The following is a 208,489-nucleotide window of genomic DNA, read 5'->3' as shown; positions in this document are numbered from 1 at the left end:
TTTTGGGGGGCTGAAAATAAACATGGCTAATAGGATACGGCCCTAAGTTGTAATGTACTCTCATTTCTAGGTTTGCTATTTTTGAAGCTCTACACAACCTTAATTTTCCACTGCTTATGATGCAGTTACAGTACTATTATCGCTGTTCTTACACATGATTACTGTGCATACTCTTTGTTGTATGTACACCATCTGTTCGCTAGAAGAAAACTTTTAAGCAGCAGGATTCTTTGTGCACTGCAATAGTGTACGTGCCTGGAACATAGCCATGTAAACCCATTCCAGACAATCAAGTTTAAGTAATCCCGGTGTGACCTACAATGAGTTAAAGCAATACCATTATTTGATGTTTGCTATGGTTCTACGCTAAGAATGTTTACTTTAGCTCGCTATAATCCGGCTCTCTAAATAGAAAACCACAGTATTGGTGTACTACAAAAGGTGGTAATCCGTAGAGCATGTGGTATCATGGCCTTATAGCGCCAACGTTATTTCTGTATTCAAAGTTATATATTGATTTTATAGATCTATTAATGCAACACATTGTAATGGTGAAGATCCCTTTTAAGCTAAATATTAACCATAAATGTGATAGATAAAGAAGGCAGATATGGAGAAAGCCTTAATATAAGCTTAGGTAAATTGATAGATGTCAATTGGGTGCATAAGCATTTCAACTATTTATTTATCACAACTGAAAGTGTTGACTGCCTCTACATAGATTCACTCACTTGGAAATAACGCTGTTTTCCATCATTATGCTTGAAGCAACAGCTCTGCTAACTTGGACCACGAGGTCAAGAGGACATGTTGACAGGGGCGGATTTAGGGATGAGGGCGCCCCTAGGCACAACAATAATGTTTACTAAGTAGGACAGTTTATAGGGGCAGTATCTGCATGTCCTATCCATTTACACTCTATTTAAGATGGAATATAGTACAGTACAGTGGATATTTTGCAGTTATTGGTACATTTTGGGCTGACAGTACTATCACAGGCATCCATGTGCCGCCCCTAGGCCGGTGCCTCACGTGCCTAATGGGAAATTCGGCTCTGCATGTTGAATTAAGTGGCATTATTTTGGTAAAAATGTATAGGACGTACAGTGTTTAGCATTGCTGCACAAGGTACTTTGTTTCTAGAATGGTAAGAGCTGAATCAAGTTTGCATGTACTCCTAACGTGTGTGTTTCCTCCTTCCTCCAATGTACATCCATAAACCAAAATGCACAATTTAGTGTGTGTGTGTGTGTGTGTGTGTGTTTGTCTAATATACTGTAGAATGTAGACTCCATCAGCAGGAAAGGGGCTGATTTAAATGGTGAAAGCATTCTTTATAAATTAGGTAATCCATTGACTTTATTTACCTTTGGCAGAAAAAGGTCTGGTGGGTTTACACTAGGCATGTGACTAGAGGCACCAACTGCTAGGGGAGACAAGGCTCATAGCACAACTCCACAGATAATTCCACGTTTAGCTGCTGCCAGTGCTGCTGCAGTGATCAGGGTGTACCGGGCCTTACATTGGGCGAGATGCAGCAAGAATAGATCTATATGTAGAGGAAACCCCTGCATATAGTACAGGAGGCGCCACATGATTGGAAATTAAATAATTATAAAGATTAATTTATTAAAATTACAGATATCACATATCTTTGGACAAACTTTAAAAAAGAAACATTTAAAGAATAATGTGCAAATATTCCCTCAATATTCGTAGGCAATAGTCTTATTATTATTATAATTTTATTTATAAGGCGCCACAAGTGTTTCGCAGCGCCGTACAAAGGAACAATGCAGGGAGACAAAGCTTGGCATAACATTGAATAAATAACAAAAATACAGTACAAATAAAGAGCGCCACAGATCAATACACATTACAGCTTAAATGTAAGTAGTGAGGACTCAATCAACATACAACTAGAGGCTAGATGCCAATGATGGAGATGAGTATGCGGACAAAGATGGTCACTGAGTGTTGGAGTATAGGAGAGCTGTGAGTGAAATGTGAAGAGAAGTGGGCTTTGACAACAGGAGGGAAGAGGGCCCTGCTCAGCGGAGTTTACAATCTAGTAGGAAGGGGAGACAGACAGATTACAAGAGGTGCACACGAGTGGGTGGTGGTTAGATAGCAGGATGTAAACAGGTAAAGGGTCGGAGAACCAGCTGGTTTATGCAGTGGAAGGGTATGCTTTGATCGATAGGTGAGTTTTCAGTGCCCGTTTGAAGCTTTGCAAGGTCGGGGAGAGTCTAATGGAGCGAGGGAGTGCGTTCCACTGAAGGGGTGCAGCACGGGCAAAGTCCTGTACTCTAGCATGGGAAGCAGTGATCAGGGTGGAGGAGAGACGACAGTCGTCAGCCGACCGTAGAGGGCGGGAGGGTGTATGAATGGAGATGAGGTTAGAGATATATGGAGCATGAGGTTAGAGATATATGGAGCAAAAATTGGCAAAAAAGGTCAGCCAATAGTATTAAAGTTCCTGATGAGAGCCTTATAATGTTAATTATCAGCTGTATGATAGCTTTGAATATAAGCAGTTTAACTCCAAATGATTCAGTTTAGGTATTTTTCAAAAGTGGATAGTATAAATGCAGATCCTCCTAATCAGAGTGAGTAGCTGGTGCAAATGGAAAATAGTAGTTGCTTTTTACCGGGGACAGCTCTAGCCACCCCGCACGGCACCTGGCGCCTGTTGAGGCGCCGCCGCAGTTTGTAGTGAGCAGGGGGCGAGCCGTTCGTGCAGGTGCAGCACACTGAAATAACCGGAGGAAAGCTTTGTTGATAATCAGCATCAGGACACTCACCCAGCCAGACCGCTTGGGGTGAGAGCAGCAGATGGAAGAAAACACTCCAAAGGCACTGGATAGTTTGAAGCAGTATTGCCGGCAAATAAAGATCACAGCTGGGTTCTGGAGCAGGAACCTGGACCTCAACGCATTTCTCCGCTATAAATATCCAGCAGTTTCATCAGGAGGAGCCAGCAAGCACTGCAAGAATCTTGTGATGCTTGCCGCCAGCCTTCTCAGGCATACCGGCATTTACGAACGCCATATGCATGAAGAATTTTGCAAAGGAAGGTTTTGCGGTAAGAGCCGTCTTCTGTGATGACAGGACTTCTGGGTTTTGGATCCAGAGTCCTTTCTGTGCATGCGCTAATTGCAGCGTCTCTCACAGAGGATGCTGGGAGGGATCTGGTTGGATCCCTCACGGTGGAAAAATGTGAAAAAATCCCATAAGCTTCAATGGCCAATGCCAATTTTAAAATGCCCACCGCATCCGAGCCCCAGAATGTACCGCATTCCAAGCTTGGTGCATATGAGAGCTGCAGCCAAACCTCCGAAAACTGCATTTTCGGAGGTTTTGCTGCATTTTTTCTTTTTGATGCATCTCGCCCAGTATCTGTTCAAAGCTGCTGGTAGCAGCACCGGCAGGGAGTTGGGGGCAATGTTGTTCCTAGGGGTGGAATGATCCTTAAATCCCCCCCCCCCCCCCCAGGTAACACACCTGCTTAAACACACAAATTATAGTATTTTCTTGTCTATATTGAATACATCTTTCTAATTTTCAAAGTACTGGTTGGAAACCAGTTGTGAACTCCTAGGTTAAGGACTGCTAAAAAAAAAGAATAACATGTAAATGACTATAATCTATGAGACAAGATTGGAGGTGTTGGTTAGCGTTATCCTGCCCCTTAAAAATAGCTCACAAATGTTGAAATTGTGAAATTTCTATTCACATAAAGCACTGTCTGATGCAACTCATGCCTCAAACACATAAGATTGTAGAAGAGTTATTAGGAATTGTTGACGTGTGTAAATCTGGAAAGATTTTATAACCGTAAACTCTCACGAGCAAGGCCCTCTCTCCTCATGTGCTTTTTTAAGATTATATCTGTTACATTTATACTTGTATCAATGTCTGCTGCTGCAACTGTCTTATTTACTATGTGCTTGTCCTAATTTGCATCTGTAATGTAAATCACAATTTTCTTTGTTTTTTTTGCTCATCTACGGATTGTCAGGCGCTGTGGAACCCTTGTGGCGCCATATAAATAAGCAATAATAATGACAATATCTGTACTAACCCTAATGTTCATCAGTCCACTACTGATCTGCATGGGTAAGATTAGTAGGAATAAACAGAATACACTTGAATTCAGCGTAGTCTACAGGAAAACTTTAGAAGAACACCTTTATTATAATAGCCCAGAATTGTGTTCATATAGAAATGCAAATATGGTTAAATCAAAATAACTGCAGTGCTAATTATGTCATCTGTGCTGAAGCATGGACGTCGCGAAAACCTGGACTGTTAGTGTGCTTTGAGGACTGAAGTTGGGAATGCTAGTTGTAGGAGGAAACTGTATATTCTCTCTTTTATACACTTGGCTTTCCTACATGCATTACAAACTCCACACAGTTATGGAATCAAATGCAAGACATCAGCGCTGTAAGTAAGTAATACTAACCATTACACTAGTGCAGGCATGTCCAAACTGTGGCCCTCCAGATGTTCTGAAACTACACATCCCAGCAGGCGTTGCCATAGTTTTAGCATTCCCTAATAGCAAAACTGTGGCAAGGCATGATGGGACTTGTATCTTCACAACAGCTGGAGGGCCATAGTTTGGACATGCCTGCACTAGTGATTCTCAAACTCAGGACCCCAGTCTGCTCTCATTTTCCTGGTCATCTAGCATGTGCACAAGTGTACTCATTACTCACTGACACATTTTAAAGATACAAAGGTGGATCTAATTAGACCACTTGTATGTTTGTGCTGAGACTTGAAAACGTGAACTGTATGAGGACGGAGTTAGTGTACCGGTGCATTACACCAGTGGTCCAGGTTTTATGGCTATCCAGGCTTAGGCACAAGTGACAATTTGTAGCTCAGTCTGTGAATAAGCAGGTATAGCCATACAACCTGGACTGTCGATGTGCCTTGAGTCCTGTAGTTAAGGACCACTGCATTAGACCATCTATGCTGATCCATGATCATGCTACTGTTCTATATATAAAGTCTTGTCTCAATAACACAGTATACAGATGTGAATGTAAACATATTATCTGGAAACTATTCTCTAATAATGCTATATATAAGGGGGTATTCAATCCCGGGTCACGACTGCCGATCCGTCCCGACAGCCGTGACCCTGGCCTGTCTGCGTAAATGGCCGTGGATTGTCTAGATTCGGCCATGATCACGACAATTCACGGCCGCTATCGGAAAATCTGGCTCGACAGCTTTTTAAGTCGGGCCCGTTCTGTCGCTCTGCCTCTTCAATGCTGTTGGGCAAGCTAGCATTGAATAGGCTCCCGCCACTATTTCCCCTGTCAGAAATAGCGGCAGCGATTGAATACCCCCCATAGTTTGTTAATGCATACTGTACTTCCTTGAGATACTGATCCAATTGTCAGAGAAACCAGAATTCTTATGGGCAGCCGTAGAGATTTACAATGATCATATAAGATGTTTACTCTCTTTGCAGTAAAATTGAGAGCGGTCTTGGAAGAGGGCTTTTTACTTTTGTCTAACTAAAATAAACATTTTAAATTGGTTAAACATAAGAGATCTGTGCCTGTTTTCATCTTTTAACTAATTAATAATGCACTGTTTATTTCAGATTAGATTTAAAGCAACACACTGATATATGTACACAAATTAAATGTCTTTTATTAACACATGTAATGCTTTGCAATTAACTTAAATACAGATTTTACATTTGAGAATTAAAAAAAATGGAAGGCAGTATATTGTCCGAACACTTATCACAACTTTAATAAACCATAAATTATGTTATGCTAATTTGGCAGTATTTGCAGCTATAATACTTTTAATTAAACCCAGTGTTTAGCTCTCTTATCATGAAAACTAAACCATCAATTTTTATTTTGAAGGTCAGAAAAGAACAAAGACCTACTAAGCCAACAGAATTTCACTTTCTCGCTTTAACTTATAAATGGGAGTACTGCATATCATGAGAAATATATATTTTTTCGGCATATTGTTCTATTCCGTCATTTAAATACAGGATTATAACCTAAAAATATTGAAATAAATACTAGGGGGTGTATTCAATGGGGTCGGTGAGTGGGTTAAACAACCTTGCTGTTTAACCCCCACGATGGCCACTTACCCTATTCAACATTCCGGGGGAATCCTCTCTGGGGGAATTCTCGCCATCCTCTGACAAACAGCAAGGCTCTTGTCTGATGCAGGGAGCCCTCTGCATTCAGTAGTGAGTCTCGCTGTTTTAGCGGCCACATACACCGTTTCCCCCTCGCTCCAAAAACCGAGCGAGGGGGAAACGGTGTATGCAGGGGGTCAGTTGAATACTGACCCTGCGAGTTGTGACAACAAGCAGGCAGCCCTGCTCGCTGTCACACCTCACCCCCAGCATTGAATACTGCCCTAGACTGTCCTTATAATCTCCATAATTATAGTATACAAAAAGATGACATTTATTTGACATGTGATGTTTACAAAGTGCAATTACAATATTCAATAAAACATACATTTTCAGAAATAAATTCTAGATTTTAAGTGGTGTATTTATCAAAGCTTGGTAAGAGATACTATCGAGTACTACTATTGAGTATTAAGTACCAATCAACTCCTCACCTTTTTTTTTAAAACATAACATCAGAAATGTTACTTAGAAACTGATTGTTATCTCTCTGCTAGCTTTAATAAATACCCACCTAAAGTCTTCAACTAAATTCCTTAGAGATATCAATGGTAAAAAATTTATTTAGAGACTAGGTTTAAGGATCTGTCCAAAATATGTCACCTGAGGATTACAGTGAGTTGTGTTAAAACTACTAAAACTTCTAAGTAGTAATGGGCCCCACACACTGGCCGCCAAGCGTTCTGAGCGAAGCTACTTCACGAGTGAAGTGAAGTACACAGCGCTGTGTGAGGTTTCAGTGTTCTACGGTGTAGTAAAATCGCTCAGAATATGCCTGAAAGCTGGTCCATGTGTAGGCCCATTAGTACACTGATGTTATCAACATGAATGTACTAACAAGGAACAAATCTGGAATTAGAGGATAAAAAGAAGTTATATTTTTGTTTTTTCATTCTGATGCATTCTGCACATGAATTTATCCTAATTCTTAAAAAAAAATCTGAACTGCAAATTCTATATTAAAAACTGGTGGAACTATTGGGGTGCAGATTGTAAATGAGGGCAGCCAGGTAATGCAGTTTTGCAATGCATACATTGCTGACACAATTAGGCTGGAATTGTGGCAGTGATACTGTACTATGAGTTTATTCTATGAAGTACAACTAAGCAATGCTGGACAGAAGTATGAACTATTGCTTTCTATGTATTCCTGAACAAGTAACGTAAAACCTCAGTCGCCTTTATTCCCAACTGTCATTTATAATAATATCTACAAATCTAATTTTCTATAATAGGAAATGTTTACATTTTACTGCTACAGCATGCTGGGGTTCTAAAGGTATTCTAAGGCATTAGCATTGTTAATAAATACTGTTGTTTGCTATGATTGTGAAAATAAAGTACCATATATAACTATGGAAATTGGAATGTAAAATTATAATTGTCTAGTTAACAATAATTCAATATTGTAAAATTCATAACTACTGCCACTGCCTTCATGTCTCAGTATGGGGTTGACAGGATATCGGTCGACTGCAAAAGTTTGCCATGCTTCGAGAAAGGTGTCTCACTCTGCTACTGCTGAGCTCAACACAGATTATCATTCCCAATTGTAGCCCACGTGGATAGTAAAATATAGAAATTACTTTTTTTTCTTAAACTTGAGAATCTCATATTGACCATTGTCATGTCGGCCCTTTGACCATGTCAACCTTATGACGATTTCAACCTAATGCATGTTGACCAACAGTGGTCAAGCTATTGACCGTCAACCTTATTGCTGTCGATCTGAGTTCACATTCCCTCGGTATGAAGTTTCTTGAACAGTCTGGCAAAAAAAAAAAGTCTGACACTAAAAATAAAAGAATTGCTATAAAACAAAAAATAAACTTGTTCTAAGTAAGGATAGCAGTAAAATATTATAAAAGGCAATAAATTAGTGCAAGCAAGTAAAATTACAGTTCTTTTTGTAAACAGGAAGGTGTAATAATGGGGGTTTTAGTATAGCTAAGGATATAACGCTCTCTCCCTTTGCACCCCCTCCATGCTGTATATCACTGAGACACATCGATACGTGGCTCTGTTAGAGCAGTGGTTCCCAAACTCCAAGTCAACCAGCAGTTGCACAGGTCCACTCATTACTCCATATAGGATTCACAAGTAAAGATAATTAGGTCACTTGTGATTCTGTAAAGAGACCTGGAAAACGTGTACTGTTGAATCTTTGAGGGCCGAGTTTGGGGACCACTGATTTAGGGGATCTGGCACACAAACAATGCTTTTGTGCTTCCTACTGTACTTTTAAGCAGTCGACCTCGGCTTTGGAATCTCTGCAAGTGTCATGGTCACATGATTCATGTAATCATGATACCACCCTCCACTGCACCAAATTCCCATTTGCTTCATTGTGCTGGGGCCATGTTGAGGCAATTCATATACTGTAAAATGTGGAATGAAGCCCCCACGCACTAAACAAGGGAATTAGATGAGATTCTGGGTGAATGCAGGATAACTGACATTCTGGGAGAGTGGTCATTTGGGAGGTGATTCAGCTTTTTTTCCTCCTCCAATATAGATTATACTTTTTACACAGATGAAGGATACATTTTGCAGTGGTGGCGGTGGTGTGATCATGCAATTCATTTTTAAAGGCTTAGCCCCTTGGTTCTCCCCTTCACAATTACTTTTGGAGAAGTACAACAATTTAACTGTGCAAGTAAGGGCACCAGAATCGCAACTCCCCAACAACACAGTAGTTTATGGTTCACTGTTGTGTTTTTTGTTTTCACCTATTTTTAACATTTTATCTGAGGTTTCCTTGCATTCATTGCATTTAAGGAAAATCAAAGCAGAGCAATTGAAAATGCAAAGTAGAACTTCTTGTGAGTTAAACTCCTACAGCATAACTTACTGGTCCATCTTATAAGGCCCATAAAATAAGGGTGAAAAACGGAGGTGGGGGATTCTCATTCTATGACCAACCGTCATGGTGCCAGAAATGCACCTTCTAGGCCAGATTTATTAACACATTGCTTATATAGTCTTTTGGAATGGATGTGCAGATTACATATATATTTATCCAGTGACGTAGCTATGGAGGGTGCAGGGGGTGCAACTGCTGTGGGATTCGGGGCCTGAGGACCCAGCAGGCAATCCCCTGCACTCTTTTGAATTAATATACTTTTTTTTTATTATTGATAATGCGGCACCGAGACCATGGCTGGCAGGGAAGGAGGTGGTGCCGCAGCGGCCTTCATTTTATGGTGCTTGCTGTCAGTCAGTCAGCCCTGCACAATCCCAGTAGTCTCCTCCCCCAAGTGTGGCGTCGCAGAGCCTGTGGTGTGTAACCCAGTGGAAGAAGAGTGTGCTGGGGCCTATCCAGTGGGAAGACACTGAAAAGTTTAATGTTCCTGCAACCCTTGCCATTGGGACAGCTGCCTGTGATTAACCACATCAACCTCCTGAACAGGTTAGAGGCAGGCGGGCGGTGGGGAGTGCCGGGGTAGGCGTCACCAGAGTCAAAAGCACAGGCTCAGTGGACGACAAGCTTCTTCCCTCACACTCCAGGGTGTGGACGCAGGTGTGTGCAGAGCCTGCCCCCCGCTTGCTGCCCAGCTGATTCCTCTACCACCCCCACATGTAACAGCCTGCCCCCTCCCCTGCTCTCCAGTGTGTGCCTGCAGAGCCTGCCCCCCCCCCCTTGTTGTCCTGCTGATGCCCTTCCCCCCCACATGTCACAGTCTGTCCCCCTCCTCTCCAGCCTGTTCCTGCAGAGCTTGACTCCCCTTAGTTGTTTTGCTGATGCCACAGCCTGCCCTGCCACTCTTCAGCATGTGTCTGCAGAGCCTGACTCCCCCTTGCTGCCTCACCGGTCCCCCCCCCAAGCATGTCACAACCATGCTGCCCCACTGATGTCCCCCTCGGCATGCCCCCCCTGCTCTCAAGCATGTGTCTGCAGTGCCTGACCACAACCCCCTTGCTGTGCTGCGTATGCCCACCTCCCCTTGCTTTCTCCTGCATGTGCAAGGTGACCACCACCACCTGCCTGAAAGTGGCAACCACTCCCCTTTGTCTCTCTCCATCCTCTGTCTCCCTAACAATCTCTCCTACTCCCCTTCATCTCTCTGACAGTGTGTGTCTCTCTTACTCTGACACCCTCTCTTTTTGTCTCCCTGATACGTACTCTCTCTGACAATCCCTCTCCCTGACTACTTCTCTCTCTCTGACACTGTCTCTCCCTGACTCTCTCCTTCCCTCTCCCTCACAATTTCTCCCGGGCACTTCCTCTCTGACAATCTCTCTATCCCAGACTACACTGCTCTCTCTCTGACAGTCTCTCACTCCCTATCTCCAGGTGGGGGGAGGGCTTTCAAGATTTTGCTATGGGGCCCACCAAGTTCTAGTTGGATTTATCAATTATTGGCTGATTATCTGAAAAGTGAAACTATCCATTATTCTCATCAATTTAGGATCATGGACCTAAAGTGTAATGTAAGACACAAAAATAAACATTTTCATAATCCTATTAAAAAAATAATAATAAATCTATCTAAATGTGGATAAACTTGAAGAGATGTGGATGGAATGTCTACAGTAGATAAATGTCATGTACAGTATAGTACCTTGCTAACATCACATCTCATCGTGTACAACCTTCCTAGCTTCATACTGGGAAACTTTAAGAAAAATTATTTTATATATATATATATATAAAACTTTTTTCTTAAAGTTTCCTAATATATATATATATATATATATTTATATATATACACACACATAAAGTGCAGATGTGTCCACATAAATGTAGTCTCCTTTCGCATTAAGCAGCCTTTCCAGTCATGCCATGACTTGCCAGTGTCAGGCATCTTTTTTTTACAATTTTTCCCATTGAAATTCGCCTTTTTTGCAAACAAAGCTTCTGCTGATTAAGATTTTATGCAGCATGCCTCAATTCTGTTTACAGTTGTATCAGTCTACAAAAAGCAATGGTACAGTGTTCTCCTGTAAAACGCTATATAACGTTCCATTTCTTATGCAGGCACACACAGTATAAAGGGATGTTGCACAACATTTTAATCAGCATAAGCTGCTTGTGATTCTCATTTTCTCTGTTTTGTAAATAAGATGTACTATAATAGTGAAAGTTGCACAAAAATAATGCTTTGTAGTACTGAGCCACACGGAGATTACGTGTAATAAGACTAGTAGCACACGGAGGATAGATGTATGTGTACACATCTATCTCTACATAAACATCGGATTTTGTTACCATAATTTAAAATCTGGATATTACAGATCAGACATTGTGTTATGTATAGTAGAATAAATATGAGACACTGCACCATAAATAAGTCATTTCAAATGAGAGCATGCTCTAAAGGATTACAATGCCCGATATTACATTGCTTTTCTTGATTGGCCTCTTCATTGCCAGGGTGGGGGTGGTATCATTTGAAGAGTTTGTAGAGTATGTATTGCACTTGATCAGAGCCTGGTCTCTTGTACTTCTTCTTCTGTTTCTTCTTGCAAGGCAGTGATTTTGGGTCTTGACTTCCTCTTACTGGAGTTTCTGCGATGTAGTGGAAATAGTTTCAGGCGGTCAGAGTGACTCATGGCCTGCTTAAAGAAACTCTTTTCATTCATCAGCTTCTGTAAAGAGTCGTACTGTCGTACAGTATTCTCTTCTATTACCTGAGAGAGGGTTAAACAAGTTTTAAACTAACAGTTCCTTGGAATATTTACTTTTGGCATCAAGACATAAAATCATTTACACATTTATCGAAATAGTTGATATGCGGTCACTAGGTCAACCACTATTTTTTTACATCGATTAGGTCAACACCTAAAAATGGTCGACATGCACTAGGTCTACATTGACAAAAGGTTGGTAGGAATATGGTCGACACAGTAAGAGGTTGACTAGAGTTTTTACAAAAATTTTTAATCCGATTTACTGTCGTAAAGTTGTATGCAATCCCCCACCGCTATTTCCATGCTGTCTTTCCCGAAGAATGGGCTAGGGTCATGACTGTCGGGACAGACACAAAGAATCTCCGAAAAACATGGGTACTTGTGTATTATCTGAGCGCCCGATTTTTTTCATCGCATGCCACTACTTAAGGCATGCGATGCGATTTATTTATTGTAAAGACCCGATTTTTAATTGTATAGTCACCCATGGGAGATTTCATACCCCCACTATCCAACTACGCATGGAGTTGATTTTATATAGTGTGGCGAGCGCAGCGAGCCCGAAGCGTGGCGAGCAGACGTGGATTACTTTACATGTATTCTGCGTCCGCTCTCCACGCTTCGGGCTCGGTGGCTCGCCACACTATATAAAATCAACTCCATGCGTAGTTGGATAGTGGGGGTATGAAATCACCCATGGGTGACTATACAATTAAAAATCGGGTCTTTACAATGAAAAATCGCATTGCATGAATTGTATGGCACTATATTGCATGCAATGCGATGTAATACAATTAAAAAATCGGGCGCCCAGATATTACGCAACTACCAAAACACGTGTCCACCTTTTCCTGTGTTGACCATTTCCCTGTCAAACCTTTTGCATTTGTCTACCTTTTGTCTCAGTGGACCTAGAGCATGTTGACTATATTTTAGGTGTCACTGGCGATCATTAGTGGTTGACCTAGTGACTGTCGACAGACATTGTGTACCATTTATCCCAGAACCAAATAGTTTTTATTAAAAATGATGGACGTTCTATGTACATCAAATAAGGGGAGTATTGAGCCATTTCTTAATAAAATATGCCAACACCCAGCATTGTTTCTTCCATCCTTATTAGGTGTGGTCAATTATGCAGGACAATATTTTGCCAGGCTAGATGCTCTTCTGTTCAGATTGCTGCAGATGGCTGTTCAATGCTACTGACCCTAGGTCCAGGGGGGCCCACGCCACACATCCTGCACCTATTTCTTCGGTGTCCCACAGCATCAGCACTTTAGAAATCACAAGGACAGGAACTATTTTCACAGCAACATTTTACCTGTTGTTTCAGTAATGCGCAGTAGGAAATACGCAGGGACAGCGGCAACTTCGCCATTTCCACAGAGATTTGTTCAGTAGGCTGGCACAGTACTAAGTCTACTACTACTCCTACTGTGCTGCAGGCTACAGCGGGGTAGGCTTATGAAGACTGCACATCTTAATATACCTCTGCGTACATACTATAAATACTGTATATTAATATTCTAGCAACTACGCCTCACTATGTCTGAAATACAGTGGTGTTGTCTCCTCCTAGGTTTCAGGAAAACTCTGCTGTCCACCGCTGAAGAGTAGATAACTGTTTTTTGCTTTCTTGTTGAAGGTATTAATTATGGTCAAAACCCAAATACAAAGTAACACTGGTTTTAATTACACTTGTGTATTTGTTTTTAAGTTGGTTTTCTAGGCAACCTGCTGCTTCACGATTGCGGGCGAATTCTGCATTTTTTTATTTGCATAAGAATTACAATGATATAAACATTCAGTAAAATATACATAGTACATGTGAATTCTCCCATAAATGAATGCGTTTCGTCTTAACTACTTCATCAGGGGAAATTCTAGGTAGTAAAAGATGCCATTTAGTAGAAGTTTTTCATGAATATTAAATGGCATATTATACCACCTAGAATTTCCCCTGATAAAGTCGTTAAGTCGAAACGCGTAGGGTCATCAAGCATTCATTTATGGGAGAATTCACATGTACTATGTACATTGTACTGAATGTTTTTATCATTGTAATTCTTATGCAAAAAAAACCCGCAGAATTCCTCTGAATATAAGAGGTTTTAACCCAAAAAGGTGGTGGTATCGTTAAAATTTGATTCGAACACACCCTATTACTTCTATTCAATATATATATATATATATATACACACACACATACACACACACATACATACATAGACAGTACAAGTACAATTCTCTGCTCTGCTGAGCCCACACAAAAACGCTGGTTGCGCACAGGAAAACGATAGGCATCCACTGCTGAAAGGGGGGTGGCCGCCTGCCTTCCAGGGGCAGGCGGCTGATGTCACCGGATGTTAGCTGCCCACCCTCTGTTCTCAGAGCAGAGCGCCGCTAATCTAAGTCACTAGAGAGTCACTTAGATTAGTGAGCGCTACAGAAATCATTTGATGGTCGGCGACTATCGAATGATTTCAGGCCCGCACGCAAGCCTGCGAATGTATGTTTATGCAAAACATCCATTCGCAGTGCTGCAGGGAAAATCAACAAGTAGCGTTGGGCAGTGCTACATGGCTCGCAAAGCAGCAAACTACCAGAATCAGGCCCTAAATCTCTATAGATACATTTTATTGTACACTAAAATACTCCAGTGGTTCTCAGCCAAAGCCCTGTGTGTGTGTGATCATAAAATACCTTTTAGGACCATACGTGTCACTAACTTACCAGGAAGAACTGACATTCCAGCATGGCCTCCAGCCTGTGCTCAGAGAGGATGACTGTACAATTGGCAAATGCATGCTTTAGAGTTTTCCTAATAATCTGAAAAGTTCTGAAATGAAATGATTACACCATTGATAAATGTATTTGATGATTTGTAAAACATAACAATATCAGATGTATTTAAAAACTTACATAGGATCCAAATGAGCACTTGGTTCATCCAGCAGGAGAATTTTTGCTTTGCTAAGAACTGATCTGGCCAGGCACACCAGCTGTTTGTGTCCGTGGCTTAGTACACACCCGCCATCCAAGAGGACAAAATCCAGCTGACCTGGAAACTGCTCAATTATCGACTTCAATCCAACCTACAGATTGTGAAACCCATTTATATTAATGGTACATTGTAGTTAATAGCGCTTGGCCTTTAAAATACTGTACATAAAGCATAAAGATTTTTAGTTAATAAGGTTGTGACGAAATAATTGTGTTTATGAATTTTCTTTTCAAATATTTGCTCACATCACACTAACTTATATCCTCCAAGGCACACAGGAAGCTACTGAACAATACAGTTTACACAGAGCCAACGGTGTCTTGTGAAGGAACACAAAGGACCGGGTATGTCACATGATACTGTGACTGCGCTGGTAAATTCAGATTTACAGCACATACACAATTTAAATATATAGGATTTTTTTCTCAGACATGAAGTTACTCTGTCTTACCACAAGGTGGCAACACCACACAGAAGATTAAAGAAACCTCTGTGTGATTTCTCAGTAAACACTGTACAGTACTGTTCTTAAGTAAGTCATTTGGCATGCTGAGTAGATGGCAGCACATATCCTGCAAGAGTCTCTTTGTTATTTGTCATTTTATCAAGGTGTTCACAATACAGCTCATTGTCACCACTGGTTATTTTGTAATAATTGTCACGCCAAGAGGGTCAATGTATAGCTTTACCTCTTCAGTAACTTTCCAGATATCTTCATCACTGTGTTTTCCATAGGGGTCCAGATTTTTTCTTATCGTTCCAGAAAATATGAATACTTTCTGTGGGGGATAGTAGAAGAACCATAATCAATACCAGCTTTGGACATTTTTGTAACATAGCATCATGCTTTTTAGCGTGGGTAACATAAGACTTCCTTGTGACAAGGTTGTGCCAACACTTATTACAGTAAAATGAAATCTGTTTCCTCCTTTATTTGAAAGAAGGTAATTGTTAAGCACTTGATTATAAAAGGCATCCATTTACAAATGATATGTCTTGCATAATTCTTACACAAATAGCAGTTCCTCATATTAATATTTATCTTCATTTTACAGAGAGATCTACAATTACGTTTTGGTAAGTGTAAAGTGATGTTTATAAAGCCCACTCAACAACAACGCAAGCCTGAGTAGCCACTACACTAGGTAGCCCCCACCAAAACAAAAAATATATATATAGGAGTAATGACCTCTGGCGCTATGTGTATCTAACAAATAGTCAAAACTTCTGTGCTAAGCAATGAATGACTGTTTGTTATATAACAATATGATTCAAACTCCAGGATAACCATACAGGAATGGTATATTAGTGAGACATGGACAACATAGGCTGGATATAGATTACTAGCTCCACATCACACAAAACAATAACATATTATAGGTAGCTCATAGAATAGCACAACATAATTATACCACCAGCTTAGTTCAAATGATAATAGGATGAAATATAAAACAGACTCACATAGAGCTTATTGTGGTGCAATAAAGTAAAGTGGACTGAACCGGGCTGAATAGTAGAATATTTTTGGATAATACCATGCAATTTCCCATACCTTGCCTTAAAGAAGAGCTGCTATTAGCTGTAAATGCACTGGCTATGTTCCTATGCATGCAGTGACTTACATTTGACTGGTCTCGCCCATTTCTGGACTGTTTGGCAGCCATTTCAGGTTATTGTCCGGAAATACCATCTGCAGAACCTAGGATGCACTCTGTATTGTATGGTGGTCAGTAGTTTGCATTCTGTATGATATGGATGTCATTAGGGTCAATGTTACGTTTTATAGTGCATGCTAGGATGCATTCTGTACTGCTTTACTATGAAGAAAAGCCAACTATATTTAAAACCAAGACACTATTGTTAAGGTTTCATGAGTGAACCCAGCATCTACGCTAACTCTGTTGGTCTACCCTGAGGAATGACCAGTACCTGCGGATGCTAAGTCTTCACCTATAATCACCACGTTTGGAGGAGTGATTTAAGTCCACCCCAACCCCACTGCAACCAGGTCTTATGGACAAGATACTGGCGATTCTTCAGAGGAGACCAAAAGGTGAAACTGGCTAACAGGGCATAATTGGGGATGACAATAGCTAACGGCTCCTGAGAAATACCAGTGGAAACAAAAGTAAGTTGGTGACCACCTCGCAGGCCACATGCGACCAAGTCGCAAATATAAGAAAGCAAGGCAACACAAAGTAACATCACACAATGTACTGCAAACCACACTAAGACATAACAACGACAACACAGAAGAAAGAGCCCCAATGGGGTAAATGGGACCCTGCGATGTGCACCGAGAATACCAGGCCCAGGGCATAAAACCAAGGCCAGTGTAAGGGAATCACTGCCCGGAAAGTACAAAATAATAACAGCAATAGAATATGTATTTATTTACATTTCCTTATATAGTGCAGCAGATTCCGTTGCGCTTTACAATTGTAAACCGAGATAAAGCAAACCGGGTAACAACAGACAGACTTGGAGGTAGGAGGACCCTGCTGCAAGCTTACAATCTATAGGGATATAGGAAGGTAACACTAGGACAGGCACCAGTAATAGCATAGCTTGTAGGTCCAGAAGGGAAGCTATATGATACATTAATGCCTCAGAGGGTTATGCATATGGAACTTAAATATGATAGGTTTGCCTGAAGAGGTGAGTTTTCAGGGAATGCTTGAAAGTTTGGAGGTTAGTGGAGAGTCTTATTGTGCGTGGAAGGGCATTCCATAGGGTGGGAGCAGCCCGATGAAAGTCCTGTAAAAGTGAATGGGAGCTGGTGATCCGTGCAGAAGAGAGACGCAGATCTTATGCAGAGTGGAGCGAGCGAGATGGAAGATATTTTGTGATAAGTAAAGAGATAAACATAGAAACATAGCATTTGACAGCAGATAAGAACCACTTGGCACATCTAGTCTGCCCCTTTATTGATAATATTACCTCCAATCTCTTATATCTGATTGGCATATTAAAGGGCCCGAGGAGTCTCTTATGGAATATGAGGTGTATCTGATGTCATATGAAGGGATACAAGTGTTGTGTTATATATAGAGGAGCCAGGGGCGTAATTAGGACTTGGTGGGCCCCATAGCAAAATTTTGAAGGGGCCCCCCTTCCACAGGGAGCGGAGGTACACATGCATAGTGCGGATATAGACAGGGCCGGTGCCACCACTATGCAGTGTTAGGCATTTGCCTAGGGCGCCGGCCACTGGGGGGCGGTAGTTGGGAGCAGGGCAGGAGGGAGAGCTGGAGGTCTGGCTTAGCGGGCAGGAGGGAGGGCTCGCTGCGCTGTAGTTCAGTCCCGGTGCATGTTAACTGACATCTTCCTCCACCCGCACCGCGTACAGCCGCTCAGCCGGGCAGCGTCTGAGGGTGAGCCAAGTGCTCAGCGCTGCCAGGCTGAGCGGCTGTACATGGTGCGGGTGGAGGAAGATGTCAGTCACACTGCGCCGGGACTGAACTGCGAGGCCTCCCTCCTGCCCGCTAAGCCAGACCTCCAGCTCTCCCTCCCGCCCGCCCGCCCGATGAGCTAGACCCGGGTGAGTAATTATATATGCACTGGAGGGAACAGCACGGCGGCCGTATCCCCCACCCCCCCCAGATCAGCACGCCGGCCGTATTCCTCCCACCCCCCCACCCGTGGAGCGGGTGAGCGCCGGGGCACCCCCCCCCCCCGCCTTTTTTATTGAGACATTGCATACATATATAACATATTATACAGTAAATGTTGTACAATGCTTGGTATATAATAAAATATTTGAACAATGTACAGAAGTCTGATGTCATTAATCCAACCGTCATACATTTTATATAAACAGTCTTGGTAGCAAATCCAGCCAGCTATTACTTGTGGGGAAAGTACACACACAGGAAGCCACTCTATCCTAAACTCAGATAAAATCAAGGTGCTCAGTGGCGTAAGTTCGCCCCAGTTTTCCAGAGGCAATATAAATATAGGTCCCCCCCCCCACCACACACACACACAGCACCTTGTATAACTATATGTATGCATGTATGTAATTATGTATGTTATGTTTAAAATAAAGAGATTGTGGTGTCTATGGTTCTACTAGGAGGGGAAGTCAGCCACAGAAGTGAAATTGAAGGCTTTTAATGAACTGATTGAAATGTGCAGGAGAGGTGCCCCCTTGGGAGCAGGAGCCCGGCGGCAGATGACTCCATTGCCTCCCAGAGTTACACCTCTGTAAAAATCCTGACATGACACCACTGCTAGCCTCATTTTGATTGAGAGAGATGAATTGAGTGAAGGTGTAGAGAGACATACTGTAAAGGAAGAAATAGGAAGGGAGTTGAGAGAAAAAGTTACCTTATAACAGCAGCCTGAACAGAGTCAGCCAGAGAGATCCCTCCCACGGGACACTGCCGTCCCCGGGAGGGATGCGTGAACATCCCAAAAAAAACAGGACATTCCCGCAATAAAAGGGACAATTGGGAGGTAGGCACTTTATGAAACCATATTGGACATAAACGAAAAAACAGATTACAATATTTGATGCTATCTACAAAACAAAGGCATCCATAAACGCTAAGAACTCCTTTAATTTATTTTTAAGCATTTTCTAAATAGTTTTTTTTATACGTCTATAGGAATAGAACCATTTCTGCACAGGTGACAGAATATAATTTAAAACTTCATAGAACCCTAATGAGTCAAGAGAGTGCATGTGCTTAAATCAGTGAAAGGAATCAACAAGTGAAAGATAAGCTTTGAAGATTTTATCACTTCTCTTCTCTTATCACTGCTTCATACATCTACCCCTGAGAACATTGGAGACATTTATATTCTGAAATAACCCAGTCAGTAGAGGTCCAAAAGGCTGGCCGATAAACACATGTATGCTTTTTTTTCTGGTACACCTTTATTTTGGAATCTATGCTGTTTTTGGATTTTGCAGTCTACACTATCAGACGCTTGCCCCTTTCCACTATTTTTAAGAAACGTTACCAACGTCAAACAACTGGTTCATTAAAGGAATAACAACCACCTAGAGAATTGGGGAGTGTAACGGTAACCGATAAACATCCTGTGTTATTGATATTCTAGTGATAGAATTTCTCACTTGAGTAATGTGGTATATACAAATATACCCACACAGACACACATATAAAACTGTTGCACCATGCTTCCGTTAGATGATATGACTCATATTTGCCAACACTGTCTGAGATCAATGAGAAAGACACGTTTTCATACTTCATTACAGCAAATAAAACTGGCTCTTATGTAAACAATGTGAGATGTTTTGATGAGAACAGATATAATCCTCACTTGAGCAAAGCAACACTCATAGCTATTTGCTGCATGGTATCAAAATACATTAGTAAATTCTATGGCAATTCTAAAAAAACATTGCTACTGGAGGTGAATGTAAATAGGTCAGGGTTGCCGACTTTTAAATGCTCCTCTCCGGGAGAAGCCCGGAGAGGAGACTTTCCTTACCCAATCGGGGGGGGGGGGGGGCTTGACTGTGACGTCATTAAACCCCGCCCCATTACGGGAAATAGGAGAAATGACTGCAATTCGGGGGGCTCAGGGTGGTCCCCCAGATTCCAGGAGGGTTGCCCACCCTTCCGGATTTTCGGGAGACTCCCGGGAATTCTGGGAGGGTCGGCAACCCTGAAATAGGTGGGAAAATCTGGTGAGGGTTGCCCTGCAATTCAAACGTGCCCACATCATCTAACAATGTTTTACATACAAAACTTAAGCTGCGTACACACGGGAGCGATAGGGGCTGAAATCGCTGGAAATATGGTCGCAGGCGACCATATTGCCAGTGATGGGAGTGTGCCCCGGCGATAAATCGCCGGGTGCGCGCTCCCGTTTTCAGTCCCATTGTAATCGCTGGTCGCAGGAACATGCTCCTGCGACCAGCTGATTTCCACTGCCGGGCTCTCCCCGGCAGTTTCTTTTTCATCAGCGACCATCTCTGGTCGCTGATGAAAAGGAGAAATTGAGCAATATATCTCCCCCGTGTGTACGGGGCTTTAGAACAGCTAAGGTGTGAATGATTCTGTCTGTTACACATCTCACCAACCACAGAATTGGCTTTACTGGGTGGTAACCGAGCAACATATGGGTGTTTGCAGGTAAGAGAAGTGTGTTTAGGGAGTGTGTTGTCAAAGTTGTGCATATGCAAGTGTACTGTATGACATTTTCTGCTGAATCCTCAGCACCAAGCATGGTGCTATTAATAGTGATTGTTCTGCCACATTGATGCACCTAAGTATGGGCTGGCGGTGTCAAGAACTACTACCGCAAGGGGTGTGGTTCAGGCCCAATATCTCTGCAAATCAATTAGAATAGAAAATGTTTCTCTTTGGTCCCTGACTTTTTTTAAATCTGTGACTAAAGTCAATGTCTTCTTTTCATGCACTTGAAAAATTTTACTAAATTAATTGAGCAATTACTATTTTATATTGCAAATACTAAATATGGACAGTTGAGAAATCTCAGAAGTCGTAACATTGATTTCCGACTATCGAGTTCCTGTCAAACTGAACAAAAAACGGCCTGGGATTCTAAATGTCGTACCAACAGTCGGAATCCTAGAATGAATACCCACCTTAGACTGTTAATAAAGCAATACAGTTATTACCTTAGAATACAAATTTAACATGATCAACAATATATAGAGTAACAATATATATATACTGTATATATATATAGATGGAGCCCCTCTCTTTTATTGCCGGCGCTCGTCAGAACCTCCCCGCTGGCGAGTGCTGGCAGAGAGGGACTCCATTAGACTGGGATGCACGTCCCAGTCAGTTGGCAGCTGGGCTGGGCGACCCTGCCCATCTCTGGTTCTGGGAGATGGACAGGGTTGGGGGGATGCTGGGAGGTGGGGGAAAGTGTTGGGGACCGGCGGCGAGGCGGCGGGGACCTGGGGGGAGTATCTCTTATGGCTGGAATTGCCAGCCCCTGAAAGAATGAGCCACACTCCATCTGTGTATATATATATATATATATATATATATATATATATATATATATATAAATATATATATATGGGGAGAAATGAAAAAAGATACTGGCGACCAATTGTTGTGAATTTAAAAGATATGAGAGATATATAAAAAAATATAATTTATTCGGATGACAAGATATAGTAAAAAACAATAAGACAGCTATGCATACATATGAATAATAGAATTTTTATAGAAAAAATAGGGGGATAAAAAATGGGGAATTTTGGGTATAACGACACTTAAATCTAAAGATGGAGGACCTACGGATAAAAAAGGTTCAAATATAAAAATATAAAATATATATATATATATAAATGTTAAGATATAAAAGAATCCTTAACTTTGAGAGGTAGTAGGAGGTAGGTGGGTCACCTACCTCCTACTACCTCTCAAAGTTAAGGATTCTTTTATATCTTAACATTTATATATATATATATATTTTATATTTTTATATTTGAACCTTTTTTATCCGTAGGTCCTCCATCTTTAGATTTAAGTGTCGTTATACCCAAAATTCCCCATTTTTTATCCCCCTATTTTTTCTATAAAAATTCTATTATTCATATGTATGCATAGCTGTCTTATTGTTTTTTACTATATCTTGTCATCCGAATAAATTATATTTTTTTATATATCTCTCATATCTTTTAAATTCACAACAATTGGTCGCCAGTATCTTTTTTCATTTCTCCCCATAACCCTATAAGTAATATACCATTACTTTTATTGAAAGATAGGCTGACACCTCTATAATATAAGGGAATATTGTTGTGATTCTTTTTATTTATTTAGCACAAGTGGCGCCTCTTTTCCAAAACAACTAAATATATATATATATATATGTGAGCATCAATATACTAGTGTGTGTGTGGCACTAATTGTGCTTGCTAAACTGGCTGCTGCTAGAGACGAGAACAGGAGAACAGGAAAGTCTGTATAATGCTGTTTGCTTTCCATTGATGTTAAAAGTAAACTAATGAAAGAGCTATTTTGTTTTGTATGTCACAATCTAAAAGTTAAACTGAACAAACCAGTCTTGTACACAAGCCTGAGAATTATTTACCCACAACCCAATCCAACTGTGATAAAGGAAGAAAAAGCACTTAATATTATTGCTTACATATTACGGATCTAAAGTACATTAGGTAATAGTTTGATAATAGAAAATGTTTATAGTATGATGTCTTAGAGAAATACAATCCATTACAAAATTTTATAATGTATATTTCACTGTGAACGCTTTCAAGAATACTAATGAATGTTACTGCCCATTGCACAAAAGAAGTTTGTAAATATTCATATGCAGATTTTATTAAATGGTATATAATAACGTTAAATTGCATTTGTATAACCTTTAAATTTAAGTTTATTCACTAAAACATCACAGTGGACAATTACTACTACTACTATATGTATTGTATAGTAGGGTGGGTAATAACATGCTCAATAGAAAGAGCATACATACATACATATGACATTCACCATGTGGTGATTATCAGGCCTTTTAACAGCAACAACTACAGCATAGCCCTTGTCACTGAAAACAAGCCCAAACACGGGTCCAGTATACAGATGTCCACACTTACACCTCGCCTCCCTGTGCATTAAACAGTCTTACAGTGGTCAGGGAACAGAGGTAAGTCACCCCAAATGAGATCAAAATTAAATTCCTTGGGGTAATGGAAGGTCCCACTCCCACAGATGGGTATGCATATGAATCTATAGATGGAGCACCTCCTGTTGTTGCGGGTCCTGGCGATTCTATGGCCATCGCCAGGACCCGCAACATCGCTCCCGCACCCATTCCATCTGAGTCCACCACTGCCCCCTGTCGCTCCCCCATCGGTGCCAGCAGCCCCCTCACCCCCATCCCCCTGAAGCGGAGACAGGCAGGGATTCCGCTCCCCGCCACCGAGTGAGGTGGACGTGCGTGTGTGTGAGATGCTCGCGTGTCCCCATCAGATGGATTGCCTCTCCACCAGCTGTCGCCAGCGGAGGGGATCTGGCAAGAGCTGGCGCTGAATGAGAGGCGCTCCATCTGTATATATAGATTCTATATGCATGCCCGGCTGTGTGCGTTACAGTACTGTAGTGTACAAGGACCTGATGCAGTGCAGTGTGTGAGGCCCTTGTGTATAACACATTTCCCTGCGTAATGCCCCGGTCCTGCCTACAAGTCTGCCCGCTTCTTCAGTAGAGTCGACTAGTTGCTGTGCCATCTCAGCAGTGTGCAGTCTATACTGCCGCTGCAGCGCCAAGTTTCCTGTCTAGGTTAAAAAAATATCATCTTGAAATGCTGACACTAATTGTTGCCTGGACATCACATTATCAATGGCTATACCACACACAGCCTGACAGCAATTGATGATGATGACCATGTATGGCTGTGTGTGGTACAAATTTTGTACCACACACAGCCATACATGGTCATCATCCTCATCAATTGCTGCCAGGCTGTGTACCATACTAGCAGATATATCATCAATTTCTGGGGGTGCAGTGTGTATTACAAGTATATTATTTTTTTTTTCCTTTCAAATCAAGGGGTAACATCAGCATATCTAAATATATTTTGGGGTGAAAGGTAAAAAGGTTCCCTGACCTATGCTCTAGTCATACCATGCTTTGGCGTGACATGGTAGCAATGAGTGTCTTTTCGTATGGCTGTTTTTTCAAATGGTGTGAATAGGACCCACAAGCAGCCTTTGCTGATTAAAATGATTTACAGCATGCCTATATTCCTTGTGGTTATGGTATAGCAGATCAATGTTATGGTTGACCATCTTAAGTTAAACCCATCTAGTTAGATAGTTATAGATGATTAAAAAAGTGTACTCTGCACTCAATACTGCAGCTTTTATGATAATGCAAGGTATAGATTGCTTTTAAAAAGCGATTGAAAGTGATGTAAATATGCAAAATAAAATAAATACATGTGCTTTGCCGTTCAGAATAAAACAATGTTTACAGCTCTTTATGAGCAAATTGATTGGGGTCCGCGGGTCGGGGCAATGGATAAGCATCCGGCACTAGGATGAAGGACCTAGGTTTTCCTTTCTCTCCCTAAGCTTACCTAGGTCTTCTGGCCTTCATACTTCTCCATGCGGCACTTGTTCCGATCCTCCGTAAGCCAGCCATCCGTGGCCGGAAGTTTGGGTAGTAGGACTTCCGGTTGTGTGGTGTACGGAGAACCGGTTCCCCATGCTCCAACGCGTTTCGAGAGTGAAACTCTCTTTGTCATGGATGCCTGTCTGTGTTTCCTCTCAGTATTTAAGGTTTTTTTTTCTTTCTTTATTTCAACTACTTTATTTAAAACGAAAATAACAGGAATTTTTGGCGGCAAGCACATGTATAGAGTATGTAAAAGGTATCTGATTGCTAAAAAATCTGTAAATTAATTTGTATTTTATCCTAAGAAAGCTGACAATTCAATATAGATGTTTAGCCCCCTTGGTTAAAGGGTGTTCAGTTCGTATATCCACTTTGTCTCTCTCTGTTTCAGATTTTTTACATTATCTCCTCTCCAATTTATAAGGACTTGTTCTATTACATTGATGTTCAATGCAAAGTGGCTGGATAGGCTGTGGGTTTGCATTGTTTTTTTTTATATTGTAGACATGCTTGGCTGTACGTTTTTTCAATTCTCTTTTTGTTTGGCCCACAATACTGTAGACCACATGGGCACTCCAGTAGGTGAATTATGTTTTTAGAGTTACAGTTTATATGTTTTTTTTTTGTTTTTTTTTGTTTATATTCTTTATATGTTTGATTTGAAGAATGGTATGTCAAAGATTTTGTTTAGTTCTTTCGAGTTGCATTGCAGCTTACACAATTTAGGCATGGAAAAAAAACAATTTGAAGTTTTTTCCCGTTGGGGTCTTTCTATTGGGATAAAGCTGCTTGTTAGTTCTTGTTTTAAGTTTCTGGCCTGTTTGTATATTATTCTTTGTCCAGCTGAATAACATGCCAATGTTTCTGTAGTATTTCTTCTATCTTTTTATGGTTAGAGTTGAATTGTGTAATGAAGGAAATGGGTAATTCAGTATTGTCTTTGCTTTTTTGGTGGTATTGAATGAGATTGATTCTGTCCAGATACAGATGGTGCCCCTCTCATTGTTGTCCAGCTCTCACCAGACTGTCCCTGCTGCCAGGAGCCTGTGGAGAGGGACTCCATTAGACTGGGCCGCGCATGCATCTCCCATGTCCCAGTCTTTCGGTGGCTGGGCAGCAGCATACTGACAGTCTCCACTTCAGGGAAATAGGCAGGGTTAGGGGGAGGTTGGGGTGGCGAGGGGGACCATCGACAGCAGACGTTGGCGGGGAACTCCGTTGCCACTGGGTGTGTGAGCATTTCGTGTGCGAGCGCCCCCTGGGGCACTACATCTGTACTTCATTTTGTCCACCTCTCTGTTTAATAGGTGTTCTTGATAGCCCTTCTTTATGAATCTGTGTTTCATGATCGTGTTTTGTTCTACAAAAGTGTATAATTTCTCAGATTGAGGCGCAGTTGGCCTCCAGTTGGCCAGTTTGTGTGGTGGTTACTGTTGTATGGGAGAATGTTATTACCATCTACCTCTTTTATGAATGTTATTTTTTGTTTGTCTGTGGTTGTAGTCAATTCCAGACCTGCACCGTTATTGTTCATGTGTGTGATGAATTCTTTGAATTTTTGAAAATCGTCGTGTAGTGGTGGGTTGGGCATTCGGCCGTCCAGTGGGCAGCGTTGCAAGGCTCGCAAAGCAGTGAACTAACACTGCTTTGTGAGCCAAACAGAATGAGGGCCAATATGCCCAACCACATTACTTACATCCGCTATATTATTCTCAGTACTTACCCTCATTTCTACCAAAAATATACTGACACTCGACCAAAGTACAATGCACACGTTTTGTTCTCCTGAGTCAATGTATGTTTTATGCAATACACATTTTAGAACTGTACTGTATATGGATTTGTAAATAAAAACACAACACACAAAAAGCAAACTGTATATAGAAAAAATAGTCTTACCTGTGGAACAACTCCAAAAGCTTTTCTCCACTTCTGCAGAGGTAACGACTGCCAAGATACCCCATCTATTTGTATATCCCCTTGGGTTGATAATAATCTCAAAAAAGCAGACAGCAGTGTGCTCTTTCCTGAACCAGTTCTTCCTAATAAGCCAACCTGGAATGTCATATATTCGAGATATAAATAAAAAGCATATGTTTTCAGCAATCTTGGGAATCATTATGTGGAAACATTAACACCATTTATAAGAGAGAATACTTTTGTGGGGAAAATGTGCACATTTAAATAGAAAAAAACTATAGCAATTTATGTTAGACATAATGTGATAGGGAAACATTTTATCAATACATTGTGAACAAAACCGATTCACAATAGTAAGAGCTTCCAACCTATGTTTACAAAGTAGCAGTTTACTCTATACCTCCCAACTGTCCTGATTTTCTTAGACCCGTCCTGGTTTTTGGGATGGTCCACGCCCCGCCCTGGGGCCGGTAGTGTCCTACTGTAAGGTGCTGCTCTGCAGTGAATAGACACTGCACATGCACACAGCGTCTATTCCTAGAAACAGATGGACTGTGGACATGGCCAGTGGCTCACAGAGCGTGGCCTCTCGGGATCCTTGCAAGTATAGGCCACACCACTTACCAATAGACCACGCCCCCAAAAGTTTTGGGGCACTCGCATTGTCCTTCTTTCTATGGGCGGTATTCAATGTGAATACCGGCGAGGTGCAGCGAATCCTGTTTAGCATACGCTGCACATTCGCCACGTTCCGGAGCCTCGCCGGCTCCGGTATTCAACGAGTCAGGGGCTCGCTGCCCCTGACCGGCGAATATGAGCTCCTGCGGCAAACGCCGCAGGGAGCCTGAGGACGGTGGCAGGCAGGGAGATGGAAGTCTCTCTGCCTGCCCCAGAGCGTATGTGGGGGGGAGGTGGGCTCCCTGGGTGCCAGGCAGCACAGGCTGCCCCCGGGGGTGCCAGCAGGGGACCGGGTATATTCACTACACCCGATCGTGCATATGTAACGATCGGGTGCAGTGAATATATGAATATCTAATGAGCGGCTCGGCTCCGGCGCCCCCTGCTGGCTGCTGTGTAAAAAAAATTAAAAAAATGAATATTTTTTTTACAATTAAATATATATTCATGTGCTTACAGCACATGCCCCTCCTCAGAATAAAATTCCTGATTTTTTTACACCAAATGTAAAAAACAAAACACTTTATTTTAAAAGTTCACATTCCACTTCTCCATAAAAAGATAGCGATTGCTACTCTGTGAATCATGGCGAAAAAAACCTTCAAATGTATTCGCCATCTGGTCTTTGAATAGGGTGATTCACCGTTTTAGTCATAAATTCGCCAAACAGCACAAATTCGCCATAAAAACATGGTGAATCAGGCTCATTGAATACCGCCCTATGTCTCACATGTTGGGAAGTATGATATTCTGTAGTGTGGTACAAATTCAGTGAGTGTGTGTGTGGGGATGGGGGGGGGGGGGCATTACATTTAGCCCTCTAAAGTGCTCAGCAACTGTGTACACATACGCGGCACTGATGCAACAACAAGGAACATTGACACCCCGGGTTGACCTATGCAAACACAGACTGTCTGTGGCAGTAGAGACACTGGTGCCGTATTTCTCTACATACATGATCACAGCTGAAGACATACATACAATGACAGCTCTGTTTTTGTCACCACTCCATTAACTCACCAGACGGCCCCTTCCTGTCAATTGCTTTGCATATAAAATGTCAGTGTGAATGCGTTTGCAGTTACCTTAATACATGCAAAGTGTGATAGCGGCACTTGCACAATCTGCTGATTGCGCTATTGCAAAAAACATCAGCATTGCGTACAAACATGAATTAGGCCCAATGTCTATTAAGTGCCCCTGGAGTGTACAAACCATACACATTGCAGTCCAAGTGGTGGCTTGGGGGAGCTGCCGCTGGGGGTGTGCATGGTCTCTGCATATTCCAATGGGTCTGGCCATCTGTATGGAATCTGATGAAAATGTCCCTTCAAAAATGTCCGCTGCCTTGGAGGAAACAGATGCTAGAGGTCCTACTGGACAGATGGATAGAAGCTAGAGGTCCTATATACAGATTCCCGGTAGCGATATAGCGATTTGGCCCCAAAACGCCGGGATTTCGGGATTAGACTGCGCATGCACAGTCTAATGCTGGTCAGCGTCTGAGCGAGTGCTCAGCAGCTGCCCCCGGGCAGCGCGGCTTTGCGCAGCGCGACGACGTCAGAGGTCACGCTGCGCAGGCCACACAGGCTGTCTGCCTCCGTCCTGTTCCCGGACCAGCCCGCCCAGCCAACCACCAGCGGACCAGCCCACCCGCCCAGCAGCGGACCTGCCGGCACACCTGCCCACCAGCAGACCAGCCCGGGCTCCATAACCTCGGAATGCCCACCCACCCGGCCGCACCACGCATCTGTAAGTAAATATGCGGGGCGGCCGAGGTGGGTTTTTAATAGTAGGGAAGCCAATCCCGGGATCCCAGGAATTCCGGGATTGAAAAAATGCCACGGGATTGGCTTCCCTATATAGCACATTATGTGATGTTTGCTGTATTATATGGGAGTCATGGTTTTTTTTCTGCATTATATAGTCACTTGGATGTTCTTTGTCTTATATGGCAGTCACATTTTACTGTGATGTTCTCTGCCTTATATGCAGGACCACCAGGACATTCAGCAGGCATGGGCGATATAAGGTGGGCATTAGCAAATACAGAACTTGAGGTCATAGTTCCTAAAAATAAAATCATGTAAATTGTTTTCACATAATGCTCACTGCAGGAAGGTAAATTTCTCCCCCGCTGTTTGTCAGACAACTTATACAACATAGGGTTTGGGTAATTAGTGCTTGCGATTAGTGCTTTTGATGTTCTTTGCATTATATTGCAGTCATTGTGATGCTGTCTATCATATGGTGGCTCAATATTACCTGTGTGTCAGAAAGTCTAGCTTTAATCGTGGAACACAGATTCAATAATTCATATACCAGACTGGTCCTATCAGTATGGTAACAATACCGATAAAGTGTATTTTTTTTTTTTCCCACCAGGCCACATCAGATAGACCACTGCTCCATGTAACAGTCATTACACTGCAGGGCTGGCAGAAACATGGTTAAACATTAAGGTATGTAATATGATCAGATTTCTGCATGTAAACAGTATATCAGCACATAAACTTCATTGCCAAATTGTTGATGTATATGGTAATATCATCATGTCATGAAAACTGGGCTTGTTCCTCTAGGCAAATTGGACATATCATTACTGTAATACATTGAATTCAGTATTGTATTTTTCTTACCCTCTGACCAGGACTGATCAAAAATGAGATATTTTCCAAAACAGCATGACCTCCATCGACATACTTTGCGGAGAGGTCTTTTACAGTCATCTGCCCACCCGATGGCCAGCTTGGGTCTTTCTTTGTATATTCATTCTCAATGATAAGGACTTCGGATAGTTTATCCTTCTTGCTATTATCCTGGCTCAAGTCTTCGCTTGGGATATCAATGAAATTAAATATTCTGCTAACAGATCGCATCTACAAGGGACATTACATTGTGTATTAGGACAAGTAGCAACAATACAGGATTTGAGCCTCTAACTACAGCTAGATAGATTAAGGGATCACAATGGCTTATAATGTCAGGCCTATGTCTTTGTGCTTCCAATTTAATTTAAGAAAAAAAAATCCACAACTGTGTGATGAGGTGGGCAAGTATGTCTGAACAAATGTACCTGTTCCTAGAGTGTGGCACTGCTTACACGGGTCACAGCTGTCAGGCCGGATCGACAGTTGTGACTCGGGATTGTGTACCCTCCTAAATATCAACCAATGTTTATTTGCTATTTCAAATTTAGTGCCAACCCTGAGCCAATTGTGGCTCAGTCATTCCTCCAATCAGGAGCTTCAACAGGGAGACAATTAGGACTCACTGTCTGTGTCTTATATTAGACCCCACAGGAGTAAAACAGCTGCAGAAGATGGCCACAATAGCATCCACAATAGCATGGCCACAATAGCATCCACAATAGCATCCATTAGGATGGAAATAGACACCAATCCATAAAGGGCCAATTTGCCTGCCAAAACCCTTTTGTCCTTCTTAATCAAATGGTAAAATATTGTAGAAAATCCCATCCAGGAAAGGGGAAAGAGACCACAGGTAATACGTTGGCCAGTTGGGTGTACAGAGTAAAATGTAATTGCAAATTTCTACAGGATGCTTCCATTTATTGACTTGTCTATTGTCTGCATCTGAGGTATATAGTCAGCATTGCTTTGTTAAGTTTAAGTCAATTGCCTGTACTGTTCTGCAGAATGTTTATGGAGGGGGGGGGGGGAGAGTTAATAGGCCTGCCAGATAGGGCACCACACTTCTAGGTAGTATTGTTTAGTTTTTTTAACATTAGTTATTTTGCCGTCAGGGCTGTGTCATTTATACCCCTTTTACACCGAAAACCCTGGTCGGACCCTGGTCTTTGAACACTGGAGTTTCCAGGAGCTGACCCTGCTTTATACCCCATTTACACAGCACTTCGACCAGGGTCGGACCTGGGTCTGCACCATTTACACTGGACCTGGGTCAGCCCTGCTTTTTCTTGTGGATGTCATTAAAAATGCTTGCTTCATTGACCCTGTCAGCTGGTGCCTGCGGCGGGGTCAGCGGTGACTTACAGCCACGCTGGGGTTGCCGCTCATCCAGACCAATTGATGTCTTTATGTTACATTATCAGCAACAAGTGTCTCTGCTTATTGGACATATGGCTTCACTTTAACATCAGCAGACGCTAGTATTCTGGTATTCCCCCTCAGCAGCCTGACAGCTTCTCCCCCCCTCAGCAGCAGTAGACACCCCCCTCCTCCTGCAGCAGAGGGGACAGCGCTGCTTGCCGTGGAAGGACCCGCTGCGGGTGCCTCAACCCGCAGCGACCATTTACACCGGTATCTACACGGGTCCTGACCGTGTTCTACCCAGGTCAGGACCTGGGTAGAGGACCCGTGTAAATGGACACGGCTTCACCCCATTTACACCGCCGCAGATCCGGGTCTGACCCGCCGCTGACCCGGATTTTTCGGCGGTGTAAAAGGGGTATTAGTTAATTTATAAGAGTCAAGGTGACTAGTTGTGCGTCAGTCTTTGATTTTTGTTACTTTTCTTTCTGGATGCAGTTTCTTTCAATCTAGTGTGCATTGAAACTGCATCTAGAAAGAGGAGTATTAGCTGTTAAAGCAAGGTATTCCCACTGAATCAAGCAGGCATTTTCCTGATCCAGTCTTGTTCTTTGTTGTTTTGAGATCCATTTCTTGTCTGTCATCCATACCAAGTTGAATTAAAGGATCAACCTTGTGAGGGACGTGGTAACCGGGCACCTGAGGTCAGGGCCGGTGCTAGTCACTACAACGCCCCAGGCGGGGGGTGATGCATCCACCGCTGCCAGTTCACTCCAGGGGGACAGCGCAAGTTCAGTGTCCCCATGCGCTGTGTGTCCGCTGTCAATTACAGTCTGGGAGAGTTCCTGCACAGCGCCGCCGGGGATGTCTGGTCAGCACCACCGCTCACCTGCTCTACTGTGGGAGTGGGGTAGGGGTGCGGGTGTGGGAGTTGCTGCAGCTCACCTCACCTGGCTCCAGGGTGGGAAGGGGGGTACACTGTGACCAGCTCCATCCAAAGTGCCGCCCTCCAGCGCCCGGCGCCCTAGGCAAATGCCTAAAGCTGCCTAGTGGTTGCGCCAGCCCTCCCTAAGGTGAGAACTAATATTTATATTTACAGGCAAACCACACAGTATCCATGCCTAGCTCCATTTATCAAGATTTATAAAGTCTTACCTATGAGTATAAAATTAAGTATTCATTCTTACTCACCAAACTATCGACATCAATACTCGAGTTTACGGCCCACTGCAAAGTATTCATGATATTCATGGCTAGTGTCAACACTATCCCAACTTTTTCTTTACCAGCACCTGAGTGATATAAGGAAATGGACATTAGATTTAAATGAAAAAGTCAATTTTTTAGATTGCCATTACAATGTACATATTGTACAATATGTGTACAATAATCGCATATTCAGTGGCCACTAAATATTTCAAGTAATAGTGAACATAGGGTGTTATTCTGGTTAACACGCAGCGCTGTGTGTAATTTTTTGCCCACCCACCATTCGCATATGCCGCTGCCCCCCTTCGCAGGGCAAATTACCCTGCACACCTGCAAATGGATGTTTACCATAAACATCAATTCGCAGCCTATGGGGAAACACCCACATCATTCGATGGTCGCCAACCATCGAATGATGTGGAAGGAACACACCAAACTATGACACTCTGAGGTGTCTTAGCTTTGAGTGTATTCCTAACATCATGGTGATGTCAGCTGGCTGCCCCCAGCACCCACGTCACTGGGTGATTACCATGAGATTGCCCAAAGTTTTAATGGGAACGCCCATGAAACGCTGGGCGTTCCCCAGGGCCGTAACTAGGGGGCTAGGGGGGGTCACGCGCCCTGGGTGCTGCATTGGGGGCGCTGTCAGGTCCGGGCAGCAGGGGTCTGGGGATGGGCAGCAGGGGTCCGGGACAGGCGTAGTTGCAGCTGGAAGCAAGCTATGCTATTTGCCGGGCGGGAAGCGTATTTCGAAAAGACTTGCCGGACGCTGATTGGCTGAATTCTCTCAGCCAATCAGCGTCCGGCAAGTCTTGTCAAAATCAGCAGCGCTTCCCGCCGCCAGGCAAATAGCGTAGCTTGCTACAAGTGAAAGCCACCGCTGCCTGTCACCGGACCCCGCTGCCCATCCCCGTACCCCGCTGCCCATCCCCGGACCCGGCTGCACATAGGTATGTGGGCATCTTTGGGCGCGGGGGGTTGCTCAGCCTCCACTGCCAGGGGCAAGGCAGCCATTTGGTCCCTCCCCCCAGTCAGTCAGGGGGGGGGGACACCAAATAACTGCCTTGCCCCGGGTGCCGGAAACCCTAGTCTCGGCCCTGCGTTCCCATGGACGTGACTATCCGCCACCACCACCCCACTCTCCCCGCCCGCAGTGGCGAATTCGCATGCGTACGTATGAACCTGAATAGCCCCCATACTGTACATGTGAAAGCCATGTACTTAATGTATTAAAAAAATGTTTTTCTAGTTTAGGTAAAATATGTACAGGTTGATTATCCCTTATCCAAATACCCGTTGTCCAAATTATTCCGAAAACCATACACTTCAGAAAGTGAAAAAAATATATATATTTTTTGTTATAAGCACTACAGGGGACATCTGTAACTGGCACTACTGAGGACATGATATGTAACTGGCACTACTGGGGACATGATATGTAACTGGCAATAGTAAGGACATGATATGTAACTGGCACTAAATATGTGCAGAAAATGATTGCTTAGCATTCAATGTCAGTGTCTGAGATAGTACACAAACTGTATTTCATGTTTTGAAACCTTGTTTTATGCACAAATAAAATATATTTTTGTGTATGCACGTGTTTGATGTGTTTGTACAAACCTCAAGATACCTCATTGAAATATAAAAATATTCTAAAATACAGAATAATCCGTTATCCAAAATTCTTTTGGTCCCGAGCATTTTGGATGAGGGATACTCAACCTGTGATGTCATTTTAAAGTGTTTGCAAACAAACTGCAATGTCATACCTCCCAACTTCTGTCCGTATGAAATAGGGACCCGCGAGAGCGCCCGAAAAGGGGGCGGGGCGTATGCAAATGAGGGCGCGGCTTATGCTAATTAGCCGCGACCTCATTTTCATACGAGAATAGACGCTGTGCGCATGCGCACAGCGTCTATTCTACTAGATTGGGGGTCTCCCAACTGTCACCCCCCCGCAGCGGGACAATGCCTGCCGCGGGTGGGACAGCGGGACAGGACCCGAAAATCGGGACTGTCCCTCTAAAATCGTGACAGTTGGGAGGTATGCAATGTGTCTTTATTTGTCGAAGAGTATGCAAGCTTATTATGTGCATGTTTAATATTTTATAGATAATATATATAATGTTTCTATCTATTTGGCACTGCCCTACCCTTCTGTAAATTTGTCCTGACCATTTAGGGGGTTTATATAAATAAAATAGCCACTTAATAGTGTGTTAAATGGTAAATGCAACTTAAGTTGTAGTTATAGTTAAAGGACTCCTTCCTTGGCGATGAACAAAACAGTTTCAGCTCCTCAGATAACTACAAAAACATTTTTTTTTTCAAATATCCAGAAATTATCTTACTATATCCAGACATGATCTTACTACAAATCGGTCCAGATATGCATACAGAAACAGAGAATTTGATGGCAGATCAGAACCATTCAGCCAATCTAGGCCCTTATTCTGGTTCACCTGCAATGGCAAATTCCTTCTCAAATGGACAAAACAATGTGCACTGCAGGTGGGGCAGATGTAACCTCTACAGAGAGAATTAGATTTGGGTGGGGTTTTACTTCAAAGTGAGATCTATATTCATATTGCAGTGTAAAAATAAAGCAGTCAGTATTTTCCCTGCACAAAATAACTCACCCAAATCTAACTCTCTCTGCACATTACATTCCCCCCCCCCCCCCCCGCAGTGCACATGGTTTTGTCCAATTGAGAAGGAATTTGCTTTTGCGAGTGAACCAGAATAAGGGCCTTAGTATGCCCCTTGTTCCCTTTGATCCTTGTTTCTTTGTAAAGATATACTTATGTTTATCCCATTAGCAACAAAAAAAGGGGAGGTGGTTGATTGCGCTAGGATTCAGTGAGATTTTGATAACAAGCTAATTTGAAATGGTCAGACATGTAAAAGAAAGACAATTTTAATCAGAAAACATTAAATTACATTAAAAAAGCATATGTGCAAAATCAAAAAAGCAACATTCAGATCAATAGTCACCCTTCCAAGTTTTCCAAGATGCCAGTAGGAAGAGTTCTCCAAAGTGGGTTGTATGTGGATCCACAGTTGAGTTGGGTAGTTGTAAACCAAGTGTTGGAAACAAGAGCTCAGGTAGTACTGGATCTTTTACCACAGAGTTTTTACCTGGCTTTTTAGGGGGTGGCATACCCCCAAGTAAATCTTGTGCCACGGAGTATGAGGAGTAAGGAGTATGATGAAAAAGCTGCTGAGGACAGCGAAATGCGTAGGTGCATTTCAAGTGACCTCAGATCTTCCAGTACTACCTGAGCTCTTGTTACCAACACTTGGATTACAACTACCCAACTCAACTGTGGATCCACATACAACCCACTTTGGAGAACTCTACCTACTGGTATCTTGGAAAACAGAAGGGTGACTATTGATCTGAATGTTGCTTTTTTAATTTTGAACATATGCTTTTTTAATGTAATTTAATGTTTTGTTTTTTTTATTAAAATTGTCTTTCTTTTACACGCCTGACCATTTTAAATTTGCTTGTTATCAAAATCTCACTGAATCCTAGCGCAATCAACCTCCCCTTTTTTGTTGCTTATTGCACTGGGGCTGACTACCCCTTTTTTTAGATTGCTGCTCTAGCCAAGTACACTTACACCAAAGCGCCTTTAATAGATATATATATCCTTTTTTTATGTTTATCCCATGCCTGTTTAAATTGTTCTACTGCCTTAGCTTCTACAACCTCTGATGGGAGGATATTCCACTTGTCCACTACCCTTTTTGTGAAGTAATTTTTCCTCAGATTTCTCCTGAACCTACCTTCCTCCACTTTCAGTGCATGTCCTGGTGTTTTAATACTTCCTTTTATTTGAAGAATGTGTCCCTCCTGGACCCTGTAAAAACTCCTTTCTCTGCTCCAAACTATACATACAGTATTGATATTTTTTAGTCTTTGTGGGTAAGTTTTGTGATGTAGGCCATGAACCGTTTTAGTTGCTCTTTGTTGTATGTCTCTAGTGAATTTATATCCTTTTGGCGTACAGAACTTGACACAGTATTCTAGATGAGGTTGTATCAATTACCTTTACATTGGCAACTTGTGACTCTCCAGCTGTTGTGAAACTACGAGTCCCAGCATGCCATTCCATGGTTTTAGCACTAATAGCAAAAGTATGGCAAGGCAAGCTGAGACTTGTAGTTTCACAACACCTAGAGAGACACAGGTTGCCCAAGTCTGACCTTTATACTGTATTGGCATTATTACTTCTTTCTGCTGCTAATTCCTCTCCCTGTGCAATCTTACTTGCCTTCCTCATTTGTTACATTGCTAACTTGCCTTTAAGTTACCTGAAATAGTGACTCCTAGATCCCTTTCCTCTTAGTAGTTTCCAATATAATGCCAATAATACTATATTATTTAATAAAGCATTTTTGAGACCCAAGGGCATGATTTTACATGTTTTGGCATTAAACTGTAATTGCCATGCTCTTGACCATTCCTCTAGTCTACTTAGCTCATCAACCATATGTTTTATACCTTCTGGCATGTCTACCTTGTTGCATAACTTTGTGTCATCTACAAAAAGGCCCAAGCACAAATCCCTGGGGTACTCCACTTGTAACATTACCCTCCTGTAAATGCACTCCTTTTACTCCAACTTTCTTTTTTCTATTATGCAATCAAGATCTTATCCATTCAATCATCTTAGTATCTAACCCCATGCTTTCAAGTTTATTTAGCAGTCTGCAATGTGGGACAGTGTCAAAAGCCTTAAGTATAGATAAGCTATATCAACTGCCCCTCCTCTATCTATTACTTTAGTCATCCAGTCAAAAAGTCAATAAGGTTTGTTTGACATAATCTCCCCCATGTAAATCCATGCTGTCTGGGATCCTGAATATTTCTGGATGTGAAATAATCTTCAACTCTTTATTTTTATGGTGTGTACACACAGTTCGATTTGTAATTGATATGGACTCTTCGACCTGCTCTGAAGTTTTTCCTGCTCGTTTTCGATTTTCACTATTTTCTATTCGATTTCCCATTCGATTTGCTATTAGATTTGCTGTTAGATTTGCTATTAGATCAACACTGGCTTCAGGCAGGAGATGGATATCGAATCGAATGCTGCAGTGAACACATTAGATTTGCACTATCTACTATTAGATTTCCACTATATATACTTGGCTGCCAACACTATTTTTCTATTCAATTTACACTACACGGGAGCATGCATTGGGATCGAATCTGCATTCGATGCCCATTCGATTTTCTATTCGATTTTGCTTCTATAAGCAAAATTGAGTCAATAAATAGAGCATACACACGGTGAGATATGCACTATAACAGTGTTTGCATCAATTTCCCTGCTACTGATGCGAGGCTCACTGGTCAATAATTGTTTGCATCTTCCTTGCTTCCACTTTTGTGCAGTAGTACAAAATTTGCTATTTTACAGTCCTCTGGAATTACTCCTGTAATTAATGATTGGTTGAATAATTCTTTTAATATCCTTGGATGTATCAAATCTGGCCCCACTTTTAGTTTTAATAGATCTGTTAGGATCTTCCACACTGTAAATGTACTTACATTTACTGTACATTTAATGTACTTACAAGTGTTATTTTATTAGAGAATAAGAAAATACTAGATCCAGGTGTACCTGATGTTGCAATAGAGATAAATGCAACAGCACAGAAGAAGATGACAAAGATCATTTCGATAGTCATTTGGAACCATCTCAGCGTGGACAAGTAGAGGAACCAGTTTGCGGTATGTACATTTAGTGCCTTGTGAAAAAGGGTTTCAAAGTAGGGCTGCCTGCCAAAGGCTCTTAGTGTCCACAAACCCTTTAAACTGGTTATCAGATGAGTAAAAATCGGGCTGCGGGCTGTGACGAGAAGAAAAATATATTCACGATTACATGACATCTATCTAGGTTTACATAATAAATAATAATAAAAAATAAACTTAAAAACAAACGAACCTCCTATTTTTTCCATATTAAAATGATGAATACATTCTAGTACTATAGGAAATAATGATATGTGCTACAAACACTTTAAGCAGCAATGATACCTTATTTACATTCTGTACTCGTCCCATATTAACATTTTCACAAAGCAGGGAGATAAACCAAAGGGAGTAGCCTTCTCTATGATGTAGTGGGATTATCACTGTAAATACAGTAAAATAATTCAAATATGCACGGAACAAATATGTATTGTGTATGAATGTCTAAATTGAAATAGGGATCAGGATGTGCAGACTAGAGGGGCCCCTTAGTTATTTTCTAACATCATACTTTAATAAGTACCATAGGCAGCTCCTACCTGGGTGTAGGAGGTGGGCTGCCGCTGGTCACACTGCCGTGTCTCCGACATCCAGGGTCCCAGCACATGTACAATGCAGTTGACGGGTGCAGAGCCCAGCACATGTGCAGTACAAGTGATGGTACTGCACATTTGCAAAAGCCTGGCTTCTATAAGCTGCATCACCTGCAGCCCATAGAGACCAGCAAGGGCTGCGCAGTAAGACAAGAACAGGGAGCCAGCTCTATGTTTATTGCAGTCTGGAATGGTAGTCAAAGGAGGGAAAACTTCCCAGTGGGAAGGAGTTTACTGAGGATGACTTGCATTGCAAGTCACAGTGAAGCCAGTGCAGTCTCATAGACTGCCATAGGCATATATATATATAAAATAGGTACAATGGCCCACACCGCACACACTGCACCCATGTGTTTTACTTTCCTTGCAGAATTTTGTATAGGGCGCTCCAGCCATGGCAAAAATGGCCACCATGCATGCACAATAGTAATATTAGACTCTGGAACAGGGTGGGAGCCACGTTTCTGGAGACCTGCACATACACAGTAGACTCTGGCAAAAGGGCAGAGCCTATGGAAGCATGGCCTTCTTCTCTTTTAAATCGCCTCTGCGGACTGCAGACTACAGACTGTGGACTGCATCTGGCTTTACTAACACTGAATACAGTGGTGGATTTTACTGGGGGGGCTGCACCCTTAAGTAAAATCCACCACTGATTTTGGCACCCTTGTTCCAGGGTACAGGGCAGGTACAGTGGCCACTACCAGACAAGCTCTAGAGCATAAACAATTATGTTTGAAGTAAAATAATATTTACACACCATGGGTGTGTAAAAAGCAAAAGCAAACCCCTTCTTTAATGGATAAAACCATGTGCACTGCAGGTGGGGCTGATGTAACATGTGCAAAGAGATTTGGGTGAGTAATTTTGGGTGACATTCTATGGAGTGAGATAATCTGACTTTGGCGATGTATTTCGCAAAAACGGCCGAAATCACATTTTTTTCCATTTTCGCATATTTAATGAGGTGCGAAAATGTGAAAAAAGTGCGATTTTGGCCAACAAGTTGGACACACTGGAAATGCGATGGCTGCTTTTCGCAGCACATCGCATCCAGATGTTTTCACATTAAAAAGTATACAAATCGCATATTTAATGGTATGCGATTTGTATAAACTGTGTCTATAATTCGCCCAAAAATCAGACCAGGTTCTGATGGGCAAATTAGCCAGAACCCTGCACAGATCGCAATGATCTGTGCAGGGTTCTGGTGTAAAAAAAAGTTTAAACAGTTAAAATTAAAAAAAAAAACAGCGCGGGGTCCCCCGTCAGAGCATAACCAGCCCCAGGCTCATTGAGCCGGTGCTGGTGACATAAAATCAGGGTCCTCGACAAATAGGGGTCCCCTTGATTTAATGAAACCAGCACCAGGCTCAAGGTCCGGCGCTGGTTCCCGAAATACGGGGGACAAAATGACTAGGGGTCCCCCGTATTTTAAGAACCAGCACCAGACCCAACCAGCCAGCAGGGTAATGCCACAGCCGGGGGACGCTTATTATATAAGGTCCCGTGGCCAAAGCATTATCCCCCTGGCTGGTCAGCATGGGCAGGGGTACTGGGGAAGTGGGGACCCCCCCAATGAAGGGGTCCCCCCCCTCCAGGACTTACCAGCCCATGCTGAAAGTCCGGGGCTGTCCCCGATGCCCCTGGGCGGTGGGCATCGGGCTGATGCAAAGTGTAAAAAATAGAATAAAAACTATTGTTTTCTACTGTAGAACTATGAGTCCCAGCAAGCCTACCCCGCATGCTGGGACTTGGAGAACCACAAGTCCCAGCATGCGGGGCATTAAAGGGCCCGCTGGCACTTGTAGTTCTACAGTACAAAAAATAGTTAAATAAAACACACTGACACCCTGAAAAATAAAAGTTTAATACACACATAACACACACACTGATACTTACCTACCTTGAGCCCGTAGGTCGGTCCCTGGATCCTGGGTCCGGGGCTCCTGGACAGAAGAGTCCGGTTCCGGGGCCTTGGTCCTGGTTCCGGGGCTGGTCCGGGGTCCTGGGCTCCAGGGCTGATGTCTCCGGGGTCCAGGATCCGAAGTAGTCCAAAAGGGGTTCCTAAGGAAGGAAATCCTACTCACCTGGTCCCCGGCGACGACCTCGGCATCTTCTCCGGCAGACGCGCTGCTCCCGGCTGGTACCCGCTCACGAACTGGAGAGGCGCAGAGATGTTCATCTTCCGCGCCTTTCCTCCGAATGATTCTATTGGCCGCCTAGCGGCCAATCAGGAGCCGAGAAAGTCGGTGTGTGTTATGTGTGTATTAAACTTTTATTTTTCAGGGTGTCAGTGTGTTTTATTTAACTATTTTTTGTACTGTAGAACTACAAGTGCCAGCGGGCCCTTTAATGCCCCGCATGCTGGGACTTGTGGTTCTCCAAGTCCCAGCATGCGGGGTAGGCTTGCTGGGACTCATAGTTCTACAGTAGAAAACAATAGTTTTTATTCTATTTTTTACACTTTGCATCAGCCCGATGCCCACCGCCCAGGGGCATCGGGGACAGCCCCGGACTTTCAGCATGGGCTGGTAAGTCCTGGAGGGGGGGGGGGCCTTCATTGGGGGGGGTCCCCACTTCCCCAGGACCCCTGCCCATGCTGACCAGCCAGGGGGATAATGCTTTGGCAGCGGGACCTTATATAATAAGTGTCCCCCGGCTGTGGCATTACCCTGCTGGCTGGTTGGGTCCGGTGCTGGTTCTTAAAATACGGGGGACCCCATGTCATTTTGTCCCCCGTATTTCGGGAACCAGCGCCGGTCCTTGAGCCTGGTGCTGGTTTCATTAAATCAAGGGGACCCCTATTTGTCGGGGACCCTGATTTTATGTCACCAGCACCGGCTTAATGAGCCCGGGGCTGGTTATGCTCTGGTGGGGGACCCCGCGCTGGTTTTTTTTTTATTTTAAATTGCGATTTCCTGCAAACGTGCGATTTTTAGACCTGAAAATCGCACATTTTCAGGACTAAAGAAATCGCACCAAATCGCACCTATTCGCACTATTTGGCCCGATTTTCGCATCTCATTAAATATGCGAAAAACAGGCCAATCTTGCGATTTTCAAAAGTGCGATGTAGTGCGATATAAAAACATTCGCATTTATCTCAATCCATAGAATGTCACCCTATGTTTCTGTGCAGAAAAAAATAATGGCTGCTTTGTTATTAAGGCCCATACACACTAGACGATTATTTTTCCAATCTGGCTGGTTGAAATGAAAATCTGGGCATTTCTGGGAACAAATTACAATCGACCGTTCGTTCCCAAATGCTGGAAAATGTACAAAAGCAGTCATTGGCATAAAGGCCCATACACACTAGAAGATATTGACATCAAACTCGTTCAGAAAGGGGCTTCTGAACGATATTGATGGCAATATCTTCTAGTGTGTATGCCTAATATCATTAACAATGCACACACACACCCCCATTGTTAATGATATTGACAACTTCCGAACATGCAGGTCAATCTGCCAATATTGCTCATGTCGTTTGCACCCATCTTTCAGTGTGGATGCACAATATCTTTCATGATCAGCTCAAGGAAATTGTTCACCAATGTCTTTCGTCTTTCATATCTTCTAGTGTGTGTGGGCCTTAAACTGATTTAACCTGTTTGTCTGTAGGACTAATTTGTGTCTGTTTGTCATGTTTAGAAGCAAATGGTAAATTGTCATTTGTGCCCCAAAATTTCCAGATTTTCATTCCAACCAGCCAGATTGGAAAGATAATCTTCTAGTGTGTAAGGGCCACATGTTACATCAGCCCCACCTGCAGTTCACATGGTTCTGTCCATTAAAGAAGGGGTTTGCTGTTGCATCCAACCTGAATCACCCCCCATACACCCATATACAGTACATATTGAAAACATGTTATATCACTCTGCCATTAGTTCAGACTTGACCACTAATTACAGAATTTAAAAATCGAGTGATTATTGCACAACTGCGCATGCGTACCAATCACATCATGCATGTGCGAGGGTAATTAGCATCAGAAAATGGGTATAGATTGTAAATGAAATCCTTTTGCAGTCTGACTGACAGGCAACCGGCATTTGGGGGTGGTAACCTGATTTTCTTAGTGTGCCAGAAAATACACAGGCATGCCCAGGCGTTTTTGAGGGGTATGGGTCATTGGGTCGACCAAATTAAGGTCGACATACATTGAGTCAACCACTGTAGGTCGACACGTGAAAAAAGTCAACATGGATAAGGCTGACAGGGTCAAACTGTCGACACAAACATTAGGTCGACAATAGGGAGGTCGACAGTCAAAAGGTCGACATGAATTTTTCATTTTTTTTGTACCAAATGTTGACATGTTTGACATGTATCTGTGCACCGCCATGTCCTAGCGGATGGTAGGGCATAAAATACTGCCTGTCGGCACATGTTGGCTCACAGAAAGTGAAAAACTCATGTCAACATTCCCATCGTCGACCTAATGCATGAGTTGACATTTTGGCCATGTTGACCCTTTTCATGTGTCAACCTTATCCATGACAATGTCGACCTTAATATTATCGACCTAAAGACTGTATACCTTTTTGAGTATGGTCTGTAATGTCAGCGATGAATCACTTCCACCCTGTCTCAGTCGTAGACTAGTGGAAGTCTTAAGGTGCCCATACTGTACATGTTACAATTATTGTATACAATATCGCATCTCATTGCATCTCGGTTTTGCAATGAGATGAGATTAGATCTAGTACAAAAAGTATGTGCAGCACTTAAGGTACCCATACACCAGGCATTCCCAACCACGGTCCTCAAGGCACACCAACAGTGCAGGGTTTAGTGATATCCAGGCTGCAGCACAGATGGTTTAATCAAAATCACTGAGGTACTAATTAAGTCGCCTGTGCTGAAGCCTGGATATCACTAAAACCTGCACTGTTGGTGTGCCTTGAGGATCGTGGTTGGCAATGCCTGCCATACACGTTGCGATTTTAACATGATTTTTGAACTTTTAAAGTTCAAAACGCATCGCATTGGTTAGAATCGTACCGTGTACCTGCTGTGATGCGATGCACTTCCCTACGGGTACAATATTGTATAGCACAGAAAGTATCTGCAGGCAGTACTTTTTGTGCTACATCGCATCGCATCACTTTTGTAGTACATGCGATGCAATGTCCATTAGGTCCATTAGGTAACTATAAATTAAATAAATAAATAAATAAATAAATAAAGGGCAAAAATCGCATTGCATCACAGAGCAACAGTAAAGTACTGTACATCGCATAGCATCCCCTACAAGTGCCAAAATCATGTGTATGGGCACCTATATACATTTTGTACTAGATCTCATCGCAAAACCGAGATGCAATAAGATGCGATATTGTATACAATATTTGGAACGTGTACCTTCTCACATCTACTGCAGACAGTAAAATCCTTTCAATGGTCTGTAAGTTGCGTATGGATACCAATTAGCAATCCATTTGCAATCTCTGGCAATTTTGCAATGGGTAGATACTCTGGGTGAGATTTAATAGGATGAGAGTTTCAGAAAGTGAGAGATTTGGTGAGAAATCTCCAGTTTTTTTAAAGCGGCAATCATTTACACTGCAAAATCAAACTGGTTTAGCAGTGTAAATGATTGGCACTTTAAAAAAACTGGAGATTTCTTACCAAATCTCTCACTTTCTGGATCTCTCATCCTATTAAATCTCACCCTCTATTTCTGGGCAGCAGCTTATTCCTCGCAGTGAATTGTGAATCTGTGTCCATGTCTGGCACAAAGGCAAATTCCTCATGGACAAAACCATGTGCACTGCAGGTGGGGCAGATGTAACTTGTGCAAAGAGAATTCGATTTGGGTGGGGTTTTACTTAACAGTGAGATCTATATTGCAGTGTAAAAATAAAGCAGCCAATATTTTCCCTGCACAGAAACAAAACAACTCACCCAAATCTAATTCTCTTTATACAAGATACATCTGCCCCCCTGCAGTGAACATGGTTTTGTCCATTTGAGAAGGACTTTGCCTTTGCGAGTGAATTAGAATAACGGCCAGAATGCGTATATTTATTTTTAACTACTCAATACCACCTTTTCTGCGTAACTTCTCCACTGTGGGGGTGTCAGGGTTACCCCAAGTATTACAACCCCAGGCTGAGCTTGGGTTCTGCACTTTGGTACTTGTTTAGTTTCACGGCGGCCGATATATCGATCATAACCCCACTATCCACTTTGCAGGAAGTTGATTTTATATAGTGTGGCGAGCGCAGCGAGCCACCGAGCCCGAAGCACGGCGAGCGCAGAGCGCCCCGCGAGTGGACACGGATTACTGCACTCACCACACTATATAGAATCAACTCCATGCGTAGTGGATAGTGGGGTTATGAACAGGTAAAAAATCGCATTGGATCGCATCCGATATATCGGCCGCCGTGAAACTAAACAAGTACCTGCAATTTTTATCTATACTGTTTTCTCTATAATCTGCACCCATAATATATGTTCATCTTTAATCTAATGTCAATAAAAAATACTGTATTTTGTATTGATCTGATGACTAGTGGGTTAGACAATTCATCTGTTATATCTTTACTTTGTATGTACTAAGTTCGATTTTCTTATATCTTCTCAGTTGGTAATCTAAGTATCCCCCTGGGGACCAGCATGTCCCAATGGGCCAAATAAAGATATCATGGCCATCCAAAATGTTCCCAGAGGTGCATTGCGTGACTACCGCGATCAGGGCCGGTGCAAGGCACCGGAGCGCCCCAGGCGAGGGGGGGTGGGGTGCCCCGGTGCCTACGGGGGGCGGGGTGCCTGCGGCTCTGTGTGATCTGGCGGCGGGGTCCCTGCAGTGATGCACGCTATCCGGCAGCCAGGCGGCGGCGTCGGAAGCGCTGATGGGTTTGAAAACTCGCCGCACGCTGATTATCTGAATCTCAGCCAATCAGCATGCGGAATGTTTTCAAACCCAGCAGCGCTTCCCGCGCCGCCGCCTGGCTGCCAGATAGCGCGCATCACTGCAGGGACCCCGCCGCCAGATCACACAGTGCCGCAGGTACCCGGCACGGACACCCCTGCAGCCTCCATGCGAGAGGCGAGGGGCGAAGTGCCGCCCTCCAGTGGCTGGCGCCCTAGGCAAATGCCTAGATTTGCCTAGTGGTGGCGCCAGCCCTGACCGCGATATGTAATTTCATAACACATGGATATAACGTGACCACAAAGTATAGTGCTATGGATTGTTTGAAAAGTATAGTGCTATGGATTGTTTGAGCTAAAGGGGACCCAAATCAGCATCTTGGCTTGGGCCCCATGAGGTCTAAATCCATCTCTGACTGTATTACTTAGGTGATTGCACATGTCAAAGTACTCATTGAACTAATGTAAAAATGTCAAAAATGTGTCCAATTCAATCCATATTCAATTATTGTTCCAATATCATTGGAATGCCAACATTGGCACACAAAATCATCCCAACATTGCCACAATTTCACCCCCAAATCATGTATTATCATTCACAGCATCATAGGGGTACATAGTAAAATAGCAATTTGTGGGCAACCATATGAGAGGAGCATGGATGCACTATACCGCAGACATTACTGTCAATTACATTAATAACTTTGCAACTGCCATGATTTTAAGAGTCATGTTTCTTAAAAAAAAAAAAAAAATGTTCCATTTTACAAGTAATTGATTTATATAAAATACTGTTTATTGTCTAAAGCTGGATACACACAGAAATATTTATCTGTCCAATTTGTCTGGTAATCGGGTAACACACATCGGGTAATTAATGGGCGCAAATGACAATCAACCATTTACACCCAAACGCTGGAAAACAGACAATGATCATTCAGAAAAATTGGTTATACCCATTTGATTTATCAATTTATAATAACAATCATTTTTGTCTGTTTTCCAATATTTGGGAATAATATTTGATTGTCATTTGCTCACATACGGTATGTTACGAGATTTTTGTTCCCATCAGAGAGATTGGACAGATACATCTGTAGGTAAGTACCCAGCTTCATTCTATAGGGAAAGTGCTGTGGCCTCATAGCCACCTGCCCAGTCACAGCTGGCACATTTCACACCTGAGACTTAAAAAAGTCTGTGAACATAGAAGAATTTTGGGTGTGGACTTCATGAACAATTGTGCTGTCAATCTTCATCTATTGACATCAGCATTAAACCATCCTCCTCCCTGCATTCCATGCCATCACACTAAATCAATATGTGTATTAGATATATGGAAGAACAAATGAGTGCTGGAAGAGCATTAGATAATATTATGACAGTGGGAAAGTTATATTTGTTTTTCAGATAATGTGTCTACTGTATGTTGTCCTTACCTTCGGATTCTAACTGTTTTAGTTGCTGGGAAGTGTGCAGAAAGTAGGACCTCAGTAAGATAAAAGCAATGATTACAGGCACTGTGGCCAAGAATATGTAAGGCTCCAATATGGAAACCACTGTTATTGACCCAATCACAATGAGGATCAACTGGAAAGAGAAATGATAAGATGTTACACGAGAAAACATTATACGGAAATTGAATACAATATTACAGATCCGTGTTTGTGATGTTGTCACAGAGCCTGATATATGGCCGCACATAGTCCAAATTTAGACCCTCATTCTGGTCGGTTCACCCCATTGAGAATTCACAACAGGGACTGATGCTGATGTCCTGCGCATATCACTAATGCACATGTGCGGCTCTTCGCTGCGGGCACCCTCAAAGACTTTCATAGTCTCCGGGCCGCTTGCAGTGGGGGGGTGCAGGAAGTGGGCAGGGGGCGTTCGCATGCGAGGGCCCTGTGTTTCTTGGGCGTACCCACGAAAACTCTGGGTGCACCAAGGAAAATGCTGGGCGTCCACTGCCGAACAGGGGTGGCCACCTGTCAGCTGCCCGTCCTGTTCTCGGAGCAGGGTGCCGCTAATCTGAGTCACCAGAGAGTGATTTAGATTTGCAAGCGCTAAAGAAATTATATTATGGTTGGCGACCACTGAATGATTTTGGGCACCCATGCGAGGCTGCGAATGGATGTTTATGCCGACTAGCGGGGGGGGCGGGTGTTCCTATGGGCGGCTTTACATGGTTCGCAAAACGGCATTATTAACCAGAATGAGGGACTTTGCGGCAAGGGAATAAAGGTTTGGCTATTGCACATTCACTCACCTGAATAAAGTCAAATATTGTCAGAGGAAGCAGATCATCTAATATAGCTGTGTCCTTTGAAAATCTGTTAAGGATCCGTCCTGTAATTTACCAAAGACATCCTTATTAAAGACCCGGCTTCATTTTGTCTAACAATCCTAATAAGACATGGAGCAGTAGGTCACCAATGTCTTTAGTGAAGGCAACTACACAAAAAAATAGCAATTTCTAATATACAATATAGAGGCAAATAGGAGGTACAACCACTTCATTGGTGTTCTACTTCCACTGATGTCATTAGGTAATGTCATTGAGTATTTCCTCTCCTTGCATCACACATACCACAAACACAAAAATACCCAATAGATTTATGCTATCTAGGAGAAAATGTGTTACTCATCGCCTTATCACCTAGATCACTATTGTGAAAAGTTTTGCTTATATGTAATATGCAATATATATTAATCATAGTTGCCTACCTGGCCCTCTAATTCCCTGGTAATGTATGATTGCCATCCCCTGTGGTGAAACACCTTTCTTATCAATAACATAGCTCACCACAGGTGATGGCAATCATACATTACCAGGGAAGTCCAGGAACAGAGCATTTGGTACTTATATGTTAGTTGGGCGCCCACTATAATTAGTACACTCATATCCCCACTATCCATGTCGAACCCGAAGTGTGGCGAGCGTAGCGAGCCCCCCGAGGGGACGCGGAAAACTAAGCAAATAGCTTAGTGGGCGCCCAACTAACATATAAGTACCGAGTATTTTCTCCTTGAAGGAGAGGATCAGGTAGCAACCCGATATTAATGAGTATAATACAGCCCTACATTTAGAATATCTGCTTTTTCACAGACTGGAGCAATACACGTATCAGGAGCACAATACATCACTGTCTGTGCAGGTAACAAGTGGGGGAAAACAAAACAAAAAAAATGAATCTAATGAATAGTGCAGAATATAGGAAGTAATAAATACCTGAATGATTACAAGGCTTTCCAATAAGAAATAAAGGATAAAGCACAGTTTCCATAGGCCATAGAACAGATTGTTTCCCAAGAGAGGAAAAGAAAAAGAAAGAACCAAAGAGTCATAAGCAATGTTCTGCATATAGGATTCTTATCCCCGTACTCCGGCAGCCTATAAACATACCGGTTCTCATAGAATTAAAAGTGGACATCGGAGCATGGAGGACTGCATGCAGCATTTTCTGGTGTAATGTCTTCGAAACAGATATAAGACCATGCACAAGAGGTAAACCACGGAAGATCCCCATTGCCAGCAGGGAGTCAGCCACGCCAACATAAATGTAAAATACATAGTAAGAACTAGTCGTGGTCACAATTACTGCTGATTTTGAGGACCCATTCCCATTAGTTGTCCTATTATTTTCAGGATTATGTCTAAATAGAAGAAAAAGAGAAATTAATTCAGATACACACATTTATTAATACAATATGTAGATGATAATATAGGGGCTGATACATTGCGGAACATATGTCCATTTATTCATCCATCTGAGCTCAAGCCTGGATGTTACAAAAACCTGGACTGTTAGTGCGCCTTGAGCACCAAAGGTTCAGAAACTGTGCTCCAAAACCAAGCATACACTAGTATGATCGATGCTGGGTCTTACACAGTTACCTTCAGACCCATATCCACTTCCAAATAATGATGCAACTGTTGGATGGAAGTGTAAAATTTACACACAGATAGAGCCATCCTCATCTAGCCCTTTAATAGGATTAAGTGAGCCAGAGCTGTTGGACGTAATCCTATGCTTATCCCCTACTGTATTGTTCTATGTATTGTATTGCAGCTGAGAACAATATGCCTTGGTGAGCCATGGCCATCCAGAGAAGGCTAGCTGAAGAAGGCTCCATCTGTAGTATGATGTGCATCAAAGTATGGTCCGGTTCAAGTGTCACCTCCTCAGTGCATTTAAAATGGGTGCATGGTGTGCGGGGGACCCATAATGCACCCTGCACCCAGAGTATACATTACTTGTGCCAGCAAGCAGGTCCCTTCTTCTCCATGCTGCCACCTTCCCAGTGACATCTCAGAGAAGATGGCACTGTGCAGTGAAAACAAAGCCTTTGCTTTCTTGTGTGTATTTGCCATCTGGAAAGTTAGCACCATTCAGGAGGAACCTGCTTACCAGCACAGGGCACCTTGCTACTGTGGAAGCCCCAGAAGCACTGGCATTGCACTTAGCTTAGTAGTTATGATACTTTGAGATATCAGTGTGCAATACTGCACTAGTAGATCTTGGCTGATCTAGTGGCAAGGATATGGGAATGGAGAGATAGTGGAGGGTACACACTAAACACACAGTCAGAGGGGCAGTGAGGACCATATATGATCAATGTGATGATGGCACATGCCCACTGCTGCTATAAGGTTTGATACATTTGCAAAAGCTTATTCATATCATTTTGCACTAGAAGAGGCTTAAGCCCCATACACACAGGGCGACTGAGCAGCTGTGCTTAGCAGTGCAGTAAAGCACAGATTGCTCAGCACACAGTGACGCACCAGCGATGTGTGCTGAGCGATCTCTCACGGCCTGTGTTCTTTGGAAAGAGAACACTGGCGATGACTAGATTTATACTGCATGATATAAATCTAGTCTGGAGATCATGACATGTGGGGCCGGGGCCATACACACAGAGCGGTCCATTCTTAATTTCTAAGCAATCTAGTCTAGATCTTTTTTTTTTCATGTGCTAATAAAATATAATGAAATATTTCTTAGAAACAGTGGGGCAGAGGTATTAAGCGTTAACAAGAGATAAATCCAAGGGTGATAAGGAGAGATAATTGTCCAGCCAATCACCTGCTAACTGCCATGTTACAGCCTGTGTTTGAAAAAAGTCAGTAAGGAGGTGATTGGCTGGACGATTATCTATCCTTATTACACTTGCATTTATCTCTTGTTAAGGCTTAATACATCTGCCCCAATGAGCATAGAGTCCCTCTAATCACCACACTGTCCATAACTCAATACAAAGGATGGTTAGATATGTCTTTATTAACAGCAGAATATACTTACTCATTAATAAGTAACAGACCAGCTAACGAAGCAGCTACCTAAAAGCCAAGACAATACATTTGTTAGTATTCAGATGTGTAGAATGTACTGTACATTTATTTTTCAGTTACCATCAATGATTATAGCACAATAAGAGGTCTATACAAATACACAGTTCCATTTGTGTTTATGAGAATTCCACCATATGAAATGGACAAACATCACTGAGTAACCCAAATGAACAGCATAAACCTTTTTTTCTGCACATTTCTGAGCAGAACAATTGTTTAAAATCAATTTGTATTATTTCGGGCACCAATGGCAAGAACTTGACTTACTAAATTGTTACAAGGTCATGATGTCATGCATACTGCACTTCTGGGTCCCATAAGCTTTGTGACAATGCTCAAAGCCAGGAGCTCAAAACAAATAAAGTCTTGGGTAAATTGCGTAAAAAAAAAATCCATGCTGTCAGGTAGCCACAAGAACACTGGGTGGTGGTGGAGTAAAGTGCATACAATCCCCTCATGGCCAACTTGATAACGAACTGGGGTGTAGTGCTCAGTCTCATGTAGCAACAAATAAGGCCAACAGGATACTAGCCTGTATAAGAAGGGGTATGGAGACTAGGGACTCAAATGTAATTATGCCACTCTGCAAAGCATTTCTTAGGCCACATTTAGCATATGGAGTACAATTTTGGGCCCCGCACTATAAGGACATTGTTTCGCAGGTGCTAATTAATTGTGTATTCTGATTTGTTTAAAGACAGATTATATTATATCCTAGATGGGCGCTATTAGGGGCCCGGTACTTGTGTATTATCTGGGAGCCTGATATATCGCATCGCATGCCACTAGTTAAGGCATGCGATGCGATGCTACCCGATTTTGAGCCTTTCCCGGAGGAGTATACAATTTTAATATCGCGTCGCATCGCATGCCTTAACTAGTGGCATGCGATGCGACGTGATTATACCCAATATTACATTGTACAGGCACCCTGATGCCTGATTACAATGTTAAATGCCCCCCAGACCCGATTTTTAATTGTACACCCACCCTGATGGGTGATTACTATGTGAAATGCCCCCCTTCCCCATTGTTAACGCCACCCCAGTATCAACACCAACCTGAAGCGTGGCTTTTTATACCCCCACTATCCACGTCGGCATGGAGTTGATTTTATATAGTGTGGTGAGCGCAGCGAGCCACCGAGCCCGAAGCGTGGCGAGCGCAGCAAGCCCCGCTGGGGGACGCGTATTACTTCACATGTATTCCGCGTTCCCTTGCGGGCTTGCTTCGCTCGCCACGCTTCGGGCTCGGTGGCTCGCTGCGCTTGCCACACTATATAAAGTCAACTCCATGCCGACATGTATAGTGGGGGTATGAAAAGGTCGGAGGACGCGTACCGCCGCCCCTCGCGGGCTCGCTGCGCTCGCCACGCTTCGGGTTGGCATTGATAGTGGGGTGACGTTAACAATGGGGGGCCATTTAACATAGTAATCACCCATCAGGGTGGGATGAAAAAATCAGGCGCCCTGATAATACACAAGTACCAATGTCTCTATCGGATGATTACACATCAGTGCCCATTTGCTGGCCAGATATCTGCATATACATGATAACTATTCACCAATTTTGGGAAATGCTTGTTCTAGGGCCACAAAGATCCATATTGTTTCAATTTGTTCTCACCACCATTCACTTTTAGGCAATAGCAAAAAAAATCTTCATTGTTGCTATGGGATTATACATTTTATACTGTGATACAGTATATTACCTCAAGAGCTGATGCCCAAAACGTGGGAAGGAATAAAGAAAGTTCTTCATTTTTAAAAATAAATCTGAGTGCCGTATTCATTATTATAGATAACCTTAGGAGACTGTATACTAATACACCAAGCCATTTAATGTTTACAACGTATATGTTACATCTTTAGTGTACATACCTCTGCTAGGAAAATTACTAGGACAAGTAAAAGGATAAAGATTAAACTCTTGTGAGCGGTAACATATCTAAAATAAGTGTTCCAAGTTGTAGTCGGTGTTGCACTGTCTGTATCATCCAAGAAACATTCCTGCAAAGACAAGTGTAGCTTAGTTAGCTACTGTTTATATGCATGTCACATAATACATAGTAGTAGTAGTAGTATGTATGAGGTAAATACAAAAACGCTTTCTTGGCCCCAATCACAGCAGTCATTTGGTCAAATGGAATGAAGCTAAATTTCATCAGAATGTAAATCTACAAATAACATGAGATTAACAAGTCCTCAAAATAGCTGAAATATCTTGTTGTTTCCTTTCAGAAGAATTTAGATTTTCATGCTAAACTAGCCTAAAAGAGGAAGCATTGATGATCAAAAGCCTGATGAGTCAAGTTACAGTACATGATAAATAAGTGGGTGTAAAGCAATGCAATATTGTTGCACCGTAGTTACACGTAAAATGAGGCAATACAAATAACAATCTGAAAAGTGTTTTCAAAAGAAAGTCTAAATAGAGCTGACCTACTGATAATAGCAACAAATTACTAAACAACCTTCCTAGAAAAAATAATCATTATGGTAAACCACAGAGAAAAGGATATATGCAATTAAATTAGTATTCTAATTAATGTTTGGAGCGATGAGTTCAATAAATGCTGATTTCACAATACAGCTTCCTTTGCTCAGTGACTAGTTCATCAAATATTTGATGATCATATGGAAATTTTGTTTAGGTTAGGATCTCTTCAAGTAACCCCAACATGGTAGAAAAAAGGAACAACCCCAGCATAGTGGCAGACCAATTTATAGACTGACTAGGCAGCTATGTCAGGGATGGGGAACCTTTGGCCCTCCAGCTGTTGTTGAACTATACATCCCAGAATGCCCTCCTACAGTTTTGCTATTTAGCCATGCTAAAACTGTTGCAGGGCATGGTGTGTAGTTTAAAAACAGCTGGAGGGCCAAAGGTTCCCCATCCCTGATCTGTCACCTAGCATGTTTTGACAAACCTCAATTTCTGCTGCAACCTGCAGATGGTAAAGGTCAGAGTTTGGTGTAAACAACATAAATTCATCCTGTCAGTGACATTGGTTAAGGCTGATGGTCATAAAACAGTCAAGTTTCCATTTCTCACCAATATATTTTCAATTGGTCAATAATTTAGGGCCCACATGCTGTAGAATATACATTTTGGTTGAAGAGAGCCAAACTGTTAAAACACCAAAGTGACACAAATTATGGAACTAGCAAGACTCCTACCTTCAAGTCTTCTTCGTTAATTTCTTCACTTATTTCCATGACACTGTCTTGTGAGGAACGTCTGCTGTAAATATCTAACTCTGGCGATAATTTGGATTGTGGAGCGATTGAAATTTTTCTAACGGCTGCACTTCCCCTTCTGAAAGCACTCTGACTTTGGGAAACAGATGTACCCGTCATTAGGTTCAATACCGATTGCCTTCGTCGACCTTGAAAAGTTAGTCCAGTGTTGAGAATATTACTCCTTGGGAGGATAGCTTCACCTTGTTCTGAATCTGGAACTAAAGACAGTTTTCTTTCTCCTGGTTCGGTGGGAGATTCTTCTTCAATTCCACCCATTTGAGGCTGAGCTTTCTGCATGATAGAAAATTTTCTACTCGATTTCCGAGCATTAATAATGGAGTTCTTTCTCTTATCAATAAAATCTGCAGCTTGCTTGAATGACTTATTTCTGACTTCATTTCTGCCAGCCACAGGGTCACTGTCAATGGAGAATCGCCTTAAGGTCTCTGTTAATATTGAGTTTCTTCTCTCTGCACTGAAGTGATCGAATGAATCAAATCCCATCAGCTGTGAGCTGAAGTCGGGACGTTGTGCTTGAAGTTCTGCAAACGTTCCATAGAAATAACAACTGCCTTCGTGCAATAATAGTATTTTGTCAGCTTTTTTAAGCTGTTCCAGCTTTGAGGTAACTAGAATTCTGGTCTTGTTGGCCATTAACTTACAAATGCAGCTAAATAAAAATAAACAGGTGAAGAGGAATAAGCTATGTTTAGAATGTGTACAAAGCAGGCAGATATGTATATTTTAAAAGTATGCATACATTTCTAATCATGTGATAGAAAAGACAGATACAAGTATAGAAACAGAAGACAGTTTAACAAGAATGGAAAAGAGTATGACGAAGATACTTCCCTCAATTTTCAGTTCACCCAGAGTAGATGAATGGGCCCAATTCAGACCTGATCGCTAGGCTGCAAGATTTCGGACCCCAGCGATCAGGTAAATTCCACCCTGCTGCTGCTGCTGCGTCCGCATTCCCCCACCCCTGTGCATGGCTATGAATGAGTAGTTCACAGTGGGATCCAATTGTGACCGTTGCTTTTCCAATGGAGCTCTGCTCTTTCCCAGGAGCCCTACTAACACTTGCAATAGGGGACAGCTGTTGCCTGGTAGCAATCAACCTGTGCTGCAGCAAGTGACTGTGCACCTGCCACTGCTGCTAGACTGTGAGATGGGACTCATTGCGGAACACTGAATCTGAATGCTCATGAGCCTAACCATGACCCACTGGCCTTTTTTACTCAGTGTATATGGAGCCCTGCCAATTCTCTATAGGCTTTGACACACACACACACACACACACACACACAATATTTGTTTCCCTCCCCACCCCCACTTTTTTTTTATTTTAAGAATGGGAAGAGGGGCACCAAATCCAACTTGTCTATGGGTGATTGGGATGAACTTATGCCTCCTGGCTATGGGTTACTCATATCAGTAGCACTGGAATCAAGGTTTCTCTAACTTGGAGCATGGCAACAGAAGGACCTGTTATACAGTTTACAGGAATGCATCTGCCATTTTTTCTAGAAGATATAGATTCATTTTTGCATTGCATTCAATCAGTGCTCTCATCCAATTCAACAAATCAGCAAGTCCCAGTATCTGTTCCACTTCCACCACTACCATGTCATGGCTTGTTAAGGGATCGATATCGAATCCAAAGTTAGGCTGGGATAATAGGAAGTTTGGTTTGCTCTTGGCTGTTGGTTCACCAATCTAATGCTGTTTACAGAACACGGAGCGTGTCATCAATAAATGATTTGGATGCATACTTACTTTTCAAATATTTCCTTCTCTGTAAACAAATCAAGGTAACTAAATGGAGAGTCCAGTAGGTAGAGGTCAGCATCCTTATACACCGCTCTAAGCAAACAAACACATAATACAGTTATCGTTCTGGTTAGTTGTTTAATTCTCAACCCAAATGCATGATATGGAAATGATATGTGTCATAAGAAAATACATCTCAATTTCTAATGAAAGTATGACCTGTTGCCTGTAACCTTCACGGAGTCATTTTATCTCTGCAACTGAGTGTAGTCATATTCTTGATCTAACACCATGTTCAATGTGTATGCCCTATTTCCTATCTATTTCCTTTGTTAAAATGGTCTAAGCTTCAGTCTAAGGGTCTGATTCAGGTTGGCTCACTAGAAAGCTTACATTAGCTGCCTAACGAGCCAATAAATGCTGCCCGGGAACACCCATAATATGCTGGGAGATCACCTACAGAAGCCCCTGCCTGCCCCCAGCCCTCCCTCCCCAAACCGAACAGCCAGGTGAATGTGTAACTCATCAAAGCCATTCGCTGCTCATGCCTAAACTCTGACCATTGAGCAATCCTGAATCTGACCCTAAGTGAACATTCTGTCTTTGGAGTCCATTATCTTTAGGAATATACCAGCGTTCTGTTTAATGCCTGGAACACTGCAGCATTACCGGGTCCATGCCAGGCTAACCCACAATATTCATGTAAAGTTGGTTCTCAGCTCTTGTGCCAAGAAGAATATCTCCGGAAGTTCCTTATGTCACCTAAAACCTTAGCTGTCTTTAGTTGGTGATCTTTTACTTTGCATATTATATCTCTTAATTGTTATTTACCTATCTAATTAAGCCACCACTGTATTCTATTAACACTATTATGTTCTTAATCTCTTACCACTCAGAAAGTAAATGGAGCTAAAGTATTTAATATTGTATGAATGAACTGATTGTTTCCAGCATCTCTAATGATAGAAACATAAAGCAAATGGATATGTTTTTAGCTGTGTATTCCCCATCACAATCAATTTATCCTACTGTATAGGTAGCTACCAGAAAATCAAGGTGACCTTTTAGCTGTGTGCCAGATGCTATTATAAATTGCATTCACAGGAGGATTAGCAACACCATAGGAAGCAGAATTATTATTGAAATGGATTTGCAGTTTGACATTTATTCAAAGAATACAGCAACCTAATGCTATTATAAGATATGCTGCTGGAAGGTCTAGAATGAGCAATCACAGCATTACCTTGCTAGGGAGATCCTCGCCCGCTGGCCTCCGCTCAGTGTAATGCCTCCTTCCCCCAGAACAGTATTATCTTTTTCTGTAAACTTTGCGATGTCCTATGCAAAAACAACAATTATATATGTAAGCAAAAGCTACAGTCCAGCTGTATTATACATCTTAGTTCATTTTATCGGTCACTTAAAAGGCTTATCTTGTTTTATATATATGTTGATAACTGTATATTTAATTTTGTGGTTTACTAAGGCTGTAATATAAAGCGTATACAGCATGTCAAATATATATAAAGGGAACAGTAAAATAACACTGAATGAATTAAATATTCCTATTAAATACTTTGTTCTTTACATAGTTGAATGTGCTGACAACAAAATCACACAAAAATATCAATGGGATCATGTATTAACCCATGGAGGTCTAGATTTGGAGTCACACTCAAAATTAAAGTGGAAAAACACAGTACATTAAATCAAGTCAAAATGAGGCTCAGTAGTGTGTGGCCTCCACATGCCTATATGAACTCCCTACAACGCCTGTGCCTGCTCCTAACAAGGGGGCGTATAGTCTCTTGAGGGATCTCCTCTCAGACCTGGACTAAAGCATCCGCCAACTTCTGGACAGTCTGTGGTGGATGGAGCGAGACGTGCTCAATTGGATTCAGGTCTGGAGAATGGGCAGGCCATACCATAGCATCATGCCTTCATCTTGCAGGAAGTGCTGACACACCCCAGCCACATGAGGTCTAGCATTGTCTTGCAAGAAAGAAATGCCACCGCACACCATTACTGACCCACTGCCAAACCAGTCATGCTGTTGGATGTTGCAGGCAGCAGAACATTCTCCTTGGTGTCTCCAGACTCTGCCAAGTCTGTCACATGTGCTCAGTGTGAACCTGCTTTCATATGTGAAGAGCACAGGGTGCCAGTGGCGAATTTGCCAATCTTGGTGTTCTCTGGCAAATGCCAAACGTCCTGCATGGTGTTGGGCTGTAAGTACAACCCCCACCTGTGTAAGTCAGGCCCACATGGAGCCTGTTTCTGACCGTCTGAGTAGACACATGTACATTTGTGGCCTGCTGTAGGCCATTTTGCAGGGTTCTGGCAGTCCTCCTCCTGTTCCTCCTTGCTCAAAGGCAGAGGTAGCAGTCCTGCTGCTCGTTGTTGCCCTCCTACGGCCTCCTCCACATCTCCTGATGTACTGGCCTGTCTCCTGGTAGCGCCTCCATGCTCTGGACACTACGCTGACAGACACAGCAAACCTTCTTGCCACAGCTCGCATTGCTGTGCCATCCTAGATGAGCTGCACTACCTGAGCCACTTGTGTGGGTTGTAGATGCTGTCTCATGCTACTACTAGAGTGAAAACACCGCCAGATTTCAAAAGTGACCAAAACATCAGCCAAAAAGCATAGGAGCGGAGAAGTGGTCTGTGGTCACCACCTGCAGAACAACTCCTTTATTGGGGATGTCTTGCTAATTGCCTATAATTTCCACCTGCTGTCTATTCCATTTGCACAACACCATGTGAAATTGATGTCAATCAGTGTTGCTGCCTAAGTGGACAGTTTGATTTCACAGAAGTGTGATTGACTTGGAGTTACATTGTGTTGTTTAAGTGTTCCCTTTATTTATTTTTAGCAATATATATATAAATAGCTGGGCTACTGTAGATATAAACTCTCTATATATGTCTATACCACACGTATATATATATAAATAGCTGGGCTACTGTAGATATAAACTCTCTATATACGTCTATACCACACGAGAAGGGGTTAAAGTGCATACTGGCAGTCTTATATCGTGATGCTACTATTCCTAGAGAGAAAGCTGACTTTATTGTGGACTGTTTAAAGTTTGTGCTTGAGTATAATTATTTCACCTTCCTGGGGCACTATTATATACAGTGCTGTGGGACGGCGATGGGCACTATTTGTGCCCCGGGATTCGCCAATCTATATCTATCTGGGTGAATGGGAACAGGAATATATTTATAATGAGGAAAAAAAAACCTTTTTACAATTTCTGTATATGTTCAAACGTTATATTGATGACGTCATCATAGTGTGGTCTGGTACGGAATTGCAGTTCTCGGAGTTTGTGAAATATATACATGAAAACGAGTACAATCTAAGTTTTACTTTTAAGTTCAATAAAAACACCATTGAATATCTGGATCTGACTCTGGTGACAGAGGACTATTTAGAATCAGTTAAAACTTGCACCTTCTTTAAAGAGGTTGACAGTAACAACTATTTAGATTTTACCAGTTGCCATGCGGAGAATTGGAAATTGAACTTACCATACTCGCAACTACTACGTCTGAGGCGCAATTGTAGTAGTTTAGAAGTATTTGATGAGCAAGCTGAAATTTATATAGGCCGGTTTTTGGAGAAGGGTTACCCACTGAACCTTATACTCTCTGCCAAAGAAAAGTGTAGAAAACTAGAAAGAAAAGAACTCATTGTCTATAAAAAACAAGAAAATAAGAGGAAAAGAGCTGTCTTCTGTCCGTTTTTAACTCAATATAATGCACAAAGCACTACCATTAAGAAAATTTTAAATAAACACTGGACAGTCCTCAAAATGGATCCCCTTTTGCAAGGAGTTATAGGGGAACGTCCGGAGGTCATCTTTAAAAGAGCTAACACTCTTAAGAACAGGCTAGCTCCTAGCTTATTACCGTTAGAAGAAAAAGTAGAACAAAGAACAATAAGTCTCTTCCCGAACATGCCCCCTTTGAAAGGGTTCTATTGCTGCACTAGATGTAAGATGTGCCCGCATGGGTTAAAGGGTAAAAAAACAGTCACAGACAGAAACGGCAAAGAATGTGAATTAAAGGGGTTGATTAATTGTACTACTACTCACGTAGTTTACCTGTTGCTCTGCCCGTGTGGTAAGAGGTACGTGGGACAAACTAAGAGGATGTTGAAGATTCGTATCCTCGAACACTATCGCAATATAAAAAATAAAGTCAGCAATCATAGTGTCCCGCGACATTTTCTTACCTGTCAAAATAGCAATCCAGATGGAATGCGCTTTATGGGCATTGAACAAGTCAAAGTAGATGTTAGGGGGGGAAATCTTGAGAAATTACTCCGCAAAAGGGAATCCTATTGGATATATAATTTAAATACATTATACCCTGAAGGGTTAAATGAGGGTATAGATATTACCTCATTTCTGGGATGATATCATTGATTTTATCATTGATTCCAGCCATTGACCCTGGTTTGCTTCTAAATGTATGATATTATACTGTATAAGTTATATTTTATTCTATTATGATGAATTAGTTTTTTAATATTAGTCTCATAAGTGTGAGATTTTTTCACTTGTCCTTCTTTGAATATCTGTAATGTTTTTAATGTTTTTTAATAATTTTTCTGGTCAGTTCTAAACTAGCGGCTACTGATGTATTTGTGCTAGAACATTGATCTATGACAAGATTTGTCAAGAGGCTCCATGAATTTGGAGATATGGTTACGTGAAATGCCTTCATGTCTTTTAACGCTATTTGCGATGATACTTTTATGTATATATATATGTGTTCCTTTTTTTTGTTTTAGTAGAATTAATGTATCAATGTATATTTTAAACTGTCACCAAAGTGGACGCAATGTGTCTATATAGTTTGTTGCATGTTAAAATGCCAGGTTTGGGGCATTATCCGGGATTGGCTGAGACTAACAGCCATCCGGGTACAAGAGAGGAGTCTGACCGACGCTGGGCCAGCCCTCTGACGAAGTCCACGTGACAAGACGCGTAGGGGCGTGGCTCAGTGTCGATCAGACCAGCCGGAGTCGTGAGGAGTGTAACCTCTCCTGTGTGCCAGACGCCGAGCGCTGTGGGATTGTCATACGTTCATTCTAATGCGGTAACCTGAGGCCGCCTGCTTTGGTAACATTATTCATTTCTTACTTGTGTGTCCGACTAAAATTAAAGAAGATTCGTTTTTTCAAACCATCTGCACTATGAAGCGCCCGTTTTTCTATTATTATAGACCAACTTACCTGGCGGATACAGGTGCCCCGAGGGGTTATAATGGAGAAGCTGGCTTAATTTCACCTAAGTGCATCAATCAAGCACCTTGGAATCAGTGGATTGGTATTTATGGGACTTGTAGTTCCACGGACATTCATCTCCTCACTATCAAGTGTCACTAATTGAACTGATTGCGCTCAATCGTCTGTTTTCTTTATTTATATATATATATATATATATATATATATATATATATTATGGTACCTGCTAGCAGAGGAGATTGGATGGTGTCACTGTGGACTTCTACCAAGCAGTTTTTCAAAAAATCACAGTATTTGGGTTCAACATCCATTGAGGCGAAGCTCAAGGTGGATTGGATTATTATATCCCATTTGGCCCTAAGTGGGTGGAGCTTATGCACAGACCTTCAAGGTCATGGCCACTTTAATCTAGAAAAGACCTGTCATTATTAAGGAACCCCTCTGAAGGGATAACAATCTATCCAGGAATCAAAAAACCTGAGATTTTATACAGTGCAAAGACACTCTCCTTATATCAATCTTGTAAAGAATTTAAAAAAAACTTTTTTGCTATACCCCTGATGAAGTCCTGTGCGACGAAACGCGTTGGGTTTTATGAATAAAGGATCACTTATCCTAATAGGAGTCTCCTTCTTATTTTGAAAAATGGATGAAAGAACTACTTAATTTCTGATAAAAATGCCAGTGAAATGGACTGATTGTGATTTGGCTAGGTGGTACTCATTACAGCGCACTCCGATAACCCCCCTTTTGTATCTTTGTACACCCTTGGATCTCACTAACAGGGGAACCATATCGGAGGAGCTGCTGTTTCTATTAGGATTAGCGCACTACAGAGGTTAACCCATTGATTGTGTATATATATATATATATATATATATATATACATACAGTATGTACTGTGATGGTAGTACATTTTTCATTATCTCAAAGTAATACCAGTACTGTATAGCCTCACACATTTCTAGCATGGCATTGCAATTATGACCGGTATATTTCTGAATACAATCGAAACAAATGCTTTCAAGAGACTCACAAATTTTGTGATGGTCTCCTAGACTGCCAGGAGAGTAGACTATCCTCTAGGAAGAAATAGCTGCTACTACAACTCCACCAGTCATAACTAAACGTCTGTGTGGGCAGCACCCAGTAGCAAGGAGTCAGGCTGTCACTCATTTGCTCCATGGCAGCCCCCATGCATGCACAGACCTCCAGAGTAATTACTTTTTACGAACTACCTTTTCCCCTGTTCATTCCAGCACACAGGGAAACTGACAGAGAAAATAGAGCTGCCAGCAGGTTAGGTGACAGCTCCCAGATATGCCTGGCCAAGTAACTCATCAGCCTCATAGTTTTGCAGGGTTGCAGCCTGTCGGAGTCCCACAATGCAACTGTGGCTGTGCCTTAGTGCCTAGTCATGCCACATCATGATCTCCTTCCCAGTGGGGAATGAAACTGCTGGCACCACAATCCGTCATAGAGTTTGACAGGCGCAGTGGCAGCCAGTAGCGTCAGAATGAGAAGAGAGCCTCTCCAGCCTGGTGCCTCCCTGCAATGCATGCACTTGCTGAGCGAGTTGCGCCAGCAGATGCAAAATACATGAGTCTCATTAGGAGACCAACACTATCTGAACATAATTATTATTACTACAAGTTACACAGAATAAATACAGATATGTAAAATGTCTCATGAGAGCATGAACAATTTAATTATCAGTAACAATGAGATTCTGCTGGGATCTATCCATAAAAACAGTGTTGGGAACCCTTTGCTATCCTCACTGCCACAAATACAGTACACTGCTTACACTAAGCTACACAACTACAAGAGGAAACAGAAAGTTTAGCTTCTATTAGAGCACCGCGCACTCTTAGTTATATAAATTATATCCTGTACAAATGAAGATAAAAGGTGACATGTACGGTAATAGACACTGGTTACATTACTTTAATAGCATGGGAAAATTACAACATGTCTGAAAGCATATTTATTTCACAAGAAACACAAGTGTCAGATGCTGGGCAATTCATGGCTGAAAAAACCTATTCTATTGACTATTGTTCCATTGAACATAAAGGTCAGCTTGCCCTTCTCTCACCGTGGAGTTAATAACTGATGTTCTTTGGGTTTTTTGTCATATAACAAGGTCTCATGACAGCATTTGATTTAATTTATTATACTCCCATACCTGAGTAAACATGTGAACACATTCCCTAGGAATAAAAATGACACTCAATTAGACGTCATTTGAATGACTAATGTCGCCATAGGGGGCCAGTAAAATATTTCCTGATAAGAGATCATGTAATTGTTTATGTTATGTAACAGAAATACCATTTCCTACATGCTATCATCTATATATAAATAGTGTGAGTTTGTGTGTCTCCAAAACACTGTCATCTGTTTGCAGCGATTCAAATTACGGGTGACAATTAAATAGGATGCGATTTTTTATTTTTTTGCGATATTTAGGCAAAAACCGTACAAATTCGCACATTTTCCCGAAATCGCTAACTTAATGGGATGCGAATTGCCGTCAAAATCGTACCTATTGCCACAAATTCACACATTCCAAAGTGGGGATTTTTCAATTCGCATCCAGATGTTTTCCCGGTACTTGTTTCCTAGCACGGCGCCCATGATATTGATCTTACTGCCTCTTATACATCTCATCGCATCGCATACAATATAGTGGCATGCGATGCATGCGATGCAATGCGATTTTTAATTGTACAAGCACCCAAATGGGTGCTTACAATGTTAAATGCACCCCCATTGTCAATGCCACCCCCACTATCAACGCGAACCCGAAGCGTGGCGAGCCCGCGAGGGGTGGCGGTACGTGTCCTCCGACCTTTTCATAACCCTACTATCCACTAGTCAGTTTGCCCCACGATTTTATGAAACCAGGATCGGTTCTTTGAGCCCAGGGCTGGTTATGCTCAGGAGAGGGGACCCCACATCATTTTCTTCCACTTTTTTCCCACAATATAGCACATGTCATCAAATTCGCACATTTTCATGACTAAAAATCACACATTTTCATGACTAAAAATCTCACCATATCACACTTTTTTTACCGCAAATTCGCATTTCGGTACTTGTTTCCTATCTGGGCGCCCAGGTTTTCTACGTACGGCACCGTAATGAAATCTGATCGCATCTCATCGTACACATACACGATATTGAACGATGCGATGCGATGCGATTTGATTTCCCATAGGAAACAATGTGAAATGGCTCAATTTAGCCAAATTATCATAGGAACAATAGTAAATGGGCCAAAAACACCCCTGAACATTGAAATGTCCCCCCAAAAGTAGTTGACGCCACCCCGCCATCAACGTGAACCCGAAGCGTGGCGAGCGCAGCGAGCCCGCGAGGGGCGGCGGTACGCGTCCTCCGACCTTTTCATGCCCTACTATCCACTAGGGCGTGGAGTGAGAATAGAATAGTGTGGCGAGCGCAGCGAGCCACCGAGCCCGAAGCGTGGCGAGCGCAGCGAGCCCCGCGAGGGGACGCGGATACCTTCACAGGTAAACGCGTCCCTTGGCGGGCTTCCCAGGTGTCCGCGTCGCCATGGACACCTGGGAAGCCCGCGAGGGGACGCGTATAACTGTGAAGGTATCCGCGTCCCCTCGCGGGGCTCGCTGCGCTCGCCACGCTTCGGGCTCGGTGGCTCGCTGCGCTCGCCACACTATTCTATTCTCACTCCACGCCCTAGTGGATAGTAGGGCATGAAAATGTCGGAGGACGCGTACCGCCGCCCCTCGCGGGCTCGCTGCGCTCGCCACGCTTCGGGTTCACGTTGATGGCGGGGTGGCGTCAACTACTTTTGGGGGGACATTTCAATGTTCAGGGGTGTTTTTGGCCCATTTACTATTGTTCCTATGATAATTTGGCTAAATTGAGCCATTTCACATTGTTTCCTATGGGAAATCAAATCGCATCGCATCGCATCGTTCAATATCGTGTATGTGTACGATGAGATGCGATCAGATTTCTCTACGGAGAATAGCATGGTGCGCAATTAACTTAGCAGGCGCCCAGATAGGAAACAAGTACCCGCATTTCATATAATAGTCGAATTCAGGTAAAAAAAAAAAAGATTTTATTATGCAATAAGGTGCGATTTCGGAAACTTTCTAAAAATCGCATCCTATTAAATCTCACCCTACATCTCTTTCTCTTGCACACATGCACAAACACAGATGCAATCACAAGGTAGCAGACTAGCTTTCAAAGCATTTGTTGAGCTTGCATTTTACCAACCTAAAGGAAAAAAAGATATCCGAAAAGTTTTGAACTTTTAGCAATGTATAAATTAAATATGACTCCTATATTAGTTAAATGCCAAAAAAGCCTGGGTGGGGTGGCAATGGGCACCATTTGTAAAGACGGAGGTGTACCTCCACCATTTAGGGGGAAAAAAAAGGCCACTCCTATTTCAATTCAAATCTATATTAAAAGTATACTCTGACATGATATTGTAAAGATGACAACAATGTTCCTGGATTTGTAAATGACAAAGCTCAAATGTTGCAGTTTTATTACTGTAATTAGAGGAAGAACCTGCCAATGGAATATGGAATATAAAAATAAAAATGAACAAGACTCAGAAACACAAATTGCATCAATATAATGTTAAATATGTAAACACATTAGGATATATAACCAGTATTGAGAATTGAGTAATATAGTTATTGAATAGGATCCTGATGTATGCCCAATTATTGTGATTCATAAAAATTATGACATCAGCAAAAATGTGCAAACAAGAATAATACTTGCATCAGTTTTAGCATGGCCAAATAGTAAAACTGATGAAAGGCATACTGGGATGTGCAGTTCAACAACAGCTGGAGTGTCAAGGTTAGCCAACACTGGTATATGAGTAAATGGTATATGAGTATAATATACTGTAAGCTCAAAGTTTTCTGTATCAAGTACTAATGGATTATTCATAGCTGGTAAATAATAATGCAACAAATGATAGCTGAAATGTGAAGGAATTAAGAATGATGAAAAAAGTTAGCGTCACTAACTAAATCAGTATGAGAAATATATCACTTGGACTCTTTACAGACCTAATTATTGCAGAACTGAGGAATGACGTACAGTATACTGGGTAATATACACAGTATGTGTCCACTGTCCGTGAACATGTTTTTCTAATTTCTTTCCAAATTTTATTTGTGATGGCCAGCTGCTGCCAACTGTGTACCTGGACATCTTCCTGTATAAGTATGCAACGTCATACTGTATGTTCCATGACGAATGGAAGATGGTTTTGTGAACACACCCTAGAAGGTTTTGGCAGTATTCGGATAGTCTGCATAAACTGTATTATGTATTTTATTTATTTTGTAAAATGTAATTTCCAAGTATTGCTGTTTGTTATGACAGAGCAACAGTGTTATTGTAATAACACAACGGTATCATTAGTGCATACAACGTTAATAATAAAGTATATTTCCAAATACAGCTGAAAATGAAATTACTTTATTTACCTCACAGGAAAATCTAATTTGGTGAAGTGCAAATACTAGCTATATAGATATTCATTTTATTAAACGATACAGTAAATTTAAGGCTGTGATAAAAACCCTCCTAACTAAACCTCCTCCAAGTTTTGTTTGCACTAATGATAGGTATTGTGGGGCTAATGCAGAGATGGAAGAATTATACGTATAAAATAGAGATGTAAATACACCTGGAATAAATCTGTATTTTGAGCAGTGCAGGTAAATTGTTGATGTGTCAGACAGGGCTGGACTAGCTATTTGGTACTACCTGGCCAAGCAATATTTGCATGTCCTGCACTCCAGAGATGTGTGGCACTCCCTCATAACGATTCAGTCTGACTAGTTCAAAGCCTTTCCAATCAGGGAGGAGGCCAGAGCTCTCGTTAATGATGCGCGAGCATACACACTACATCAGGGGAGGCCAAACCTGTCCTCAAGATCTAATGGTGCATGTTTTCCAGGCAAACTGTGGATCTATAGTAGGAATGAATGCAGCAGGTTTGAAAATGTGACCGTTAGTATTGACTACAGCTGTGCACCAGCTAGGTGATCTGGAAAACATGGACTGTTGGTAGATCTCGAGGACCGGTTTGGCCACCCCTGCGCTACATGATATAGCCCAGAAAGGCCCTTCTCAACAATATATATATATATTTTTTAAATGATTTTAAAAGAGTATGTGTATGGGGCTTAAATCAGAACTAAAAATCTGAATAATAGAAATAACAAGGTCATACTTGTGAAATCTGGAGCTAAGCCTGGAAATAAGGGACAAATGGCAACCACAATATATTTCCTAAATGTGTATTCAGGAATCAGAACACATACAGTCTCAGAACTTCTCTACATAACGATATGAATTCTTGACACATTTTATCTGATAACAAAACGTTTGTTTCACTTGAAGAATGTTCCTTCTCTGCCAGATTTCCTCCCAGTTATATTTTGAACATTTCCAAATTCAAATTGTCTTAAATGAAAACAAAGTTAAGATCAGCGCAGGTTGCAATTAACTTATTTTCTGCCTGTTACGACACCTAAGACTGGGTAAACCTTAAGTCCCATACACACCTAGGCTATTATTCTGGGTACTTGTGTATTATAGCGGCGCCCCCGATGTGCATCGCGCGATGTTTTCATCGCGTCGCATCGCATGGCATGCGATGCGACGCGATTTTTGCCCCCTATGCGATGAAAGATCGTATAAGCACCATAAAGGGTGCTTTTAAGCACCCTAATGGGTGCTTACAATGGGAAATGCACCCCCACGCCACTCCCCCACTATAAACGTGAACCCGAAGCGTGGCGAGCGCAGCGAGCCCGCGAGGGGCGGCGGTACGCGTCCTCTGACCTTTTCATACCTCACTATCCACGTCAGCGTGGAGTTGAGAATAGAAAGTGTGGCGAGCGTAGCGAGCCACCGAGCCCGAAGCGTGGCGAACGGACGCGGATACCTTCACAGGTATCGGAGTCCCCTCGCGGGCTTCACAGGTATCCGCGTCCCCACGCGGGGCTCGCTGCGCTCGCCACGCTTCGGGCTCGGTGGCTCGCTGCGCTCCCACACTTTCTGTTCTCAACTCCACGCCGACGTGGATAGTGGGGGTATGAAAAGGTTGGAAGACGCGTACCGCCGCCCCTCGCGGGCTCGCTGCGCTCGCCACGCTTCGGGTTCACGTTTATAGTGGGGGGGGGTGGCGTGGGGGTGCATTTCACATTGTAAGCACCCATTAGGGTGCTTATACAATGTTTAATCGCATCGCATTGTATGGCATTGTATGCCATGTACAATGTCATACAATTTTAAAATTGTATGACATTGTACAGTATCGCGTGATATCGCGTCGCATCGCATACCATCGTATGCCTTATGGTATGCGATGCGATGGGCGCCGCCAAAATACACAAGTACCTTATTCTGGTTCACTCGCAAAGGCAAATTCCTTCTCAAATGGACAAAATCATGTGCACTGCAGGTGGGGCAGATGTAACAAGTGCAGAGAGATTTAGATTTGGGTGATTTATTTTTTTTCTGTGCAGGGAAAATTCTGACTGCATTATTTTTACATATTTCAGTTTGAAGTAAAACTACACCCAAATCTAATTCTCTCTGCACTTGTTACATCTACCACACCTGCAGTGCATATGGTGTTGTCCATTTGAGAAGGAATTTGCCATTGCGAGCGACCCAGAATAAGGGCCATTTTTTAAAGATATTGTTCAGAAGGGCACTTCTGAGTGATATAATTTTAAAAAGCATTTAGTGTGTATGCCCAATATTGTTAACGATGCGCTCCCGCTCATTGTCAATAAACCCCACCTCCCTACGTTGTCTGTGCATGCAACTCAGGCTGACATTATTGTCCACGACTGGATGCACAGTTGCAGACCCAGTGATGTCACTGAACGATATCGTTAAACAACATAATTCAGTGTGTATGCGCTAAATCGTTTGCCCAAAAGCGCATCGCTAATTGCGTAGTGTCTGCAGGGCTTTAAAATGATGTGTACTCGGCTGATCTGACAGCTGATCTGACAAGTGATGGGACCCTGCATTGTGCAGTGAATACTCTCCTTAATAATCAATGACCTAACCCGAAGTTGCACTACAAAATGTACTAAAAATTTCAGTTGCATCTCTGGGTTGTGAAATTGTTAAATAAAATAACAGGAGGCTGTTCATGGTTTATATCATATACTGTACATTTTATATTTGTGCTAAAATACTTACCACGTAGGGACTAATTCAGCATGGATCGCTAATCAGAGAATTTGCAATTTCAGCGATTATAGAATGACTGTGCATGCACAGCGTACGCATTGTGCTTGCGCAGGACCAAATAGCAGAAATATGCACGCATAGAGGTCGCAGAGTTGCCGCAGTTTGATTGACAGGAAGCTGGTGTTTAGGGGCAGAAACATGGCATTTTCTGGATGTGTTTCTGAAAATGCAGGCATGCCCACATTTGTTTGGGTGCGTCTCTGAAGTGGTATGCCATCATTAGGTCAACAGTCAAAAGGATGACACATGAAAAAGATCTACATTGTCAAAAGGTCAACACAAGCAAAAGGTTGACATGAATTAAGGTCGGCATGAGTTTTTCATGATTTTTGTTCATTCTTAACCATCCCAGTGGGCATAGAGGGAGAATATAATAGTGTGCCGGGCACAGCGAGTCACCATGCCTAAAGCAGAGCGAGCGTGATAAGACACATAGGTGCCATTTCACACACTCCGATTTTAACCGGACAGGCTTTTTGCCTGACAGTTGTTCCCTTCACTTGCACCAGCTCCATAAGCCGCTGATGTGTAAATTTGGGTGTGGGAACTATAGTGACGTCAGTTTGGGAGCGTGGAGAGCTAAAACCACACACCAAAGGTATAATAGGCCCGGCAGCCGTCCTTTCCAGTGGATAGAGCTGGCTGCAACACGGCAGCCAGGCCGTAACTGGCCCATGTCAGGGGCAAACGCAGGATTTTCAGAAGGGGGTTTCCAGAGGGGCGGAGCAAAGCACGAAAGCACGGAGATGGACACTTAGGTGACACAGTATATGCCGGGTCAGTTATTATAGATAGACCAAATGTATATAAATAATAATAATAATAATAAAAAAAAATATATATATATATATAAACAGTATAGTTGCCTGTTCATCATTGCGTCCACCCGGGATGGCGCAACGTCACTTCCGGCAGACAAACCTGGAAGTGGACGGAGGAGCACACTGGCGGGCGGATGACTGAGCGAGCAGCACCTGAATGGTAATGTATATATATGTCACCTTTTGTATGTTTTTACTATGTATGTCCTGAAGACGGGTTGATCCCGAAATGCCGTAGGCACAGTAAAAAACTGTTTTACACCTGCACCCGTGGGCATAGCAATGTATTGGGGCCCCTACCGATCCAGCAGCGGTAGGGGAGGGGGAAGCTTTGATGTCCTGCGGGTGGTAGGGGGTATTATATCAACCGCTCAGCATGTAGGGCCTGGATCAGTAATTTCCACTAATTACCCCTTTACTGCACAGATGGTGGGAGATGGAGTGGGAGAAGGGTTCATTGGGCTGAATGAAGGGGCCCTGATGCATAACTTCCAGGGTGGTAGAGGATGTTTAATACGCAGAGGAGGGGTGTATAGTGAAGTGGGCTTATTATTCATAATTTTCTGGTGGGAGGACAGCTTGCTTGACTGCAGATATCTCCAGTTCCCGGAAATAGATAAAAACTAGAGCATCCCACCTACCAAATGGTACTGTGGACTAGGGGATCAGAGTTCAGGAGGCAGAGCAATCTGCCAATAAGTATATAAAACTACATACCAGGTGCGTGGAGCTGGAGCAGTAACCAGCTGCTGGAAGGCTGATATCTCTGGTTCTGGAAACAGTAGAGACAAGCTACTGTACTAGTGTTCTTCAAAGGGGGAGAGTCCCAGATTTTGGAATATACCCTCAGAAAAACTCTATGTCAGACAGAACCTGAAATATATGCCTGGGAAGAGCAATTAACAGGCTTGGATTGGGACCACTACTTTGAAGTCAGATATCTCTGGTTTCCAAGGGCCAATTTTTAAAATTCTTGTACCCATGGAAAGAGGGCCCTTAGACTCCTGGGGGGGGGGGGGGGTTCTGGGTACTCAGAAACCCCCCTGCGTGCGCCACTGTGTGTGAAAGGACACATTAACTGTTCATTGTAAGTTACTAGTCCGGCATGGCTTTTGGCCGTGCAGAGTTTTGCTGCCCGGTGTCAGCGGGAGTGTGTGAAATAGCCCAAAAGCTTCAGTACATGACTACAATTTACACCGGCCAGTCAAAACCTGTGTGTGAAAGGGCCCCCAGGGTATGCACTAGTGAACAGTTACAATTCTGTGACCATGAGAGAAATATGACAAGTGGAATAAAGCTTCATTGTATAAAACTGGAATGTACATTATAAATAATCAACTGCATGGAACAAAATAAACATTATATCAAAAAAGATGCAACAATTATATAGAAACAACAATGTACATAAGAAAACACACACACCTCTTCAAGCTGACAGGCTTTAATGACGCTCAGGTATCTGTATTGGTCATATGAAACTCCAAACACTATGTTCTCCTTGATGGTCCCAGGCATTATCCAGGAGACTTGGGGAGAAAATGAGATCCTTCCGCTGTGCTTTATTTTCCCGGAAGATGGTTCTAATTCCCCCATTATCATCATTAAAAGCGATGTCTGCAAAATGATGACAAGGAAACATGCTAAGGTGAAATAAAGCATTCTCACTGTATGTACAGCTGGGTTGTTTTATTACCTGTAGCAATTACAGCTTTATACAGCAATTACCTGATTAGTAAAACATTTAATCATTACTAATAATGTAGAAATTTGGGAAACTAGTATTATATAAAACACCAGGTACTAAAATTTCAATTATATTCTATATAACTATACAGAACAAGCAATGAGCTACCTTTCATGATTAATAGTCTTTATTCCATATACCTTGTATAGTTTAGAACTCGTATCACAAAGGTCTGTTGAATTCACATATGTGTGATTTTAGTCCCATCGTCAATGAAATGTTGGAATTACCTGTTGGTGTATAGTATGTCCTATTGTCCTTGTGTATCATCTGCAAGGTGTGGCGAGAAATGTGTATGATGCATAGTTCAACATTTTCTGTCCTAATAAGAATTTTACTTACTGTACATTCAGTTTCACAACGCAACGTATCACTTATTAAGAATTGACAATTATGTTGTTATCTATGTTGTTAAGCTCTAGGCTAAATTGTATCTCCTAAATAAGGGGTATTCAACAGGTTTCAGTGGCAGAAATATTGGAGGGGCAGCGAGTACATCACACTGGGGCCACAGCTGCTGACATTGCAATGAGTCACATTAAATCATTAAAAGCTGCTGCACTGCCCACAGCCAGTACTCCATACACAATGCAGCCGCTGCCTGCCCTGCATATGGTGATTAACAGTAGTCTGTGCTCAGCCAGAAAAGGAGGGGCCGTTCTCTCCCTTCTCCTCCCCTCTCCTCTTCAATCACCACTTGCAGTGAAGGGGAGGAGGGGAACACTGAAAGGAGCAATACTACTCTGTGGGCATAATGTGTAAGGGGAACTACTACTGTTTGGGCATAATATGCAAGGCACACTTTTACTACTGCGTGAGCATTACATGTAAGGGGCACTGCTACTGTGTTAGTATAATGTGTAAGGGGCACTGCTATTGTGTGGCATTATGTGCCAAAGACATTACTAATGTGTGGGCATAATGTGTAAGGGGTACTGATAAAAAGATTGTCGCAGGTTACACATCGTTTAGTGTGTACCCAGTATAAGAGAGAGAGAGAGAAATATGGATGCAATGTATTTTACAATAGGTGCACCACTTGTCATATACTGTATGTCACTTGCTGTGTAAAACTACTTCAAGTTATGCCAAAACCTGGAACGCTATGTGCATTTAGCTTGACATGAAAGCACATAACACATGTAACTCTAAATTCTTTATGCTGAGCTTGTGTTTCAGGAAAAGAGACCCCCACATCATTGTTTTTAATGGGCTCCATCATTTCTAGTAACACCTGGGTTATATAATAGTGCTATAGCTAAACGACACACATCTTTCTTGGCATTACTTAGGGATTGCTAAGAGGGCATAACTACAGTTGGTTACATTGTTTTAGGAAATGTGGAGAAGTGCCACAGTGAAATACAGCCAAGACAAACATCTTATATAAATATACTGACTGCAAATCAGAAAGTCAGTATCCAATCAACACATGCTGCAGCACACAACAATGTCCAAATATTGAATATTAATTCAACATCAGGTATTAATAAAATGTTGGCAGTATATGATATTTATTCTAATGTACAGTATGATGGTGATTATTGATTTTACATGGGGATTGAGCCTTATGAGTTAATTATTTTACATATAAACCATTCACTATCAGAATGCGGGAATTATGATGTTAATTCTGGCAATAAAACAAGGCTATATATTCATAGGAGTTACATAAGACAGGAAGGACCTTTAATGCCAGCATTTACTATACCAATGGTATCAAGGTGTGAAGGTGTGAAGGTGTATTGGTGACAATAGAGCATCCCCTTTGAGGAAGGTAAATTGTGACTGAAACGGCCGTCAAGGCAATTGCTGTTGTCTACAGATGAATGCTGCCTTCAGCTGCTGCCTACCCAGCAGATAAGTATTCACAATGAGCACACAATAAATGTGCGTTAAGATTTATTTTCTTCAATGCATAATGCACAGCGGCTGTGAGGAATACACACACACATACATACATACATGCATGCATACATACATACATACATACATACATGCATACAAACATACATATGTGTATTATTATTATTACATTTTGTTTATAAGGCACCACAAGTGCCGTACATATAGCACACATTACAACAGTACAGGGTACACAGAACTAAACATAACAGCAACAAAATAACTAAAACAGAGCACAAATAACAATTAGCAGCAGAATTGGTAGTACACAATACAGCTGAGTGAGAAGAGATGAGGGTATATATGGTAGGTGCTGTAATTGATGTGCGAAAGAAGAGAGCTGTGAGAACAGGAGGGAAGAGGGCACTTCCCCAAGGAGCTTACAGTCTAGAGCCGGGGTCAGGGAACTTTTTAACCTTTTACCCCAAAATATATTTAGCTAAGCCGATGTTATCCCCTTGAATTGAAAGGAAGGAAATTATATATTTGTAATACACATTGCACCCCCAGCAATTGATTATATATCCTGCTAGTATGGTACACAGTTTGGAAGCAGACGATGACGATGATGACCATGTACAGATGGAGCCGGACTCATCTGAGCTGCTTCTGGCATGCCGATCGCCAGCCGCGTCGGAGACGTTCGCATGCTCAATTCTCAGCAATGGATGTGCGAGCGTGTGAGACGTTCACGCGTCCACATCCACCGGTGCTCACCATGCGCCAGATACCAGCAGATGGTGCGCTGCCAGAAACAGAGTCTGGCTCCATCTGTATGGCTGTGTGTGGTACAAAATGTGTACCACACACAGCCATACATGGCAATCATCATCAATGGCTGCCAGGCTGTGTGTGTGGTTTAGCCATTGAAAATGTGATGCCAGGTAACTATTAGTGTCAGTGTTTCAAGATGATATAGTGACAGTCTGTGCAACTTGTTTTCTCTAGACTAGAGGTGGGTATACCTTGGCAGGAGCCTATATCCACCCCCAACCCCATGAAAATCCCGCATTTGCCACTGGATGTGGCCAACCAATCCCTATCCAGAGCTTCTTGATTGGCTGAGGTGATTCTCATTGACTGACTTCAGTAGGAATGCCAGTCAGTTATGCGGAGGAGCACCCTGTGTAAACACACAGGCTGCTCCTTAGTCACAGGGATCGCAACAATGTTTCTTTTTAACCCTTGGATGCCTGGGTATATTTTTTTTCTCACAGATTGCTATTAGATTCTACTGGAGAAGACGACCAAAGTATATGAGTTGTGTGTGTGTGCATGTACAGTATGTAAATAAACTGTTATGGTGTGTGTGTGTGTGTGTGTATGTGTGTGTGTGTGTATTTACTGTAGTATTGAGTTGACTGTGGTTATGCTTAGAATGCAGGACTCCATGCCATTTCTTTTTAACCTAGTTTAACCTAGTTTAAAAAAAAAAACAGCACATTCCCATTACTAAAAAAAATAAAAAATTACCCCTTGTCTTAGAAATTGCACATTCCCCTTACAAAAACATTAACAAAAAAATTGCACTCAATTTCTGCTTTGTACTAAAAATTCACACCTGATTACATTTGCGAATATACAGCTAAATTCACGCATTTCAAATGTGTGACTTGGTGTGATTTTTTAGATAACTAAAAAAAATCCCACCCTATTACATTTATCCCGATAAGTGTTTTTAATTTGAAACAGGTGTATATGTACTGTGAAATACTACTGTGACACAGCAATTATTGAATGTATAATTATGTGCAGGTTTTATGTTATTTTTTTGTGGTGAAATGATTGAAGTACTGTAATTGTGGCTTATGAGTACAAGGGTATAAAGCGAATGGATACTTAATATTATCTAGCAATATTATAGTATTTAACTAATTCAATAAATGTATACAGATGGAGCTGGCCTCTTCTTCGCTGGCACTGCCCCAGCGCCAGAATCTGGTGAAGAGGCGCCCCACCTGACTGAGACGCGCATGCGTCTCACAGGCACGCGTGTCTCAGTTTCCCGTCGGCGGGGGGACGGGAACCCTGTCCATCTCCACTTCAGGGAGACGGACGGGGTGAGGGGGGGTGGGCGGCGAGGCGGCGGGGACCCGGGGGGAGCCCCGTTGTAAGGCGACGCGTGCGCATCTCGTGCGCGTGCGTCACCTTACGGCGGCTGGCAGGGGATGGTGGCTGGCAAATCTTCCGCCATCCCCTGCAAGAGCGAGACCCGCTCCATCTGTATGTGTTTTTATGGGTGTTTTATAAAAAACTTACAGTGAAAAAGTCAACAGTGTCTAGGCTGACCCCCAAATGATCTGCAATAACAAAGTTGACTTCTGGAAGATGTTGACACAATAAAAAAGTTGACATTAAAATGGTGACCATAGGAAAAGTTTTTTAGGCGTCACATTGTAGGTTAGTGCACATATTATCCCAATAAGTGTGCTGTGTCATGTCATCTCGTATGGCGAGCAATGCGTCGGGCAACGTGTGCTGCGCTTACCACAGATCACAATTTCCAATTGTGGTTCACATAGGTGATGAAGTATGAAAAGATTGAAAAATGACAATGGTGTCAACATATTTATTGTGAATCTTATGCATAGTTGCCGACTTTTTTGCTGCCCTCTCCGGGAGAGGGCAGCCAGCAACTGTAGCAGGGGGGGGGGGGGCATCGCCGGGCTGCACTGTTGGGGGGGTGTCTATCGTGCTCGCTGCATTTTAGCCCCGCCCCCGCAGTGCAATGCCTGTATATCAATATATATATCGATCGTGCCATTTGACCCGGTTCGCGGGAGATTAAGAGAAATGCGGGAGGGTTGCCCCCCTTTCTGGGGGGCCGGGAGGGGGACCCGATTTCCGGGACCTTCCCGGCCATTCCGGGAGGGTAGGCAACCCTGATCTTATGACTGTTGACCTATCATTGGGATACAATCTTTAATAAAGCACACGTTAATTTAGCTGTAATTTCAATAAGAAGAAGCCATTGTGTGCCAGGTGAAATGCTGTGTAAATACTCTGTGAGAAAATGTCTGCATTACTCTTGTTAGACGTTACTACCTAGAACTTTGACATATAACACCTCATATTAACAGATAATCAGGTGATGGACTACAGCTCACTTTTTGACAGCTGTTGTAATTCCTTAGTTAAATAGTAGCTAACCTTCATTGAAGCAACCAGTTAAGAAATGCAGGAAAAGGTGTTACATGTATCAGTATAACGCCAGCCTTATCTCTGATGTCAGTGTGAGGTCAGCAGGAAGACAGGGGATTAAGCACAGGTTTAAAGCATAAATCATTTTGTAAAACAGCACAATTTCTGAACGTCATAAAATCGTGGCACAGTTTGCACATAGCTACAAATTCATTTGGATGTTTGTGTGAAATTTCCTGCCTACTAGTAAAATGTTTTCCTTAAAAAATAGAGCGTAACGGTGCCTTCAAGGGATTACAGACAAATCGAATTGGGGTAACAGAATAGGTATATGGCGCAGTGCTGCCCTAATGTTTCAGCTCCTGAAGTGTCACCAACACTTAAAAACCATATAAACAACAAAAGATGGAGCTTTTAACGGTGAGGCGCAAGATATACTTAAAGGTTTGTTAGGGTTGTAGTGCTCCTTTTTGATACAGTCTCTTTCGTAATGTCGTGGTCCAGTCTCAAGTCCGATTTCAGGTTAGGGTGAGTATCGGTGATCGATGAAATAAAAATAAAATAAAGAACTTATTTTAGCATGTGTGTAGTTATTGTATTTACACTCCAAGAAGGCAAAAATTATAAGTGCTTTTGAGTGAAGTGAAGTTATTCGTGCGTACCAAACTCACGTTTAAGTAAGCTGGTACGAAGCTCATAAAGGTTTCTTTCAATTGGGTACAGTGATGTATTTTTCTCTCTTGATATCAACTGTGGCTGTGACTTCTCGAATTAGCTCAAAAAGAAGAAGAAAAAATTCAGGATGTGGTGGGTTCGTAGTGCTCAGAATATAGTTTTGTGAGGGGCTAAAACAGCGTACCTCACTCACCAAAGGCATATGTGTAATAAGTGCATAAAGGTGTCTTTAAATGTGGGCGTACCCCAACTCACATGGAACTTGTCGTATTCAAACCCAGAAAGGTTTCTTTTCTATGTCCCCCGTTTTTGTTGATTATCTCCCTCTGATTCAGTTTTCCAGGGGTTCTCGGCAAGAAATTAATATACCGTATGTCAGAAGGATGAAATTTTAAACTTATGTGGGGTGGAGGTATCTCTAGTGTACCTCATTCACCCCTTTACTTATTGTTAATACTATAACCAATATTCAAGTTTATGGGCGTACCCCAACTCACACTGATGTGTCGGGTGATCCACTCATCAAGGTATCTTTATAGGAATGGGACCCTAGGACTCTCAAAATTGGTTCCCCTTGTCCAGATTACATAAAAGGGAAAGAAATATGCCAGATGTGTAGAACTTCTCTAACATAGATTTTGAGGTAGGGTATGCCAGAAATAAAGGCGCACCTTACTCACCGCTTGTCACGGCAATAGGAAGCTTATAGCGGTTTCTTTACTGGCAGTCCCAGGGAAGGAAGAACTTGTAATCCAACCAATGATTTTTTTTTTTAAGTTTTAAACAAAGCTTTAATCCAGATAATCCACAAAATACAAATTCCCCATCAAGGGCCTCAACAGTTTAAGGTAATTCCCATAAAAAACGCAGTTGTTTTAAAAACAAACAATATTTTAAAAATAAAAACAAAAAAACTTTAAAATGTTTTAAGATGACATCTTGAGAAAGGTCTTCCGACCGAAATGCGTTGATGCTACTGGAGAGGAGTGAACAGCCATAACCCCTTGGATGTATGTATTGGACATTTTAAAGTTTTTTTGTTTTTATTTTTAACATATTGTTTTTTTTAAAACAACTGCGTTTTTTTATGGGAATTGCCTTAAACTGTTGAGGCCCTTGATGGGGCATTTGTATTTTGTGGATTATCTGGATTAAAGCTTTGTTTAAAACCTTTTTAAAAAAATCATTGGTTGGATTACAAGTTCTTCCTTCCCTGGGACTGCCAGTAAAGAAACCGCTATAAGCTTCCTATTGCCGTGACAAGCGGTGAGTAAGGTGCGCCTTTATTTCTGGCATACCCTCCCTCAAAATCTATGTTAAGAGAAGTTCTACACATCTGGCATATTTCTTTCCCTTTTATGTAATCTGGACAAGGGGAACCAACTTTGAGAGTCCTAGGGTCCCATTCCTATAAAGATACCTTGATGAGTGGATCACCCGACACACCAGTGTGAGTTGGGGTACGCCCATAAACTTGAATATTGGTTATAGTATTAACAATAAGTAAAGGGGTGAATGAGGTACACTAGCAGTGGCGGAACTCCCGGAGGCAATGGAGTCATCTGCCGCCGGGCGTTAGCCTTACAGGGGGCACTGGCTCCATTGCCTCCCGATAGTCCAGGCCTGCATTAGAATAGCTGCCTGGCGGTACCCTCTCCCCCTCCTCTCTGTCACCCGGCTGACTGCGCCTGTCGCTGTACTCACTACAGCAGAAAGTGACGAGGAGTCGGGTGGGAGAAGACGCAGGCAGCCAGTGCGGGACGGGTGAGAGGGAGCAGTGAGCACGCCCCCTGCCAGCCCATCCCCGTTTCCCAAAGGGCTGCTGCGGCAGTCTCCGCGCACAAAAAGTGGGGTCCGGTCTCCGTCCCTCCATCCCCCAGCCCACCAGTCCCCTCCGGGCAGACAGCAGTCACAGCGTCTGACTGCTGGTTACTGATGACAGCGCTTGTCCTCGTGGGAGTCACACAGCGCTGCTGCAGCACAGGCAGGGGTCAGCCAGCATGTTAGCTGCTGCCTGGCCTGCATATGGAGAAGTTCCTGGACCCCGTCCTCCGGCAGCAGTGAAACAGTGGGACAAGCCGTGCGGCGCCACTGCCTGTGAGTGACCACATTGTTAAAAGTTCAATATACTGTAGGGGTGATGGGTTGCTTGTTGGGGACCTTCACGTGGCTCTAAATATATATATATATATATATATATATAAAACGGGGACAAAATCAGCTTCTTTAAATCATGCATGGGGGGGGGGGTGGTGCACCAACATGTATCTTGCCTCCGGGCACTTGGTATGAACTTACGCCACTGTACACTAGAGATACCTCCACCCCACATAAGTTTAAAATTTCCACCTTCTGACATACGGTATATTAATTTCTTGCCGAGAACCCCTAGAAAACTGAATCAGAGGGAGATAATCAACAAAAACGGGGGACATAGAAAAGAAACCTTTCTGGGTTTGAATACGACAAGTTCCACGTGAGTTGGGGTACGCCCACATTTAAAGACACCTTTATGCACTTATTACATATGCCTTTGGTGAGTGAGGTACGCTGTTTTAGCCCCTCACAAAACTATATTCTGAGCATTACGAACCCACCACATCCTGTATTTTTTCCTTCTTCTTTTTGAGCTAATTCGAGAAGTCACAGCCACAGTTGATATTAAGAGAGAAAAATACATCACTGTACCCAATTGAAAGAAACCTTTATGAGCTTCGTACCAGCTTACTTAAACGTGAGTTTGGTACGCACGAATAACTTCACTTCACTCAAAAGCACTTATAATTTTTGCCTTTACGGAGTGTAAATACAATTACTACACACACGCTAAAATAAGTTCTTTATTTTATTTTAATTTCATCGATCACGGATACTCACCCTAACCTGAAATCGGACTTGAAACTGGACCACGACATTACGAAAGAGACTGTATCAAAAAGGAGCACTACAACCCTAACAAACCTTTAAGTATATCTTGCGCCTCACCGTTAAAAGCTCCATCTTTTGTTGTTCCTACAAGGGATTAGTTGCCTATAGGCAAATTTGTATAAATATATTTTTTTTAAATACTGGTTTGAACGTCAAAATAAAGATGTTTCACATACAATATGATATGTACTATAAATGATATACAATACACTACAACAACGGTTTATAGATCAGCTATGCATACACAGAAAAAGACGCTGACTCTCAATGTAACTGCTGTATGAGGGATTCTCTAGTAATTTGTTTGCTATCTACGATCTGTAAACTCTCACATTCATGATCAGCCACTTCCCATAGCTAAGGCCTGGTACACACCAGAACGATCCTGATTGTTAGTAGATTGTTAGCAGATTGTGTGATGCTCGCACGATCTGTTGGAGCCACACAATCTGCTAACGATCTGCATCCAATCTGATCCCAATCCGATCTGAGTCTGTATCCAGTTGAATGGATCTTTTACAGATCCTCACTGCAGCAGGTAGGATCTGTAAAACGACCAAACGACAGCGGGGACGCGCATCGGATTGGAATCGGATCGGAATTGGACCTAAACATGCCCAATCTACATACAATCTGCATCCAATCGGTCGGAATTGGATCCAGATTGATGGAATTGAGCCCTAATCGTTCTGGTGTGTACCCCCCCTTACTTGACCATACACCATTTGTGATATTCTAATCTGATTGGTATTTACTATAAACAAAGCCAGACTCTGCTGTAGGGAACTGCCATACATAATATTATAGAGCCCAGGATCATTCATACTACTGGAAATAAACTGTTTTAACGCTATACTATCTGCACTGTTCATTGGATAATAATTACCCATAAAAGCATAATTATTATTACAAATAGTGACTAATTGGCCCACACTGACAAAGAAGCTAAGCAAATGACCATCCAGCGGATTTATTAAGCTTGGTGAAGTTATAAAGTGGCTGGTACTTTATCACCGGCCAATCAGCTCCTATGAAGTCACTTGCTGGGTTTAAAAATTGACAGTTAGGGGGAAATTTACTAATATGGATTCGTAGAAAAAAGGTGTATTCGTAGGGAGAAATAAACTTTTTTTTACGAATTTGTATTTTCGGGATTTTCTATCCCCAAAATACAACAATTCGTAATCCTAGGGATGGAACATTCGTATTTGTATTTACAAATACGAATGTCTACACCATCGATAGAATACGACAGAAATTACCATTCAAAAGAATGGTGGTTCCTGATTTACTAAGCAGCCGTATAGAAAATACGGCTGCTTTTGTCCACGAAAATACGGCAGAAAAATAGAACACCATTTTCCTGTCGTATTCTCGTTTTAGCCTGCACGGATCAGTCAGATCCGTGCAGGCTGCGGTGTAAAAATAAATAAAATAAAATAAATAAATAAAAAAACGGCGTGGGGTCCCCCCCACAGCCGAAACCAGCACCAGGCTGACAGAGCCTGGAGCCGGTAATTAAAAATCAGGGAACCCGACAAATAGGGGTTCCCTGATTTTTAACAACCAGCCCCAGGCTCCTGCTCTGGGGCTGGTTCCCAAAATACGGGGGACAAAATGAGTAGGGGTACCCCGTATTTTAAGAACCAGCCCCTGGCAAAACCAGCCAGCAGGGTAATGCCACAGCCGGGGGGAGACTTTTTATGCAAGTCCCCCCGGCCAAAGCATTCATCCCTACCTACCAGTCAGCCTGGCCAGGGGCCCTGGGGGAGTGGGGACCCCCCCAATAAAGGGGTCCCCCCCTCCAGGACTTACCTGACCAGGCTGAAGCCTGGTGCTGTCCCCGATGCCCCTGGGCGGTGGGCATCGGGCTGATTCAAGTGTAAAAAAAAGATTAAACTATTGTTTTTTACTTTGGCACTACAAGTGCCAGCAAGCTGGGACTTGGAGAACCACAAGTCCCAGCCTGCTGGGCATTAAAGGGCCCGCTGGCACTTGTAGTTCCAGAGTTAAAAAAATAGTACACAAAACACACTGACACAAATTTTAAATAAAAGTTTAATACACACATCACACACACACTGATACTTACCTATCTTGATCCCGTCGGTAGGTCGCTGGCTCCGGTGTCGGTGGCTCCGGTGTCGGCGGCTCCGGGGTCGGCGTCCTGTCTGAAGAAAATCCATGGTGGACCTGTGGAAGGAAATCCTACTCACCAGGTCCTCCATGGATGGTCTTGTGTCTTCTGTCTTCTTTTCCAGGGCTTATTTCTTTATCTTCTTTCTTCTTTCTTCAAGCTGCCGGGCTCCCGGGACTTTCAGAGCTTCAGAGATGTTTCCTCCTCGACGTCTGGACTAAAAATGAATTCTAGCCAATCAGGAGCCGCCTAGAGGCCAATCAGGAGCCAGTCAAGTCGGCTCTTGATTGGCTAGAATTCATTCTTAGTCCAGACGTCGAGGAGGAAACATCTCTGAAGCTCTGAAAGTCCCGGGAGCCCAGCAGCGTAAAGAAGAAAAAAGAAGAAAGAAGATAAAGAAATAAGCCCTGGAAAAGAAGACAGAAGACACAAGACCATCCATGGAGGACCTGGTGAGTAGGATTTCCTTCCACAGGTCCACCATGGATTTTCTTCAGACAGGACGCCGACCCCGGAGCCGCCGACACCGGAGCCAGCGACCTACCGACGGGATCAAGATAGGTAAGTATCAGTGTGTGTGTGATGTGTGTATTAAACTTTTATTTAAAATTTGTGTCAGTGTGTTTTGTGTACTATTTTTTTAACTCTGGAACTACAAGTGCCAGCGGGCCCTTTAATGCCCAGCAGGCTGGGACTTGTGGTTCTCCAAGTCCCAGCTTGCTGGCACTTGTAGTGCCACAGTAAAAAACAATAGTTTAATCTTTTTTTTACACTTGAATCAGCCCGATGCCCACCGCCCAGGGGCATCGGGGACAGCACCAGGCTTCAGCCTGGTCAGGTAAGTCCTGGAGGGGGGGGACCCCTTTATTGGGGGGTCCCCACTCCCCCAGGGCCCCTGGCCAGGCTGACTGGTCGGTAGGGATGAATGCTTTGGCCGGGGGGACTTGCATAAAAAGTCTCCCCCCGGCTGTGGCATTACCCTGCTGGCTGGTTTTGCCTGGGGCTAGTTCTTAAAATACGGGGGACCCCTACTCATTTTGTCCCCCGTATTTTGGGAACCAGCCCCAGAGCAGGAGCCTGGGGCTGGTTGTTAAAAATCAGGGAACCCCTATTTGTCGGGTTTCCTGATTTTTGATTACCGGCCCCGGCTCCTTCAGCCTGGTGCTGGTTACAGCTGTGGGGGGGACCCCACGCCGATTTTTTTTAATATTTATTTATTTTTCTATTTTTTTTTACACTCTGCAGCCTGCACGGATCTGACTGATCCGTGCAGACTGCCTGTACGAATTCGTATTAGCGGCCGTATATATGGCCAGCTAATACGAATTCCTACGACATCGGTGGGTTACAAAGCAGTCATATATGACTGCTTTGTAAATTCCCCTCCGGACACGACTTTGCATACGACTGAAACAGTCGTATGCAGTCGTAGGGAAAATACTAATACGAAAAACTAGGTTTTTCATATTAGTAAATTTCCCCCTTAATAGCTGATTGGCCGGTGTGAAAGTACTAGCCACATTATCACTTCGCCGCACTTAATAAATCTGCCGCTCTGGCAGAAATGCCTCAAACCTTTGAAAGACTAAAAACTTATAGCAAGTAATCAGCAATTAATCAGCTTCTGACAATTTTTTTTAGGCTTTTCTTAAATAAATGGAATCTAGAAGCTGATTGTCTGCACAGGGCATCTTCTCCTCTTTATGACTCTCTAAATTTTGATAAATCTCCCAAATATGTTGCAGTAGCAGTGAAAGGATGGTGTGAAACTAGTAGGCTACAATACATTTGTAAATTCAAAGACAAATATTACAAACTATCACAGCTTGCAATTTCACCCCTGAGCCAATGAAGATCAGACTTGCCTCCACAACAGCTGATATTAAGTAGTATTGTATTAATGGACTAATTACAGAAAATAAAGAAATAATGTCAACAAGTGCCAAAGCACTGATTACCTTTCCCGATCCTGTAGACCCTGCGACTGTCAGAAGCTCTCCCTTATTTAGATTAAAATTGATGTTGGAAAGCACCGGGGTAACATGCAGGGAGAGGTTACTGAAGAACAGGTTAGGGTCCTCCTTTGATGGGCTGCCACCATTTTCAAGCATGGCTTTTCCAAAAGCTTCTCCAATCCCCTGTTTGTAGAGAACAAAAGATAACTTTGAAACATCCATCCAGTAAGAAGCTGTATGATTGTATAATCCCATTGTCACTATTCTGAAATACTCTGATAACCCAAATATTTTTATGATTTTACTAAACTTTCTTCACTTAAATTATTATTGACAATAGAGGAATTATACTATACACAGACCTCATCCCAGGAGGCTGTAACATTCTCCAGGACCACTTCTGTGGTTGTAAGGTTGTACTCCAAAGTCTTAAATTCTTCTTTTTGCAAGAAATCCTGTTGAATATATTTAAATAAAGTTAAAGACACAACTGTAAATTTCCAAAAAGGCAAATAAAAAAAATGACATGCGATATTGTACAAATAATGTATTATGATATCTAATACTAATATTCTGAAGTTTTGCCAACCAATATCTTTCATATTATACACAGTAGAGGGGATATATGCCCTCGAAAAGGGTATAGAAAAGTCCCAAGGCGCAGTCACGGAGTCCCTGCTGCCACAATATTGATGGAGATTCACTGCAGTTTTCTCCTTTTGTCAAATTTGTGGAAAGAAATAATATTGAAGGCGCTTGACATCGATGATGAGGGATATATGCCGATGATCGGTGGTCAGGATGTTAGTGGTCAGAATACCGATGCCGGCACCCGAAGTAGGGAATTCTGACAGAGGTCAGGTAAGTCTACTAACCCTATCCCTGCCCCCTAACCCTTTCTTCAAATAGCCTAAACCTAATCCCCCCTGCAGCCCAACCCTAACACTCCCCAATACTATCTAATCCTAACCCCTGTACACTACTGCCTAAACCTAACCCTATACCCCTTGCCTAATTCTAACCCCCCTACTATGTGCCTAACCCTAGCCTCCCCCCTTGCAGCCTAACCCTAAATCCCCCCACTAGTGTCTAAACCTAGCCCCCCCCCCCTGCCTTATTAGGCATTCAAGCACCGGGATTCCAGCACCAGCATCCTAACTGATGATGGGATTCCCGCGCATAATAATTCCAGCAGGAAATCGTGTCCTAGCAGCTCACTTTTCTGGCACAATGTATGTGATATCATGCCATTCCCACTGCTGAAGTGAAGAAGTGAGATGAGGAAGCTGCTGGAGGGACAGAGACATGTGTAGCTGGTACTACTGTTGTTGGTATTATGTGTATATGTAATACTGGGGTAGATTTATTATAGCGGCGCCTATCACGCCGCTATAACAGTTCCTGCTTCGCCTCATTAGCGAGGCGAAGCAGGAGGGAACACCAACAAGATCTTGCCGCCGGAGTGGGGGAGCGCTAACTCCCCCCTCCGGCGATGTCCCTCCTGGAGACAGCGCATCAGTTAATACTGATGCGCCTTCTCCTTTCCCCCGGCCGGCTCACTGCGCATGCGTGGGATCTCGCTATTCTCGCGAGATCCCAGCGCAGCTCAGCGCCAGCAGCAGGGACAGAGCTGTCCCTGCTGTTAGGTATAGGGCATCACCGCCTGCAGCTGGCGAAGTCGACAGCTGCAGGCGGCGGAACGGTCAGCGATGCTGACCGTTCATAAATCTGGCAGGAGGCAGAGGCACAGTGCAAAATATCGCCCCTGCGCTATGCCTCCTGCCCCACACCGCCGGCGTTAGAGTAAACGCTCGGCGGGTGTGATAGATCAGGGGAAGCGCTATCCCCTGCTATAACGCACGGGGATAGCGCAGATTCCCCTGATCGCCATATAATAAATCTACCCCACTACTACATTATGTGTAAGCGACACTACTGTGTGACATACATGTAGAAGGAGTACTACTGTGTAAGGATAATTATTGTGTGCCATAATATGAATCAGAGACACTACATGTAATGTGAATAATTATAGTACTACTGTGTGGTAGAATTTGAATCGGGGGTACTATTGTGAGGCCACTGTCCCTTTATAAAGATTTTGCAGGGTTGCCAAAAATCCAAGCAGGGGCCTGGGCTTGACCTAGTAGGGGGGGTTAGTGGGGGGGGGGGGGGGGGAGAGGGAGGTGCACTGGCAGGAGAAATGTGTTCCATCACCTATACAAGATCACTTTAAGCCCTGCACTCCAGAATGAAAATAAATGCAGTACCAGTGTTCATTTCTTTTCTTTTAATAGTACCCTCTGCTAGGAACATAGGTATGTAATGCAGTATTAATTTGTACGTTGGCATACCAATATAAAAAAATAACTTGCCGTGAATAAGTTGGGTAAATGAAAAAAATATGCTTCATGATAAAAAGAAGAAACCTGACACAGACAAATTATGAAACTCCATTGTACTAGTATATACAGACCAACCTCATTTCATATCCCAATGCATTTATCATAGTCTATGGGGGACCTTCACTAAGATTGGAGTTCTATTTCAGATGGGATGTTCCTATAGTCAACCAATCAGATACTATCTATTATCTTCAAGAAGTAGATTCTGATTGGTTGCCCATAGCAACATCCCATTGTAAATAGAACTCTCATTTTAGTAAATGTTCCCCCTATGTCCATCCATTCTACTAGCAACCAACTGAGATACGACATTAATTCATACTATGTTACATGTGCCCTACATAGGATACATTCAATACTTATTCAGGGGAAAAACACACAAAGGGTCATTTACAAACAGCAATTAATGTGGGCCTGCTCTGCCTTTTATTTGAGCAGCTGTGTCTGCCAAGTGCATGCTAATGACCACTACCACCCACCACTTTCCAGGTCTTACAACTCCCCCCCATAAAAGGTCCTATACCTTCTTCTGAAAAATGTGATTGGAAGTAGCCTCTTCTGCTGTGCACTTTTAGACAAATAGATAACATGCCTTTCAATGAATCTACGGATGGCATACAAAATGTTGTCCTTCAGAATGTTGTCACTAGAATGTCAACATGGACCAGATGATGACATTCTAATGTTAAGATGGCAGGGGTTGAGCCGGCACAAGGTACAGTTGGGCATGTGCTGTTGATACAGTCAATAGAAGCCTTTTCACATAGGAGTCCGGTACATGTTTAGTATCTTTCATCTGTATTTTTATTTTGTTTAATTTATCTTTATGTTTCATTTGAAAACTGGATTCACTTGCTGAACATATTGTAAACTGGTTTACTTGAGGAGTTTTATTGGACACCCTTCTGTAGTTGCAAATCTTTATTATATCATTTTATTTCTAAAATTCATAAGATTTTGGAAAAACACATTAGTATATACTTGCATACCTGTATTTTATTTATTACTCCTATAGAGTCGTACCAGGTCTGTACAGCCCAGGGAAACTGGCGTGTAACAGTCATTCTCAGCACAATGGTGAATGAAATGGTGGTGAAGATTTTCCGGAGGATGATACCTTGTGTAAGTAAATGGGGAAGTATAGAAAGAAACACAACAAAGAAACCAGAGAAGAAGAAGGCAGAGCTGTTGAAATATCTCACGTAGGCAGCTTTTCGGGTGAGCTTCAATTCAGTCCTGTACGAAGGCAAACAGTGCAGAATTCACACTGATTATACAAGCATTGCTTTGTTTCATGTGCAATCAATCAACTCTGCTCCATCATTGTACACCTAACCTTAACCACACTTTGCAAGTAACTACACACAGTATAACACTTAGGGCCTTATTCTGGTTGGTTCGGATGGATGCATATTTGCGGACTGGAACCGAGTGTTCTTAGCCCCGCCTTCCATACGGATCGCTCACATCGTCCAAATGCGGTAAGATGCCAACCGAACGGACCGCGAGTGGATTTTCCTTGTAAACACCTCCTCCATCTGTGAGAACCTCACCCATTATTCGATGGTCACCGACCATCAAATGCTGGACCGAGTGGTCAGGCAGCACCGAGTGCTCCACACCACTCGTGCATTTCTCTGTGCAAAAGCAGGGATATGGGCGGGCAGCTGGCATCCGGCTATGTCATATATCCGCCCCCCACACATGCGTCACGGCCGCTTTACCATACATACGCCCAGCGTTTTCATGGGAACGCCCATGAAACGCGGGACGTACGCATATGGTAATGAGCCCAAACAGCCCTTCACGCCCCTCTCCACCACCTGTTTGGATTGTACAGAATTCACGCCGTATTCGGACGTGTGTGACGTTTACACATGTGCAGATAAGCCTCTGCACATGCGCAAACACCAACCACCGGCCGTCCGTACGCATTCAGAGCCATCCAAACCAACCAGAATAAGGCCCTTAGAGCCAGATGTATTGCTTCAAAAGTGATAAAATGGAGAGTGATAAACAACCAGCTAATTAGCTCCTAACTGTTATGTTACAGACTGAGTTTGAAAATGACAGTTAGGAGCTGATTGGAAGATATCACAATAGATACTATCTCTTATAGCAGGCATGTCCAAACTATGGACCTCCAGCTGTTGTGAAACTACACATCCCAGCATGCCTTGCCATAGGTTTAGCATTCTCTAATAGCAAAACTGTGGCAAGGCATGATGGGGCTTGTAGTTTCACCACAGCTGGAGGGCCATAGTTTGGACATGCCTGTCATAGTATTCGTTCAAATTAAACTGGAATATCAATAGGTTACAAGACAACATAAATGGAACAATGAAATTAAATACAATCCTCTTGCACATGTCTGTTCTATGTTCATACCATGTAATCTCATCACAGACAATATAAATGTAAGCAGAACAGCTTAATGAATACAATAGCAAACCAGGAAGGCAAATATTAGCATTTCCCATGAGAACCAATAAGATCAGTCATGTGTAATATTTTTATAAATAAGCCTCGAAAACTTGTCACTTTCTGTGACCAGGTTTCATATAAAACCATCATCTAATTTAATGAGTTTTCTTAGATTCAAACATTCAAGCAATAACAATTTATTATTGATTGAATCTGCATAGATGGTTTTCTTTAGGCCTTTAATAAATGTAATTATTGAAGAATGTAAGAACATAGGCACAATTACGCTGATTCTGATTGACTCGGTAAACTGTGAATCTCAAAGATTACTGAATCATAGTAACACAGCACCGACGAATGCACGCCCCCCCACCACTGTGAGAGGATGCGTCACGAAGACACATCCCCTCGCATGTGCCCGCAGCAGGGGAAATCATTCGATGGTCAGCGACTATCGAATGATCTCCCCAGCCTTACCAAATATAAATCAGTGCAGACTGACTTATACTTGAGACGAAGACGAAGACCAGGTGGGTGGCTGACGTCATGTAACTGCACACCTCACTCCACCTGCAATCCCATGGGAATGCCCAGCGCCCCCCCCCCCCCCCCGCATTGCTCTGTGCAATTGGCCCAGCGACATTGAGCGACATTGTAAATGACAATGGCCGTTCCCACAGTCAACCTGCACATGCGTACAAAAGACCGTGCTCATGCGCAGTCCACCAACCGTCAGAATGGGGCCAAATTCGGCCCCCTCCGAACAAATCAGAATGACCCCCAATATACAAACTGCACTCTAAAGATAATAGGCCCAAGCTTCAAAAGATTGGGTTTGAAAAATGACAGACAGGAGCTGATTGGCTGGTTGTTTATCACTCTCCACTTTATAACTTTTTAAAGCTTGATACATCTGGCCCATAAAGCCTGACACAAATTTCCTTCTGGATGTTTGACCTGACTGCTAAAATGCTGGATCTGTGAGGACAGCATCTGTCTAAGTGGCCAGTTCTAATCAGACATCATTACTGTCACTACCTATTATTATAACCAGTGTTATTTGCATTGGACATTGGCACTTGCATACAGTACTTTCCCAAACATGATAACCATTCATTTAAAGTCAACTGAATATCATGGAAGTAAGTGTACAATAATCCCCCAAATGCAGCTCAAGACAATACCAGAAAATAGTTCAGCATACAGGACTGCTGATCTGAGTTGCTCTCTATCTTTCTATCTTTCTCTCTCTCTCTCTCTCTCTCTCTCTCTCTCTCTCTCTCTCTCTCTCTCTCCCTCTGGGCGGGATGTATTACGTTTGAAATTCACCCCACCAAGTATCTCCACAATACTAATCACATATGTTTTAACATATAATAAATAAAATAATAAATAATATTTAATTAGTATCGCAAAGGACAGCTTTGCGAAGCCGCTGTTGCCAGGTAAAAGGGTATCCAGGAGTCTCCCCATTCTTCGAAAGCCTGGAAGTCTCCTGCTGTTGACGGCTGCAATGACTCCTGGACTCCTCCTCCCTGCACCTGGGTAGTGAAGTCACTGTTGTTTGGGAGGAGATGGCCACTGGTTGTTACATATGAAAATGCAGGGGGAAAAAAACCCAAACAGAGTTTTTACTGCAGTTTTCCTTTGATGGTACTTGTTTCCTAGCACGGCGCCCGTCGGGTTGATCGCATGCCTTAAGTTTAAGGTACTTAAGGCATGCGATCAACCCGATGGACCTGATTTTATGTCAATCACCAGTGTATTTGCCGGTGAAAGACAAAATCGCGTTGATCGGGTCCATCGCGGGCCATTATAATGGGCCGCGACGCGATCAACGCGATTTTCCCATAGAGAATAATGTTAACCCCTTCCCGACATATGACGTAAATGTACGTCATATGCCGTTTGCGGGGGAATCAAGCCAGCTCACGGAGTGAGCTGGCTTGAAAGAGAGCAGGTAATGGCTGTATATTACAGCCAGGTACCTGCTCTCACGGCCACGAGCGGCGAGTTCGCCGATCGTGGCCGTTTAACCCTTTAAGCACCGCGGGCAAAGCGCCCGCAGTGCTTAAATAGCTGATCGGAGGGGGGTCGCCCCCCTCCGGCGCCGATCGGGGCCCCCCGCGGCGAGATCGGAGGGTGCCGATCGGTTGCCATGGCAGCCAGGGGTCTAATGTAGACCCCTGTGCTGGCCGTGTCAGCATTCCTATTACATCCTGCCTGAGGATGTAATAGGAAGTGCTGAAAATCACTATGTTCAGCCATAGAGCTCTATGGCTGAACCTAGTACAGGCGATCGCGCCCCCTAGTGGTCAAGTACACTAGGGGGCCTTGTAGTAAAAGTAAAAAAAAAAAAAAAATAAGTTTAAAAATAAAAAAAAATAAAAAAATATTAAAAGTTCAAATCACCCCCCTTTCCCCATTTCACAAATAAAAATAAATAAAAAATAAAAAAAATAAACATATTTGGTATCGCCGCGTTCCTAAAAGTCCGATCTATTAAAATATAACATTAGTTATCCCGCACGGTTAAAGGCGTAAACGGAAAATAATTCCCAACGCCAAAACTACGTTTTTTGGTCGCATCGCCTACCCAAAAAAAAATAACTAAAAGAGATCAGAAAGTCGCCCATATCCCATAATGGTATTATTAAAAAGTACACTTCAGCCCGCAAAAAATGAGCCCTCACCCAGGTCCGTAGGTGGAAAAATAAAAAAGTTATAAGCCGCAGAACATGGCGACGCGACGCAAATTAGAAAAACCGTAAAATTTTCTATTTTTTTTTTTTGTGGTAAACCGTAACGAAAACTATATAAGTTTGGTATCACCGGAATCGTAACGACCCATAGAATAAAGATAACCCATCATTTTAAACGAACTATGAACTCCAAAAAAAACGTAACCAGCGCAAAATTGTGGAATTGCGTTTTTTTTCCTTTTTACCCCACATTGAATTATTTCCTGATTCCCCAGAATATTATACGGTATAGTAAATGGTACCATTAAAAAGTACAACTTGTCCCGCAAAAAAAAAGCCCTCATGTGTCTATATAGCTGGAAAATTAAAAAAGTTACGCTTATTTGAACGCGAGGAGGAAAAAAAAAAAAAAAGTTAACAAAAAAGGCCTCGTCGGGAAGGGGTTAAATTAGAAAATCGCATTGATCGGGTCCATCGCGGGCCATTATAATGGCCCGCGACGCGACTGACGCGATCAACCCGATTTTCCCATAGAGAATAATGTTAAATTACTTTTTAAAGTTAAAATCGGGTTGAACAACCTGATTTTACATAGGGAACAATGGGAAATGGGCCAATATGTATCGGTTAATGTCCCCCTATTGTTAACGCCACCCCACTATTGACGCCAACCCGAAGTGTGGCGAGCCCAGCGGGTTGGCGTCAATAGTGGGGTGGCGTTAACAATGGGGGGCCATTTCAACCATCATGGGGGGTTTGCTATTAAAATGGGGGGTTTGGGGGCTTTTTACATTGAAATCAATGTAAAATCGGGTCTCAGGGACCATTTTACATTGATTCTAATGTAAAAATCGGGTCGATCGCTTCGGTCGCATCGCATGCGATTTGGTTGTCATGCGATGCGATCGACGCGATTTTTCCGACACGATCAATACAATCAAAATCAGTGGCGCTGTGCTAGGAAACAAGTACCCCTTTGATAAATCTCTCTCCTTCTCTCTCTCTCTGCTGAATACACAGAGTTGCATAAAAAGGGTGCTGATGTAATTACTCAAGGCTACACGTTGAGCATTTTGGGGAAGATGTATGATGCATTTGCTCTGTATAATTTTATATAATGCAATCTATAGATGATACTTCAGTGCTAATTGGTTGCCATGGCTCACTTCTCCTCCCTTATCACTGATTCATTCATCTACCCCTGTATAACATAGTCTGTGAGGAAAGTAGAGTCAGTGGATCACAGGTCAGTTTATCTTTATGCCACAAAATTTCTCAGCAGTTTTCTTGAGTTGCATTTTGGGATACAGATCAGTGAACCACTTGTGTGTGAGCAATTGGGACACAGCAACACATTGTAGACCCATCCAGTGTTTGCTAAAACTGTTGTGTATGACTGATCAATTGATCATAAAACTAAATGAAGATATCAAATGTTTAAGCAAGTAAACCAATATTTGAATTAGTATGAAACTGTGGAACATAAATGTTTAACATTTCAAAATAACATTTGTGAATATGTGACGTAATAATGTGTGTATATTGTCAAGGATTTTGCTTACTGTCTGATCGTTTCAATTATTTTCTCCATGGCATCCTCCCAACAGTAGGCTTTTACAGACTGTATGTTGTCAATGATTTCCGATGTGATCACCAGCCTCTCATTGATCTTTCCTGCTCTCCTGTCTCTATGAGATAAGAATGTGAGAAATAAGTACACACAATCAGTTGGTCACTAAATCCACAAGTATGCAATATACAATCTTTGTTCTTTAACATGGATTGTCAACACCACTAATAGACTTACAAACTATGTGTAACTTATCGGGTTCATATACAGTATACCACAAAACACATACAGCAAGGATTAATTCTGTAAATATGTAATGTTTATTCAGAGTCTGATTCCAATTTTGTAAATAATATTTTTATAACTGGTGCATTCTGATATCAGAAAGTGCTAATTACCCATAGTAATTAGCACAGTAGAGTGATACAATACCTTAAACCAGTGGTTCCCAAACTGTGTGCCGTGGCACCTTGGGGTGCCTTGGAGGACTTGCAGGGGTGCCCTGGATTGGTGGTCCATGACCCATTATTGTTATTTTATGACTAATGTAATAGGCAAATTGTGGACAAACAGAAGTGAATTCTGTCCCCCATCACATAACTGACACTAAGGAATAGATATAAACACAATTTACTTACTTTAATATTAATTTCTTATTTTCTCAATTAGAAACATTTGGGCTAGGGGTGCCGTGGAAAATGTTCTGATACTTAGGGGTGCCGTGATTGAAAAATGTTTAGGAACCACTGCCTTAAACTGTATTTTACACACCTTTAAAAATGATGGCCTTATCCTCTGATCCAGCAGAAAAATATCCATTGCTCTCCCCACAGAATGATAATGGAGGGGGTGGTTACTAAGCCTTGGAGAGAAAGTACCAGCCCAAAAGCCTCTGCCATATTACAGACATACTTGCCTACTTTTGAAACTAGTTTCAGGGAGATTACAGTTGGTAGTAGAATTTTGCACAGCACCCCATTGAGGGTCATGCTCCACCCAAAGGGGGTGTCTAGTTCCATATATGGAGATATTGTGAAAAGAGATTGTGAACGTGGCACCTAGAAGCCTGGGTGTGTGCTGCTACATCTGAGAGGGATCTTTAAAAATTACTTATATCCAAATGTAGATGATCCCCAAAGCAGTTAGTAAGAGCTACTATACTTGGTAAAGTGCTGGGAAATGGTGCTGATGATTCAATGCAAGTGTATCTATCTCTCATTCCTTTTCCCCAAAAAAACATAACAGTGTAATGTGGGCTAGGGGAAATGAGGGAGATTACTAGACTAATGAGGGAGAGAGGGAGATTGCTGTTATTTCAGGGAGTCTCCCGCATACAGACTGTATTTTAAAATGGCCGTTAGGAGCTGACTAGTTGATACTATAGCTCTACACTTTACTTTACTTTCACTCCGAGACTTAGTACATCTACCCCAAGGTTACCTTAATCTATACAGTTTACTTCTATTAGGAACCTGGAGAGTACAGCTGATAAACAGTACTACTGTTACATCAGCTGTAGTTGCTAATCAAACTTATCATTGTCCAGTAGTGGAATCAAGGCAACTCAGGGCAAACTGTGCACTTGAGTTATACATTATAAATATGTTACATTATATTACACATGACTATGGTGTATTTCTACAGTGCATTGCTGTTAACCTGGTAGATTATCATGTATTCACTAACATTATTTATCATAGATATTTATCAAGGGGCTGAGACCATAAACTCTGTAATGGTTAATCAAACCTCTGTGGTCGCTGGCCACACCCCTATCTATGGGGTCTACCACTGCATTCCCCTGGTGGGCCCTTTATGTCCCAGTCCAACACTGAATGGAACACAAACATTTGTGCTCTCTATAATTTCACTTAAGAAAAAGAAGAGAATAAATGTTGTATTGTTGCTAAATGTATATAATCCATTATGCAAATATTATGATAGATATCTGCCATTGTCAAAAAATGCATAGTCTTCAATGAAAACAATCTCAGTATGACTAGTATTAATACATACCATTATGTATATTTCATTGTATTAAGAATTGCAAACAAAAGATGGTTCTTACCTATAATTCATCATCCGTCTTCCCAACCACGCTTGAAATAGGGCAAGAATAACAAGGAAACCTAGACCACAGAAAGCAGAGGCCTGCACCAAGTCCCAGATCAGACCAATCAAAAGAATCACTTGTAGGGGAGCAATCCATACATAATGGGCGAGGGCCAGGCCCTATCAAGTCGAAGCAGAATTCAGGTCAATTTGGAGATAATATATATTACATATAACACCTTTCATAAATTTTAACTAGCTGTTGTGCCTGGTTCCAACCAGGCAAAGGTTTGCTGTGCGGAACATTTTACCTCACCTCCCTGCTTATTGAACGGCTACATACAGTTGTTGTCAGGTTACCCAGCATGTGCATAGGGAAAATGAGTCAATGGTCACATTTTCCAGAACACAATGGTTATTGAATACTGATGTCTCCTCGATGTTTCAATTGGATTTTTTATTTTATTTTGCAGGAGAGGGACACAGATTGCACTGTTGACACCTAATTCAGAAATTTGAAATGGACTGATCAAATCTGTACATACACACACATATATAAATATATATATATCCCAGAATGCCTAAGTAACAACTCATTACACTGACAAATCATTTATACATATCAATGTTTCAGCATTTTTTTAGCACGTTCTGCTACTGCAGCCTCTCTGCTAGCCTCTCTGAAGCAACCAGAAGTCTCACTGAAGATTTATTTGCTTTTATATTGGATGAAGGATTGTCATCCGTGTTTTAGGTACGTTTTTTAGCTCCAACACAGAGGAGGCTAACAGGAATACTTAATCCTGTTAAACTATAGGCCACCATAATAGGCATACTCATATACAATCAACTGTTAACGTTGTATATCCCTAATATAGGTTCAAGGGACACCACGTCCTTAAAATTAAATCACTTTGGAAAACATTTCTATAAAGAAGGAATTGTTCTACCGATCTCATAAATTCAAGATCACAAGACCATTATATCCCCCTGATGAAGTCTCTATGAGACGAAACGCGTTGGTACTCTAGAAGCGTTTTATACCTTGACAATCCTATGAAGATAAATAAACAATTATTGGAAATACATCTCCTGTTTACTTCACTGGATTGGGATCTTGCAAGAGTGCATTGTGGACTTTAATTTGGGCGCCACGCCACTATTGGGTAGAAATATATATATATATATCCCAGAATGCCTAAGTAACAACTCATTACACTGACAAATCGTTTAAACATATCAATGTTTCAGCATTTTTTTAGCACATTCTGCTACTGCATTCTCTTTGTATTGATATATTAATGTAATGTTGTATGTTGACAATGGAAGATGTTCTCAGTACTTTGGTATTAGAGCATTGCCGAATTGTTATCTCATGCAGAGTTATGGTGTGCTGTCAGTGGCGTAACCACATTTTAAGGCCCCCCCACTGGGAATTTTGGGGCGCCCCCCCCCCATAATTTAACACTCCCACCCCAGAAAAGTTATCACCCTCCTTACCCCGTTGCCGCCGGACACGCAGAGCTGTCGGGTCCCCGGCTCTCCCGGCTCCTAATAAAAAGGCTGCCCCCATAATGTAGACAGTTTTTGAGGAGCTAGAGGGAGGCGGCGGCCTCTAGCAACCTTAAAAACTGTCTGCTGTATGGTGGCAGCCATTTTCCGAGTGTCACTTATTAGCAGCTGTAGCCGGGAGAGCCGGGGACCCGCCGTCTGCCTCCTCACCTGTTCCTTGAGTTGAGGTGGAAGCATCGAGTGTGCCCATCAAAATGACGAGGCTAGCCACAACATTGAATGCAGGGAGGGGGTTTCACAGCGAGGATGGCTTATTTTCAGCTAAGAGAAGCCATTCTCCCCATACAAACCCCCTCGCCAGCAGCATTGAAAACTGCTCAGAGAAGCGTTGAGAGATTTCACATACTCTGCAAACTATCATTTTACCTGCATTATTTTCACAACCTATCTCTTATATATTTGGCCAGATCTGTCAGTCAACGCAGTGTGGCAAACGGTGGGCGGGGTTTCACGGGTGATTGACAGTCCCATCCACCGTCAGCCACACTGCAGAAGCAAGGCACTTCCGCACTTCCGTCCTACATGCTCTCCACAAGCACACACCCCTCCTCGGCCAACACTCCCCATGCCTGCCCACTAACTCCATCCACGGCTGCTCACCTCCCACAACCCCTCCCCCAACACACTCATCCCCGGACTGCTTATAGGGCACCTACACACCGCGCGCCCAGGCCCCACCTCATAGACCGCCCCGCCGGACATTTCGCCCGCCCACCCTTCTGACTCACACCTGCAACGCCCGCCCCCCTTCTGCCTCTAACCCAGTGGTTCCCAAACTGTGCGCCGCGGCTCCCTTGGGTGCCGCAGCACTGTCACAGGGGTGCCGCGGCAGATGGCCCTAACAAATAAGCCTACTGACAGCTGCATTTTTTTTTTTTTTCCGTGGTGTGAGGTGAGCTGAGCCGGTCCAGAAGTGAATGGAGGTAGCCGGCACTGGGGTTGGTGTGCGGAAGTGTCTGTCTGCTGGGAGTCTCTCCGCGCCGGGAGTGGGGTGCCAGCACAATTAACTCCGATGGCTGCCAGAGTCAGTCAGCCGGCAGTGCTAAGGAGGCTGTTTTATGTTGAGCGGAGCCAGCAACGGGAGGCAGGGAAGAGATGCAGAGTTACAGAGAGAGCCGGGGGAGGAGGTGACTCTGCAAATGCACAAGTGCACACGGAGAGGCTGAGGGGCTTACGGAGGGTGGTACCAGTGCAGCACAAGCTCCCTGCTAGAGCACTCCCTCTGCCCCCAGTGGTGGATTCATAGCAGCAGCATATACCCGACTGCAGGGAAAGAGTCTCCGTCTGCCTCCAGGCTTTCAGGGTCAGGCTGTGGCTGCTGCTGAATGCTGTGCCTGGTGCTCACTTTAAGAAAGGGACACAATTAAGGTGTGGTGGCCATGGTTTAACGAGCTGCAGTGGGCGGGGCTTAGCGGAAAATGCCGTGAACTGTGAAGATGAAAGCTAGGGTGTTCCCCTTCCCAGCATGTGATGAGCAGCACTAAGCAATGCCTAACTGACTGTTAGGTGCAGGCAAACTTCCTTTCAACTCCAAACAGCATGCAGTAATAAGCTCCGCCCCCAAATACACAGAGGAGCTGATGCTAATGCATCCTATCAGTGCTGCTGCTGCTGCTGTTTGAGGGCTCTCAGTGATGAAGAGCATGCAGCTGCTACCCACAGTAAGTTATTTCCCCCCTCTCCACTCTGTAGCTTATGGCTTACCCCCTGTGTCTTCAGCTTACCTTACTTGCAGGGACAGACTGGGCGGCTGATTCGTCCCTGGCATTTGTGCCTTGGACTGAAAAAGTTTGGGAACCACTGGTTTAACGGGAGACCGGAAGGGGGCTGGGGGTGCGAGCCTGCCGCAGTGATATTCAGCAAGGTCCTGATGAGTCAAGGCGGTCCGACTCCTGGCGGCTATGAGAGAGGAGCAGAATTGCGCTGCATTGGTTGGCAGTCGCTAAGTGAGTTTGTGAGGTTCTGGGGGGGGGGGCATGCCATAATATAAGTGATGTATTCAATCCTATAGGAGGGATGGAAAGGGTCACGCTGGTGTGCATAGCGCGCACAAGAAACTATTTAGATTGGCTTATTTTACTTAAAAAAAAACCTGATATTTATACAAAACCTGGGCTTTTTTATGCAGGTGCTGGATTCCTCTGCAATAAGGGGCACATTTAGCAAGGATCACATATACAATGCGATCTGCGCAGAATCTTACTGCCTATGATCGCATTGTAATAGCCGATCCTATCGCCAGTAATTACCTTCCTGCAGGATCCTGTCCCTGCAATGCTCTCAGCTGGATGCCATGGGGTCTGTATGTGCGGTTAGCGCTGACCCCCGACCGACCCCGCTGACCACACTGCCCCACCGCCATCCTAGAATGGTGGTAACCCAGGGACCTGAGGCGATGCTGCCCAATATTACATACACCCCACAGTGTCCCCCCATACCGACATACACCCCGCAGTGTTCCCCCCATACCGACATACACCCCGCAGTGTCCCCCCCATACCGACATACACCCCACAGTGTCCCCCCATACCGACATACACCCCACAGTGTCCCCCCCATACCGACATACACCCCACAGTGTTCCCCCCATACCGACATACACCCCACAGTGTTCCCCCATACCGACATACACCCCACAGTGTTCCCCCCATACGACATACACCCCACAGTGTCCCCCCATACCGACATACACCCCACAGTGTCCCCCCATACCGACATACACCCCACAGTGTCCCCCCCATACCGACATACACCCCACAGTGTTCCCCCCATACCGACATACACCCCACAGTGTTCCCCCATACCGACATACACCCCACAGTGTTCCCCCATACCGACATACACCCCACAGTGTTCCCCCCATACCGACATACACCCCACAGTGTTCCCCCATACCGACATACACCCCACAGTGTTCCCCCATACTGACATACACCCCACAGTGTTCCCCCCATACGACATACACCCCACAGTGTCCCCCCATACCGACATACACCCTACCTGCCGCCAGGGGACCCGCTGCCTGACGCTCACACCGAACTCTGTCCGCTCCCAGGTAAGACACAAACGCTGCCTCCCAACCCCCCTCCCCACCAGCCGCCCAACCTAGCCAAACCCATGTCTACACAACGCACACACACGTTACATACACCCCACAGTGTCCCCCCATACCGACATACACCCCGCAGTGTTCCCCCCATACCGACATACACCCCACAGTGTCCCCCCATACCGACATACACCCCACAGTGTCCCCCCATACCGACATACACCCCACAGTGTCCCCCCCATACCGACATACACCCCACAGTGTTCCCCCCATACCGACATACACCCCACAGTGTTCCCCCATACCGACATACACCCCACAGTGTTCCCCCATACTGACATACACCCCACAGTGTTCCCCCCATACGACATACACCCCACAGTGTCCCCCCATACCGACATACACCCTACCTGCCGCCAGGGGACCCGCTGCCTGACGCTCACACCGAACTCTGTCCGCTCCCAGGTAAGACACAAACGCTGCCTCCCAACCCCCCTCCCCACCAGCCGCCCAACCTAGCCAAACCCATGTCTACACAACGCACACACACGTTACATACACCCCACAGTGTCCCCCCATACCGACATACACCCCGCAGTGTTCCCCCCATACCGACATACACCCCACAGTGTCCCCCCATACCGACATACACCCCACAGTGTCCCCCCATACCGACATACACCCCACAGTGTCCCCCCCATACCGACATACACCCCACAGTGTTCCCCCCATACCGACATACACCCCACAGTGTTCCCCCATACCGACATACACCCCACAGTGTTCCCCCATACTGACATACACCCCACAGTGTTCCCCCCATACGACATACACCCCACAGTGTCCCCCCATACCGACATACACCCTACCTGCCGCCAGGGGACCCGCTGCCTGACGCTCACACCGAACTCTGTCCGCTCCCAGGTAAGACACAAACGCTGCCTCCCAACCTCCCTCCCCACCAGCCGCCCAACCTAGCCAAACCCATGTCTACACAACGCACACACACACCCCCCCCCACAACCCCCCCAACGCTACCTGCCACCCAGGGGACACACTGACTCACGCTCCTAACTAACGCTGTCCACTCCCAGGTCATACTCAAACGCTGGCTCCCAGACGCTGACTAACGCTCTCAGCTAGGCCACCCAGGGAACCCGCTGCCTCAACACAACACGCAACCCCCCTCCCCACCACCTGCCACACACAGCCAGCCCCACGTCTACACAACGCAAGCACAACCCCCCCACACCCCCCCCCCCCCACTCAACACACACGCAGGCTCCCAGCCACCCACCGCTGCCTACCACTCTCAGCAAGGCCTCCTAGGGGACCCGCTGCCTCACCCTCCCACCAAAAGCTATCACAGACTACACCACCTTTGCAATTATATGCACTTTCATTTCTAAACATTTATGCTGTCACTCAAATTCACTAAAATAACATTATTCACCAAATTACACTAGATCTCACACTCACATATATTTCCACTTCGAATGGGGCGAAGCCCCTCACGACGGTGTGAAGAGCGCCCGGAGGGCGCGATGAATCACCTAGTATATATATTATCTATTTAAACAGACATGATTTTATCAATAATGGATTTTTGACAAAGAAAATACTACAGACTAAATATGGTTAGTTTTGATACAGACTGATACTATACTATTGATACTATACACTGATGGAGAGAGATAACCTAGCTAGCAGGATAAAGTACACAATTATTATTCTGATTCATGTGGCTCAATCTTTAAAAGTACAGTAGATAAAAAGCAGGTCTAAGTTTTGAAAATATTCATATGTAACTATAAAGTAAATAGAGCTATACTATTAATGCAATTTTAGAAATGTTCAGCACCCCTGTGACAGTCAGGGCATGGTAGAGAAGAAAATATCTTCCATTAATTATAATTCTCCTATTGTTCAAATGATAAGTACATCAGGGCTGCCGACCCTCCCAGAATGGCCGGGAGTATCCCAAAATCGGGTCCTCCTCCTGGCCCCCCGGAAAAGTGGGCAACTCTCCCGTATTCTGGGAGATCCTCACTCCACCCCCTACCCCCCCCCCCCCTTAATGATGTCACACTCAAGCCCCCCCCCAAACTGCCTCCCGGAGAGTAGATTACCAGCTCCAGTTTGGGGGGTAAAAGATAAAGTCGCCAACCCTGTATATGTATGAACTAATTTTTGTAAATGTAATATTATTGAAGGCCGGTAATCTTAATGCCTCTTTTGTTAAGTTTTGTCATGTTGTGTCATTTATCACACACATACTGGGGGTCAAGGAATATGAAAGTGTATTAATAGTAAAGCAGATGGGAGGATTTTAATTAGAAAATAAATCACAGGAAGCAATAAGGGGTCTCTGAATATATGGTACTTGTGTATTATCACGGCGCCCACGATATTAAGTCGTACGATATATAATCGCATCGCATGCCGTACACCCGATGCGATGCGATGCGATTTTAAATTGTATAAGCCCCCTATACGATTTTTAATTGTATAAGCACCCCAATGGGGGCTTACAATGTTAAATGCACCCCCACGCCACCCCCACTATGAACGCTAACCCGAAGTGTGGCGAGCGCAGCGAGCCCGCGAGGGGCGGCGGTACGCGTCCTCTGACCTTTTCATAACCCCACTATCCACGTCAGTGTGGAGTTGATTTTATATAGTGTGGCGAACGCAGCGAGCCACCGTGCCCGAAGTATGGCGAGCGCAGTGAGCCCACGCGAGGGGACGCGTATTACTTTGCATGTATTCCGCGTCCCCTCGCTGGGCTCGCTGTGCTCGCCACGCTTTGGTCTCGGTGGCTCACTGCGCTCTCCAAACTATATAAAATCCACGCCGACGTGGATAGTGGGGGTATGAAAAGGTCGGAGGAAGCGTACAGCCGCCTATCGCGGGCTCGCTGCGCTCACCACACTTCGTGTTGGCGTTGATAGTAGGGGTTGGGTGGGGGTGCTTTTAACATAATAAGCACCCATCACGTTTAATTATCTTATAGGGGGCACTTTTAACATTGAAAAACCCATTAGGGTGCTTATACAATTTTAAATCGCATACCATTGTATATGAGATACAATGGCATACAATGCCATGGTATCCGGACTATTTGTCTACAACAAGAAGATAGACAGCCATTAGGTCGACACCATTAGTTCGACAACTCAATAGGTCGACATGCTTTTAGGTCGACATACCATTAGGTCGACATACCATTAGGTCGACATGTCATTAGGTCGACATGCCATTAGGTCGACACTGCCATTAGTGTGCCGAGCGCAGCGAGGCACCGTGCCCGAAGCATCGCGAGTGAAGCGAGCGATGCGAGGGGCTGCGGTTCACTTCAAACTGTGTCCATGTCAACTGTGTCGACATTTGGGTCAAAAAACAGTTAACAAAAAACCATGTCGACCTTTTGACTGGAAAAAAGGGACTGACCTAGGTCAATCTGTTAGAGCGCTTGTATATGAGTTGGATTCCTTCTAGAGCAGCTGATTCAGGGGATGGTCAATTCCCCAAGTAAAATATAGAAACAACAGGGACAGGGGGGAGAATCAGCGCTCAAAAGAAAAAGTGGATTGCAAGTGCTTGCATCAATGCAGTATAAAATTTAATAATATGTACTTACATACACATATACAATCACATAAGAAAAATAACAAATAAAATTATAAATTATAAAAACAGTAAAATAGCAATGGACCTATTGGGAGAGCTGGGGTATAGGTATAGTCACCCGTATAGTGTTGATAAGACCTGCACTGATCCAAGGGTTTGAGTCCATAAAAGTCCAATAAGCGTTCGTATAACATCACACGGACGCTCATTGGACTTTTATGGACTCAAACCCTTGGATCAGTGCAGGTCTTATCAACACTATACGGGTGACTATACCTATACCCCAGCTCTCCCAATAGGTCCATTGCTATTTTACTGTTTTTATCATTTATAATTTTATTTGTTATTTTTCTTATGTGATTGTATATGTGTATGTAAGTACATATTATTAAATTTTATACTGCATTGATGCAAGCACTTGCAATCCACTTTTTCTTTTGAGCGCTGATTCTCCCCCCTGTCCCTGTCGACCTTTTGACTGTTGACCTAGACACTGTTGACCTAATGGCAGTGTCGACCTAATGACATGTCGACCTAATGACATGTCGACCTAATGGTATGTCGACAGAATGGTATGTCGGCCTAAAAGCATGTCGACATATTGAGTTGTCGAACTAATAGTGTCGACCTAATGGCTGTCTATCTTCTTGTTGTAGACAAATGATCCCGCATCCCAATGCCATACAATGCGATGGTATACAATTTAAAATTGTATAACATCGCCTGCCATCGTGTAACATCGCATTGCATCGCATACCATCGCATATAACCTCCAAGTCTGTCTGTTGTTACCCAGTTAGTTTTATCACTGTCTACTATTGTAAAGCGCAACGGAATCTGATAAGAAACTGTAAATAAATAAATAAATAAAATCAGTCCCTGCCCCAGTGGAGCTTATATTCCTTACCACATGTACACACACACACACACACACTACATCCAGGGACTACATCGAGTTAAGAGCCAATTCACCTATCAGTATATTTTTGGAATGTGGGCGGAAGCCATTGTGCCCGAAGGAAGCCCAACCTCCAGACCGCAGCATCCGCAGCTTGGACGGGGGGGGGGGGCGCACACAGCCTCCGCTGCTGTCTGCTGTACTCTGCAGTGAGGAGGTGAATGGATGCATGTGTGCGCAGAGCTGTCTTTTCCATTGGGCTCAATGGGCAGTTGGTCAAGGGCCCCAGGATTCCAAGGGCCCTTGACCCACACCCTCCCTGTTTATATGGTGTGCTCTGCACCTGTCCCCGCAGCCCACAGGCTGTATGTCCCTATGCCCCCCCCCCCCCCCCCCGTCCTGCTGGTGGGCGTTTCCCATCCCTGTGCGCCTTGTCTGTTATTGGCAGCACGCCTACCTGCTATGTGTGTGTCACTCCCGCCCAGCGAGAGTAGTCCCACACTGTGTGTGCCGAGAAGAAGCCCGTGCTGTGTGTGCCCCCGCTTACAGCATCCAAGCTGGCATCTACTGCTGCAGACCTCGACACCTTTAGAGCTGCCCCCACTAGGCTCCGAGCCATGGGCCTGCCGCTGCTGGCCTGTGCGCCCTGAGCTCCGTGTGCTGCGCAGCAGGAGGACTGACCCTGAGAAATGGAAGACGTTCCTGTCAGTCTCTGCCCGCAGCATTACTCAGTGCAGAGAAGGGGCAATGGTCGCAGGTGCTCTTTATCTATGCCAGGCAGCTGCTGGGCTCCCTGCGGAGTGTGTGCTGCAGTTCTTCCAGAGAGCGACATGGGGATGAGCCCCAGCAGGTACCTGCGAGGGGGTGGACAGCGGAGCTTGAAGGTGTCCCGGAAATCCCGGACCGGCCGCACATGTTTCCCGGGGGGAGGGGGCCCATTAAATTGTTTTGCCCAGGGGCCTGCACTGCTGTTAAGATGGCCATGTGTGTGCGGCATCCATTCACCTTGCGGTTGGTGGCTTGGGGGGTGCACCGGGGCTGGGGGCAGCCCAGCAGCTTGTCTTGGTGCTGGGCTTGCCCCCACCGTGGCTTGTCCGGAGCCCGGCGCAGCGATCGGAGGTCCCGGAGTGTAAACGGTGCAAATCCTGGATATGACCTGGCTTGGATCCGTGTTCCAAATGCCAGGTCAGATCCGGAATTTGGGTGTAAAAGGGGTATTAAATATATAAACTATCCGGTACTTGTTTAGTTCCACGGCGGCAGCATGGCCGCGCACTACTTCCGGGTTGCACTTGCCACACTTTCTAAAAGAAACTCCATGCCAACGTGGATAGTTCATACCCCCACTATACACGTTGGCATGGAGTTGATCTTAGATAGTGTGGCGAGCGCAGAGGCGTAGGGAGGGCGGAGCCACCGGAGCTCATGCTCCGGGCGCAGATTGGTGGAATGGCGCCGCCGGCCCGCCCCCCCTCCGCAAATTACACTGTACACAGAGCCTAGCCAATAGCAGCGCAGCGCGACCTTATCAGCCACTTAGCGCGCTGCTTACTGTGTAGTAGCGCAGGAGTAGTGACTCTGTCCTGCGCCGTTAGTGTGTGTCCCAGCGCTAGTGCATCCTGGAGTCCCTCTCAGCGTGTCCCTGCAGTGTGTCCCGCCACTGAAAGGAAAGGAGCCCGGCTCTGTGTTAGTGTGCCAGAGGGAGCTGTCAATCACCGCCCTGCTCCGACGGAGTTCCTCTGCACACAGCTCCTGCAGCGCTAGAGCCCCGCTGCCCTCATAGAACCTTCAAGTTCAGGTCTGCACCCTGTACAGACCTCCAAGCCTGCTGAGAGACCTCAATTGCATTACTGTCCATTACATAAAGCTGCAGGAGGAGATAAGTAACTGCACCAATACACCTGCTGAATATATTGTACACCTGCTTGTAACTGTGATGTATGTACATAAATTATTCTGCACATCTGGAAATTAACCATGTGCATGCTGCTCAAAATAAACCACAATTCCTACAATAGACCTAAGCTAACACTGTTGGTCCACTGGTGGTGTCGCTGCTGCTGACATCTGTAAGCCGCCAACAAATATGGCCGCTGGGTCAGCAGGAGGACTGCTATGCATTCCCAGCAGCAGCTCCTCCGCCCATGGGAGGGACGGTAGCATTGGACAGGGGCAGATAGGACCACTGGTATGGTCCCATAGCCCCCTTGGCGTCTCTCACGCTGATCTCTGAAAGCCGCCACCACTGCTACAGCTTTTGAGCAATTTCCTGGTGCCTGAGCAGATTCCGTTACAGTGTCTTATATAGCGCAGCAGATTCCGTTACAGTGTCTTATATAGCGCAGCAGATTCCGTTACAGTGTCTTATATAGCGCAGCAGATTCCGTTACAGTGTCTTATATTGCGCAGCAGATTCCGTTACAGCGTCTTATATAGCGCAGCAGATTCCGTTACAGCGTGTTATATAGCGCAGCAGATTCCGTTACAGTGTCTTATATAGCACAGTAGATTCCGTTACAGTGTCTTATATAGCGCAGCAGATACCGTTACAGCGTCTTATATAGCGCAGCAGATACTGTTACAGCGTCTTATATAGCGCAGCAGATTACGTTACAGTGTATTATATAGCGCAGCAGATTCCGTTACAGTGTCTTATATAGCGCAGCAGATTCCGTTACAGCGTCTTATATAGTGCAGCAGATTCCGTTTTAGCGTCTTATATAGCGCAGCAGATTCCGTTACAGTGTCTTATATAGCGCAGAAGATTCCATTACAGCGTCTTATATAGCGCAGCAGATTCCGTTATAGTGTCTTATATAGCGCAGCAGATTCCGTTACAGCGTCTTACATAGCGCAGCAGATTCCGTTACAGCGTCTTATATAGCGCAGCAGATTCCGTTATAGCGTCTTATATAGCGCAGCAGATTCCGTTACAGGTTGTTATATAGCGCAGAAGATTCCATTACAGCGTCTTATATAGCGCAGCAGATTCCATTATAGCGTCTTATATAGCGCAGCAGATCACGTTACAGTGTCTTATATAGCGCAGCAGATTCCGTTACAGTGTCTTATGTAGCGCAGCAGATTCCGTTACAGTGTCTTATATAGCGCAACAGATCCCATTACAGTGTCTTATATAGCGCAGCAGATTCCGTTATAGCGTCATATATAGCGCAGCAGATTCCGTTACAGCGTCTTATATAGTGCAGCAGATTCCGTTATAGCGTCTTATATAGCGCAGCAGATTCCGTTACAGGTTGTTATATAGCGCAGAAGATTCCATTACAGCGTCTTATATAGCGCAGCAGATTCCATTATAGCGTCTTATATAGCGCAGCAGATTACGTTGCAGTGTCTTATATAGCGCAGCAGATTCCGTTACAGTGTCTTATGTAGCGCAGCAGATTCCGTTACAGTGTCTTATATAGCGCAACAGATCCCATTACAGCGTCTTATATAGCGCAGCAGATTCCGTTACAGTGTCTTATATAGCGCAGCAGATTCCGTTACAGTGTCTTATATAGTGCAGCAGATTCCGTTACAGTGCCTTATATAGCGCAGCAGATTCCGTTACAGCGTCTTATATAGCGCAGCAGATTGCGTTACAGTGCCTTATATAGCGCAGCAGATTCCGTTACAGTGTCTTATATAGTGTTTTATTTTTTAATTTTTTTCTATTCAAATGCCAACACATGTTAGCCACGCCCCCAATTCATTACAGGGGGGGGAGGGGCGCGAAATATGCCCTTGCTCCGGGCACCATGGCACCTAGCTACACCGCTGGGCGAGCGCAGCGAGCCACCGAGCCCGCAGCGTGAGCAAGCGCAGCGAGCCCCGCAAGGGGACACAGACCCGGAAGTAGCGCGTGCAGGGGAGCCGAGAGAGGGGGGGAGCAGGTACTAATTACCCGGGCCCAGGCTTGCTGAAGGGGCCCCGCAGGGGCCCCGGTTCGACCCCTCCCCTCCCCCGCCGTCCCTCCCGGGTAGCAACAGTAGAAAACACTTCTACACCATGTGCTGTGCTGACAACAGGCTCAGCATGAGTGTCTCACTGACAGCGTGAGAGGTCATGCTGAGCCTGCTGTCAGCACAGCACATGCTGTAGGTGTGTGTTGCGTCTGAGATAACAGTTTTCTTTCACCCTCCTCTAAACATTTTGGGGGCGTGGCCTAAGTGTGGCAGGTGCCCACACCACACACACTTAGGCCACACCCCCCAAATTTTACCGGGGCCCGGCATTCCTCTCGGCTGCCCTGAGCGCGTGGCCATGCTGCCGCAGTGAAACTATACAGTCATCAGTGACTGGGTCTTGACTCCATATCACTATGCTGACAAATAGTATGTGCACCTTTTGTTTCATGTCAGACCTAAGGCAACAAGATCCCCAGGAGGAGACCTATAAAACATGCACTATGTCGGGTTCTGAGGACCGAGTTTGAGAACCTGTGGATCAGTATAATATTTTATTTTACTGGCTTTCCTAAACTAATCAAGTTGATTTGTAATGTCCTAAATCTGTTTTCTGACGTAAGCCTCCTCATTCCCAACTTCTGTCCTATAGGGGCCTTATTCAGATCTGATTGCAGTACAAGTTTGTTCTCAAAATGGGCAAAACCATGTGCACTGCAGGGGGAGAAGATGTAACATGTGGAGAGAGTTTTAGATGTGGGTGAGTTATTTTGTTCCTGTGCAGGGTAAATACTGGCTGCACTATTTTTACACTGCAATTTAGATTTCAGTTTCAACACACCCCACCCAAATTTAACTCTCTCTGCACATGGTACATCTGCCCCACCTGCAGTGCACATGGTCTTGCCCACTTTGAGAACAAATTTGTACTGCGATCAGATCTGAATAAGGGCCTATGTCTGTACGTGTACATCATCCTAACAGCCTCTTGTGCAATTCATTTATTTTGACATAAAGATGTTACTAAAGTAGAAGTTTTGAAAGAGAAAACCTGCACAGGAGGCAGGCAGACATAACATCCTGCTGATTCCAAGGTAAATCGGTACTTGTGTATTAGCACGGCGCCCACTACACTATTTTCTTAGTGGGCTATTCTGCGTAGTGAAATCGCATTGCATCGCATTGCATAGCATGTTTTGTAATGTAATGTGATGCAATCTCACTGGTTAATTCATTCACTGCACCCTGACCTGACCGCCGATCGCATAGCATCGCATCACACACAAAATCTCATGTGATCGCATGGCATGATTTTTTTGTGTCGTGCGATGCGATCTCACTAGTAAATTTATTCACTGCACCCTGTCCGCCGATCGCATCAGTTGACTTTATAAAGTGTGGCGAACGCAGCGAGCCCCGCGAGGGGACACAGAATACATGTAAAGTAATCTGCTTCCCCTCGCGGGGCTCGGTAGCTTGCTGCGCTCGCCAAACTTTATAAAATCAATTCCACGCCGACATGAAGAGTGGGGGTATAAACAGGTTGGGAGGACGTGTAGCGCGTCCCCTCGCGGGGCTCACTGTGTTTACCGCGCTTCGGGCTGGCGTGGATAGTGGGGGTGTTTTAGGAACACATTCACACCTGCCATATCATACATCTGAGACAGTAATGACGGCATTTGTTAACTGTTAACTTGAATACTTGAATTTACTTAATAATTAAGAATAAAATATCACATTAACTGTCACGGTTAAAGGTTCTGATGGGGTCGTGTGGTGTTCAGGGACTGGAGACAAGGCAGTAGGGTTAAAAGGAGCGGGTTTAATAAATGATGTCATACAGGGACTCAAATACTTCTTTGAGAAAAAAGACAGGCAAAATAATAGTAAATAGCAAGGATGAATGTCCAGATAACAATGATGAGGAATATCCAGATAACAATGAGGAGGAATGTCCAGATTACAATGAGGAGGAATATCCAGATAACAATGAGGAGGAATATCCAGATAACAATGAGGAGGAATGTCCAGATTACAATGATGAGGAATGTCCTGATAAAGAAGTGGAAGTGGATCCAGTGACTGAAAGAACTATGAGGAATGGCTGAGACCTGCGGATGCTGAAGACGGATTCTTGGAAGTTCCAGGAGCAGGACCAGAGCTTGGACTCCAGGAGGTAGCACCCAAGAGTACCAGAGAGAAGCTGGCGACCAGCGTGACTGGAAGGAAGCGATGGGGTCTATGGCCAATAGCAAGCTGACGGGCACAGCGGGAAATAGCAAGGGCACAATGAGTCAGGAGCCTTCCAGGAAGTGCACGGCACAGAAGACTTTTTGCACTGACACTGAGCTACCTAGGCAGATCCCCTATATGCATAGAGGGCGGCTACCATTGGCTGTCACAGTCAGGGCCGGCGCCACCACTAGGCAGGTCTAGGCATTTGCCTAGGGCGCCGGTCACTGGAGGGCAGCAGTTCGCCCCTCGCCCCCCGTGCAAAGGGGGTCCATGCCGGCTTCTGACAGAAGCCTGCAGTGGTGTCCTTGCCGCGCGGGTACCTCCTGCTTAAGCTGGCGGCGGTGGGGGGTCCCTTCAGTGAATAAGAAATAACTAGCACCAGGGGCGTAACTACCATAGGTGCAGGGGGTGCAGCTGCTATGGGGCCCAGAGCTGAAGGGGGCCCATCTTTACTGTCAAACTAATATGTTTTGCATACATTTATCACCATCAGTTGCTAAATAGGGGCCCTTACAAACTTTTGCTATGGGGCCTACGAATATCTAGTTACGCCTCTGACTAGCACTATGGGGCGGCGCGGGAAGCGCTTCTGTTTGAAAACACTGGCCGCACGGCGCACGCTGATTGGCTGAATCTCAGCCAATCAGCGTGCGCCGTGCGGCCAGTGTTTTCAAAACAGAAGCGCTTCCCGTGCCGCCGCATAGCGCTAGTTATTTCTTATTCACTGAAGGGACCCCCCCACTGCCGCCAGCTTTATACCCAGCGCCGCAGGAGGTACCCACGCAGCAAGGACACCACTGCAGGGCTGGCTCCTGTCAGGCGCCAGCCTGGACGCCCCTGCCCGCTCCCCAGACGGCGCAACAGGTACCCCGGCACCGGGGCGCCCCTACCCCGACTCGCCTGGGGCGCTCCGGTGCCTTGCACCTGCCCCGGTCACAGTGAAACAGGTGAGAATACCTGACTTGACTCAATCCCCTGTTTGCCCTCAAGCAAGATGGCGGTGCTGGTCTCCCGGCGTCTATAGCCTTAGAGCGGGACCACTGCCTGCCGCCTCACCTGACATGGAGGCCAACACACGCCAGCCGGCGGCGGACATGGGCGGGTGAGTACAGTACCCGCCGTGTACCACCGCGGCGGCGTGTGACATTAACTAATTAGAATAATAACAATTAATCAAGAACAAAGACATTAATAAAAGAGTCATTCTTCACAGTCTGCATTAGCCTTTGGAAGAAGCGAAAGTGCATAAATAATATGCTGAAAAGCATTTTCAGCACCCACAGTCTTCCGCCAGATAAATTCCTGCAGGTAGGAGTCTAGATGCTGGCGTGTGGTGCCTCTTTGATGCTTGTTGCACCATTTACATAACCCCCAAAGGCGCTCAATGATTTGTGTGTGAACACCAGTCTCCGGGTCGATGAAATAAAAACAATGACTCACCGGAGCTTGGTGGTATCCTGCCTGCTCCAGCTGCTTGGAAAAATAGGCACGCCAACAATCAGAGTAGATCATTATCTCCGGTTCAACAAATTGATTGATTGCGGCAATCACAGTACTGGCGTCATGTTTTTGGACAGGTGTAACAAAGCACTCACCAGTGTCTCTTGAAATGCCTCAGATTATCCACTGTTGAGGCAGCATCCGTCCCACATGGCTTTTCCTCTGGACAAAGAGGCTTTCGTCTACTTGGACGATTTTACCTGGACCGCCGATACGTCATTGGGGCTGTGCCATTAGGTCCACAGTGCAGGCCTCCCGCATCAAATTATTATAGAGGACCACTGTTTTGTTTCACAACTGAAGTTGTCGCTCACAGTAACTGATAGTTGTCAGCTCCACCGCCCAGGAATAAATAAAGCGGATAAGCATTAGAAACGGTAAACGTCACCCTAGGAACCAATGTGCCACTCTGAGGCTCACCTTCTTCCGACACGATTTTATATGGCAGCGCCACATTCACTCTTTTATAGTTAAACGCATTGGGTGCCTGTTAACACAATTTTGCGTTACTGGCAGCAAATTGTGCTGCTGGAAGAAAACAACTGCCTCCTCCTCTGTCTGCGGCAAGGTGAACATTGTGACAGGTTCTGCAGCCATTACTGTCACTTCTCCTTCACCTCTCACTGATGCAGCCATTACTGTCACTTCTTTACCTCTGACTGAATCTGACAGGGAGCGGGAACACTACGCTACTTCTGACTGACTACACTATTTACGCTGCCTATGCTGATTCTGACAGCACAGCTACGCTAACTGCATAACGGGCGCCGTGATAATATACAAGTACCATATTAACTAGTGAGATCGCAACGCACGGCACAAAAACGGGACATGCGATGCAATGCGATTTCACTACGCCAGCGTACGTATGCTAATTGGGCGCCAAGAAAATCTCTTGCAGACAGCTTATGCGTGGTAACAGAATAAATGGCAGAACAAACTATTCCCACAATTCTTTACAAACAAACAATGTAACAGACAGTGAGGACTTCATAAATCACAGAGACCTAGAATAATGAATGAATTGCTATGAAACGTTATCTGTGTCCTTATTACTTACAATGTTTTGAACCATAAACTTAAACACACAGACATAATCCACCATACATCATCACAGTCAGCCAAATCCCTCCCCAGTGGTCTGATCATGTTACAATGCATGATAAATTATCCACATAATCATTAACAGACATTTTTATTGCACTTTATGAAGTGTCAACTTACGCAGAATGTTTAACGTTCTATCCATTCAACCAGTAATACAGACTAACAGTATCAATGATGTAAGATTCCACCAAATGACTGAATTACATTCCTTCACAGAGGAAACTGTAGATAAACAATGCAAATATGTATAATGTTTAGCTATGTTATGTTGAATGAGTAAAATTTTCAAAAAAATAAATAGGGGTCTATGTACTAAGACTTTGAGGGCGGGATGTAATAAGCGAAAAATGCGGTAAAACCCCCGTCTTCAGGGGTTTTACTGCATTTTCATATGTGCTTATACCCACCACCACATCATCACAGGGCAGGGTATTGCCACCTCTATCGCTGCAACCCGCAGACTCTTACCCCCCTCTCTGTCCTTCCCCTAGCATACAGTATGTCACAGCCGGATGTCTTTCCAGCTGCAGGGGGGAGGAGGAGGTGCCGGGGACATCCGCGCCGAGCCAGCATGTGACGGAGACCCTCCGCACACCACATCACAGGCATCGCTGGGAGCCTCAGTCACTGCACTGCGATGCTAGGTGCATATGTTAATACATATGCGCTAGCATCACTGTGTTTGGGCGGAGAGGGGCGGCAATGTATTTTAATACATCCCACCCTGAGCCAGATAAAGTGGACAGAGATAATGGGGGTTATTCAGACCTGATTGCTGCTCTGTGAAATTTCAGATCCCTGCGATCAGGTATATGCCGCCCAGACAGAGAGTGAAAACCTGTCTCAACCTGTGAAAGTCTGCGACTGGCTTGCAAAAATCACACTGATCAGCGAACAGCTGCAAATCCATACGCATCACAATCACCATTGAATTATTTTCCTAGTCTGTGCAGCCTGTGCGTAACCCAGAACCTACTCTATCTGTGCGATAGAAACACACTGATCAAGGCCGAAGCTGACGTCACACACCCTCCCTGAAAACACTTGGGCATGCCTGTGTTTTCCCTGACACTTCCAAAAAACAGCCGATCACCGTACCATACAGTGAAGGAGGGTCAGGCTTTGGGACATACAGTGAATGGAGGGTCAGGCTTTGGGACATACAGTGAATGGAGGGTCAGGCTTTGGGACATACAGTGAATGGAGGGTCACCCTTTGGGACATACAGTGAGTGGAGGCAATGATGGATTCAGAGAAGGGGGACATAGTGAATGGGAGTCATACAGTGAATGGGAGTCATACAGTGAATGGGGGCAGATTGGGAGACATACAGTGAAGGAGGGTCAGGCTTTGGGACATACAGTGAATGGAGGCAGTGATGGACATTCAGAGAAGGGGGGGCAGACTGTGGGACATAGTGAATGGGAGTCATACAGTGAATGGGAGTCATACCGTGAATGGGGGCAGATTGGGGGACATACAGTGAAGGAGGGTCAGGCTTTGGGACATATAGTGAATGGGGGCAGTGATGGACATTCAGAGAAGGGTGGACAGGCTGGGGGACAGAGTGAATGGGTGCAGAGTGGGGGACATATAGTGAAGGAGGGTCAGGCTGGGGGACATACAGTGAATGGAGGCAGTGATGGACATTCAGAGAAAGGGGGGGCAGACTGTGGGACATAGTAAATGGGAGTCAAACAGTGAATGGCAGGCTTTGGGACATACAGTGAATGGAGGCAGTGATGGACATTCAGAGAAGGGTGGAAAGGCTGGGGGACAGAGTGAATGGGTGCAGAGTGGGGAACATACAGTGAATGGTGGACATACAGTTAAGGAGGAGCATGCTGGGGGACATACAGAGAAAGATGGCCAGGCAGGGGATATACAGTGAAGGAGGCAGAGTGGGGGACATACAGTGAATGGGGGCAGGCTGGAGGAAATACAGAGAAGGGGGGGCAGTCTAGGGAATATACAGTGAAGGGGTAGGCTGGGGGACATAAAGTGAATGGGGGCAGAGAGGGGGACCATTCTGATGTGATTAATGATTCAAAGAATGTCAGGCTGAATGGTCAGCCTCCCACATTTTCACCTCACCAAAACTGTCCCTCGGCGCAAAAAGTTTGGACACCCCTGGTGTAAATGATCAACCACTGAAGTCGTCCTTGACCACATAGCAGACAACAATCCTTTTCCACAGTGAAATTTAAAGCATGTTTCGGGGTATGTTCAAATATGTAATTTTATATACAATGGGTAACATGATTTATATTCCCATAACACACAAAATGCTCCTAATAAATAATTATGAAAGTTCTAATGGTTGGAATACAGACTTACAAAAAATAACAACATCATTAAGCACGGCAGTATTTCCTATTTTATAAGAAAATGTAAAGTAATATACTATGGCTGAAGAAGAAAACGAAGTAGTTAGATGCAATATTAATTTGGAAAAGACAAACATTGTGCACACACAGAACACATACACAAACAGCTAAATTAGGGGTTACAGTATACTCATTATCACACTACACATCTCAAATCTGAAATAAAAAAAATAAATATATTAAGCTACTTATAATTATAATTGATTATTATCTATATACTACAAATACACTATACTCTAAATTCTGTTTAAAAATGCAAATTTTATGAATTCCATACCTCCCAACTGTCACGATTACAGCGGGACAGTCCCGATTTTCGGGTCCTGTCCCGCTGTCCCACCCACGGCAGGCATTGTCCCGCTGCGGGGGGTGGCAGTTGGGAGACCCCCCAATCTAATAGAATTGATGCTGTGCGCATGTGCACAGCGTCTATTCTAGTATGAAAACGTGGTTGCGGCTAATTAGCATAAACTGTGCCCTCGTTTGTGCCCTCTCTCTGCACATGTTATATCTGCCCCACCTGCTGTGCACATGGTTTTGCCCATTTTAAGAACAAATTTGTACTGTTATCAGATCTGAATAAGGGCCAATACTGTATCTCAGTTTGGCACAGCTGGGATTATGCTACACCATACTTCCTGTCACACAGATTTGTACAGCATATGCATATAGTCACATGACTAATGTGACAAATGTACAATGACAATGAAGGAGTACCCTGGACACTGCCACTGGCACTGCATGCAGCAGTAGTAGTGCAATATATTTGGACTCTAACCTGGGAAAGAGGCAAAATACGGAGAACTAATAGCAGTACAGATGGCGCCGGGCTTGTCTTTGCTGGGGATGGCGGAGGACTCGCCACCCGCCATCCCCCGCCCCGCGCCATCTGTATGTCGGAAGGGGACGCGCGTGCACGAGGTGCACGCGCGTCCCGTTCCGACGGTGCTTTTCCCCGGGTCCCCCGCCGGCTTCCCGGGGTCCCCGCCGGTCCACACCGCCCCCCCGCAGCCCCCCGCAGCCCTGCCCGTCTCCCTGAAGCTTTAGACGGGCAGGACTGCACCCGCCGCGCCGCCTCGCCGCCCGGCTATTGAGACGCTCGTGCGTGGGAAACGCACGAGCGTCTCATTCAGCCAGAGCGCCAGATTGCTGGCGGATCGCCAGGGACACGGTCCTGGCGCTCCGCCAGCAATAATAAGCCCGGCTCCATCTGTACATTGCATCATGCATCAAACCCAGCATCATTGTGCTTAATTTGAAACATACTTTAGGCCCTTATTTTGGTTTACTCGCAGAGGCAAATTCCTTCTCAAATGGACAAAACCATGTGCACTGCAGGTGGGGCAGATGTAACAGGTGCAGATAGAATTAGATTTGGGTGGGGTTTTACTTCAAAGTGAGATCTATATCGAGATCTATATTGTAGTGTAAAAATAAAGTCAATATTTTCTCTGCAGAGAAACAAAATAACTCACCAAAATGTAACTCTCTCAACACATGTTACATCTGCCCCACCTGCAGTGCACATGGTTTTGTCCATTTGAGAAGGAATTTGCATCTGCGAGTAAACCAAAATAAGAGCCATAGTACCAACTAGACTTTGACAAAATACAACATTTTACAGACCCAGTACACCACAACTTTGGATGCAGCTATGACGCAACACGGATGCTAAATAAAGATATATATATATCCCCTTGATGAAGTCACATCGACGAAACGCGTTGGGAAAACACTGATCTCCATCCTTTTTTGAGCTAAGCAAATCTCCTTTATATCTTTATACGTTTTTATTGATTTTAGGAAGATTTTTCTAAATAGTTTTTTTATATACCTCCCCCATATTTTTTGTGTATATCAATCTGTATTTTTTATCCTTGCAAATTTTTACCCTTGTATCTTTAAAATTTGTCCATCCTTTTATACGCACCATTTTGTCTTATAAAATTATGTCATCTTAATAAATATTTATTTATTATATACCTAGCCCAGTAATTAGTCGCCGAAATCTTTATCCATTTACCTATATATATATATATATATATATATATATATATATATATAGTTCAAGAATCACTGCTCATGTTTGAGCCATGCATCTTGCAACATATGTAGCAAAAATGTAAGTGAATGAGGACACATGCAGTGCTTCAGAGAGGCTAAGTGCATGGCATGATAAATCGGGCTATTTGGAAAGATTTGAGGATAGGCAAACAGTACTGTATATGGAATTATGGGCCTTATTCTAGTTCACTCTTTCTGACAAAATCCTTCTTAGATGGACAAAACCATGTGCACTGCAGGGCGGAAGATATAAAATGTTCAGAGAGAATTAGATTTGGGTGAGTTATTTTGTTTCTGTGCAGGGTAAATACTGGCTGCTTTATTTTTACACTGCAATATAGATCTCACTTTGAAGTAAAACCGCACCCAAATCTAATTATATCTGCACAAGTAACATCTACCCCACCTGCAGTGCGCATGGTTTTGTCCATCTAAGAAGGATTTTGTCAGAAAGAGTGAACTAGAATAAGGCCATATGTCTCCAAAGAGTTGCACCAAAAAATGCACTATATTATATTCATTGTTTTTTTTTTCAATCTCCACCTGGTTTACAGTATGTTCTAGAATTTAAAAAAAATTAATGATTTATCCTATCAATATATATTAGATGTGAAATCTTACCTCATCAAATTTATTCAGGTTGTTGGAGAGAAGACTTACAAGCTGCCCGGTGCTTATTTTATCCAGAACTTTACTTGACAATTTTAAGGTCTGTAACAACAGAAATGCAACAGTAAGTCATGAATTTATATTGAATGACTTATGGGTGACTATTATCACTTTGATACATAATAAAGTACCACTGCCATTTACCATAAACAGTCTATGATAAATTATATGGTACTTGTGTACTAGCACGGCGCCCATCGCATCGCAGACCATAAGGCATGCGATGGTATGCGATGCGATGCGATGTTATACAATTTTAAATTGTATACCATCGAATTGTATGGCATTGTATGCCATTCTATCGCATTTACAATGGTATTCGATTTAAAATTGTATAAGCACCCTAATGGGGGCTTACAATGTGGGGAGGGGAGGGGATGCGGAATACATGAAAAGTAATACGCGGCCCCTTGCGGGGCTCGCTGCGCTCGCCACGCTTCGGGCTCAGTGGCTTGCTGCGCTCGCCACACTATGTAAAATCAACTCCACGCCGACGTGGATAGTGGGGGTATGAAAAGGTCGTAGGACACGTACTGCTGGCGCTCGCCACACTTCGGGTTCACGTTCATAGTGGGGGTGGCATGGGGGTGCATTTAACATTGTAAGCCCCCATTAGGGTGCTTATACAATTAAACATCGTATAGGGGGCTTATACAAATTTAAATCGCATCACAGTGCATCGGGTGTATGCCACGCGATGCGATGCGATTATATGTTGTGCGACCAAATATCGTGCTAGTACACAAGTATCAATTATATAGTGTCATCAATAGCGCATTGCATAAACTGATACAACAATACGTGAGCTGTTAAAATACAGAGCAGTCGACACATCAGAGACTACATGACAACAGTTAAAATCCGATGAAATCTCTTTATTATAGGGATTCATAGAATTCTAGGCTTATAGCTACATGAGTTGCAACAATTGTTGCCTATCTGTCTATGTCATAATAAATACTGATTATTTTTAATAGAAGCAATTGTCATTTGCCACTGGCTGAAGCTACAATACCAAAGCAATTCTTTTGCCCAAATATACAAATCAGTAGGTAATTGAAGATAGAATCCCAAGGTAGGATTAATTCATACCTTAGTATTACTCCTTTCACACTGCACTTTTAAAACGGTATATTGCCGTTTTTTTTCCATTTTAAAACGTTTAAGGCTGCAGTGTGAAGGTGCCAGAGTTGATTTACCGGTTAAAGTTAACTGGTATTTCAACACGTTTAAAAAGCAGAGTCCTACACGTTTCAAAGCCGTTTTTTAGGCAGTGTAAATGGCTCTATTTCTATGGCTTGAAACGTGTCCCTTGGAGGTTAAACGGGTTGAATGTGTGAATGGTATTAAATGCTTTTTAAAACGGTTTTCACCTGCAATGTGAAAGGTCTTAAGGTTCAGACCCGTTTTAAAGTCCCATTTAAGAATACAGGGTTAATACCCGTTTCTGCAATGTGAAAGCAGTATAAATGTGTTTAGGATCTTGCTGGAAAGCACACAATTATTACCTACACAAATACCCTAATTATAAACTATAAGACACCGCTAATTTATTTAATATACAATAGAATTGAGTGCATTGAAACACTCACACAGCAATTTTTAATTGTTTGTGTTTGTTCTACCCATTTGTGTATTTCTGTGTTTTTATATTTTGCAAATTTTTAGTATCAACCAATAAAGGTTATATTGTATGAGTCTTTAATATTAGGTGCACCACATTGTGACAAACTTTTTTCTTCTTGCTCTGTATACATTTACCATGGCTACTCTGTCCCAACAACAACCCTTCTCCTCTGCAATGATTTTTTCCCATTTGCTGGCAGTGTCAAAAAAGAGGAAATGAGAATCTAATTTTTGTTTTGTTTTAGCTATGTGCATGTGAGCTTAGCGTTGGCGTATAAGCATAACTATGTGACCTAGCGAGAGTTACAGGAAAGTCACTCTGGCGGCAACGGACCCCATGTTAAATACTGTAATATTAACACCATCCTAAGATGCCATTATTTTGTTCATGGGAAACTACTGTACCTATACCAAAATTTTCTCTATTGGAGTCATTTTCCGACATTTAGGCTTTTTTAAATAATAGGAACTGGGACTTTATCTGGCAAAATAAATTTTTACACAACAAGTGTACTTTCATCCCTTAATATATAGGTCACAAATTTTGGATCACAATATAAAATTACAGGAGTGAACACTACAATGGGAATTTAATTAGCTGTCATGGCAGCCAACACGCTGCAATTAACTGGGATTTTTTTTTGTTATCCTAAGCAGACTTAGTAAAAGTACAGACAAACGTAAATAGCTGATGTGTTTACAGGTGCTGCTACCCTGACACATAGATCTATTAACTTATGATCAATTATAAGCATTAATGCCTGATACACGTTAATCTAATGGGAGTTAAAAGGGTCTAGGGTGGAAAAAAAGGGACTGGAATTGAATAGCCTCAGGTGTTCAAGACCAATGCTACCACCCTTTTTATACCTGCACTCCAGAGGACCCAGCGGTCCAGGCTGCAGCCTAATCATCCTATTGGTTAATCAGGCCCTGTCTGGAAGTAATGCCCCTGGTTACTGTAGAGAAATCATTGATTTTTCATGCAATCCCTTTAATTTGCACCATCCCTATTGACTTTAACAGGTACTGTTTGCAAGCTAAGCTTATTACAGTAAAAAAAAAACACCACATGCTTCCTCCCTGATAAACTGATTGCCAGACAGGGCCAGTTTGAGGCCTACTCCCCCCCCCCCCCCCCCCCCCCCCCCGGGAAGGAGGGCAAGTCCCCTGCTTTCCCTGGAGGCCCTCTGCACCTTCTCCTTTGCCACCCAGAACAGAGTACAAGGAGAAGGTGGCAACAATACTTAATGCAGCCACCTGCATTAAGTACAACAATGATCCTCATAGACACCCTTGAATTTTTGACTTGCGGACATGGTGGCGCCCCCCAGATCCCGGCGCCCTAGGCAGCCCTGTTGCCAGATAATGCAGTACACTTACCTTTTTGTAAATTAAACTGAACATTGCTATCCTCATTTGCATTCCTATACGATGTAGACCAAAAATGGCAGGATGTAGAAGCAGCATTCTGACTGCAAAGAGTAGAGACAGACCAATTGCCAAGTAGTAAGCAATGGACCTCTCTAGAGTATTGCTTTGATCATAAGATGCTATGATTCTTCCAAGGAGAAGTGGTTGAACAGCTTTTGTGATTTCCTAAAAAGAAAAAGATCATGTTTTATAATACTAGTCCGATATATATGATTCATCCTACAAATTGAGAATTACAGCAGGAGGATGGAAGAGTCGTTTTTAGTAAAAGGATTTATGACGTCTAGCTATTTTTGCCCTGGGAAGGAAACATTTCCCTGTTCCTTGTCTGCAAAGGTACAGGAAATGTTGGGCAGTTGGCAACAGCGGTACATACAGGACACTGCCAAATGCAGCTGACCAACTATTGCATCTGGACTATTTCAGCAAGTCTAACAAAACCAAAAATGACTGCATGGTTCCGGCAACACTGTTAAATTTTTGGCCCAACCAGCTCATTATCTGCTAATCAGGCCAATAACTGAACAGAGTATGCTCAGCATAAGGGAGAAAGGCAGAGTGCATTCAACCACACAAGGGCCCTTATTCTGATCAGTGCGGCCGGATCCGAATATGCGGCCAGCACCGTGCGTCCTAAACCCCGCCTTCCATACGGATCACCAACTCCGTCCGTACGCGGTAAGAAGCTGTTCAAACGGACCGCACGTGTATTTCTCATGAATACACCTCCTCCATCTCAGGGAACCTCCCCCATCATTCGATGGCCGCAGACCATCGAATGCAGGACCGAGTGGCCAGGCAGCTCCCGCAACCTCAGTCCACACGGGCATTTCTCCGTGCAAAAGCAGGGATCTGGGCGGGCAGCTGACATCCGGCAATGTCATATGTCCGCCCCCTACACGTGCGTCACGGCCGCATTACCATACGTACGCCCAGTGTTTGCATGGGAACGCCCATGAAACGCGGGGTGTAAACATATGGTAATGAGCCCAAACAGCCCTTCACACCCCTCTCCACCCCCTGTTCGTAGTGTACACATTTCATGCGGAATGTGGCCGTGCGTCCCGCTCGCACATGCGCAGACATAAAACATTGGCGGCACGAACGCACGCAGATATTACCGCACCAACCAGAATAAGGGCCTAAGTGTGCTTATATATATACACGACTAAAGGGCTGGTATGGTTATCTTACAATGGTAAAATAAAATAATTCTACATGCAGGGCCAGTGTAAGGTTTCTCAGCACCCTAGGCAAAACATCAACCTACTGCCCCCATAGTGACATAACTCCCAGAGTCAATGAAGATGATATCTTCCAGTCTAACAGCACTGGAGGGGCACCTGCATGTATAGCAGCACCTGCATGGTTCACAGCAGGATTCAAGTGTGACTGCTGCTCTTCCACTGGAGCTCTGCAGCACGGCCACATAGTTAATTGGCTTTATCCCAGTATTCAGACTCGGTGGTGCCCCTCAGATCCTGGCACTCTAGGCAGCTGCCTAAAGCTGCCTAGGGGTAGAGCTGGCTTTGTCTACATGAGATACAGTAGTGTGAAACAGGTACAGAATAGTTCTTTATAGAGATCATCATTGTACCAGTCATCTTTGGTAAAGATTGATGTCAGGTACTTTGTGTTATGTCAAATGTTTAATAAATGTTGACTTTTTTGGCAAAGGTATTCATTTATTTATTTACAGTTTCTTATATATAGCGCAGCAGATTCCATTGCGCTTTACAATAGTAGACAGTGATAAGACAAACTGGGTAACAACAGACAGACTTGGAGGTTAGAGGGCCCTGCTGCAAGCTTACAATCTATAGGGACTTGGAGGGAAACATAAGGACAGGCACCAGTAATAGCACAGCAGTCCCACCAAGCTACAAGTCCAGAAGGGAAGCTAAATAATACATGTGTGCCTCAGAGGGTAATGTGTGTGTCCCCTCCACACTGCACTGTGCTCCCCAGCCGGCAGATCATCTGTCAGTCACAGTGCAGCCTGCTGAGCAGAATGCTGAGTCTAAGGATTGATTTGCAAACGCTGCCCACCGCCCGCATGACCGCCTGCCCCCCTAGCTTGCCGGGTTTCCCTGCATGCATGCAAAGGAATGTTTTGCATAAACATCCATTCTCTGCTTGCGTGCGGGGAGGAAATCATTTGATGGTCGCCAACCATCAAATGATTTCCTCAGCGCTCACAGATGTACAACACTTCTCTGGTGTTTAACATCTGCGGGCGCCCTGTGTAGGAAGCGGACAGGCAGCTGACATGCCTGTGTCTTCATCAAATCACTATGGGAACACCCATGAAACGCTGGGCATTCCCATGGGTGTGCCGCTGCCCCCCACCCCCCACCTGCAGTACTGTGTGCGAGCATCCGGCAAATATTTGATTCGCCATGCCTGCTCGCACCAAACGGCTGCACATGCCCCTAAATGTTTATGTTCATGCGCAGTTGCAAAACATCACTCACTGTTGTGAATTGGCAATGGTGAGTGAGAGCTGCATTTATACTGATCTGTGTCCTGCACTCAGCGTTCTGCTCAGCAGGCTGCGCTGTGACTGTCTAACTGAGGATCTGCCAGCTGGGGAACAATGCAGCACAGAGGCCACACGGTGTCACTGGCTGTGGCTGGGGAGGGAAAGAGCAAAAAGGCCCCAATAAATGGTATGTGACACACGGAAAGGGTGGGGGGTGCATGGTTGATACAGGTGGCTTTGCTGAAGGGGGGCAGTGCTGACACTTGAGGAAGGCAGATAGGGCTGACACTGAGGGGAAGGGGGGCAGGGCTGACACTGAGGGGAAGGGGCCTGCTACTCCTGTGGGTAATATGTGCATAAGCGTTCCTAGTCTTGTGGACATTATGTGCATAAGGAGTGATACTCCTGTGAGAATTGTGTTTACCTATACCTAGGGCAGTGTGTCTTATGGGCTTTAGCTGGCATCCGTGTGGTTTAATGTGAATAACAAACCCTACTGTGTGGTGTAATGTGCAATGGAACTATGTGACCATGCCCCTTCCCTATGATTCCACATCCCTACATTTTGACACACTCTGGAGGCATGTAATGTCCCTGTTTTCGTTATTGGGGGGCACAAATTCCCTTTCTGGCACAGGGCACCAAGACACATAGCTCCCAGGTGTTGGCTAAATCGTGTCCTTGCAAATATGTAACTGAAAAGAGGGCATAGCCCCATGGGGAGGTGCATGGTCTCACGACATCACTCTGGGGTGAACTCAGCACTGGAGATGCAGGGCTGCACCAGAGACTGCTCCTGTTCTGTGTAGATGCCACGTGCATTCGTACAGCATCTAGCCACCCGCTGCTCACCTGCTGCTCTGCATAGCAAAGCAGAGGTGTGTACTTTCACAACTCCATCCAATCACCCTAGGACAATGTGTCATGCAGGTGGGACAGGGAGATAGAAGGTACAGTATAGATAGATAGAAGGTACAGTATAAAGACTACACTCAAAAGAGAAGAAAAGAGAAGAATATATGAGAACCCCATTCCATTCAGGTATGCACAGCTGCTGGTCCTGACATTACTGTTCTGTTATTCCGTCATTTTGACGGGCTGGTAACTAGTGAATGAATGACATAAAGCATTTTCCCAAAGTTTTGGAATTCAGCAATAATGAATGCATGATTAGAAGTAGGCTACTACAATAGGGACTATACTGCAGATATTAATTTAATTTCAAAGCACTGTGTATGTTTTAGTAAAATAATGTTGAATTAGTTCATTTTTAACTCCTTAAAATGTGTGTATGCAATCATATAATTATCTGCATTAGCAACAAAATAAAGTACATAGTAACCACAAATGTCATCATACCCCGAGATATAACAGAATACCATAAAAAAGAAATTTCCAGAAAAAACATCGTTTCAGTGCATTGATTAATTTTGGGGTTGCCTTTGATGTTGCCAGCTCCCTGTCCCATTCCCTGAAAAACAACAAAACAAGAGAGTTATCCATCACTTGTAGCATTTACACTTGTAACATTTCTGCCCATTCGCAGGTATTTCCACGGAAACATCGCAAGCTTACATAAAGATGCTAATAAAAACACAGCGTTAGAATACCAGTGAGATCCACTCTTCATTATCCTGAAAACGTAACTTCAGCATCAGTTCATTCATGTGTTTGGCAGATTTAAATACCTAACCATATATCTCATGGCAGGGAGTTAATTCATGTAAAGGTCACATTGTATGTATAAAAAACAGCCAGGGTTCTTAAGACCAATGCAGAAATAATAGGCAAATAAAGTTTGTTGGAGTTCATCCAGGCCCTAGCAAGATGAAAACAAAGACAGACTATTCTGACTGGTAACAATGCAGACAAAGGTGACTTGTTGGCAGAATAACATCTTATCTATTAACACAGAAACGAGACATATCAGACGTTTTTCTATGTTTATGGTGACTTTGTTTCTATATATATCTATATAGATATCTATATCTATATAGATATATATATATATATATATATATCTATATATATATTGTCAGATACCATGAAATGACAAACACAGGATTGTGGATGCACCAGTAACTGGCAGCATCCGTATTAATGCCATCAATCCAAATAAAGGCCCATGTCCATCAACAGGCTTAGCACATGTAGAAATATGAATGTATATATTTACATTAAAAGAATGACCTCTGTATAAAACTACTCATACAACAAACACTGTGTTTGCATAATAACGTGTTAGCCTGATTACTACACTATGCTACTGCGAGTTTCCGTATGACTAATACAAGGATCCGGGCATCAGTCATTAGTATCGGAACTTGCATGTGCATGTGAAACTAGCTTGATCAGAATGGACATTAGACACAGCAGTTCCATGCAATCACATTGTGCTGTATGCCAAAATGTGTTATTTACATGAGAGAACACACAAATGTCTGACAGCCCCAGGAAGTGCAAATGTACAGTATATAGATCAACCCAAACTTACCTTCTCTTCCAGAACTTTCATGTGACTCCAGAATGTGTAGAAAGATTTGGGTCACCTGGACAGGTCAGGATTTACCACTAGGAATGATGGCACTTGCTGGGGGGCAACACACCAGGCTGATTATTTTTTTCTATCATTAAGAATTTTTTTTTTTATATATTTTTTTTAGTAACTGACTGAAGTGGGAAAAACTATGGTCTGTGAGGTGCTGGGGGGGGGGGGGTTGGTGAGGTTGTGGGTATTCTGGTATCTGGACTGGCCCTGAAATGAAAGGGAAAGTGACGGGTAATAATGACCTCTAATCCACCCCTGCATCTGGGAGAGTAGAGAACCATCATGCAATAGGTAAAAGTGGAAACGTGGGTAAGGCAAGGGATAAGTGACCAATCCCCTGTAAAATGTGTCATCATGTCCCAATATAAATGGTGTGAATTTAAACATTTTTGTAACAGGAACATGGAACCAAGACTTGTTTCCTCTGACCCAGACCTCCTCCTGTCCAGATCTCCAAGAGCACAGTAAGAAAAAATACATACGTATAATATTGGTATTCGATTGATGATGGTTGATGACTGATTGAAGGTGAGCATGGTTACATTTTGAGGACTACATATGGTGTTCGTGTCGACGTGGTAGTGCCGTGAGGAACTGAAGCAACGGTGTGGACCCATTGCCGGCTATCGCGTGGAAGTGAGGACGCCGGCGAACACCGAAGGAGAAGACGCGGATCCCATCCCCTGCAGGCAGCAAGTTCAGGTATCGGGTAAGTGCACGGTGCACCACCGGAGGGTTAGGGACGCCAGCCCCCGGTACCACCTTACACTTACCTTGACCTCCAAGACTTTCTTTTCCCTGCAAGAGACTCCCGCTGACACCAGAGGTCTGCAAGTGCCCATCCAAACCCCGATTTGCCTCCTGCAAGTTCCCCAACCCCCCCCCACCCCTTCCTCTCAACATCAGCACCAACAACAGACTCCGTGCATTGCCAAACCACGGAAGTCTGCTGAAAAACTGACTAAACCCCGCAGCCAGGCTGAATAACCCCAAACCAATCTGCAGAAGACGCTTAAGTTGAGATCTGCAGCTTTAGAGGTCCCTGTGACAAAACAACAACAGGGAGACCTACCCACCCCCAATTAACCCCGCACCATTTAGAGTGTATGCACAATTTTAAGTATCAATAAATATTTGTTCACAAACAGCCTTTGCAATACATTTTGTTTAGCATAAACAAGAGGTCCATATCAATACCAGCGAGTGCGCAATTCAACGAAAAATTGCAGGTCCTAACACCTGTTTGACCCAACGGCATGTCAAGGAGGGATGATTTGGTCCGATTAAATGGCCCGAATGGTTGCAATCGGAACAAATCGCTTCAGTGTATGGGGGCTTTAAGAATCAAATAGTAAAAGCATCTGTTAGAACATTTTTGCTTATAAAGAAAAGAAAGAGGAGAAGTCACAGCCAATCCCCCCTTGAAACGCCTGGAAATATCCCGGGGTGGCAGGATCGCATGTAATATATGACATGCGATCATATTTCCAACTGCAGGTCCCATGGATCCTTAAACACCCATACAAGAAAATTAAGTAGCAATATGAGTGCACTGAAAGCCTTTTGGCCACTGCCATTTATATTTTTAATTATTTTTCTTTTTCTATTCTCACTCACTGTATTTTAATATTGCACCATTTTATCAAGTACTAATACAGTTACATTTTATTATTATTATTATTATTATTATTCGACTTTCAGTGCACCCATATTGCTACTTCCTTTTCTTGTATGGGTGTTTCAGGTCATAAATTAATTAAATTAATTAATTACTTCAAAGTGAGATCTATATTGCAGTGTAAAAATAAAGCAGCCAGTATTTACCCTGCACAGAAACAAAATATCTTACCCAAATCTAATTCTCTCTGCACATTTTACATCTGCCCCCCTGCAGTGCACATGGTTTTGTCCATCTAAGAAGGATTTTGTCAGAAAGAGTGAACTAGAATAAGGCCCTATGTGTGTATATGTCCAATGGATCCTTGGTGCAGCACTGACAATCTTTGATTCAATACGCAAGGGACAGCGCATCAGAATTGGCAGTAAAATATATTCGATTTGGGCCTTTCTCATCCGATTCCTCGGCCCAATGCCTTTTTCAGCTTCTTTACCTATATTTTAATCATATTAATTATAAACTGCGGGATTTCAGGAAAACACAGAACACTGTACCTTTCAAGTCTTTCAGACAGGTTATCTGCAGAATCCTCAGTGGGAATTTGATATATGTCTGACAATTCTAATCGTTGTCTATATCCCTTCTTCAAAATAGGCTTGGTCCAACTGAAATGAAATACAATGCCCGCATTTTACCTTTAATGACAAATCAATAAAAAATTAACAACAAAACATGTACATGTATAACCATTGATACTGTGTATTTGTATTGTCTTTTTGTACACAACTGTATGCTTTAAAACAGACTGATAAGCACAGCTTGTGACAGTATTCTTGGGTAGATTTATTAAGCCTGGTGAAGTGATAAAGTGGCCAGTGATAACGCACCAGCCAATCGGCTCCTAACTGTCAAGTTACAGACCGGGTTTGAAAAATTGCAGAAGCCGATTGGCTGGTGCGTTATCACTGGCCACTTCACCTTCACCAAGCTTAATAAATGTGCCCCTCAGTGTGAAAAATACTGTAGATGGTTTAAACTCTTAAATAATAAAATAAATCTAAAATATGGGGCGAAATGTAATAGGGTGCGATTTTTTAGACATGTGCGATTTTTGGTCAAAAACGGCCGAAATCGCACATTTTCCGAAAATCGCACATTTAATAGGTTAAAAATCGCGGTAAAAAGCGCACTTTTTACCGCGAAATCGCACATTTTAAAGATGCGATTTTCAGTCACACTGAAAATCGCATCCAGATGTTTTCCCATAGGAAACTATAGAACTCGCATATGTAATAGGATGCGAGTTCTAAAGTCGCATATGGGACCTTACCAAAAAACGCAAAAAAAATAGACCAGCTTCTTGCTGGCGATTTTTACAGAACCATGCACAAATCTGTGTGATCTGTGCATGGTTCTGTCCAAAAAAAGGCTAAAAGTTAAAGTAAAAAAAAAAAACGGCGTGGGGTCCCCCCTCCAGAGCATAACCAGCCCCGGGCTGAAAGAGCCGGTCCTGGTTTCATAAAATCACAGGAACAAACAAGTTGGGGTTCCGTGCATTTTATAAAACCAGCACCAGGCTCAAGGGCCGGTCCTGGTTCCCAAAATACGGGGGACAAAATGACTAGGGGTCCCCCGTATTTCAAGAACCAGCACCGGGCCCAACCAGCCAGCAGGGTAATGCCACAGCCGGGGGGAGACTTTTTATACAAGTCCCCCCGGCCAAAGCATTTAGCCCTCTGACCGGTCAGCATGGGCAGGGGTCCTGGGGGAGTGGGGACCCCCCCAAAGAAGGGGTCCCCCCCCTCCAGAACTTACCAGCCCATGCTGAAGCCCGGGGCTGTCCTCGATGCCCCTGGGCGGTGGGCATCGAGCTGATATTTGGTGTAAAAAAATAGATAAACTATTGTTTTTTACTGTGGCACTACAAGTGCCAGCAAGCCTCCCCAGCAAGCTGGGACTTGGAGAACCACAAGTCCCAGCCTGCTGGGCATTAAAGGGCCCTCTGGCACTTGTAGTTCCACAGTTAAAAAAATAGTGCACAAAACACACTGACACACATTTTAAATAAAACTTTAATACACACATTACACACATACTAATACTTACCTATCTTCTTCCCGTAGGTAGCCCTGGTCCTGATGTCCTCCGGTCCTGTGTCGGCGTTCCTCTTCATGTCGACGTCCTTCTTGAAGTCGACGTCCCTGTCGGCGATGGCGTCCGGTGTCCGGGTCCGACGAAATCCATGGAGGAAGCTGTGGAAGGAAACCATACTCACCTGTCCCAGCGCGACATAGTCCAGGTAAGGGTCTTGGAAAAAAAACAAACCGACACCCGAATCCAAGCGGACACGACGGAGACGCACGTGTGTTTGTTTACATCGTGCGGCTCCGCCTCCCGAATGCCGCTATTGGCCGCCTTGCGGCCTAGCGGCTCCTGATTGGCCGCTAGGCCGCAAGGCGGCCAATAGCGGCATTCGGGAGGCGGAGCCGCACGATGTAAACAAACACACGTGCGTCTCCGTCGTGTCCGCTTGGATTCGGGTGTCGGTTTGTTTTTTTTCCAAGACCCTTACCTGGACTACGTCGCGCTGGGACAGGTGAGTATGGTTTCCTTCCACAGCTTCCTCCATGGATTTCGTCGGACCCGGACACCGGACGCCATCGCCGACAGGGACGTCGACTTCAAGAAGGACGTCGACATGAAGAGGAACGCCGACACAGGACCGGAGGACATCAGGACCAGGGCTACCTACGGGAAGAAGATAGGTAAGTATTAGTATGTGTGTAATGTGTGTATTAAAGTTTTATTTAAAATGTGTGTCAGTGTGTTTTGTGCACTATTTTTTTAACTGTGGAACTACAAGTGCCAGCGGGCCCTTTAATGCCCAGCAGGCTGGGACTTGTGGTTCTCCAAGTCCCAGCTTGCTGGGGAGGCTTGCTGGCACTTGTAGTGCCACAGTAAAAAACAATAGTTTATCTATTTTTTTACACCAAATATCAGCTCGATGCCCACCGCCCAGGGGCATCGAGGACAGCCCCGGGCTTCAGCATGGGCTGGTAAGTTCTGGAGGGGGGGGACCCCTTCTTTGGGGGGGTCCCCACTCCCCCAGGACCCCTGCCCATGCTGACCGGTCAGAGGGCTAAATGCTTTGGCCGGGGGGACTTGTATAAAAAGTCTCCCCCCGGCTGTGGCATTACCCTGCTGGCTGGTTGGGCCCGGTGCTGGTTCTTGAAATACGGGGGACCCCTAGTCATTTTGTCCCCCGTATTTTGGGAACCAGGACCGGCCCTTGAGCCTGGTGCTGGTTTTATAAAATGCACGGAACCCCAACTTGTTTGTTCCTGTGATTTTATGAAACCAGGACCGGCTCTTTCAGCCCGGGGCTGGTTATGCTCTGGAGGGGGGACCCCACGCCGTTTTTTTTTTAATTTTATTTTTTTACCCAAAATCGCATATATGAAAATGCGCACATTTTCATGACTGAAAATGCGCACATTTTCATGACTGGAAATCGCGGCAAATCGCATTTTTTGCCGCTAATTCGCATCTCATTACATATGCGAATTCGCGGCAAAAAACGCGATTTTTAAAGGTGCGATTTGGTGCGATTTTTTTTTAGTCTAAAAAAACGCACCCTATTACATTTCGCCCATGGATTCAAGCAGAGAAGATCCTTAAGTGGTACTGGAAACAAATCTGCTGCATTAAATTATTCTGAAAGTTTGCGGAAATAGCTGCACACAGATAGGTGCTAAAGCTGAATCATGTCAGTATCCAGATTAAGCAGCAACTAATGAAAGCAAATAAGCAAAGTTTACCGATCAACCATTACAATAGATAAATGATGCATCACAATTAGTGCTTGGCACGTTAACGCAATAATATCAAGTTAAAGTTGCAGCACTTAAAGGGCTTAATGCCGTTAACGTGTGTGTGTGGGGGGGAGGGGGGGCACGGGCGATGGGGGAAAGTGGCGCCATGGAAGCACAGAGTCTTGGCAGCCACCCATGGAGTGGCACAGGGACTCTAATGCTGTCAGAGACTGTGCACCGATCCACCCCCTCCCCCCCCCCTCTCGCAATTAAAAGATTTAACTCTCCCTGGCAATGAGCATTTAACCCCCTATGGCAACAAGCATGTAATCACCCCTGGCAACTAGCATGGTACCCCTGGAAACAAGAACGGAATCCCTATGGAACCGAGCATGCAATTCCCCTTGATAACAAGCAAGTATTCCCCCTGGCAACGAGCATGGAACCCCTGGCATTGAGATTGAAGGTAAGTGGCACTTATGTGCCTAACAATGAGATTAATTGCAGTTAATTGCAAAAATCTCATGCAAATAATCGTGATTAAAAATTTTAATAGTAGCCCAGCACTACTTATAATGCTATTCTTCTGTATGCTTCGGAATTTACAAATTTGTATGCTGTCCCTGTTGATGGGGGAGACCCAAAAACGTAGGAATAAATGGATTTTTTTAACTGCATTTGGAAGCTTGTTTGGATGCTGCTTTTACTACTAGGAAACTTGTCCACTGGCTCACTTCTTCACTCTTATCATATGGGCCGGGGAGCAAGTTGAAGGTGGTGCAGCATAAAGAGCTTACTGACATCCGTTGTACTGCAGTCAATTATCAACCCTCCGGCCCCAGACAGGTCTTCTGTGTCATAAATCTTGGGTTTTGTTCTTCTGTTCATCAGTTTCTGCATGGTCTTTCAGTGTATTCTGCCTGGATTCATTCGGCGTGCACCTAGATCGCAATCATTGGGGCAGATGTATTAAGCATGGTGAAGAGATAAAGTCTAGAAAAAGTGTAGATAAAATGAAAGGAGATAGTGCACCAGACAATCAATGTCCAACTGTCATTTTTTAACGCAGTTGATTGGCTGGTGCGTGTGTAATTTTCTACACTTTTTCTACACTTTATCTCTTCACCAGGCTTAATACATCTGCCCAAATGTTTGTGAAACTATACCCAGCTCTCCCTGATTAGAAACCTGAGAGACTCTAGCCCATTGTTCTGACAGCTGTAACCCTTTATCTCCCTGCTAGCAGTGGTTCTGCATTTTCCATTTGAACTCTCACTGTAATCCTCTAAAACTACTCCTGAGATTACAGTTACCACCCTGTTATTCTGCCAATCCATGCTAGGCAATGGGGATTATATATCCTGCTCAAGAAACAGGAAGTTGCCTTGAGCAACGCTACTGACTTCAATCTGATTCTGGTCGCTGACCTGACCTTGTTTCTTGACACTTTATGCACCTGGCTCCTTTTGGCACTCCAAGCTGTACCTGTACCCAGCACTATCCTCTCTGTGCTGCTAGTCAGCACTATTGATACGCTCACTGCTGTCCAGGCTTCCTAGCCACAGCCAGTCTGTGCCGCTGCCTGGCAATTATTGATACACACTGCTCTGTCCAGCTTCCAACTCCTTAGCCGCATCAGGTCACCTTCCATAGCCTGGCTATCGGCTGTCATCCTGACACAACTGCTGACCAGCCATCCAGCATGTATTCAGTATTTATCCTCCAGCCTCTATCTAAAATTTAACACTCAGATTCCAATCGCTATACAGCGAGTAATCATCATTCGAATTCCACTGCTTGTCAGCGTGTTCCTGCTATCTAGATCTCAGTCACTCACCTGCTGCTGCCTGGCTTCCTGTGCTTCTAAGACGCTACCAGTATCCAGGAGTCTCCTCGAACCATCGCTGCTATGGAACTAAGCTGCTATTTGTCTCCAGTGGTACATATCATCAGTTCGCTATTAGCTGCTTAGTCGCTCTTCAGTCTCAAGTCGACCTTGCCTCCTAGTCCCTGTGAGTGGTTACTCTGGTTAGCCAGTTCTAGCCTCCAGCTATACATTTTGTTATCCCCAGATTCAGCCTTCAACTACATATTCCAATATCCCCGGATTCTGATCACTAGTATCCTGTCAGCATATTGAACTTTGCCTCTAGTTCTATTCCAGCATACCCGGATTCAGTGTGTTTATTGTGCTAGCGCCAACCCAGATCTTAAACATTGTATTCAGCTCAGCCCACAACAGTTATGGCTGAGTTCACAAATCCTTGTGTGATATATCCTGATTTCCAGACTGTCCTGAGAAATCCCAAACAGTTGGCATCCCTAGTACCTTGAAGACAGGAAATTACAAATCATGGCAAGAAAGAACCCTAAAAATGTATCTTCTCCACTATATTATCTAAACATACCTCACAACTTTAGAAGGTATGAAAGTGGGACCTGGGGAGCCAAAAACCAGGCCTATGGCTGAAAAGGTGGCAGGCCTCAAAAGGTGGCCAGGGCCTTGAGTGGAGGGGCAGGGCATCACTGCACAACACCCATTAATATCATTTTGGGGGTGTGAATAGCACATCTTATCTTGAGCAGCTGGACAGTGTGTGTCCTTCTCCCACCTGCTTACCTCCCTGATCACAGGCTCCACCAACCGCTGTGGATAATATTGGGACTGTCCCACTGGAATCAGAACTTGTTCTTAATCAAATTTTTGCAGTGCTCCGCAAAACACTGCACCACCTCTGTGCTGTAAATCATGGGAGCAGCTTCATAGGTGTTTACATTTTTTACTACTGCTTATGAAAACATTTGACTCTATGAACCCCTGGTATCATTAAAAAAATCTAGCTGAAACTGTGAAAGTGTAGTGCGCACAAAGGCCAGAGCTGTGTTTAGGCCTCTGCATGGCTGTTTGTAAAGGATCCAAATTGCACATGCTTAGTAAAGGGCTTATATTCTATTTAAGTTCAAGTGCCAGTAGAGCACAAAATGTAATTCTCTCATTGAATAAAGTTTTTTTATTAAAAGATTGATTGCTTCATCTATTTAATCTATCAATGAACATTAGATATCAAGTTTCCACATCATGATGACATTCACACAATTGATTTTAATCAATGCTTAACATCTCCTATGAAATTGCAAAAGTCAACTGTTCAAGCAAATCCCATTCATCAACACAAGCTGAGGCAATATAATCAAAGCTGAGCTTGCCAAAAAACAGCTGTTTGCTTTATTGGGATTTCCAGCGCTACGTACATAGATAAGTGTAACAGGTTTATAACCAAGGAAGCTGTGATGCTATCATTGTAACTTTCTCAGACAATATAACAGGAAACATAAAATCTATTGTACGTCAGCACTGTGAGTAAAGAAGAAACCAAATCCACAAAGATATACATATACATATAGAAGATTTCATATCAGAATAGCAGCTATATAATAAGATGAATGACAAATGAGCAATTTTATAATAATTTTTAACTACACCCTTTTTAAAATGTTATATTACAGGATTAAAGCTATCCTCCAGGACAGTGGTCAGGGAACTCGGTCCTCATTACCCCACGCAGTGCATGTTTTCAGGTCTCCTCACAGAATCACAAGTGAAATAATTAACTCCACCTGCGGACCTTATAAAATGTGTCTGTGAGTAATTAGTACACCTGTGCACCTGCTGGGTTACAAAACATGCACTGTGTGGGGTAATGAGGACCGAGTTCCCTGACCACTGCTCCAGGATAATTCTGGAGAAAATAGTTTACATTGAAGAGGCAAATTTTAATATCAGGGCTATTTATCAAACGCTGGAGAAGTCTGAGATTTCTCTGATGTTTACATAGTGGATACATAGTGGATACCAGATTCCATATTCTTATGGGGTCTCTCAACTCCCTGTCTGTAAGGAGAGGTCCTGTGCTCCCAGAATATTTGTGCTCATTACATAGTGAATATGTTACAAGATTGTTATACTGGGGGAAATTTACTAAAGGAAATTTGTAAAAAATAGGTGTATTTTTATTTAGAAAATAGAAATACACTTATTTTTGACATTTATGGGGAAATTTACTAAAGAAAATGTGTAAAAAATAGGTGTATTTGTATCTAGAAATACACTTATTTTTGACATTTACTATCCCGAAAATACGGCAATTCGTATTCGTATTGATAGCACATCAATACAAATATGAATTGCCGTATTTTCGGGATAGTAAATGTCAAAAATAAGTGTATTTCTATTTTCTAAATACAAATACACCTATTTTTTTTTACAAATTTTCTTTAGTAAATGTCCCCCACTGTGTCCAACCTAAGACCCTACAGCACCACTGGTTCCAGTCTAGTGTATAATTCAACTGGTTCCAGCCTGGTGTCCAACTCAAGTTTGCAGGTACCAGCATTGCACAGTACCACCAGTACCAGCCTCGTTTCCAGCTGAAGCTGCTGTTCTAGCAGCGTACTGTATACTACCCCTTTTATCAGCCCAGTGCTCAACTTAAGGCACTGTCCCAGCAGCATGAAGTATCACTGGTATCAACCCAGTATCCAGCTAAAGTCGCTGTCCTAGCAGTGTACAGATCCACTAGTAACAGTCCATTGTCCGGCTTAAGCCTCTGTCCCAGCAGCATACAGATCCACCGGCACCAGCCCAGTGTCCAGTTCAAAGCTACTGTCCAAGCAACATCCAAAGCTACCAGTATTAGAGTCATCTAATAGAGACTTCTGTAACTCATATCCAGGTTCTTTGTAATAGTACAGAGCTCAAGTCTACAGCATCCATTCACAGCATGCTATTGTTGTTCCAGCATTCTCCTCTCAGCTGATGTCCTGTCCATATATGTGCAGGAACTCAGACTGCTCTGTTTGCTTCTACAGCTTTGTCACCAACTCCAATTCCAGGAATGCAAGCAAATGAATTTAAAGTTGTGAAAATGAGCCTCCTAAGATGCACGGTAATTTAATTTCTTAGTGGTCTGTAACATGTGGCCCTCTGATAGCTATCTTCCTAATGTGGTTGGTGTATGAATCTGTTATAGATGAGAGTGTTTCATGCGGATTTGCCTACAATCTTGGATTGACGACATTTGGCACAGGGCAGGGGATGTTATTCCAAGACTAGGGGTGAAATTGAATAGGATGAGAGATTCAGAAAGTGAGAGATTTGGTAAGAAAACCAGTTTGATTTTTGCCGAGTAAATAATTGCCGCTTTAAAAAAACTGGAGATTTCTTACCAAAACTCTCACTTTCTGAATCTCTCATCCTATTATGCTTCCCATGCTAGAGTACAGGACTTTGCCCGTGCTGCACCCCTTCAGTGGAACGCACTCCCTCGCTCCATTAGACTCTCCCCGACCTTGCAAAGCTTCAAACGGGCACTGAAAACTCACCTATTCATCAAAGCGTACCCTTCTACTGCATAAACCAGCTGGTTCTCCGACCCCTTGCCTGTTTACATCCTGCTATCTAACCACCCCCTCGCTTGCACCTCTTGTAATCTGTCTGTCTCCCCTTCCTACTAGATTGTAAGCTCCTCCGAGCAGGGCCCTCTTCCCTCCTGTTGTCAAAGCCCACTTCTCTTCACATTTCACTCACAGCTCTCCTTTACTCCAACACTCAGTGACCATCTTCGTCTGCATACTCATCTCCATCATTGGCCTCAAGCCTCTAGTTGTATGTTGATTGAGTCCTCACTACTTACATTTAAGCTGTAATGTGTATTGAACTGTGGTGATCTTTATTTGTACTGTATTTTTGTTATTTATTCAATGTTATGCCAAGCTTTGTCTCCCTGTATTGTTCCTTTGTACGGCGCTGCAAAACACTTGTGGCGCCTTATAAATAAAATTATAATAATAATACTAAATTTCACCCTTGGTGTCACCTTTGCTCGTTGCCAAGGGGGACTAATTTTGCTCATTGCCAAGGGGGAATTTTATTGCTCATTGCCAAGGGGGACTATTATTGCTCATTGCCATGGGTACTAATTTTGCTTGTTCCAAGGGGGAATATTATTGGTCATTGCAAATGGGGGATATTATTGCTCATTGCCAAGGGGGACTATTATTGCTTTTTGCCAAGGGGGACTATTATTGCTCGTTGCCAAGGGGGACTATTATTGCTCATTGCCAAGGGGGGCTATTATTGCTCGTTGCCAAGGGGGACTCCCTCCCTGCTCGCTCCCTGCTCTGCCCAGCTGAGCTGGCCGCCCTGTCTGCAGCTATTTTCACCAATGACAAGGAACTCTTTGCCCCTCTCCAACACTACTGTTGCCACCTAGCACAGAATTCAGTGCTTCCCAGGTCTGCCTTTTCCTCACACTGTGCAATGCAATAGATGCATTGTTTGTAAGCAAAACACGCAACATGCATACTTCCTACTTTTGAGAATCCATGTTAGAGAGATTGTGAAGGTGACATCTATTAGCATGGACGTGTACTGCTACATCTGAGAGTCTGGTCATAAAATGACTTACATACAAATGTAGACGAGCGCCTAACAGCTGCATACCTCCCAACATGACCCATTCCAGGAGGGACACAATGTTTTCTTCCTGGACTTCCCTTTTATTCTATGATTGCCATCACCTGTGTGGAACATGATAAGAAAGGTGTTTCATCATAGGTGATGGTAATCATACATTACCTGGGAAGTTCAGGAGCAGAGCATAAGCGCTGTGGAATATGTATGCGCTATATAAGAAACTGTTAATCAATAAATAATAAAATAAATTGTGTCCTTCCTGGAGAGGGTCATGTTGGGAGGTATGCAGCTGCATTATATAGGATATGGGAGGTCAGGGCGATTGCTGCTGGGAAACATGGCGACTCTTCAGGGAGATATGGCAATTGCTGCTGTTCAGGGAGTCTCCTGTAGAATGCAGGTGGGTAGGCAACTACGCAATACATGTGAAGGGAGAAACAAGTCTGAACAATCTTATGGTATTCTGTGAATTAATAAATTGCCCATTATGAAAATCACACAAAAAGAATTCATTTAAAATTGTGATTTCAATGTGCACTTTAATACATCCCATCATGGTGTATTTTTTTCATACATAAAAATATGGATAGAATGAACAGATGTCTACTGAAGGTGTGCTGGTTATTTAGAGATTCAGAAACTTATTCAGGTCCCTTCGCTCCCCGTGTATGCATGTTTTCCCTACGCGCATTTCTGTGAATGCGCTGAGTGCAAACAGGCACGGTGAACTACAATTCCCATTCGCACCCACCAATGTGGGTGGGGGCATGGCAGCGGCGGATGGACACGCCCACGGGAACGACCAGCGTTTCATAGGTGTTCCCATGAAAACACTGGACGTTCCCATGGTAATGAAGCATTAACACAGCTGCCGGGGGCAGGCAGCTAGCATCACTGGATGTCAGATGCCCGTCCTGTCCTCGTACAGGGCGCACACAAAGCTAAGACACCTGAGAGTGTCTTAGTTTTGGGTGCTCGTTTCACATCATTCAATGGTCGGTGACCATCGAATGATGTGGTCCTCGCCCCCTAGGCTGCGAATGGATGTTTATGCAAAACATCCATTAGCAGCCGTGCCGGCAAATTCGGCGTGCGAGGGGTGGCGTTAAATGCACACGTAACGTTGTGAGCTTTGCAGCATTGCGTGTGGATAACCTCCTCAGTACTTTCAGTTCAGAACAGACCCTCACCACTTTCACAGAAAGGTTTAGAAATTGCAAGTCGCACATAAGTGCTTTATTTAGAACACAGACCCATGTGAGATTTCATAAATGTGCACCGTGTGGTAAGTCAAATAGAACAATGTTTATTAGAAAAGAAATCTAATACTGTCCTACTTAATATCAGGGAATGCAATCCAATTAATGGTTTGGTCATGGAGTGTTAACACCAAAGTTAATGTAATGGCTCAAATAAAGGTTAAAAAAGCATTTTTTTAATAAGCATGTATGATTTGAACACAGGTGTCAGTTTACTAAACTGGCAGAGACATACCACATCTTGTTTTTAAACTGTATGACTAGCTATGAGACAAGTTTGAGTTACAAAAGTTGAAGAGAAACTTCCACTACTAGGTTCCTCATTTTAACAGATGGGACCAATAAAAAAAGCTGTGCAGACGGGATACGGTCATTGGGTCACCAGCATGATGGTCGACAAGCATTAGGTCGATACCTTTACGTCAACATGCATTTAGGTCGACATGACTTAAGGTCGACATGCAGGACGTTCGACATTGGTTAGGTCGACAGGGTCATTAGGTCGACAGGATCATTAGGTCAACATGGGTAAGGGCAACAGGGTCATTAGGTCGACATGTTTTTTTTTACTGTTTTTTGAGCAAATGTGCCGACAGGCGGTATTTCATGCCCTACCATCCACTAGAGCATGGTGGGAGAATAAAACACGCGAGGGGGCCCTTTGCTCCCCCTGTGTTCGCATGTTTGCCTAATGCGCATTACATAATGGTGGGAGAATAAAATAGTTTGCCAAGCAGAGGCACCGTGCCCGAAACATAGAGAGCGCAGCGAGCCATGCGAGGGGATGCAATGCTATGTTTCAGTGTCCATGTGGACTGTGTCAACATTTGGGTGAAAAACCCCATGTCGAACTTTTGACTGTCGAACTTGCCCATGTCAACCTAATGCTTGTGTCGACCTAATGACCTGTCGACCTAGTGGTGTCGACCAAATGAATGTCGACATAATGATCCACACACAATGTGAGGAAGGGAATGGAGATAGCACTAACCCACACACTGAGAGTTACAGATGGAGGGAGCTCCATCTTTGCAGAGGCTGGTAATTCTATGGCCAGCCCCCACCAGCCGACACCAGGGGGCGCGCGCACACAAGATGCTTTGCGCCCTATGGTGACGGAGCTCCCCACTGCCATCCGCCACCTCCCCTGCCACCATCGACGGTCCCCATCACCACCCCGGACCCCTTAACCCTGCCCATCTCCCTGAAGCGTAGACGGGCAGGGCCCTGCTGCCCAGCCGCTGAGAGACTAGGACGCGCGTGAGACCCACACACGTCCCAGTCTGCTGGAGTCCCTCTCCGCCGGCTCTCGCCACCGGGGACGGTCTGGCGAGAGCCGAGCAAAGAATATAGGGGCTCCATCTGTAATTAGTGGCAGTAGCAGGGTCCCCCAGCAGCACAGAGTATATCAGGAGACTTTAACATAAATTAACAAAACATAATATTTACTATTTAAATTTGTGAACATTCTTAAAATCCTGGGCTACGCTGGATACTCCAGCTAGTATGTAGTATAGGATGCTTCTCCTGGGAGCTAGTAATAACAGCATGATTTTTATCTTAATTGACTCTCTTTTGTTTATTATGTTTAAAAGCCATTGAATCTTTCTTGTACTTGTCCAAGTTCACAGTGAGTTTACGTATCTAACAGTTTGTCAGTCTTATCCTCAGTTAGGGGGTGATTCTCTAACACTCGGAAGGAGACGATGTTTTGAGGTCTGCGCAATTAAGCATTGCAGACCCTCGCACCTAATGGTTTTAGCGAGTTACACACTTGCAGGACCGTTAGTGGCAGCGAGGGAGCACCAGGGGCAGAAACAACGCTGGACCATGGGTCGGTGACCATCAAATCATTTCTCCTGCTGGCAGATACATGCAAGGGGATGTGTTATCAAACACATCACCTTGTGGTACGGAGGGGATTTGGCAGTGGAGCGAGCATTCGGCGGAGTGTTGTTTCAGCGCTCAGTAAGCAGCTGCTTACCAATCCAACATGAATCACCCCCATAATATCATTGTTACCTCGGACCTAAGGATGCCAAATTCAGTTCTAGTTTTGGGTACTTTACAACCCAACTCCACTCATAAGTAGTTCAAATCTATTGAACACTTGTTAGAAAACACAACAATAAGTGGAATTAGTCCTCCTTATAGTAAGGATACTCACAATATGAAAGCCACATGGTATATTTTTTGTTACAGAAAGAATATAATAAAAATTCCCATATAAAATACAAACCATCTCACATTTACTCAACCTCGATTTAAGATTTAATTTATAATTCTAAAAATTCTTCCTGTACAAATAACACATCTTTTATTTCCTTATCAGCAAGACTTACAGTATCCACCTAGTCTCACTAATATTAAGCAAGTGATCATCCAAAAAAAGGAATTTCCGGTACTTGTGTAGTTTCACGGCGCCACCGCGTGCACAGTGAAACTTTGAAACTTGGCAGTCTGCCAGACTCTGTGTTTACTGTGCGCGTGCCTCTCTAGCTGTTCTCAGCGCAGCGCGTGGCTGCTTTCCTTATGTAAGCTACGTTATCAGCAAAACGCTGGGCAGCAGCAGTGCACCCAGCGCTGACAGGTCACTGTGGTACTTGTAGTTCCACAGTGAAATAGGCAGTCCTGCGCACCGCTGACAACCCAGCAATTTAGACTCCTCCGGCTATTTAGAAGTCTAGATTTAGACGTCTAAATCCAGACTCCCTGCAAACCGCTAAGATAGGGGCATCTAAATTTAGACGGTAAAGCGTCTAAATTTAGTAGGGTCTAGGGGTACACTATTAAACCTGTTCACAATGACACTAGTTGACGTAACAGCTGTCGACCTTGTTAATTCCACTATCCACACCAACCCGAAGCGTGGCGAGCGCAGCGAGCCTGCGAGGGGCGGCGGTACGCATCCTACGACCTTTTCATACCCCCACTATCCATGTCGGCGTGGAGTTGATTTTCTAAAGTGTGGCGAGCGCAGCGAGCCACCGAGCCCGAAGCGTGGCGAGCGCAGCGAGCCCCGCGAGGGGACGCGGATACCTGTGAAGCCTGCGAGGGGACGCGGATACCTGTGAAGCCCGCGAGGGGACGCGGATACCTGTGAAGGTATCCGCGTCCCCTCGCCACGCTTCGGGCTCGGTGGCTCGCTGCGCTCGCCACACTTTATAAAATCAACTAAACGCCAACGTGGACAGTGGGGGTATGAAAAGGTCGTAGGACGCGTACCGCCGCCGCTCGCCACGCTTTGGGTTGGCGTGGATAGTGGAATTAACAAGGTCGACAGCTGTTACGTCGACTTGTGTCATTGTGAACAGGTTTAATAGTGTACCCCTAGACCCTACTAAATTTAGACGCTTTACCGTCTAAATTTAGATGCCCCCATCTTAGCGGTTTGCAGGGGGTCTGGATTTAGACGTCTAAATCTAGACGTCTAAATTGCCGGGGTGTCCAGTTCAGGGAGTCTGGATTTAGACGCTTTAGTGTCTCAATTGCCGGGTTGTCAGTGGTGCGCAGGAGTCTGGATTTAGACGCTTTAGCGTCTAAATTGCCGGGTTGTCAGCGGTGCGCAGGACTGCCTATTTCACTGTGGAACTACAAGTACCACAGTGACCTGTTAGCGCTGGGTGCACTGCTGCTGTCCAGCGCTATGCTGATAACGTAGCTTACATAAGGAAAGCAGCCACGCGCTGCGCTGACAACAGCTAGAGCAGCACGCGCACAGTAAACACAGAGTCTGGCAGACTACCAAGTTTCAAAGTTTCACTGTGCGCGCGGTGGCGCCGTGAAACTACACAAGTACCGAATTTCCTTTCTGGGCCTAATTCAGAACTGAACACAGGGCACATTTTGTTAGACAATGGACAAAACCATGTGCACTGCAGGTAGGATAAATCTAACATGTGCAGATAGAATTATATTTGGGTGAGTTATTTTGTTTCTGTGCAGAGTAAATACTAGCTGCTTTATTTTTACACTGCAATTTAGATTTCAGTTTCAACATATCCCACCCAAATCTAACCCTCTCTGAACATATTACATTTGTCCTACTGTACCTGCAGGTCACATGGTTTTGTCCATTTGCAAATAAAATGGGTGACATTTAATAGAATGTGATTTTTAGTAACTTTTCAAAATCGCCCATTATCGCACTTTAAATAAAAAAATAGCATAAGCTTCCCCCTGCTCAGCATAACCAGCCCCGGGCTCATTGAGCCAGAACTGGTTCTAAAAATACGGGGGACAAAAAGTGTAGGGGTCCCCCTTATTTCTTAAACCAGCCCCGGACTCTTGGACCAGTCCTGGATACAAAAATACGGGGGACAATAAATCTGGGGGTCCCCTGTATTTTGAAAACAGCAACCCAGCGGTATCATGCCAAAGCCTGGGACACTTTTTACATGAGGTCCCCTGGCCGAACCATGAGCACTGTGGCCGGTCAGCCTTGGACGGGGTTCCTGGAGGAGTGGGGACCCCCCAATAAAGGGGTCGTCGTCCCCCAGGCTTCACCCATCCAAGGCTGAAGCCCGGGGCTGTCACCGGCGTCCCTGGGCTTTGGACGCCGGCCTGATAGGGTTAAAACACTCATTCATAACATTGCTTTATACAGGTGAACTACAAGTGCCAGCAGACCTCCCCCGCATGCTGGGATTTGGAGAACCACAAGAAAGAATGTGAAGCCTGGGGAGGACCCCTTTATTGGGGACCCTGTCCAAGGCTGACCAGCCACTGAGCTCATGGTTCGGCCGGGGGACCTTATGTAAAAAGTTTCACCCGGCTGAGGCATGACACCGCGGGCTGTTGGAGCCCAGTGCTGGTTTCAAAATACGGGGGGACCCACAGATTTTTGAAACCAGGACCGGTCCAAGAGTCCCGGGCTGGTTTCAGAAATATGGGGGACCCCTACGCTTTTTGTCCCCCGTATTTTTGGAACCAGTTTTGGCTCAATGAGCTTGGGGCTGGGCGTACGTATGGTAATCCGGCCCTTACGCACATGTGGGGGGCGGACATATGACATATATGGATTCCAGCTGCCCGCCCATATTCCTGCTTTGCACAGAGAATTGCCCGAGTGGTCTGGAGCACTCGTGCTGTCTGACCACTCGGTCCAGCATTCGATGGTCGCACGCACAACTACATCCTTCATTTTTGACGCCAAGGTGGGCCTGTGTACTTTAAATGCAGGAGCCTATTTATAATCCCATTACCGCCCGCTCTGCTCTCCTCTCCTCTCTCTCCGCTCTCTGAGTGTGCACAATGGCACCACTGACTCCCACCTTTACCCTCCTCATTCCATAACCTATCATGGTGTCCCCCCCCCCCCCTGTTGTTTTCTCCTGGATCTGCCCTTGCAGATGCTGTCACTAGAATGGGAGGGTGCCCAGCACAGGGCAAGGCCACCATGCCTGCCAAGTCCCTACCCGCTATGCCATTGCAAAAGTTTGTACAGCAAAGTGCTCACATCTTAAGGGTAGCCCCCTGCCTGTGCAACATAACTGCAATGACAGATGCCGGGCTGCCATGTTTTGGGTTGCAGCGGCTGTGTGTGATGTAATACAGCTGCCGCAGTCTGCCCCACAAGCATTCTGGACGTCACTTACACTGCATTTGCATTTTCCTGAATGCATATGCGCTGCCACGTGAGCGCAGTTGCAGAAGAATGGAAATAGCTGATTATCGATTTAACAACAATTAGGTCCTATATCGTTAGGCCCTGATCCCTCGAGCCAATAGCAACATTGTCTGTACATGCACCGCAATCTGAGGTTATTGTCAATGACATCATACTCCTGGATGTATGTTGTAATATTGCTCAGTGTGTATGCACTAGGTTGTTTCTAGGGAATTTCCAGGGAAATAGTTGATAACATTACATCCTTTGCAGTGTTGTCTAGTGTGTACCCAGGTTAAAATGATGCAGCAGCAGCCCAGCCCACAGACTTGTGCAGCATGGGGAAGGACGCTGCTGCTGGCAGACAAAGAATGTGCATACCTCCCAACTTCTCTGTTGAAGAAATAGGGACACTCGCGCGGCGAAGCCACGCGCGCGCCCGAAAAGGGGGTGGGTGTATGCAAATGAGGGTGCGGCTTATGCTAATTAGCCGCAACCTCATTTTCATACGAGAATAGACCCTGTGCGCATGTGCACAGTGTCTATTCTTTTAGATTGGGGGGTCTCCCAACTGCCACCCCCCGCAGCGGGACAATGCCTGCCGCGGGTGGGACAGCGGGACAGGACCCGAAAATCGGGACTGTCCCGCTGTAATCGTGACAGTTGGGAGGTATGGAGTGTGTAGCGGTAGTCCAGAAATATAGGAAGCAATGCTGCACCTTGCGGAATTTGACTACTGGAGGAAACGACTGAGAAGTGAGGCTGATCTCCAGGAACCGATATGTGTAAAAGCCGGAACCAGACAGGACCCCGGAACGCTGGACCAGACTGGCATTACAAATCTCTGGAATGCACAGTTTGATGTCTGCTCCGGCATTCTAGGGACCAGTCTGGTTCCGGTTCTTACTTAGTCTCTCCAGGAACTTCAGAAGTTTAGCTCACGGTCCCCCCAGGCATCAACTACGATTTCAATAGTGCAAAAATAGTTTTGACACATCCCGCGAAAACAAGTATTTACACTACTTTTGAAAGTTTTACTAAATAGATCCCACAGAAAGAGTTAAAACCTTCTTTCTTTATAATCAGCTTCCTTTCAAGATATACAGACAAAAAAAACCGTTTGTCTTTATTTACACCTATACTTGTACTCACAAGCGTGAATCATTCCCTCTCCTGACCCACTTCAGACTTGGGGGCATTGTGCAAGTAATTGCTCTGTGCACCCCCTGTTTATTTTCTACATTAATGCCTTCATTTCACACAGGATTATTAGAAGGTTCAGGGGAGGGCCACAAATTTATTATGCACTTGCTGGTTGCACAGAAGACCCATTTTCAGTGGCGTAACTAGCATAAGGCAGCCCCCGCTGCCGCTTGGGGGAGCGTGCGGCAGCAGGGTCTGTGTGGGCGCCGGCAGGGCTGCCCCCCCCCCCCCGACTCCTCGTCTACCCCTCCCAATAGCAGCAGCAAAAGCAGCAGTGTCTGAACCCCCCCTCCCCCTCCTGAGCAGCGGCAGCGCTGCCTGACTCTTCATTTACCGCTCCTAATAACAGCAGTACAGGCAGAAGTGTCTGAAACTCCACCAAACCTGCCCCTCCTGAGCAGCGGCAGCGCTGCTTCACTCCTGGCTGTCACTGTGCATATTACAGGCTGCTGTGCCTAGTGCTGCCCTCCGGACCGTCATCATCCAGAGCCACCTCCAGTCCCCCTCCAGTCCCCACGTGTCATGTGCGGGGCCACCCACATATTCCCCCGCGCACACCCGCCTGCGAATTACCTGCAGGAGCGCAAATTGTATGGGGAGCAGGAGAATGGCGTGCGGATTAGGACGGAGCCGGAGACAGGAGCACTGATGGGGAACACTGCAGGAGACAGCCCACCCGCAGCGCAGATGCCGGAGGGGGTAAGGAACACAAATAGGAGATAGATCAGAAGCAGCTAGTGTAGACAATGCATGAGGGCTGAGGAAGGGGGGCTGAGGCGCACAGTCAAGTTGTAATGGACTATGTGTGTATGTATGTGTGTGTATATGTATGTATGTGTGTGTGTGTGGGGGGGGGGGGTTGGGGTTGGCCAATGATGTGAGAAAGCCACACTTGGTGATGGGGGTATGGGAGAGCCACACTTGGTGATGGGGGTATGGGAGAGCCACACTGGGTGTGGGGTATGGGAGAGCCACACTGGGTGTGGGGTATGGGAGAGCCACACTGGGTGTGGGGAACCTCACAGCCAGAGCCACCACCACTAACTGGAGCCTCCACCGGACCACACACACACATATATATATATATGTGTGTAGTTAGGGCCCCAATGCACTGCTTTGCCCAGGGGCCCACACTGCTGTTAATATGGCCCTGGGCACACACCGGCACCCGCCTGGCGCACTGACACTGGGAGTGAGTGACATGATGAATGTGGGGGCTGCAGCTACTCCCCGGCCGCTTTGTTTTTAAAGGGCAGCCAAGCCTGCAGCGGGAGGTGAAACGGATGTCTGGCTGTTCCAGAAGCCACGGATGTAAGTGGCGTGCTGCCCGGCCAAGCCTCCACTAGCCAGCGGGCAGCAGCACATAAGTGCTTTTTCCTCTCTTCATGTGCTGCAGCCAGGGTGACAAGCTCCCTGCTCCCCTTGGAAGGTGGTAAGCAGGGAGATGTGGGGCTCACTTTCAGCGTAAAATACGTATATATATATATATATATATATATATATATATAGATAGTGGGGCTCACTTTCAGTGTATATATAATTTCTAAAATATGAGGGGGGGGGGGGGCGCCAGAAACTTTTTTGGCAGGGGGGAGCTAAATTTCTAGTTACGCCACTGCCCATTTTGCATATACGTTGATGGCGCATATCTCATTCATATACCTGAGGCCTTAACAATTCAATACCAGCCATGAAACTAATGTTTTTAGATAGCAACACACAGTATAACAATGTTAGTATTAACCACAAGAATATGTCTGTCTCTAGTGATGATTACACAAAAGCTTTGCAGAGAGCTGTCTAATAATTAAACAAATGATGCAGCAATGATTTTCTTTCTTTACTACCAATTGATTTTATGGCCATTTACAATGATGTGTAACTGTTATATTACTCTAGTAAACTTCACAAAAATGCCTAAAATCTTGATGTCAATTGAAAACATTAAGGTTCCCAAACACTGCTCCCTGACCTTGTTTTTCAGCTATTAGCACAGAGTGTGCTCACTACACATAGCTTTTACTATGCGGTATAAAGATATTTCATAATTAAATACAATGTTTGTTCAGCAGGATCAACATAGACCTAACACGTTAAGAAAAGTATCTAGATGAAGCCGACAAGTATATTGAATAGCCAGTGCTGTTTGTGCGCTTCGTTATAAGACCAGAGACTGTCAACACTCTACACAGTATGTTTGTGAATCAGCATTGTGATCCATTATTCAGTTTTGCCTCAATGATATAATTCATTGTCATTTAGATATACTGAATAGGACAATTAAAAATAATGAAATAATAATGTATTTTGTATATTATTTGGCAGTGCAAAATAGAAGGGAAAGGACGGGCTGCTGGTTACAAAAATACAGATACTCAAATATCTAAAAATCTTTCATCAAAACCAAACAGAAAAATGTACACACAAAACAGGGTACTTGTTTCCTAGCACGGCGCCCATCGCATACCATACTTAGTGGTGTGCGATGCGATGCGATATTCATGTTAAATAAACAGGAGTGCTTGTACAATTAAATATTGAATAGCATTGCATGCCATCAAATGACATGCGATGCGATTTTTAATTGTACATGCACCCGAATGGGTGCTTACAATGTTAAATGCACCCCCATTGTCAACGCCACCCCCACTATCAACGCCAACCCGAAGCATGGCAAACGCAGCGAGCCCGCGAGGGGTGGCGGTACGCGTCCTTCGACCTTTTCGTACCCCCACTATCCACGTCGGCATGGAGTTGATTTTGAGTGTGGCGAGCGCATTGAGCCACCGAGCCCGAAGCGTGGCGAGCGCAGCGAGCCCCGCGATGCTCGCTGCGCTCTCCACGCTTTGGGTTGGCATTGATAGTGGGGGTGGCATTGCCAATGGGGGTGCATTTAACATTGAAAGCACCCATCAGGGTGCTTGTACAATAAAAAATCGAATTGCACCGCATCGCATGCTGCTATATTGCATGCAATGCGATGAGATTGTATAAGATGTACTACGTTCAAAATCGGGGGCGCCGTGCTAGGAAACAAGTACCCAAAACAGTATTCTTTCTTCTATTTACACTGGGTGTAGGTTACATCCAGTAATTATTATAACAATAAAAAAACCATGCTTTTTAGAACAAAGCTGATGACTTTGAAAAGACTTGCCAGACGTTGATTGGCTGAATTCAGCCAATCAGCGTCCAGCAAGTCTTTTCAAAACCTGCTTCCCGCCCACCGTCCGGCAGCGCTAGGAGCCGGAGTTAACCCACCAGTCCCCGGGACCCCGCGAGAACCTGGCGTTAACCCACCAGTCCCCGGACCCCCGCTGCTCATCCCAGGGACCACGCTGCCGGGACACCACACTAGCGCCCCCACCCTCCAGCGCCCGGTGCGCGTGACCCCCTAGCCCCCCCCCCCCCCCCCTAGTTACGGCCCTGTCTCAATATTGTGCATATTTAGGTACTTGTTTCCTAGCACGGCCACAATCGTAACTAATCGTGTCCCTTAATTAAGGGACACGATTAGCCCGATGGACCCGATTTCCTTTGAAATCAGGTCCATTTTGCCGGCTAGGAAACAAAAATCGGGGGCATCGCGTCGGTCGGGACCATTAACATTGGTCCCGACGCGACCGACGCGATGCCCCCGATATTTGCATTGACTTCAATGTTAAAAAAATTTTTAACATTGAAATCTTGTCGGGAACTGTAAAATATCGGGGGCATCGCGTCGGTCGGGACCATTAACATTGGTCCCGACGCGATGCGACGCGATGCACCCGATTTTTACATAGGATTCAATGTTAAAAAATTTTTTAACATTGAAATGGTGTAAAAATGTTAAAAAATGTGAAATGGGTCAATATGACCCATTTCACATTAAAAATGTCCCCGTCGTCGCCCCACGATAGACGGCAACCCGAAGCGTGGCGAGCGCAGCGAGCCCGCGAGGGGCGGCGGTACGCGTCCTCCGACCTTTTCATGCCCTACTATCCACTAGGGCGTGGAGTGAGAATAGAATAGTGTGGCGAGCGCAGCGAGCCACCGAGCCCGAAGCGTGGCGAGCGCAGCGAGCCCCGCGAGGGGACGCGGATACCTTCACAGGTAAACGCGTCCCTTCGCGGGCTTCACAGGTGTCCGTGGCGACGCCGACAACTGTGAAGCCCGCGAAGGGACGCGATTACCTGTGAAGGTATCCGCGTCCCCTCGCGGGGCTCGCTGCGCTCGCCACGCTTCGGGCTCGGTGGCTCGCTGCGCTCGCCACACTATTCTATTCTCACTCCACGCCCTAGTGGATAGTAGGGCATGAAAAGGTCGGAGGACGCGTACCGCCGCCCCTCGCGGGCTCGCTGCGCTCGCCACGCTTCGGGTTGCCGTCTATCGTGGGGCGCTGTGTACACGCTTCAATTTGGGGGGGTTTGGAATTTTTTACATTAAATCCAATGTAAAATTGGGTCCCAGGGACCCAATTTACATTGGATTTAATGAAAAAATCGGGTCAAAAATCGGTCGGATCGGTCGGTCGCATCGCATGCGACCAAATCGCATGCGATGCGACCGACCGATTTTTTTCAGCACGACCACCCCGATCTTAATCGGTGTGGCCGTGCTAGGAAACAAGTACCCATATTTATGCACAGTGGCTGCGTACACATTCCATGCCAAGTCATAACCGAAAATCAGTCAAAGTGCTTCAGAGTGTCATGCACGAATTAAAGTCAGAACAGGCCAGGTCAATAATGGTGATAGTTAAAGCTGGGTTAATACCAGAAAAAGCACCAACTTCCAACTGTCATTTTCAAACACAGTTTATTGGCTGGTGCTTTATCTCCTTTCACTTTATCTCCACTTTGTCAGCACCGGGGTTCCTTGTGTTCCCGGCTGTGACCGTGGTGGACCAGTGGAGGGCGCTGGGTAGCAGGACGAAGGAGGTCAGAGGTCGCTGGAGCTCATGCACGGAGGAGGGAGGATGAACTGCCGGGGACACAGAGGATTGGCTGAGACCTAGAGCAGAGGCGCGGGGTCTAAGCCGACAGTGGTATTCACCAGGGACCCCCGCAAGGGGATATGGACTTCGCTGCAACTGCCGATCAGGTCGCGGCCCTCTGCCCAGGTTCCCCTGTGGCTTTGGCAGGGTTTGAAATACAAGAGTCTTTAGAGGGGTACTTAAACCATCGATGGTGATCGATGGCACTGAATGCTATACAGCAACACGGAGGGTACTTGAGAATAGTGAGATGCGGCCTGGAAGCCGGGGATGACACGAAGGTATCACAGGGAGACGCTGGAGACAATGAGAAACACTGGAGCGGCTAGGGAGCCGATACTTGAGATCACTGGGGATCGCTGGAGCGGCTAGGGAGCCGATACTGGAGATCACTGGGGATCGCTGGAGCGGCTTGGGAGCCGGTACTGGGGATCACTGGGGATCGCTGAAGCGGCTAGGGAGCCGATACTGGAGATCACTGGGGATCGCTGGAGCGGCTTGGGAGCCGGTACTGGGGATCACTGGGGATCGCTGAAGCGGCCTGAGAGCCGAGGGGAGACGGGCACGGAACCCACGGATAACCGGACACTGAGTAAGTAACCTGGGCTGCACGAGAAGACAGGATCACACGGCAGATGGAAACACGTGGAGACTTCTGGCAGGAGTGGAATGACCAGGACGCTGAGAGTAACACAGGTGACAGCGGACTCAGGAAACCGGACCTCTGGAGCACGTGGGGAGTCTTGACAGGAGCTTAACGCTGGAGAACTCACAGGTAAACTGACGAGTTGTTCAAGACAAGGAGGAGACTGTGAGCTGGGCTTTTATCCTCCAGGTGATTGCTTGATTGTCTGCAGCTTGCAGCAGCAGACAGAACCAGGAAGTATGCCTTGAGTTACCTGGGATCATGTGACTGGTGCTGAACTCAGGGAGCTTCACAGGAGTTCTAATCACTGAAAATGCAGAGCAGCTGCAACAGCAGCAGCTAGGAAACAAACAGGCATAGAAACCTCAGGAAATAAATGTGAAACAAGTCAGGTTCATGACAGTACCTCCCCCTTTAGGGGTGGACTCCGAACACCCCAATGAACTTGGCAGGGACGGGAGGATCGGGCCCTTGAGGCTAGGACTCCACTATAGCTTAAGTTGCATCTAGTAAGATAGCCAGGGGCTTTTGGATAGCAACTTGTAGAATTCAATTTAATTTTTTCCTGAGGCAAAACATGGTTTTCATCTTCGGAACAGGTGGACCATCCATCATTGACAAAAACTGATTTTACTGGAATATCTTCCTGGAGAAAAACATGGTCGGGAGGGATAGAACCTCCCGGGAAGGGAGTTTCATCATGAACTGGGTCATAATCGGAATCTGAGTCCAATTCTAATGGACGTATATGATCCTTTCTCTTGGAAGTATCAGTTAGAAAGTCCTGTAAATAATGTAAAGCGGAAGAACCAATACAGATTGCAGACTCTGAATGATCAGTATACTTCTCTTTAGGGACAGAAGTGATGTTAGCTGGTACCTCCATGGGACTAGAATTTCTTAAAGGACCTGCAGAAGGACAGAGTGAAATTACACCCATCTTTAAGTCAAGGGACCGGGGTTTAGAAATATCTTTATTTCTGGAGATATGTTGACTCTTAATATATGGATCCTGGAGAGCCTGGTCTTGTTCAAGTTTAGATACTCCAGAAAATTGAGAACGCTGATATACACTGGGACAGGCAGAGTCCGGGCTGGAACCGGAACGGACTGAATCCGGACATTCAGATGGTCCATCTTGGACCTGGACTACACAGGGTGTAGACATAATGGCACAGGAAGAAGGCTGACCTGGAGTAAATGGCTTGGGTGCCATTTCTGGAACTGGAGAAACAGATACAGATGTTTTAGAAGTATTATGCATAAGAGCACTGCGGCATTGAGGCTTGTCACCCTTCCTGGATGTACAGAGGTTACAGTCTCTAATAAGGTGACTAGCACTACCACAATAGAAGCATAGGTGGAGCTGTCTGCGACGCTGGCGTTCAGCTTCCGAGCATTTGGAATGCGAGAATCTAATGACTTTGTCTTCACACTGCATGGAAGAGCATGGATTATTTCTAAGGGAGTTTATAACAGGAGATTGTTTCCTTGCAGTGGGTCGAGCAGAACTTCTTGCAGTAACTTGTGTACTCTGGAGGATTTCTGGTATTAGCAGAATAATAGTGGACAGAAGACTTTGCAGCTGTTCCAACAATCTATGAAAAACACTCAGAGGCTTAGAATCCCTTTGGCAAGGGAACTGGGAAATCCGTGGACAATTCATGGGTGACAGGGGACAGGAAACTGGAACAACCGGAGTTGAATTGGAACATGGACTAGAAGTACGCAGGAATTGCTGGAGATCGTCCAAACAGGAAGTGACAGCAGGTGATGTAAAAAAATTTTGGGCAGTCGACGCAGGAGGTGTCAACGACTTCTGTATAGTGTCCAATCGAGTGGATACTCCCTGGAGACTCTTCGTTATCCACTGCTGAGTGGCTTCTTGAATCTTCATACGGGCGAAGACATCTGGAAGAGCCGCTGGTCCCACACTTGGGTCGTGAGCCGAGTCCATCGGTCTTGAACAATCTGTCAGCACCGGGGTTCCTTGTGTTCCCGGCTGTGACCGTGGTGGACCAGTGGAGGGCGCTGGGTAGCAGGACGAAGGAGGTCAGAGGTCGCTGGAGCTCATGCACGGAGGAGGGAGGATGAACTGCCGGGGACACAGAGGATTGGCTGAGACCTAGAGCAGAGGCGCGGGGTCTAAGCCGACAGTGGTATTCACCAGGGACCCCCGCAAGGGGATATGGACTTCGCTGCAACTGCCGACCAGGTCGCGGCCCTCTGCCCAGGTTCCCCTGTGGCTTTGGCAGGGTTTGAAATACAAGAGTCTTTAGAGGGGTACTTAAACCATCGATGGTGATCGATGGCACTGAATGCTATACAGCAACACGGAGGGTACTTGAGAATAGTGAGATGCGGCCTGGAAGCCGGGGATGACACGAAGGTATCACAGGGAGACGCTGGAGACAATGAGAAACACTGGAGCGGCTAGGGAGCCGATACTTGAGATCACTGGGGATCGCTGGAGCGGCTAGGGAGCCGATACTGGAGATCACTGGGGATCGCTGGAGCGGCTTGGGAGCCGGTACTGGGGATCACTGGGGATCGCTGAAGCGGCTAGGGAGCCGATACTGGAGATCACTGGGGATCGCTGGAGCGGCTTGGGAGCCGGTACTGGGGATCACTGGGGATCGCTGAAGCGGCCTGAGAGCCGAGGGGAGACGGGCACGGAACCCACGGATAACCGGACACTGAGTAAGTAACCTGGGCTGCACGAGAAGACAGGATCACACGGCAGATGGAAACACGTGGAGACTTCTGGCAGGAGTGGAATGACCAGGACGCTGAGAGTAACACAGGTGACAGCGGACTCAGGAAACCGGACCTCTGGAGCACGTGGGGAGTCTTGACAGGAGCTTAACGCTGGAGAACTCACAGGTAAACTGACGAGTTGTTCAAGACAAGGAGGAGACTGTGAGCTGGGCTTTTATCCTCCAGGTGATTGCTTGATTGTCTGCAGCTTGCAGCAGCAGACAGAACCAGGAAGTATGCCTTGAGTTACCTGGGATCATGTGACTGGTGCTGAACTCAGGGAGCTTCACAGGAGTTCTAATCACTGAAAATGCAGAGCAGCTGCAACAGCAGCAGCTAGGAAACAAACAGGCATAGAAACCTCAGGAAATAAATGTGAAACAAGTCAGGTTCATGACACACTTTATCTTTTCTACGGGCTTAATCAGTGGCGTAGCTACATATGTGGAAGACCCTGCAGCTGCTTGGGGAAGCAGTGCCAGCAGGGTCTGTGGTAGGCGCCACTAGCTAAACTGAGAGGCGACCCAGGCAGCAGTGAGCGCTGAGCTGGTCCCGTCCTGTACATATCTAATGAGCGGGGACCCAGTGCAGTGCATATTGAATGAGCTGGTCCCCGCCCCATGCATATGTAATAAGCGGGTCCCATTCATATTAGTAAATGTATGTTTTAGCCCTGGAAGCCCAACATTAATTTAGATTGATATTAATTGATCAAAATGGCATCTTATGCATTGTATCGCATCGCATACCATATCGCCGCATGCGATGCGATTTTTGGCTCCCCTATACGATTTTTAATTGTATAAGCACCCTAATGGGTGCTCACAATGTTAAATGCACCCCCACGCCACCCCCACTATGAACGCCAACCCGAAGCGTGGCGAGCGCAGCAAGCCCGCGAGGGGTGGCGGTACGTGTCTTCCGACCTTTTTATACCCCCACTATCCACGTTGGCGTGGAGTTGATTCTAGATAGTATGGCGAGCGCAGCGAGCCACCGATCCCCGCGAGGGGACGCGTATTACTTTACATGTATTCCGCGTCCGCTCGCCACGCTTCGGGCTCGGTGGCTCGCTGCACTCGCCACACTATTTAAAGTCAACCGCACACCAACCGGTTGGGGGGTGGGGGTATGAAAATGTCGGAGGACACGTACCGCCGCCCCTCGCAGGCGCGCTGCGCTCGCCACGCTTCGGATAAGTGTTGATACTGGGGGTGGCGTGGGGGTGCTTTTAACACTGTAAGCACCCATTACGGTGCTTATACAATTAATAATCTTATAGGGGGACCATTTAACATTGAAAACACCCATTAGGGTGCTTATACAATTTTAAATCGGCATACAATGGCATACAATGCGATGGTATACGATTTTAAATTGTATGACATCGGGTGCCATCGCGTCACATCGCATCGCATACCATTGTAAGGCTTATGGTATACGATGCGATGGGCGCCGTGCTAGGAAAAAAGTACCGGGAACACTATCAAGTGGCTAAAAAATGGGCACATGTGCAAAGAATAAAATCTGACATAATTAAGATTATAGGGATTTCTTTTATGTCTATGCAACGTATTTGGGAAAATAGCGAGACCACTATATTATATCATCATTTCTCATTGAGACTTTGACCATTTAGCTTTTATTACCAAAACTATAAGGTAAATTGTAATGCCACAAAATAACTTTTAGTGACAGTACTGCAGTAGGGAACTTTATAGCTCAACTAGTTTGTATGGCAATGCTTGCAAATGCTATCCTAAAAGATGGTTTACTGTAAAGCCTGTTCTAGAGACCAGTGTACGATATATAGACAGAAAACTTTATGCAGCATTATGGCCCTTATTCTGAATCGGACGGTACGGCCCGCGTGCGGCCGTACCGCCGATGTTTTTAGTCTGCACATGCGCAGAGGTCAATCTGCGCATGTGCAGCCCCATTCGCCGCAGACGTATTTCGTCCGCCGCAAAGGGGGCGTATAGGGGCGTGAGGGGCTTCATACCCTCATTTCCCTATGTATACGCCCCGCGTTTCATGGGCGTTCCCATGCAAACGCGGGGCGTATGCATGCTAATCAGGGTATGACGCCACTGATGGGGGCGGAAAGCTGACGTCGCCGGATGTCAGCTCTCAGCCCCCATACAAGCTATCACACGGACGATTGTCCGTGTGGTCTCAGCTTGCGGGAGCTGCTGTGGCGTGCGGCCCTGCCTTCGATGGTCGACGACCATCGAATGCAGGGGGCAGCTCCCACCATGGTGGAGGCGTACGCCCCACCATTTTTATGCGGATCGCCAGCCGTCCGTGTACGGACGGCCGTGGCGATCCGTCTCGTGGGCGGGGATTGGTTTGTGCGGCCGGAGCACCGTGTGCGGCTCCGGCCGCACCAACCAGAATAAGGGCCTTTGTGATGATATCTTTGTATGACTGTAGATTATAGAACAAATAACTGTAGAACACTATTTCAATAGTGTAATCTCACTGTAGAATTCTGACAGATGAAGCAGTTGACTGGAGGCAAGTAGGTATATAAAAGCAAAGGGAATGAGAATAAGTCAATGTTGTCAGCAAATATGCATATACAGTACATCACCCTGGAAAGCAACAAAATGGTGACCCCCCCCTCAGCACCCTGGACAGCAGTCCAACACACCCATCTATAGCAACAAGCCTGCTGTTAACTATGGCACATACAGTATATATCACTAACTGCATGCACACTCTGCATCCAAATTCCCAATCCAATATTTGAATACATCACAAATATCATATGCATGGACAGAGATTGTGAGAAAGCTCTGTCCCTGCAAATCCACTCCAAGCACTTTGCAAAATATACCCTATTCATGCACCCCTGTCTACTCCTCCAGCGCAACCCTCTTGTCCTACCCTTGCAGATCTTCTCCAGCCCTGCACCCATTAGAAAATAAATCAATTAAAACGTACCTGCACCCAGGGACCTGCATCTCTCTCTGTGACCCTGGTCAGGTGATCTGTACAGCAGGCTAAGATGCTGCGAAACTCTTGACAGGCATCTCACCTGCGGTAGCACAGATCAGCTGACCAGGGTCACGCATAAGAAGATGCCAGTCACTGGTCCCTAGGTGCAGGTACATTTTAATTGATTTATTTTCTAGTGGGAGAAGGGCAGCAGGGCTAGATTTTCAATTGTAGGGCAGTGGAGAGGCAGACGTTTTTATTTGTTTTCTATTTAAACTAGTTTAGCTAGAGGAGGGGGTGGGGTGCCTGCATAAAACCATTTGAAGATGCTATTTTTATCGCAAGGCTTCCTCCACTCTCTTTTTTTCTGTTTAATTGTTATACATTTGAGAAGATCACAATTCCTATTACAAGTATGAGAAATGTGATCATAGATAATTTTGATCGTAATGTGATCGTAGGATAATTTTGTGAATTCTCCTACAACTGCCCATTAGTACATTTAGGTGATACAAAAATAATGTGAAAATGTTTTCACCTTATCTTACAAAAAATAATATTGATAAATTTACCTGTATAGCTTACACTCCATTAAACATTTAACCTGATATACATTCAAATATACAATACCACAGATCAGTGGTTAAAGTGTGGGGGGGGGGGGGGGGGCGACCGGGTGGAGAGAAGTTCCACCATCTGCAATGGTTAGGTGGAACTAGTTTAGTCTTCACTTTGGTCCCGCACTGCAATTCTAACAGAAAAGCATTATAGTTTGCATAGGGGTGCCAAAAACCCTACCAATGGCCTTGGTTCTGCTTATTCAGCGGAGGGGATGGGGGAAATTTGGTGGCAGAGGGAAATGAGTTCCAGCACCTCTTGAGGACCACCTTAAAGGGCCCATTTACCATATACCCAAAAAATAGGGTGTTGGGGGTGGGTGCAAATATTAAATATCCCCCGGACGTATCGGGACCGCAGCAAGAATCTCCCATCCCTGCTGTGATCCCTCCTGCCCTGCCAGCAGCCGAATCCTCCATAGGTTTATATGGGGGGTGCAATTCTACCCGATACATCAATATTGAGTAGCTTCACACCAGGTCCCAGGGCTACCACCATTCTGAGATGGCGGTAGCCCATTGTAGCCTATGGGCTACTTACCACTCTGCTGGCAGGGTAGCGCGGTTAGTGGGGTCAAAGCTAACCACGCATGTGCAGACTTCCGGCACCCGGGGAAGCAAATTGCAGGGACGGGCTCCTTTTGGAGCTTCTTCATCTGTAGGGACATACAGTACAATCAACCGAAAGGACAACATATTGCAGCGTGATCCTGGGTGGTAGATCTCACACAGATCACATTGCATCTGCGATTCTATAGTAAATGTGTCCCTAAACCCTGCCATAGACAATCGGGATCTTTTGACAATTTGGAATTTGAGGACAAATCCTTGTCAAAATATCTAAATGTATCAAGTATTGATTTTATGATTTTATGAACTGTGAAAGTGTCAATGTGGGTACTCTTTACCCAGATGGGTGCCCGTCGCGGGCATCGCGGGTACATTTATGTGTGGCCGCGACGCGACCGACGCGATGCCCGCGATTTCCCATTGAAACCCATGTTAAACATGGAAATCGCGTCGGCCGCGTCGCGGCCGTCCATAAATGTACCCGCGATGCCCGCGACGCGATGCTCCCGATTTGCCATAGGAATCAATGTTAAAAGGCCCGATGGACACGATTTTACTGTTAAATGGCTCAATGGACCCGATTTGGCCATAGGAATCAATGTTAAATGGGCCACAGAGCCCAAATAAGCACAATTAACCCTTAAATGTCCCCCCAAATTTTTAACGCCACCCCACGATCCACGCCAACCCGAAGCGTGGCGAGCGCAGCGAGCCCGCGAGGGGCGGCGGTACGCGTCCTCCGACCTTTTCATGCCCTACTATCCACTAGGGCGTGGAGTGAGAATAGAATAGTGTGGCGAGCGCAGCGAGCCACCGAGCCCGAAGCGTGGCGAGCGCAGCGAGCCCCGCGAGGGGACGCGGATACCTTCACAGTTATACGCGTCCCCTCACGGGCTTCACAGTTGTCGGTGGCGACGCGGACACCTGTGAAGCCCGCGAGGGAACGCGGTCATCGCGGGTAGCAGATTTTTATGTACCCGCGATTTACCCGCGATGGCCGCGATGCCCGCGATGACCGCAATTTTTACCCCCGACGCCCGCGATTTCAATCGCGGGCGCCCATCTAGGTAAAGAGTACCTCAATGTGTTTATGTAAAGTGTTTATGTAAAGTGGCCTGTAACTACATTTCGCTAACAATAATATCTGCTGAGCCACTTACTGGACAAGTCTAGTTAACTGGAATGCAGCAGATGAACCTGATAATCTATTTATGTAATGTTTATGCAATTCCCTTGCATATTGTCCTTTATTGGACAATTCATGCAATGAAAGAGTGAAAGCAATGATTTGTTTTTAAAACAATGGGGTCAGTTACAACCAGAATGCACAAGTCTTTAAATCTTGGTTTGTGACATTTATCCCACTTTTCCACACAACATAGTCAAAGATTTAGGTCTATAAATTAATGTTACATTTTGCTCAGCAATATACAAAACATACACATTTATAAAGTCAAATTAAAGAACTAACTACACTGTGGGCCTTATTCGAGTTCACTCTTTCAGACAAAATCCTTCTTAGATGGACAAAACCATGTGCACTGCAGGGGGGCAGATGTAACATGTGCAGATAGAAATAGATTTGGTGATTTTTTGGTGATTCTTTGCAGGGTAAATACTGGTTGCTTTATTTTAACACTGCAATATAAATCTCACTTTGAAGTAAAACCCCACCCAAATCTAATTAGATCTGCACAAGTTACATCTGCCCCCCTGCAGTGCACATGCTTTTGTCCATCTAATACCCCTTTTCCACTAGCAAATTCTACCCGGGTTTTTGCTCGAGGACGCGCACCGACACGGGTTTTTTGTCAGTGTGAACGTGTCCTTTTCACAAAACACGGGTAGAGAGACCAGGGAATTCTACCCTGGTATCTACCAGGGTAAAACACGGCAATGACACGGGTCTGTGCGCAGTGTAAACACACATTACCCGTGTTTTAGATCCGGGTAACACTCTGAGGCCGGTAATTGGTTCTTCAGGGGCACCAGAAGATGATGTCATCTGCTGGAGACGCGCCGGAAGACGCTGGGAGACGCTGACCACGAGGAGGCTTCCCAGCAGCAGCTCCTCCGGCGCTGGCCACAAGCAGCCATCGCAGCACATTGGCCACGCTGGGCACAAGCAGCCATCGCAGCACATTGGCCACGCTGGCCACAAGCAGCCATTGCAGCACATTGGCCACGCTGGGCACAAGTAGCCATTGCAGCACATTGCCTCCTACCTACGCTGGGCACAAGCAGCCATCACAGCCACAATCCCTGCGACGCTGGGCCCAAGCAGCCATCACAGCACATTCCCTACAACGCTGGGCACTGCAGGTATTTGGACAGCAAACCATGTCTAGCCATAGTTGGACAGACAGTGAGATAAGAGAGCTGCTTCATATTAGGGGAGAGGAAGAAATAAGAAGACAGATGACGGGTACAGTAAAGGATACCTTTGTCTACAAGAACATATCCCTTATACTGGCCGACAGAGGCATAAAAAAAACACAGCAGCAAGTGGTGAACAAATTAAAGGCACTACGAAAGCAATTTATGAAAACACACGACCATAATCGTAAGAAAAGTGGCGTAGGACGTATTGATTGGCCATATTATGAGCTATGCTACAGTGTCTTTGGCAAAAGTGCCCTAACTAATCCCATCGCACTATCATCATCCAGCTGTGCCAATAGTCAGATGTCAGTAGAGGAGGACCATGCCGAAACACAGCACAGCCTCCCCAGCTCACAATGTGGACCATCATCCCCACTGCTCGTATCTGACTGCAGTTTGGAAGAGTCAAGCATGAAGGATGATTCCGTCAGCGCTGTAATAAATGAGGAGGTAGAGGCTTCTCAGCCGGAGACTTCACAGGCACCCAAGTCGACGGAGATTTCCCAGGCACCCAAGCCCACAACTTTGCGCTCCAATAGTAAGTATTAAATTTGCACACAGACAAGCACATACACAAACATTATGTAGTGGTGTCAAAACTATCATACTATCATACTTCAAGCTCCTTTGGTACTACACATCCTAGCATGCTGTGTCATAGTTGCTGCAGTAGTCCATAGGTAAGACCAAAACTTATGTTAACACATGGTGGGATATGTGGATAGTTGAATGGCAACCTCGAACAATATTACACCTCAATACGTTTAAACTGTCTTTGAAAAAGGATTGAAAACATAATGGGCAATGGATAGGTAGTGTGCATGTGCCAGAAGGCCGCAAACATGTGTTGGTTAAACTATGCAATGTTTATATATCATCAGTGTGTAACAAATCATTTTTTATCCCTTTCACAGTCTATAACGTTCCCAAAAGGAAGCCGAAACCAAACAGAACAGAACAATCGGTACTTGTTTCCTAGCACGGCCACACCGATATCAATCTTGAGAGTCTTGAGCATCGCGTCGCATCGGTGGTTTTTTGGTAAGGTAACGATGGTCCCGACCGATAAGATACCCCCGATATAGTTATGTACTCACGATGTATTTTTTTCGCGTCGGTATTCATATCGGCATCTTGTTGATTGAGTCGGGACCATTTAAATTGTGTACCCCCGACCGACGCGATACTACCGATTTACTTATTTTCTCACGATCTTTGTATTAAATCGCGTCGGTCGCGTCGCATGTTTAAGGAAAACACCCCGATGCTCACGATGCACACGATTTTCTTCTGTCCCATTGGCCCAACGATTTTCCCGCTGTTTAGGCCCTTTTTAATAGGCCCAATTAATCTATATAGTCCATCCCCCTATAAAATCTACCTAGTAACATATGTTTTCATGTGTTGGAATGTGTGTTTCTATGTCAATATCAAATCTTCCCTCTGTAATCTGCTCAGTTACAGCATCAATGTCAATATTTACTGTGATAGTCCGGCCCCTTACTGACAGCCCCTTCTGTTATTCTTTCCCCTACTGCCTTTGTGGGTTTGTCTCGGTAGGAGTGAGACGTGTATTCAGTTGCTAGTGATTTCTTGGACGATTGATCCTTTGCTGGTGATATCTCCCTGATTGATCTTGTGCTTCGAATACTATTTGCTGTTGATCCTGAGCCTTGTGCTGCGGATTGCTGTTCATCGAGTGGATTATTGCTGATCCTGATTATTCTGCGATTGACTTCTGATTGATTTCTGCTGATCCTGACCCTGAGCCGTGCTGATCTTTAGTCCTGAGCTGTGGATTGGTCTGCTGTGGAGTGCTCTGTGGGTGATTTCAAGACCTCTGAGATGGCTGAGGTGAATATGTTCTCACTGCCTACAAGTGAGGAGGAGGCAGTGGCGTTTCTGCAGCGCCATCATCTGCTGCCATCAGAGGCTACATGCGACAATGGTCATCCGATGCGGCTGAATTTGAAGGAGACCATGTGGCGCTGTAACGTGAGGGACTGCCGTTTGAAGAGGAGTCTGAGAGCAGGACTGTTCTTTCCTGGCTGTCGTTTGCCTTTCTCTACGCTGGTCCGCTTCATATTTTCCTGGGTGCAGGAATTTACCAGCATTGACTACTGCGAGAAGAATTTGTCCCTCTCTAAGAAGACGGCTGTCCTGTACAATAAGTACATGAGGGAGGCCTGCCTGCTGGACCTCATGGCGCAGCCGCAGCGCCGGATTGGAGGTCCCGGCATGATCGTCGAGGTGGATGAGACCCTCTTCGTCAAAAGGCAGGCGAATGTTGGACGAGTTTTGCCTCAGCAATGGGTCTTTGGTGGCATATGCAGAGAAACTGGCCAGTGTTTCGCCACCAAGGTTGCCACTCGGGATGCCAACACACTCATGGAAGCTATCCTGCAGTTTGTGGAGCCGGGCTCTCATGTGTATACTGATTGCTGGAGAGCCTACAGTACGGCACAGCTGAATGCTGCAGGATATGAACATGCCCAGGTGAATCACCGTTATAACTTTGTAGACCCTACAACAGGGGTTCATACCCAGAATGTTGAACGGATGTGGGGGGCATGTAAGTGGCGGAATAAACGCCACAGGGGCACCGCCAGGCATATGCTCCAGAGCTATCTGGAGGAATTCATGTGGCGGAAGAGCCTGGGACAAGAGAACCCTTTTGCCCGCATACTAATTGCCCTGACTTTATTGCCCAAGGACTCTTGAGATTTACCCCCATTTCTGTGTCCCCCATTAATGCTGATGTCATATGTTTTGTTTGCCATTGAAGTTTTTCTATTTTCAATTCAAAAGTAAATTTTCAAAAATGCTTTTAAAACACTTGTGTTTCTTGTCTCAGATGAATGATTTGTGATGGATGAATGCTATGGAGTCACACCACCACTATCCAAATAATTTTTGGAGCGCGGTGAGTGTAGTGGAGTACTAAGTCAAAATCGTGGTAAGCGCAGCAAACCCCAAGAAGCCTGTGTGGGTTATTAACATTATAATTTTCATAGGCTTCTGGGGCTTGGGGCCCTCACCATGGTTTGGACACAGAGAACCACTTTTTTTAAGCATACTAAGCATGCTCAACTTTAAGTTGACATGTTTAGTCGACATGTCAACATGATACACATGTTGACATGTTTAAAAGCATATCGCGTCGGCCGCAATGTACTGTGAGCTTAACAGCTCAATGCTGCCGACCGACGTGAAATGTACTTGATTAAGCACTATATAGTGCTTAATCAAGATCTTAACATGTACGTCGCGTCGGGGCCGTTTTACAACGGCTACGACCGACGCGACCGATCAGTATAAGCACTATACAGTGCTTAATACTGTTCTTAACATGTCCGTCGCGTCGGGAGCATTTTACAATGGCTCCGACCGACGCGACCGATCAGTATAAGCACTATACAGTGCTTAATACTGTTCTTAACATGTCCGTCGCGTCGGGAGCATTTTACAATGGCTCCGACCGACGCGACCGATCAATTTTGAAGTAACTCCCTGTATTACGCGCTACACCGTCAATATACAAAGAAATATCGCGTCGGTCGGTCTTATGCATTGTCGTGAGCGTAACATCACCGCCCGACCGACGCGATTTTTCTGCCTGCCGGAAAAAACGCGCCAAAAGCACTCTGGGGAAGGACATCAGCAGCCATTTTGATGCTAATCAGTGAGAGCACTACGCAGCAGCTGTGTCTGTCTCCCTGCCCCTGCACAAAACAGTAAGTAGATTTACAGACTTACTGAGCATAGGTGGGCCTTTGGGTTTGTGAACAATGTATACAGGGTTAGGAGGGTGGGGGTGGGGGGGGGGGGGATTTGGAGGGGTAGGGGTGCTTACTGTGGTTATACATGTGTCCTTCATATATCATTTGTTTGAGGATTAGGGGTTTATCATTGGCTGTATAGAGTGGATAATGCTTATGTTCAAGGGGTAGTGCTTATCTAAATAGCTATAAAGTGTTTATGTGCAGTAGTTTATGAAGTGTATGACTTTAGTGTCAAGGAAATAATGATAATATGGATAACACAGGTTTATGTGCAGAGAATATGTGCCTGGAAATGATGTACTGTGTGTTATAATACATACAAAATAGTCTGTTGTTTCTGATAGTAATGCATGGTGACATAGACTGTAATGATTTCTTGGTACATATTTGTTAAATAGAGCAGTTTGAGGTGTGTTGTGCTTGTTATTGAAATGGTGCAGCAGGCAGTATGCTGTGTCTACTTTATAGTAATTTGCATGTAAAGTGGTTGGTAATTGAAGTGTGAAATGGCCCCCACAATTGTTAACACCAGCCCCACTATCCACGTGAACCCGAAGCGTGGCGAGCGCAGCGAGCCCCGCGAGGGGCGGCGGTACGCGTCCTCCGACCTTTTCATGCCCTACTATCCACGTCGGCGTGGAGTTGAGAATATAATAGTGTGGCGAGCGCAGCGAGCCACCGAGCCCGAAGCGTGGCGAGCGCAGCGAGCCCCGCGAGGGGACGCGGATACCTTCACAGGTAAGCGCGTCCTCTCGCGGGCTTCACAGGTGTCCGTGGTGATGTGGACACCTGTGAAGCCCGCCAGGGGACGCGCTTACCTGTGAAGGTATCCGCGTCCCCTCGCGGGGCTCGCTGCGCTCGCCACGCTTCGGGCTCGGTGGCTCGCTGCGCTCGCCACACTATTATATTCTCAACTCCACGCCGACGTGGATAGTAGGGCATGAAAAGGTCGGAGGACGCGTACCGCCGCCCCTCGCGGGGCTCGCTGCGCTCGCCACGCTTCGGGTTCACGTGGATAGTGGGGGTGGATTTGTATGTCATTCCATTTTGATTATTGATGTTTTTTTTATCTGTTTTGTGTAATTGCAGTTGCGGTTATTGGTGAATTTACACTATAATACTTTGGAAGACAATTTCCTTTTTTGAAAAGAATAATGTAAGTTGTGCTTAAATTGTGCTTCTAATTAATTTGTTAATGTAACCAAAATGCCTTTTTTTTCACAGTGTACCAGCACCACTATCCACGTGAACCCGAAGCGTGGCGAGCGGCGGCGGTACGCGTCCTCCGACCTTTTCATGCCCTACTATCCACGTCGGCGTGGAGTTGAGAATATAATAGTGTGGCGAGCGCAGCGAGCCCCCGAGCCCGAAGCGTGGCGAGCGCAGCGAGCCCCGCGAGGGGACGCGGATACCTTCACAGGTAAGCGCGTCCCCTGGCGGGCTTCACAGGTGTCCGTGGTGATGTGGACACCTGTGAAGCCCGCCAGGGGACGCGCTTACCTGTGAAGGTATCCGCGTCCCCTCGCGGGGCTCGCTGCGCTCGCCACGCTTCGGGCTCGGTGGCTCGCTGCGCTCGCCACACTATTATATTCTCAACTCCACGCCGACGTGGATAGTAGGGCATGAAAAGGTCGGAGGACGCGTACCGCCGCCCCTCGCGGGGCTCGCTGCGCTCGCCACGCTTCGGGTTCACGTGGATAGTGGGGGTGGATTTGTATGTCATTCCATTTTGATTATTGATGTTTTTTTTATCTGTTTTGTGTAATTGCAGTTGCGGTTATTGGTGAATTTACACTATAATACTTTGGAAGACAATTTCCTTTTTTGAAAAGAATAATGTAAGTTGTGCTTAAATTGTGCTTCTAATTAATTTGTTAATGTACCCAAAATGCCTTTTTTTTCACAGTGTACCAGCACCACTATCCACGTGAACCCGAAGCGTGGCGAGCGCAGCGAGCCCCGCGAGGGGCGGCGGTACGCGTTCTCCGACCTTTTCATGCCCTACTATCCACGTCGGCGTGGAGTTGAGAATATAATAGTGTGGCGAGCGCAGCGAGCCACCGAGCCCGAAGCGTGGCGAGCGGACGCGGATACCTTCACAGGTAAGCGCGTCCTCTCGCGGGCTTCACAGGTGTCCGTGGTGATGTGGACACCTGTGAAGCCCGCCAGGGGACGCGCTTACCTGTGAAGGTATCCGCGTCCCCTCGCGGGGCTCGCTGCGCTCGCCACGCTTCGGGCTCGGTGGCTCGCTGCGCTCGCCACACTATTATATTCTCAACTCCACGCCGACGTGGATAGTAGGGCATGAAAAGGTCGGAGGACGCGTACCGCCGCCCCTCGCGGGGCTCGCTGCGCTCGCCACGCTTCGGGTTCACGTGGATAGTGGGGGTGGATTTGTATGTCATTCCATTTTGATTATTGATGTTTTTTTTATCTGTTTTGTGTAATTGCAGTTGCGGTTATTGGTGAATTTACACTATAATACTTTGGAAGACAATTTCCTTTTTTGAAAAGAATAATGTAAGTTGTGCTTAAATTGTGCTTCTAATTAATTTGTTAATGTACCCAAAATGCCTTTTTTTTCACAGTGTACCAGCCCCACTATCCACGTGAACCCGAAGCGTGGCGAGCGCAGCGAGCCCCGCGAGGGGCGGCGGTACGCGTCCTCCGACCTTTTCATGCCCTACTATCCACGTCGGCGTGGAGTTGAGAATATAATAGTGTGGCGAGCGCAGCGAGCCACCGAGCCCGAAGCGTGGCGAGCGGACGCGGATACCTTCACAGGTAAGCGCGTCCTCTCGCGGGCTTCACAGGTGTCCGTGGTGATGTGGACACCTGTGAAGCCCGCCAGGGGACGCGCTTACCTGTGAAGGTATCCGCGTCCCCTCGCGGGGCTCGCTGCGCTCGCCACGCTTCGGGCTCGGTGGCTCGCTGCGCTCGCCACACTATTATATTCTCAACTCCACGCCAACGTGGATAGTAGGGCATGAAAAGGTCGGAGGACGCGTACCGCCGCCCCTCGCGGGGCTCGCTGCGCTCGCCACGCTTCGGGTTCACGTGGATAGTGGGGGTGGATTTGTATGTCATTCCATTTTGATTATTGATGTTTTTTTTATCTGTTTTGTGTAATTGCAGTTGCGGTTATTGGTGAATTTACACTATAATACTTTGGAAGACAATTTCCTTTTTTGAAAAGAATAATGTAAGTTGTGCTTAAATTGTGCTTCTAATTAATTTGTTAATGTACCCAAAATGCCTTTTTTTCACAGTGTACCAGCCCCACTATCCACGTGAACCCGAAGCGTGGCGAGCGCAGCGAGCCCCGCGAGGGGCGGCGGTACGCGTCCTCCGACCTTTTCATGCCCTACTATCCACGTCGGCGTGGAGTTGAGAATATAATAGTGTGGCGAGCGCAGCGAGCCACCGAGCCCGAAGCGTGGCGAGCGCAGCGAGCCCCGCGAGGGGACGCGGATACCTTCACAGGTAAGCGCGTCCTCTCGCGGGCTTCACAGGTGTCCGTGGTGATGTGGACACCTGTGAAGCCCGCCAGGGGACGCGCTTACCTGTGAAGGTATCCGCGTCCCTTCGCGGGGCTCGCTGCGCTTGCAACGCTTTGGGTGCGTGTGTATAGTGGAGGGACACAAATATATAATTACTTCTGTTGTCAAATGTGGTGTAAATTGCATTTATTATATCATATGCTATCAATATCTCAGATAAAAATTTTTTTTTTTTTGCGGATTGTATTTCACTTTGATTGTGTTTTTTTGGCCGTTTAAGGGAATTAGTTTAAAACTGTTTTTTTTTTACACCTGCTACTGACTGAGGTAAATATTAGTTTTTTTTTGTAGTGTGTTAATGAATAACAGTGCAGTGCGTTCATTTTAATAGTGTAAACCTAATTGTTTTTTTTTTTTTTACAGAATGGCCCGTCAGGTTGATAGAAACATCATGAAGAAGTTGATCGATCTCTACAAAGAGAATAGATGTCTGTGGCGACAAGATCACATGGATTTTCACAACCAGGCAAAGAGGAATGAGGCCTTTGGGAAGATCTCGGCCTACGCTTTGAGACGTGTCCCTAATGCAGACGTCACATGGGTCCGAAAGAAGTTCACTAATATGCGGACAGTGCTGGTGAAGGAGCACAATCGGGTCCAGCAGTCGCGGTCTTCAGGAACTGACCCTGCAGATGTGTACCAGCCAAAGTTGTGGTACTACGACCGTATGCTCTTTATTGTGGAGGAGCAAGGAAGGAGGGAAGCAGAGGGAACTGCTACGGATGAAGACTCTTCATCCACTGCACAGGAGAGTGCTGACGTAGTAGTTCCCTCTGAGTCGTCGCAGCAGGGTGAGTCGTTGTCGGAGGTGGCGCCTCCTGCGGTGGCGAGCACCTCATCAGCTCCCCCCAGGAGGCGTAGAAGGAGACGTGCGACAAGACCTGCTGCTACCGGCCAGGAATATTGCTGCCCATACAAGGAGGAAGCAGTAATCAATCCCCCAGATGACTGCAAAATGTTCACGAATCATGTGTGCGCAGAAATGCGAAAGTGGAAGGGATCAACGCAACACCACTTTAAGCGTGTGCTGTATGGCCTGATGTTGCAGGCAGCAGAGGATGATATCTGTGCTGACTGCAACGGAACGTCATGCCGCAATGCGCACAGACAGCCACCACGCCCACACCCACATCACCCCCCCATGTTCAGTGCGCCGGTTGCTCCTCCGCCTGCCCCTTACTATGCGCCGGGACCCCCTATGCCACCTCCCACTGATCCCTCGACTTTGCCTGGTGCTGTGTACTCCGCATTGCGGAATGTGCAGCCCTCCACCCCAGGCGAAGAGCGTTATTCAAATTATTAATTCGGCTAATTTGACTTTTAATTTATAATTTGGCAGCAATGTTCTTGTTTCTCTTCCTTTCTGAGTACTCTACAATAATGAGTTTTTAGTCATGTACTACAATTTTGGTTGGTGAACGTTGCAGTGCGGTCTTCCTGAATTTTGCGATGGCTGTACTAGTTTTGCTCCTTCACTAACCACTGTTCTGCATATTTGTAACTTCTTTCGGATTCATGTGATTGTTTGCATTAGTGGGCACTGTTTTGTAGTGTGCCGTGATCTTCCCACGCCTCATTTCAATTTGCCTGGTTGTGATAGCCAGGCATCTATTCTCTTTGTACTGATCGATCAACTTCTTCTGATTTCGTATTTTGTGTGTCGACATTCCTATTGTTTAAAAATAAAAAAAAAATGAACAAAAAGAAAAATGTCAAAAAATATTTTCAAAATGACATTTAAATTGTTAAAAAAAAAAAATTAAAAAAAAAAAAAAAAAAAAAAAGAAAAGACAAAAAACATAATATTTGTATTTATTGATTGTTTTCTATGTAATGTAATAAAATATGTTTCATTAAAAAAAAAATAAAGGAAAAAAATAATAAATTTTTAAATACGTTTAAAAAAAAGAAAGGTAAAAAAAAACTTTTCAATAAAAGTGTTGAAATATATTATCATGTGTCGTGTTATTTATTATTTCGGGTGTAAATGTGTGTTTAAATTTGCGTCGCTCGCATCAGGGCCATTGAATAATGACATTCAGTGCTCCCGATGGGAACGATAGTTCAGGTGTAGTTTGAAATAGTGTGTAAATTGTAAATGGGTGTTTGCAATAAAAAACATTTAATCGCTCGCGTCTGGGGTATTGAATACAGACATTCAGTGCTCCCGATGGGAGCGATAGTTCAGGTTTAGTTACGCTCGCGTCAGGGGTATTGAATACAGACATTCAGTGCTCCCGATGGGAGCGATAGTTCAGGTTTAGTTATAAATTGGGTGTAAACTGTAATTGTGGGTGTAAATGTGGGGTTCAATTGGAAGCAGCCATGTAAAACCATAAAATGGCTGCTTTTGATAAAAAAAATGTCGTCGCTCATGTCAGGGGCATTGAATAGTGACATTCAGTGCTCCCGATGGGACCGATAGTTGAGGTGGAGTTAAAAATAGGGTGCAACTTGTAAATGTGGGTGTAAATGTGGGGTTGTATTGGAAGCAGCCATGTACAACCATAAAATGGCTGCTTTTGATAAAAAAAATCGCGTCGGTCGCGTCGGGGGCATTGAATACTGACATTTAGTGCTCCCGATGGGACCGATATATGTTAAAACCCCCGATATCGTTGAATTCTTCAATTATCGCGTCGGTCGCGTCGGGGACAATAAATCCTGTCATTTAGTGCTCCCGATGGGACCGATATCTGGTAATCCACCCGATTTCAGGAAAATCTTCAATTATCGCGTCGGTCGTGTCGCGGTAATTGAAGCATGGTACACGATACACAGGATTAGCAAAAATCAAGAGAATCGCGTCCGTCGGGGGTGATCGCGGCCCTTAAAGTGCACTAAATAAGAGCCGCGACCGATCCCGATTGTGGCCGTGCTAGGAAACAAGTACCGAACAATCTGTGAGAGCAATGACAACGATTATTCTGGAACATCTACGTGAGGCGGATAGCGATTTGAATGCTCATGAAGATGCAAGAATTGCCCGTTTTTTAGCATCTGAAAAAGAAATGCATGATTCTTTTATGTCACAAATAGCGGATATGCATGAGAGGCAGATGACATTGTTTGAGCGTATGTTTAGCCTTATCCCTGCCAATACACAAGCACCACAAAAAGACCACACACAAGTGCCATATGGCCAGTACAACTATGACCATGCTCAGTATCCCAACACATCAACCCCACAACCCGAACAATATCGGGTTTATAGGCAATTGAGTTAGGCCTATTGCTGCTACAGCAATGTTTGTATGTATCTTTTCAGGTTGTTAGGTTTCTGCACAATGTAGGTAGAGAAGCCAAAGTTGGGCCAGTTGGTACAAATTTTTTATATTTAATTTTAAAATACATAACAAGTCCATATTACAGGTACAGGTAGTATAGGGCACATGTTATATATATACATAGAAGGGCAAGTAAAGGTCGCAGTACTAGGGTGCTCTTTTTTTTTTTTTTTTAAATATAGTATATATAGATATACATTTTCCTACCTCAAGGATGTACGTTTTTAGGCCTGAAATAATTAGGCCCACGTGATAACTAGAATGGCCATAGCAGAGGGGAAGATGTATGGAGCAGTGATAGTGCTTTAGGCCCTCCTATCAGCTCCAAACTGTTAAGTGTATGAAGGAATTCTGAAGGGACAGTTTGGAGCTGATAGGATTGTCAATTTATGACGTCTCTCCCCCCCCCCCCCATCACTGCGTCATACATCTTCCTCCATCTTGTGTTCTCTTTGTACTTATATTTTTGCACTTATGTTTACAAAGCCATTTTGTACCTGCAAGTAAAGGTCGCAGTACTAGGGTGCTCTTTTTTTTTTTTGTTTTAAATATAGTATATATAGATATACATTTTCCTACCTCAAGGATGTACGTTTTTAGGCCTGAAATAATTAGGCCCACGTGATAACTAGAATGGCCATAGCAGAGGGGAAGATGTATGGAGCAGTGATAGTGCTTTAGGCCCTCCTATCAGCTCCAAACTGTTAAGTGTATGAAGGAATTCTGAAGGGACAGTTTGGAGCTGATAGGATTGTCAATTTATGACGTCTCTCCCCCCCCCCATCACTGCGTCATACATCTTCCTCCATCTTGTGTTCTCTTTGCACTTATATTTTTGCAATAATAAATGTTTACCAAGCCATTTTGTACCTGTATGTCAAGTTTTGAAAACATACAAGAAAGTTTTTTGACATGTTTTATAATTATACTTCAAGTATACAAAAAATGAATAAACACAAACTGTTCAACCAGCAATATTTCTCTGTGTCCCCTACTGCAACATTGATGTAAGGTTTTGAGTTATTGTGGCTCTTATGCGCTCTGCGGCAACGCTATGCACCCCCTCATAGCCTGCTGCATCATGTACGTTTCCCAACAACTCTTGGTCCAGCACATTCCACTCAGGAAGAAAGTTTTCCTTTTGCAGCTCACATATATTGTGCAGAATGCAGCAAGCTGCGACAATATCTGGCATGATTTTTAAGTCCACATCATTCCTCTTCATGAGGCAACGCCAGCGTCCTTTTAATCGGCCAAAAGCATTTTCAACTGCCATACGGGCAGAACTGAGGGCATGGGTATATGCAATCTGTTGTGGCGACAGTTGAACATGCTGGGTGTAGCCCTTCATCAGCCAGTGCTGCAAGGGGTAGGCTGCATCGCCAATGAGGTGGACCGGAATTTTCACACCATCAACAGTCACCGATTTCTGTAAAAATAATTATATTTATTCCTGGTTCAAAACATAAATATTGGTTTATGGGTGAACATAAAGTGTAGGGTACAAATTTCTTACCTCTCTAGGGAACAGACATCCACCTAGCTGGTCCTCCGCAATACTGTACAGATCTGAATTGGCTAGCACCCTCGCATCATGTGACCTACCGGGCCAACCTATGAACACATCTGTGAAACTAAAAAGAATGGTATATTACATATTGTTCCTCCAAAGAAAATGCCCACCATTACAAAAAAAATAGTAAACTATTGCTTACCAGTATTTATGGTCCACTACAGCTTGTAGGACAATAGAATGCCACCCCTTGCGGTTATAGTAGTCTGCGGGGTTATCACGGGGGGCAATGATGGGAATGTGGGTACCATCGATTGCTCCACCACACTGAGGATATCCACGCCTCTTGAATCCCTTGACAGTGTCCTCTAGCCGCTGTCCTTGCGGCAAGGATATAAAGCGCTGGTATAGGGTTTTCAGCAATGCCCGTGTGACTTGGTATACAATCTTGCACACTGTGCCAATTCCTACACCAAATAGACAAGAGAGTGTCCTATACTCTCCAGGGGTAGCGTACCACCAAATAGCAATTGCTAACCTCCTGCTGGGCTCAATAGGCTTCCTGAACTTGGTGGTCTGTTTCGTGATGGCAGGGGACAGTAGTTCCAAAATATAAAAAAATGTAGCACGGGACATTCTGAAATGTGCCATCCACTGCTCATCCTGGAAACTTAGAACTGTCTGCATGAAAGCCTCACCATGTCTGCGATCTCTCATCCACATTCTTCTGGTTGGTGCAGTGCTAATTTGCAGGATGGTGGAAACACTCGCTGATAACAGCACTCTCCTCCTCCGCAAATAATGTCGACGAGCACTCTCCCTCTCCGCAAAGAATTGGGTCCTCCTCCTCCAGCGCAGCAGTAGGTAGCAGAGTGTTATAAGCTGCATCAAGCTGTCCATGGCAGAATAGTACAGCAAAATACTGCAAAATGTCTGCAAGCCCAGCATAGACACAGCTACTCTCTCTGACTCCATTGCTGCAATGCTGTAAGAAGTCCCCACCCACCACCCCTCCCCTTTGTCCCCTTTGTCCCCTTTGTGACTTCAAACTGGTTTGGACTGGAAAAAAGCTATGTCTTGTGGGCATTCTTGGGATTTTTTAAAGTTTACCCGGGTTTAGTGTAAAAGGCTCCGACACGGGTATAACACGGGTCTGTGCGCAGTGTGAACAGTGTTTTTACTCGTGTCTTACACGGGTATGATCCGTGTTCAAAAACCCGTGTTTAACACGGGTTTCAGATGGAAAAGGGGTATAAGAAGGATTTTGTCTGAAAGAGTGAACTCGAATAAGGCCCTGTATGTCTTTTTAAGTATAATATTGCTGTCAAATGACAGAAAATAAAATCACAGCTTTTGTTACATAAAAGTCCCTTTATACCCCTTTCACACCGGCCATCCGGCAATTACCCAGCATTTTTGTGTATCGGTACATTTTGCAGGGTGCAGCCTGGCCCCAATTCACACCACCCGCAAATTGCTGGGTTAAAGCTTTTCAAACCGGGAATTTGCTGAAAATCCTGGGCTTTCTGTGGTGTGAAAAAGTCAACATGGGTCTGGTCAAGAGCATGGTTGGAGTCCCGGGATTTTAAACCCGTGTTGAGCCTTTTACACCAAAGAAAAACCCAGGTTTTTCAGCAAATTATCAGGTTGAAAATCTTTAACCCGGTAATTTGCGGGTGGTGTGAAAGGGGTATTAGTTGTACTTCATTATAAATAACCTACAATGTCCACATGACTTATGGGTCTGAAAGCAAATAGCAAAAATTATTTACTTCCAAGCTCAAGGGTGACTTTAGACCTTATAGGATCCTAAGCAAGACACCGACTTGTGTCCCTTTCCTCAAATAATTCAATACTTCCTAACCCTGGGCAGTCACTTTATGCCAATCCCCCCCCCCCCATCAATCAGTTGGCACCAAGGGCCTTATTCTGGTTCAATCTTTCGGAAGCGCGTCTGTTCGGAAATGACCGGACCTTCAAAGAAAACACGCCTACATGTCGTCCGCATCCGTTCGGACGGACTTTCTAAGAAGAGGGAGTGTCTTCGGACTGCATCCACACGTCCCGTGTACGGCCGGAAGTCAAATATTCAGCACGGTCCTACTGCGTCCGAATGGACGGGAAGCTGACCGTACGCACCGAGTTGGCGTTTTTTGCACCCACCTCACAAATCTATTCGGAAATCATGCTTCACCCACATTACACACTTATACAATTAGGCTACCTCATAACATATATTTTATTTATATTTGTAATCAATTACTTCATAATTTACACTTAAACACATTACTTCCTATTGAGATTAACCCTTACATCATGTTAAGTTTTATTAGTTCATTGTTGCACCTTTACCTGTGTATACTATATATTAATTGCAAGGCAAATGTAATATCGAAAAATTTACAAAATGTGGTTAACACATAATAAATGAAAATTCCTACAGATTAAAACACATTTAGCCAGCAATGACTTAGTGGTTCCAATTGAAGCTGTGGAAAGTGTTTAATTAATCAGTAATGACCAGAGGACTGGATTGTATTGTGCTCAGCTGCGAGTATTTAAGGTGCGGGCGTACTAATTGGGCGATCCGAATGCCTAGCGCATGAACCATTGCCTTCCAAGAAGTGAAAGCTGCTTGCTTTCACAATAGATTTCTGCCGTGTTGGTTCGCTTGCGCTCGGTGTCTGTTCCGAATGCACGCCTACCACAGTTCGTGCACTCCCACGTCTACGCCCACATTAAAGCCCAGTTTCGCCCACTTTGAAACCGCACCCTTATACACGCCCACATGACACCCATATTACACCCATCTTTCCCGAGAGTGTTCGGTGGACATTTGTAGACTGTATTGTTGAGAACAAGTGCGGAGACACAGCATTGCACATGCAAAAATGTTGCTTATGCTTGCGCAGTTAGCTAAAAGTCGCCGTCCCAAAGAATTTGGAACGGACCGCCTCAACCAGAATAAGGCCCCAAATCCTCTCCTCATCATGCCAAATCTCCCCCACCCCCAATCAGTCAGGTATGCCAAATCCCCTGCAGGTCAGTACAGGTTTAGCACCCCCCTCTTCTCCCAAATGTATTAGGCAAGACTGTGTACCCAAAAAAAAAACAAGGAACACAGGAGCAGGAACTCTGATAGCCTGCTGGGGGCATACAGCCAGCTCAGCACTCTGTCCTCCATGATTTAGCCCTGCCGATTGGGCCCTAAACAACCGCTTTGTAGCATATCAGTAAATCCGGTACTGCCACAGCTGCCCAATTAAATTACATCCTGACAACCTTTCCAGCAAACCTCAACATCTTATCATTTATTGTAACATATACAATATATATATATTGAACTGAGCAATATTTTGGTATCATTACAGGAAGCAATCTTAGTGACTTAAACAGTGGAGCAATTGTTGGCATACATTTGGCAGAAGCTACAGTGATGAAGACTGCTCAACTTGTTTATATTTCACAAAGAACAGTGGATATGATATGGTAATGTTGAGAAGGACATTGGAAGGAAAGACGTCATCTTCTTAGTACACCTGCTGCGGACTAAACATCATAGTCCAGCTGTAAAGCCCATTGATTTGTTTGATATGGAAACAAAACACATGCGTAATTGCAAACCAGTTTATTGAAAATACCTGTCCAGGGCACCAGTTCCCAAAGTATCTTGAATCATGGTGCCCTATAGTTCCAACATGTTTTTCATTGCACAGGTAGGCCAAAAATGTCTTATTGAGTCATTTGAAAAGAATGATGAAATTGAATTATACTTGTTGACTAATTGGTAGCTTCCTCCGGGAAGGAGCAGATAGTTTGGCTCCAAAGGAGACGCAATCACATCATTGCAGCTCTGCCCCCTCTTTACAAAGCTCACATTACCGGCATTGTAATCCAGGGGTGGCCCTACAATGACATGATACAGTGCAAATCGCGTTATCTCCCCGCTTACATTTTCTCCATGAGAGGGGGTGAGCAGAGGATTTGGCAGAAAAAGGGCTGCCGGCAGGGCCAAGCAGAATAGGGGAGACTTTCCCACTTTTCTTGGAAGCCTCTTTGCAGTTAATGGACAGTAGACAAGTTTGTCTTAGGTTCAGTTATGTGGTGGTGGTTAAAGTTCCGATTCTGTTTGATCTTGGAATTCCAACCCATGGCACAATAGCAAGTGCCTTACAGCACCCATTTTGGGAACCACTGCTCTAGGGAATCAGCAGATAGCACCATCAAGCCCAAGACATCGAAGAAAGGGATATCTCCGTTAGATTGTAAGTGCTTAAAACACATTGCATATTTAACATATTAACATCATAATTGTTCAACTATATGTTAGATGTTTAAATTGTACCTACTGTATGCTATTTATGAAAAATTAATTAGCAAATAACTTTGGAGGACTTCAAAATGGTCACATTATAAATAATTGCATATTCAATCCAATCTGGACACAATAAAAGCACCCAAAATTGTAGTTCAGTATGCAATGATTCCGCCTGGATCTATCACTTTACACGGAAGGAGCCTGTCCATTCCATGTGTTCAAAGTTTGAAGTGCATGCCCAGTCTGCTGATCACTCATGTGTGGCAATCATTGCTGGGGAAGGACTACAGATGCTGTCAGAAATGGAAGGGCTGCACAGATATTAGGGATATCTGCTACAGATCCTCTGTCATACATCTGGGTGATATTAAATATTTTCATCTATCCCTCAAAAATAGGTGCTTTCAGGAAATTTGCTGCAAATATTTAATGATAAATGGGCCCTATGAGTACTTGACATTCACCAATATGCCACTTTGAGGACTCTATAAACAGCAACATCATGTAGGGCAATATAAACACTTGACATGTACAGAATAAAAAGTAATTATTACATAACCACCCTGCTAGTGTCATTGATTGTGAGCTGGGTATATGGTGTAGGAAAGCCTATCTTAGATGTATCTGTTGCACATAGCATTGTATCTGTTGCACATGGTGTAAAAGGGTGTATACACAGGCTTGGGCTGGGAGATTTGGGTTGGTAAAAATCAAGATGTAGCCACCAGAAATAGCCATCCCCAGCCACTAGCCCATGTGTACAGCCAAATACACTGTGTGGCGGCTAGTCAAAATTGAATTGCCTTCAAAGTTCTTTTGGTCAGGCAATAGCAATGCTGAGGGGCCGCGCGCTTAGGTCTTGTTGTATTTTATAAAGTAATATGCTGTGTAACATTTAGAAAGCAGTGGTGGGAATTAGCAATCTTCTCAAAGTTAGGGGTAGAGATACTAAAACTTAAAAAAAATAAGGAAAAGTAGTGATTTAGCACCTAATTTGATTTGAGCTATTATTTGTGTATTGCATCCTAAAAAATGATAGACAGAATCTGATTGTTTGCTATGGGCAAAGCCACCATTTTTAATTTTAGGTGTTAATACTGTAAATCTACACCTGAGAGGCTGGTATTCCCAAGTAAGGCCATACATACATACATACATACATACATACATACATACATACATACATACATATAAGGGGCGATTCCCTGATGCTGGACTGATTTACCAATTTGCAATGAGATGATTGGTGATTTTATACGGGATTGGCAAAAACCAGCATGGAAAAAATCACAGACTCTAATATCCCGATCATTTTTGGGTCAGAATCAGCAAATCGTGAATGTCCAACACATTGGATTTTAACAATCACCAGACCCAGGTATCTGGCATGGATTTTGCTCCAATAGATGCCTAATTTAAGGGCCCCTTAACTGTCTACATGGACAAAAAAAATTCAAGAGTGGCACATGCATTTGTTTTTATATGCATGGTAAATACTGGCTGCATTTTGCATGTACTGTAGCCCACAAATGTGGAAAAGCTTGATTTTAATGCTGCTATTTAGATGTGTGTTTGGACATGGATTTTCATCCTCAACCACTTTAGCGAAACTGGCACATGTGTGCATGTTTACTTAACTGTTATTTTTAATTTATATATATATATATCTATATATATATATATTTTTATATATATATATATATATATATATATATATATATATGTATATCTATTTACATCTATATCTATATATATATAGATATATAAAATTTTCAATAAAATATAAATTTAAACTGTTTCTGGTTAATACTGTCAGTCAACAGTGACTAGGGTGACAGGCAAAAGGTCACCTTGGTCAAAAGGTTGACATGCACTAGGCCGACATTGACAAAAGGTCAACACAATCAATATCTCGACACATCACATAAAAGGTCACCATGAGTTTGACAATTTTTTCTGATAACTTGTTCATACTTACCGGTCCACGTGGACTACTCTTTAAAAAGTAAGTATGGTAAGCAAAGCAATCCATGTGAGGGTATGCGATACATTTATTGGGGGTACAAGTCAATACAAGTCAACATAAACACCAAAAACCTGTGAAAAACTCATGTCAACCTTTAGCGTGTTCCACTTTGAAACCTCAACCTTTTTCATGTCAATCTTTTTCACTGTTGACCATTCATGGTCACCCTAGACCAGTGGTAGCCAACCCTAGCCCTCGAGAGCTACCAACAGTTCACATTTTCCAGACAACCTAGCTGCTGCACAGCTGCACTCATTATTCACTGACACATTTTAAAAGATACACAGATGGAGCTAATTAGCTCACTTGTGATTCTGTGAGTAGACCTGCAAAACATGCACTGTTGGTAGCTCTCGAGGACTAGGGTTGGCTACCCCAGCCCTAGACACTGTCAACCGAGCCATCCACTACCAATTAAATTATGTATCGCTAAAATAAGAATTTGTCCATGAAGAGGTTAATGTATATTTCAAGTGAGTTAGTACCATCTGAAAAATGCGATAACAGTAGATATAGTCATTGTGAATAAGCTCTAAGGGTTTGGTTAGAGGATATACTTAAGTATAATGATTATATAGAATTTCTATGTTCTAGCTCATTGTTTCTTAGACTTTATCACACTATTGTCTTAAGTCTAGTCATTGAGATAAAATAAAATCATTCTGTGCAAATGAATTGCAATGTCATTGGCACACCAGGCACAGGTACATTGTTCATGAACAATGACTGGAAAGTTACCTGCTGCAAATAAGTATGAGATCACTATTATGCACATCATGACCTAATTATACTTTACACAGCAAGTTGTGTAAGGCAGGTATTCTTAACCTTACACAACTTAGGTTTGGATGGACAAGTAAGACACCATGTTGTTTATAGTATATTTAAATAATAGGCCTGATTCTTAATAGTATTATAACACTTTCAAGTGTCATGAGCAGAAAGTGAAGAATTTAGAAGTGCCAAGTTCACAGAATTGGGATTTCATTGATTTGAACATCTGACACAGATAAACCCTTTAACAGAGAAACTCTAATAACTGGGGCAGTACGGATGGCGTACTGGTTAGCATTACTGCCTCACAGCGCTGAGGTCATGGGTTCGATCCCCACCATGGCTCTAACTGTGTGGAGTTTGTATATTCTCCCTGTACTTGCGTGGGTTTCCTCCGGGTACTCCGGTTTCCTCCCACAATCCAAAAATATACAGGTAGGCCAATTGGCTCCCCAAAAATTAAACCTAGAATATCTGTGTATGCGTGTACATGTGGTAGCTCCACGGTGTGAATGTTCAAATATTCTCTGTAAAGTGCTGCGGAATATCTATGCGCTATATAAGAAACTGTTAAATAAAAATAAATAAATAACAAATATTCCAATAAGGCATTAAATAAAGGCATTAAACCTTAATTGATGCGCTAAAGTGCAAATATTCTGTGAAGTTTGCATGTGCCTCACCTCAAGAGTTATTCATAAATTCTTCTCTCAGGATGTATGTCTACCAGTAACGCTAATAGCGCTTTGTGCCCTCTCTGAAGCACCATTGTGAGCTCATTAGATCTTCCTTGAAAAGGCAAACTATAGTGGATGTCTCTAAAGCATGATACACTGAACTGATCACCAGAAATACTCTGGCTTTGTCTATATAATTGGTTAGTAAACAGAGTCATGTGACCATGGTCTAGTCACATGACCCTCTGTCTTAAGCTGTCTATCATACATTATTTGTAATTTAGATCATTTTACATTTGTCTGTCTCCTGTTTTCTTGTATTTATGTAACATACCATGGGATTTATATGCACTATATTTATCTGTGTATAAATGATTGTCATGGCAAGAATCCACACAGCTGGGAGCAATTAGCAGCCATATTGGCTACACTATAAATATAGAGCTCCAGCAGTCAGAGGATCACCTTTGATAAAGCCAGTTGAACTGGTGAAACGCATCAGTTTACTCCTCTACTCTCAGGATTGGAATCAGCCACCTTGCATCACCCCCCACTGCCATCAGTGCCACTGGGATTACTCCTCTTTGGACCAGCTTATCAGCACTTGGGACTTCTCAGAGAACTTCTCTCCAGGTGAGCCTTACCACACTGGCCACCTACTGAGACTTTTCATTAACAGGGACTACGGATAGAGGAATTCCTCCGGGTGCAGCTTGTCCATGTTAGCCACCTGTTCCAGTCCAGTCCAATCCCCCTGGGCCCCCATTGAGAGGTCCCCAGCCCACCCTACTACACCCACTCTCGGACATTTTTGGTGTATACCAGACAAATAAAATAAAAGCAAGTCAGCGGATTGAAGCACAGTGCGGTCCAATCCCCAGTGACCACGGAATGACCACAGGATATTGAGAACCCCTTGGATCCAGTCACTACCCACCACATTGATTCCCTCAGACACCCAAAAGGGGTAATTTCCTGAACAGAGTTGATACAACTCCCTCTCCATCATCTCCATCATCTTCATCATTGGATTACAAATAAACTATGGACAATACCCCCTCCATCCACCAACAGGAATCTCAATACAGTTTCCACCAATAGGAATCTCAATACAGTTTCCAACCCTCAGTGCCCCTGATATCCATCCTGACAGTGAGATTATTTTATTTGATTTATATGTCATTTTCTATGTAATTAATTTTTATGTGTGTTTTAATTAAAACTTTTCGGCAAAGCTGAGGAAGTTACATTTTCCATCATTATGTAAAGTTTTCCCTCATAATGTAAAGATCAATCCTCTGAAACTACTAAAGATGGGTACACACTAAAGATTTATCTGTTCAATCTGTCTGGTGGGAACAAAAATCTGGCATGTACAGGTATGGGAGCATATGAGAATAGAACATTTGCTGCAAATCCCTGGAAAACAGTCAATTGTCAATCAGATAAATTGGTTAAATCCATTAGATTTAACAAATTTATCCGAACAACAGTTTTTGTCCATTTTCCAACATTTGGGAGCAAATGGTTGATTGTTCTTTGTGCCCATAACATTACCAGATTTTTGTTCCCATCGACTGGGCAGACAGACAAATCTCTAGTACTTAGCTTAAGAGATGGTAGGTGGGGAAGGGGATCTCCAAAAGCAGGGTACACCAGCTCTGGCAGCATCTACACAACAAAGAGGGTTAAATAATCCATGAGATTAAAAAGCCAGAACTTGAAGGTAAAATGGAGCGGGAGTCTAGTAATGAGATCTGATACCTCCTGTCTGCCCACCAGTGAGGAGTAGTGGCTATCTGGCCCTTCTGGAAATGCCAGTATGGTTGATAGTCTGATGGGCTGGTCCAGCATAGAAGCCTGGTTTTGCACTTCTGCTCAACCCCAGGACACCTAGAAAGAGGGTCTGTAACTGCACCCTATTGTGTATTGCTGTAATGGTATCTGTAACACTCACTACATGTAATAAATTAATTATTGCTGTAATAATAGCTGTAACTCTCACTAAATGTAATAAAACTCATCTCACTGTAACTACATAAATTCAGAGCCTAGCCTTGTGTATGAAAGGGCAAGTGGTGGATAATGTGCCAGTACCACTACAACCCACATACCAGAATGCCTCTTTGATTATAAAGGCATTAATGGATAGCTGACTAATATAAGTTTGGCTGTGACTCATACAGTATGCACTTGTGTAAACTCAGGTTTGGTGAATGCACAATGTAAAAACACAAAATATACGCCCGCCCACAGCTATTCTCTCAACTCTGCATTAGCCCTACACAATGGTGTGACCCAGCAGAGCCAACACATGCCGACAGGAGATATTTTATGCCCTATGACTACGGTGTGGTGGGAGAATAAAATAGTTGGAACTTGTGTATTAGCCGGGAGCCCGGTACGTAGTTAGCGTAGCAGCGCTGTCAGAATTAGGGTAGTGTTCCCGCTGCCAGCATAGTTAGTGTACTCAGTCAGAGCCAGCGTAGTCAGTCAGAAGTAGCATAGTGTTCCCGCGAGCATCCCTGTCAGAATCAGCATAGTGTTCCCGCGGCCTCGTAGCAAGCGTCTCTGTCAGAATCAGTGTAGTGTTCCCACTGTGATCTTTTCTCCTTTATTATAAGCTAAAATCCAGTTTACACATGTTGTCATTACTGTCTCAGATGTATGATATGGCAGGTGTGAATGTGTTCCTGAAACATCCACACTATCCACGCCAGCCCGAAGCGCGGAGAGCACAGCGAGCCCCGCGAGGGGATGCGTTACGCGTTCTCCCAACCTGGTCATACCCCCACTATCCACCTCGGCGTGTAGTTGATTGTAAAAAGTGTGGCGAGCGCACGTCTCAGGACGCGGATTACTTCACATGTGTTCCGCGTCCGCTCGCCACACTTAAAGCTCGCCACACTTTATAAATTCAACTCCACGCCGATGTGGATAGAGGGGGTATGAACAGGTCGGGAGGATGCTCGCCACGCTTCGGGCTGGCGTTGATAGAGGGGGTTTGAAAATGCCCTTTATTGTGCATAGGACGCACTTGTGCTTCCTATGCACAACCCCTTTATGTATGAGACGACACCTTTATGAGACAAGCCCTTTATGTATGAGACGCACGTGCTAATAATTACTGAGACGCAGGAACATCTGAGATGCACCTGCATCTCAGACAGCTGGAGAGCCTCTCCTCCGGCGCCTGCATGATCCCCTCTCGGCCGGAATCCGCCAGCGCAGGAGATCTGGCGGTTACCGGCGCTGTGTGAGAGGCGTTCACTAGACTTGGCATGGATGCCGGGGACAGAGCCATGGATGCCGGGGACAGAGCCATGGATGCTAACTACGCTAGGCAACCGTTGGACTACGCTGACAGTGTAGGTAGCCTACGCCTGTGTATGTATGCTAATTGGGCGCCCGGCTAATACATAAGTACCAAATAGTGTGCCCGGTGCAGCGAGGCACCATGGCCAAAGCATGGTGAGCGCAGCGAGCCATGCGAGGGGACGTGGTACACTTTGACAGTGTCCATGTGGACTATGTCGACAATCGGGCCAAAAAAAGCGAAAACTCATTTTGACTGTCAACCTAATACTTGTGTCAACCTTCCAACCCTGCCAACCTTAGTCATGTCAACATATTTCAGGTGTCGACCTAACCCTTGTACATTGTTAAATAAAGGGGAATTGAGCGTTCTGCTTTAAACAGCTTCATGCATGTCCTTAAATGTTTGCATATGAAAATTAAAAGAAAGGAAGTAATGACATGTCCTCTGTGTGATTATATTAAACACACATACTGTAATACTATTTTTAAAATGTAGTACTAACAACAAATAATGTTATTAACAAAATGGAAAAGACGCTGATGTGTGTTATCAGAAACCCACAACAAGGAACACAGGGAAAACACAATAGAAAGTTGCTCATAAATACAGCTGTGTGTTATGACAGTAAACTATCAGGATGGTGGAAGAAAAGTGTCACTGTGTTATGACCCACACAAACCATTACAATTACCCTGCTAAAACCATATACACATACATAGCTTTTTGTGGTAATCAGCCTGTTGCTCTACAGCACCACCTGACCCAGGTAATCACATTTTGATTAATAACAAGATTATCCTTTCATCCAATTTAATATGGCTATGTGCCCCTAGTACAGTATGTAGAACGTTATTAATAAGGCTTTGCTTCTCATTATTGAATGTGTTGCAAGAATACAGCACACATGCATTGTCAGCTTTACAATGGCAGATCTATAAGCATTGTATTATTTGCACAGAACGTCCACATTCTGCAAGGCTGTATCCTAAACTTTCGTTCTTCTTATAAAAAACAGATCTAAAGATTTTACCAAGAAGTCATTGATCAAAGGTCATTCATGTAATGCACTTATAAAAGCAAACAGTCCGAGATTTGCAGGTTTCCTAGCATGCCAGCATGTAATAAGCAGGAGTTGGATATGCCTGCTATAATTGCTGTAGTGTGGCTTATTCCAGTTACAGGTGCAGCACACACGGATCTGTTACAGCGTCCGCTGCCAAATAGCTTTTCTCCCCTGCTCATTACTGGCAGGAGAGCAGGAGAGCTGCAAGTGCTGTACCTGTGCTGCTCTGTCCTGCCAGCTCCTGCGCTGTACCTGTGCTGCTTTGCCCTGCCAGCTCCTGCGCTGCTCTGCCCTGCGATGTACCTGTGCTGCGCTGCCCTGCCAGCTTCTGCGCTGTACCTGTGCTGCTTTGCCCTGCCCTGCCAGCTCATGCTCTGCCCTGCCAGCTTCTGCTCTGCTGGATGCAAGTGTCGGAATGTCACCTACCTGAAGAAGATCTTGGAAAAGATGTTGGCTTTCTCCAGCGGAGATCTCTGCATGGTGACAGTGCATGTACAGGCTCTGTAAGTCTACTTTGTCCCTTCTCTCCCACCTTGTCCTCTCAGCCTGCTGATGTTACTGGACTCAACCCAGGTTAAGAATAGGGAAGCAAAGAGAGTCAGCCCAGTCTTTCATATCTTCCTCCTCTTATCCCTCTTTTTTCTCCTCCACTCCCTCTCCCTCTGTTTAGGTGACACAAAAGGGGTGTGTTGCAAACAATTATCATACGAGTTCATTACCCACGGCTTACTGTATTTTGGATCTGCAGAAGGTACTGTACTGTATCTTCTGGATATTGTTAGGAGTGAGAAGGTCATACCCTCAGGGGAAACACAACTGTCAGGAGATTACTATACTATATTCCAATGAATAATGATTAATGTGTCAGTGGCTTTACTTTGATTTTTTTTAAACCTCTTACTGTATCATGAATAATGTAGCTTTGGTGAATATAGAGCACACATTTAGGGGATATGGTTAACCTTATATTGCACTGCAAATAAATGTACCCCTATGGGGTGCATATTGATATGCACAATTTAGGGGTAAAATCAGGGCGATTTAGGTCACATTGGCACATTGTGGGCGTTTTGCCCTTAATTAAAGTGACCCCAGGACATAGTCCATGTTTACTTTCATTGACTGAAGTGGCAAAACATATTTCTAACATATCTTGATTAAACTATAATTGGGGCACACATGGTTCTCATATATACAGTCTAGAAAGAAAAACATGGCTTTTCATGTATATGATATGATATGATATGTTGATCTTTCTATTGTACTAATAATAGCTGGAAATCCAAAATCAGCGACTATCAGATTTCTAATGCAAAACATGTCAGTTACAAATGCATGGTGCAGGTGTGCAGGTTTCTGTTTTATCATCTCACATCTCCAAATATAAGACTGCCTTCAGGAACATGAAAACCCCTCTTCTTGCCTCCATTATACTGATTATAGAGAGGTGTTGTAAAGGCAATTGTGACAAAAGGGTAAATAAATAATTGGTAAACAACAAAAAGAAATGCTGATTTAATCTAGTGAGATCATGCTACTAATAACCGTAACCAATACGTAAAACAATAATTTTACACTGGTTGGAAACTCTGACATGACTCTAGCAATAGCAGGCTGCCTTTTGTTAGTATCAGCCTATCTCCTACAGAATGAAGGACCGTAAAATTATCTCTGGTATTACAAAGAAAAAAGTGTATTTTGCACTGGTATACAACAATGGAACAATGACCATGTCTTGGTGCTGCTCAAGTAAAGCCAATAAAAACACATGGAGTGAAATGCAATAGGGTGCAATTTTATTAGACAAGTGCAATTTTTGGTCAAAAACGGACGAATTTGCACCTTTTCCAAACATTGCACATGTAATAAAATGCAAATTGCCGTAAAATCGAATCTTGCTCCCCACTGGAGCCAGGGATGGCAATGTATGTTTGTATAAAACTAATTTGTGTAATAAAGTTCTACCATTCTGGGTGTGTGTGTTTTTATGTGAATATTCTTTTTACAGATGAACTACAAGTCTAAGGGTGCCCATTAATGCCCCGCATGCTGAGAATTGTGGTTTATTTTTGGAACCAGGACCGGTCCCAGAGCTTGGTGCTGGTTTCTGAAATACGGTGGACCCCTACACATTTTGTCTCCTGTATTTTTTAAACCAGGACCAGTTCAATGACCTCGGGGTTGGTTATGCTCAAGAGGGGGGTTCCACACAATAATTTTGGTACTAAATACCACACACTTTCATGTATAAAAAAAATCACGCATTATCAGCATTGGAAATCATGCCTAAAATCACACATTGTCCTTACTAAAAAACACACTTTTTCCTTACTAAATAATTGCACCAAATTGCATGCGAATTCTGACTTTATCTAAAAAATTGTACCATATTACATTTGCAATTTTTTTCAAAAAGTGTGCGATTTTATTGCATAGGATCTAGTGCGATTTTAAAACATAACAAAAAATCACTCACTTTTACATCTCACCCATATTGCCTACCCATCAGGGAGATCAAATTGGGCCCAAAGTTTGGTGAAAACTATTAAAATATTGGATGGAGACTACAACAGGACCACATAACTAAAGCTAGCCATACATGAGGTGATTTGGATGCAGTTTGGACACCTTTTATAGGATTGCAGTGACCAATCGCAATAAAAGTGTCCAAACTGCATGCATTTGACAGCAGGTCCGATGTTAGGGGCGAACCGCCCCTAACATCGGACCTGCTGTCAAATGCATGAACCAGTGCACGTCGCATAAGAGCCTGTAAGTTTTGTCAGCTTCAGAAGCAATCTTCTGGATCGCATCTGAGCCGGGCGGGCTTGGCTGGGATAGCATTCCATATATCGCATGCAATCCTGCATGGAACATATTGTATGCAGGATTGCCAAGGTTTGTCTGGGGGTGATCGCAGGCAACTTTTCCACTCTGAGAAATTACTGTAGTGTATGGCGGCCATAAGCTCGGCACACTATTCTATTCTCCCTCCGTGCCTTAATGAATGGTAGGGCATGACCCACTGCCTGTCCTGGAACCACACTGGGAACCACTTGTTACTGGGAAAACCAGTGGGTAACAGGTAGAGGGTGACATGGGCAGCACCAGGCCCTTTAGTCCTCAGGGGCCCTGGTACACCACACCTTCTGCACCAATGTAAGTTCTGCCTCTGGCTGTGCACTCTTGTCAGTGTACATCCTGGTACCTACTAGTAATTAATACTAACTTTGGAGTAAGGAATACAGCTTTGAATGCAATGACTGCTAAGGGCCGATTCAGACTTGAATGCACGGCTGCCAATTTGCAGCGGCCAGTGTTCAGTTACACCACCACATCGGTACAGTGAATTCATGCCTTGCGAATCAATGTGCACGCTGTGTGTATGGATGTGTAGGGCTACACATCCATTTGCAGCAATGCGAAAATGACCAAAACCCATTGTAACAGGCTCACCAGCTAAAGATTTTTACACTGGCCCCAAGTCTTTGCAGGCTTACTCGGCGGTGCGATGAACAAAGGCATATCTCACCTTAAGCTAATATTACAAACACTCCCCTAAACCGCTCAGGCTAGTGTTTTCCAGGACACTCCCAGCATTTCTTGTAGGCACTCCCACTAAACAGCTGGTTAACACCCCCAGATGCCTACTTACAGTCAACGGCAAGGTGATTTGCCTTGCAGGACTTCAGTGCAGGATGGCCTCGAGAATGCGTACTGTGAGCCGTATTCATGCACAGTGTAATTGATAATAGTCTGCTGTGCAACTTCCCAGTCATGTGTTCCGGTCTGAATCAGGCCCTTAGCACATATATACTGTATGGCAGTGGTTCCCAAACTTCTTGAATCATGGCACCCTAAAGTATTAGAATATTTTTCACGGCACCCCTAGGCCAAAAGTTGGTTACTAATTTCAGGAAAAATATTAAATTAGTTGTGATTTACATGTTTTGGTGAATCATGTTTCTCACCACACTTATGTGGTGAGAAACATGATTCACTTCTATTTACCCACATATTCTTAATTGGAAGCCACAAGCACTGATTTTGCCTATTTCATGGCCGTAAATAACTCTGGACCACCAACCTGAGGCACCCCTGCAAGTGCTCCAAGGCACCCCAGGGAGCCTAGCCGCACAGTTTGGGAACCACTGCTGTATGGAGTTCAAATGTCACTTGTCCAGCACTCTCAGGGTTAATAGAGTTTTCTGGGAATTCTTATTAAATTTTTTACTCTACACTGCTGAGGTTTTTATTATTATTAGGTTAAGCAAGGCTTACTAGCAAGGCTTACTACTGTAATTGTTTTCATCAGATTATGGTTCATATGGAAAACCAGCCTGGGAAGGGGGTCAGGTATGTTGAAGGGGTGAACCCCCTTCTCATAGGACAGTGATGGCTAATGGGCCCCATACATCAGCAATTAATTGTGACAATCCTGAGATCTGGAGATGATTGCCACAATTAATTTTAGATGTGTGGGATCCCCCTTTTGGCAATCCCAATCAAAAATTAATAGGGATGGCCAATCAATTGCTTAATCAGGTTTTTAAACATGCTTAATAATCTGGTATTATCTGCAGATCTTTTTTATATGTGTGGGCATTCCCAATTCGTCTTCTTCATCTATTTACATTATGAACAGCTGAAATGACAATCGATTGGGCAATTTCCAGATATGAAGATGCAATCTTTAGATGGAAAAATCTGCCGATCACTGAAATAAATCTGTAATGTGTGGGCAAAGTCAGATAGATTGTAAAATCCATTTATCTGGCCAAAAAATCCCTGGATCTGGAAATCCATGAATTATGATTGCTGATGTATGGGCCCCTTAACCTTGACTCCAGCTGTTGTTGAACTAGCCATCCCAGCATGCCCTGCATTACTTTTAGCAAGTACAAAAAGCAAAACTGTAGCAGGGCATGCTGGGATGTGTAGTTTAACAACAGCTGGAGTGCCAAGGTTAGCCATCACTGTCATTGGACACAGTTGCAGCCATCCTAGTGTCTTTTTCTGCAGTTGTGTTTTCAACTTTATGCTAATTCTACTACAATGCCCTTCCACAAAGTGGCCCCCCGTTACACGCCCACTATCTTCAAATAATCAGGTCACCCACTAAAAACCATTTATATCTGGTGTAATCAAAACCACTGTTGCTGCTGCTGCTGCTAGTGTTTGCTAATGCTGTAGTAACATTCTCTTTGTACTATTCAGAATCTTCTCAATAAACCCTGGACAAACACAATGTGAAATCCTAAACTGCATTGTTTTCAAACTGAATCCACTCCAGACCCCCTGGTGACACAAGAGGGCTATATTACACACAATTCTAATACATTTCATCAGAGTCATGTCGTATTTTTGGTCAGCAAAGGGTAATGAAACTTGATTATATTGTTATGACCAAAAAGTCATACTCTCTTGCTGGCCACACCTGATTTCAGGTCAGGAATTACACCATAATATTTCACAATGGATAATATACCGTGTTTCCCCGATAATAAGACACAGTCTTATTTTTTTTTCCGCAACAAAAAACATCATAGGCCTTATTTTCGGGGTAGGGCTTATTTTAAAGTATCATGCCCCCAGTCCGTCTTACACAGCCCCCATTCCTCCTTTTAAAGTAACATGTCCCGAGTCCTGCTCCTCACCAACAATACAGCACTTTTCAGTTCTTCTTCTTCTTGTTTTCCACCTGCGCCACTGCTCCCTCCGTGTACAGCAGCCGCGTGATGTGCACAGTGACGTCACGCGCTGGGCGCAGTGCATCCCTGGGACCGGGAGCTGCAACAGCTTCTACAGTATAGTAGAAGCCTGTACAAGCAAGGCGGCGGTGAAGGGGGTTAGCGGGGGTGGAGATGGGGTTACAGAAGTTAGTGTACCCACCCTTTTGATAGGGCTTATTTTCGGGGGAGGTCTTATTTTGGACCAGTGTCCAAAATCTGGGGTAGGGCTTATTTTCGGGGAGGTCTTATTATCGGGGAAACACGGTATACAACAAATGATCCATCTTAGGTTTATTCTTGTGAAAGCGTAGCTTGAATTGTGCATTTGGTACTTGTTTCCTATCTGGGCGCCCACTAAGTAAATTGAGCACCATGCTATTCTCCGTAGTGAAATCTGATCGCATCGCATCGTACACATACACGATATTGAACGATGCGATGCGATGCGATGCGATCCGATTCGATTTCCCATAGGAAACAATGTTAAATGGCTCAATTTAGCCAAATTATCATAGGAACAATAGTAAATGGGCCAAAAACACCCCTGAACATTGAAATGTCCCCCCAAAAGTAGTTGACGCCACCCCACCATCAACGTGAACCCGAAGCGTGGCGAGCGCAGCGAGCCCGCGAGGGGCGGCGGTACGCGTCCTCCGACCTTTTCATGCCCTACTATCCACTAGGGCGTGGAGTGAGAATAGAATAGTGTGGCGAGCGCAGCGAGCCACCGAGCCCGAAGCGTGGCGAGCGCAGCGAGCCCCGCGAGGGGACGCGGATACCTTCACAGGTAAACGCGTCCCTTTGCGGGCTTCCCAGGTGTCCGCGTCGCCATGGACACCTGGGAAGCCCGCGAGGGGACGCGTATAACTGTGAAGGTATCCGCGTCCCCTCGCGGGGCTCGCTGCGCTCGCCACGCTTCGGGCTCGGTGGCTCGCTGCGCTCGCCACACTATTCTATTCTCACTCCACGCCCTAGTGGATAGTAGGGCATGAAAAGGTCGGAGGACGCGTACCGCCGCCCCTCGCGGGCTCGCTGCGCTCGCCACGCTTCGGGTTCACGTTGATGGCGGGGTGGCGTCAACTACTTTTGGGGGGACATTTCAATGTTCAGGGGTGTTTTTGGCCCATTTACTATTGTTCCTATGATAATTTGGCTAAATTGAGCCATTTAACATTGTTTCCTATGGGAAATCGGATCGCATCGCATCGCATCGCATCGCATCGTTCAATATCGTGTATGTGTACGATGCGATGCGATCCGATTTCAGTACGGTGCCGTACGTAGAAAACCTGGGCGCCCAGATAGGAAACAAGTACCGTGCATTTTATTTAGCAAGATCTCTTTTTTTTTTTTTTTTGTGAAGGACATAGGGGGCATTGAAACCTGAACAATATTTACGATACTCAGAAATATCGTCCAGGACCTATTCAATCCCATTCTTTTTTTGGGGTGGGATTTGCCGCTGGAAATTTGACTATTTCAAAAGTGGAATTTTCATTGTCAGTAACGGGCGTTAAATTGATGAATTAGCACCTGTTTCTGACAAAAGAGATGTGGATTCGCGATACACGCACTTTCTGACCTCTAGAATCTATCGATCTGTCAAGTAGGACCTCTAGCATCTCCTCCAAGACGACAGCCATTTTTGGAGGGACATTTTTTTCAGCAGATTCCATACGGATGGCCAGACCAAATGAAATCAGCAGAAACCATGAGCCCCCCACAGCGCCGGCTTCCCGAAGCCACCGCTTGGGCTGCAGTGCATTGTTACGCCTCTTAACATTGCGACCTATGGTTACGATGTTCCTCTTAAACTGCAATCACAAGTGCAGGCAGTAGATGTATGCACCATCTCCTGCATATTGCTAAGGATGGCACATGCTAAACTGCTCAAAGCAATTTAGAGCAATGGGTCCTTTGTGAAGTGTCACCTGACACTTCACAAAGGACCACAGTCCGAAAAGCATTGTGAAGCAGCTACAGTACATCACCCTGAAGGGGTCCCATAACATTTAATCTACACTTCAAAGGCAAAGCTAAGCGGTGTGTGGCTGGACTGCCATATCTCAGGTTGTGGAATTCTACCCATAAGCGCACACCACTCGCCTTGCCTTTTTTTCTAAATTGTATATGATCTACTATCTGCACAAACTTTGTACAGTATGGTATGATATTTATTTATTAACAGTTTCTTATATAGCGCAGCATATTCCGTTGCGCTTTACAAAGGAGACACATATTGGAGCAGTGGCATAAATTTGTCCCAGATGCCCGGAGGCAAGATAAATATTGGCGCACCCTCCCCCATAAATGTATGTATGACTGTGGTCACACCAAACACTCCAGCTCCTGATGAAGGCGTGTGAACACGCCGAAACCCGTTGAGCAGCAGCACCAGTATTCCAGCCCATTTCTGGAGAGAAATCCCATTCAACACCTTTCTCCAATCTTGGAGCCATCCTACCAGATTTCATCCGGACCAGTTCTATGCCATCTCTTTGGACTCCATTGTTGACTCCACCCTGCAGGACTCAAGTTGGGTATAGTTATACCACAAAACTGCACCACTCCAAATTTGAGTGTTATCATTGGCATCTATAACTGGGCAATCCCCGGGACTTTATACAAGCCCTTATTCAATCAAGGACATCCACAATCTCTGGTAACTATACAGATGGAGTGGGTCTCTTCTTTGCAGGGGATGGCGATGGCGATGCCAGCCACCATCCCCCGCCACCCGCCATCAGTATATGCGAAAGGGGATGCGCGCACACGAGATGCACGTGCGTCCCCTTCCGACGGCTTCCCCCGGGTCCCCGTCGGCTTGTCGGCGGTCACCCGGGGTCCCCACCGCTTCCCTGCACCCCACCCCCCCTAACCCTGTCCGTCTCCCTGAAGCGGAGATGGACAGGGTTCCCGTCACCCCACTGAGACGTGCGTGCGCGTGAGACGCACGCGTGTCTCAGTCCGATGGACGCCGGGCTGCTGGCGGATCGCAAGCGGTGACGTTCTGGCGATTCGCCAGCAAGAGGGAGCCCGGCTCCATCTGTACATTCCATGGTGTTCTTGGGATAACAATTGACTCTCTCCAACACATCTGAATACTAGCTGGAACCAATTTTCAGTTTTAAATTCCCAATATCATGCTTTTTTGAGAATTCTCACATAAATTATACATTGTGATATTTTATTCATGAATTGTTTTTTATTTATTTGTAATAAATTTGCTATAATAGAAACCTAGCGCTGTATCATAGATTTCCTTTTTCTTGTTTTTGTACCTTTTTGGAAGCCTTACACCCTACCGATTAGGGTTGCCACCTCATCCCTTTAAAACTGGAGACATATTAATTACACAGGTTCTGTGGCTAATTAAAAAAATACAGTTGGAATGAAGTCTGATGGCTGTTTAAAAAAAAAACAGTTGAAATTGAGTCTTGAAGTGAGCCAGTCACAGAACCTGTGTAATTAATATGTCTCCAGTTTCAAAGGGATGAGGTGGCAACCCTACTACCGATACAGCCGCTTTAGCAACACCGGTGGTTCTTCTTCCTTTGCAATACTTCCTATTGGAAGTCTGACCTGCCAGTCACTCAAGGCATCCCAGAGGGAGGTGTTCCCTCCCTCTGGGATGCCTCTCTCTGCGCAAATGCGCGGCAGCCCCAAAAGGGGTTCTGCGCATGCGCAGTACCGCAGACAATACTGCGCATGTGCTGGAACCCGATCAAGTCTCCGGGGGCTGCTGCAAAGGCAGCCCCCGGAGGCTTGGGCCAGCGCATGCGCAGTATGTATGACATTACTGCGCATGCGCTAGCACCATGCAGGGACAGAGGTGCGCGTGAAGTCCGGGGAATTGGATGGTGGCAGTGACCAGGGATGGCAGCGGAGGGGGGGGGCCGCATTGCGGCAGCCCTCCCCCTCCATAATGGTAAGAGCCGCCACTGATCCTGATCCTTTTCAAAGTCCTGGTGCTGGCATCAAAGGAATGCTGGCACTGCCATATTGAGTGCCAGCATCCTGACTGCCAGGATGCCGGCCGCATCCCCTATAAAACATAGTGACACATCAGTGGCAGACAGGATGACATTTTTTTTCAATCAATTTTTATCAAAGTTTATAAATATGAGTAAAGCCATTACAAAAGGTAAATAAACAGTAATGATATGTTAATGTGGTACATGGTAGTACTGTATAAAAGATAGAAAATATACATAAGACAGTAGTAATCAAGTGCAATAAAGGCAGAAAATTATAACATCAAACAATATCCATGATAAATAAATACTGAGTACAAATGAAATCAACAATTGTCTGTGAGGGGGGAAAAGGAAAAATAAAAGGAGCTATTTCAATGCCTACTCTCCAGGCATTCACCTCTCTTTCCCAGGACCAGATATAGGGTGAAATTTACTAAGATGTGAAATACACTTCACAGGTCATGTTGCTATGGGCAACCAATCACATCCTGTCTACTATCTTCTAGAGGGTGTTAAATAAATAAGTAGTAGATTCTGATTGGTTGCCCATAGCGACATGACCTGTGAAGTGTATTTCACATCTTAGTAAATTTCACCCATAATCTTTTAGCAGGAGAATGATATTTGAAGTACTAACATACAATCTGAGGGTCCTGTTTGCTGATGTTAGTCATCTGGTTGATTTATGCCATAATCATGCTTGGAGAGGTCATGAGGGTAATATTGTGAGTTGATTGCTTTGAACCATAAGTAGCCCATAACTTAATACCTTTACCTTTAACATCTAATAAAAACCTTTAACTAGAAATAATTGAGACGACACCAAATAACTCACACAGACTCGAAATAACCACACGGACCACTGAAATACGTTTAAAAAGGTCAAGAAGGTTATTTATTGAAAGACCTTGTTAAGCTAGCTAATTGAATTTAAATTTGGAATAATTTGGATGTGAAAGTCCCTAACTTATTAAACTAAAGATTGGAGGATGGCAAAAAATAAGTCGCTACCAAAACACCAGCCCAGTCAACTTGATAACCGTAAACCATAACTCTAGGAGGGGTTCACCGCCGCCTCCTAACTGCACAACCTGCATCGTGAAGGTCTCACCACCCCCTAACCTGGCTGAGCCGAAGTGGGCGGTCCCGCAGGGGAACGCCCCCTGTCCAACCGCATGGAAAGGACCACCCGCCGTCCTACGAAAAGGGTGGTGCCCCACGATGACCGCTTATGCCCTTTTTGACCGCTGGCTGGTAGCGACTTCCCGCCATTCTGGCTGGAAAGCCACAAAACAAAAATTTTAAAAACCCCAAAAACTCAAAACCTCCAAGTCACTCAAAGGATAACCCCATCCCCTCCGTGACCAAAATACAGGGTGGGAGGGAGGGCTTCGAGGAGGTAAGAAACCAGAAGGAAGAGGTCAAATGATCCCTGACCCTATATACCCTATCTCTGGCTACTCCCCTTAACCCTCTGATAGGCTCCCAGCCTGCTCACCAGGTGTTACCAGGCAGAGAAACAACACAGCAAGTTTTTTCTAACCCTGACCTTTCTGTGAACCTAAGCTAGGGCTCTTACATGACCTTGGGCTTATGCAGCCCTCAGTCACATTTCATACAGGTATTGCTGGTCTTTGCTGAGTTCTTTGGCATCTAAATCAGGCCAAGTCAATGTCTATATGATTCCATTTTTTGATTGGTAGGCTTTCACAGTGAGACAACTGTCCCTCTATAGGACTTGATTGTGATGAAGGACCGATAGTTGGGTCATGTATTTACATCACAAGATAAAGTAATGGCAGTTTGCTAAAATGCAGCATGCAGAAATTCCACTGAAGTGTTTGGTTTAGTTTTATCTCAAACACACAAAATCACATCACCCTTATAACCTGTGTTAGTGGCTGTGAGATCGCAGCCATTAGCTTTTAGTTTGTATGTATTAATGTTATTTTTTTATTTCTGGGTACCGAAGAATGCTATCAGCTATGTCAGACACAGAGGGGGAAATTTGACAGGGACGCTACGCTAACTACGTAATGGGCGCCGTGATAATACACAAGTACCAAATTTACTAAGATGTGAGTTGTATTTCACATGGTATGTTGCTATGGGCAACCAATCAGATGTTGGGCCAGATGCACTAAGCTTCAAAAGTGATAAAATGGAGAGTGATAAACAGCCAGCCAATCAGCTCCTGTCTGACATTTTTTAAACACAGCCTGTGACATGTCAGGCAGGAGCAGATTGGCTGGCTGTTTATCACTCTCCATTTTATCACTTTTGAAGCTTAGTGCATCTGGCCCACTATCTATTATCTTCTAGAAGGTGCTAAGAAAGTTAGAAGTAGTCTCTGATTGGTTGCCCATAGCAACATACCATGTGAAATACAACTCACATCTTAGTAAATTTGGTACCTGTGTATTATCATGGCGCCCGTTACGTAGTTAGCGTAGCATCCCTGTCAGAATAAGCGTAGAGTTCCAGCGGCCAGTGTAGGCATCGTTGGCAGCATAGTCCGCGTAGTGTAATGTTCCCGTCCATTCGCGGCTAGCCGGAGCTTACGTAGTTAGCGTAGTCAGTCAGGTGTCCCTGTTAGTATCAGCGTCATGCTCCCGCCCGTTCGCAGCCAGCCGGAGCTTACGTAGTTAGCGTAGTCAGTCAGCGTTACGCAGTTAGCTTAGTCAGTCAGCGCTTGTTACATTGTGTGGGAACCATTGACCATTTTAACTTGCCTGACATGAAAGGTGTGAATGTGTTCCTGAAACACCCCCACTATCCACGCTAGCCCCAAGCGTGGCGAGCATAGCGAGGCCGCGAGGGGACGCGGTACGCGTCCTGCCGACCTTTTCATACCCCCACTATCCACGTTGACGTGGAGTTGATGTTATAAAGTGTTGGCGAGCGCAGCGAGCCACTGAGTCCAAAGCGTGGCGAGCATGGCGAGCCCCGCGAAGGGACGTGGAATACATGGAAAGTATTCCGCATCCCCTCGCGGGGTTCGGTGGCTCGCTGCGCTCGCCACACTTTATAAAATCAACTCCACACCGACGTGGATAGTGGGGGTAAGAAAAGCTCGGGAGGACATGTACCGCGTCCCCTTGTGAGGCTCGCTGCACTCACCACGCTTCAGGCTGGCGTGGATAGTGGGGGTTTCAAATGGAGGCATTTGCCAGAATGCAACATGGAGCACTGGCAAATGCCTCCTTTATTGTGCATGAGACGCACTTGCGGCCGCAACCCCCCTTTGTGCAGGAGACGCACGCGCTACCCAACCCCTAACACTGTCGGCAGGCAACAGATCCTACTTGTTATAACTTCCACTGGGGTACCCCTCGATGCACTCACACCCGCGGTGTGCCTCCTGGCGGCCGCTGGGGATGACGCACTAGATCATAACACCTAGGGTTACATAAACATCCTATGTACGTTGGCCAAGGTCTGCATAGCAAGGGCATAGCTGGCCCATAGTGGACCATTTCTTGATGCATGGGTGGCACTCACTAACGATACAGCATGCCACGAGAGGTTTGTGTATATGTCTAGACGCTCTGAGCCCAAGTATCTGCGAATCTGGGACAGATGGCTATCCTCCCCCTTATATGTACGACCATAGCCGGACCGAACCCTGGCAGTTTTTCCCCCTAGCCGTACCAGTGACAGACGCTAACGCGACATGAATCCACAAAGAGACACAGGCAGGCCACCGAATAAACTCAATGTACACCTACAGTATACGACCAATGACGTGCTTGCTCACACTCCCGACTTTGGTAGGAAATAATACAGGATACACTTTGTTCAAATTGATTGTTATAACAACTTTATTTCGTATGTAATTTCAAATATATACTGTTTATATTGCATGATGAGTATATAAGAAATCCAATGTAACAGCAACCGTGCTAAAGCAGGAATGTTGACTGCTTTTTCACCTGCGAGACGTCTAAATCTTGTTTGTTCTTGTTTTTATTTTTGTATGTAAAACAAAAACTTGGCAATAAAAAATATTGCATTTAAAAAAAAAAAACACTGTCGGCAGGGTTGCCGTACCCTGCCACAATACTTACTGAGACGCTCAAGATGGAGCGCCAGTGGAGAGGGGATCATGCGGGCGCCGGCGCTGTGTGAGAGGCACAACCTAGGCTTGCCAGGGACGCCGGGGACAGAGCTGCAGCTCCAGGGGACAGTACGGTGACTAGCTGCCTGACGGACACTACACTGACTACGCAGGTCTGCCGCGGAGGAGGCTTGCTGAGACTCATAGTTCCACAGTAAAAGACATTAGTTTATTTTATTTTTTTACACTGAAATCAGCCCGGCTGACTGATCTGTAGGGTTAATGTTTTGGCCGCGGGACCTTATATAATAAGTGTCCCCCGGCTGTGGCATTACCCTGCTGGCTGGTTTGGCCTGGGGCTGGTTCTTAAAATACGGGGGACCCCTAGTCATTTTGTCCCCCGTATTTTGGGAACCAGCCCCAGACCTGTAGCCTGGGGCTGGTTTTAAAAAATCGGGGAACCCCTATTTGCCGGGTTTCCTGATTTGTTATTACCGGCCCCAGCTCTTTCAGCCTGGTGCTGGTTACGGCTGTGGGGGGGGGACCCCACGCCGTTTTTTATTTTATTTATTTTTCTATTTTTTTTACACCTTGCAGCCTGCACGGATCTGACTGATCCGCGCAGACTGCCTGTATGAATTTGTATTAGCGGCCGTATATACGGCCAGCTAATACGAATTAATACGACATTGGAGGGTTACAAAGCAGTCGTATTCGACTGCTTTGTAAATTCCCCTCTGGAACACGACTTTGCATACGCCATATGCAGTCGTAGTCATTCGTATCTAGAATACGAATACAATTTTTTGTATTCAGATTCTTATTTAATTTCCCCCTAAAGCCCCGTACACTCGGGGGAGATATATTGCTCAGCCATATATAGCTGAGCAATATATTGCTCAGTTTCTCCTTTTGATCAGCGACCAGAGATGGTCGCTGATGAAAAAGAAACTGCCGGGGGAGCCCGGCAGTGGTAATCAGCTGGTCGCAGGAGCATGTTCCTGCGACCAGCAATCACTACAGGGGTATCGCCGGTGCACACTCCCATCGTGGGCAATATGGTCGCTTAGCGACCACATTTCCCACAATATTGTACTAAATCGCCCCCGTGTGTACGCACCTTTAGTGTCTGATTTAGACCTGACTGCTAATTAGATCATTCACAGTGGACTGCGAGGAGAAAGCTGCCACCCAAAAAAAAGGTAATCGTCATCCACTCCCAAATTCATACACAATTCGCAAACAATCTGTGCAAATGTGAGTAACTCTGAGGTTCCCACTAATCTATGACAGACAGGGTGGAAGTGGTCATCACCGATGTCACAAACACTCCTTATAAACTCCTGGTCACACCTGCATTTTTTCCACCACTTCCGGTCAGTTAAATTGCAAGGGGATTATTTTTATTATCCAAATGCGTTTCTGTCACTCTTCACCCGTATGCATGTGCAGTCGTTCGATAATCACTTGATTTGCAGATTCTCTAATTAGCGGTTAAGTCTGAATCAGGCCATTAATTGGAATGTGCTTAATACAGCAGGCCAATTGCAATATTGTATAATGGTGATAATGTGAATATACATTACAATAATAAGTTTGCATTTTGCACCAGGGATCGAGCACATGGAAGTGATCCACTGCCAAACCTATGAAAATGCATCTTTTCTTGTGGGCAGCATTGGAGGCTTTTTAATGAACACACCCTTTGCTGTAATTTTTTATTCTTAAAGCCCCCATACACTATGTGTTCTTGGGCCGATTCCACGTGATTTCGGAATTTGGGCCGAAAAACCGTGTGACATCTGCCCAATATCGCATGTGTGTGACATTTGATCCGATCTGATGCACGGTCTCGTGCGCATCGGACCGGATCAGGAGCTCCACCGTATGATGACATCTGACCTCCTGCAGTGGGTGGGCAGCGGCGGCTCCCCGGATTTTCTACATGTGATAAATCGCATGCGATTAGGACAAGTCAGCCTAATGTATGCTGGGTATACAGCTACAGATTTATCTGTCCAATTTGTCTGGTGGGAACAAAAATCTGGTAATAATTGGAGCAAATGAGAAGTGAACATTTGTTCCAAAACACTGGAAAACAGAAAATGGTAATTTAGAAAATTGGTTAAATACATTTTAGATAACAAATTTATCCAAACAAATTGTTGTCTGTATTCCAGTGTTTGGGAGCAAATGGTTGATTGTCATATGATCCTATACATTACCAGATTTTTGTTCCCATCTGACTGGAGAGACAAATCTGTAGATGTGTACCCAGCTTGACACTCGCTCTATCCTGAGCCTTGAACCCAGGAAAAAGACATGGAATATAGATTCATAAATATATAAAGTAATAATCAGGGTTGCCTACCTTACCCTCTCCATGAGGAAGAAAATGCTCTGTTCCTGGACTTCCCTGGTAATGTATGATTGCCATCACCTGTGGTGAAACACCTTTCTTATCAATTACCTAGCTCCCCACAGGTGATGGTAATCATACATTACCAGGGAAGTCCAGGAACAGAGCATTTTCTCCCTGAAGGAGAGGGTCAGGTAGGCAACCCTGGTAATAATGCATAGTCTTAATCACAAAAGTTACTGTACCATGAAAGACCAGAAAATCCAAATAAATATAGCTTGAAGTAGACAAGGAAGAGATGGAATATAGTAAGTGCTTATATTCCAACAGAGCCGGCCCTAGCCTAAATGATGCCCTAGGCAGGATTTTTGCTGGTTCCCCCTAGAACCGCCACTAGTTCCGCCTCGGACCCTGCTCCCCTTTCCCAGTACCATCAACCCTCATCATAGCAGTCATCATTTTGGTGCCCCTATCCGCAATATTTTAAATAGAAACCGCGCACACATTTGGTGCGCAGCCCAAACAGGGGTGTGTTCTTGCTGGGAAGGGGCATGGCCACACAATAGAACCCCCAATTAAAATTATGCCACACGGTAGTGCAACTTTATTCACATTATATAATTCAATGGTGTTCCTTATTCACATTACATCACTCAGTAATACCACTTTACCTTATGTACATTACTCTTCACATTATTCACATTATACCCTTAGAAAAAAATCCTGAGAAAATATTGTATTTTAAGCACCTCCATGGCCACACTGCAACCCAGCACAAAGCAGTGTGTGCTGGGCAGAGGAGAAGAGCTGCAGCTGCTGCTGTCACTTAAGGGGAGGGGGCCCGGAGCCCCCACTGGGACCTTGATCAGACTTTGGCCTGGGTATATTGTACCCCCTACCCCTTTCTCTCGGCACTCCTGATAATACCACACAGTAATGCCCCTTACACATGACACACATTATTAATGTCCTTATAACCATAATGCCCCTTACACATTATGCCAACCTTTATTAATTCCCTTCATACACATAATGACACACATAATGCCCCTTACACATATGTTGCACATTATTAATGCCCTTATACACATGACACACACAACGCCTGTTACACATATGTCGAACACTATTGCACAACCAACCCACCCACAGACAGCACTCGCACAGCCGCTAACACTGTGACCTCTGCCTCTGCTTGGATACAGATGTTTCCTCATACATCTTGCCTCAATTGGCCATGCAGCTCCTGGCCAGTTCTGCTAACGTTCGGTGCCTTTTTTGCTGAAAATTCATCTTATTTGCATTGCTATGACCAGCACACACAAGGAGCTTCCAATGATTAAAATGATATGCGGAATGCCTTTATTCTGTGTGCGACTGTGGCTGTACCTGCATACGGAATGCTATGTTACAGTGATTTCCATGAATACACTATTTCATATGCAGATACAGTCTCACTCACACACAGAATATAGGCATGCTGCATATCATTTTAATCAGCAAAAGCTGCTGATGCCCCTAGGCATTCCACATGCCCTAGGCAATTGCCTAGTTTGCCTATGCCTAAGGCCGGCTCTGTATTCCAAGCCTAAAATAGTGGCAGGAGTGAAGCATTATTCAGAGGAAGAGAAGCATTAAGACAAGAGGACATACACTAAAAACAGAAATGTTGGAGTATTGGAAATGTGATCAACAAACATAAATCTATGCTAAATCTTGAAATAAATCCAAGGAGCAAATAGAGTCTATTGTTATAAGAAATGGGCAACTAGGTGACCAGAAATGTTTTTTTATCTGCCATCAAATTGTGATAATTTTTTTTTACTTTGTCCTAATTCCAGATATCTTTCTCTCCCTGAAGTCCCACCCTCTCTTCTCATTGGTTTAAAAGAATAAATACTGATAATCCCACCTACAGTATTTTATGAATCTCAAACATTGCAAACAACTGGTCACAATCTTCCATCACCTTTGCTTTCATCAGTACCTTAGAAATTTATATAAAGAAAGAAAAAAAAAAAACAGTATTTCCAAACCATCTGAACAGATTTAGGGGCTATCCTTATCCATACAGTAAATTACCAAGGCTAATGGATACCCTGGGGGCTATTCAAGTGGCCCTGCTAGCCGACACTTATTATGCTAATAATAACGGTGATCTTCTTATCTTTCCTGGACCACTGAGGACTTGGGATACCGGTGCCCTGGAGCCTCTAGACAACACCAGAGCCCAGGACTGAATTGGAAAAGACCGTAGCAGCTTTGCCAATGGACATGTGATTACATGCTTTTTATCATCTATCATTCGGAGTTCCCTGTAATTAATAAAAACTGTGTTATACTTGGATAATGCACAATGATTTCTTTATGTTGATATACCCCAATCTCTTAAAATCACATTAATTGGAAAAGGGTATATCATTTATGTCATTTTAGGTACCTGAGAAACTGAATGTATTTGGATCAGTACCTCAGCAAAAGTTATGTAAAACTCATTTTATTAAATTTACAAGGGTAGCACTGAGAAGTGTCACCGTTTTTTTCTTCTTCTAAGTTTATCACAATTATTGAGTGTTCATGTTGACAGGACACTTGGTGTTCATCACTAGCTGCTTGTTCTTGTTTGTCTGCGCTCTTTTTGGTATTAACCTCTTTTTGTGATACAAGATGTACCAAAGTCAAAGTCCCATGTATATGGGTTTATTACTCTTGCAAAGTTTATGGGGATTCCAAATATTTGGTTTTCTCCATTAAAAACACTATTGTATAAATATGTTCTGTTTGCTGGATATAAGTAAAATGCTGTTTATTCCTAAGGACTCATTACTGCCCTCTGGTGTACTAAATCACCATTTCATCTTCTACATATTCCGATATTGCTTACAATGTTTTTACTTTGAAACATTCACAAAATAGTTGATCCCAGTTGTGCCAAGTGAATATGTTTTACAAACAAAATGTGTTTGTCTTGAGAATTTCTAGATTACATTTTCTGGCAAGAACCTATTTCTCTAATACGGTAACTTGCATTTAAATATGTTTGTAACAAAAATAATACAGTTTATTGTTGTAAAAAAAAATGTGTTTAAGGTGGAATTGATGCAAGCTTTAAGGAAGTTTTAAGCTGAGGATACATGTGAATAAAAACACAGTAAAATAATTGTAATTTACTTTGTCACAATGCAGACAGAGTTGGTTTAACCTCTTGAGTGGTGGGTTTTGCTGGGGCAGGGCAAACCTACCAGGGCAGGTTTGTCCTGCCCCAGCAAAACCTACCACAGAGCATAGGATCCCTCCCACCCACTTGCCCGGGCGCCCCCTCACCTCCGCTCCTCTGCCGCTACCCCAGCTGTCAATCACTGCAGTGACCGCAGGCGTCAGGCTCGGGGATGTTCGGAGCGGCTCGGAAGGACTCGGGTGCCTGATTTCCTGAGCGCTCCCGAGTCCTCCCGAGCCTCCCCGAACATCCCCGATCCTGCCGCCTGCTCCCTGCAAATAATGGGGAGCTCCAGCGTATGATCGCCAGAGCAGAGACGTAAGGGGCAGCAATGGGAGACTCGGTGAGGGTGCCTGGACAGGTGATGCACCAGTGGCCGGAAATTTTCCGGGACAGCCCACTGCGGCAATGCATCTGAGCCCGGAAAATTTCTGGGCATACCACTCAAGTGGTTAAGGCTCCAGGGGGCTCGGGGTACTTCATACAAAGGAGGTTCCTAAGAATTAAATACATGCACATAGATAAATAGATTACACACACACGCAGCTGCATGCATACATACATACATACATACATACATACCATAGTTGCCTACCCTCCTGCATTCTGCAGGAAACTTCCTGAAATAGCAGCAATCTCCCTCTCTCCCTCATTAGTTTAGCAATATCCCTCATTTCACCTAGCCCACATTACACTGTTACATTTTGGGGGTAAAAAAGGAATTAGAGACAGGTATTTACATTGAATCATCAGCACCATTTCCCATTAGGTCTTACTAACTGCTTTGGGGCTCATCTACATTTGGATAGAAGTCATTTTAAAAGATTCCTCTCAGATGTAGCAGTACACACCCACGCTTCTAGGTGCCACGTGCACAATCTCTTTTCACAATCTCTCCTTATATGGAACTAGACACACCCTTTGGGTGGAGCCCGACACGCCCCCTCAAAATTCTCCTGCCAACTATAATCTCCCTGAAATTAGTTTTCAAAAGAAGGCAAGTATGATACATACATACATGAGTAAATACATACATACTGTATACATACATACATACGTACGTACATACATACTGTACATACATAACACATACCACACAATGCATACATACAGCATACTTACATATAAACACACACCATACACAAACAGCATACATACTTACAACACATTGCATACATACATACATACATACATACATAAATAAACACACACACACACACACACACACACACACACAATACACACACAGCATACATGGTACCTGAATATGTTATGAAGACTAGCTAGAGCTATCTGAGAGCAGTGGTGCTCCTATTGTGCTGCTTGACAGCCGGCATTGGGCCCCTAGGAGGCAGGGGCCCCGGGTAATGTACCCCCTGGGTCCCTTTAATCAGGTTCTGGATGCAGAGAATAGATTAGTGGTGCAAACTATGGGGCTGAAATAGTGATGGACGTGGATTGCATTCCAATATATCTAATTTGCGCAATACTGAGAGCTGGTGGTACCTTCAAATACCTGCATCTGTGCATTGTACATAAAATATGTAGTTGATGCAAGATGCTTTAAGCGTATAGAACACTAGAAACATATAAATAGTAGATATTGCCACAGTATACAGTAAATAAAAGGGATATGCTTCTTCGAGATAGGTCGACAATGTCTAGGTCAACAGTCATTAGGTCGGCCACTGTAACATGTGCAGAGAGAGTTAGATTTGGGTGAGTTATTTTGTTTCTGTGCAGAGTAAATACTGGCTGCTTTATTTTTACACTGCAATATAGATATCAGTTTAAAGTACAAACCCAACCCAAATCTAACTCTCTGCATATTTTACATCTGCCCCGCCTACAGTGCACTGGGTTTTGTCCATTGGAGAGAGAATTTGCTTTTGCAAGGGAACCAGAATCAGGCCCCTAGTGTCCTTGTGGAATAATGACCGACTACTGTGGCAAAGGCGGTATCCGGACTCATGATAGATTGACTCTAGGTCAGCAGTCATAAGGTCGACCACTATTGGAGCCTGATGAAAATACATTGATTGTATTGAAACGTTGCTATGGAATAAAAAAAATTGCAAATAGGATGGAGTGCCGAGATTATATATATATATATATAATATATATATATATATATATATATATTCGTGGACCGGCACTCCACACAAGGTAATCAGCTGCCAACGTGCCCTTGCTTCAATAAGGTAGATATGTAGAGGATCCAATCAGGTGAAGGAACCAAACATGGCACTGGAGGACTTGTTAAAAGGTGGCTTGATTGAATCAGGTGAGTGTTGATTGGCTGGGTGGTCTAATGAGTGGTCCGGTTTACCCCCGGACCATCCCTTAGATTGGTCTATGGACACGTGGGCATACACAGGCTGTAGGAGAGATTTCGTACCTTCTGTTTTACGGTACATATGCATTTGCATATTTGTCCGATTTTCAGTAGTAATTG

The 208,489-nt window shown here is 44.5% G+C and overlaps 1 protein-coding gene across 1 annotated transcript; it reads right to left on the bottom strand.

Annotated features, from left to right (window-relative positions):
* Positions 1-11,008: 11,008 nt before the first annotated feature.
* On the bottom strand, positions 11,009-187,308 carry CFTR (CF transmembrane conductance regulator). Its single transcript, XM_083182806.1, has 27 exons — positions 187,119-187,308; positions 129,681-129,791; positions 126,320-126,431; positions 122,428-122,643; positions 119,371-119,460; positions 96,416-96,579; positions 94,340-94,465; positions 88,641-88,887; positions 85,609-85,701; positions 85,250-85,429; positions 72,184-72,375; positions 57,617-57,711; positions 56,380-56,466; positions 54,538-55,270; positions 53,239-53,367; positions 51,309-51,346; positions 49,409-49,659; positions 48,272-48,351; positions 47,442-47,592; positions 38,394-38,621; positions 32,734-32,834; positions 30,169-30,408; positions 26,831-26,986; positions 15,518-15,607; positions 14,747-14,919; positions 14,558-14,663; positions 11,009-11,821 (listed from the first exon to the last, which is right to left on the bottom strand). Exons 1-27 carry the CDS (start codon positions 187,169-187,171, stop codon positions 11,615-11,617), a joined length of 4,449 nt encoding a protein of 1,482 aa, XP_083038932.1. The 5' UTR covers positions 187,172-187,308; the 3' UTR covers positions 11,009-11,614.
* Between the last annotated feature and the right edge of the window lie 21,181 nt (positions 187,309-208,489).

The sequence above is a fragment of the Crinia signifera genome, chromosome 4, assembly GCF_055691185.1.
Source record: "Crinia signifera chromosome 4, ASM5569118v1, whole genome shotgun sequence".
Lineage (NCBI taxonomy): Eukaryota > Metazoa > Chordata > Amphibia > Anura > Myobatrachidae > Crinia > Crinia signifera.
The sequence above is the reverse complement of the archived record's forward strand: the minus strand, read 5'-3'. Positions and strand labels throughout refer to the sequence as shown.

Coding starts and splice junctions, on each gene's coding strand:
- CFTR (XM_083182806.1), bottom strand. CDS start 187,171: ATGCAGAGATCTCCGCTGGAGAAAGCCAACATCTTTTCCAAGATCTTC. Junction 94,466..96,415: donor AGACGGATGATGAATTATAG/GTAAGAACCATC, acceptor CTTATCTCATAG/AGACAGGAGAGCAGGAAAGA. Junction 32,835..38,393: donor TATCTCTATTGCAACATCAG/GTACACCTGGAT, acceptor TATATCACTCAG/GTGCTGGTAAAGAAAAAGTT.